Below are 288,358 nucleotides of genomic sequence, written 5' to 3'. Positions count from 1 at the left end.
ACGTCGATAGGCATCTGGATGGTCTAGTCCCTCCAAAGGAGCCGCATGCATTTGTGCCTTTACTCCAGCAAAGCTGCTTCTTGCTGTCCCAGCTACCTGCAGAACATTCAGCTAGTTGGGCGGCTAAACTATTTTGTTCAGTGTGGTGTAGTGGTTAAGAGCAGTGGTTTGGAGCGGTGGAGTCTGATCTGGAGAATCGGGTTTGATTCCCCACTCCTCCACATGAGCTGCAGAGGCTAATTTGGTGAACTGGATTTGTTTCCCCACTCCTACACACGAAGCCGGCTGGGTGACCTTGGGCTAGTTACACTGTCTCATCCCCACCTACCTCCCAGGGTGTCTGTTGTGGGGAGGGGAAGATGATTGTAAGCCGGTTTGATTCTCCCTTAAGTGGTATAGAAAGTCGGCATATAAAAACCAACTCTTCTTCCACCTAAGAGGTGGGGTCAGTCCAATAGTCACCCACCATCTGCTTGGCATGCAGAAGGTCCCAGGTTCAATCCCCGGAATATCCAGTTAAAGGGACGAGGCAAGTAGGTAATGCGAAAGACCTCAGTCTGAGACCCTGGAGAGCCGCTGCCGGTCTGAGTAGACGATACTGACTTTGATGGACCAAAGGTCTGATTCAGTAGAAGGCAGCTTCATGTGTTCAACACTGTTATATTCCCATTAAAATATTACTTTATCGAGTTTCTAATTAGCCATCACCAAATACAGGACGATGTCCTCTGGAGTGGAAGAAGGCAGCAATCCAGAATGGCAAATGTGTCCCTGGTCCGTCTGAAATACAGTCCAGATTTTTATTACGCGAAATTGGACTGTGAATTTCTCATGCCACAGAAGCGATGGGATATTTTGAACAGATGTCTTAAAAAATTTCTTTTGAGAAATGGAGACAAGGAGTTACAGATGGTGACAAGAAACTGAGAATTCAAAACACCCAAATGACATGCAAATCGACATGTGAGAAAAATATTTTGTAGAACAAAATGTTTTTGTGGTTTTAATTAGCTTGGGGAAATTGTGCTGCTTTTCTCCAAGACTGTGCAGCATCACCTTTGTGTTACATACACAACCTTGCCCTGGCTATCTGTCTGTCCTGTCACATTTTATCCTGCCCTTCGTTCAAGGCAGCGTAAATGCATTTTCCCCTTGCAACACCCACCGTGAGGTGGGTTAGACTGAGAGGACAGCTGGCCACAGTCACCTCCTGAGCTTCTTAGCTGAAGTGGGATTTGAACCCAAGCCTCTCCAGTCGTAGTCCAACACCACTGCATCATACTGGCTCTGTATTTCTTTTCCTTTATCCCTAAGAAGCTCCTTGATCCATTGATTCTGAGCAGCAACCTAACCTAAACGCTAATTCAGTAGGTGGGAACACTGACTACTAAGGTATATCTCTGTTGTCTAAGAGGGCTAGGACAGGTAAAGATGCACAGTGGATTCAGAGAAATATATGAAACTGTAATAGTCAGGAGCCCCGTGGCGCAGAGCGGTAAGCTGCAGGACTGCAGTCCAAGCTCTGCTCATGACCTGAGTTTGATCCCAACGGAAGTTGCTTTCAGGTAGCCGGCTCAAAGTTGACTCAGCCTTCCATCCTTCCGAGGTCAGTCAAATGAGGACCCGGCTTGCTGGGGGTAAAGGGAAGATGACTGGGGAAGGCACTAGCCAACCACCCCGTAAACAAAGTCTGCCTAGTAAACGTTGGAATGTGACGTCACCCTATGGGTCAGGAATGACCCGGTGCTTGCACGGGACCTTTACCTTTTTAATAGTTAACACACCAATTCAGAGCATAGTAGGTAGGAATTAAATTTGTTTAAGTATACGCCGATATGTAAAATGTCCTAAAGGCCCCCTCCTGGGAAAGAATCACAAATTAATTGTAATTAAAGAGAGGCAGGAATGCTTTATGAAGGATGCAGTCTCCAGAAAACAAACTAACCATCTGATTCCAGGGTGGCTTCATCGATTCCTGCCGGACTGGTGTGCAGAATCACGGTTTGAAGACTGGGGCCTTCAAACAGGCTTCATGGCCGAAGCTGGAAGTGGTTAAAATATAATTTGAAATCTGTAAAAAGTATATTTGTCTATTGAGTATATAACATTCCCGATGAGAGAAAATCCCTTGGACTATATTTGCCTCAAATGTCAGAACGGCGCAGCTGCTTATCTTGGAAGGCTTTTTGAAATTTGCATGAGATATTTCAAAAAAGCCTATCTCAGTGTTACACCTACTATAGCACTTGAAAAGTTCTTAGCACGATACACACAGAAGGATGTAATTGCATCTCGCATCTCCAGTGATGCTAAACTGCTTGAGGTTCACTGGAGTGGTCTGAGATATCACTTACCTAGATGGAATTTCATCTGTAGGCTTCACAGGTGCCATAAGATTCCTTATGGGGGGGAATCCCTCCCCTTTCTTCACCTGTTTCCAGGCGGTGACAGCATAGCATTTACAACATCCTTATTTTCAAAGAACTGCCTCATCGAAAGATGCAGGAAAAAGAAGCAATATTTTATTGTGCAACAATCAGCTAAATATCATTATTGCTAAATCGCTAACGTAAACAGGGAAAAAAATTAAGTTTCTTTTGGTTTAGTATTTGCAACGCCTGGCCCATTATTATTATTTTTTAAATCATGCCCATTTGGCACCATCCCTTCCATCTCTGGCTATGCCCTTTCTTTTCTTTTAAACTCCCCTCCAAACGTACTTAATTTTTTTCAAAACCAAAGGGAAAATAGTCCTATGTTGTGCTCAGCGTGGTGTAGTGGTTTAGAACGGTAGAGGAGGAGTTAACAGCATCCCTGATCTTCATCTTCTCTTTCTACAGGGAGCCAGCATGGTGTAGTGGTTTGGAGCGGTGGAGTCTGATCTGGAGAAACGGGTTCGATTCCCCACTCAACATGAGTGGTGGCCACTAATCTGGTGAACTGGATTTGTTTCCCCACTCCTACACATGAAGCCAGCTGGGTGACCTTGGGCAAGTCACAGCTCTGTTAGAGCTCTCTCAGCCCCACCTACCTCACAGGGTGTCTGTTGTGGGGAGGGGAAAGGAAGGTGATTTTAAGCCGGTTTGAGTCTGCCTTACGTGGTAGAGAAAGTCGGCATATAAAAACCAACTCTTCTTCTTCCTCTTCTCATACTAAAGCACTGGTGCTCAATGTGTAATGTGGCCTCTCACTCTAGAAGGGACTCTGACGCAGGACTTATGGCTGATACAACAAACAACTTAAATTTGACTGCCTCCCATGTAGAGCAGGCATGCGTGCTCAGCATGCCACTAGAGGTTAGCAGCCAGGGTTTCCAGGTCCCTCTTTGCAACCGGCGGGAGGTTTTTGGGGCGGAGCCTGAGGAGGGTGGAATTTGGGCAGGGGAGGGACTTCAATGCCATAGAGTCCAATTGCCAAAGCGGCCCTTTTCTCCAGGGGAACTGATCTCTATCGGCTGGAGATCAGTTGTAATAGCAGAAGATCTCCTGCTACTACCTGGAGGTTAAACCCAAATACACACAGACAATCAATAACATAGAAAAGCCCAATATATCATAGGAATCAAATTACAATTGTACCATATAATCAACATTAATTCTCCAAAAAATACAGTCCTACTCTATGGTGTTATTCTGTAGTGTTACAATCAGACATATCAACAAAAGTAAGTACATAAAGGTGAGTAAATACAAATCCAATCAAAAGTTCTAATACAAATATTTTTGTCTTATGTTTTGTCTGATTATGGGATCAACACTCCTTGTTTTCAACACGTTAGGTTTCTCTTCAACCTGACATGTGTTGAAAACAAGGAGTGTTGATACCTTTGTTGATATGTATGATAGTAACTCTATAACACCATAGAGTGGGATTGTATTTTTTGGAGAATGAATGTTGATTATATGGCACAATTGTAATTTGATTCCTATTATATATTGGGCTTTTCTATGTTATTGATTGTCTGTGTGTATTTGGGTACACAGAAGTGTCTGTTTTGATACTACCTGGATTCAACAAACAAAAAAACATGGCTGATACAACAAACAACTTAAATTTGACTGCCTCCCATGTAGAGCAGGCATGCGTGCTCAGCATGCCACTAGAGGTTAGCAGCCAGGGTTGCCAGGTCCCTCTTTGCAACCGGCGGGAGGTTTTTGCAACCGGCTGTTCGGCACAGATAGCATTGTAGCTTATAGATCAGGGGTGGGGAACCTTTTTTCTGCCAAGGGCCATTTGGATATTTATAACATTATTCACGGGCCATACAAAATTATCAACTTAAAAATTAGCCTGCTATATTTGATCAGACATTCAGCCAAGAGGCGACCAGAGACAGCTCCAAGTGTCTGCAACGTAGAGCAACTCGCTTTTGAGCTCTGCCGTTTCCAGCTGGGCCCAAGAGATTCAGGCAGGGCAGCAAACACAAGACACAGTTTGTTGGGCGGTCCTGGCAGCTCCACAACCAACGACTCTTCTTCAAGTGGGGGAAAAGGTTCCTTTTCTCAGCCAAACAAACTCACAACCGCCTTGAATAGAGGCTATTCCTATCCGCAGGAGGGGGCGGATCACCAGTCTTAGATCCTTCTGAGCTAGAGATCTGCCAGGACCCACAAAGGGCCAGACCAAATGATTTCGCGGGCCTTATACGACCCCCGGGCCCGACGTTCCCCACCCCTGTTATAGATGCTTGGGGAGTGCAAAGGCACCCAGGTAAGTTCTTTCTTTATTTAAACATCTATACCCCACCATTCCCTATAGCTCAAGGCAGCGTACAATATGCAAATAGAACACCAATCAATAATAAAGCCCTCCCAACCTAGTAACATGTCATAAAATGCCTGTAACCTACATTCAATTAAAAGCTCTAGTGAATAGAACAGCCTGCATGGTGTAGTGGTGAAGGTGTCAGGCAAGGATCTGGGAAACCCAGGTTCGAATCCCCCACTCTGCCCTGGAAACTTGCTGGGTGACCTTGGGCCATCCACACACTCTCAGCCTCGACCCTGGCAGGTATTTGGATGGGAGACCTCCAATGAATACCAGGGGCGTCACGCAGAGGCAGGTAATGGCAACCATTTCCAAATGTCTCTTGCCTTGGAAACCTTGTGGGGTTGCAATAAGTCTGCTGTGACGCATCCTGGGCTGAGAAGGGGAGGGGGGAGAATAGAGGTTTTCAAATCATACATACTAACTACTGGGATGTTTGAGCAAATGATACGTACAAAATATGCGACAATGTGCAGGCTTCTCACAGTGCACAGAACTCCCAAGTACTGCCGTTTTCTTTTTCCGTGACTCACATCACTTTGGTTTACGGTCGTTCCCAGGAGCAGCTGTTGCCAATGTTTTCTATTTTCCTTATGCCTTTTACAAAAAAGAAGAGTTGTCTGTTCCAGGGGATTTTTTTCCACCCCGAGGGCAAGTTCCCACATTCCCATGGCTAGCATCAGCCCTGTACTAATGCAGTGAGTCACTTAGGATCCTTGCCACTTAGCGTTCTAAGGCTCAGTTCACACTAACAGAAGATGAACCGATAAAAAACAGTTCCTGGACTTATTCAGAACCTGCAGGCAGGGGATGGCATGTATGCATCTCCTGCAGAAAAAGACAAGCATTTTCTCCCTCTCTCATAATACTAGAACACGGGGTCATCTGCTGAAGCTGGAGGGTGAGAGATTCAAAACTGATAAAAGGAAGTATTTCTTCACACAACGCATAGTCAAATTGTGGAACTCCCTGCCCCAGGATGTGGGGATGGCTGCCAACTTGGAATACTTTAAGAGGGAAGTGGGCATGTTCATGGAGGAGAGGGGTATTCATGGCTACTAGCTAAAATGGATACTAGTCATGATGCATATCTATTCTCTCCAGAATCAGAGGAGCATGCCTATTATATGAGGTGCTGTGGAACACAGGCAGGATGCTGCTGCTGCAGTCGTCTTGCTTGTGGGCTTCCTAGAGGCACCTGGTTGGCCACGGTGTGAACAGACTGATGGACTTGATGGGCCTGGGTCTGATCCAGCAGGGCTTTTCTTATGTTCTTATTACTCTTAGAAGACTAGGTTAGGGCTCTTCTACCTAGGATAACTAAGTTTCCTGATAACTAAGTCAGGGAGGGCGTTTTTGTGTGCATGTGTTTAATGTAGGATCATTTGTTTCTGTGATCACCCGCAGTCTGTAATGGTACAATCCATGAACAGTCATTTTATCTGCTACTTGTGTGAACTAGGTCTTTGTACTGCCTGGTTTGGCATCCATTAGGGTATTTGCCTGACATAACCAGAGGCGATAGCTTGCAGTGATGGATGCTAACAGCTTCAAATATTCTAGTAATTCACACAGTGATTGTATAATTGACATAGTAAACAAAGCTCTAATTATTGTCGAAGGCTTTCACAGTCAGAGTTCATTGGTTCTTGTAGGTTATCCGGGCTGTGTGACCGTGGTCTTGGTATTTTCTTTCCTGACGTTTCGCCAGCCACAGCTGCTGGCGAAAGGTCAGGAAAGATAATACCAAGACCACGGTCACACAGCCCTGATAACCTACAAGAACCAAATAGTTCTAATTGTATCGTGTAAATGGTCCTCTTAAAAAGTGCTTTGGCATATTTGAACGCATCCTTTAGATACAAATGTAAGTTTACCATATGAGTTTTGCATCTTTATTTTGGCTTAGTGATCTTCTGATAAGACAACTTTAGTGGGGGAAAGTGCCGTCACTGAGCTGTGGCTCAGTGGTAGAGCCTCTGCTTGGCATGCAGAAAGTCCCGGGTTCAATCCCCACCATCTCCAGTTAAAGGGACTTGGCAAGCAGGCGATGGGAAAGACCTCTGCATGAGACCCTGGAGAGCCGCTGCCGGTCTTAGACAATACCGACTTTGATGGACAGAGGGTCTGATTCAGTATATGGCAGCTTAATGGGGATAGGCCATGGCACAGGGGTAGAGCATCTGCTTGGCATGCAGAAGGACCCCAGGTTCAATACCCAGCATCTCCAGTTAAAGGGACCAGGCGAGTAGGTGATGTGAAAGACTTCTGCCTGAGACCCTGGAGAGTCGCTGACGGTCTGAGTAGACAAGACTGACCTTGATGGACCAAGGGTCTGATTAGGTATAAGGCAGCTTCATGGGGATAGGCCATGGCTCGGGGTAGAGCCTCTGCTTGGCATGCAGAAGGACCCCAGGTTCAATCCCTGGCATCTCCAGTTAAAGGGCCCAGGCAAGCAGGTGATGTGAGAGACCCCTGCCTGAGACCCTGGAGAGCCACTGCCAGTCTGAGTAGACAAGATTGACCTTGATGGACCCATGGTCTGACTCAGTAGGCCATGGGTCAGGCAAACAGGTGATGTGAAAGACCTCTACCTGAGACCCTGGAGAGCCGCTGCCAGTCTGAGTAGACAATACTGACTCTGATGGACCAAGGGTCTAACTCAGTATAAGGCAGCTTTATGGGGATAGGCCATGGCTCAGCGGTAAAGCATCTGCCTGGTTTGCAGAATGTCCCTGGTTCAATCCCAGTTCAAGGAACCAGGCAAGCAGGTGATGTGAAAGACCCCCTGCCTGATACCCTGGTGAGCCGCTGCCAGTCTGAGCAGGCGATACTGACTTTGATGGACCGAGGGTCTGACTCAGCATAAGGCGGCATGCGTCTCCAAGCCCATACGCTGCGAGCCACCCAGGCGCGCACCGCCCAAGGCGCCCACTTTGGCACGGGAGGCCAGGGAGACAGGAGCCCCGGGCGAAGCCCCCCGGACGTCTCTGCGGCTCCGGCTGCAGCAGCCCCCTCCTCCACCCCCGGCCGGGGAGACTCCGCCCCGTCCCGCTCTCCCCGCCCCGGCTCGCCATCGCGTGCGCCTCACTCGGCTGGCAGCGCCGCGGCGGAGAGGGGGCTGCCGGACGCGCCGCCGCCGCGCCAGGAGGGGACCCAGCCCCGCAGGGCAGGAGGGCGCGCCCCCGTCCCACTGCGTCCACCATGTGCGAGGTGGGCACCCGCCCGGCGCTGCCCGCCGGGGAGCGGGGCGGCGGCGAGACCCCTCCGGGCAGCGCGCTGTCGCCGCCCGCCCTGCCGCCGGGGGAGAAGTGCCGGGAGATGGGGTGAGTTGGCCGCGGCTGGGAGGGAGGGATGGATGGAGAGGGCGCGCCCCCTGATGGCCGGCCGGCCGGTCCGCCCCGGCCCCGCCGGTCCCGAGCCCGGCCGGGCTTGCTCGCGGGGAGGCGCGCGCCGGTTGCCTTCCCGAGCCCGGTCCTTTGCAGCGCGGTGGAAGGAGCCTTGTAGCGGGCGCCCTGGGCGGAGAGCCGGGCCCTTCCCTGCGCATCCCGATCCTACACCTGTTTCTAGGCAGGGGCCACTGCGTCAGCTTGCCCGATGGCCAGTGAGGGGGCCCCCTTCAACATTAGACAATGCGTTAAAAAGAAAAGTTGATAAAAATTAAAGGATAGGCTGATAGTGGTGGGTTGGGCCCCCTTGGTCTCCTGGCAACCAGTATTTTTAGACCCAGTCCGCCACTGGACAGGTGGGGTTTGCAGCTGGACAGGTGGGGCTTGCAGCAGCAGTGCATTCCTAAGGAGAGTTACTCCGGTCGAAGCCCTTCGTCTGCAAGATCGTCTGCAAGATCTGAGCAACGCTGTCAAAGACAGGACATTTGGGAGGACTTTGATTCATAGGGTCGCCATGAGTCGGAAGCGACTTGGTGGCACTTTACACACACACACACACGAGCCCATTGAAATGAATGGGCTTAGACTGGAGTAACCCTCCCTAGGAATGCACCGTTAAGTGTGCCTAGGGTTTTGGCTGGAGCACCTTTGGAGAGCTTTGCCTCGGTTTCTGTCGCTGCTCCCGGTTGCCTGGGAAGTCAGGTCGAAATCCCACCTGCCGCTGAGAGCTCTTTTCAACCCCTGCCCTGTTGTGGAGGCACCCCTGTGAAAAAGAGGCGCTTTTAAATGCACTTGCACATGGTTTTTGGTTTCGATTAGCCACGCAGAAAGACCGGTGTGCGGGGCCGTTCTAAGCAGGTCTACTCAAAAGCAGACCCCTCCAAGGCCAATAGGGCTTACACCCTGATAAAGGCCATTTATGCATGGAAAGTTTTGCCTTGGATGTGCCACTCTCTAGATGCACATTTCCCCCATCCGAATTATAAAAACTCTGCACGGGGTGTGTGTGTGTGCTTATTTTTGAGTGTTGAGAATTCAGATGGGGGAAATGTGCATCTATTGAGTGGCAAATCCAAGTCAAAACCTCCCGTGCATAAATGGCCACAGGGCCGTTCTAAGTAGGTCTACTCAAAAGCAAACCCCTCCGAGTCCAATAGGGCTTACTCCCTAATAAAGAGCGCTGAGGACTGCAGCCTTAAAATCGCAGTTTGACCTTCCTGTGCTTCGCACGGGGCACATGGGACTGGCCTCTTCGGTTTCAGCCGGAGGGAAGGAAGGGAGAGAAAGCTGACGCCTTGTTGAGAGCAGAGGGAAGGGGGTGGGTGGGCTGTGGGATATAAATTAACAAAAAATACTAAATGCCAAAATACTTGCCGCATGTCCTCTAACACTTAGTTACGCCTGGGAGAGCATTTTTCCCCCTAAGGAGCCTAAAGTCTGGTAGGTGCCGTGCAAATTAAATCTGGGAGGCAAGCCCTGCCCATGGGCATGGGGTGTAAATGAGATGGAGACAGGAGGGAGAGGAACAAGCCCCAACAAAGCATCCACCTAGCAAGGCTGGATCCAAAGACAGCATCTGAATCAGCAGCTGCGCTACCATCTCCTTCTCGTCCCTCCCTGCCCCAAATGAGTGCAGCAACCCCAAGGCATGCTTATCTGGGAACCGGTCCTATCAAACTTGGTGGGGTTTACACCTGAGTGAACAAGTCTAGGAAAGCAGCATAGATCACTGGGGTGGAGTGCCATGTGGTAAGGGCCAGGATCTGTTGCATAAGTACGGTCTGGGCTGGCTCCAAGCAGCTGGGCTGCACAATCCTAGAGCGGCCCTCGGAATCCCTTGCAGTGTCGCAAAGGATGCTGGGGGAGCACATGACTCTGTGCCATGCTGCGAGTGCCATATCTGAGCGATCTCTCCCAGGGCTCAGCTTCTTTGCCCCACAAGCTCCTTTTTGGGTCATCAGTGTTTGGGTCGGGTCTGGGCAAGGTACTGGTCAACAGGAAGTTCGCAGAAAGTTTGTAACTCGTGGAAATGTTTGTCATCTGCTTGCTTATCCGCGTGTACCTACTTTGGTATTGCAGTGATGGTTTGAAATTGAGAGGGAGAGTATTAACATTCTTCCAGGTTATCGAAGATTCTCTGTTGATTGCGAAGTTGTGGTGATTTTCGCTGCCTGTAAGAAATTGGCCATCTACAGGTGTTTCTAGGGTTGCCAGCTCCAGGTTGGGAAATACCCGGAGATTTTGGTGGGTGGAGCCTGAGGAGGGCGGGGTTTGGAGAAGGGAGGGTCTTCAATGCCATAGAGTCCAATTGCCAAAGTGGCCATTTTCTCCAGGGGAACTGATCTCTGTCACCTGGAGATCAGTTGTAATAGCGAGAGATGTCCAGCTAGTACCTGGAGGTTGGCAACCCTAGGTGTGTCTAATGCGCAGTTGGTCGGGATGTCTGCTGAATTTGCACCCAGTGCTGGAGCTAACCTATCCATTGTTGCTTTTTTGATGGGCATGGAGCTGTCCCATTTGTAGCCTGATAATACATTCTGGTTTGCCTGCAAGAATCCCAATTTCTATTGAACTTCGAGCCTTCCAGGGTAACTGGACCTCCCAAGTGGGCAGGCATCTACTATATTTTGGAATTGGGGAGCAAAGTAAGCAGCCTATGATTGTAAAATGATCAAGTTTACTATCTGCAAATTCCAACATGCGCATTTTTGGGATCAGTTGGCGTTGCCAAATTCTCAGCTGACCGCTTTAGTTGTGCTTTTAATTGCTCATAATTTGCATAGATTAGCTGGCAATGGTTTCTGTCCTCTGAAATGCTTCACTTGGAAGCATCTTCCTGGCTACTGTTGGGTTTAGAGTGCTGGATGAGATTGATCTTTGGTCTGATCCTGCAGGGCTTTTTTGTCTTCTTCCCTTTCGGCTGGTTGCTTCTGCGTGTCAAGCTTAAGGGCCAAGAGCAGGCCGGTGTGTGTGTTTTTCTGCTCATTTCGACAGCTTTAGTTCGTAGGGGAAGTTTGAAATCATACTTCAAACATTCTTTGTTGGCGTATGTCGTTGGACCTCTTGATGATACATCTAATTCACATCACTGAATGTTGAGTTCTTTACTTCATCGAATGCTGAATGTCTTTACTCGTACTTCACAATTGCATCTTGTCATGTTTATTGAGAGCTGGGATGGTGTAGTTGGTTACAGGACCCAGGAGACCTGGGTTCAAGTGCTCACTGAGCCAGAGCTGGGATGTTGTGGTGGTTACAAGACCCCGGAGACCTGGGTTCAAGTGCTCACTGAGCCAAGAAGCTTCTGAGTTGCCCTTAAGGAAGGTCATTGTCCCTTAACCCAATCTACCTCACAGGGATGTTGTAGTATGTGAGTTGTGTATGTGGCTTTTGAGTTTCACAGAAGAAGAGCAGGAGATATTGTGTTATTAGCCATCCTGTTGGATTAAAAGTGCCCCAATACTTTAAATCAAAAAAAAAATCCTCACGAGAACATTATGAGATGAATTACACTTGGATGCAATGACCAGAGTTCCCAACGGACTAAAAAGTGATCTGGCCTGCTCTGTGCCTGCAGTTTACCTCCATATCCTGAAAAGATTCATCTGCAGATGTCTCCACAAGCAGATGCTTCTAAAGTTAATGGAGCAAGCTAGGCTGGTGTTTTTAAGGTCAGTTGGCAACACTAGTAGGGGTGTTGAAATGTGGGTCTGCATCTCTGTGGCTGACCTGGGTTCTGGCAGATAAGACCCACCGGGAGAATCAGGAAGGGTCAATAAAGCCAGCTCCCCAAGGTGAAACCTGGAAAGAAGCATAAAATTGGCTTCCAAGGCCATGTAGTGGATTGGCATGTATTTAACTGATCTAATGGAAATATTACCAACATATTTGTGAGGAAAAAACACATGGAAAGACAAGATTGGCTTGCTTAGAGACTTAGTAAGGGCAGCAGACCGGACTGTTGCTTCTTCTCATAGGCTGCAAGTTCCGAGACAAATGCAGCAAAGCACATTTTGCAACTGAATGCTGCTTCTCCCAATGCTGGCAGGAGACAATCGGAGCCCTAGAATTCTGACTTGTGAGAATACAGGATTTTAACATGCCATCCTTACAGATCCACTGCCTCTTTATTTTGCCACAGACATCTCGGTTGCTCTCTGTGAGAATTCACCTGTAGTCATTCCTCTTCTAACTTCTTTACCTGTTTATATATTAACTCTCTGGGAAGGATGGCCCAGGCCTCCAACTGACTACTTCAAAACAAATCAAAGCGTAGAGGCGTGAGTGGTAAATTCTTGCCAGCTGAGATTTCCATGTTCTCATGATAAGAGGGACATGTTAGCCTTATCTGTCTTCCACAGGAGTTGTGTAATGGAAGGTGTGAAGGGCATGACTCCATTGTCACAACTTAACTAAATGCAAAATGGGAGCCAAATGCTTAAACATCTGACAAAAGAGAAATGAGTATGTCATCGCCTTGGAGGAATGGCAGAAGTTCCTTTTTTGTAGAGCTTTATAATGCCTGGCTTGTGCATATTTTGTGCTTTCCCCCCAAAAAAAGTGTTTATTTTATTTAGTCAATTTATATACGGGGAGGGACTGTGGCTCGGTGGTAGAACATCTGCTTGGCATGCAGAAGGTCCCAGGTTCAATCCCTGGCATCTCCAGTTAAAGTATCTGGCAACAGGTGATGTGAAAGACCTCAACCTGAGACCCTGGAGAGCCACTGCCAGTCTAAGTAGACAGTGCTGACTTTGATGGACCAAGGGTCTGATTCATTAGAAGGCAGCTTCATATGTTCATATGTCCTTGATGTAAAAATATTCAAAAGGAAATGGAAAGTTTTAAAAAACCTTTAATTGCAATTAAAAAAACAAAGCCATATAAAACTGTTAACAAAAATTGTAGCAGCAATATCAACATTCCATTTATAACAGATTGACAGCAATCAAACTAACCATGCCTGCCAAATTAAAGTGGATTAATAGAATAAATTGGCAAAATGAAATCCGCAGATGGGGGGTTATGGACGAGTATTAAAAGCCTCATGAAACAATGCAGTCTTACCCTGTTTAAAAAGGCAAGGAACCACCCTCCCACCGAGTTCCATAACAGTGGGGCAGCCACAGAAAAGGCCCCGCTTCCTAATGGATATCAACCTGACAGCTCTGTGTGATGGTATACATGGCAGGGCCTCATTTATTGGTGTCAAAGAGCAAGAGGGTGTTAACATTCATTTATTTGTTTACACACTGTCCAGCCCACCAGTTAAGATCCTCATCCTAATGCCCGCTCCATTTGCCTCTTCCTGCAGAGGTGAGGTGGGTGTTTTTTCCATTGGTGGCACTTGGGCTTCCAAGAGCTTGGGAGACCATGGGGGTGCGCGAATCATGTAGAAGAAGAGTTGGTTTTTATAAGCCGACTTTCTCTCCCACTTAAAGGGAGACTCAAACCGGCTTACCATCACCTTCCTTTCCCCTCCCCACAACAGATACCTTGTGAGGTGGGTGGGGCTGAGAGAGCTGTGACTATCCCAAGGTATCCCAAGGTCACCCAGCTGGCTTCGTGTGTAGGAGTGGGGAAACCAATCCAGTTCACCAGATTAGCCTCTGCCGCTCGTGTAGAGGAGTGGGGGATCAAACCCGGTTCTCCAGATCAGTGCCTACCTCTCCAAACCACCACTCTTAACCACTACACCACACAGGCTGTGTGCTGTAATGTCGCTCTAGGAATCACTGGAAACTCTATATAAAACGATAGCATTTCTGGCGATTCCTAGGGCCACGTGACACTACTTCTGAGTCTTTCCTGGAAGTGGTGTTACTTTTGAGTGCAAGGGGTACTACGGAGGAGGTCTTAAGAACATAAGAACAGCCCTGCTGTATCAGACCAAGGCCCATCAAGTCCAGCAGTCTGTTCACACAGTGGCCAACCAGGTGTCCCCAGGAAGCCCCCAAACAAGATGACTGCAGCATCACCATCCTGGCTGTGTTCCACAGCACCCAAGATAATAGGCATGCTCCTCTGATCCTGGAGTCTTCTCCCACAGCTGAAGACCTGGCAACCCTAGGTGGCACCTTGCCGCTGGTATACCCTTCCATCGGAGATGGCAAAACCTCACACACACACATACATTGGTTATAAAGTCAGTGTGGTACAGTGGACGGAATGTTGTGCTGGAAGTGGAGAGTATGAGGTTTAAATCCCCATTCAGCGATGAAACCTATTGTGTGACTGAAGACCAGTCACACACTCCCAGCATAGCCTGCCTCACAGGGTGGTTGTGTGGATAAAACGGAAGAGAACCCTTTATGCTGCCTTGGGCTCCTTACGGAATATGTGGGATAAACACACTGTTTGATGTACACCCATCCTTAGAAGCCCGGCATGAAACACAAGGTGGGACATGGGAGCCGTGTTCTAGTATACAAGGAATAAATAACTTTACAAGAAGCTTCAGTATACTAGAAGGGCTTTTATGTATTTTCTGCCGTGCATTATGATACTATTATATTATTAGGATGTTTACTAGACTAAAGAAGAGCCCTGTGGTGCAGAGTGGTCAGGACTGCAGGACTGCAGTCCCAAGCTCTGCTCACGACCTGAGTTCAATCCCAACGGAAGTCGGTTTCAGGTAGCCGGCTCAAGGTTGACTCAGCCTTCCATCCTTCCGAGGTCGGTAAAATGAGTACCCAGCTTGCTGGGAGTAAAGTGTAGAGGGCTGGGGAAGGCCCTGGCAAACCACCCAGCAAACAAAGTGCCTAGTAAACATTGGGATGTGATGTCACCCCATGGGTCAGGAATGACCCGGTGCTTGCACAGGGGACCTTTACCTTTTTTACTAGACTATAATTCTATGTCTGACCACTGAGGAAGGCCTTTTTTAGGCTGAAATTCATTTGGTCCTTATTGGGTCCTACTTTGGTCATTGTAAGATTTTACATCGAATGTATATGAGTTTTCATGTATTGATAAAATGGAAGAGAACCGTTTGTGCTGCCTTCAGCCCCTTACAGAATATGTGGGACAAAAATCAGAGGCGTTTCAGTCGAATGATTATAATTTCATTAAAAGGAGGCAATTAAATATAATACTCTGGACTGATCAGCCTGGACCGGGAGAGAGAGAAAATGACCGAAAAGCGACTTGACAGAACCATAATGGGAAAGGTTCTCGAGTTCAGTCAAATATACAAAGTGACTTCAAAGCTGAGGAATGGCTTTCGACACCTCTGTGCTTTCGTCAGCCAAATGAGCACATTGGCCTTTTTGCATTTCAGCTGTTGTTTGTTGGAAGATTCTCTGTTTGCTCAAGAACCCGTTCTAGGCTTTCGGCGTGTCTCTCTGCCACCTATCATTGTTAATGTTTCCAGGAACTCCAGGCTTGTGCACACCTAATCGCGCTTACTCAGAAGCCGGCTCCACAGAGACTGACAAAATGTGCTTCCAAATCAATGCGCTGAAGACCGATACGCTGCCAGATTTTTAATAGCACGGCCCTCGGGGCCCTTCACGCGGAACCTTTTGTTTCTGTGGCAGGAAAAACCCCTTTTTGTTTTAGCGCATGCTGAAAAACACATTTATAGCGGTATGACATTAGTCATGCCGGTGCACCCATCAGAGATCTGAGATTGGCTGCAGCTCTCTGTTGAAATGTACACTGCAAAGTCCTAAAAAGGCCTGGGAACAGGACACCTCAAGGTCAGCATCCGTGGGAATCTCCTCTTGCCCTTGGCTCTGCTTCAGTTTTTTCAATATATCTTGATGACAGTACTACGAGGAATTGAGAATAAAACTGCTGATATCATACTGCCCTTGTACAAATCTATGGTGAGACCACACTTGGCATACTGTGTACAGTTCTGGTCACCACACCTAAAAAAGGATATAGCAGAGCTTGAGAAGGTGCAGAAAAGAGCAACCAAAATGATTAGGGGACTAGAACAACTGCCCTACAAGGAGCTGCTAGAACGCTTAGGGCTGTTTAGCTTGGAAAGAAGGCGGCGGGGGGGGAGACACGATAGAGGTCTATAAAATTATGCATGGTTTGGAGAGAGTGGACAGGGAGACTTTTTCTCCCTCTCCCATAATACTATGGGGGTCATCTGCTGAAGCTGGAGGGTGAGAGATTCAAAACAGATAAAAGGAAGTATTTCTTCACGCAACGCATAGTTAAATTGTGGAACTCCCTGCCCCAGGATGTGGTGATGACTGCCAACTTGGAAGGCTTGAAGAGGGGAGGGGACATGTTCATGGAGGAAAGGGGTGTTCATGGCTACTAGTTAAAATGGATACTAGTCATGATGCATACCTATTCTCTCCAGGATCAGAGGAGCATGCCTATTATATGAGGTGCCGTGGAACAGAGGCAGGATAATGCTGCTGCAGTTGTCTTGTTTGTGGGCTTCCTAGAGGCACCTGGTTGGCCACTGTGTGAACACTGCTGGACTTGATGGACCTTGGTCTGATCCAGCATGGCTTTTCTTATGTTCTTATGAGCATGCCTATTATATCAGGTGTTGTAAAACACACGCAGGATGGTGCTGCTGCAGCCGTCTTGTTTGTGGGCTTCCTACAGGCACCTGGTTGGCCACTGTGTGAACAGACTGCTGGACTTGATGGGCCTGGGTCTGATCCAGCAGGGCTTTTCCTATGTCCTTATGTTCTTACTGTGAAAGGAATAGGTGAAATATACATAAACCAATCAATCATCTTTATTACAGCCAGAGGCCAGCATAAAATATAAAATATACATCCTTTGGTAAAACCATACAGCTCCCACTTACATCATCTCATCCATGCTTACTAGTGTGAAGATGCTTACTAGTGTGAAGATTTATCTGTAAGATCTTTGTTCATCATTAGTGCTTTCCGTTTCCAGGAGACATAAGAGCAGAATTTTGCTACAGAGTGTGAGAGAAAAGTCACCCTATCTTCCAGAAGATATTCGGCCAAAGAGGCCTCGGAGTTTTAAGAGCATACAAACCGAGATAGCGGGGGGGGGGGGTAATTAAACGATTTCTGGCATCATCATAATGTTCACAGTGGGGCAATATAAATAAATAAATTTTAGACTTCACAGTTTTCAAATGTCAGCTTGCTCAGTCTGAGGATTGCAATTTTCTTATACATTCATCCACTTTCAAAATGGCATACAATTGTATTATTCGGACCACTGAAGAAGGCTTCGCAGCCGAAACGCTAGGGTTGCCAGGTCCCTCTTCCCCATCGGCGGGAGGTTTTTGGGGCGGAGCCTGACGAGATGGGGTTTGGGGAGGGGTGGGACTTCAACGCCATAGAGTCCAATGGCAAAAGCAGCCATTTCCTCCAGGTGAACTGATCTCTATAAGCTGGAGATCAGTAGTAATAGCAGGAGATCTCCAGCTACTACTTGGAGGTTGGCAACTCTATGAAATACGTATGGTCTGAGCTGTGATATTGTGTGGGTATATTTGTCACACTGTTGTAATTTTGTGTTTTTATGTTTATTTGGCATGTTCAGCACAGATGCATAGAGGCTAGAACAGGGCTACATACAAGTTGTTTATATTAATATTAATGTTGTGTTTGTATTAAATTTATTATGTATTATTCACAAAATCACTTGTATCAATATTAGCCCATGATTTCATGTCAATTCCTTACCTTTTGGGTACCTTATTCTACTTCAATGGCCCTGCTCCACGGACATCTCCTGCCAGAAGTGTGGTAGAGCCTTTTCAGGGCAGACAGTTTTGAATTGGGAAAACTTTCATGGTGGGGGCAGGGAGGGAATCTGATGCAAGTATATTGGGATTTGATGTAATATGTTTTGTAAGATAAACATCAAAGCTAAAATCTTATGTGACATTTCTACATCTCCTAAAGTTTTCAGTAGCCAGAAGAAATTAAAGTGGAATATTTGATTAGGGGAGAACAATTTAATAAAGCACACTATGTGGTAGGTGTGACACACTGGAGTGAGATCTGTTCATTAAACTACTAAGTAATTTATGAAAGAGTGCACTTTCAGAAATGGAAAACCTTATGGGGAAAAATGTAGCAGTGGAAGATTTTTTCATTATGGAAAGTTTTCTTCCACCACATCACTACTGTTAAGTAATATGAAAATCGAAAGGAAATAAATGTAAAATGGAGTAGAGTTTCTCTACCTTTTTTAAGGAGAATCAAACTGGCTTACAGTCGCCGTCCCTTCCTCTCCCCACAACAGACACCTTGTGAGTTAGGTGAGGCTGAGAGAGCTCTAAGAGAACCACGACTAGCCCAAAGCCACCCAGCTGGCTTCATGTGTAGGAGTGGGGAAGCCAACCCGGTTCACCAGATTTGAGTCCGCCGCTCATGTGGAGGAGTGGGGGATCGAACTCGGTTCTCCAGATTAGAGTCCTACCGCTCTTAGCCATGACACCATGCAGCTATTTGCTAGATTTAAATGTTGTGTGGGCTTGTTAAGTTCTGGAAGTCTTCTATATAAAAACAGATGAAATCTGTTACTTCCCTCCATCCTGAGTACTACAGGCTGTGTTTATACATATTGTTTCTTTTCTGGGCTGCTCCCCCCCCCCCCACAATTGCTAATAGTGCAGGCAACTGCTTTCAAATAGCATCTTGGAATTACTTTGTTAGGCTGTAATTGGGCTTGGGGTGGTGGAGGTGGGAAAGCCTTATAATTTGCATCTCTCAAATAATTGAGCACTGTGACCCTAAAATAGTTGCAAAGACTGTGATTAAATTTCCCAGGGTGGCAGGGCAAATGGTGCGCTTGCCTCCGACTAGGATGGGAAGCTTTTAGATCCAGAGTGTTAGAGGAGAATACTTAATGTACAGGCAGCAAGCCAGGCCATTAATGTCATAGAAGGTTACAGTAACATGCTTTTCGGAATGGGTCAGGTGGACTCGTCAGTGGGAAGTCTGGGGAGTCACTTTGTAAGATACCCCTGGGGAAACAAAACTGGATGGCACAATAGAAGAAGAAGAGTTGGTTTTTATATATCGACTTTTTCTACCACTTAAGGGAGAATCAAACCTGCTTACAATCGCCTTCCCTTTCCCTCCCCACAACAGACACCCTGTGAGGTAGGTGGGGCTGAGAGATTATGACTAGCCCAAGGACACCCAGCTAGCTGCATGTGTAGAAGTGGGGAAACAAATCCAGTTCACCAGATTAGCGTCCACCGCTCTTATGGAGGAGTGGGGAATCAAACCCGGTTCTCCAGATCAAAATCCACTGTAGGTTTTTTGATACATTTATGCAACTTGCAGCACGATCTTATGTATATTGACTGGTTGGAGAAGAGCTGGTCTTACCTTCTCTTCCCCTTCCCACAACAGACACCCTGTGAGGTAGGTGGGGCTGAGAGAGCTCTAAGGGAGCTGTGACTAGCCCAAGATCACCCAGCTGGCTTCACATGGAGGAGCGAGGAAACCAACCCGGTTCACCAGATTAGAGTCCGCCGCTCATGTGGAGGAGTGGGGAATCGAACCCGGTTCTCCAGATTACAGTCCACCGCTCCAAAGCACCGCTCTTAACCACTATACCACGCTGGCCCAGTGGAACTGAGGCCCAGTTCATTCATGCAGGGGAATGACATGGCTGAGATTTGAGGTGACACATTAGGGATCGCTGTACTAGGGAGTACTGTTAGTTATTACTCTGTGCATTGATGACACTATGTGAATACAATTAGAAATATGCTTGTTTTGAGTGCCGGGCACCGGTGGGAAATTCCTAGCTTCATATCTTTAGTAACTGTAACCAGTAATTCTTATGGACAATAACGGTGATGAGATGGTTGAAATTGTTAAGCTGACCAAACTTCTTAAGGCTGAGTGTTAGAGGGGGAAAGTGCTTTAAATTATTGTTCTTGGGAATCTAATTTCCGGGGTTTATATAAGATTGCCTGTGTGACTCAGAGGGGAACACCAGGCAGCACGGTGCAGCTGAAAAGAGGAGGAGGAATTCACAGGGAAACGTCTTGCTGGATAGGAAGATGACGGGGAGGGATGGGAACGGCAGTTATGTTACGTAGCCGTGAGTGTTGGCCTTGGAAAGTTGCTGGCCTGCAAAATGTTTTACTAGCCTGCCTTCAGTTGTCTTAGGGTTGCCAACCTCCAGGTGGTGGCAGGAGATCTCCTGCTATTACAACTGATCTCCAGCTGATAGAGATCAGCTCCCCTGGAGAAAATGGCCACTTTGCCAATTGGACTGTATAGCATTGAAGTCCCTCCCCTCTCCAAACCCCACCCTTTTTAGGCTCCACACCCAAAACCTCCTGCTGGTGGCGAAGAGGGACCTGGCAACCCTAAGTTGTCTGCATCAGCCATTTGTGGCATGCTGAGATGCGTGCAGGATGCTTATAAAAACATCTCTCCCTGGTTGCCTGGCTGCTACCCTTTCTCACCATAGAGGACTAAGCTTGGGGGGTCATTTACAATGCTGATGTTTTGAAAAAGAAGGTAACAAAACACAGAGATAATGAATAGAAAGAAAAGCATATTCTTTGCTTAACGTGCAGGTGTAGTGGTTAAGAGTGGTGGTTTGGAGGGGTGGATTCTAATCTGGAGAACCGGGTTTGATTCCCCACTCCTCCACATAAGTGGCGGATGCTAATCTGGTGAACCGGGTTGGTTTCCCCACTCCTCCACATGAAGCCAGCTGGGTGGCCTTGGGCTAGTCACAGCTCTCTTAGAGCTCTCTCAGCCCCACCTACCTCACAGGGTGTCTGTTGTGGGGAGAGGAAGGGAAGGTGATTGTAAGCCGGTTTAATTCTCCCTTAAGTGATAGACAAAGTCGGCATATTAAAAACCAACTCTTCTTCTCATTCTTCAACTCCAAAGCAGTCAGTTCTGTGGTGGTGGTTTTTCCCAAATCAAGTCTATAAATGGCACAAAATCTTCACAGAATGTCAGATCCTTCTGCTTTTTTTCACACTTGGGCTGCAATCCTACGCGTACTTACTCGGAAGCCAGTTGCGCTGACTAGCAGGCCGTTCTGTTTATTCCAGTCACACCACCTCTTACCTCTTCAAAGGCTTCTGAATAAAACTTGCCCAGAGTCAGGCTGTACGAGGTTCAGCTGCATGTGCTTTTAAAAAGTTTGGTGCCCAAACGTGCCGCTGGATCAGGCCAAGGCTTTACCTCGTCTGGCACCGTGGGGTGCTTTTGAGGAGGTCACAAAGTAGGGGACGAGGGTGACCCCCTTCTCTCCCTCGGCACCTGATAACCGGAGCAAAACATTGCTGAAGGTGGAGGTAATGCGTTGCTAGACCGGTCCTCCAGGAATTTGGATAATCCCGCTGGAACCATCTAAGCCTGTGGCCACTGCATTTTGCAGCCGCAAATTCCACAGCTTAATTATATGTAGCACAAAGTACTTTATCTTGCCTGTCCTGAAGCTACTTCCAATTAATTTCATTGGGCTGACCCAGAGATCTAGTATTGCGAAAGGCTGCAAAACTTCTCTTGGTTCATTTTCTTTGTAACCAATTGTGCCCAGGATGTTCTCAGGTTTTGCTAGTCTGTCCTGACCCCCATTCCAGTCAAGCCCTTTTGGATTTTATTCTTAAACCTCAAGAAGTAAGCATATGCCAGGAGATACATTGACAGATTCAACCTGGAACACATGAAGCTGCCTTATACAGATTGAGGACCCGTGGTCCATCAAAGTCAGTATTGTCTACTCTGACCAGCAGCGGCTCTCCAGGGTCTCAGGCAGGAGTCTTTCACTTCACCTACTTGCCTAGTACCTTTAACTGGAGATGCCGGGGATTGAACCTGGGACCTTCTGCATGCCAAACAGATGCTCTAGCACTGAGCCACAGCCCTTCCCCTTGGGGATCAATAGGGTTGCCAACCTCCAGGTAATAGCTGGAGATCTCCTGCTATTATAACTCCAGCCGATAGAGATCAGTTCACCTGGAGAATATGGCTGCTTTGGCCATTGGACTCTATGGCATTGAAGTCCCTCCCCAAACCCCACCCTCCTCAGGCTCTGCCCCCAAAACCTCCCGCCGATGGCAAAGAGGGACCTGGCAACCCTAGGGATCAATGCTCCGTGCCGTTTGTAATTTTGCAAATCATGATGTGGCCCCCCCTTAATTACCTTTCCCCCCCTACAACTGAAGCCTCAGATGTCTTAGCCTTTTCTTGATGAAGGAGCTCCAATCCTTAGGTCTTGGTTATTTCCAGGAGCTCCATTCTGTGAGCTTGCCATCTTCCAAGTGGGCCCTGGAGCTCTCCTGGAATTACAACGGATTTCCAGACTACGGGGAACAGTTCCCCTGGAGAAAACAGCTGCTTTAGAGGGTGGACTCCGTGCCATTATACCCTGCAGAGGCCCCTCCCCTCCCCAGACCCTGCCCTCCCCAGGATGTACTCCCAAATCTCCAGGAATTTCCAAGCCCGGAGTTGACAGCCCTACCTTTTTGAAATGGAATGACCAGAATTGTACGAGTGTTCCAGAAATCTGCAGGACTGCCTGTTGTCGTGTGAACTCCTGAGCGCTCATATCCTTTGTCATATCCTCTCAGCCTTTCCCTCCCCACAACAGACACTCTGTGAGGTAGGTGGGGCTGAGAGAGCTCTAAGAGAGCTGTGACTAGCCCAAGGTCACCCAGCTGGCTTTGTGTGTAGGAGTGGGGAAACAAATCCAGTTACGAGCAGCAGACTCTAATCGGGAGAGCTGGGTTTCTGAGTACCCCCACACAAGCAACGGACTCTGATCTGGAGAAACAGGTTCGATTCCCTGCTCCTCCACATGAAGCCTGCTAGGTGACCTGGGGCTAGTCACAGTTCTCTCAGAGCTCTCTCAGCCTCACAAGGTCATCCTTTCTGTATCTTTCGCACATCTCATTTGTCTGGTCCTCTGTAAGCAATCAGGCCTTTTCCTCTATTGCCCCATCTCCATGGAATGGTCTCGCTGGGCCCATAAAAACATAAGAAAGGCCCTGCTGGATCAGACCAAGGCCCATCAAGTCCAGCAGTCTGTTCACACAGGGGCCAACCAGGTGCCTCTAGGAAGCCACAAAGAAGACGACTGCTGCAGCACCGTCCTGCCTGTGCTCCACAGCACCTGATATAATAGGCCTGCTCCTCTGATTCTGGAGAGAATACGTATGCATCATGACCAGTAGCCATGGGCCGTGCCCCTTCCCCATTATCTTTCAGAGAAGCTTGTAAAACCGTTGTTGGTTTTCCCAACATGCTTTCCGCTGAGGTTACGTAATTGTATAGTTTGTGTAGCTGCAATGTTCAGGCGGTTGTGTGAGATTATCTTTACAATTGATGACATTTCTAGCTGTCTAGATCGATGAGTTAGAGCTTGCTATAGAGCACTTTGATGGATTTTTATCTCTTTTGGAGGTTGTATTTGATGGTTTTGAAATGTTTTGTTTGGCCGCCTTGAATGCTTTTGAAATGGGTAGGAGACAATATTGTTAAAATGAATAGGTGTGGCCAGACTACAGCATGATCCAACTCTATGATTCTATGATCTATTGCCAGTGCAGAGTCAGCTGACTTGGTTTCAGCCCTTTTCCTATTAATTCCTTACAATTTGTTGGCTCTTTCTAAACATGGAATGGTGCTGGGGTATTGTGATAGCTTAAAAAGTCCATTGATAAAGGCAAAACTGTTCCTCCCACCCACCCCCGGCCAGACTCCTATGGCATTAAAGTTTGCCATATCCTCTCAGCCTTCACAAAAAATGGGTAGATGTGGGCAAAGTTGTAAGGCGGGAGTGGTCTCAGAGTCCTGCAAACGCAAGAAGCTGCCTTAGCATGGTGTAATGGTGAAGGAGGAGGAGGAGGAGGAGGAGTTGGTTTCCATATGCCGACTTTCTCTACCACTAAAGGGAGACTCAAACCGGCTTACAATCACCTCCCCCTCCCCACAACAGACACTCTGTGAGGTAGGTGGGGCTGAGAGAGTACTAAGAGAGCTGTGACTAGCCCAAGGTCACCCAGCTGGCTTTGTGTGCAGGAGTGGGGAAACAAATCCAGTTACGAGTAGCAGACTCTAATCTGGAGAGCTGGGTTTGAGTACCCCCCACAAGCAACGGACTCTAATCTGGAGAAACAGGTTCGATTCCCTGCTCCTCCACATGAAGCCTGCTAGGTGACCTTGGGCTAGTCACCGTTCTCTCAGAGCTCTCTCAGCCTCACAAGGTGACTGTTGTAGTGGGAGAAGGGAAGGTGGTTGTTAAGCCGCTTTGAGACTCCTTTCAGTAGAGAAAAACCAACTCCTCTTCTTTCTAGTCAGTCTGTTGGCCAGACTAATCTGTGATGGTGACTCTGTGGGGTCCTGGACTCATGACCCACGTATAGTGCCAACCCCCTCCCTCTTTTCTGTGAGTCCCTTGGCTTAATGCTTTAGTGCTCTCCCGTGATCAAATATGAATATAGTTACTGCAATGGAGCGTAATCATCTCGGGTTAGCCTTGCCTGTTACATCTAGGGAGGGGCTGTGGCTCAATGGCAGAGCATCTGCTTGGCATGCAGAAGGTCCCAGGTTCAATCCCGAGCATCTCCAGTTAAAGGGACTCAGCAAGTAGGTGATGTGAAAGACCTCTGTCTGAGACCCTGGAGAGCTGCTGCCGGTCTGAGTAGACAATGCAGACTTTGATGGACCAAGGGTCTGATTCAGTAGAAGGCAGCTTCATGTGTTCATCTCCCCTTCCCCCATTAGAAATTCGCTGCCCTTAGAAATGTTCAATATGCCTTTTGCTGACGCTAATCTGTAAAGTTCCATGTCCGTTCAAGGCGCTGTGCATACAGAATAAATTTAACCAGAGCTGTCAAGAGATTGATCCCATGGCTCCTTCGCTGAGTTGAACTCTGTGAGTTTCTGCTAAACACGCGTACTCAGCATTGGCAGTTTGATCCTGGGAAGTGGCCCAGATACTGTGCGTAGCGAAGGGGGGCAGCTAATGGGCAGAGTTTTCTGCCAATTGAAAGTGACAGGGCGACAGGCAGCGCGCTCATGTGATATTTTCCTTTGGTTGTCGGATTAGTCTCCTTCTGGTATTTCAGGAATGAGATACCCCTCTCCAGGGAAAGCTGCAAGTCCACATATAATGTCAAGATGGCTTTTCTTCCCCCCACCCATGCACAGTCAAATGCTGAGTGGGCAAGTCCACACATTTCCCTTCAAGCCAAATTCTTTCCTGCTTCTTTTTGAGCTCCTCCTATGTTTGTGTGTGTCAGGGTTCCTTTTGTACATATTAAAGCAACTGTGAATCTCGCATGGGGTTTGTATTTGGGAGGCGGGAGGGAGTATTTTAAAGGTCTACTTTCTCGAGCTGTCAGCAGATTAAAGAATTATTCATTGGTTACTCACATGCGCTTTAGTCAGTGACATCTCATATCTTCCTGGATTTTGAGAGGATGCATGTACATTGTGGCAGGGATTCTCTTGGAAGAGGCATTCCCACCTGTGTGAGAGAAGAGGAAAAATGTAAAGCACTGGGTCATTACTGACCTATGGGGGTGACGTCACAACCCGATGTTTACTAGGCGGACTATGTTTATGGGGTGGGTTGCCAATACTCATTTTACCCTTTTTACAGGGTAGTTTGCCAGTGCCTTCCCCAGTCGTTGACGCTTTACCCCCAGCCAGCTGGGTACTCATTTTACCGACCTCGGAAGGATGGAAGGCTGAGTCAACCTTGAGCCGGCTACCTGAAACCGACTTCCATTGGGATCGAATTCAGGTCGTGAGCAGAGCTTTTGGCTGCAGTCCTGCAGCTTACCACTCTGCGCCAGGGGGCTCCTTGAGAGAAGAGAAGGAGGGCCCATTATGAGGTGCTGCCTGCCATGTTCAGTCCTGGCGAGTCCTTAGATTGAAAACAATTCTTATCAGATCTGCTGCCCGGTTAATTGGGGTCACTGTTTTAGTCTATTAAAAGGTTTGTGTAATTGAATTAGCCAATTAATCAATAAAACATTAGAGTCCTATTTCTTACCATTGTGATGCAGGGGGAGAAATATTGGTACCCTGAGAGAAGCTGGTCCCAATAAAAACGCGGGATGCTCGTATCTGCTGTCAGCGTTGAAGGGTTTTCTTTTAATTTCTTTACGAGACCGAAACAACTGCACGTACATTTAGCCCTGTGACCTCTCCTTGTCTCCTGTCATTGTAGACTTTTATTCTTACCCTTTCTGTTCCTTGGGTGAGAGCGTTCTCCTCCTTGGCCTGGGGGTGCTGAGACTGAAATAACAGTAGCCGATCCAGAGATCCTTTGCAACTTCAAGGCAGGTTGAATTGGGGCTCTCCCCACTCAACAGTTCATTCCCTTAACCACTAAGTATCTGGTGACTTGGAGGGGTTATTCAAACGATGCTTTGTTACCGGCTATTTAGTGGAGAGGGCTGTTCGTTGAACGAGCTGGCACTTCCTGTGTGGCCCGCTGCAAAATTCCTTCTTCCCCCAAATTCTGCCATGTTCCAAGTTCAATTTCAGCTACCTTTTCCCAACTTGCTAAACACTAACAGAATTGTCGAAGGCTTTCACGGTCAGAGTTCATTGGTTCTCGTAGGTTATCCGGGCTGTGTAACCGTGGTCTTGGTATTTTCTTTCCTGACGTTTCGCCAGCAGCTGTGGCTGGCATCTTCAATGGTTAGCACATTACCTTTGTTACTTTTTGCAGGACAATGATTCAGCTCAAACCCAACCCCTTTCTGACTATATATTACTCTTCCTACACACTTGACACTGAGAGACACTGTCCTTCAGTGTTACTCCTCTGAAGATGCCGGCCACAGCTGCTGGCGAAACATCAGGAAAGAAAATACCAAGACCACGGTTACACAGCCCGATAACCTACGAGAACCAACTAACAGAATTAGAAGAAGCTATTTAAGGCATGGATCAGATATGATGGCAAACCATGGTTTATTGTTATGTGTCTGCAGGGTTCCTTTGGCTTGAACTCTCTCTTCTCCCTTAGTGTGCAGCCAGATCATTAGATATTTCTGGGTTGGTGGTGAACTGTAGTTTGTTGTTACACCTGAATTAGCAAACTGTGGCTTGCACCTTCCCTGCAAACCCACATCAAGCCACTGGAATTCTGATTTGGAAAAACAAGACCTGACCGTAGTTTGCCTGTTCAGATCTAGCGGCGAACTGTGGTTTGCCACCAACCCAGCAATCTGGCCACATGAGGGAGCTTGCAAGCTTGAGAAACTCCCCCTATCCCCAGGCTTATTTACATAGCAGCATACAGTGGTTTGCTATCATATCGGAACCATGCCAAAGGTGTCTTTTCTCATTGTATGTAACTAAGAGACAGGAGGATACATCCTTTCAGTAAGCAGCTTCCTTTTAAAAATATCTCAAATTGTGTCGCTAATCCGTTATCCAGACTTCATGTCCTCTTGGTGTTTGTAGCTGAGTTGGGGTCCCTCGCTGTGTCATGTCTCATCTGTGGCTACTGCCACACTGCATGGAGCAGGATTTGTATTAAGTGGTTTCGTATTAAGTGCCACTGCTGCTAGGACTGTAAGAGACTTCTCCCGTGAATTATAAATATTATATTGCAGCGCTTCACAGCATGCTTTGAAAGAGCCATTATGGCACAGATGAGTGTGGGATATGGAAGTGGGGTGGAGAAGGGACCTTGGTGTTCAATTGCTCTGACCTCTGCTGACCTCTGCAGAGTTGACTTGCTTTAATACATCTCTCTTCACTTCAGTTTTTTCCCCTTGTTGAATCTTGTTAACGTAGACTTGTATTAAATTGACAAAGGATCTGAATCAGCTGTTCCAACCATTGTATAGTTGCTGCTTTCCAGTTAATCCTCATCCGTGTGTGTGTGTGTGTGTGTGTGTGTGTGTGTGTTAAGTGCCATCAAATCGCCTCCAACTCATGGCGATCCTATGAATCAGTGTCCTCCAAAACTTCCTATCGTTAACAGCCTTGCTCAGGTCTTGCAAACTGTGGGCCTTGTCTTCCTTTATAGAGTCAATCCATCTCTTGTTGGGTCTTCCTCTTTTCCTGCTGCCTTCAACTTGTCCTAGCATTATTGTCTTTTCCAGTGACTCTTGTCTTCTCATAAATGTTCATTTATAGCCTCATAGAATCATAGAGTTGGGACCACCAGGATCATCTAGTCCAACCCCCTGCATAATGCAGGAAATTCCGAACTACCTCCCCCACACACACCCCTATGACCCCTACTCCATGCCCAGAAGATGGCCAAGGTGCCCTCCCTCTCATGATCTGCCTGTCATAGAATCAGCACTGCTGACAGATGGCCATCTAGCCTCTGCTTAAAAACCTCCAGGGAGGGAGCACTTACCACCTCCCCAGGAAGCCTGTTCCACTGAGGAACCGCTCTAACTATTAGAAAATTTTCCTAATGTCTAGATGGAAACTCTTTTGATTTAATTTCAACCCATTGGTTCTGGTCCGACCTTCTGGAGCAACAGAAAACAACTCGGCACCATCCTCTATATGACAGCCCTTCAAGTACTTGAAGATGGTTATCATATCCCCTCCTTCCAATTTGCCTCATTAAAAGCACTTTTTTTAAGTTGAAAAATTGGTTCCAACAGGGAAGGGAAATGGCCTTGCAGTCTCCCGTGAAGCTGGGCAGCTTGTCCGCATTGTTCATAGCCAGCTTTTGTGTCCAACGAGACCTGCTTTGTCTTGAGTGCGGCCCTGTAAAGCAGGTGGTACATCTTGATCACACCCAGTGAGAGGGGCTTCCACTGCTCCGATAATGGACATCTGGCTGCATCCTTAGTTCATCATCACCTTCATTAGGCATTTGCCACACCATAATTATAAAACAAGATTACAAAAACCAAATGGTCTATAAAAGCCTTTCCTTTCCTTTTCAAGCTCCCGTGACCAAAAGGTCTTGAGCAGTAAATGGAGAGCCTTTATTTCTTCAAGGAAAATATGGTGGAGAGATACTTGGCCACCGCCAGTGTTGTTCTTGGATCTCTATCCACCAGCAAAAAGGGGACTGTTTTCGTACGCCGGGTAATTTAATTAAAATAGGGGTAATCCATTGATCGCGACAAGAATTGTATTGGGGGATTTCCAACATCATATGAAACTCTCTTCAGATCACATGGACAAAGTCTATCTGAATAAGGTAAGTTATTGTATCTTCCAAAGGAGTGGCATTCAAGCGAGCAAGCTTAAAAGCTCTGTGGTAACAAGGGACTGTTAGGTTGCTAAAATAAGCTGGGGTTCTCAAAGATGGAAGGATACCCCAAAACTGGGTAGAGCATACTCTCTGAGAATGCATTATAGAGCTGGAATCTAATTTTTATATATTTCTTGATGGTTACTATAGATCCTCTTTTTCCCATACTTCGTAAGGTATCCTTAAATAGGCCTAGGTAAATCTGTAAAAGCTTTAACATAACATTGTTAGCAACATTATCCAGGGGCATGTACAAACAGTTCGCATATCCTTGGTACAGCTGGAAGGAAGGAAGGAAGGAACGAGGGAAGGAGGGAAGAAGGGAAGGAAGGAAGGGAAGGAAGGAAAGTTGGTTTTTATATGCCGACTTTCTCTGCCACTTAAGGGAGAATTAAACCGGCTTACAATCACCTTCCCCTCCCCGTAACAGACATCCTGTGAGGTAGGTGAGGCTGAGAAAGCATGACTTGCCCAAGGTCACCCAGCTGTCTTCGTGTGTAGGAGTGGGGAAGCCAATCCAGTTCACCGAATTAGCCTCCGCCACTCATGCGGAGGAGTGAGAAATCAAACCCGGTTCTCCAGTTCAGACTCCACCTCTCCAAACCACCTTCTTAACCACTACACCAGCGTGAATTCATTAACTCCCCAAAATTAGACCTCATAAAGACTTCGGCAACCTATGGAAGACTGTGTCGGACAGAACATTGAAGTCTGAAGCCGGAGTCTCGGAGGGGATTTTTTTAAAAAATTGTGTAAAATCAGGTGTGCATCCTTAGTTTGCGTGGAGTGAGTCTTTCTGGTTGAAATAGTTAAAGCTATTTAAAGCTTAAAAAAATATATCACGTGTTCCAGTTTTCTCCTGCTGTTTGTTCCAGCTGGCCCAGAAGGGGTGGAGGAACACCTGTCTTAAGGCGTGGTAGCAAATAAGGGATGGGTGAGGAAGAGCATGTCGGGGCAAGGTAGGCGCTGGCGAGGGAAGCAGCCAAAGGATGTCGGGGAAGGATGACCCCAGGCTCAAACCCCTGCTCAACTGTGAAGCTCACCTTGGGCTGCCTGCAAGAAGAAGAAGAGTTGGTTTTTATATGCCAACTTTCTCTACCACTTAAGCGAGACTCAAACTGGCTTACAATCACCTTCCCTTCCCCTCCCCACAACAGATACCCTGTGAACTAGGTGGGGCTGAGAGAGCTCTGAGAGAGCTGTGACTAGCCCAAGATCACCCAGCTGGCTTTGTATGTAGGAGTGGGGAAACAAATCCAGATTAGCCTCTGCTGCTCATGTGGAGGAGAGCGGAATCAAACCTGGTTCTCCAGATCAGAGTCCACCGCTCCAAAGCACCGCTCTTAACCACTGCACCACACTGGCTCGTAGCCTTCCTCACAGAGTGGGGATAACATGGAGGAAAGGAGGACCACGTACGTTTTCCCTGATGCCCTTGAAGGAAGGGCAGAATACTAATGTAGAGATAGATTTAAGGGTGGCTAGGCTAGCCTGATCTCATTAGATCTCAGAAGCTAAGCAGGGTCAGCCCTGGTTAGTATTTGGATGGGAGACCACCAAGGAATACCAGGGTTGTTTTGCAGAGGAAGGCAGTGGCAAACCACCTCTGCTTGTCTCTTGTCTGGAAAACTCTACTGGGTTGCCATAAGTCAGCTGCGACTTGACAGCACTTTATGCACACGTGTGATTTGCCTGTGCCCAAATAGGATGGTGGTCAGAATGGGGGCAAAGTCCTTGTTTCACACAGCAGGGAAGTCGTTTTGGGCTACGTTCGGAAGTGAATGCTGGGTAACACACACACACACACACACACGATCTTTGTCCTGCTATATTGTTTGCTGGCAGCAGTCGCACTGTGGAGGAAGCTGATGGGAGAAATAGGAATTCTTCATATTTTATTTTTTGAAAAAATGAAACAATATGGGTTTGGACAGAGCACTGATTTTATTTTTAAAAACTTGCCGGTTCTGCACGATCTTTATGTGGAAGTTGTCATGGGAACGCAAGATGCGTGCATCAACAAACTGGCATGTCTCCATGTCCTCAGTCCAACTATGCAAACTTTTATTCAGCATTTGTCACTTATGCACAGAAGAAAATGCGAGGGTGGTGTGGTCCTGGTACCGAATGCAAGTTGCATTGACATGCCTACACTTGATAAAGGGCATGATCCAGCCACAGTGAAGTACTTTTAAGTCCTGTTGATTTTTCCCCAATGACAGTTAGTTGTCTGCTTATATTCCCCCCCCCCCATTTAAATCTTTAAAAAGGTAAAGGTCCCCTGTGCAAGCACCGGGTCATTCCTGACCCATGGGGTGACATCACATCCCAATGTTTCCTAGGCAGACTTTGTTTGCGGGGTGGTTTGCCAGTGCCTTCCCCAGTCATCTTCCCTTTACCCCCAGCAAGCTGGGTACTCATTTGACCGACCTTGGAAGGATGGAAGGCTGAGTCAACCTTGAGTCGGCTACCTGAGACCGACTTCCATTGGGATCGAACTCAGGTCATGAGCAGAGCTTGGACTGCAGTCCTTCAGCTTACCGCTCTGCGCTACGGGGCTCTTAAATCTTTGGGGCTCCAGAATTCTTAACTTTGGCTCCAGTAACTTAGTGATGGCCAGTAACTTAGGTCTTTTATGCATGGCTGTTTCACTCGCCATCACCCCTCTGACCACTTCGGGTCTTTGTTTGGGTTACACATGCCGTTTCCAACTGTCAGAGGTCGCCTCATTCTCCCCCTGCCCTTTGCCATGTCTTGTCCGCGTTTTCAAATCCAAGATAAAACAGGTCTCTGAAAACGAGGGCAAAATGCGGGGAGACATGGGGGAGAGCGAGGTGTCCTTTGATGGTCAGAAACGGCAGGCATAATCAACACAAAGACCCCAAGTCGTCAGAGGGATGACGGCGAATGAAACAGCCACGCATAAAAGACCTTAGATGGCTGGAAAGTGGGTTAGACTGACAGGTAAATTCCCTGAAGCTCCTATTAGGAGAAGACCCTCAGCTTTGCTCCAAACTGCCAAGTTCTGCGCTGTTGCTATTAAAATAGGCAGAGCTTTATTAGAGAATGATTGTTAGACTATTTTACAATTTTAAGATGATAATTTTAACCAGGGGTTGTTTTTATTGTTCTTACACCTTTATATGTACGGGCGGTCTGTGATTCTGCGGTGCAAAACTATTGAGTCTGGAAATTTTGATTTGTTGGCATGTGATTGGTCAGTCGAGCATATTAATAAATTTGAATTTGACTGACAGGCAGGATAGGCCCATTAGTGGCTGTTTTTCATTTGTTGGTCAAAAAGCGCCCTGTACATTTTAGCGATTTCAAAGCAAATTAAGAATATCAATAAGAAAAACACACACAATAGAACCTTCTTATAAAATATTATACAGTAGTTAAGTGGAGCCTCCATGTTCAGAGCCACTGTACCTCTGAATACCAGTAGCTGGGGGAGTGGTTGGGAGGGTCTTAGCCTCTAGCCTTTCTTGCTTTCCAGGGGCATCTGATTGGCCGCTGTGGAAAATGGGATGCTGGGTAGGATGGACTACTGGTCTGATCCACCAGGGCTGCTGTAAGTGTTAACTGAGATATAACAGATGAAGTGTTTGGGCTGCCTGAGAAAAGTGCAATGGGTTTAAAGAAAGAAGGGTTGTTGGTGTCAGAAGTCCAATGTGTTCTGGACTCCATACTTACCGCAGTCTATCTCTGGCCAAATAGGATTTACACGGTCTTTTCTGAAGCGTTGTCAAACTTGCTTGGCAAGAGATGACAGTGGGATGGGTGCGCACACCAATGCCATGTGAAACAGCTCGTTCATTGTGTACCGTTGTGATTGTTTCTTCTTTTTTATTGTCATGCTGGTCAATGGCTGTATTTAATAAACTGTAATGGTGTGCACGCCATGAGTAGCAAGGTTTCTCTTAATGTTGCACTCAGCTCGGGGGTGGGACAAAGGAAACTGTGGACAGTGTGGTGTAGTGGTTACGAGCAGTGGTCTGGAGCGGCGGACTCTAATCTGGAGAATCGGGGTTGATTCCCCACTCCTCCACATGAGCGGTGGAAGCTTATCTGGTGAACTGGATTTGTTTCCCCCACTCCTCCACACGAAGCCAGCTGGGTGACCTTGGGCTAGTCACAGCTCTCTCAGCCTCACCCACTTCACAGGGGGAGGGGAAGGTGATTGTAAGCCGGTTTGAGTCTCCCTTAAGTGGTAGAGAAAGTCGGCATATAAAAAACAACTCTTCTTCCTCTTTTAAAAAGGAAATAAAAGGAGTTTCCTTTGGAGCAGAGGAGGAGGGTGTGCTTCACCCTTTCCTCACCTGCTGCTTCTTTATTCTTGATAGTTCATCTCTAAAAGGCTGTGTCTTTATGCTCGTTAACGCACCTTTATACATACAACAGAACAGGTAGTAAAACCGTTCCTTGGGTTTACCGCTTCCGGCTGCCGGCGAGGAATTCTGTGTTGAATGCTGCCCTTAAGGAAGAAAACTCCATGCCAGGAAATGGCTAGGTTGAGCACTTCTCCATCTTGCATGCATTTTCTGCATGCATTGGGGGGGGGGCATTCAAACATGTAATTTTTCGTTTGTGGCATGACGTGGGTACCGTCCAGGAAAAGATAGCAATTTGACATCTGATTAGGGTTGCCAACCTCTCCAGGTACTAGCTGGAGATCTCCTGCTGTTACAACTGATCTACAGTCGATAGAGATCAGTTCAGATGGAGAAAATGGACGCTTTGGCCATTGGACTCTATGGCATAGAATTCCCTCCCCTCTCCAAACCCTGCCCTCCACAGACTCCGCCCCAAAAAACCTCCTGCTGGTGGCGAAGAGGGACCTGGCAACCCTACATCTGATACATGTACAAGCTTGGCTTGGTATAGAAACTTCCTGGCGGACCATGGGCAACTGTGCATCTAGTGTAGACGTAGCGTTGCCAGCTCTGGGTTAGGAAATACCTGGAGATTTTTGAGGCGGAGCCTAAGGAAGACGGGGTTTGGGAAGGGGAGGGGCTACAATGGTGTATAATGCCATACAATCCATCTTTCAGAGTGACCATTTTCTCCAGGTGAGCTGATCCCTGTCGGCTGGAGATCAGTTGTAATCCCAGGAGATCTCCAGCTAGTACCTGGAGGTTGGCAACCCTATGGAGATGCTTGCAAGCGGCTTCCTGATATTTTTTGTGGGGCTGTTCCCAAGCTTTGTTTTCGGTCTTGTCGAGAGTTCTGAGTGGGGCTGAAGCGCCAAACCAAATGTGTAAGCAGCTGCCGTGCACCCTCGCTACGAGACAACGTAATCCGATTGTGGCGTCGTGCGCCAACCGAGTTACCCATCACATAAGCCAGCTGGATCGATAGCTGTGTTGCCCTTGGGCGCAAGGATTCATCCTGAGCTAGGGGTCTGGGGGAAATGCATAACACTGATTTTGTTGTTCATTGCCTGACAAAGCTCCGTTTATCCTAGGAGTCTTAACTTTTTTAAAAATGTTTTTTTTTGGGGGGGGGGTTGGGGTAAGTGTGAATGTATTTTCAATGCAGTAGAAATAATCGCCATATGGTTGTGTGATTTACAAGCTGTCCAAAGACCCTAAAATACAATTAGTGGAGCTGTTCCATTTGTCAATCCATAAATGACATTATTCACATCCTGCACGATGCTGGTTGCTGGCAGTATACAAAGCTTGATTGCCCACCTGTCTGTCCCTATTAGGATCAATATTTAAATGTAATGGAACAAGGGGTGGGGGAACATTCTTGTCCTAGCCTGAAAATGGGAAGTTTTCATATGGGCATATGAAGGCTTGAAAGAAAGTATCTTTTTGTCATGTGCTAATCACTTTTTGTGACTGGTATGGGATCCCTAGGAGCCCCGTGGCACAGAGTGGTAAGCTGCAGTTCAACCTCTGCTCATGACCTAAGTTCGATCCCGACGGGAGTCGGTTTCAGGTAGCCGGCTCAAGGTTGACTCTGCCTTCCGTCCTTCAAAGATGGGTAAAATGAGTACCCACCTTGCTGGGAGTAAAGTGTCAATGACTGGGGAAGGCACCGGCAAACCACCCTGTAAACAAAGTCTGCCTAGTAAACGTCGGGATGTGACGTCACCCCATGGGTCAGGAATGACCCGGTGCTTGCACAGGGGACCTTTTCCTTTACGGGATCCCAAGTATCGATCTCCAGTTTTCTTTTTTATGGGGCAAAAATACCCTTCAGCTTCAAACTGGCAAATAACATCAAACCTTTTCCTGCCCTCCTGTTGTTTAGAAAATTGTCTGAAACTGAACTTTTCAGGAGAGCCGTCAAGGGCATTTTAGTGATCTAAACGGTTTTAACTGAGCTCAATGTCAATTGAGTGGAAGTTTTGTGTTGTGCCTGCTGTTTAATAGGGCTTTTGTGCTACTTTTAGATGATTTAGTGTTTTATATGACAGTTCCCATTTTAATGCACAATGCATTTTTGCTTATTGCAAGAGAACTCAAGTCCCCTCCCCCCGCAAAAAAGGGGGAAAGAGGCATGAAAATGTTCTAAAACTGGGAAAGCAACCTCCGCATTTATACCTCTGTCTTTACTGCTAACCACCAGAATATTTGCAATTTTTTTTTTCTATATATAGATAGAGCTAAAGATTTTTTTTGTAAATATGTGAAATTAACCAGTTTTAATTTAGGATGAAAATCCAAACCTGTCTTATACTGAGTCTGACCATTGGTCCACTGAGCTCAGCATTATTTACTCTGACCAGCAACAGTTTCCCAAGGTCTCAGGCAGAGAAATGCCCCTCCTGTTGCTTGCTGCCTCAGCTCAAGACAGCTAAGCACTGAACCTGTATGCAATGCATGTAGTCTGAGACACACCCTCCCCCAGGTAAGAAGACCCTTTCTGGATCAGACAAGAGGTCTGTCTAGCCCAGCATTCTGCTTCCAGGAGCAGATGGTGTTTAGGTCAAGCAGGCAAAGTTAAAAGGCCCTCTTTGTCCTCAGCGCGGGGCATGCAGAGTAGGGCTGCCAACCTCCAGGTACTAGCTAGAGATCTCCCGCTATTACAACTGATCTCCAGCCGATAGAGATCAATTCTCCTGGAGAAAACAGCCACTTGGGCAGTTGGACTCTATGGCATTGAAGTCCTTCCCCTCCCGAACCCTGCCCTTCTCAGGCTCCGCCCCAAAAACCTCCCGCAGATGGCGAAGAGGGACCTGGCAACCCTAATGCAGAGTCGAGCTGCATCTGAACATGGAGGTTCTGTCTGGCTGTCTTGGCTAATAGCTCTTGATAAACCTTTCCTCCATGAGTTTGACTCATGCTTTTGGGGGAGGGGAACAAACAAAACAGAAACCAGAAATTAACAAATGAAATAAATCAGAAATGAACCTTTTAACAGCTAGGATCCTGTGACCCACATATAGAAATTAAGTATCCATGGAGCTTCTTTGCTAGTTTAGAATCAAGTTGCATGTGATGCAAGAAATATGCGATTGCTTGAGGCTTGCAGTGGTGGTGTGGTGGGAGGTCACTTCCTCCCCCTACTGCAGCCCCAGATTTTTATTTTAACCCCCCCCCTCTCTCTCTCTCTCTCTCTCTCTCTCTCACACACACACACACACACACACTACTAGCTTTTCAAAAAATTGCAGGCAACCGTGATGCCTGATCTCCTGCATAATGTGTAGTGGATCTCTTGTCTTTTTAAGCATGAGACTTAAGCATGAGACTTTTTAAGCATGAGAAATATCCCTTCTCTTGGACTAGGGCTGCCAACCTCCTTGTGGGGCCTGGAGATCTCCCAGAATTACAACTGATATCCAGATGACTGAGATCAGTTCCCCTGGAGAAAATGGCTGCTTTGGACTCTATGGCATTAATAGACCTCTGAAGTCCCTCCCCTCCCCCAAACCCCACCTTCCCCAGCTCCCTCATGCAAATCTCCAGGAATGAAGTTGGCAACCCTATTCTCCCTCTCTGTCATCTTTGGGCTCACCGGGAAATAATATTTGGTGCCCTGTGGGAACAAACCTGTATTTAAGTATGAACAGCACAAGCATAATTTATAGGTTCTTGTAGGTTATCCGGGCTGTGTGACCGTAGTCTTGATGTTTTCTTTCCTGACGTTTCGCCAGTAGCTGTGGCAGGCATCTTCAGAGGAGTAACACTGAAGGACAGTGTCTCTCAGTGTCAAGTGTGTAGGAAGAGTATTATATAGTTAGAAAGGGGTTGGGTTTGAGCTGAATCATTGTCCTGCAAAAAGTATCAAAGGTAATGTGCAGGACAATGACTCAGCTCAAACCCAACCCCTTTCTGACTATATAATACTCTTCCTACACACTTGACACAGAGACACTGTCCTTCAGTGTTACTCCTCTGAAGATGCCTGCCACAGCTGCTGGCGAAACATCAGGAAAGAAAACACCAAGACCATGGTCACCCTGGATAACCTACAAGAACCAATGAACTCTGACCGTGAAAGCCTTCGACAATATAATTTATAGGGTTACCAACCTCCAGGTACTAGCTGGAGATCTCCTGCTATTACAGCTGATAGAGATCAGTTCACCTGGAGAAAATGGCCACTTTGGCTATTGGACTCTATGGCATTGGAGCCCCTCCCCTCTCCAAACCCCGCCCCCTCAGGCTCCGCCCCAAAAACTTCCTGCCGGTGTTGAAGAGGGATCTGGCAACCCTAATAATTTAGGGGTGAAGGGAGTGGATACTGGATGGCTTGTCCTTCCCAATCTGTGTGCAAACTTAAGCTTTGCTTGGGCACATATATGGTTACATTTTCTCCTAAACGGATTTGTGCGAAATCAAAGGGTACTCTGCCTGTGTGATCAATTCTGCTCATTCGAGGGCTTAAAAACATAATATTTGCATGCATCTGGAAACTGTAATTAAAGAACGTCTTCATTTTGGCCTTCAGGCAGCAGATCAAAATGAAGCATAATTTTTTGGGGGGAAGCTGTGAACTTAATCCACACCTCAAACATGTGTATGGGAAATGAGCATAAAGGGAACTCTTGTAAGAACATAAGAAAGGCCCTGCTGAATCAGACCAAGGCCCATCAAGTCCAGCAGTCTGTTCACACAGGGCCCCACCATTGTAAATGGTCCATGGATATATTATGGCATGAGTGAATGAATGCCCTCAAACTATATTGTATTTCATACGGCACCTGTTTTTACAGCAATTAAAATGGGTTATAATTAAACATGTTTTGCATCTCTGTTGCATCAGATTGATGTGAACCTCCTGATCAGTTGAGATCTCCCTTTGGTGCCCTCATCTGCGGAGCAGGTGGTGACCAGAGAGAGGGTCTTTTCAATAGTGGCACCCTGATTGTGGTCCAATTCATCCTGGTGGCTGCACTATATTTTAGGCGCCTGGAGACATTCTTGTTTCCCTTGGCTTTTTAGAAGCATCTGATTTTAACATTGGCTTCTTCTTCTTTTTTAAAGTTTGGTTGTGTTCCTATTGCTGAATCTGTTGTGTTAATCTGTTAATTTTTTTATTGGGGTTTTTTAAAATACCTACGTGCTTTTCAACAGAAAGTCCAAACAGCAAAAAAAAAAAATCTCAATGCAAAGAAGTTCCAATGGCCTTTCTTCTGATCTCTTCCTTGAATCTCACAGACTTTGCTGGCCAGATGGATGGTCTCAATGTAGGAGGGTTGCCAGGTCCCTCTTCACCTCCAGTGGGAGGTTTTGGGGGCAGAGCCCGAGGAGGGCGGGGTTTGGGGAGGGGAGGGACTTCAATGCCATAGAGTCCAATTGCCAAAGTGGCCATTTTCTCCAGGGGAACTGATTTCTATTTGCTGGAGATCATTTGTGATTGCAGGAGATCTCCAGCTAGTACCTGGAGGTTGGCAACCCTATCTAAGTGGCTGTTGGGGGCACTGGTGTGGTGGGACTTTTCTTGTGGTTGCTACTGGCCTCCCAAGGGAAGTAGCCCACACACCTCAGAAGTAGTATAACTAAGAACCAGGTTTAGGGAAATGTTTGCCTGGCATGCACCAATTTAGCATGTGATGTTTTCTCCTTTTGCTTTAGCCACAGGTCTGTTTGGGTTTGTAAATTGCCTGGGAAGCTCCCAGCAGAAAGGTGGGGTAAAAATGCCTAACTAAACATTATTTATGTGGTGTCCTCAATGTACATGGTCATACACAACATAAATTTTTAAAAAGGTCCCTGCCCCATTAGATTGTCACCGAAATTGCAGAGGGTGTGATTCATGCTATTTCAACTGAGGAGGTTTAAAAATGTCCTTATCTCTCTCCTATTGAAATAAATGGGACTTAAAGTGCTTAAGTTTGGCTAGCGTGTGCTTGTTGTCCATTGTGATTTTTTTTGGTTAGATTTCTTTAAGATCTCAAATCTTCTTTAAATTCTTGTAGAACTGTTTACATCTATCTAGCTGCTTATACACTTGCGAGCTCTTTAAGCTGTTTGTTGTGTAAAGTTTTTCTTCTGTTTCAAACATAGCTAAAATAAATACAAATACTAAGAACTGCAAAGGGGTTTTTGTTTTGTTTTGTTTTGTTTGCTGCTCTTATGGACTTGGTTGAAAGGTGTTTGTTTGCTTAAGGTCAATTCCAAAAGAGCAAACATTATATTAAATCACAAAACCTTTGATCAAATTGTAAATATTAAAAACTGTGCATCAAAATGGTGTAAAGGTTAAGAGCGGTGGTTTGGAGTGGTGGAGTCTGATCTGGAGAACCAGGTTTGATTCCCCACTCCTCCACATGAGCAGCAGATGCTAATCTGGTGAACTGATCTCTTTCGGCTGGAGATCAGTTGTAATAGCAGGAGATCTCCAGCTAGTACCTGGAGGCTGGCAACCCTACTATGGCTGGAGATCAGTTGTAATAGCAGGAGATCTCCAGCTGGTACCTGGAGGTTGAGCAACCAAAATAAACACCTTTGTACTGATACCACCGGTAAGGAAATAAGTACAGGAGAGGCTAGTATAACCAATTAAACACAGCTGGTGTATAACAAGGTGTATTGGGTGCATTAAATGACAAACAACAATAACAAAGACAAGAAACTATATACAATACTCTATGAATAGTCCACCAGGGGTACTAGTATCACAAGTTCAAGGATGTGTGAGTAGGGAGGAAATCTTCATAACAAAGTAGCAAGGGAGACGATCGTTTCTGTTTTCTTCAGCCCCGTTTAGTTGAAGTCATATCAATTACAAAAATATTCCATACTCCATACTTCGGGATACATTCCTGAAGGGAATGGCTGAACCTGTCTGTACAACTATGTTTTTGAAATGATGTATCCTGAATTGGAACCTTTTTACTTATATTCTACATAGTTTTTTCATCCCTATGGGAGTATGGAATATTTTTGTAATTGATATGACTTCAACTAAACAGGGCTGAAGAAGAATAGAAACGATCGTCTCCCTTGCTACTTTGTTACGAAGATTTCCCTTGCTACTTCGTTATGAAGATTTCCTCCCTACTCACACGTCCTTGAATTTGTGATATTAGTACCTCTGGTGGACTATTCATAGAGTATTGTATATAGTTTCTTGTCTTTGTTATTGTTGTTTGTCATTTAATGCACCCAATACACCTTGTTATACACCAGCTGTGTTTAATTGGTTATACTAGCCTCTCCTGTACTTAGTACCTGGAGGTTGGCAACCCTACTGTCGGCTGGAGATCAGTTGTAATAGCAGGAGATCTCCAGCTAGTACCTGGAGGTTGGCGACTCTACTCATAGTTCCTTTCTCAAAGTGCTCTCTTTCTCTTTAAACTTGCAGCTTTAGTCTTCTTTTCCTGATCTGTGTGTGTTTAAGTTTTGAAAGTAATTTTCTATTCGTATACAATTTTGGTCCTTTGTTTGTCCCCCCCCCCCCACAATTTTCAATATGGACATATTTATTATGGCGCTATGTGGCCTAGTTTCAAAAAAAAAGGTGCTGTGATTGCAAAGGAAAGCTTCCTGTCCCTGATTATCAGTCTTCTTTCTGCTATGCCTTGGAGAGAGACACAAGGTAGACTCCTACCTTTCATTTGCTGACTTTGCAAGGCCAGCAGGAAGAAATGCTGTGTCTCTTACGTGCTTTGGGGGAAAGTAATGGCAGAACGCTCTGTTTTGTTGACTCCACTATGTATCCTGGGGTCAAGGCAGTCATTTTCATTGCCTTTGGGAGCCAGGGTACCATTATCAGTTCCTTCATTTCTGGCTCAGGCCTCAACATGAGCATTTGTGGATTATGCACAGATAGAGTTGCCAACCTCCAGGTTGTGGCTGGAGATCTCCCACTATGACAACTGATCTCCAGGCAATAGAAATCATTTTCCTAGAGAAAATGGCAGCTTTGGCAATTTGATTCCATGGCATTGAAGTCCCTCCCCTCTCCAAACCCTGCCTTCCTCAGACTCCACCCCCAAAATCTACAGGTATTTCCCAACCTGAAGCTGGCAATCCTATGCACAGATGGCATCAATCATGCCAGGTTGGTTAGGGCTAAGAGTAGACTGCCTTTATAGAACCAAACTGAACATTTTGGCTGCCATACCATGTGAAATCTGGCAAACGTCCACATACCTTAGGGTTGCCAAGTCCCTCTTTGCCACCAGCGGGAGGTTTTTGGAGTGGAGCCTGAGGAGGGTGGGGTTTGGGGAGGGGAGGGACTTCAATGCCATAGAGTCCAGTTGCCAAAGCGGCCATTTTCTCCAGGTGAACTGATCTCTATCGGCTGGAGATCAGTTGTAATAGCAGGAGATCTCCTGCTACTACCTGGAGGTAGGCAACCTTAACATACCCGGAAAAGTCAACATTGTAGAATTGTCATTTGTAAGACCTTATTAAAAATCTCCATCAGGTATGGGGGTAGGCCTTGAGTGTAATATCTGTAAGCCTGACTCTGTCAGATGCTGATTATAAAAATGGTGAAGGAGTACATCATTTTGGAAACTGAAGCTCCTAGGTAGAATTGCCATGTGTTCCCAGCCCACTCTCTCTTTTTTCTTAATTGGGTTTGCAGTTTTTAAACTCTCTTTCTTGCCCTGGCATCAGGAAGCGTAGGTTGCTCGGAGAATACGGCTGGAGAGAATTAATTAGCAAGGGCTGGTTGGGAAAAAAGTTACAAGCTGGTAACCGTTTGTGCTTGAGAGCAGAGGCCACTGTGATAGGCTTAATTTTTTTTTTTTTTTTGTGATTAGTCATGGTAACCTTTGTGTACCTTGGAGTACCAGACTCCTATATTTGTTTAAATCTTAAGATGTTGCATCCAGGGTGAGTCATAGGAGGAAACTGACGATAAATGTCAGGTTTTTTTGGCATTTTGATCATCTGAATTGCCTGTATCAGCAGTTGCCTTGGTACATTTTGATGACTGCTTATGCAGTGTTGTATGGATAAAAGTGTAGAATGAATGTCAATGTGTGAAACTAAAGCTTATTAATGAAAGTATTTGTATGTGTGTAATTTCTGTGGTTCAGGGGCTGTGGCTCAGTGGTAGAGCATCTGCTTGGCATGCAGAAGGTCCCAGGTTCAATCCCGGGCATCTCCAGTTAGAGAGACTAGGCAGGTAGGTGATGTGAAAGACCTCTGCCTGAGACCCTGGAGAGCCATGGAGAGGGGCTGTGGCTCAGTGGTAGAGCATCTGTTTGGCATGCAGAAGGTCCCAGGTTCAATCCCCGGCATCTCCAGTTAAAGGGACTAGGCAGGTAGGTGATGTGAAAGACCTCTGCCTGAGACCCTGGAGAGCCGCTGCCGGTCTCAGTAGACAATACTGACTTTGATGGAACAAGGGTCTGATTCAGTATAAGGCAGCTTCATGTGTTCATGCCCAATGCTTTGTCACTCTCTAACATGGCCAAGAGACACACCAGGGTGTGGTTTTTCCCTCTTGCCAACCTTGATGGACTTTTTAATTAAAAGAACACTTGGTATGTTTGCTTGGAAGTGACCACTGAAGAAAGGCAGAGAGATGCTAAATTGAGGGGGCAAGAAGACATTTTAATTCAGAAATGAAACATAAGGTGGTTACTGCAGGGAGAAGAGTCGTTTTACAAAGAGTCAGTGTGGTGGTGTGGTTAAGAGTGGTGGTTTGGAGCAGTGGAGTCTGATCTGGAGAACTGGGTTTGATTCCCCACTACTCCACATGAGCGGAGGCTAATCTGGTGAACTGGATTTGTTTCCCCACTCCTACACACAAGGCCAGCTGGGTGACCTTGGGCTAGTCACACTCTCTCAGCCTCACCCACCTCACAGGGTGTCTGTTGTGGGGAGGGGAAGGTGATCGTAAGCCGGTTTGAGTCTTCCTTAAGTGGTAGAGAAAGCCGGCATATAAAAACCAATTCTTCTTCTAAACATTTTATCCAGGGGGACTGATCTCTGTACTCTGAAGATGAGTTGTCATTCCAGGAGATCTCTAGGCCCCACCTGGAGGTTGGCAACCATATGCTATTGCCACAGTATCAGCAGTATACATTGCAAGTTGGCCTGTGTAATTATGCAAATATGAGGTGAAAGGAAAATGGCAAGAATAGCTGGAAGGCTGCTTTTTCATACAGTTCCTATTCTGGGTGTACACCCAGGGCTAAACCAATGTGCAGAACGCTGTGGCTTCTCTAACGCAGGGAATTCCTTTGCGCTGGGAAGCTTTTTGCATTTTGTGGCTGAAATGCATGGTTTATTGCATCGAGAAACTCATTCCACACCACTTGACCTTAGATGTGTGCGTTGGCGTTGGGGGCTGCTCTTTAGAACCGGGAGAGGAATGGAGACGGATTTCCTCATGCTGTGTGGCTGGCAGTTACACCTGAATGCATTAATCATCTTGATGCGCTATCCCACCCATTTAGAAACCTGCGTGGTATCTTAAAGTAGTACTTTTTTTTTGCATTACTAGTATCTGCATAAGTAAGATTAGAGAAGCTCCTCCAGAGACATACCACGTGCAGCAGATTAATTCTGCATTTAACCATCCAATGTGCATTTTGTCATTTAAATTAACCAGAATCAGGCCATTTGCCTGTTTTCGCTGCTACTGTAAGCCTTTTGTTACGACGTTTAAAAATTGCTCCTGTTTATCCTGAAGTTGTTGGGTTCTCAGTTTTAATTAATTTTAATCTATTTGTTTATATCACCATCAGGTCCCACGGGCTCATAGTGGCTTTCAGCAACTTTGTCAACATTTATCTCTGTCCCCAAAGGCTCCACTGTCTTAAGTTTTAAATTTGGACGGGCAGAGAGAACAAAGCAGGGCAAACTAAAATTAGTAATTTCTTTCTATTTGCTGTCTCTTCCTTGGGGGTGCTAATCTCCTTATCCCTCAATAAAGCTCTTGAGCGTGCTGGGTGACTTTTCTTTCTCCCAATTCGCAGATTGCAAATACGGCACTTGAAGTGAAATAACTAAACAGGAAATCATAATGTGATCATGGAAGGCACATCATGGGATATGTCTCATGGGAGTGAAATAGAATTGTAAGCTAGCTGGGGGGTTTTCTGGTTTGCTGAATCTCTTTCCCTTCCCCTGGCAGATCTCTAAACAAAAGCATTGCTTTGGGGAAACGGGAGCTATTCCTGGCCATTTTTGCATGGTCAATTTTGATGTTCCCTCAAAGCTCTTTTTTAAAATGCGACTTTAAAAATGCCTATTCACGGTCCCGCCGCAAAAGGAGAAATTCCACCCCTCCCACTCACCTGCTCCTTTGTTCCTGTTTGCATAGCCATTAGCATGTGCATAGCTAACATGCCTCTGCTGTTTTGCATGGTTCCTTGAGGAGGATTCTTCCCGGCAAACACCAAAGGTCGCGTTAAATGGGCTCTTTAGTAATGCGAAGCAGATATGCGCTGGCAGTCACTTCCGGAATGACAATTCAGCATGCAAAATTCAAAAAAATATGCCGGGCAATTCAGCCTGGAACGTGCTGCTAATTATCATGCAAAAATGGCCATGTGGTTTGGTCTCTTGGACTTTCACACTGTCTTCCTGAGAAGTCTGTTTGGGTACCTCCATGAGTATTTTCCCAACATGCGATCCAAGGAGTGTAAGGTGTGGTTTAGGGTGTGCTCTTGGTTAATGCGGGGCCACAGTGAGACTGGTTAATCTAGTTGTACCCCATGGGAACTGAGTGAGAACCCTAAAATGCCCAAGAACCCTCTGCAAGGCAGAGGAGTTTTGTGACAGACGCGCTGCGGTATAACTTGGCAGGTGACTTGATGTGCAAAGAGTACGTGTGTGTGTGTGTGTTAAGTGCCGTCAAGTCGCTTCCGACTCATGGCGACCCTATGAATCAATGTCCTCCAAAATGTCCTATCTCTGACAGCCTTGTACTCTGAAGACTTAGTGTTTGAAAATTAGGGTATTGCTTAACTAGAAAGAAGAGGTGCGTTACAAAACTTGTGGATTTGCTAAGGGGGACAATCCATGTAGAAAAAGGAGCTGACTTGTTTAAGCAGCAGTGTTCGGCTATTCATAAGCTCATGGGAAACTTAACAGAAAGAAATTGCTTCAGGAGCGGTTTTTGCTTAGGGGGCCCTTGGCTGCGAGGAGCTGAAATGTCAGATGTGGCTCAGAATAGATATAAGAGAGCTGCCTTGAATGGTAACTTTACTTCTTTGCTCTCCCACTTAGAATTCCAGATTTTATCTCATCGCGGACTGTTAACATTGGGTCCGACTTGATCCATGCCGCTTGGTCAAGGGCAAGACCTGCGCCACATTTCATCCTTCACAGACTCATGACACATTCCATTTCTCCTGTCCTTCCCTATTCCAGAGAGCAGCCCATCTTCACCACCAGAGCGCATGTCTTCCAAATTGACCCCGCCACCAAGAAGAACTGGGTTCCTGCCAGCAAGCAGGCCGTAACTGTTTCCTACTTCTATGACAGCACAAGGAACAGCTATCGGATAATCAGTGTGGATGGAGCCAAGGTAGGAGGTTGGCACCGAGGCGCCTTGCCAAATGTCAGCGAAGGGGGAGGGGGAACGGGACGAATGCATGTGTTGCAGAGTCATCACTAGATTCGCCCTGGCACCGCGAGCTGGTGTTTACAGGGAAATCTGAGTATCCTCTTGATCACAAAAAGCATGTGCGCATTGGCAAAGAATAATGGCCATGTGGACATGGATACGTGGGATGAACACGTGGAGCTGCCTTATTCTGAATCAGACCCTCGGTCCATCAAAGTCAGTATTGTCTGCTCAGACTGGCAGCAGCTCTCCAGGGTCTCAGGTAGAGGTCTTTCACATCACCTCCTTGCCTAGTCCCTTTAATTGGTGATGCTGGGGATTGAACCTGGGACTTTCTCCATGCCAAGTAGATGCTCCACCAATGAGCAAGAGGTAGCTCAGTGACTGTTCTGGCAGTGCCAACTCTTGTGGCGATAGAAAAGCTTAAGGGGTTACAAATCTGATAGGTATGTGGATGGGAGACCACAGATGGGGCCCGATGCAGGCATTAAATACTGGACAATCCTGTGGCTCAGCTTAAGAGTAATTACTCTGCATCCTGTGCTCTCCCAATATCACAATTAAAAGAATATTAATGTAGTAACAGGCCCTGAATTCATGAACACATGAAGCTGCCTCATACTGAATCAGACCCTTGACCCATCAAAGTCAGTATTGTCTACTCAAACTGGCAGAGCCTTTCTAGGGTGTCAGGCAGAGGTTCTACTTCCTGGTCCTTCCTGGAGATGCTGGGGATTGAACCTGGGACCTTCTGCATGCCAAGCAGATGCTCTACCACTGAGACATGGCCTATCCCCATGAAGCTGTCTTATACTGAATCAGACCCTTGGTCCATCACAGTCAATATTGGTCTACTCAGACCGGCAGCGGCTCTCCAGGGTCTCAGGCAGAGGTCTTTCACATCACCTACTTGCCTAGTCCTTTTAACTGGAGATGCCGGGGGTTGAACCTGGGACCTTCTGCATGCCAAGCAGAGGCTCTACCACTGAGCCACAGCCCCTCCCCTGGATGGTCCAGGCTAGCCTGGTCTCGTCAGATCTCAGAAGCCAAACAGGGCGGCCCCTGGTTAGTATTTGCATGGTAGACCACCAAGGAATACTAGGGTCGTTGTGCAGAGTAAGGTAATGGCAAACCACCTCTGTTAGTCTCTGGCCTTGAAAACCCTACTGGGTTGCCATGTTGGCTGCGACTTGATGGCACTTTACATACCATGTAGTAGCAGAGAACAGAGCTCAATTAGCAGCAACAATGGCCACTTCCACTCAAGTCTTAGGCAACACCATTGCTGACCATCAATCATGATGTCATTCCCAGCGATTCTCCCGTAGCACCCATTTCTGTAATGTGCCTGTGTGTGTGTGTGTGTGTGAAGTGCCATCAAGTCACAGCTGACTCATGGCAACTGACTCATGTCTCATGCTGACTCATGCTGTAACCTCCCTGTGCTTCTGGATCTGTGTTTAATGACACCCTAAAGACTAAATCCCAAAGAATCCCCGTGGCACAGAGCAGTAAGCAGCTATATTATAGTCAAAAGCTCTGCTCGCGACGTGAGTTCAATCCCAACGGAAGTCGGTTTCAGGTAGCCGGCTCAAGGTTGACTCAGCCTTCCATCCTTCTGCGGTTGGTAAAATGAGTACCCAACTTGCTGGGGGTAAAGTGTAGATGACTGGGGAAGGCAATGGCAGTCCACACTGTAAACATATTCTCCCCCATGGGTCAGGAATGACCCGGTGCTTGCACAGGGGACCACCTTTACCTTTAAAGACTAAATCCTAGGCTTAGGACTGTGAATCTCTGTGAAGACCTCTGTTTCGTTTTACGATTACAAGCTAACACTTTCTGTAACGGAAAGATTATTTTCTGTAGTAATGGGGGAATAAGGCTTGGTTTTTTAAAAAATACTTCTGCCCCATTTTAGCTCAATGCCCTTTTGGTTGAATCTTCAAATAAAACACCCCCCATGGGGGGAGGTGCAGGCTTGAGATGCCACAGAAAAAGCGCCCCACCTACCTCACAGGGTATCTGTTGTGGGGAGGGGAAGGTGATTGTAAGCTGGTTTGAGTGTCCCTTAAAAAGAAGAGTTGGTTTTTATATGCCAGCTTTCTCTACGAAGGGAGACTCAAACCGGCTTACAGTCATCTTCCCTCAGCACAACAGATACCCTGTGAGGTAGGTGGGGCTGAGAGAGTTCTAACAGAGCTGAGGCTTGCCCAAGGTCACCCAGCTGGCTTTGTGTGTAGGAATGGGGGAACGAATCCAGTTCACCAGATTAGCCTCCGCCGCTCATGTGGAGGAGTGGGGAATTGAACCCAGTTCCCCAGATCAGACTCCACTGTTCCAAACCACTACGCCATGGTGGTAGAGAAAGTTGGCATATAAAAAACCAACTCTTCTTTTTCTCTCTTCTTCAACTCCCATGGCTACTGAGAGCAATATGTTGAAGAGCTCCTGGGGAATGCATTGAATTATTGAGAAGCAATTTTGTTTATCGGCTGATATAGAATAGCCTAAAGTGTTTTGACCTTAAAAATTGTTCAGCACCCAGGTCTGCTTCTGTAAAGTGCACCTGGCTGTCATTCTCTCTTTCCTTTTCACCAGTGGTTCTTTGCTGCTGTGAACTTGAAGGAAGCGAAGCTTCTCGGAGAGGGGAAACAGAATACGCTCGCATAATTAGGGCTGATACCGTAATTCGTGTTATGTTCGGCAAAGGTGAATTAATGTTCATCGTCATGTTCTGTGGCAGTCCCACACGGTACTGCGGAGGGACAGGGCAGAAAATTGAGTTTTAAGCTTCTAGAAGATTCAGTGTCTTTGGAGCCCTCCTCCTCTCCCCCACCCCCACAGCCATCTCTAGCCGAGAACCGAGCTCCTTCTCGCCCGAACAGTATATAGGATTGCCAACCTCCACATGGGGTCTGGGGATGTCTAGGATTATAGATTGTGCATTTTAGTCTCCTAAAGCAAATCTAGTTTTGATGAGAAAATATCCATTGCACATAATTCTGTTTTCCACCAAACTTCCATTGTTAAAAAAAAATAATCCAGGGGAAAAATTTGTTCCTGCCACTGATTCAACGTGGTTAAGAGCAGTGGTTTGGAGCAGTGGAGTCTGATCTGGAGAACCGGGTTTGATTCCCCACTCCTCCACATGTGCTGGAGGCTAATCTGGTGAACTGGATTGGTTTTCCCACTCCTACACACGAAGCCAGCTGGGTGACCTTGGGCCAGTCACACTTTCTCAGCCCACCCACCTCACAGGGTGTTTGTTGTGGGGAGAGGAAGGGAAGGTGATTGTAAACCGGTTTGAGTCTCCCTTAAGTGGGAGAGAAAGTTGGCATATAAAAACCAACTCTTCTTCTTCTTCTTCAACATTTTTGTCATATCTCTATAGACAAGTGCCCAGGCTAGCTCAATCTGAATTTGCTGAAATGTACATTTATAATGCATGCTGCGGTGCCAGACTTGAGCAGCAAGTGGAACACAGACAGGATGCTGCTGCTGCAGTTGTCTTGTTTGTGGGCTTCCTAGAGGCACCTGGTTTGCCACTGTGTGACTTGATGGGCCTTGGCCTGATCCAGCAGGGCTTTTCTTGTGTTCTTATGAGCATGCCTGTTGTATTGGGTGCTGTGGAACACAGGCAGAATAATGCTGCTGCAGTCGTCTTGTTTGTGGGCTTCTTAGAGGCCCCTGGTTAAATCTTGTGTGAACAGTCTTGATGGGCCTTGGTCTGATCCAGCCGGACTTTCCTTAAGTTCTTATGGAGGATGGGGCTATCAGTGGCTACTAGTCAAAATGGATATTAGACATGATGCATACCTATTCTCTCCAGTATCAGAGGAGCATGCCCATTAGGTGCTGTGGGACACAGGCAGGATAATGATGCTGCAGTTGTCTTGTTTGTGGGCTCCCTAGAGGCACCTAGTTGGCCCCTGTGTGAACAGACTGCTGGCCTTGGTCTGACCCAGCAGGGCCTTTCTTATGTTCTTATGCTGTGAGCACTCTTAAAACCTTTTAGAGGTCTTCATCGATTAAAATCGACCTATATTATTATGCCTTCAGAAACAATGGTGACCTAAAAGAATGCAGATTGAAAAGAGCGTAAGACGTTACCTCCTTCGTGGTGGTCCCTGTTGCAAGCAGTCTACTGGGGCTTTGCACCTATGCAAAGGCAAAATTATGCATGGTTTGGAAAGAGTGGACAGGGAGAAGCTTTTCTCCCTCTCGCATAATACTAGAACGCGGGGTCATCTGTTGAAGTTGAAGGGCGAGAGATTCAAAACTGATAAAAGGAAGTAGTCAAAAAGGGCAAGAGTCCAGTAGCACCTTAAAGACTAACAAAAATATTTTCTGGTAGGGTATGAGCTTTCGTGAGCCACAGCTCATACCCTACCAGAAAATATTTTTGTTAGTCTTTAAGGTGCTACTGGACTCTTGCCCTTTTTGACTACTGCAAACAGACTAACACGGCTACCCACTGTGATAAAAGGAAGTATTTCTTCACACAACACATAGTTAAATTGAGAAACTCCCTGCCCCAGGATGTGGTGATGGCTGCCAACTTGGGAGGCTTTAAGAGGGGAGTGGACATGTTCATGGAAGAAAGGAGTATTCATGGCTGCTAGTAAAAATGGATACTAGTCATGACCCATACCTATTCTCTCCAGAATCAGAGGATCATGCCTATTCCATTAGGTGCTGTGGAACACAGGCAGGATGGTGCTGCTACAGTTGTCTTGTTTGTGGGCTTCCTAGAGGCACCTGGTTGGCGACTGCTGGACTTGATGGGCCTTGGTCTGATCCAGCAGGGCTTTTCTTATGTTCTTATGTTACTCCCACCGGCAGCGGCTCTCCAGGGTTTCAGGCAGAGGTCTTTCACATCACTTACTTGCCTAGTCCCTTTAACTGGAGATGCCTGGGACCTTCTGCATGCCAAGCAGATGCTCTACCACTGAGCTACAACCCCTCCCCAAAGTTTACACTCTGCAATTTGTGTATGTGTAAAGCGCCATCAAGTTGCAGCTGACTTATGGCAACCCAGTAGGGTTTTCAAGGCTAACAGAGGTGGTTTGCCATTGCCTTTCTTTGCACAGCGACCCTCGTGTTCCTTGGTGGTCTCCCATCTAAGAACTAACCAGGGCCGACTCTGCTTAGCTTTTGAGCTCTGACAAGATCAGGCTAGCCTGGGCCGTCAGGTCATAATACCTCACTAAGGTCCCTGCCTTATGACAGCCTTGGTGGACTGGGTCTCTTTTGTAATCTCCATGTGGCCCACTCACTGTGTTGGTTCAGGTGCATTTCCCAGCCCTGATTTGGCACTATGTCGAGCAAGCGTTGCATTCCTTCCCCCTCTTGTGTGCTCTGATTTAGTGGGTGGCTTCCTGGTTTTAGCACCCAAGGCAGCTCACTGGCAAACTGCAGCTGCTGCTGGCATTCTAAACTGGGATGGCAAATTGGCTCCAAACCAAATTGAATCAGAGCATGCTGGATGGGGTGGAGGCATGAGACATAGGGCTTGTTCCCAGTGAGCACCGCTGAGATTTGGACCAGTATTTTCCCAGCCCCCTTGCGATATCCACCTACCTCTAAAAGCAGTCAGAGAGGGAGTTGCTCACACAGTTAGGGTTGCCAACTTCCAGGAATAAAGAAAGAGGATGCAAGACTTTGTGCCTATGAACAATTGTTGTGCTGTTAATGAATTGCAATTCTACACTCTGTTGTTATATTGTATGCATGTGTTTTTCTGGACTTTGCATTTGATTTATTTCTAGGCATGAAGTTAATGCCCAGTAAATATTGACTGTTTCTTTACACACGGCATATGTCTGTTTCTGTACTGTGATTTATATTGAGCCTTCGTTCTGTCTAAAACTTCCAGGTACTAGCTGGAGATATAAGGAAACACAGTTAGGACTGAAAGGCATTCTTGTCACTTTTTGGCATGCTGCAAAACACCAACGTGTCCGGCACAATCTACCTGACCAAGAACCAGGACCTTCTATCTGCGATAACTAGGGTTGCCAACCTCCAGGTACTAGCTGGAGATCTCCTGCCATTACAACTGATCTCCAGCCGATAGAGATCAGTTCAGCTGGAGAAAATGGCCACTTTGGCAATTGGACTCTATGGCATTGAAGCCCCGCCCCAAACCCCACCCTCCTCAGGCTCTGCCCCAAAAACCTCCCGCCAATGGTGAAGAGGGACCTGGCAACCCTACACACAGTGCTTCACAGGCCTTAAACTGGTGACGGTATGCAGACGAACTCTGACTGTGGCACAGGGTTAGGGATGGGAATTGTATAAACCCGCCAGTTTTACCCTGAACTCCCTTTGCCGGAGACACCAAGGCAGAGAGGCTGAATCGTCTTGCCAGCCGTTTCCTAGAACCGGTGCTTTGAAGAGCTCAGAGCAGTAATGCAATCGAGAACAGGAGAAGGAAGCAGAAATCCAATAATCACCTCGCAGAACAATACCCTCATTTATCAAATTTATTAAGCCCCTGAGTGCATGTGGTATAGGGATTCCGCTTTTCTATCTTCTCAGGCGTGGGCTTGCAAATTATTCGAAACTTCCCGGAATGCCTCCCACAGAATGCCTATCGGTATGTTGCTTTGGAAATGAGCAAAAAAAAAAAATGCATATCCTTTCAATATGCATTGTGAATATTTTTTTTCTTTAGTGATGTGAATGTAGAGGGGGAAAGAAGGGTGACGACCGCTCATCCTTTTTACAAAGTTAGGAGAAGAAGCAATTGTGTCTAAACCACAGGGAGGCAGAATCAGGATAAACAATTAGAAGAACTTCCTCAGGTTTTCAGAGCAACAAAAATCAACTGCTTGAGAAATAGCCTGTCCTTGGAGAGGTGGTGAAGCACCGCTGAGCTGAGACACAGGAGATTTCTGGTTCAAATTTCACATCAGACATGAATCCACTAGGTGGCCTTAGGCAAGCCATGCTCAGCCTCGATCCCCCCTAGGGTTGCAAACTCCAGGTTGGGGAATCCCTTCAGATTTGGGGGCAGAACCTGAGGAGGGCAGAATTTAGGGAGAGGGGAGCTCGCCAAGGATGTGATGACATCTATATCCGCCCTCCAAAGTGGCCGTTTCCTCCAGGGCAACTGGTATGTGTAGCCTGGAGATCAGTTGTAATTCAGGGAGAACATGACGAGGCCTCAACTGGAGATTGTAGTTGTTCCCCCCCTACAACATGAGGATCATAGAATCATAGAGTTGGAAGGTACCACCAGGGTCATCTAGTCCAGCCCCCTGCACAATGCAGTAAATTCACAACTACCTCCACCCCACACCCCCAGTGACCCCTCCTCCATCCCCAGAAGATGGCCAAGATGCCCTCCCTCTCATCATCTGCTTAAGGTCATAGAATCAGCATTGCTGACAGATGGCCGTCCAGCCTCTGCTTAAAAACCTCCAGGGAAGGAGAGCTTACAATAATATGTGCTTTAAAGACAGCCATAACGACTGCTTAGACAATACACGGGTAGCTCTTTGAGCATTAATACGTAATGCTTCTATTCCATGACACTGATTTTTAGAAGGATGGAGAGATGCCAGGAAGGAATGCTTTCTCTTTTCCTACGATATCCTGAAGAATATCTACTGTGGGAAGAAGGAAAAGAAGAAGAGTTGGTTTTTATATGCCAACTTTCTCTACCACTTAAGGGAGACTCAAATCGACTTACAATCACCTTCCCTTCCCCTCCCCACAACAGACACCCTGTGAGGTAGGTGGGGCTGAGAGAGCTGTGACTAGCCCAAGGTCCCCCAGCTGGCTTTGTGTGTAGGAGTGGGGAAACAAATCCAGTTCACCAGATTAGCCTCCGCCGCTCATGTGGAGGAGTGGGGAATCAAACCCGGTTCTCCAGATCAGAGTCTCCCACTCCAAACCACTGCTCTTAACTGCTACACCACGCTGGCTCTCTCACACTGGCTCTCTCATAGCTCCATGACAAAGCACTGGCTTTGCTAAGTATACTTCTGCTGACATTTTTCCACATTGGGAAATAAACCCTGTTTAATTGGACATAAAACTGGCAAACGCTGGGTAAGCCACAGAGAGGATGAAAGCGACTCCTTCTCAGGCAAGGCCCCATGGTCCGGTGTCTGCTGCATTTTTAGGATTGCCAGGTCCCTCTTCACCACCAGCGGGAGGTTTTTGGGGCGGAGCCTGAGGAGGGCGGGGTTTGGGGAGGGACTTCAATCTCATAGAGTCCAGTGGCCAAAGTGGCCATTTTCTCCAGGTGAACTGATCTCTATCGGTTGGAGATCAGCTGTAATAGCAGGAGATCTCCAGCTAGTACCTGGAGGTTGGCAACCCTATGCATTTTGCATGTCCCAAAATGAGTTCCCGGAGTCCCCACTAGGATTGCCAGGTCCCTCTTGGCAACTGGCAGGAGGGTTTAGAGGCAGAGCCTGAGGAGGGCGGGGTTTGGGGAGGGGAGGGACTTCAATGCCATAGAGTCCAATTGCCCAAGTGGTGAACTGATCTCTGTCGGCTGGAGATCAGTTGTAATAGCAGGAGATCTCCTGCTACGACCTGGCAGTTGGCAACCCTAGTCCCCACACCACTCTAACCGTTGTGCTGTGTGTGTACGCACATAAGTACTCCCTATTAAGTTGGCATTTCTGGACCAATTTAGCTCCTTTCTGTTCAGCTGTGTGCACACATACACACCAAGGAGAGAAACCTTTTCTTTCTTTGTGGGTGTGGATGTGTGCGGCAGAAGCGGAAACTCCTTTGTTCAGAACTTGATTGGCAGGGCCGCGTCTCTTTCGTCGAGGTTCAAGCTGGGTCCCCCGGTTGCTTGCCTTAATTGCAGCTCGGGGTGAATCACGCAGACTGTCACCGTCTGCTTGTTGCGCAACGAGTCCCCCTTATAAAATCTAATAAAAATCCTGGCAGCTGCAAATGGGAACTCTTTTCCAAGTATGCTGAACAAGCATCGCCCAATGTTGCAGCGGTAATCTGTGCTCCCAGAGAGACTGCCCGTAACTGTGAGTCTACATCTGAAGACCAGCAGAAACCTCAGCTGCCAGAACTAACACATCCCACCTGTTTTGAAAACTCTGGCTGTCTTTTTTCTTTTCTTTCCAGGCCTAGTTACGGGTGCTGATTTAACAGCCAGTCTCCAGGAGATTCTCTCCAGGATCAGAGGAGTTTGCCTATTATATTAGGTGCTGTGGAATACAGGCAGGATGGTGCTGCTGCAGTCGCCTTGTTTGTGGGCTTCCTAGAGGCACCTGGTTGGCCACCGTGTGAACAGACTGCTGGACTTGATGGGCCTTGGTCTGATCCAGCAGGGCTTTTCTTATGTTCTTATGTAGATCTGAAAGGCGTATATAACTGGGTCATAAAGTGGGATAGAAGCTGAAAAAAGTAAATTAAAGCAAGCTTTTTATAGCTGTTGCTGTTTTAGTGTGCGCTGCTGAGTACATAGTTTTTATTTTATGTTTTGTTTTAGAAGTTTGGAAATTGCGCTGAACTCAAACAGGACTTGGAAAATAAATATTTCAATTGAACCTTACCACTCCTTTCTAATTGTATATATCTCTGTACATTCATTCATGCAGAGGCTACCTTTGCCTTTTGGATGGACATTGGAAACGGGCCATTAATGCAATTGATTTATTTGGCGTAGTAATTTAAATGTTGAAAATAATTATGCGATGCAGCCAAAGCCAAGCACTTTTAAGCCCCTGTTGATTTCAGTAGGAGAAAAGATAAGCAGAATTCTCTCCCATTAAAATCAACTGGATTTTAAAAGTTCTTAACTGTAAAAGAGGCCTAAGTAGAAGGAGTATGCGTGCAAATTTTGTGTTTTCTTATGCTCCAGGCACCTTGCATCAGTACATCCTCGACAAGTTTCTCAACCACAGATTTAGCACTTCCATGACTCCCAAAACATTAAGTTGTGAATAGTTTATGATGAGTGAGACCTCCTAGGAGTTAAGCAGGACACAGCCCTGGAAGCGAGAAGGGTGTATGTGTGGGGAAATTATGCTGGGAAGGAGAGGAAACACAAATTGCCATCTCCCGCATGAAATTGTTCCATAGAGGCAAAATAAACCTTTTTTTGTTTTTGCTTGAAATAAATCTCAATTTGTGATGCTCGATTACTTCCACCTGTGCAAATTAAACATTCTCGTATACACAAGTTAAGACGTATGGCGTGGTTTGCATAAGTATGGTGCGATTTACAACGGAGCACGTTCAACTTCTGGGTCTGACAACTGCATCACAATCTGAGGTCTTTATTGAAAGGGGGAGGAAAAGCTTCTACTCTATCTCCTTCTGTCAGCAGATTGGTTTATGTAATCCATGATAACAAAGGAAGAGGTATTTGACCTTTTTCCCTTGGTGGCATTTCAGAGCAACTACGATACGTCTGCTGTCGAATGGTAATTTGAGGATTGATTCTGCCATCCTTCTTTAGGCATCAAAGCAGCCACTCTCTGGGTCTAGCCCACCTGACCGGGCTCGTTGTGAGGTAGAGTTGCCAACTCTGGGTTGGGAAATTCCTGGAGATCTGGGGGTGGAGCCTAGGGAGGGCAGGGTATGGGGAGGGGAGGGACCTCAGTGGGGTATAATGCCTAATAATAATAATAATAATAATAATAATAATAATAATAATGTTCAATACTTTCAGTGTTTCAAAGTTTCACTGTATAACTGGGTGCACCGGACTCATTCCTCATGACCGGGAATGCTGCTTTTTCAAAATTCCCTGTCATAGGGACTGGTTTATATGCATATTCAGTGTTTGTGTGCCGTCCTCTGGTTTTGGTGATCGTGCATAGGCATGGTTAGTGTACTCAGTCTCTGTTATTTTTCAACCAAGTTGTCGTCACGCAACGCGTAGTTAAATTGTGGAACTCCCTGCTCCAGAATGTGGTGGCTGCCAACTTGGAAGGCTTGAAGAGGGGAGTGGACATGTTCATGGAGGAGGGGGCTATCCATGGCTACTCGTCAAAATGGATACTGGTCATGATGCGTACCTATTCTCTCCAGGATCAGAGGAGCATGCCGAATATATTAGGTGCTGTGGAACACAGGCACGATGGTGCTGCTGCAGTTGTTAGGGGGCTTCCTAGAGGCCCCTGTTTGGCCCCTGTATGAACAGACTGCTGGATTTGATGGGCCTGGGTCTGATCCATCAGGGCTTTTCCTATGTTCTTAACCCACCTCTCCTTCAATCATGTCCAGATTGCAGTCCTTTAGTCTGCACTCGCTGTAGGCAATCTTTTGGCTTTGGGGAAGGATTTGACTTGCTGTTGTCTGAATTCTGTGTTGGAAGACTTGTCAGCCCCCACTGCATGTAGTTCTTGAATCTGATAATAATCAGGAGCATTTCTGATGCACAGGACGTGACATTGAAGTACAAAACCCTCTCTTAAATCCATATATTCTTGAGTGTGTATATCTTTCTTTTCTTTTCTTTTACAGGTAATTATAAATAGCACCATCACACCTAACATGACCTTTACTAAAACATCACAGAAGTTTGGTCAGTGGGCTGATAGCAGAGCGAACACCGTGTTTGGGTTGGGATTTTCTTCTGAACAACAGCTATCAAAGGTAATTGAGTTTGCATTACTTCTCCCCCTCTTCCCCCTGCCCCGTTGCTCTTTTTTCTTGTTGTAGCAAAATCTGTAATAATCTCAGTCAATTAAAAGGAGGAGCAGAAGGATCCGTTGGGAGGTGGGGATATATATATATATATATATATATATATATATATATATATATATATATATATATATATATATATATATATATATATATATATATGCTTCCATTAAAAAAACAACAGCTTGTCTAAAGAGAGATTAATCATCTGCACATAATCAATGAGTGGGCCAGAGTTTGTGGGAGGAGTTAGCATTCAACCTAAAAGCTCTGTCTTTAATTGGATCACATGGGGGCTGATTGACTTTCTTGACCGTATGAGAGATTCTCAAGACTGAGTCAGACCATTGATCCATTTCTCTCGGTATAGTTTCCTCTGACCAGCAGGGAACTTTCCAGGTGGTTGCACTGAGAGAGGCTATCCTTTTTGCTGGAGTTTCCAGGTTTTGAACACGAGACCTTCTACATGCAAAGCATTTGCTCTACCACTGAGCCACGGCCCCCTCCCAAGGCAGTGATCATGCCAAGGTAGTGGCTTATGCTCGCCCTCTTGCCAATGGAGATCTGCGGCACAGAGAGGGAGAGAGACCATCCTTTTTGCTGGAGTTTCCAGGGATTGAACATGGGACCTTCGACATGCAAAGCAGCGTGGTGTAGTGGTTAAGAGCGGTGGTTTGGAGCAGTGGACTCTAATCTGGAGAACCAGGTTTGATTCCCCGCTCCTCCACATGAGCGGCGGAGGCTAATCTGGTGAACTGGATTTGTTCCCCACTCCTACACATGAAGCCAGCTGGGTGACCTTGGGCTAGTCACACTCTCTCAGCCCCACCTACCTCACAGGGTGTCTGTTGTGGGGAAGAGGAGGGAAGGTGTTTGCAAGCCAGTTTGATTCTTCCTTAAGTGGTAGAGAAAGTTGGCATATAAAAACCAACTCTTCTTCCCTTCTCCTTCTTCTCCTTCTCCTCTTTCTCCTCCTCCTCCTCCTTCTTCTCCTCCTTCTTCTCCTCCACCGCTGAGCCACTGCCCCTCCCAAGGCAGTGGCTCATGCCAAGGTAGTGGCTTATGCTCGCCTTCTTGCCGATGGAGAGCTGAGGCACAGAGAAAGAGAGAGAGAGAACAGCTTGCCAAAGGCCACTGAACAGATTTATGGCAGATATGAGTTTGAGCAAGAGCTGCCTGGTTCACAGCACCCTGGTAGCTCTCATAGGTGTTACGCTAAAGGAGCGGCTGCAGCTTCAGATCTCGACGTTATGGCTTCCCCATCGTAGTGAGAGGCCGCCTGCTCCAACACAATTGTTGTGCGAGCACGTACGACAATTTTGTATTGCTGTAACTGAGCCCAGAGCAACATCAGCCTTGCTTGCTCCTTCCCTTTCATGTGTTGCTGTGAAACTGATCCCTCTGCAATTGGGATTTGCGATCGCTGCTCATCCTCCCAGTATTAGGCCTTCGCAGCATGGCAGGTTAGTTCAGGGTTGAGCCCAAAGCTGAAAGAAGATAGCGCCTTACTCCGCGAAATTGGGGGAATCAGGTAGCCGGTTCTTTCTGTCCTGTGGAGCGCTGTTTCAAGCCATCGCCGGAAGGAAGAATAGAGGCTGGCTGGCTTGGAGCAGAAGACAAAGCAGACGTTCTGCAGATGATTCAGAAACATGCACAGCTGGAGATGGGCTTAGACGTCTGATGGCGGAAGATAGCTCCCCCTGCTGGTGGAATCTGCGAACCAGCAGGTTGGACAACGGCAGTAGTCTATTGTACAACGTTGTCCTTGGTTCGGAGGTGGTTGTCATTCTTCCGGTCCATAAGTCACACGAACACGTGAAGCTGCCTTCTACTGAATCAGACCCTTGGTCCATCAAAGTCAGTATTGTCTACTCAGACCAGCAGCTGCTCACCGGGGTCTCAGGCAGAGGTCTCTCACATCACCTACTTGCCTAGTCCCTTTAACTGGAGATGCTGGGGATTGAACCTGGGACCTTCCGCATGCCAAGCAGATGCTCTACCACTGAGCCATGGCCTGTCTCCATGAAGCTGCCTTCTACTGAATCAGACCATCAAGGTCCATCAAAGTCAGTATTGTCTACTGAGACCGGCAGCGGCTCTCCAGGGTCTCAGGCAGGGGTCTTTCACATCACCTCCTTGCCTAGTCCCTTTAACTGGAGATGCCAGGGATTGAACCTGGGACCTTCTGCATGCCAAGCAGATGCTCTACCACTGAGCCACAGCCCCTCCCTCAGTCAGTCCTCTGTGTATAAATTATGAGTAATACAATAATGAGGCCTCTCAACAGGGAGGTTTTTTGTGATTAAGGCTTTAGGATTTTGTCCCCTTTTTGTTTTTTTCAGCATTTATTTATACCCTGCCTTTCTCCCCAAATCAACTTTCAACATCATTCTCCCATCCTCCATTTTTTCCTCAAAAAACCCATCACGGGAGATTAAGCGTCAACAATGTGCCTGGCCCAAAGTCACCCCACAACCTCTAAATGACATACTTTGAACCATGAAGAGTATTGTGTTCAGTTTTGGGCACCATAATTTCAGAAAGATGTAGATAAGCTGGAACGTGTCCAGAGGAGGGCAACAAAGATGGGGAGGGGTCTGGAGACCGTCCTCTGAGGAAAGGTTGAAGGAGATGGGTATGTTTAGCCTGAAGAGGAGAAGACTGAGAGGGGATATGATAATCATCTTCAAGTACTTGAAGGGCTGTCATATAGAGGATGGTGCCAAGTTGTTTTCTGTTGCCCCAGAAGGTCGGACCAGAACCAACGAGTTAAAATTAAATCAGAAGAGTTTCCATCTAGACATGAGGAAGAATTTTCTAACAGAGCGGTTCCTCAGTGGAACAGGCTTCCTCGGGAGGTGGTAAGTGCTCCTTCCCTGGAGGTTTTTAAGCAGAGGCTAGATGGCCATCTGTCAGCAATGCTGATTCTATGACCTTAAGCAGATCATGAGAGGGAGGGCATCTTGGCCATCTTCTGGGCATTGAGTAGGGGTCACTGGGTGTGTGTGAATTTCCTGCATTGTGCAGGGGGTTGGACTAGACAACCCTGGTGGTCCCTTCCAACTCTATGATTCTATGATTCTAAGAGCCCCATCCCTGAAAGAGGCCTTCTGCTGATCCCGTCAGCAGAGCCAAAAGTTGCTGTTCCTTATTGCCCTATAAGAGAGCAAGTGTGGTGTAGTGGTTAAGAGCAGTGGTTTGGAGCGGTGGAGTCTGATCTGGAAAACCAGGTTTGATTCCCCACTCCTCCACATGAGCGGCGGAGGCTAATCTGGTGAACTGGGTTGGTTTCCCCACTCCTACGCATAAAGCCAGCTGGGTGACCTTGGGCAAGTCATGCTCTCTCAGCCTCACCTACCTCACAGGGTGCCTGTTGTGGGGGTGGGGAAGGGAAGGTGATTGCAAGCCAGTTTGAGTCTCCCTTAAGTGGTAGAGAAAGTCGGCATATAAAAACCAACTCTTCCTCTTCCTCTTCCTCCTCCTCGTCTTCTTCTTCTTCTTCTTCTTCTTCTTCTTCTTCTTCTTCTTCTTCTTCTTCTTCTTCTTCTTCTTCTTCTTCAATACTCCCCGCTAAGGGCCTGGCAAGCAACCAACCAAGCCTCCATTTCTCACTATTACGTCTCAGTTTGCCGTTTGGGATTAACAGAATTACAGCAGTAATGATGCCCCAGTCCCCGGGAATGGAAAAGAGGAAATGTAGTTGTGGCAATAATAGTTAATTGGACCTACCGCTACGCACGAATGTGCCTGAACCTGATTTCAGTGGAGCTCAAAGCTTTTGCGAACACTTCCCCGTAGAGGCTGCTCCTCTTAAAAAGCCATTGCCTCGCCTAACTGATCTGTAGCATTAATTGCCTACACAACGCAGGAATCATGAAACTTTCATGCAGGCTAAATGTCAAGATCTATAAAAGGAGCCGCTGTTTAGAACAAACTTTTAGAAGGGAGGAGGAGAAAATGTGATTCTGTCTCTATGCAATTAGTAGGACAGGGTGGCGGGGAAGGTAATCTCCGTTGCAGAGCAGGGGTTGGAAACGCTGACCGTTGCAAACACAAGATTGTCTGCATATGTTTCATTGGCTTATGAGTGTGTCCACAGATTCAGACAACCTTCAGATAACTCATGAGCACATGAAGCTGCCTTCTACTGAATCAGACCCTTGGTCCATCAAAGTCAGTATTGTCTACTCAGACCGGCAAAGCAAAAGCAATAAGTAATTGCAGATATTCAGGCAAGTAGGTGATGTGAAAGACCTCTGCCTGAGACCCTGGAGAGCCGCTGCTGGTCTGAGTAGAAAGTACTGACTTTGATGGACCCAGGGTCAGATTCAATATAAGGCAGCTTCACGTGTTCATGTGACTTATGGACCGGAAGAATGACAACCACCTCCGAGCCAAGGACAACGTTGTACAATAGACTACTGCCGTTGTCCAACCTGCTGGTTTGCGGATTCCACCAGCAGGGGGAGCTCTCCAGGGTCTCAGGTGGAGATCTTTCACATTGGCTTTCCTGGTCCCTTTAACTGGAGATTCCGGGGATTGAACCTGGGACCTTCTGCATGCCAAGCAGATGCTCTACCACTGAGCCACAGCCCCTCTCCTCCATGAGCACCTTTCATTAGTAGGGCTGTTGGATCTCGGTGCAGCAATAATACAGCGTTTGCATGTTTCTGCTGCCTTAAATCGAGAAATAAATTCCCAAGATTTGATATCAACAAATCCATTATTCTAATGAAGTCTGGAGCCATAGAGGTTGACAGCCAAGATGTACATTCGTGGCCAGTTGCGGATGCGCACTAGAACTGTTTTCAGAAACGTGTGCTCAAATGAATATCTGCAATTACTTATTGCTTTCGCTTTCCCACAGTCATTTCCATTTGGAGTCTGATATTATTAGAATTAGCCAGATGCAAAGGGGGAGGAAGGGGAGAAAGGAGGAGGGGTCCCCTGAGAGAGGTAGCTGCTTTGGAGAGTCGGCTCGATGGCATGATGCCCCACTGAGGTCCCTCCCCTCCCCAAATCCTTGGGGAATTTCCAACCTGGAGTTGGCAATACTAGATAGAGCACCCACTTTGCATGCAGAAGGTCCCAGGTTTAAGCCTTAATATCTCCTGTTCAAGGATCTTTAGTGGCAGGGATAGGAGAGACTCCTCTCTGCTTGAGTCTCTCGAGAGTCACAATTGCCATTGTGAGCTACATGGACCATTAGTCCAGCTTGGTGTAAGGAATCTTCATATGTTTATATACATGTTTTGGCACAATTCAAGTTCCGATTCAGGGGCTGAGTCTCCAGGGAGAAATCTGAGGCTCTCTGCATCCAACTTGGTACAGTTCCTCTCCCTTCTTTGTTTATATTCAGATGTGAGCAGTACTTGTGTGTAAAAATCTACCAATAAATACAATAATGAGATTTCCCATATAGTCTGATGTCATTGTTACTGTTTGATACGGATACTCTTTCTCTCCATGCACACCCCAATTCCTGATTATTTTGGATGCCCCTAAGGGCACCAAAAGCTCTTTACTCTTTCCACACTTTAAGAACCATGTAGGTTAATTTAAGCTGGAGTAAGCTATCAGTTTGGGGCCAAGCGAATGTCATGCTTTGCATGTGCATGTTCAGTTTGCAGAGAAATTTCAAGAAGTCAAAGAAGCTGCCAGACTAGCGCGAGACAGATCTCAAGAAAAAACCGAGACATCCAGCAACCATTCTCAGGTAAGTGACTTATCCTAAACCCTTGTTTAAACTGCAGGTAGCAGATCTGCATTTTTTTTTTTTTTTTTGCCGATCAGGTTCTACCAACAAGCTTTAAAACACTGAAAATACTATTCTGAGATTAATTTCAGAGGAGAGTGAGCAAAGGTGTTTCATAAACATTCTTTTTTAAATCTGTGGCTTCCTTTTGAGGGGCTGCTTGTATGGTATGTGGCAGCCCAGAACTTCTGTGGGTATGTGTGCTAGTTTACAACCACTCCGGTCTAGTGGGATTCGTAAATGGCTGATTGAAAACCTTTCCCCATAGAAGATCTTTCCTCCTCTTCTTCAAATCATCCCTCACAGAACCATCAACTTTTATTATTTAAACTTTTATTATTTTATTATTTTAACCTAACTTTGATTTTTATTCAGAGCTAGTATTGTATCGAAATAAAATTTGATTTGGTATACAACCACTGCAGAAATGAATGGTAAAAACTGTCCCAGAACTGTACTACTTCTCACTGTAGATGGAGAGAATCAAATGTCTGAAAACGCCCCACTCCATTAAAAAAAATCCACATGCATGGAAAATGAGTTTATCCTGGTGAAGGATTATTGCCTCCTTTTCTCCATGGCACATTCATTTTCTCTGTGCAGGGATTTTTTTACATGGGAGTATTCAAAGTGAAGTTGGAACAGTTTCACCACAGGGTTTGGTTCTCTGTGTAGACCCGTCTTTGAGCTACAAGAACAAGTTATTGCTAGGGTTGCCAGGTCCCTCTTTGCCACTGGCGGGAGGTTTTTGGGGCGGAGCCTGAGGAGGGCGGGGTTTGGGGAGGAGAGGGACTTCAATGCCATAGAGTCCAATTGCCAAGCAGCCATTTTCTCCAGGTGAACTGATCTCTATCGGCTGGAGATCAGTTGTAATAGCAGGAGATCTCCAGCTAGTACCTGGAGGTTGGGCAACCCTAGTTATCGCAGATAGAAGGTCCTCGTTCTTGGTCAGGTAGATTGTGCCGGACCCGTTGGTGTTTTGCAACGTGCCAAAAAGTGACAAGAATGCCTTTCAGTCCTATCTATGTTTCCTTAGGGCTTTGTAAATCTTCCTTGTTTGCCTGCTTGGGCCTTTCTCCACCTACCCTGTTAGCCATGGGCTTAGACCAAGCATCAAGCTTCTTGAAGCAAAGGGTGGAAGACACTGAACTCCAGACAGACCTTGGAAAATCACCATTTTCCCTAGTACCTGATACATCTAGATACTTAGTCTCACCTGCGGCTTATTTTTATCATCTTGAGTCTATTAATTATAGGAAGGCCTTTACCCTTGCCAGATGCCAGGCCCTACCATCGGCTGTTTTGGAAGGGAAATATAAGAAGATCCCTAGATCAGAGAGGTTATGTCCGTGTGGAACAGGGGACGTTGAAACCATCGAACATGCACTGATACGTTGCCCATTCTACCACGAAGTTAGATCAAAGCTTATTTTTCCTCTACTTGGTAAATTCCCTAAAGAGTCTGTTGAGCTTTTGGCAAAGAAGCTCCTATTAGGAGAAGACCCTTAGCTTACGCTCCAAACTGCCAAGTTCTGCGCTGTTGCTATTAAAATGCGCAGAACTTTATTAGAAAATGATTGTTAGACTATTTTACAATTTTATCAATTTTAATATGATAATTTTAACCAGGGATTGTTTTTATTGACTTTACACCTTTATATGTACGGGCGGCCTGTGATTCTGCGGCGCAAAACTATTGTGTCTGGCACTTTTGATGTGTTGGCACATGATTGGTCAGTCGACCGTATTAATAAACTTGAAAACCTTCCTTGTTTTGTGCTATGTGTTGTACAGGAATCGGGCCGGGATACTCCATGTTCCACTCGGGCATCCAGTGTGAATGGCACAGATGATGAGAAGGCGTCACACGGCACCCCTTCAGACGCACAACTGAAGACGGAGAATGACAAACTGAAACTTGCACTAGCCCAAAGGTGAAGATGGGTTACCTGGGTGGTGGGGCTACTCTGTTACTTGGCAATAATTCTTAATCCAACCCTGTTAGTCCAGGTATAGGTTTATTTAAAACCTGCTTTCCCCCATTTTACTTACAGCATGGTAATATCGAATAGTTCCTTGTTGAAAATTTTGGCTTAAAATGTCCATCAGCCCTGTGGCGCAGAGTGGTAAGCTGCAGTACTGCAGCCAAAAGCTCTGCTCACAACCTGAGTTCGATCCCGATGGAAGACGGGTTCAGGTAGGCGGCTCAAGGCTGACTCAGCCTTCCATCCTTCCGAGGTCGGTGAAATGAGTACCCAGCTCATTGGGGGGTAAAGTGTAGACAACTGGGGAAGGCACTGGCAAACCACCCCGTAAACAAAGTCTGCCTAGTAAACGTCGGGATGTGACGTCACCCTATGAGTCAGTAATGACCCGGTGCTTGCAGAGGGGACTAACTTTACCTTAATATCGAATAGTTCCTTGTTGAAATTTTTGGCTTAAAATGTCCATCTGTGGCATATTCTAGGTAACATTATTTCCTCTCCTATTCATTGAAGGGGGTGCTTAGAAGAAGCATGGTCAAGCGAGTGTTGAAAATGTGGGCTTTTCTCTCTTTCTTTAGTTCCTCTAATGTAAAGAAGTGGGAAACAGAACTGCAGACTCTTCGGGAGAGCAACGCCCGGCTGGCTTCCGCACTGCAGGAATCCGCTGCCAGCATAGAGCACTGGAAAAACCAGTTTTCCATTTGCAAAGAAGAGAACGATCAGCTTCAGAGCAAGGTACCAGATGCAGCAAACGACAGCTCCAGCAAATTGCTGTCCTGCTGGATCCGTAACTTTTACTAGTAAGAAAACATGTCAGTCGTTACATCTTCCAGGAATGGACTGGAAAGTTAAAATGGCCCTGGAACAAGCTAGTTAGTTTTTATTTTACTGTCATTTGACCCCAAAAAATAGAACACATCTAATCAGGAGTAACATAAATTTGTAATAAAAACAGTATCAGTCAATCGAAGAGTCCACAAAATACAATATATCAATAAAATCCCATATCTAAAGAGGCAAGTAAGCTAGCTTCTGTCAAATTTTACCTATTTGTAAATTACATCCTTTCGGGCCTTATATACAGCGACACAAAATTTGGCCACACATCTCGAAGTTTGTGGGCTACTATCTTCCAGTAGTCTTTGGATACAAATTTTATCAGGTGTGTGGGTGTTAAGTGCCGTCAAGTCGCTTCTGACTCATGGCGACCCTATGAATCAATGGGCGAAAACGCATGGTTGCTTTATCCTCCTTTAATCCCTGTTTTAGCCAGGATCGAAGCACATTAGGCGAAACGCATGCGTTCGATCCTGGCTGAATCCTGGCTGAAACAGGGATTAAAGGAGGATAAAGCGATCATGCGTTTTCACCTATTGTCCTCCGAAATGTCCTATCTTTGACAGGTAGCCCTATATTATTTCTTAAAATTTCTTGAATAGTCTTAGATCTTAACTCATAATCGGCAATATAATAAGACGTGTTTGTGGGTTTCAATTTCTGGGAGCCAGCATGGTGTAGTGGTTAAGAGCAGTGGATGGAGCGGTGGAGTCTGATCTAGAGAACCGGGTTTGATCCCCCACTCCTCCACATGAGCAGCGGGGGCTAATCTGGTGAACGGGATTTGTTTCCCCACTCCTACACACAAAGCCAGGTGGGTGACCTTGGGCTAGTCGCACTCTCTCAGCCTCACCTACCTCACAGGGTGTCTGTTGTGGGGAGGGGAAGGGAAGGTGATTGTAAGCCGGTTTGAGTCTCTCTTAAGTGGTAGAGAAAGTCGGCATATAAAAAACCAACTCTTCTTCTTCTTCTTCACCATTGCACGGGCAGACTCTCTCAGAAAGAGGAATTTTTTAATATCTACCTTCTAAGACGGCCGATGGCAAAGCTCCACATCGGGTTAACGTGAAAGCCCTTCTAAATTTGTTCACCTCCAGTGTCATCAGATATGGGGCTGCCGTCATCAGGTGTCTGAACTTCTGTAAGGCTATGAAACCAGGCGGCCTTGTGAGGTCTGGAACAAGCTAAGCGGAGTGGCCCCTACCACGCTGCCAACCAGTGCTGCAGGGGACCGCTGCCTTACGTGGCCCCAACAGTGGACATTAGCCTAATAATAATAATAATAATAATTTATTAATATGGTCACTGACCAGCAAAAACAAACAACCAAACTAACAAACAACAGCCACAACAGATAATAAGAAAACCACAACAGCTACTACAAATAATCTGAGCCTAAAAATTACATATTGCGTGTATGAATACAATTTATATAAACATCGCATAAATTGGTGTGACCCCCCCTTAATATTTTGAGTGATAAGGTATTTCTGTTACTCTTATCCTGTCAGGGTACGACGTATTTTAATAGCTGCAGCACAGAATTTAGCAGTCAAAAGTGTAAACTGATTTTTTTTTCATCAGTTAGGAGCTTCTTAGCCAGAAACGCATCTGGTTGGTCAGGGCAAGCATTAAGCAAAGGGGAAAGAACCCTTGGGCGGACTAATTAACCCACCCATTGCTCCCTTCCATAAACTGGAGTAGGCAGTAAGGTGACATTGACTGTCATTGCAGAGGATGGATCTGAACCAAGTGGTCCCTGAAGAACTGGCAGAGTTGCTGGGGATTGGCTTTGCTTGCTCCTGGTCACCAGTGGCCCTCTAGGGTAGCAGCCCAACAGGACATTTACCTGTAAGTTAAATGGCCAGTCTGCCCCACCGGTCCCCTGCAATCTGAAACGCACAAACACTTTCTCCCTTGGTTTGTACTTTCTAGTGCTGATCTGCAGTGAGGAAAAGTAAAAGAACTGGGGCATTGGAGAGAGAACTAATGAACGGGCCAGAAGTATCTTTCTGGGTACACTGTCAAACCATATAGATGTATGTCAGCTCTGAGTTCGCCTAGCAATTCCCAAAAAACCAGATGTCCAGGCAGGTATCCTAAGAAGCAGGTTTATTAAGGAAGGAGCGAGGAGCAGAAACTAATGTTAAGCTATTCATGGACTTCAATGGGGGGAAAGGGACAGGGCAGCACATAATAACAGAAATCAAACAGTACGTTGGTTGCCAGGACGATTCCCTGGTTCCCATGAAGGTTTACAGTTACAGTTTACAGTTATCACACTTTCAGCAATCTCAGCAAAAACAATAGCGAAGCTACACAAGTCAGAGTCTTTGGAGAGCCACCTGCGCTCAGGGCATGATTTCCAGGCCAGTGCCTGACAATGTAGATATATAGAGTGGGCTATGGTGGTGGGTGGTGCAAATATCCTCCTCACTCCTGGCTTTACATTCATGGGATAAAAGAATCGCAGCATCAGCTCTGTCCAATTGATCCCTGAACCCAAATGGAGGGGGGCAGGCAAAAGCATTTCTTGAGCATCTGTGGTGCTCCATTTAATGCATCCTTATTCTACCATGATTATTGTAATTTCTGAAAGCGCTTTCCCTTGCTTATCGACCAAATCGCTGCTCAGTAGACCCTAAACTGGGATTACCTTGGGGTGTGATAATGTCAAACCAGCTAGATCAGGGGTGGGGAACCTTTTTTCTGCCAAGAGCCATTTGGATATTTATAACATCATTCACGGGCCATACACAATTATCAACTTAAAAATTAGCCTGCTATATTTGGTCAAACATCTAGCCAAGAGGCACGACCAGAGACGGCTCCGAGTGTCTGCCACATAGTTTCTCCACGGCCTGGGTGGGAAAGGGTTAACACGGTTTATTGGGCGGTCCCAGCAGCTCCATAGCCAACGACTCTTCTGCAAGGGGGGAAAAAGGTTCCTTTTCTTGGCAAAACAAACTCACATCCGCCTTGAATAGAGGCTATTCCTGTCTACGGGAGGGGGCAGATCGCCAGTCTTAGATCCTTCTGAGCTAGAAATCTGCCAGGACCCACGAAGGGCCAGACCACATGATTTCGCGGGCCTTATACGGCCCCCGGGCCTGACGTTCCCCACCCCTGAGCTAGAAGGGTGCAAACCAGATGAGAGTCTCACTTGCTTAATGCAGAGTAGAGTGACTCTTTCCCCCATTGATCTGCTGTACATAAACGGCAGGCAGAGGAGAATTGCAGAGAGGTGTAAATTTAGAACTCTCTCTCTCTTTTTTAAAAAAACTGCAATCCAAGAATAGTAGTTTGTACTGTCACTAAAATAATATGGTGCAATCTATCAAAGGCTTTTAATTGGCCCACACGTTCCTGGCAGAGGCCTGCTGACAGCTGTAGGATTCTGTTTCTGCAAATACTGGTGGTAATAATTGAGCAGGTGACGTGTTTTTCTGGAAAGCTCAGGTCTGTTCAGCACTGGAGTAGTCATGTAACTCTTTCCCCCACCCAGTGCATTGTTCCCCAGACTTCTGGGGGGTGGGGGAAGTTCTTGAATTAATATTAAAGGTATACTTTAAGCTCATGCCTCCAAAAGGATTGTTTTTTTTTTTAGTGTGTACAGGCATAAGAGTAATCTTTCCTTGGGAGAAACCACTCCTGTGTATGAATCACTGTTCCCCGATTGGGAAGGAGGCAAACCCAGAGCAGACACGTGCAGAGTTGCAACAGGCACCCCCCCTTTACAAGGCACCAAGGAAAGCGCAGCCATTTTGGGGAGGGGCTGTGGCTCAGTGGTGGAGTATCTGATTGGCAGGCAGAAGGTCCCAGGTTCAATCCCTGGCATCTCCAGTTAAAGGAACTAGGCAAGTAGGTGACGTGAAAGACCTCCGTTCGAAACCCTGGAGAGCCGTTGCTGGTCAGAGTAGGCAATACTGACTTTGATGGACCAAGGGTCTGACTCAGAATAAGGCAGCTTCATGGGGATAGGCCACGGCTCAGTGGTAGAGCATCTGCTTGGCATGCAGAAGGTCTCAGGTTCAATCCCTGGCATCTCCAGTTAAAGGGACTAGGCAAGTAGGTGATGTGAAAGACCTCCAACCGAGACCCTGGAGAGCTGTTGCTGGTCAGAGTAGGCAATACTGACTTTGATGGACCAAGGGTTTGACTCAGAATAAGGCAGCTTCATGGAGATAGGCCATGGCTCAGTGGTAGAGCATCTGCTTGGAATGCAGAAGGTCTCAGGTTCAATCCCCGGCATCTCCAGTTAAAGGGACTAGGCAAGTAAGTGATGTGAAAGACCTCTGCCTGAGACCCTGGAGAGCCGCTGCCGGTCTGAATAGACAATACTGACTCTGATCGACCAAGGGTCTGATTCAGTATGAGGCAGCTTCATGTGTTCATGTGTCTTCACTTTAGCCTAGCGCCCTCTGCACAAGACCAGTTGGGGGAGAGGGGGTTCCAGGGCTTAAGCTCACCTCTGTAGCAGACACAGAACTGAGCAGATTGTGATGCATTGTGTTTAAAGGAAAGCGCTAGTAGATCTGAAGACCGGCTGTCTGGTAGAGAGGGGAACTTTGACTGGCTATGTTTTTGCTTCTCTTTGAAGATTGAAGAGCTGGAAGAACAATGCAGCGAGCTAGACAAGGAGAGAGAGCGAAATGTGCAGCTCAGCAGGCGACTCCAGGACCTGGAAACTGAACTTCAAGACAAGGAGATGGTATGTAAAATAAACGCCTGACTGGGAAATGGCTCTAAAGCCACGGAAATGTCCTCAGCTTCTTCAGAGAAATAGCTGCCTTCTTACTAATATTAAGACAGATTGCCCAAGCAGATCTGCAGCCGTTTGACACTTAAATCAAATTAATGTCCTTGAATAATTTTTGCAAGTAGTCAAATGCTGTTAGACGTCCATGCACTGCATTTTTAATTCAGTTCAGATATCTTTATTGGCATAACAAACATTTAGCTGAATACAATAAAACACACAAAAAGCTATAAGGCAGAACGGATTGCAGTCATACCAATAAGAAAATTAGCCACAATTTCTATAATGTTAGTGTCCGGATTGTTAAGAAGAGTGAGAACCATTAAATATTTGGGAGATCCCTCAATCTGAGTCAAGATAGGATTTAGAAATTTTAAACGTAACGTTTGATAGAAGGGGCACCGGAAGAAAACATGTTGGATAGTTTCAACCTCTTCGTTGGAGCAAGGACACAGTCTATCAGTAAGGGGAACACCAAGATAATGACCAGTTAATAAAGCTGACGAGCTGCACTTTTAATCTAAGCTGCAATCCATTTTTTAAAAAATGCAGTTAACAGAGGCTCCTCAGAAGGTGGGTGGAACGGTTATTTCAGTTTCCGAAATGAGCACATTAAGGCCTGCTGGGGAAATTGACTAGTAGGACTGGTGATCTTAGTAGGGAGCTCATGAGATTAGGGTTGGATCCTACTAAGATCACTAAATTTCCCAATGGCAGAATGGAATTGTCCCGCCCACTCCAGCCCTCTGATCTCCACAAAATGCTGTTCCTGGGTGATACAGGATCCTGAGGAACAACGTGGAGGGGGATCTACAGCGGGAAGGAAGAATAGGTGGAAATTGCCAATGTAGTCAGGATCTAACCCCACTTAGCTCTATAGGTCTCACTCAGTTTGACTGTAATGGCTTCTTCTTCAAGAGTTCTGAGAACTTACCGGTAGTTCTGTAAAGGGTATTTAGGTCAAAATTATCATGCATTCTTGAGTTCTTGGGGCCCTTTGAGGAAGAACTGTGTTCTGCTAGCAGGTTACATGAGAGTTTAGTTTACCTCCAGTGTATTGGGGTGGAGCCAGCATGGTGTAGTGGTTAAGAGCGGTGGTTTGGAGCAGTGGAGTCTGATCTGGAGAGCCGGGTTTGATTCCCCACTCCTCCACATGAGTGGCTGAGGCTAGTCTGGTGAACTGGATTTGTTTCCCCACTCCTACACACGAAGCCAGCTGGGTGACGTTGGGCTAGTCACGCTCTCTCAGCCCCACCTACCTCACAGGGTGTCTGTTGTGGGGAGGGGAAGGGAAGGTGATTGTAAGCAGGTTTGATTCTCCCTTAAGTGGCAGAAAAAGTCGGCTTATAAAACCAACTCTTCTTCCTCCTCCTCCTCCTCCTCTTCCTCCTCTTCTTCTAATTCTTCTTCTTCTTCTTTTTCTTCTTCTTTATATCACTATAGAATGTTTGTAGAGCAGCAATCCAGGTGCATTAACCCACCCACTGTATCAAACAAATCCTTCTCTCTAATTCCGCGCACAGTTTATACACCCCTCTTGGGAGCTTTTGTGTTCAGTCATCTTGAAGTACACACCACAGTCTCCTGTTGGGTCTCAACTCTCTCTGCTTAATAAAAGCTGACGCAAACACACAACCACGGTCTACAAAACATACTTGGAGCTCTTCCCTTCCTGCGTCTCCATTCGTGCCTCCTGTTTTGAATAGTCCTAGCTAGCAGTGGAGAAGAAGAAGAAGAGTTGGTTTTTATATGCTGACTTTCTCTACCACTTAAGGGAGACTCAAACCGGCTTACAATCACCTTCCCTTCCCCTCCCCACAACAGACACCCTGTGAGGTAGGTGAGGCTGAGAGAGCTGTGACTAGCCCAAGGTCACCCAGCTGGCTTTGTGTGTAGGAGTGGGGAAACAAATCCAGTTCACCAGATTAGCCTCTGCCGCTCACGTGGAGGAGTGGGGGATCTAACCTGGTTCTCCAGATCAGACTCCACTGCTCCAAACCACTGCTCTTAACCACTATACCACGCTGGTGACATTGGGTTGGATCCAAACCATGGGGTCAGATCCAAAGAAGCCCTTTCACTGCTGGGTAGATGCCTTTGGATCCAGTCCTAAGGATTTGGGTTCAGCCCCATGGTTGTAGCGTGAAATATATTCCTTGTATTCGATGGAAGTCGGTTTCAGGTAGCCGGCTCAAGGTTGATCCAGCCTTCCAGCCTTTTGAGGTCAGTAAAATTAGTAGTGTAGACAAGTGGGGAAGGCAATGGCAAACCACCCCGTAAACATAGTCTGCCTAGTAAACGTTGTGATGTGACGTCACCCAAAGGGTTAGTAATGACCCAGTGTTTGCACCTTTACCTTCATTGAAATAACAGAAGGCCGAGGTGAGGCAACCGGAGACTGATTTTGGGGCATCTGCTGCATGTCGACAGGAAGTTGCTGAAACCTTCCAGCTGTAGATCCTTCGTTGGGAGGGATCGAGTTTGTGCCCCGCTGGATTTTACTGTCGAAACTCTTAGGTTGACTTGAGCTGACGCTAACAGCCCAGATGCAAGAGAAGAAGAAGAATTGACTTTTATATGCCGACTTTCTCTACCACTTAAGGGAGACTCAAACTGGCTTACAGCCACCTTCCCTTCCCCTCCCCACAACCGACACCCTGTGAGGTAGGTGGGGCTGAGAGAGCTGTGACTAGCCCAAGGTCACCCAGCTGGCTTCGTGCGTAGGAGTGGGGAAACAAATCCAGTTCACCAGATTAGCCGCCGCCGCTCATGTGGAGGAGTGGGGAATCAAACCCGGTTCTCCAGATCAGATTCCACCACTCCAAACCACAGCTCTTAACCACTACACCATGCTCTTTTCAGGGCCGGTATAGCTAACGCTGTTCACAACACAAACCTCTTAGAAGAGCTTCAAATCAATGCATGGACAGAGTTCAAAGTGATGGGTTTTTCTGCACCAAGATGAATGCTTTACAGCAGTATGCCTCAAAGAGAACGATCATGATTCCTTCCTCCTCTCTTTCACGGGTAATAGCATTTCATAATGAGCGGTATTTTGTAACTTTCAAGACTCCCACTCAGCCAGAAAATGGACTCATGAATATTACAGGCTTCATTTCTGCTTACGACAGAGAGCTGCCCCAGCTTGCTTTCAGACTGCATTCTGACATTAGCCAGCTCCTGATTATTCTTGCATCAGTAAGACCAGCTAGCTCAGCACGGGATCTGCACATCTCTGCAGGCACCTTTGAAATCCCTGTGCTTTGAAGAACACTGAAAGGCCAGGGGCTAAAGACAGAGGGACATGGCAGATATTTATTTATGTAGATTATTTACATAGAATAGCTAGGTTGAGTCTGAGCGCGAGCTGGTGGCGGCCCTTCCAGTTAGACTTGGAATCCTTTGAGATTCTAGGAGGAAGGGTATTTCGAGGGTCTTTTGCTGGAGGCATTAGATTTAGGGAGTTATATAGTGATTCATCTGAAGGGCCAAGATCGCGGTACATTCTCCCCATATTGTCATCCTTTCCTGGGAGATCGGAAGAAGCTAAAGTCTCCCTTCTCTTAGCAGAGTCCTCTCGGGAGATAACCACTCAAGTAGCCAATTTTTGCCTCCGGTCTAGTGGGGTTCATAAACGGCTGACTGAAAACCTTTCCCCATAGAAGATCTTTCCTCCTCTTCTTCAAATCATCCCTCCCAGAATCATCAACTTTTGTTATTTTATTATTTTAACCTAACTTTGATTTTTATTCAAAACTGTATCGAAGTAAACTTGATTAATTGATTGATTATTTACATATTTCACCTTTCTTCCAACAGTCAAGACCCAAGGCAGGATAACTGCAACAACTTCTATAGAAAAACAATCTATTAAAATCAGAGCCCACATCTGCAAACTTCTGTCTGCTGCATAAGTTGTCTTGAATAGTTCTATCATGTGCCAGCCTGGACCGTGGGACCTCTCCTCTCTTGTTTGCCACCTGGTCCCTCCACTTAGCAGCCCTCCCGGTTATCACCTGGGCTGTCATTATTCGTTGTACCCCCAGATCGTGGAGACCTTTAGAAGTAAACACCAGCTCCTTACAAGAGGCTACTGAAGAGACGGGACCAGTATAATGCGGTTCTGACGGGCGGCCCCTGATGATGAATGAACCGCCATATTTTGCACAAGCTGAGGTTTCTGATGCCAGCGTGGTGTAGTGGTTAAGAGCGGTGGTTTGGAGCAGTGGACTCTAATCTGGAGAACCAGGTTTGATTCCCCACTCCTCCACATGAGCAGCTGAGGCTAATCTGGTGAACTGGATTTGTTTCCCCACTCCTCCACACATGAAGCCAGCTGAGTGACCTTGGGCTAGTCACAGCTCTCTTAGAGCTCTCTCAGTCCCACCTACCTCACAGGGTGTCTGTTGTGGGAGGGGAAGGGAAAGGTGATTGTAAGCCAGTTTGAGTCTCCCTTAAGTGGTAGAGAAAGTCAGCATATAAAAACCAACTCCTCTTCCTCTTCTTCCTCCTCCTCTTCTTTCTTCTCTTTCTTCTTCTTTCTTCTTCTTCTTCTTCTTCTTCTTCTTCTTCCCTCTGTTGTGGGAAACAGCTGTCAGTATAATTTCTGTCAATTTGTGCAACATTTAGCAAGCCCTTTTGTACAGAAACCAATCTTCCTGTTTTGCATCTAACCTCTCTTTTGGGCTTATAGCGCCATCCTACACAGAGTTTGAGGAGCCCCGTGGTGCAGAGTGGTAAGCTGCAGTAGTGCAGTCGAAAGCTCTGCTCATGACCTGAGTTTGATCCCGACGGGAGTCGGTTTCAGGTAGCCGGCTCAAGGTCGACTCAGCCGTCCATCCTTCCGAGGTCGGTAAAATGAGTGCCCAGCTTGCTGGGGGCAGTAAAGGGAAGATGACTGGGGAAGGCACTGGCAAACCACCCGGTAAAACTAAGTCTGCCTAGTAAACATCGGGATGTGACGTCACCCCATGGGTCAGGAATTACCTGGTGCTTGCACAGGGCACCTTTACCTTTTTACACAGAGTGATGCCTTTTTAAGCCTTTAGACTTCAGTGGATTTAGAAGGTCATAATGCTACTTAGCATTGGATTGCTAATTGCTTTACTGTAGGTGTCTTTCTATTTATTATTTCAGTACATTTTTCCTTGGGTAACATAGTTTTGATGTGTAGGTGCAACTGTGTGTGTTGATAATTTAATGAAGTAAAAAAATAACTTTGGTTTCTTGGAACTGAATTCTGCTGAGGTTGTGATGACATAATGAGGGTGGGGGAGGGAGAGGAGAATGATATTTGGTGTAGCTTCAAAACAAATAATTTTCTAATTTAATATATTAACCATTCATATCCTCCAGGAGCACAAACTTTTTTTCCTTGTTTTTTTCTCCCTGCATAATAATTTTATTTAAGGCCTCTTTTTAGAGGTTTTTGTAAAATAAGTTTTTTCCCCCTGTGTCTTGGGGTTTGTTTCTGTTTTAATATATATATATATATATATTGCCCCAGTTAAATTATATTACTTTCATATTTTTTATTACTTTCTTTAGGAACTGGAAGATCTTCGGAAACAGGGTGAAGTCATACCACAGCTCATGACAGAATGTGAATCGTTGTCTCACAAGCTGCAGGTATTTCTATCAGACATTTCCAGAATTAATCTTAAAGTGAAGGTATCTAGCTTCAGGGCTAAATCCTCCTGTAGGAAGGGGTGAAAGGATGTCTTGGCTTGATTATGGTAACTGGCATACACAGAGGCAAAGGCCTTCAGGCACCTAGGTCCCCATAGAGAAAAGCAGGTGCAGCCTCGCTCTTCTTCGCGCCGACGCTCCCGGGGTGAAAGGGAACAGCTCCTAACAGCAGTCCTCTCCCCGGCCCGGGAACACCTTCCGGGACGCCAGAATGTCTCCTGGGATGCCGGCGTGGGCCTTTACGCCGGTGGGACACCGGCAGAAGGCCCCTTCAGCATCCCAGGGTGGCGCTGCTGTGGCGGCGACCGGCATCTGGGCCACTAACGCCGGCATAAGTTGCCCGGATGTTGGTGCAGGGAGCCCGAACACCAGTGCAGCGCCTTCCTGGCCTAAGGGCTTTCACCCTTCAGGCTCAGGAATGCGCTGATAAGCTTCTTTCTCTCTTCACTGGGAGCAGGGCAGACATCCTGCTGACTTGCCCACCCAACCGATTTGATCTTGAGCTGGGAGTAATGGATTTCCTCAAGTTTGCTTAAGTGTTTTGGAGAGGTAGCTGTCATCCATCACCGCGTTGCTTCACCTGGTAAATTCCAGTCCGTGGATCCAGCGCTGATGGCTTTTCGCTCCTCAGAATAACAGTTTTGCCAGGCTGTAATCCCCAAGGATGAATGTGACAGGGGCTCTCGAGACTCCTTGCAAACGACAGCCGCCTACGCTGTTCGGACATCAGCTGAGAACTATTCCACCTTTTCTGCAATTCCTTCCAGCTTGCAAGCAGATTCAAGTGCTCTTACCACTTTTTCCCCCCCTCTGGGAAGAGGGTGTTACCCTAACCTACTCAGACAGCCGCCAGATCTGTGTTTTAAGTGATTCGGGTGTGATGGATGGGGGCAGCTCAGGTCAGAATGAAGAAAGTTGTTCACACCCAAGTGCAGAAAGAGCAAGCAGGGGATTTTGCAGCAAGAGAACTTACCTCCTTTTTACAAAAGTTACAGGGCTGCTATTCTCACAAGATAGAAGGAACGTATAGAATTATAGAATCATAGAGTTGGAAGGGACAACCAGGGTCATCTAGTCCAAGCCCCTGCACAATGCAGGAAATTCCAAACTACCTCCCCCACACACACCCAGTGACCCCTACTCCATGCCCAGAAAATGGCCAAGGTGCCCTCCCTCTCACGATCTGCCTAAGGTCATAGAATCAGCATTGCTGACAGATGGCCATCTAGCCTCTGCTTAAAAACCTCCAGGGAAGGAGAGCTCACCACCTCCAAAGGAAGCCTGTTCCACTGAGGAACCGCTCTAACTGTTAGAAAATTCTTCCTAATGTCTAGACGGAAACTCTTTTGATTTAATTTCAACCATTGTTTCTGGTCCGACCTTCTGGGGCAACAGAAAACAACTCGGCACCCTCCTCTATCTGACAGCCCTTCAAGTACTTGGAGATGGTTATCATATCACCTCTCAGTCTTCTCCTCTTCAGGCTCAACATACCCAGCTCCTTCAACCTTTCCTCATAGGACCTGGTCTCCAAGACCCCTCACCATCTTTGTTGTCCTCCTCTGGACACGTTCCAGCTTGTCTACATCTTTCTTAAATTGTAATATCTGCCTACCTTCTCATAAGGGGGAGAGAAAATGCTGGCCTAGCAAAAATGGCTTGGTGCAACCATGTCTTTGAGAATAGCTGGCAAAGTGAGGCAGTTGCTTCAGACAGCAGGTTCTGGTGGTGGCGGAAAGTGCCGTCAAGTCACAGCTGGCTTATAGTGACCCCATGGCATTTTCAAGGCAAGAAACGTTCAGAGGTGGTTTGCCGTTGCCTTCCTTCGCGTGGGCTGAGAGAGCTCTAAGAGAACTGTGACTAGCCCAAGGTCACCCAGCAGCCTTCATGTGGAGGAGTGGAGAATCGAACCCGGTTCTCCAGATTAGAGTTCGCCGCTCCTAACCACTACACCATGCCGGATCTCAGCAGGTTCTGGGCTCCATTAAAGATCAGCAAATGGCCAGTTTATGCATCGTGTATTGAACCATTGCTAGCCTGCTCCTTTTCATAATTAGTGGAATTGTTTTATCTCTTCCATGTGTTTTTTTAAATCATTGTAAGACAATTTGAGTGTTGTGATAATAATTTCTAATTAAATTATCTGCCACCCTACCAAAAAGACAAAGTAGTCCCCTCTCTGCTGGTTGAGAGAGATCCCAAAATAGCACTGGCAGTGGCCAAGTATCTCTCCACCATATTTTCCTTAAAGAAATAAAGGCTCCCCATTTACTGCTCAAGACCTTTGGGTCACAGGAGCTTGAAAGGAAAGGAAAGGAAAGGAAAGGAAAGGAAAGGAAAGGAAAGGAAAGGAAAGGAAAGGAAAGGAAAAGAAGTGTTATAATAACAGAATGGGGGGAAAGTAACTTTTCCAAGATGAATTACATTAGAGAAGTTTACTTTATTATCAATGTATTTCATTTTCAACATGGCCCCATCTGTGGATACTTAAATCCAGAGACCCCCCCACTAATGAATGGCCAAAAACTCTGCTACCATGGCAACTGTTGAACACATGAAGCTGCCTTATACTGAATCAGACCCTGGGTCCACCAAAGTCAGCATTGTCTACTCAGACCAGCCGCGGCTCTCCAGGGTCTCAGGCGGAGGTCTTTCCCATCACCTACTTGCCTAGTCCCTTTAACTGGAGATGCCGGGGACTGAACCTGGGACCTTCTGCCTGCCAAGCAGATGCTCTACCACTGGGCTACGGCCCTTCCCCTGTTAACTTTTAACAGGTACCTCAGTGTCATTCACCACGGTATATCCAGAAAGTGGGGAAATGCAGATATATGTTCGTACAATTACAAAATTATCAGCTGTCTTATATGAATGCCAAGTTCAGTCATCTTTTTGGTATTCACCACTGTTTGCGTGCATGCGTGCAATGTTATATATTACTGTAGAGTAGTGGTACTTGCTCCATGGTTCGCATACAGCCGCATTTGCAATTACCATCAAGTATTTACTTGTACTTCTTCCACCCCTGGCATGGTGGAAGAACCGCAGGGGGACTCTCAGCTCACTCATTCCCCCAATGCTGGCTGTTTCAAGGTGGGTACCCACCTGCCAACCACAAGCCCTTCCAGGCAAGGGCCTTGCCCACTTTCCTGAAACATGAGGCAGTTGTCAGGTTGGGTATCAGTACTTAGAAGAGCCATGAGTAGCATGTTAAAGAGCCCAAGCCACTGAGCATCACTGCTACAGAGAGCATTTGCATCAAAAACGTAACGTGATACTGGGTGTGTCTTTACGTTATGTAAACTGTAATCGCCTTGGATTATAAAACTGATTTAATCCGTTTGTATTGCAATGTTTGGAGTGTGTTTCCATAGCACATAGATTTGTGTGCAGCACCATTTCAAGGGAGGAAGGGGGGAATGTTTGGCCCTTCAACCTCAGTCTCCCAAATGTGTCTTGGGATGGCCTTTTCCTGGTCAGCAGAGCAGAAAGAGGAGCCCCGTGGCACAGAGTGGTAAGTTGTAGTACTGCAGTCCAAGCTGTGCTCACGACGGGAGTGCGATCCCAACAGAAGTTGGTTTCAGGTAGCCGGCTCAAGGTTGACTCATCCTTCCATCCTTCTGAGGTCGGTAAAATGAGTACCCAGCTTGCTGGGGGTAAAGGGAAGATGACTGGGGAAGGCACTGGCAAACCACCCCGTAAACAAAAAGTCTGCCTAGTAAACGTCGGGATGTGACGTCACCCCATGGGTCAGTAATGAGCTGGTGCTTGCACAGGGGACCTTTACCTTTAGAGCAGAAGGACATTTCCCTTCCTTTATTGGAAGAACCAAGTGTGTCAAATTAGCAACCCCACCCTTCAACACAAACCATTATCTGGCTCAGTTAAACTATTTGTTTTTCTTTTAAGAATGCAAAAAAGAAAATCTGAAAATTAAGCTTAGGGGTGGATAGGGTTAGCATTATATTTACAAAAATGAAAATTCTCCAGTTTACAAAAAAATTACATTTCTGCAATTTAAAATTTCACATTTTCCCAGTTTGCAAAAATGAAGTTTCTCCATTGTTGGAGAAACTTGATTTTTCTTCCCTGCCCTTATGCCAAAGGGAAGGGCTCAAAAGGTATGTGTTCTAAGATAAAGACACACATTTTAAGGTAATATTTTACCCAGAGCAGGATCCAAACCACCAGAGATCGTTTTTGGAACTTATTCTGAAATGCTCGCAATGACATTAATGCATGCAGAGCGGGGTGTGGAAATTCTAGCCAGGTTTTAAGATGATGCCCAGACTGACATAATTGAATGCAGAGCGTCTCTTCCACTTAATCCATCTCCTTCTGTGCACTAGTCAGATTAAAATAATGATGGCTATTCCCTGACAGAATTTGACTTGCCAGTGTGCTTGGCGTGGGTTCAGTAATAAAGATGCAGAGGGTGGCCGGGGGAAGGAGGGGAAGATGATGTTTAAAATCCACCTGGTGATGTTGGCTCGCTTTTGTAAATGTTTAGACTTTTTTGCCCCTGCAACTTTTTCTTTTCTTTTTAAGGCTGCTGAGACAAGGAATCAAGACCTTGAGGAGAAAGTCAGAGCTCTGCAGACAGAGGTGGAAGACAGCCGGCACAGGCAAAACAACCTTAAGACTGATTTACAGACTTTTTTAGACGTACTAGATGGAAAGATCGATGAATTACACGATTTCCGGCAAGGACTATCTAAACTGGGTATTGACAATTAGAGGGGGGGGGGATTTGTAAGTTTAACATGGGGGGGGTCTTGTTTAACCCGAAATGTCTCTTTCTCAAAAGGCAATTAGAGTATCCTTCTTGTTTGTAATGTAATTTGTATATAGAAGCATAATCTCCCCCCCCCCATTTTTTCTTTCAAAAATTTCTGTTTACTTTTTCTTTTCTTTAAATTTGAACATAAGGAAATTGTTTCTTTCTCTTCTGGCCTTTGAGGATTTATATACCAGTTGGGGGGGGGGGGGAGGATCTTGCCTCAGCGAAAGGGAAGTAGATCTACCTTAATATGCAGTTTAGTTGTTGCAAGGAAATCTTTTCTATCTCAAGGGCTGCTGGTGCTGCAACCATAGAAACAGGAAGCACGTCTTCTCTCCTCCCCTCTTTCCTGATCTTGATTAGCAAGCCCCATGCTGTTCTGTCCCCTCTTTTTGTGGAGCAGGCTGCAAGAAAGATGAAGCACCATTTCCCGATGGGTGTCCGCGGGCTTGGAGAAAAATGCCTTCAGAACAGCCATCGGCAAGTACAGAGCAACCACCACCATGGATGCTCACACCTGTAAGAACTCATCAGTGAGGTCTAATTTGAAGAAATGAGTCCGTAGGCTTGTAATATCTAGGAGGCCTCTCTTGTAGAATTCACCATGCTCAATACACGCTCAATACTCGAAGGGCTGTCATATAGAGGAGGGTGCCGAGTTGTTTTCTGTTGCCCCAGAAGGTCGGACCAGAACCAACGGGTTGAAATTAAATCAAATGAGTTTCCGTCTAGACATTAGGAAGAATTTTCTAGACCAGTGGTTCCCAAAGTGGGGCACACGCCCCAAAGGGGGGCAATTTGATTTTTAAGGGGGGCAATTCAAGAATGAGTTATTAACAGCAAATCTTTTGCATTTCTTATGGTTCTAGGCCTGGGGCCTCATATACAGTATATAAATATATATTGTGACATACACATTTTTAAAATTAAAATCAGAATGTACACGGCGGTCAGCTGGTGACAATGGAGAGGGGGAAAGCCCACTAATAGAGAGGAGTGGTGAGAGCATAGAGTTGACTAGAGAGTCACGGAGGGGGCATCAGGATTTTAGAGATGCTTAGGAGGGGCATGGCCCCAAAAAGGTTGGGAACCACTGGTCTAGACATTAGGAAGAATTTCCTAACAGTTAGAGCGGTTCCTCAGTGGAACAGGCTTCCTTGGGAGGTGGTAAGTGCTCCTTCCCCGGGAGGTTTTTAAGCAAAGGCTAGATGGCCATCTGTCAGCAATGCTGATTCTATGACCTTAGGCAGTTCATGAGAGGGAGGGCATCTTGGCCATCTTCTGGGCATGGTGTCGGGGTCGCTGTGTGTGTGTGTGTGGGGGGGAAGTAGTTGTGAATGTTCTGCATTGTGCAGGGGGTTGGACTAGATGACCCTGGTTGCCCCTTCCAACTCTGTGATTCTATGATTCTATTCTATACATGGACACTTAAGCCATGTGCAGACTGTAGGTCTTGACTCCGGGCACTTCAGATAGGATGGAGATGTGACCCCTTCCCTGCAAAGGTTGATGACAATTTCCTTTGCTCCAGCATCTTCAGTTTAAATCTGCATAATAGATACATTTGCTATCAGAATGTTAGGAAACTGGCTTCCTTCCTTTTTATTCTCTGAATCCAAGGGCGTTTCACCTGTGGAGCAAAGGTGGGGTTGCCAGCTTTGGGTTGGGGAGGAGATTGGCGGGGGGTAGAGTCTGAGGAGAGTGGGTTTGGCAATGGGAAGGACCACAGCTGTGTATAATACCACAGAGTCCGAAGCAACCATTTTCTCCAGTTGTAATCCTGGAGGATCTCCAGTCTTCACCTGGACGTTGGCAACCCTAATCAAAGGATTAGCTTAGCAGCCATCTTTATTGTTTCTGGCGAGTAGGTAGGAGGGTAAGCTCAGTTTCCACATGTGATATCAGGTGTAACAGCAAGCAGGTAACTTTGAATGGGGTGGTGCCGGAAGAGGGCTTATAGCAGTGTGCTAGAATAAAGATTCCATACAAGTATCCTTAAAGCCCACTGTAACCAAGCCAGAAGATGTTATGGAACCAGGCATGCAAGATGGCACCTTCCTTGTCTTTCATGGCCATTGATGGGAACCGTGCTCCAAGAGGTGGAGAGGCAGGCACTCTGTATACACTCAGAAACACTCATCTTTTATAATCTTTCTGTCTTATTTTGATACTAAACCCTGACATGGAAAATGGGTCTCAGGGCAGAGGTCGGCAAAGGTCTGTAAACTGCTCCATGTGGGTGTTTCCTCCCCACCCCCCGAGTAAATTATGAGAGAAAATGAAAAGGTTTATGGCATAGATGCTTCCCCATGTAGAACCAGTGGGGTGTAGTGGTTAAGAGCAGTGGACTGTAATCTGGAGAACCGGGTTTGATTCCCCACTCCTCCACATGAGCAGCGAACTCTAATCTGGTGAACCGGGTTGGTTTCCCTTACTCCCCCCACATGAAGCCTGCTGGGTGACCTTGGGCCGGTCACAGTCCTCTCCGCACTCTCTCAGCCCCACCTACCTCATAAGGTGTCTGTTGTGGGCGGAGGAGGGGGAGGAGATTATAAGCCGCTTTGATTCTTCTTAAAAGGTAGAGAAAGCCGGCATATAAAAACCAACTCCTCCTCCTCCTTTCAAGGGCCATCCAGAGGGAGGGAGTCTTTTTTGGAAGGGGGTAAGGATATGCTGTCAACAAATTCCTTCTCAGGAAGTCGGATATTAGCTCTCCACACACTCATACGCACACCGTCGCAGTGCCTTTATAGGTAACCGGCGTGCTGATTTTGCCAGACGCTCTCAAATAGGACCGGACAGCTCCTTGTTGAAACAGACTAGCAAACTATCACCTAAAACCAAAGTCCTTTTGTAGAACCAAGTAAAGATTATAATGGATCACGTGGAGAGGACAGCGCTGCACCCAATGCGAGGGCAAAATCCAACAGACTGTGTCTTGGCAGAGCCTGAATTATCACTGGGTCCCAACCCTGCCTTCGCTGTGCTTATTCCGAGAGAACCAGTCATGGCCTTTCGTAGACCCGTGATGTTACCAGGTTGGAAGGGCTCGGTGCTTTCTCATGGTGCTGCTTCCCACGCAGTTCCAGAAACATCTAAAGAAACATCTAAATCAGGGGTGTCAAACATAAGGCCCGCGGGCCGGATCAGGCCCCTTGAGGGCTCTCATCCGGCCCGTGAGCCAGCTGAGGTGGCCGTCCCCTCCACTCCCAAACTGGGCTGGCGAGTCTGCTGCAGGCTTCCCCAGTTCCAAGATGTCAATTATCAAAGACTGTTAAACAAAAGAAAATACTGTAATCGTAAAACACTGTAAAATAATATCATTAATTGGCTTTGCCTGTGTCTTCTGCAAAGTTTATCTCGCCGGTACCTGGCATTAAATTTACGGTAGACGTGGCCCGGCCCCACCAAGTGACATTTATGTCATATTCGGCCCTTGCAATAAATGAGCTCGACACCCCTGATCTAAATCTAGAGCTTGCGTGGAGTGTGAGGTGAAGCAGCGGCGTGGTTATCTCTTGTGCGAGTACTGAATTCAGTCTCCACCAAAGCAGCCTGTAAAAAGCCAGTGCCGCCGTGCTCTGGTAACATCAGCCATTTCTCAGTCTCCCTCATTATCCCCCCTTGTTACCACCACCGAGCTCTTGAATCCGGCTCTTTAATGCAGAAGTACCGGGACTCGAACATGGAGATTCACACACTTGAAAGGCGCACTCCACTTACTTTTTCACTCTGTTTCCTGGGTCCCTTTCCCTTCAGACCACTTCTAACGCTGCAGGAAAAGGAGTCCGTGTACACCCAGCATTCTGGGTTGTGTTTTGTGTGTATTTTTTGTCGTCCTGTCGGGGTCAAACACATTCTTCTTCAGGAATGTGTTTTTAAAGCATGCATTGCAACAAAAAGTTGGTAGCACGACATCTGTCTCCCAGTCTGCAAGCGGCTAGAGTGTGCTTGTGATTACTCTCCTTCTCTTGCGAAGTGCCGGCCTGAAGATGGCAGTTTAAATGTCGGCGTTCATTCCTGCAGGGGAGAAGGAGCTTAGCAGAGGCTGGTCACAGCTCCTTAGCTGTCGAAAGCTAAAATCTATTCTTTGCTCCACTGATGAAACAGTTGCCTGCTCTGCAGATACGCAGATAGCCCTGTGTAAAGATGCCCGGTTGAATTGTAAGGTAGTGGAGGTGACAGAGCCTCTTGCGGCAGTAAGATAAGGCGCTCTGCCATGCCAGACGGGCAGGGAGGGTGTGTAGAGGGGTCTCTGGCTGCTGCTGGTCACGTCCTCCTAGAGAGGAATACCACGAGCAGAAAGGAGAGGCAAGAGGCTAAGGATTCAGCAAGCCCATGGACACAAGAAAGGCCTAAGGAAGAGTTGGACAATGAGTGTGCGTGTGTGTGTGAAGTGTCCCAGCTGACTTATGGTGAACCCGTAAGGCTTTCAAGGCAAGAGATGCACAGAGGTGGTTTGCTGTTGCTTGCCTCTGCCTAGCAACCCTGGACTTCCTTGGTGGTCTCCCATCCAAGTACTAACCAGGGTCAACCCTGCTTAGCTTCTGAGATCTGATGAAATCAGGCTAACCTGGGCCATTCAGGTAAGGGTAAAAGCTGAACAGAGGTGGGTTGCCACTGCCTGCCTCTGCATAGCAACCCTGGACTTCCTTGGTGGTCTCCCATCCAAGTACCAACCAGGGTTGATCCTGCTTAGCTTGCGAAATCTGATGAGATCAGGCAAGCCTGGGGCAATGAGTGCAGATGTAAAATTTCTGGATGTTTTGAAGCTACATGGTGTGTGGGGGGGTTTCGGAGGGGGGGGTGGAGGGATTAATGAAAAATTAAAATATATGCAATACTTTCTTATCAAGTTTAAATTTATCTTAGTGCTTTAATAGCATAAAGTGTATGATTTATACTTTAGCATATAAAAATAGTATTTGGCATATTTATGAAATTTAAAAGGATAAATGCCTTAGTTTTCTATAAGCAAAAAAAAAGTTGAGAGGAGAAAATTTATAGTGAAACAAGGGTGTTGTTCAGGCTAAAACCATCTCATAGTCACAATATGACTTACAGCATATTCAAGATACCAAACTGTATACCATAGAAAACACTGAACTATTCAGTAGTGTAGTATACATGCTATAGCATATTAACTGAGAACTAAATCACTCTAACCTAACAATAAATATTGTACATGTCTCCTGTATGCATAGGAATGCCACAGATTTCTTGCATAAGCGTTCAGAGTAAAACGTCTTCTTAAAAGTAGGGCTGCCAACTCTTGGTTAGGAAATTCCTGGAGATTTTGAGGTTGGAGCCTGAGGAGAGTTGGATGTGGGGAGGGGAGGGATGCACAGTGGGGTATAATGCCATAGTAGAGTCTGCTTTCTACAGTTCATCAGGGGAACTGATCTCTGTTGTCTGGAGATCACTTGGAATTCTGGGTGATCTCCGTTCCCCACCAGGAGGCTCTAATTCTAAAAGAGAAAATATTGAATTGGATTTTTTTTTTTAGCACTGCCCAAAATTTCCAATTTTTCCATTGGGAAAATTGGGAAAAAAATATTCAGGGAAAGGCACTACTATCCCCTGGTCCTTCGCATCCTGAACAATGAAAGGTCCCCAGAAAGAACTTGCCAACTTGGAAGGCCTTAAGAGGGGAATGGACATGTTCGTGGAGGAGAGGGCTATCCATGGCTACTAGTCCAAATGAATACTAATCATGATGCATACCTATTCTGTCCAGGATCAGAGGAGCATGCCTATTATATTGGGTGCTGTGGAACACAGGCAGGATGGTGCTACTGCAGCCGTCTTGTTTGTGGGCTTCCTGGAGGCACCTGGTTGGCCTCTGTGTGAACAGACTGCTTGACTTGATGGGCCTGGGTCTGATCCAGCCTGGCTTTTCTGACGTTCTTAAGAAGGCCAAAGCTAGTGAAAGGCACTCCTGGCTGTCATTACCACCTGTTTTTCCTGTCGGATGTCCTAGTCCAGCAGCACCCCCAAACGAAGAGCCTGCTCCTTGGGGGCGGGGGGCGGCGTGCAATCCCATCCAGAACAGGAGACAACCATCCGAAGGTGGCGTAATCCCCAGATATAATGGGGAACAGGTTTTCCTGGCCGCACAATTAAGTTCTTGGAGTTCTATGTCTAGGAGCTGAATCCTGTGTTACACTAACCGTAGTTAAAATAAACCATGGTTCTGTACTATGTCTGAACTGAGCTGCAGCGAGAAGGAAAGCGCGGGTGGTGGCAGTTTAGGGCCGACGCTGATGGCGGTTGTCCTGTTTTTCTGTTCGAACGAGTGGCCCTGCTGGCTGTCTGCTTCGTTTCTGCAGCAATTAACGTGGTGGGGGTGGGCGGCTTGCCAGTAAAAAAAAAAAAATCCTTGACATTTTAAAACCGAAACGGGTTAGCGTAGAGTAGCCAAGATAAATAACGCCAAGACTGCCTTATTGTGTTTTTGGTTAAAGCCCTCGTTTTAATGGCCTCCGTAAGATTTGACGTTTCTTCTCCCCGCTCCTTTCCTTAAGCTGCTATCTGCCGCACCAACCTGTGTGCCGAAAACCAACCTCTTGGCTTCTCATTTTGGTGTAGATGCCGAAGGAAAACTTTGCAGGGATCGTGCCGGCTACGCTTTCCTTCACAGCAGTCATCTAGTCTGTTGACAGAGGTTACAATAGGTGCGTGTGAGTGAGTTAGTGAGTTTATGTGAATCACTAATTCCCCCCCCCCATGGGAAGCCTTGGAGTTACCTGTTGAGCCAGAAGGGCAGAATATACCTCTTTTAAATAATGAGACAGGCAGCCTCCAGACTGGATCTACCTTACAGGGTGGTTGTGAAGACGTGTGGGTTGAAGTGCTGTATTAATACTGTTACATACTCCTCCTAGGGGGGCGCAGAGTACACGGGAGTGGTGAGCCTGCTTCCAATGACCCCTGGATTAAAACCCGGGGCCAAGCATCACGTGAACAGGTCCATGCCTTCGATAAAATGAAAGGAATGTCAGGTCGAATGTTTGAAGGGAGGGTGTTTGCAGTCCTGGGTCAGTGAACCCTCTTCGTTTTCATGAGACCTGTGTGAGAAACAGGTTGTGTAACTGCAGCCAGTGGGTGCAAAAACACACAAGCAGCGCGTAATCAAGTCCCATGAAAATCAAAGTAACCTAGCACGCACACACCCTTCATTTCAGTGGGGTTTGAAGTCCGTGTGAACATGCTCTGGATTGTGCTCCTATCCTCCTAATCCTCGCAGGGCAGAGGCCCCAGATACACACACACAAACACACACACACTGCTTTCAAGGGCAACCCATTTATTTCAGTGGGTGCAGTGGCTTTTCATGCTGTGCCCCTACAAAGTGGCTTCCTCTGTTGGAGTAGCTGTTACAGGGAGCTCCGTATGCTTGTTACAGCGCACATGGAGCGCTTGACCAGGGTTGTACATCCTTGGAAGACTGAGCAGCCACTTGCGCCAGATACCTGCACATTTTGTGTGTGGGTGGCTGTGCTTTTCTTTGGAAAACGCACTGGCCTTTTGTTTCGACGTGGCTATAACGTCATTTTATGCACATTGGTTTCTTATACTCTTTTTCACTGTCCCGTGGAACTTTCCCGGGTTCCGCTGAAACATTTAAGCCGTTGTTCAAAATCTCAGTGAATTCTCTAAGAACTAGGCAGTTTTTGAGAAGGTCCTCTAAGTAACCTTCAGCTGGAGCCAAAGGGGAGGGGGGGAGGAAGCAAAGTACATTTTTAACACACTCAGTGGCACAGTACTTGGGGAGGGGCTGTGGCTCAGTGGTAAAGCATCTGCTTGGCATTTAGAAGGTCCCAGGTTCAATCCCCGGCATCTCCAGTTAAAGGGACTAGGCAAGTAGGTGATGGGAAATACCTCTGCCTGAAACCCTGGAGAGCCGTAGGGAGGGGCTGTGGCTCAGCAGTAGAGCATCTCCTTGCCATGCAGAAGGTCCCAGGTTCAATCCCTGGCATGTCCAGTTAAAGGGACCAGGCAAGGACCGTTTTTTAAAAATGGTCTAGGGCAACAAAACACTGAAGAAACAGTTACAAAGGGACCATAGTGAAGAAATGGTGGCAAAGGAAGAAGACACTAAGCTGACATAGAATTGCAGTACACTACGATAGGGGAGGAGCCATGGCTCAGTGGCAGAGCATCTGCTTGGCATGCAGAAGGTCCCAGGTTCAATCCCCGGCATCTCCAGTTAAAGGGACTAGGCAAGGAGGTGATGTGAAAGACCCCTGCCTGAGACCCTGGAGAGCCGCTGCCGGTCTGAGTAGACAATACTGACTTGGATGGACCAAGGGTCTGATTCAGTATAAGGCAGCTTCATGTATTCATGTGTACTTCTCCAGGGCCATAAGATAAGAGGAACTGCTTGTGTCCGGCAGCCCTTTCATAAAACATTCACATTGTTAGGCTTTTGTTCATAACTTTTATTTGCTTTAGGATATGAAATGGATGGTGGTTTCAGGAATTCCCATGTCTTAACTCAGGCTTTTAAATAGCCACTTTCCTGGCCACCTTATGATAGATAAGACCGAGTATTTTCTGAATGACCAGCAAAGGAAGCATTAGAAAAACTGGTTCTTAAGTCTTGAATGGTCATCTGGTATATAATATGGGGTGGACTAGCTGGTAGAAACTGCTGAGTGCCAGTAACTGTTGTGTACTTCTTTGCAAGACTGCCTTGAATATCGTAGACTGTTTTCTTAGTAATAAGAGCCTCTGAATGACATGGTGTATAAGGCATCTATTGAAGAATGTTATGAATGTGCTTGCCATTAAAGCACTCAATGTTCTATTGATAGAGGAGGGAGTAACATCCACCCAGAAAAGTTAAATATTTTCAAAACAGTCTCTAGCCCAGTTTGACATTTTACTGTGATCAAACAAGGCGATGGGAAAACGACTGGAAAATATCAAGGTGCTTAGACATGTAAAAACATTTTATACGCATATTTTTAAAACTATATCTTTCTGTTGGATTGGGTTCCTTATCTTGCCTTGGTTAGTGTTGAGAAGATTGGGTCAGTCTACACTTCTAGGTGAGCTACATGGGTACAGAGCTCCTGTGATTGTACAATTTCATATGACGAATAGTGGGTTGTGTCCAAAACAACAACAACAACAAAAACCCTACTCATGCATGAAGAAAACGAGCATTTCAAGAAAATGGTGATCTTTATATGCAGGAGATTGGATTGTGGGAGTGGTGAGATGTGCCCAGCCTATAGGTGGCAATGGTGCTGCCCCAGGAGTGCCGGATCGATTCTCGACAGCGGTCACAATCCTGTGTGCTGTTCTTATGTAAAGGGTTGAGGTGATGGCCGGTGTCCCTAGTTCCTTAGAATTACGTTCCTTCGAAGTAAATGGAATCTGCAGCCAGGTATGCGGCCGTAATCCAGTACGGAGTTGGGCTTTCTTGAGCCTATTGATTTCAGTAGGTTACGCACGCCTGGTTGCGTGTTGGCTTGCAGCCAAAGTATCGAGGAATGTGAAATTACTAAAATCACGATGCCATTTCCATCCTAGGCACCGGAGTGATCGGCCTAGTTGCATTTTCTGTTTTCAATCTCTGGTTAGCAATAATTTCTTTTTTAGCCATATTCCAACTAAGGAGGAGGATTATTATTTTTTAAGCGACAATTTGATTTCTGATCTTACAGTTTGTTTTTCCAATTGTGTGCGTCCGGGTGGGTGGATAGCTGACAGTGCTCAAAAACCCAACATTTAGAGGGTTTTGTACTCAAGTGATAATAGAGTCTGAAATTCCATTTTTTTAATGTACTGAGCACATCACTTAAAAAAATTACCGGTAATTCAAGTATAGCCCTTCCTTGTAGTTCACAATATGAGAGTATTTTAGTGTGATTTTGCTATACCAAAATGTTTTAAAACCAGGGCGAGCCTTTGGTAATGAATTTGCAAACTGTTTTTTATGGTAAGTAACGTTTAGTGACCGAGGGGCTAAATTTAACAGTGTGGGGAAAACACTGGCACGATTAAAATGTATATTTTTGTCCAGATTTAAAAATATTTAATATATGGTTTAATTTCTGCAGGGTGATTATCAGTCGGTTTGGTGTGAAATTGCCTTTTACCTTGTTATTTGTCTACTGTGGATAAGTATTTCTAATTTTTAAAAAAGATTCTCCTCCAAGTCACTGAACCATAGCCATCCTTGTCTGCAACCTCTCCAAGTTATCAGTAAATGCTGTTTTTATATATTTGGAAAAGATACTGGTTTTTTTCCTTTATGGAACATATTTTTTTGTGATTTTTATCTGATTTTATTGTACTATAGAGTTGTTTTATGTAAAATATACATAGTTTAAGTTTTAAAAGAAATAACCTTTTGTGTCTTGATTTGGCTTGGCGAAGTTCTGATTTTCTGAAATTATATATTATTTGTTGCTTTATTTTGTAGTGGGGGGCTTAAAAAAATACTTGAATGGAACACAAAGTTCAATTAGGTGACACTGATAGCTATATAGAAGTTCAGGACTATGCATGCAGCAGAGTGAGATGTCCAAGCCCGGACTGAAAGGCAGGGGTTGCTTTTTGTTATGGTCCCCCACACTCTGAAAAACTTAACTATGAAAACAAACCCCTACTGCATAAGGGAGACAGAAGGTAGCCGTGTGTGTTTCCTGCAGCTAGGGTTGCCAGCCCTGGGTTGGGAAATACCTGGAGATTATGGGGCGGAGCCTGAGGAAGGGCGGGGTTTGGAGAGGGGAGGGACTTCAATGCCATCGAGTCCAATTGCCAAAGTGATTACTGAACTCACATAGACTGTCTACTCATAAAGTAATACAGCATTTTATTAACAATCAAAATAGTGAAATCTAACATACCCATGAGTCCTATATGTGCTAAGCAACTATAACAATGAAACTAACACACTAAAACATACAAAAATAGAACACCTATGCAAACAGAGTATCCAATAATGGCTGGTCGCCTATTATCAATGTCCTACGTTGTAGTTGCTAGGCAAAGTTGAGGGCAGCAGGAAAAGAGGAAGACCCAACAAGAGATGGACTGACTCAATAAAGGAAGCCACAGCCTTCAATTTGCAATATCTGAGCAAGGCTGTCAAAGATAGGACATTTTGGAGGACTTTCATTCATAGGGTCGCCATGAGTCAGAAGCGACTTGACGGCACTTAACACACACACACACTTTGTAGTAAGAGTATCCAATAATGGCTGGTTGCCTATTATCAATGTCCTTAGTTGTAATAAGAATAATAATGTGTAGTCTCATCTAGAGAGTCCATGTGTTGCTTAGCACATATAGGACTCACGGGTGTGTTAGATTTCACTATTTTGATTGTTAATAAAATGCTGTATTACTTGATGAGTAGAGACAGGTATTTCTTTTCATTGTCCAATTGCCAAAGTGGCCATTTACTCCAGGTGAACTGATCTCTATTGGCTGGAGATCAGTTGTAATAGCAGGAGATCTCCAGCTAGTACCCGGTGGCTGGCAACCCTAGGTGAGAGGCACTGCTGTTCGCAGGGGAAGGTGTCCAAAAGCACACCAGAAACAGCTCAAATCTGGGGAGCACCCAAAGAATCTCTTTGGATTTCGTCCATTAAGGCCTGCCTAGTGAGCTCCGCTGTTGGAAACTTCACATTTTCTTTCTAGGCCCACGCTTTCCAGAACGGTTGCACTTGTCATCCGAAGAAAAGACTGCAGAACACAACAAGGATCTTTTAATTATATGTGATGAAGAGGCTGTTGGCTCTCCCTTTGTGCTGCAAGCTAACAAAGATGCTGCTGAATAGCTCAGCCTTTCCCTCTTTGCTTGAAAATGTAGCTTCCTTTGCAGGCTTTTCATGGGCTGAAGATGGACTGCTGAAGTGGATGGAAGGTCGTGTTCCGGTGACTTGGGAGGATTCGGGCAGAAGGCTAAAGACCTTTATGGTGAGTGTAATCTTGAGTGAAAACCCTGAGCGTGTGTGGTTGTACCCCTATGTTCCACCTGTGGCTAAAAGCCCTTCCTGCCCTGTGTCTTTGCAGTTCTTTTCTCTTCTTTCAGGTTCGGTTCTCTTACAAGCCCTCCTGTCACATACAGAGATGAGCAGAGATGTCCTCCTTTGAGGTATAATCTCAGCAAGGAATAAGATCAATAACAGACACAGCAAGGCCTTTTCTGTGGTGATTCTAGCCCCTTTGGAGGGCTCTGTGAAATGAAGCCCATCTGTGCTTCGAGGCATTCAGACGAGCCATGAAATCTTTCTTTCTTCTCAACAGCCATTCTAGGAAGGGTAAGACTTAACAGATTGGGGAGGGGCCATGGCTCAGTGGTAGAGCATCTGCTTGGCATGCAGAAGGTCCCAGGTTCAATCCCCTGCATCTCCAGTTAAAGGGACTAGGCAAGTAGGTGGTGTGAAAGACCTCTGCCTGAGACCCTGGAGAGCCACTGCTGGTCTGAGGAGACAGTACAGACTTTGATAGACCAAGTTTCTGATTCAGTATAAGGCAGCTTCATGTGTTCAATTAGCCATCTTTGATGCCACTAAAGACCACAATGCTCTAATTTGGCATACATACCTCAACAAGTCTTAACATTTGTCTCCAGTCCAAGGAAGCACTGTGACCAGAGAGTACTTTTCCAACTCAGGTGTCCTTCTTAGACTTAGATTACAATCTATCAGCTACTCATAGAGGATGGTGCCGAGTTGTTTTCTGTTGCCCCAGAAGGTCGGACCAGAACCAATGGGTTGAAATTAAATGCAAAGAGTTTCTGACTAGACATTAGGAAGAATTTTCTTTTCTTTCTTTTTTTTAATAAATTTTTATTGTTTTTTTTATAATTGAACACAACAAAAAATAAACAATAAAAAACAATAATAATAATTAAAAATAATAAAAACTAAAATCATAATACAAAAACAACAGAAAAATACACAATCTCAAAAAGCACTTCTACATCCAATAGCATTACGTTTATACAATAAAATTTATAAAATATATAGTGCCCCGATAACCACCACCCACCTTAACTGTGCACCCATCACCCTTAGACTTCCGGAGAGATGTTTTGACAGTATTTCAAAATCTATTAATATCTTCTATTATTAAAAAAGAAACATTAATCTACAATTCATTAACAATACCTGTAAAGTTCATTTTCGCCAATTTATCCAATACGCGGCAGCCTTTGACCATGTTTTTTTAAATTCATTCATATCTTTACCATGTAAACAATCTGTAAGTTTGGTCATCCGCATATATATCCATAGTTTTTCACTCCATTCTTTGATTGAAGGTTTATTTATTTGCTTCCAGTTTTTAGCAATTATAATTTTAGCTGTCGCGAAACTGTATTGGCATATGACTCTATCACCTTTATCTAAATTCATTTTTGGGATACCCAGTAAACAAAAAGCAGAATCTTTTTTTATTTTTGTATTAATCAACTGATTAGTTTCCTTTAAAATTAATCTCCAAAATCTCTTGATATTCTTGCAAAACCACCAAGCATGCATAAATGTACCTTTTTCAGTTTCGCACTTCCAACATAAATCTTTACCATCTTTCTTCATTTTACTTAACAATACTGGGGTTATGTACCATCTATAAAACATTTTATATTGATTTTCTCTTATTTCATTAGTGATGGTAAATTTATATTCCTTCTTCCATAAATTTTCCCATGCTTCCAAATCTATATTATACCCTAACTCTCTCGGGAAGAATTTTCTAACAGAGCAGTTCCTCAGTGGAACAGGCTTCCTCGGGAGGTGGCGAGCTCTCCTTCCCTGGAGATTTTTAAGCAGAGGCTGGATGGCCATCTGTCAGCAATGCTGATTCTGTGACCTTAGGCAGATCGTGAGAGAGAGAGGGGGCATCTTGGCCATCTTCTGGGTGTGAATTACGGGTCACTGGGTGTGTGTGGGGGTAGGTAGTTGTGAATTTCCTGCATTGTGCAAGGGGTTGGACTAGATGACCCTCGTGGTCCCTTCCAACTCATAGATTCTATACTTTTCCAACTCAGATTGTAATCTGATAAGAACACCTATCAGCTACCACCTTCCTAGGTGGCAGCAATGGATGAGGTGGTAACAAGGAACCTGGGATACGTAGTTTTCCCAGACCGCCTGACATCCTTGCATGAACATCATGGTGGCACTTGAACCCTGCTAGATGCCAAATGGAAGGGGGAGATGCTGTTTCATGTCATCTGTTGCCAGAGGTTCTTCTCGGACCATTAGGTTACTGTCTGTGAGCCAGGAAGAGCCTTTGGGGAACGGAGCATCGGGAAAGAGGGGCCCGGACTGCTAGTTCCAAATAACTTAGCCGGAGGAACCAGGCAACTGCTGTTTCCATAGAGACAGAAGCGCTCCGCGATGGTGTCCTACAGGAACATCTCCGCAGCACACTCCTAATTATAGTATACCAAATCACCCACTCACAACAAAGACAGATTGGGCTAGTTTGACAAAACACTTTACTTTTAAATACTACTTAGAGAAGACGGTCAAAGTTAAATCCTTTCTCCCTGCCTCCCCCCGCCCCCAGTTGCTCAGGCAAACGGGTATCCTTAATGAGCTTAATAGCTTATGGAGACGTCAAAATGGTGCGTATATTTTGGGAAGTTATCCCCTCCCCAGTGGTGCCTTGAGGGCTCTGGACTTTCAGGTTGAACTCACAAGCTCAGCTCCCCTCCCCATGTAGGCTGTAGCTAGTAAACCCTATTGAACACACTTGAGCCAACGTGGTATAGTGGTTAAGAGCGGTGGTTTGGAGCGGTGGAGTCTGATCTGGAGAACCGGGTTCGATTCCCCCACTCCTCCACATGAGCCGCGGAGGCTAATGTGGTGAACTGGATTTGTTTCCCCACTCCTACCCATTAAGCCAGCTGGGTGACCTTGGGCTAGTCACAGCTCTCTCAGCCCCACCTAGCTCACGGGGTGTCTATTGTGAGGAAGGGAAGGGAAGGTGATTGTAAGCCGGTTTGATTCTGCCTTAAGTGGTAGAGAAAGTCGGCATATAAAAACCAACTCTTCTTCTTTCTTCTCAGCCAGTGTGCATAGAATCCCTTTGGCTGGGAAGGGCGGGGAAGAAGATTAAATAAATAAGCACACATGGCAGTTCTATTTATTTATTTATCTGTGGGGACGATGCGATGAGCGAAGGTTGTTGACTGTTGATTCTGTGCTTTGCATTTTAAGTACGTATGTATGTATATGCCATCAACTTGCAACCAATTTATGGCAACCCCCAACTGAGACGCAGAGGTGGTTTGCCATTGCCTTCCTCTACACAGCCTTCCTTGGTGGTCTCCCGTCCAAGTACCTACCCGGCTTAGTTCCTGAGATCTGACAAGATCAGGTTATACCCTGGCCGCCTTCCCTCCTGCATTTGAAGTGTGTGTGTGTGTGTTAAGTGCCGTCAAGTCGCTTCCGACTCATGGCGACCCTATGAATGAAAGTCCTCCAAAATGACAAACCCCAGCTCCTGGTATACTCCCATGGACCAGTTGCGTTCTTCAAACATCCGGGTGGTACATTCTCTCAGGATTGCCCATTTTCTATGGCAGACCTTTGGGATTACTTGCAAGAGCAGGTGTGGAAGGTGCCTTCACTTTCTACACTCAGGAAGGCGTGTAGAACAATCTTGTTTCAAAGTGTTTGTGATGGCAAAATGTTCTGGGAGGTTGAACTACGTTGCTTTTATTCTTGAGTGTTGGTTGTTATATGGAGAAGAAGAGTTGGTTTTCATATGCCGACTTTCTCTCCCACTTAAGGGAGACTCAAACTGGCTTGCCATCCCCTTCCCTTCCCCTCCCCACAACAGACACCCCTATGAGGTGGGTGGGGCTGAGAGAGCTCTAAGAGAGCTGTGACTAGCCCAATGTCACTCAGCTGGCTTCACATGTTGGAGTGGGGAAACAAATCCAGTTCACCAGATTAGTGTCCGTTGCTCATGTGGAGGAGTGGGGAATCAAACCGGGTTCTCTAAATCAGAGTCCACCGCTCTAATGATGCTTTACTTGTTTGTAACTCAGTGGCTTTTAACCGCCCTGAGCCTAAGGAGATTAGGCGGGGATAGAAATATTTTAAATAAATAAATATCCGAAGCCCCCTCCAAGGCAGCGTCTACAACTGTTCTTCCAGTCTCTGTGTACTTTTGCACATGTGGAGAAGGTGTGTTTATTTATTTTTTTGGTGGCAATCTTTAAATAGGTTTGCTTGCTAGATGAATCTTCAGGTCCTTAATTGCTGTGGAGAAAACTTGAATCAGCCAGACTGAGAGCGGAGTGCGAATGTGTCTGTATTTTGAAGCTGTTTTCATTCTAGAGTTAGTGTAATTGGGAAGACCGCCGCCTGTATTCGAAGGCTGGGTGTTTGTGACCTAGGCCATTTTTGCATGGTAATTAGCAGCCTGTTCCAGGCTGAATTGCCCCACAGATTTTTTTTGAATTTTGCACGCAGAACCATCATTCCGGAAGTGACTGCGAAGCCGGCGCAAACCTGCTTCGCACTACTAAGGAGCCCATTTAACACGATCTTTGGTGTTTGCCATGAAGAATCCCTCTCAAGGAACAATGCAAAACCACAGAGGCGCGTTAGCTATGCATATGCTAATAGCTATGCAAACAGGAACAAAGGAGCAGGCAAGTGGGGGGGAGTGGAACTTCTCCTTTTCCATCTGGACTGCAAAAAGGCATTTTTAAAAAGAGCTTTGAGCGAGCATAAAAATTGACCATGCAAAAATGGCCTTCATTTCTGTTATCTCAAAAAGGCATCTCTTTTGTAGAAGCGTTGACAATAGGTAGACATTGCAAATTCAGTTTATTTGATCCAAAAGAACCATTTATTGAGGTAAAGGGTGGATTATTAACCACCTAGAACATGTTAACTGGCTGATGGGCCATCCTAAGCCGAGTTAAACCCTTTCTGTGTCTATTGGAGTCAATGGGCTTGGAAGAGTGTGACTTGGTATAAGATGGCACTGTTAGTTTCTTTAGACAAGGCTGATCCACTGTCTCCTCGGTAGGGAAGGCTGCAGTTATATGTGCACTTACTCTGGAGTAAGTGCAAATAACAGGATGGTGCCAAGTAGTTTTCTGTTGCCCCAGAAGGTCAGACCAGATCCAACTGGTTGGAATTAAATCAAAAGAGTTTCCGTCTAGACATTACGAAGCATTTTCTAACAGTTAGAGGGGTTCCTCAGTGGAACAGGCTTCCTCGGGAGGTGGTGAGCTCTCCTTCCCTGGAGGTTTTTAAGAAGAGGTTAGATGGCCATCTGTCAGCAATTCTGATTCTGTGACCTTAGGCAGATCATGAGAGGGAGGGCATCTTCTGGGCATGGAGTAGGGGTCACTGGGTGTGTGTGGGGGAGGTAGTTGTGAATTTCCTGCATTGTGCAGGGGGTTGGACTAGACGACCCTGGTGGTCCCTTCCAACTCTATGATTCTAAGAGGACATTCCTCTAAGTCCTCTTTGAATTATAGAGGACATTCCTCTAAGTGCATGAAGGGATGGGCTTCACACACAAACACATTTTTGAATGTATGCTGTGACCACCGATGGCTGGCATCTTTTCCCCGGCCGACGCTGCATGCAACCCTCACATCCAGCATACATAACAGGCACATTAAAAGCAGCATCCGAGGCGCACTGAGACGCCAGCTCATTGTGTAGGGTGTCTTAGGAAGTGTCTTTTCACTTCCCACACACCCCATGCTAATTTTAATTGGCTTGTCAGGAGGGAGGCTGGGAAAGGTCCTTGTGTAGGTGAGGAGACCGTGGGTGGGGGGGAAATAATTGCTGTCACCACCTCTGCAGCTCCTGGTCCCAGAGCTGGAGACTCAGAAGAGGGAGGAGGATGCTGGTGACTCATCCCATAAGAAGGCTGACTGGATTACTGGTGGGTGCCTTTCTGGTTCCTCCTCTGGTAGGCTCAAAATCTTTCTCCCACTTGGAAGAGGTAGGGGAGGCACGAATCCTGGCAACTGATTTGTTCTCCTTGTGGCTCAGCTGTTATGAGTGGCTGTTTTTGTAATAAATGGCTTGTTCCGGTCCCACTGGTGCCACATACATAAGAACTTGGCATGCCTCGCTCAACAATAACATGCCGTTGTTACTGAGCCAGCATGGTGTAGTGGTTAAGAGCGGTGGGTAATCTGGAGAACCGGGTTCGATTCCCCACTCCTCCATATGAGCTGCAGAGGCCAATCTGGTGAACTGGAATGGTTTCCCCACTCCTCCACACGAAGGCAGCTGGGTGACCTTGGGCAAGCTATAGCTCTGTTAAGAGTTCTCTCAGCCCCACCTACCTCACAGGGTGTCTGTTGTGGGGAGGGGAAGGGTTATTGTAAACTGGTTTGAGTCTCCCTTAAGTGGTAGAGAAAGTTGGCATATAAAAAACAAATCTTCTTCTTCAATAAATAAATACATTAAAGTGGCAATAATTAGACCGTAGGAAAATATTATGTATCTAAAGATAGCATTGATTTGAGAGCCAGCATATGAGTAGGCTCCGGCAGATCCATTTGACTAGTTGAAACTCTTCCCTCTAATGGGAGAGGGGAGCGGAGGCGGAAAAAGCTTCCTCTAGTGGCTCTTCCGGATCCAACCCTGGGCATTTGATTCCTGATTTTTCTTTACCTGTGCCTCAAGCTTCAACTTGTACTCCCCCATCTTGGTTCGATGCCTGGGTTAGGAAGTTCTGGGACTGGAAAGGTGGATTCTGGTGCTTTTTCTTGTGTGCAGCATGTCCTTTGTCCGCCTCCACCCAAATTAAATTCCCTTTCAACGCTGTCGTGTTGGTCTTCATCTATTATTAAACCGGCACTTGCGCTTGGTGTTTGCAGTGGTGGCGGACTCGTTCTGCTGTTCTTCATTGCTTTAAGCTCCTCTACCCCCCCTCCCAGCAATACACCATCTTGCTATGCCCATGGGTGCTGCCGTTCTTTCTCTGATGTAAAGAGAGAGAAATCGAACGTGGAGTGCTTTCCGAGGTGAAGAATGCAGACCCTTAAATGGCATTTTCTTTTCAGCCATAGGTGGCCGATACCTATGCATGCCTGTCTCTAGCAGTGCATTTTAAGCTTCTGCCTAATTACTATTTTTGTCTCTCGGCACATTGGCTTTCTACGTTGTTTTTGGTTGCTGTTACATTCATTCTAAGAAACTTATCAGCACAACCCTGTACAGGGTTAATCCACCTAAGCTGTTGGTCTTTAGGTGTTGGGTTTTGTTGTTAATGGTAAAAGGTAAAGGTCCCCTTGTGCAAGCACCAGGTAATTCCTGACCCATGGGGTGATGTCACATCGTGACATTTCCCAAGCAGACTTTGTTTACGGGGTGGTTTGCCAGGGCCTTCCCCAGTCATCTTCCCTTTACTCCCAGCAAGCCGGGTACTCATTTTACTGACCTCGGAAGGATGGAAGGCGGAGTCAACCTTGAGCCGGCTACCTGAAACCAACTTCTGTCAGGATCGAACTCAGGTCGTGAGCAGAGTTGGACTGCAGTACTGCAGCTTACCACTCTGTGCCACAGGGCTCTGTTGTTGTTAATGAGATAACGTTAATCATTGTTGTTAATTAATATGCAGAAATGGGAAATCTATTGGCTCTGTTGGAGGAGTGTGAGGCTCAGAGGTCCACCTGCAAGAGCTTTCTGCAGTTAGGTTAGCTGGGAAGGGGCCGTAGCTCAGGGGGTAGAGAATCTGCTTGGCATTCAGAAGGCCCCAGGTTCCATCCCCGGCCTCTCCAGTTAAAGGGACTAGGCGATGTGAAAGACCTCCGCCTGAGATCCTGGAGAGCCGCTGCCGGTCTGAGTAGACAATGCTGACTTTGACGGACCAAGGGACTGATTCAGTAGAAGGCAGCTTCACGTGTTCACTAGAGCTACTCTCAGCTATGAACTGGGTAACCATGTAACCTATCTGGTAGAGTTGGTGGTTTCCTCACCCAGATAGCCCAGGCTAGCACAATCTCATCAGATCTTGGAAGCCGAGCAGGGTCAGCCCCGGTTAGTGCTTGGATGAGAGACCACCAAGGAAGTCCAGGCTTGCTATTTAGAGGCAGGCAATCGCAAATGTCTCTTGCCTTGAAAACCCTACCAGGTCGCCTTAAGTCAGCTGCGACTTGACAGCATTTTCCACCACAGGGTGATTGGTTGAGCACAAAACTGGGTGAAGGAGGTCCCCATCCACCAGCCTGCATTCCTTAGAGGAAGGTCACAATATCAGTGTTGCGGAATGAATGAACTGAACTCAACCCATGTGCAGAACTGCCCCTCCATCTGTCTCTTTCACGAGCATGTGCTTGGGCGCCGTGCTCAAGCGTGGGATTTTGGCCACGGGCAGGACTTATTTAGGTCATTTGGGCTTAGGGGTGCTTTTTTCCCCATGGAGTTTCTGGTGGGTAGCTGGGTTGGCAAAAAGCTTAGGTCCTTGAAGTACTACTGGACTTGAACCTCGCTCTTTTTTCAGGGAGCGTTCTCATGGCTCCTGCAAGAGGCTCAGCACTACTGTTTGGCCCCTATGCATACACAATGCCCCTGCGGAGGTGGCCCTGACAGAGACAGAAACACGCACCTACAAAGAGCGCGACCCAAACACACCAAGAAAGTAAAAAAAGACTAACATACAATCTGTCTCTACCTCTCTGTCAAAGAATATATCCGAGTATTCACAATCCTGCTTAAGGAAAAAACAACAACCTAAGACATTTATAGCCCTGACCTGGATGGCCCAGGCTAGCCTAATCTCGTCAGAAGCTAAGCAGGGTCAGCCCTGCTTAGTATTTGGATGGGAGACCACCAAGCAAGTCCAGGGTTGCTACACAGGCACTGGCAAACCACCTCTGTTAGTCTCTTGCCTTGAAAACCCTATAAGGGGTCACCATAAGTCGGCTGCGACTTGACGGCACTTTACACACACACAAGATATTTATATTTAATTATGTCAAACAGTACAGTTTTGTAACACCATTTACATTATAAATTATACATTATGCTATTAAAACAGTCAGTTTAGCTTTTATAAGTATTGCATATATTTCAGTTGTCCCCAAAAAGTTCCCGTGGCATCAACGTTCCTGGAAATTTCACAGGTCTGGTTACAGATTCTAGTGCAGGTCACGATTCTTAACAATAGGGCATGGTTGCATGATTACAAACTGGAGTCAGACAAAGAAATATATTACATGTATGCCACCAGCTGTAAGATCCATGTTACTACCAGGGGGCCATTAAAGCAGGCCAACACCTTTCTTTCCTCATAGAGGAATGAGACAAGCTCATTTTTGTTCCAAGATCAGGAGCCACAGAATAGGTAACCCTATTAAACAATTTAAGGGGGGGGGGGATAAAAAAAATTCTTCATACATCTCATTACCCAGAAACTTAAAGGTGAGCTTTTGTTGAGACACACAGAAAACAGTAGCAGTCTTTGACAGACGGCAGAAAGGCAAGAGGCATTTACGGGAAGTCTTATTGGCAAGCCCTGGCAGAAAGATGGGACAGAAGTGAAGGCATTTTACTTATGTCTCCATTGTATTGCTTGCTTCCACGTTAACCTTTGATAAATGCAGCAGACAGGAAGGGACTTAGGAAAAGGGCAAAGGGGGGAGAAGAGTTGGTTTTTATATGCCAACTTTCTCTACCGCTTAAGGAAGCATCAAAACGGCTTACAAGCACCTTCCCTTCCCCTCCCCACAACAGACACCCTGTGAGGTAGGTGGGGCTGAGAGAGTTCTGAGAGAACTGTGACCAGCCCAAGGTCACCCAGCTGGCTTCATGTGTAGGAGTGGGGAATCAAACCCAGTTCTCCGGATCAGAGTCAACCGCTCCAAACCACCATTCTTAACCACTACACCATGCTGGAGGCTTAGCACAGTTGTGACTTCTATACCTTCAGAGGCTGTGCAAAAAAATTAGTACAGACATAGTCCTAAAGCTTAAGAGCTCACATCCGGGGATGACTTTTAGAACTGTCTGCAGACCAATACTGCTACTTGCAATATTCGCCTAATACTTTACCAATTACGGTAGGCAGGAAATGGTTTTCATAGCCAAGCACGTCATTCCATTAAGAGGCAAATGCATTTTTCACGCACAGCACCCACAAAATGCTGCTTCTTCCTGCCCCCTGTCCTGTTTGCCATTCTCTTTACTTCACATTCCAAGGAGTGATAGTTTTTTATGTCAGTATTTTGGCTTGCTTCTGCGCTGCCTAAATCTAAAAGTTGTGAAAGCCATTATAAAGTGCATCCCCCCCCACAAACCCCACTTCACTTCATCAGTGTATAAGTTAATAGTTCATAACACTTTTGAAATCATCTATTTATTAAGAACATTAGAACCGGCCATGCTGGATCAGACCAAGGTCCATCAAGTCCAGCGGTCTGTTCACGCAGTGGCCAACCAGGTGCCTCTAGGAAGCCCACAAGCAAGATGACTGCAGCAGCATTGTCCTGCTTGTGTTCCACAGCACTTAATATATTCGGCATGCTCCTCTGATCCTGGAGAGAACAGGTATGCATCATGATGACTAGTATTCATTAGGACTAGTAGCCATGGATAGCCCTCTCCTCCATGAACATGTCCACTCCCCTCTTAAAGCCTTCCAAGTTGGCAGCCATCACCACATCCTGGGGCAGGGAGTTCCACTTAATAATAATAATAAAAAAAAAGTATTGTCAGTGGTCAGTACCGAAGTGCTTTCTTGAGGTGGAAACACTGTTATGGGTATGTCTTCATTGGCCGCGTAAATACCTGTGTTACAGTTCCTGTCATCAGTTTGAGGGATGGTACTTCATTCAAAGACAACTTCCAGCCACCTTAAAATCCATACTGTCACTGCATTTTGAGCTGTTTCGCTTTGAGTTACATTTCTTATTACATGATGGAAGAAATTCGTCAAGCCGCAGTTAATTTCCATAGCTCAAGCATGCACAAAAATCCAGCAAACTCAGCAACGGATTATTAGAGTCCCACTGCATACGATGAGCAGAAGACGGCCATTTGAACCGTTCTGATTATGGTCCTTGTTGGGGGGGGAAATCACATAACACGCATCGACCATCCTTTCAGTTCATGAAGGAGACAGATTTGCCTCCTAAAAGCATGCAAATCTTCTATAGAACCAAAACATCCCATGACAGTTAAACACACTGGCTTTCAAAACTTCCCACCTTCAGGGGGAAGGAATCCTTTTCTCACATTCATTCCGCCTCCCCCAGTAGAAAAAATTCTGGGACACTTGCTACATCAATGCCTCAGATGCAGGGTTCTGTCCGGGACTCAGTGCTGCCCTGTATGGACACAGCAAGGCCTAAAACATGACAAAATGTCTCCTACGGCTGTGCAACGCAGACAGATCAATCCTGATTTTCTCAGTGAGAACAGAGTTTAAAAACCACCCTGTTAGCTGTTCCATTCCCCACTATTCTGCTCACTGCATTCCTCCTCCTCTGAATCGGCAGACACTTTCTTAATTCTCTGGATGGCGGCCTTGATGCTTTTCTCCAGCTCGCTGTCAGAGCTCCTCTCGCCATCTTTCTTGGGCTCCTGGGTGACTCTCCGCAGCTTCACCCCCTTCCTGATGGCTGCCAGGATGTTGTCGTTGAGAGTTGAGCCGGAGGGTGGAGCCGAAGAGGCCGGTTCCACTTTACGGAGAAGGATCTCGCCCCGCTTGAGCGAAGCCAAAACCTCATCCATGGAACCTGGGACAGCGCAAAGGAACGGGTTAATCTCGAAGGGGAAAAGACAAGTGATAAGTAAACTAAACTTTGCCTGGCTCATTTACTCTAAAGATAAGCCCCGTCATTCCCTGGCCTTGATCCACAGACTCTGGTCAGTCAAGTCTGAGGCCCTTCTCTACCCTAAGGACTCTCTTAAGTACATAAGAAAGGCCCTGCTGGATCAGACCGAGGCACATCAAGTCCAGCAGTCTGTTCACACAGTGGCCAACCAGGTGCCTCTAGGAAGCCCACAAATAAGATGACTGCAGCAGCACCATCCTGCCTGTGTTCCACAGCACCTAAGATAATAGGCATGCTTCTCTGATCCAGGAGAGAATAGGGGTGCATCGTGACTAGTATCCATTTTTATTAGTAGCCATGAATACTCCCTCTACTCCATGAACATATCCACTCCCCTCTTAAAGCCTTCCAAGTTGGCAGCTATCACCACATCCTGGGGCAGGGAGTTCCACAATTTAACTATGCGTCGTGTGAAGGAAAACTTCCTTTTATCTGTTCTGAATCTCTCACCCTCCAGCTTCAGCAGATGACCCCCCCCCCATTCTGACATGATGAGAGAGGGAGAAAAGCTTCTCCCTGTCTCACCAGCCCTCGAAGTAGCGAAAGTAGAGCCACGGGTCACAGTTCTCAAAGACCACAAAAAGAGAGCCAGGAGGGGCGAGGCTGCCTTGGCGAGAGGGAGCCAAAGGGCTGGCGAAGGGAGCACGTGCACCACGATTGTTTGGGAAAGCATGGTAGACCTCGAGAAAACGAAGGACAAGACGACGCGCAGAAAGAGGGGGGCTCTTTACCTGTGTAATTACTCGCTGCGCACTTGGACGTATTCCGCGTGTCCTCTCTGGAGGCACTTCCACCGGGAGGGTCTTCACGCTCCAGGGGAGGGGACACGTCTCTAGCTGGCATCAACTTTGAGCAAACGGGACGAGTGCCCAGAAGCAGAGGGGGAAGAGGTGGTGGTGGTGGAGGAGGTGGTGGTGGTGATGGGAGAGCGGCTCCCCCCTCACTGTCCTTCTGTTGCTTTGGGTCACAAGGCGGAAGGAAAATCTGGACGGGAACGTCCGTGGGCGGCTTCCGGCGGGGCGCTCTGGCCCCTTTGGCTTGCGTGAGGGGAGGGTTCTGCTTCGCGGGCCCCTTGCTTCTTGACAGAGGCTGAGGGGGGGTGGCCGGGGTCCGGCGGGGGACGCCCTGCCGCTGCGTGGAGCTCAGCGGCTGCGAGCGGGAAGTCTTCAGCACAAACTGAGCAGGGCATTTCTGGAAAGCAAGAACCTCCGCATTTCAATCATGGAAACAAGCGCCGATCGCCACATCTGCACCTCCCCACCTCCTTCCAAAGAGTTCTCAGCAGTAAACAGAGGATTCATATTGTTATCAACTTCATCTATAGCCCCCCTTTCGCACTGAGACTCAAGGCGGGTCACAAACACAATACAAAGAACTAATTCAATCAAACAGCACAGATCTCTAACGAAAAAACTGCAGTGGGCTAGGACTGAAGAGGGGAAAACAACGCAAGAAAATAATAATTTTTAAAAACTGTCTAGGGCAACAAAACAGTGAAGAAACAGTCGCAAAGGAAGAAGACACTAAGCTGACATAGAATTGCAGTACACTATGATAGGGGAGGAGCCATGGCTCAGTGGCAGAGCATCTGCTTGGCATTGCAGAAGGTCCCAGGTTCAATCCCCGCCATCTCCAGTTAAAGGGACTAGGCAAGGAGGTGATGTGAAAGACCTCAGCCCGAGACCCTGGAGAGCCGCTTCCGGTCAGAGTAGACAATGCTGACTTTGGGGGACTAAGGGTCTGATTCAGTACAAGGCAGCTTCATGTGTTCATACTATCCATGATGGAACTTTGAACATACCACACCCAGACAGGACCTGTCCTTGCTCTTCTGGCTCTATTGATTTATTAGCTCCTGCCCTCTCGGAATGCCGCTTCTATGAGGAACTTCAATCACGTTATATATCTCCCTTTTTAACATATAAATCGAATGCCTCTGTGTCGGACATAATGCCTTTTTTACTAAGTGACAGGGATCCCAAGGCTACATTGTCAGTGGCAAGATTTATTTCAGTCCTTATGTCCCTCAAACATTAGATTCAAAACTATGCCGTTCAAGATCCATGGATCAAGGAGCTTCTAAGGGATAAAGGAAAGGAGAAAAAAAAAGGAAGGGCAACTGCCCCATCACCGTACCTCTTTGAAGGTTTTTAGCCTCTCCAGGGTTTTCTGACGCTCCTGCTTTATCCAGGCTTTCTTCTTTTTCTCCTCGTCTTTCTTTTTGTCTCTTTTCTGCATCAGAGCAAAAATACAGTTCAGTGCTTTTTGTCCCTGTAGATTTGCAGCCTCCATTCCTGGCCCAGCTAAAAGCCCCTCCGGGCAAGCAGGGACGTAAGAGCATTGGGGTCTGGAACATAGACCTGGCCACCGGGTGACCCTCAGGGGGAAAATAAAAAGCACTGGCCTTAGTTCCCTGTCTGTAAAATGGGCGTAATGTCAACAAGACTACAGGGGAAGTAGGCAAGAAATCAGAAACTCACGGCTGCTGAATCCTGAACCCGGCACCTGTTCTAGCAGAATTGCAAGCACACACAGCCCCAGGCTATGGCGAGGTTGATGAAGACTCAGAATGCTACTGCCTTCCTTGAAACTTAGGGAAGGTGTGTTCCTTGGCCCTTACATGCATGCATATATGTATTGTGTGCATTTATGTTTTGTAAGCTGCCTTGGGCATTGCAGAAAGGCAAGCTACCAATATTGTAACTAACTAATACCCCCATACAGAAAGCTGGCTGCCCGCCCCCTTCTTGGTACGCACAATCTGGATGTTGTGGTGCTGCTGGAAATGCCGTGTGGTCTCTTGCGCTTGCTGGATCCTCAGGTGGTGGCTCTCTTCACACTGGTCCTGGGGGAAAAGAAGGCAATCCATGGTCAATTGACTTGCAAGTGGGGGTACATATCCTGTGTTGTCGCAGCTCAGGTTTGGAGAAGGGGAAAAGGCACAGATTCAGTCAGAACAAGCATGTTTTGTGGAAAACGGGTTCCAATATTTTACCTTCAAAGAATCCTTTCCGCATCCACTTGTAGGCCCGTGGCAAGGCACTCCCGTGCAAAAGGGACGGGAACCGGCCAGGGCCAGAGTTCATGCCTTGCCTGTAGAAGATCCCAGGTACGCTCCCCCGGGGATCTCCAGTTAAGAGGCTCTCAGAACGGCAGATATGGGGAAAGAACTGCCTAAGCCCTGCGGAGTCACTGCTTGCCAGTGTAGACAGTTAGCGTGGTATAGTGGTTAGGAGTGGAGGTTTGGAGCGGCGGAGTCTGATCTGGAGAACCAGGTTCAATTCCCCACTCCTCCACATGAGCGGTGGAGGCTAATCTGGTGAACTGGATTTGTTTCCCCACTCCTGCACATGAAGCCAGCTGGGTGACCTTGGGCTAGTCACAGCTCTCTTAGAGCTCTCAGCCCCACCTATCTCACAGGGAGTCTGTTGTGGGGAGGGTAAGGTGATTGTAAGCCGGTTTGAGTCTCCCTTAAGTGGTAGAGAAAGTCGGCATATAAAAACCAACTCCTCCTCTTCTTCTAGATGGGCCAGTCGCCTGATTCAGGATAAGGCGTTTTTTGTGTGTTTGTTCCAGGGGATTCTGGGTCAGGTTCTGAGGCTACTTCATCCTCTCTCTGCAGGATCCTAGTCTAGTAGTGCAGACCATTAGATGGGAAGGTGATGGCAGCACCACTCTGAGATGGCAGAATGGACTGTAACACTTCAGATGACAGGTGTGGGGTGACAGTAAGCCGGTTTGATTCTTCCTTAAGTGGTAGAGAGAGTCGGCATATAAAAACCAACTCTTCTTCTTCTTCACTTTTTTTATACTCTCCAAATTTCCTACACGATCCTGTATGATATACTGGTTGTTTTACTGGCACTGAAGAGCCCTCTGGCGCAGAGTGGTAAGCTGCAGTACTGCAGTCCAAGCTCTGCTCACGACCTGAGTTCGATTCCAACGGAAGTCGGTTTCAGGTAGCCGGCTCAAGGTCGACTCAGCCTTCCGTCCTTACGAGGTTGGTAAAATGAGTCCCCAGCTTGCTGGGAGTAAAGTGTAGATGACTGGGGAAGGCAATGGCAAACCACCCCGTAAACACAGTCTGCCTAGGAAACGTCGGGATGTGACGTCACCCCATGGGTCAGGAATGACCCAGTGCTTGAACAGGGGCTACCTTTTACCGTACCAGCACCAAAGATATTGTTTTTAAACAGCGCAGGAACATTTTAAAAAATGGTTCATCCTTGTGGCTTCTGGGACCATGTAGGCATAGGCTAGCTTCTGGAACCTTGTAGGCATTTGGCTAGCCACTGGATGAGCCCCAAGGTGTGTTCGCACAGAAGACCACCTGACGGACCACAGTTACAGGTTAAGTGCCGCCCTGTAATCTACCGCTTTCAAGGCCATAAGGACTATAAACTTGGGGCACTTAAAAAAAAAAAAACCCAAAGGAAAACAAGTCTCCCTCCAGATTCTGAACTCAGCACCCAGTTTGCACCTGAACATTCCTGACTGTGTTACCTTTTTGTTCCTGAAATAGGCTCTCCTTGAACAGATAATCCCCCGCTTCGTCTCCAGCTGCTGGGTCTTCTGCCGCAGCTGAGCCATTTCGGAGGAAGGGGTGCGGCTTTCTTCCAGCGCTGGTTCAGAGGCCTTCAGCTCGTCGGGGTTTTCACACGTATCGTAATAAATTACTTCATCCTGAATTTCTAAGAAGGTTACATTCAGCGGGGGGAAGGAAAGACAGAGAGAAAAACTGAGAAAAACTCATTTACAGTCACTACTACAATTCTAAGCAAACTGGCAAGGCTTCTCTGAGCTCAAAACACCGAAGCCAATGAAGAGGTTGCCTGCAGTCTCTCTGCCTGATTGACCACCCTACATCTTGCCATCTTCCAATCAGCCTGGCTCTGGGCATGATTATTTTGCTCTGATACCACAGAATCACCTTGTTCTCAAAGGAATTTAGAGCTGTATCTCTGAATGTTCAAGGCCTTGTTTTTTTAATATATTAAGATTAACAATAATACAGCATAAAAACAAATTTCTTTCCAAACAAACATCGACCAGTACTTATACAACCTTTAAAACATATAACTTTCTAAATAATCACTCTCTTTATGAACCACCACCAACAGAATCTAGATTTTTAAGTGTGTTCTCCATTCTGGATGTTGTGGGATTCCATATTCCATCTAATTCCTCTATGTTTTTGTTATTTTGATATTAAGTTAATTTAATTAACACGCAGATCTCCCTTACTTTTGTCAAACCAACTATTTAAGTTTGGAGAGTTTGCTCCTTTCCAGCATCTGGCAAAATTTATCCTTGCTAATGTTACCAAATTCAAATTTATTTTAATACAATCCGAGACCAATAAAAATAAGAGTCAATACAATAATTAAAACTTCCATCTAATGTTACCATATGGAGGAATACATCAAGATGTTTCTTATTCACAGTTGGTACGTTCAAGGCCTTATATGGGGAGGGGAGAACAAAGATAACTCTTCCATATCTCTGCATCAGGTACGATGGATGAGCCCATCATTCCCAAAGCAGGAGACACACAGAATTACCACCTGCCCAAGGCGTGGGGCTGCCTAATTTAGTCTCTGCATGCTCTCTGCTTTGGCTTCGGCTCTTTCCAGTCGGGAGGCACACCCAGATTGTGCAGAAGAGAAAAAAAACCCCTCTCTCTCTGAATGCTGTTTGCAAGCTCCCAGCTATGCCAGAAGACGTCGGCCCCATGGTTGCAAAGACCTAGCTGTGAGAGGAAGCCTGCCCACATGGGGAGAGGTCAGCTTGCAGGACAAAACACGGTCCCAGTCCTTGACTGATGCCCCCAGCGTGGCCGCCACCCCCACCCCCATAAGACTACAGAAACTGGCCACCGGTCTTACCTTTCATTCGTCGCCTCAGCGTTTCCAACTGCGTGACGAGCAGCGTTTCTTCGTCCTTCAGGATCTCAAACTGCACCTCGTACAGCTCCAGCTGGGTTTCGTAATATTCGATTTCCAGCTCTTCCAGTCGAGCCAGGTCGTTCTCTTGCTCTTCAAAGGCCTCCATCTGTACATTTGCAAAGACACGTCAGGAAACACCATTCAGATTGCAAATGCTCCAGGGAAAAGGCCGGCTCCGGCCTGCTGAGCTCAAGTTAAAATCATAGAATCATAGAGTTGGAAGGGACCTCCAGGGTCATCTAGTCCAGTGGTTGGCAAACAGCGGCTCGCGAGCCACATACGGCTCTCTGGCCCCTTGAGTGCGGCTCTGGAAACCCAAACGTTTCGGAGGAGGAGGAAGAGGCGTACACCACCCCCCAACCAAAAGTCGACCACGATAAACCACGCCCCAGGTTTATTCCCCCCCCCACGAGAGGGGCGGTGTGTGAGGGAAAGTACCCTCCTCCCCCCTCCCCCTCCCCTCACAGCACGGCTGGGTTTTGCACGGGGCACTCGAGGGCTGGCGGCGCCAAGGCAGGCAGCGGCAGCCCATCATCGGGCGGGATTTTTCGCGCTGGTTTTGGCTGGCGGAGGAGCCGAGGTGCTGAGGAGGGGCGGACAGGCAGACAGCAGGCCGGCCGGGGAGGGAAGGAAGGAAGGAGCCCAGGCAGCGGCGGCAGCGAGGAGGAGGAGGAGGTGGTCAGGGCCCGGGGTGGGGGGAAGCCATGTTTGATTCATGTACATTTTCCCCATCCAGATTCTCAAAACTCTGCATGGGGGGTTATTGGCCATTTATGAATGGGAGGTTTTGCCTTGGATTTGCCACTCAGATGCACATTTCCCCCATCCAGATTCTCAAAACTCAACAATAAGCCCCCCTGCAGAGTTTTGAGAATGCAGATGGGGAAAATGTACAGTGTTTGTCAGTCATTCTCATGATTTAATTTTATGGATACCTTACTTACTGTCAGCTAAGGTTACAATTTAATTTTTATCAATAAATAAGATCACTATTACGTATGATATCAAGTTTTATTCAGTACCTATAGTTTAATTAAGACTTAAAACTTTAATTAAAGTTTATTAAGTTAATAAACAGTTTAAGTTTAAGAAATTTGGCTCTCAAAAGAAATCTCAATCGTTGTACTGTTGATATTTGGCTCTGTTGACTAATGAGTTTGCCGACCACTGATCTAGTCCAACCCCCTGCACAATGCAGGAAATTCACAACTACCTCCCTCACACACACCCAGTGCCCAGAAGATGTCCTCCCTCTCATGAACTACCTAAGTTCATAGAATCAGCATTGCTGACAGATGGCCATCTAGCCTCTGCTTTAAAAACCTCCAGGGAAGGAGAGCTTACCACCTCCCAAGGAAGCCTGTTCCACTGAGGAACCGCTCTAACGGTTAGAAAATTCTTCCTAATGTCTAGATGGAAACTCTTTTGATTTAATTTCAACCCGTTGGTTCTGTTCCGACCTTCGGGGGCAACAGAAAACAACTCGGCACCCTCCTCTATGTGATAGCCCTTCAAGTACTTGAAGATGGTTATCATATCCCCTCTCAGTTTTCTCCTTTTCAGGCTAAACCTACCCAGCTCCTTCAACCTTTCCTCATAGGACTTGGACCACGTTTTTATCTCACCATTCCCCTTGGAAGACCTCAGGGTGTTTTATCCTCACACCAACCCTTTGAGGTAGGATAGGCTGAGAAACAATGACTCCCCAGGTTCTGAACTCTCCAGATTCTAAACTGCAGTGGCCCAAGGTTATCCAGTAAGGATTGTGGCTGACGAGAGGTATGAACCCAAGCCGTCCCTGCTATAAGTCTCAGAGGAAAGATGTTCATCAGGGAGTGAGGCTGCTGGGGTTAGGCAGACACCCCCCCCCTCACCCCAAGGGCTACCACAAACCAATGGAACCCCCGTCTCCTCACAACCTCCCCCACTTATTTAGGGACAACCAATTTGCATGCCTTAAAAAATCCCTTTGATCCTAGCAGCTTTCGGGCACAGAGGTCTTTCACATCACCTACCACCTGACCCTTTAACTGGAGATGCCTGGAATTGAATCTGGGACCTTTATAGTTTCAGCATTCATGTTCTGTTAATGGCTGTTGTGTGTGTGTTAAGTGCTGTCAAGTCGCTTCCGACTCATGGTGACCCTATGAATCCATGTCCTCCAAAACGTCCTATCCTTAACAGCCTTGCTCAGGTCTTGCAAACTGAGGGCCGTGGCTTCCTTTATAGAGCCAATCCATCTCTTGTTGGGTCTTCCTCTTTTCCTGCTGCACTACTGTTGTATTACTGGTTAAAAACAAAACAAACTTTATTTCACTGGTTGGTTATTGGCAGATCTTCTCTAACTTGAGAGCAAATCCTATTGGGTTAGGTCCTATGAATTTCTACCCCTCAGTTCTCTTGCAAGGAAGAAAGGTTTTCTTCTTTTTCAGATGGGGAAAAAAAAGTATTTTCCTCTGCCGGCAGAACAGTGTCGTAAGAACCAACCAGCTAAACACAACAGGCCTCAGCAGTTATGTTCCATTCCAGCACGGCATTTGGGGCTGTGTACCCCCGACTAAGAAAGGCTCGGGATTCAACTCCATTAGCACTCTTTGTAACAGCATCCTTTTTACCCCCACAGGGATTTGGATGTCAATTCACAGCAAGAGCAAAGGACAGAGTGGGGGGGGGGGGGAGAGCCGAAAGGGTGGCATTGGTTGCGCTCTTACTTGCTTCCGGATGTCGGCTCTCTTGTGGTTGAGGCACAGTTCTCTGGCTCTCATGTGCTGAAGGGTCTCTTTGGCTAAAAGGTACTTGAGGTTTTCTAGCCTCGGAGAAGCCGACGCCCAGGCGGCTTGGCCAAACCGTTGGTGGTCTTGCTCCATCTGTTTCTTCATCGCTGACAGATTAGAAGGGAGCAAAATAAGTAAAGGGGAGGGAAAAGTCAATTCCGTGTTGTTAAAGAGCCCTCTCGAGCCTGCTCAGGACAGGAACCCATTAAAAGCTAAGTGGTGTTTGCTTAGCATTCCGAAATGCGCTTCCGTGTTTCACAAAACTAAGAGAAACAAACCTCACAAACATGGACACGTGAGGTGCCTCCTGACAACCCTGTCTCACTCTCTCAATGCTCACATTGTTTGCTGCATTGTGCAGGGGGTTGGACTAGATGACCCTGGTGGTCCCTTCCAACTCTATGATTTGCAGGAGGGGTCAGGCTGACCACGCAGAGTAATCACAAAGCCCAACACAAAAAGCTTTGGAGGCTTTTCTCAAATCTAGAACTTTCCTTAAGGCAGACATGTTTAAGCCTCCTCCCCCGGGCTGGTCCACGGTACTTGCTTGTGCTTTCAGAGTGAGGCCAGAACCCATAATTAACCCGAGTATGAGGCGCCAGGAAGCTCTCCTGCCCGAGTATCGAATTAAACCGGGCCTCGTTGAATTAAACCGAGCCTACGTAAAAACCTTTGCAAACCACCCAACGGCTATGTCCAATTCCCACTTGGCCACCCTCAACAATGCCTGAAGACTGCCTTCTAGTCTTCCTGAAGAAGTGAGCTGTGGCTCACAAAAGCTCATTACCCTGCCAGAAATTTTGTTTGTCTTTAAGGTGCTACTGGGACTCCAGCTCTTTCTGCTGCTACTGACAGACTAACCCTTTCCTTTCCTTCTTTGCTCCTACGACCGACAGGTCCCGAGCAGTTATTTCTTAGAGGAAAAATATGATGGAGAGATATTTTGCTATCCATCAGCAAAAAGGGGACTATTTTGTAAATTCTCGCCAATATGGGGGTGAGCCATTCATCTCGGTGGTGTTTGAAGAGGGGGCATTCCATCATGTTCTGAGATAATGTGTCAATTTTCTTTGAATTGCATGGGCAACGTCTGTCGGAGTATGGTAGAGTTCTACATCTTCCGTTTGATACTGCTGAGGGTGCAGCATTTAAATGGGCAAGGAAGGGACTGAGACTGACCCATCGTGATCTGGTCTTCCAGTCCCCCACTGCGACTTACCTGCCAACGCCATCACCGTTTCCTTGAAGTAGCTGACCGTGATGTCTTGGATGGAGCACACGGCTTCTTCCACCTGCGTGGTCCACTCCTCTGCCTCCTTCTGCAAGGCTTCTATCCTTTTCGGGCCCAGCCGGTCCGCTTGCAAGGATTTCTGAAGAGAGATCTCTTTTACATCTCAGTCCAGACACACATTTAAACAGCAGTCCCAAAAGGTGCACAATCCACACACGCAGCGCTCCAAAGGGGCATTGACCAGAGAGGCGGTCATTACATGAGAGCCAGTGGGAACCGTTGCCAGTTTTATGCGCACCAATCACTTCCAGGCTAACTGGCACCCCCGATGGGACTGTACCATTCAAAAGAGCAATGATGTCAAGCACGGCTCAATCATGGCTGCTGTTCTCACATGAACACATGAAGCTGCCTTCTACTGAATCAGACCCTTGGTCCATCAAAGTCAGTATTGTCTATTCAGACTGGCAGCAGCTCTCCAGGGTCTCAGGCAGAGGTCTTTCACAACACCCACCTGCCTAGTCCCTTTAACTGGAGATGCTGGGGATTGAACCTGGGACCTTCTGCATGCCAAGCGGATGCTCTATCACTGAGCCACACGTCCTCCCCTTCTTTAATGCCTTGAGACTCTGGAGGTAGGGCTGCTTCTTAACTAGGGTCTCCAGATGTGCAAAAGAGTCCCTGCAGTACTAACCATGGTGACTAACCTCCACATTCACAGGTTGCTGAGCAGTTATAGGAGGACGGTGATTGGCAAAGGACCCCTGGGACAACATTCAATGTAGAAGAAAAGAAGAAGAGTTGGTTTTTATATGCCGATTTTCTCTACCTTTTAAGGAGAATCAAAGCGGTTTACAATTGCCTTCTCATCCTCTCCCCGCAACAGACACCTTGTGAGGTAGGTGAGGTTGAGGGAGTTTGAAGAGAACTGACTAGCCCAAGGTCACCCAGCAGGCTTCATGTGGAGGAGCGGGGACTCAAACCCGATTCATCCCCTTCCCTTCCCCACAACAGACACCTTGTGAGGTAGGTGAGGCTGAGAGAGTTCAAACAGAACTGTGACTAGCCCAAGATCACCCAGCAAGCTTCACGTGGAGGAGCGGGGACTCAAACCCAGTTCATCCCCTTCCCTTCCTCTCCCTACAACAGACACCTTGTGAGGTATCAATCAATCAATCTTTATTTTACGGTCATTTGACCAAAAATAGAACACATCTAATCAAGAGTAACATAAATTTGTAATAAAACAGTATCAGTCAATCGAAAAGTCCACAAAATAAAATATATCAATAAAATTTCATATCTAAAAAGGTAAGTAAGCTAGCTTCTAAAATGTTTATCTATCAAATTGTACCTATTTCTACATTAGATCCTTTCGGGCCTTATATATAGCAGCACAAAATTTGGCCACACGTCTCGAAGTTTGTGGGTTACTATCTTCCAGTAGTCATTGGATAACACCTTGTGAGGTAGGTGAGGTTGAGAGAGTTCGAAGAGAACTGTGACTAGCCCAAGGTCACCTAGCAGGCTTCATGTGGAGGAGCGGGGACTCAAACCCGGTTCGTCAGATTAGAATCCGCCGCTCATGTGGAGGGGAATGGGGAATCAAACCCGGTTCTCCAGAGTCCACCGCTCTCACCACTACACCGCACTGGCTCTCTGTAAGGGCTAGAAACTTGATGAAAAATGCTGGAAGTCTCCAGAGCTGAGGCCAACTACAGTATTTTGAGCTGCAGGGCTAAAATGAACAGTATTTAAGATTATTATTATCATCCTCTGAACTGGATCGTGAGAAGCCGGGAAGCCAAACCTACCAGGATCTCCAATTTGTATAACGTCGCCAGTTCTCGCATGTCTCTGAACGGCTGCAACAAATATTGGTAGAACGTGGTCGCTGCGGTAACCAGCTCCCAATACGTTTCGTCTTCCTCCTCGTAAACTTCCATTAAGGCGACCAAGGTGTCGGTATCCTTGTGCTGATGGAGGACCTACGAGGGAAAAGAAAGTTCTGAAATGAGTATCAGGGTTGTAGCCTTTGGAAACGAAAACGATTTGGCTGCTATGTTCCTAATTGTAGCTTTTTTGGGAAAAGATTTTTTAAAAATTCCCTCCATTAAAAACGGTATCTTAAGATCTGGGATCTCTTGATCTTGGACAAAACTTCCATTCAGCTCAAAATTATCAGCAATCCATCATATGCACAGGGATGGGTATCGCACCCATTTCTTACCCCTTAAAAAAGACCTGCATAATCAACTTGCACAATTCACTGCCATCACAGGCGATCACAACAACCGCCATAGATGGCTTTTACACAATAATTCAGCAAGAGAGCCAGCATGGTGGTGTGGTTAAGAGTGGTGGTTTGGAGCGGTGGAGTCTGAGCTGGAGAACCGGGTTTGATTCCCCACTCCACATGAGTGGCGGACGCTAATCTGGTGAATTGGATTTGTTTCCCCACTCCTACACACGAAGCCAGTTGGGTGACCTTGGGCCAGTCACGCTCTCTCAGCCCCACCTACCTCACAGGGTGTCTGTTGTGGGGAGGGGAAGGGAAGGTTATAGTAAGTTGGTTGGATTCTCCCTTAAGTGGCAGAGAAAGCTGGCATATAAAAATCAACTCTTCTTCAAGTGTATGAAGAATTCCTCCATCAAGGGCTAGGAGCAAGGATCGCCAAATGGAGCCTCCATGTACAGGAGGAGTATACCCCTGATCACCAATGCAGAGAACAGGCCAGGGTGGGGGAGCTGTTTTTGTGCCTTGTTTCTGGAGTGCCAAAAAGTGTCTGGAAGGCCACAGCCAGGGAATAGAATGCTAAACGGGCCAAACCTTGGCCTGGTCTGGCTAGATGGTGCTTACACACTTTGCGTACATGTTTAACACAGAGAGGAAAGTCAACTCGTTAAACACGACTGACAAGATGCCAAATCGGTAAGAAGGTCAGAAGCATTTAAGCAATTACTCCCAGCAGGAAAATTATTATTATTGATATGCTCTTCAGGGCACTGAAGGCTTTGCTGAAAGGCAGAAACTAAAACATTTCATTTAGTTGTTTCAGCTTCTGCTAGACGTACATCAGCTAGATGTACATGAAAGCTAGCCCGGATTAATACCTGCTTTTATGCTGCTAGGCACAGGTCAAGTTTCAAGAAATGGAGGAGGGAAAATGAAACTGCACAGCCCAGAAGAGCGTTCTGGGCAGGGCATTTCGCAGCAGACACAAGAACCAGCCTGGTGAAGTGTTGAGAGGTCTGGATGCAAACCAGGGAGACCCTTTTGCTACCAGCTTCTCCCAGGCACTTTTTGGGGTTGTCATACTCTCTGCAAACTCCACCTCGCAGGCTTGTTGTGAGGCTAAATTGGAGTCAGGGAGGCTAGGCACATTGCCCGGGAGGGAGGGCGCGATCAGGATGCACCACCATTAGTGTTGCCAACAGCCTTGTGTTTGGTGTGGCTCATGACCCCCCCCCCCTTTAAGGTTGCCAGGCAGAGCATCTGCTTGGCATGCAGAAGGTCCCAGGTTCAATCCCCGGCATCTCCATTAAAGGGTGATGTGAAAGACCTCTGCCGGAGACCCTGGAGAGCTGCTGCCGGTCAGAGTAGACAATACCGACTTTGATGGATCAAGGGTCTGATTTAGTACAAGGCAGCTTCATGGGGATAGGCTCAGTGGTAGAGCATCTGCTTGGCATGCAGAAGGTCCCAGGTTCAATCCCCAGCATCTCCAGTTAAAGGGACTAGGCGAGTAGGTGATGTGAAAGACCTCCACCTGAGACCCTGGAGAGCTGCTGCCGGTCTGAGTAGACAATACTGACTTCGATGGACCAAGGGACTGATTCAATATAAGGCAACTTCATGTGTTCACCGGCTGGAGGTTTGGGGGGCGGGGCCCGAGGAGGGCAGTTTGGGGAAGGGGCTTTAATGCCATGGAGTCCGATGGCCAAAACGGGCATTTCCTCCAGAGGAACTGATCTCTACCGGCTGGAGATCAGTTGCAATAGCGGGAGATCTCCAGCCAGTACCTGGAGGTTATGTAAAAAAATAGTGTTCAGCTCACACAAATTATGCAAAAGTGTGATGTTATTATTTACAAGTGCAAGAAGCCAACAATAATAGAGATACATGCAACAAAATATATACAAAGGTAAAGTGTAGCTAAAGAGCTACCAATACAGATGGTCAGTTTCAACCTGGAAAGTCCTTTAAAGGTAAGTACAATGACTTCTCTATTTCTTTCTTCCAGAAAGATGACAAGACTGAAGCATAAAACACAGCTGGACAATGTCAAAGCTGGGGAGCGCCTTCCGGATGAATTCAACGCTTCCGCTGTCTAAAAGACAGCTTCTTCAGCCAATAGCCTCAACAAAGTAGTTTTTCCTACACTTTGTATATATTTAGTTGCATGTATCTCTATTATTGTTGGCTTCTTGCCCTTGTAAATAATAACATCACCCTTTTGCATAATTTGTGTGAGCTGAATACTGTTTTTTCACATAGCTAGTCTACTTAGTATTGGGTGCTTCTTTTTGCTGAGTACCTGGAGGTTGGCAACCCGACCCCCCCCCCCTTCTAGCTTGGCCTACCCTCCGCAAGGCCTCCTTGGCGGCGGCCAGCTGCGCCTTGAGCGCCTTCCTGCGGAACTCCTGCAGGTTCTCGAAGTACTCGTCCTCCTCGCCCTGGTCCTGGGCGAAGAGGGTGTCCAGCAGCGCCTTGCGGCCGCACAGCTCCAACGCCCAGCCCAGGTAGGCCTCCAGCCGCCGGCACAGCGCCTCCAGCTCGGCCTCCTCCAGCACCGGGCAGTGGGGGAACAGCAAGGCCCAGAGGCCGCCGCCCCCGCCCAGCGCCGGGGGCAGCGCCGGGAAGCAGGGCTCCAGCCGCCCGTCCAGGGCCGCCAGCTGCCGGTGGACGCCCAGCAGGGCCGGGGGGGAGAAGAGGCCGGCCCAGCTCCTCCGCGCCTGGACCCCGGCGCCTTCCCCCTCCGCCTCCGCCTCCTGCAAGGTGCGGTTGTGGCAGGTGACGGCGAACTTGCCCTCCACGCCGTTCCAGGCGGCCAGGAAGCGCAGCTTGTGGGGCGGCTCCGGCCGGCCGAAGGCGTCCTCCTTGACCGCCACCCAGCCGTCCAGGCTGTCCGGCTGCGGCTCCGCGTCCATCGCCGGGGGATGGAGATGAAAGGGACAGGAAGGGGGAGTTTCCGCCCCGCGAGGGGACTTCAAAGCCTTTTGTTGCCGTTTCCCAGCGTTCTAGAACGCCCAGCGAAACTTTGTCTCCCTCGGCCCGAGGGGAGGGAAAGGGGCGTGGGGAATCGAGCGTTGCGAAACTCCCCCCCCCACGTCACGCGGAGCCTCCCCTTCCGATTGGCGGGTTCGGCCCCCTCGCCCCTTTTTTCCCTCCTCGCCCCGCCCCTCCCCTCCCGGAAGTGCACAGCTTCCAAAAGATAATTCACAGTGGGTGGTTGTGTTAGTCTGTCTGCAGGAGTAGAAAAGGGCCAGAGTCCAGTAGCGCCTTAAAGACTAACAAAAATATTTTCTGGCATGGTATGAGCTTTCGTGAGCCACAGCTCACTTCTTCAGAACAAGAGCAAGAGTCCAGTAGCACCTTAAAGACTAACAAAAAATATTTTCTGGCAGGGTATGAGCTTTCGTGAGCCACAGCTCCCTTCTTCAGAACAAGAGCAAGAGTCCAGTAGCACCTTAAAGACTAACAAAAATATTTTCTGGCAGGGTATGAGCTTTCGTGAGCCACAGCTCACTTCTTCAGATACAGCTCGAAGTGAATCCATCTGTCTTTAATTCGCAGTGGGTAGCCGTGTTAGTCTGTCTGCAGTCATAGAAAAGGGCAAGAGACCAGTAGCACCTTCAAGACTAACAAAAATATTTTCTGGCAGGGTATGAGCTTTCGTGAGCCACAGCTCACTTCTTCAGATGCAGCTAGAATGTAAATCCATCTGTCTTTAATTCACAGTGGGTAGCCGTGTTCGTCTGTCTGCAGTCGTAGAAAAGGGCAAGAGTCCAGTAGCACCTTAAAGACTAACAAAAATATTTCCTGGCAGGGTATGAGCTTTCGTGAGCCACAGCTCACTTCTTCAGATACAGCTCGAAGTGAATCCATCTGTCTTTAATTCACAGTGGGTAGCCGTGTTCGTCTGTCTGCAGTCGTAGAAAAGAGCAAGAGTCCAGTAGCACCTTAAAGACTAACAAAAATATTTCCTGGCAGGGTATGAGCTTTCATGAGCCACAGCTCACTTCTTCAGATACAGCTAGAATGTGAATCCATCTGTCTTTAAGTAGAGGAGAGTGAATTCAGACAAGCATTAGTATGTCAATGTTGACAGTATGTAAATGTGAATAGCAGGCGTGATGGGATTAGGTGTGGTATGCAGAAGAGTCTGTGAGGTTGAGGGAGTTGGGAATGTTTCGTCTGGAGAAGAGGAGGTTGAGGTTGGGGACATGATTTGCTCTCTTGGGCCATTTATTGGATGGGAGGTTTTGCCTTGGATTTGCCACTCTCTAGATGCACATTTTCCCCATCTAAATTCTCCAAACTCAAAAATAAGCCCCCATGCAGAGTTTTGAGAATTTGGATAGGGAAAATGTGCATCTGTGTGTGTTAAGTGCCGCCAAGTCGCTTCCGACTCATGGCAACCCTGTGAATCAACGTCCTCCAAAATGTCCTGTCTTTGACAGCCTTGCTCAGATCTTGCAAATCGAGGGCTCTGGCTTCCTTTATTGAGTCCATCCATCCATCTCTTGTTGGGTCTTTCTCTTTTCCTGCTGCCCTCAACTTTTCCCAGCATGACTGTCATTTCCAGTGACTCTTGTCTTCTCATAATGTGACCAAAATACGATCGCCTCAGTTTAGTCATTTCAGCTTCTAGGGTCAGTTCAGGCTTGATTTGATCTAGAACCCACTGATTTGTTTTTTTGGCAGTCTGTGGTATCTGTAACACTCTCCTCCAACACCACGTTTCAAAGGGATCTTCTTCCTGTCAGCTTTCTTCAATGTCCATTAGCGACTTGAGTTAATGAGTATTAACTTGGCTGAGGGAGTTGGGAATGTTCAGTCTGGAGAAGAGGAAATTGAGGGGGGACATCATTGCTCTCTTGAAGTATTTGAAGGGCTGTCACTTCGAGGAGGGCAGGGAGCTGTTCCTTTTGGCAGCAGAGGAGAGGACTCGCAATAATGGGTTTACATTACAGGCGAAAAGGTAATATTAGGAAAAAGTTTTTTACAGTAAGAGTTGATCGACAGTGGAATCAGCTACCTAGGGAGGGATTGAGCTCCCCCTCACTGGCAGAGGCTGGACAAGCACTTGTCAGGGACGCTCTAGGCAGATCCTGCATTAAGCGGGGGGTTGGACTAGATGGCCTGTATGGCCCCTTCCAACTCTGGGATTCTATGATATTGTCAGACCCCATGTAAATAATTCCTACTCGATTCCTATTATTACACCTTTTCATTCCATAAGGAATTAAAATGGTCAGATTCTCTATCACAAGCGTAGATGTCTTAAGGGCTGGGATGAACAGGCTACTCTGAAATTACTGAGATGTGTTTCCATGGGACTACATCAAAACTTTGGGGACTTGGTTTTTCCTTTTCTTTGCACCGTTTGCTCTCATTTGCATTTTAAAAGCTGTTAACAATTCTCTGAATTCAGAATGTTTACCTCAGCTATGACTCAGAAAACTCTCTAACACAGTCAAAAAATCCACTTGTAACATAAAAATAAAATAACAACTCTGTTTTGTTGACACCAAACATATTCTCACGGATGCTACAAGTATCACTGAATGGATTAAGTAAAGCCAAACTTGGGCTTTCATTCAAAAAAAGAACGTGAAGAATAATGCCAAAATACTGATGTACCACAAAGACGTTATCGTGGTTACGAAAACATTTCTCCTTCCATATCAACAGCTGTCGGGTATTCTAAGTACTCGGCTTTGTACCTCCACCACTGAGAAGAATGACATTTTGGAGTAACAGGAAACTGCTGATGAGTAAAATAACCCAAAACCACATTTTACAGGAGTGAGGGGAACAAGAAAAGCAGGGCTGAATATCTCTTGTCAATTAGAGAATGCTCTTTAATCCGAATGTCTCTTGCCTTGACAACCCAACGGGGTTTGCCATAAGTCAGCTGTGACTTGATAGCACTTTCCACCACCACGGCGATGCACAGAACAGAAACCGTTAATACAACCTAGCTATAATCCCCTCATGACCTGACTTTGATCCCGACAGAAGTGTCAAATGAGTACCCAGCTTGCGGGGTTTAAAGGGAAAATGTCTGGGGAAGGCACTGGCAAACCACCCCATAAACAAAGTATGCTTAGTAAATGTTGGGATGTGACATCATCCCTTGGGTCAGGAATGACCCGGTGTGTGCACAGGGGACCTTTACCTTTTATCTTTTTATAATCCCCTTTCTGATCCATAAATCAGTTAGGATGGATGGATAAGCTTAGTTAGGGTTGATAATCAGAAGAAGAGTTGGTTTTTAATATGCCGACTTTCTTACCACTTAAGGAAGAATCAAACCGGCTTACAATCACCTTCCCCTTCCGCTCCCCACAACAGACGCCCTGTGAGGTAGGTGGGGCTGAGAGAGCTGTGACTTGCCCAAGGTCACCCAGCTGGCTTCATGTGTAGGAGTGGGGAAACAAATCCAGTTCATCAAATTAGCCTCCGCTGCTCATGTGGAGGAGCGGGGAATCAAACCCAGTTCTCCAGATCAGAGTCCACCGCTCCAAACCACCGCTCTTAACTACACCATGCTGAACATCAAGTGCTTGAGAAATCACACATTAATTAACACTGGGTCCATCGTCAAGCTTTAACTTTCAAGTGACGGTGAGGCAAAACTAAGTCTACAGGGAGTGGCTCAGGGTAGCTCATTTATACATGGGGATCTTCCTTTGATGGCCGGCTTCCTTCAAACACTGGCAGTGAATGTTAAACCATCTTAAATCCAAGAACTTTGGCTTCCATAGCTTCTTGGATCAGATTGCCTGGTGGGAAAAAGCTCACAAGAGGTGCCCCGCTGTAGACCACCAGTTTGTTCATCTGGTTCAAAGTCCAGTCTCACACACTGGCCAAGCAGTTGCCCGTAACCCACTTGGTATTGATTGTATTTAGTGTTTTCCAAGCACACTTCCCATGCATTCCCTTAGTATTCAATTGGCACACCTTGGAATCTGCTATGCCAAACGTCGCTTGCCCACCATGTATTGTGGCTTGCCAAGTGACCAACTTCTGTAGACAGGCAGCAGAGGAAGCGTTTTGATCTCCCAATTGGGCCACCATACACGGTGGATTTAGGGTTGCCAACCTCCATGTACTAGCTGGAGCGCTCCAGCTATTATACCTGATCTCCAGCAGACAGAGATCAGTTCACCTGGAGAAAACGGCCGCTTTGGTCATTGGACTCTATGGCATTGAAGTCCCTCCCCTCCCCAAACTCCGCCCTCCTCAGGCTCTGCCCCAAAAACCTCCTACCGGTGGCGAAGAGGGACCTGGCAACCCTAGGTGGATCACATTCCGCTTTGCTAGATCACTACTACTGATCACACAGACGGTCTTCACCGTAACACATTTATTTCACCAGCCCACATTTGCTAACCCTCCACAATTTTTTGAGGCGCCCAAACAATTCTTTGGATCAGACAAATATGCCAGAGAAGCTCACCTCCCTCTCTTTCATAGACAGACACTCGTTGTTTATGCAACAGATTTCAACAGCAGATGCGTCGGATTATTTTAATTCTACTGTAAGGGGTCTCTTATTGAAACAAAAAGGAAGAAGAAGAAGAGTTGGTTTTTATATGTCCACTTTCTCTACCACTTAAGTGAGACTCAAACTGGCTTACAATCACCTTCCCTTCCCCTCCCCACAACAGACACCCTGTGAGATAGGTGGGGCTGAGAGAGCTCTTAATAGAACTGTGACTAGCCCAAGGTCACCCAGCTGGCTTCTTGTGGAGGAGTGGGGAAACAAACCCAGTTCACCAGATTAGTGTCCACCGCTCATGTGGAGGAGTGGGGAATCAAACCCAGTTCTCCAGATCAGAGTCCACCACTCCAAACCACTGCTCTTAACCACTACTCCACGCTGGGGTGTTTTCGAAGTGCCGCACAAGATTCCCAACCCCGTGAAAACGCTCTCAGCAATTTTTCAGCCTTGACATTCTCCCCTGTGACACTAGAAACAGCCTTTGGGTTGAAGGGCAGCTGATGCAAGGCTATATTTGTAACTCTGGCTCATTGCTGGCATGCTTCTCAGTGAAAGAGGCTACTGTCTAAAGTTACAGCAATAAGGCTTTCCATTTACAGTCACCGAGAACCGGCATGGAATGGCTTTCATGTGAAAATCAAGGTTCGCTTGGAGAAATTGATGAGCTTTGCTGTCGTTGGGGCAGAAGAAGAATTTATGGATGCTTAAGACAGACGGCAAGTTTGTTTTTTACTAGCAGGATTCTCTGTTTCTTACAGATTATTAAAACTTGATCACATAAATGTGCTGTTCTGAAATTGTATCTCTGTTTGTAAACCTGAGCTTAAATGTTTAAAGTCTTTTTTAAAAGGCATAATGAGATCCATTAGGCTGCAGATTTACAAGGCAAAAACTAAAGGAGTGGATATTTTGTAAAACGCATTCACATTTTGTAAGCCCAGTTTACATTTTGTAAAAACAGAATGTACTTTAAAAAAAAACTGTGTGATGTTCTTAACGTTCCTAAACCCCTCAAGGCCCAGCGGCTCATTTTTCTGGAAGCCCATTTTGAGTAGGGGGTGGAAGGAGGGATGTCGTAGCTCACGCACTGCACGCACAATGCCAGCAAGACCTACGGCCATAGCGGCTTCTCCATCCAAAGGTCTTCCTTGACTCAAGGCTGCCAACCATCAAGCAAATATCATGGTGCCAGATTTGGGTAAGAGTCACGAGTTGCTGATCTGTGTTCTCGACAGCTGCCCTATGAGAAATCCGAATGCTGCAATTAATCCAACGTATGAGGGAGAACTTCAGTGTAGAAGTAGGCTTGTGTTCACAACCAGTAACCGTGACCTCCCCATGGTTGTGTTTAATGTCAGCATGGAAAATGCTCATGGGTATTGCGTCTTCAATAGTCAATGGCCCTCAAAGTTTACCCAACATTCCAAGATGCCACATCTGTCCTTGACTGAAAGGAAACACAGCCAGGTTATGAAGCCAGATGTGCTGAGAGAGTACAGAGTGGGCATCGGGTCCACTTTGTGGCTTTTGAGGACAAAATGTTTTGGATTTTTCGGTCTGCACTGTGAAGCCTCCATCAGTATTAGATATATGATGTCCCTTCTGGGATGCAGACCGGGGGCGAGAAGACTTATGCACAAATCAGGATTTGTTACCTGTTTCTGGCAGACTAATTAGAGTCTGTTGCATAAAATACAGTTTAAACAAACCACAGTTTATTGTAACGTCTGAAATGCCGCTTTGATCGCTTAACTATTGTTTTATAACAAACTTAATGCAGCTACTTTTCTACTGGCATATATAATAATGCTAGGAAAAGTGGAAGTCAGCAGGGAAAGAGGAAGATCCAACAAGAGATGGAGTGACTCAATAAAGGAAGCCACTGCCCTCAGTTTGCAAGACCAGTTTGCAAGGCTGTATAACGAAAGGGTGTTTTGGGTGTCATTAATTCATAGGGTCACATAAACACATGAAGCTGCCTTCTACTGAATCAGACCCTTTGTCCATCAAAGTCAGTATTGTCTACTCAGACCAGCAGCAGCTCTCCAGGGTCTCAGGCTGAGGTCTTTCACATCACCTACTTGCCTAGTCCTTTTCACTAGAGATGCCGGGGATTGAACCTGGGACCTTCTGCACACCAAGCAGATGCTCTACCACTGAGCCACAGACCCTCCCCATAAGTCGAAAGCAACTTAACGCATACACACTTCTGCTTACTGCCTTGTCTACATTTCATTTGTGCTTGCAGGTCATTTTGGCTCAACTGATCTTCTTTTACTTGTCCTGAAGACCTCGAGATATATTAGGCCTCTACCGCTCTTAAAACCTCAAAGTTTTCCTTACATGTTCAGTTGGTCTCTGATATCCCCAATTCTGCAATGGACCCACAATCCACAGAGAACGAAGAAGAAAGACTGAGACTTTATCACTTGGAACTTTATGACTCAAGTGAGGATTTAGCCGTCTTTTTAGAAGAGCCCTTCCGAAGACGGGATCTGGCGTTGCATGAAAAGAGAGAGACGTCAGCTGGGATAGGCGAAGAGGTCCAGAATAGCTCCCAGAAGGATGCGCAAGAACTGGGAAGCCCAGAGAAGGATAAGGACACAGACATGGAACCTGCAGCTATTTCTGAGAGCGCAGAAGCAGGCTCTGGGTCCGGTTCAACGGCAGATTTGGCAAAGAACGGCCACCTGATAACGAAGACCATGCTTACGGAGGGGGAGCCAAGCCCTGGCAAGGATCCTCCAGACCAACACCCAGGCAACGAAAACGGTAGCGGTGGTAGAACAGTCGCTACGGACCAGCAGCCTTTCAAGCCGTACGGCCGAGGGAAAGGCGAGGATTCGTACTGTATCACTTGTTGCGCTCCCATCAGAGCGCAAGATTACCAGGGGAGCCATCACGACGAACACGAGGTCATTCCTCTCGTCAGCGTGGTTGAAATCGCAAAGGTAAGGACGATGGAAGTCAACCCGATCTGGGAGGAGGGAGGATCACTCTTTCAATTGTAACCCGGCATGCTAAAGCGGATGTTTTTGATAGGGCGAGCTTCAAAAAAATGTATGTAAACTGGAAGATCAGATCGCTCACCTAGAGAATTTTTCCAGCCACTTGGAGGAGATTTTTATCACCGTGGAGGTAAGAACTATCTAACCAACCCTTATATTACATTTTAAAGACAAAGTTGGGTGTAGGGTTGCCAATCTCCAGGAACTAGCTGGAGATCTCCTGTTATTACAACTGATCTCCAGCTGTTAGAGATCAGTTCACCTGGAGAAAATGGCCGTGTTGGCAATTGGACCGAGTTGGCAATTGGGCCGTGTTGGCATTGGAGTCCCTCCCCTCCCCAAACCGCGCCCTCCTCAGGCTCAGCCCCAAAAACCTCCCACCGGTGACGAAGAGGGACCTGGCAACCCTAGTTGCATGTCATGGCTTCCTCCAAAGATTTGTAGGGTTGCCAACTCGGGTTGGGAAATTCCTGGAGATTTGGGTGTGGAATCTGGGGTGGGGGTGGAGTTTGGGTAGAGATGGGGCCTCAACAGGCTATAATACCATGGAGCTCCGAAGCAGTCATTTTCTCCAGGGAAACTAACCTCTGTAATCAGTTGTCATCAGTTCTAATACAGGAAAACCTCAGGAAAGAGTTGGTTAATGCAGTGTAAAAGGCCAGTATGCAAAGCACAGTCAATGTGGTGTAGTGGTTAAAGTGCTGGAAGGGAAAGACCCAGATTCAAATCCCCACTCATCCTTAAACTCATCCTTAAACCTTGGGAAATTCACTCATTCCCAGCCTAATGTATCTCACAGTGTTGTAAGTAAAAAGTTAAAGGTCTCCTGTGCAAGCACCCGGTCATTCCTGACCCATGGGGTGACGTTACATCCCGACGTTTACTAGGCAGACTATGTTTACGGGGTGGTTTGCCAGTGCCTTCCCCAGTCATCTTCCCTTTACCCCCAGCAAGCCGGGTACTCATTTGACCGACCTCGGAAGGATGGAAGGCGGAGTCAACAGTGTTGTAGTGAGGATAAAATGGGGGGGGGGGGTTAAAATATACGGTTGAATCCCGATGGTAATTTTCACTAACAGTAGGGACTTCCATTAATGGGACAGAACTCCTCTGCCTAGCCAACTGATCTCAACAAAATGCTACTCTTGAGAGGACAGGAGACACTCAACAACAGTATGACATCTGTAGCAGGGGGAGGAAAATTGCCCTCCGTCCATTAGTAGAAACTGTTAGGCTCCAATCCGTAGGTGTATACGTAACATTTAAGGGGGGGGGGTTCATTCCATTGATTGTTCATGGCTTTGGGTTCAAATTCTAAGCAGCCTCAACTCCCAACTCAAAAATGCTTTCCAGGAGAATTTTGCAAAGCAGGAGCAGAACTTTGAAAGGCATTACAATGACGTGATGCAGACCCTCGAGCAAAGATATGAAGAAAGCATGCAGGCCTTGGGGGAAGAGAAAAAGGAGAAGCTGGAGGCCTTGTACAAGCAACTGGTCAACTGTGGAGAAAACCTTGATACCTGTAAGGAGCTGATGGAAGCCATTGAGGATCTTGGCCAAGGTGAAAATAAACTGGATGCATTAAAGGTAAGGAACCAGGTGTGTTGGAAATGGTCAAGGATGAAATATTTCCCTGGCTCATAAATATTTCCACAAATAAATACATAAATAATTTTTAAAAATGAAGCCTAGGGCCGGGCCCGAAGTGAAGCACATCTAGTCTTTTAAGATCAGCCTTGCAGAATTGTGGTATGGATAAAACGACCACAGAAGCTGAAGAAGCGTCACTCGCTAGCTCATGATCATATTAAGATGGCAGGGTTTCTGCTGAACGGTGCGCGTTTAGTTGATAACCAATGAAGCACACCACCAACTTCTCCTTGGGGGGGGGGGGAATCATTCGCCATGCATGGGAAGTTTTGACTTGGATTTGCCACTCTCTGGACGCACATTTTCCCCATCCAAATTCTCAAAACTCAGACTGTTTTTACACATGCGGAATAATGCACTTTCAATCCACTTTCAATGCACTTTGCAGCTGGATTTTACTGTGGCAAAATCCGCTTGCAAACAATCGTTAAAGTTCATTGAAAGTGGATTGAAGGTGCATTATTCAGTATGGGTGAAAGCGTCCTCAAAAATAAGCCCCCATGCAGAGTTTTGAGAAACTGGATGGGGAAAATGTGCATATAGAAAGCGGCAAATCCAAGGTGAAACCTCCCATGTGTATTGATGGATGTGTTTAATCCTTATTTGGATAGAGGAATCTTTTTTTTTCTCTTCAAGGCAAACTGTTCAAAAGGATTAAAATTATTCACTGGCATCTCCATCTGTTCATTTTTGCATTCAGCAGGCAGGGTGGTATTCTTCCCTTAGGAGATATTTATTTCTCCCCGGCTCTGATGGCTCATTTTGCCAGAGAGTTCAAACTGAGCAGCCGAACAAAAGTCTCCCCGACCACCCAGCATATAGAACCTCCTGTGTTGTGACAAATGAATGAATCTAGCAGCTGAACACATTTCAAGGCAGGCCTTCCTTAAGACAGGTGTTTCCCCCTGAGACTTTGACAATGGTTATCAATTCCTGTGAGCGATCACCCTAATTTTGCCTCGTAATGTATTTTGAGGAGGGAGGCATTTGGAAGGCACGATGAGAGCAACTTTTCGAGGAAGATGGGAAAGAAGAAAATTGCATTTCGCTTGGAGTTTTCCACTGTGCCTTTCTTTTCTTTTTGCTTGGTATCCTCTGGGAAGGGAGACGGGCTATCAAGGACCCTCTTCCCAAGGAATCTTCTTCAGCAATCTTTCCTCAAAGTGCATTTTACAGTACGCTTCACAACCCTGCTCAGCCATAAAGTTCCCTGAGAAGACCTTGGGCCAGTCACTATTTCTCAGCCTAACACACCTCACAGGATTGTTCTTAGGGTAAAACGAGAGGAAGAATATGTATGCCATCCTGAGCTCCTTAGAAGAACAGCAGGGTAAAAATCCCATTGAAAGATTGCAAAATAGAGTGTGCATTGTGGGAAACATTAATAAGCAGAAGCAGGAGTTGGTTTTTATATGCTGACTTTCTCTACTGCTTAAGGGAGATTCAAACCGGTTTACAATCACCTTCCCTTCCCCTCCTCACAACAGGCACCCTGTGAGGTAGGTGGGGCTGAGAGAGCTCCAAGAGAGCTGTGACTAGCCCAAGGTCACCCAGCTGGCTTCGTGTGTAGGAGCGGGGAAACAAATCCAGTTATTAGCCTCCGCTGCTCATGTGGAGGAGTGGGGAATCAAACCCGGCTCTCCAGATCAGAGTCCACCGCTCCAAACCACCGCTCTTAACCACTACACCACAACAAGCCCCTAAAAGCTCAAACGACTCATCCTAAAAACTCCTAAAAGCTCAAATGACTCATCCATTGCCTCTCTGCATGAGTCACTGCTCTGGCCTTGCCTCCAGCCAGTCAGGCTTTTACCATGACTCTGCGTTAGGCATACAGGGATCATACTGTGCCTCCCGGTGCCCTCAGAGGACACCCCTTCTGAGTCACTGCTCTGCACTGATCTCCTTTTCATCACAACCACGGAGGCAGGTCGTTTTGCACATCCTCCGTTGTGACTGTAGCTGCCCTCTTAGTCTACACACATTTGCAATGTGTCCCTAACTTTTCTTTCTCTCTTTTTCTTACAGAGTGCAATAGCTACCATTTGCAGGTAATACTGAATGTTGCGTTCTTAATCGTTCCCCTCTTGTGCAGAACAAGGCTGGAAGCATTTACTATGCTGGCTATTCCATGTCTACCCCACATATTTACTTAGGTGGTGACAGTATGTTTTATGGGTAGAATCATCTGGCATCAGAGCCAACCCTACTAATAGACATCCTATATTTTGGGGAGAGGCACTGGCTCAGTGGTAGAGCATCTGCTTGGCATGCAGAAGGTCCCAGGTTCAATCCCCAGCATCTCCTGTTAAAAGGACCAGGCAAGTAGGCGATGTGAAAGACCTTTGCCTGAGACCCTGGAGAGCCGCTGCCAGTCTGAGTAGACAATACTGACTCTGATGGACCAAGGGACTGATTCAGTATAAGGCAGCTTCATGGGGATAGGCCATGGCTCAGTGGTAGAGCATCTGCTTGGCATGCAGAAGGACCCAGGTTCAATCCCCGGCATCTCCAGTTAAAAAGGCTAGGCAAGTAGGTGATGCGAAAGACCTCAGCCTGAGATCCTGGAAAGCCGCTGCCGGTCTGAGTAGACAATACTGACTTTGATGGACCAAGGGTCTGGTTCAGTATAATGCAGCTTCATGTGTTAATGTATCTAAGGCAGCAGATTTTGGGATATCGTTAATGGATATTGTCAATGGTTTGCATGATGTTTTTAAAAGCCATTTGGACGTTTTTCTGTCACAAGCGGCAAAATGACTTGGGATGTCTTTGGCTGGTATGGGGGGGGAGATGGAAAGGTGTTGTGTTATTTTATTTGATTAAAACAAACCGACGGCCAAGCTCTTAGAGAGGACGGCGTTGCCATCAAGTATGATTTTTCCCCTTTCTTTTTTTGCACTTACAGATTGGATGATTTCTTGAAAAAGGAGGTGGATGTGAAGCTCTCGACGCCGGTGGACTTTGAAGACCAAGTTATCGATTTCTCTGATGCTGGAGAATTAATGGATTCTGTGAGCGCAGTGCCAGGTATTCATCTTGTTTTCTCCCGGCTTTGCACTCAAAATAATAGGGCTAATGGAAGCCCATTAAAGGGGGACTCATCAGAAGGGAAGAAATGGGAAGTAGCCCTTCATGGAAAAAACAGGGCAATGCACGAGTCCAGCTTTAAAAGAAAAGTAGTAGAAGAAGAAGAGTTGGTTTTTATGTGCCGACTTTCTCTACCACTTAAGGGAGACTGAACCAGCTTGCCATCCCCTTCCCCTCCCCACAACAGACACCCTGTGAGGTAGGTGGGGCTGAGAGAGCTCTAACAGAGCTGTGACTAGCCCAAGGTCACCCAGCTGGCTTAGTGTACAGGAGCAGGGAAACCAATCCAGTTCGCCAGATTAGCCTCCGCCGCTCATGTGGAGGAGTGGGGAATCGAACCCGGTTCTCCAGTTCAGAGCCCCCTGCTCCTAACCACCGCTCTTAACGGTGTAGGGGGGACCGTCCACCTGAAAAATAAAGAACGGGCAAGACTGAAAATAAGTAACGGGCAAGAGTGAAAAGTGAACCAGCACATTTCTTGCTGGTATTTCCATGTATAAATTCTTATGAAATAGCAATAATCTCGCCATGGAAATCTGCTGCAAACTGTTGTTTACAGGATTGCCATTCATCCAGGTAGGGCCTGGAATTCTCCCAGAATTATAACTGATCTCCAGATAGGGTTGCCAAGTCCCCCCTGGACACCGGCGGGGAATGGGGGGTAGGGTTGCCAGATCCAGACTGGGAAACTCCTGGAGATTTGTAGATGGAGCCTGGAGAGGAAAGGGACGCCAGAGGGGGAACAATGCCATAGAGTCCACCTCACAAAGCATCCATTTTCTCCAAGGGAACTCATCTCTGTAGTCTGGACATGAGGTATAATTCTGGGGGGATCCCTTGGTCCCCCCTGCAGGGCGGCATCCCTATAGCCAGACGACAGACATCAGTCCCTCTGGAGGAAGTGGGAGCTTCACAGGGTAGACTGTACGCCATCACATACCCACTGAATTCCCTCCCCTCCCCAAACCCCACTCTCCCTGGCTCTGCCCCAAAATTGCCAGGAATTTCCCAAGCTGGAGTTGGCAACCCTAGCTGTTGAAAATATCCTGTCTGTCTTTGCCCTGCATTCGTCCTAAGGCTGAGGGTGAACTGCGCATTATCGTTCTGAGAAGTTGCTTTGCTTTCCATTATTACTGGGGGTCTAAACACCCTGCCCACCTCAATCCTTGTTAGACTCTAGGGCCATTTTTGCACGGTCAATTTTGATGCTTGCTCAAAGCTCTTTTTAAAAATGCGACTTTTAAAATGCCTATTCACGGTCCAGACATAAAAGGAGAAATTCCACCCCCACACTCGCCTGCTCCTTTGTTCCTGTTTGCATAGCCATTAGCATGTGCATAGCTAACACACCTCTGTTGTTTTGCATGGTTCCTTGAGGGGGATTCTTCGCGGCAAACACCAAAGGTCACCTTAAATGGGCTCTTTAGTAATGCAAAGCAGGTCTGCGCCGGCTTCGCAGTCACTTCCGGAATGACGGTTCAGCGTGCAAAATTAAAAAAAAAATATGCGGGGCAATTCACCTGGAACGTGCTGCTAATTACAATGCAAAAATTTTCCATCCTCCCGGTGGTGGCTTGAGATCTCCTGCTATTACAACTGATCTCCAGGCGACACAGATCAGTTCACCTGGAGAAAATGGCTGCTGTGGAAGGTGGACTCTATAGCATTATACCCTGCTGTGGTCCCTCCCCAAACTTTACCCTCCTCAGGCTCCACCTTCAAAATCTCCAGGTATTTTCCAACCTGGAGCTGGCAGCCCTATTAGGATCCGATGGCCTCGGTGGTATAAAATGTGCATTCCCTGACCTGTCTGTATCCACCACATACAGTCTATTGACAGATTTCCTTCTCGTTATTCCAGCCGTTTCATCTCCTTGCGCCCCAGTGATGAACTCCCAGGACCCCAACTCAGCTACCGGTACCTCCGTGAGAGTCTGCTGGAGCTTTTTCTCAGAAGATATCGTGGAAAGCTACCAGCTGTTCTACCGACGAGTAAGCAACGGTATATCAAAAGATGAGCAAGACGGTAAGGAGACAGAATCCTGATGACTTTCAGTGGTGATAATACATGGAAAACGGACTATACCTGACAGCTAGCAGCAACATCTATTTGGGGGTGAATTCGGAAAATGTATTGATTCGATTTTGTTGCAGCCACTGAACTGAGTTCCTAATCAGACAGATTATGAACGGTCCACATTAGGGGAGCAAACAGTATAATCGCTATGGGTCATTGCAGCAAAGTATATTTATAGGCAATTTAATAAAGATTGGGCTTGCTGTGAGGTGAAGACGGGCAGTAGAAATTTGTTTTAATACATAAGTAAAGCATTGTTTAATTGTTATGTTTTTACCACTATGCCATCAATAAACCTGATTTTCAACATGGCCAAATCTGTGAATACTTAAATCTGGAGACTAGTGCCATGAACAGGCAATACAGATCTTTCTCCAAACCTGAAAAATGGCCCAGGTTTGCAGAAAAACCTGAACACTAAAAGCAAACGAACCAAAAAAACCCCACTAAGGAGTTGAAACACCCTAAAATAATAGAAGCAGTGCCTGCAGCTTTAAGAAACAAATTGTTTCTGTGGCTGTTGCTAGGCAACCGCTACAGCATCGCCAGCATTCAAGTCTTGGTGTCTGCCAGTAAATGCAGGGGGAGGGGGCAGGGTCCTTTCCAGGACTGTTTTGCCCTGGAGGAATCATTGGGGTCAGGCCCAACGGCAACCACCAAGTGCCTTGCTACCACCAGATCTGTATAACTCACCCAGGTCCAACTGCTGTTCAATAGCACCCACCTCACAGTAGCCAGTGTGGTGTAGTGGTTAGAGTTTCAGATTTGAATCTGGGAGACCCTGGTTCAAATCACCACTCAGCCTACAATATTGTTTTCAAAGCTTGTTTTAAAGGAATAAAAAAAGACTTTTTTTAAAAATTAGTATTGAATATATACAAGCACAGGCCTTTAAAACAATCTCATACACACACTCCTCCCTGGTCACTGAAATATAGAACAGCACCTTAGGCACAAAAATTGTTCCTATTCTGGTGGGGGATTTTGAAAACTCAATGCCAATTTTAAAATAATGACCCAAACTCTTACACTTCCCCATTTCAGAGTTTATGCTAAATGTGAAAGAAACCTATGCCATGGTTACTAACCTGGCGCCTAACACACAGTATGAATTTTGGGTGAGAGCCCTCAACAGCGCTGGAGTCGGATTAGCAAGCGAGAGAGCCGTTTACCTGACAGGTAAATGTATTGTGTGGATGGTTTTTAAGATCGACCTTTTAAAAGGTTTTAACTGTGCAAAATTTACCAAAAATAATAATAATTGAAACATTCAGCAGGGAATAACAAATAAAAAGACATGCTGTTGCTTACAGTATATCTCCTATTGAAGTCAGGACCTCTTTTGCCTACATTTTAGCTCCTTTGCCACCAATTATCAAAAGTAAGGCGGTCCGGAGCTGTGAACACGCTGCGCTGGTAAGCTGGGAATCCGGGAACACGGATCCTGTTGACTCTTACACCGTCGAACTGTCCAAGCTGACAGATGGAGAGGACGGGGACACCGTTACGGAGTGAGTTGCGTCGCACTCGATAAGTGCTAGGGAGGGTCATGTTTTTTCAGAGCACCAAAATGATTGAAGGAGCCTGAACACACGCAGCTGCCTTATACTGAATCAGACCCTTGTTCCATCAGAGTCAGTACTGTCTACTCAGACCGGCAGCGGATTCCTCTTTCCGAGAGAGTCTGCCTGTGCAATGGTGAGGAAATTGAGACCCACGAACATGTCTTTTTATACTGCCCTCTCCATCATGAGTTAAGAGCTAAGACTTTCCAATAAATTTTAAGAAATAATATAGGGCTACCTAATAAAATTTGCATCCAACAGTAACCCACAAACTTCGAGATGTGTGGCCAAATTTTGTGTTGCTATATATAAGGCCCGAAAGGATGCTATTTATAAATAGATAAAATCTGATCAATAAACATTTTAGAAGCTAGCGTATTTGCCTCTTTAGATATGGGATTTTATTGATATATTTTACTTTGTGGATTCTTTGATTGATACTGTTTTTATTGTAAATTTATGTCACTCCTGATTAGATCTGGGGGGTTTTTGGTCAAATGACCGTAAAGAAATGATTGATTGATTGATTGATTGATTGAGACCGGCAGCGGCTCTCCAGGGTCTCAGGCAGGGGTCTTTCACATCACCTACCTGCCTTGTCCCTTTAAACTGGAGATGCTGAGGATTGAACCTGGGACCTTCTGCATGCCAAGTAGAGGCTCTGCCACTGAGTTGCAGCCCCTCCCACCACTGTCCCTCAAGGCCTGACTAGGCATGATGGGAACACCGTTCATGCATCTGTTCTGTTCACATACAAAGCAGGACATTTACTTTAATTGTAAAAGGTGCGTGCAGAAGGGGCATGCTGAACCCTCCTTCCTGTCTAAGCCCCGTAGTCAGATGTTCTGGGAATTTGTGAGATCTTTGGGGCAGGGACCCGCCTTCTCGTGCTATGTAGAATGTCACGCACATTGATAGTTTGCTTGTTTTTTGCCGTCAAGTCGCAGCTGATTTATGGCAACCTCACAGGGGTTTCAAGGCAAGAGACTAATAGAGGTGGTTGGCCATTGCCTGCCTCCGCGTCACGACCCTGGTATTCCTTGGAGGTCTCCCATCCAAATACTTGCCAGGGTCAACCTTGCTTAGCTTCTGAGATCTGAAGAGATCAGGCTAGCCCAGGCTATCCCGGTCAGGGCTCATTGATAGTACTATATATACCATGTAGCATTATTATTAAACTGATGGTACCATATAAGCAGCCCCATGGCGCAGAGTGGTAAGCTGCAGTACTGCAGTCCAAGCTCAGCTCACGACCTGAGTTCGATCCCGACGGAAGTCGGTTTCAGGTAGCCGGCTCGAGGTTGACTCAGCCTCCTATCCTTCCGAGGTCGGTAAAATGAGTACTCAGCTTGCTGGGGGTAAAGGGAAGATGACTGGGGAAGGCACTGGCAAACCACCCCGTAAACATAGTCTGCCTAGGAAACGTCGGGATGTGATGTCAAAGTTGAAATGTCCAGATATACTATTTCTTCTTCACCATTTTAGAGGCTCCCACAAGGGCTGCCGTTCTTTTCTTGTTCTTTTTTCTTCTTCCTGACAGTGATTCTTAGATTTCTTTCCATTTCCCCCCAGGTCCATAGTTGGGATCCCAAACTGTGAATCTCTAATTCAGCTGGAGCCAAGGACGGAATACCTGCTGTTTGTGAAAGCCCTGAACATGGGAGGTTCCAGCGAAAGAAGTGAGCCAGTCTCCATCCTTAGCACTGGTAATAATCCTGAACATTTATATCACTTGTTTTCAAAGCACTCAACATAAATTATCTCCAGTAATCCTCCAGCAGCCCTGTAAGGTGGGCCATTCTTGTGTGTTTGTGTGTCAAGTGCCGTCAAGTCACTTCCGACTCATGGCGACCCTATGAATCAGTTCTCCAAAATGTCCTATGTTTGACAGCCTTGCTCAGATCTTGCAAATTGAGGGCCGTGGCTTCTTTTATTGAGTCAATCCATCTCTTGTTGGAGATAACCGGTCACCCAGGCAAACCCCCCCCCCCTCCAGGAGGCAGGAAGGAGTACTTGGCGATTCCCACAGTATGGGAATCTATGAAGACTAAACACGGGGCTTAGACTGGCCTTGGACAGAATAGCACAACAGCACCTGGAAGCAGCACAATCGCACTACCGCATACCATCCTCATGGCCTGCTCCTGACAAGACTCCAGGAGGGAAATCTCTTGCCCAGGCACCAATGAGGCAGGACGTCCGACAAGAGGCTGCGGGGAACAGGGCAAGGCCATGCCCGGGAATGCACCGGTGGCAGCCTCGGAGACTGGCAAGCCAAGCACGAGCCTTAGTGAGGATTGCCAACCTCCAGGTGGTAGCTGGAGATCTCCCGCTATTACAACTGGCCTCCAGGCGGCGGAGGTCAGATCACCTGGAGAAAATGGCCACTTTGGCAATTGGACTCTATGGCACTGAAGTCCCTCCTCTCCCCCAAATCCTGCCCTCCTCAGGCTCCACCTCCAAAGCCTCCAGGTATATCCCTCCCTTGAGTTGGCAACTCGGCAACCAATGCCAGTTTACACGTATTCCATTCTGTTACAGGCACCTGCTTTACTCTGAACGAGGAGACGGCCCATCCCTTACTGTCCGTCCTGGAAGACGGCTTTACAATCGCTTATCGCGAAACCGGCAGCCCGAAAAGGGATCCGTCCTTCCACGGAAACAGTTTTACCAGGTACAGAATTCAGAGCTTGGAAGCTTTTTTTCATTGTCTGTACATAACGTACGGTTTTGCTTTCAGGTTTTTTTTTTTTGGGGGGGAAGGGGGGAGTCAAGACAGTAAAACCCGCGATATAAACCCGATGTGCATCTGTGATGCGTATACAGCCCATTTATCTCACAGGCCTGGTAAAAGGTAAAGGTCCCCTGTGCAAGCACCGAGTCATTCCTGACCCAAGGGGTGACGTCACATCTCGACGTTTTCGAGGCAGACTTTGTTTACGGGGTGGTTGGCTGGTGCCTTTCCCAGTCGTCTTCCCTTTACCCCCAGCAAGCCGGGTCCTCATTTTACCGACCTGAGAAGGATGGGAGGCTGAGTACCTTGAGCCGGCGACCTGAAACCGACTTCCGTCGGGATCGAACTCAGGTCGTGAGCAGAGCTTGGACTGCAGTACACAGGCCTGGAGGGGAGGATAAATTGGGAGAGGCCCCCCATGGATACTGCCTTGGCAGAAGGGCATCACCCCAAAACCTCCCTCCTTCCTTGAGCTAAACAGCGCTCACCTTCTCTGCTTACTCACACTACTTATGAATGGCGCAGTACCAACAGGGTTTTTTTTTAGAAGGGGGCTCACCAGCTTTTTATAAGGACAATATGCAATTAACAAGAGAGGAAATTGCTGCCGCTCCCCGTCAGGGGCTTGCTGTTCACATTGTGGCTTTTATTACCATTTCCCTCTGTTATCGAGCTCCGTAAGACTTGTGCCTTCTCTCTCATTTCTGCATGCTTGCATACCTCTAGCATTGGATCACATTTCTTATACACCACCACCCCACCCCAGTCTGCACAGAGTCCTGGGGGAAAAAAAGGAGAAGATAAAAACATCATTTGGACGCAATCAGAGCTCAATGCTCACAATCTCGACGGCAGTGGGATTTTAAAAATTAGCATAATTACCCCATCCCACCTACTGACTATTCATCATTTTACGCGCGTCACCGGAATCTAGAGGAGGTGGGTGGGTGTTTCCCTCTCTCCGTTCCCAGTTAATTTCCAGAAGTTGCCGCAGTTACTATAGTGATGTGGCTCTTGCACGTAATATGACCTGCGGAGCCATCGAAATTCCCAGCGACAATTGTGGGTTACGTTGATAGGGGGTTGAAGAACTGGCTCCACTTTTTAAAAGAGAAAAACAGTTGTGTGGTAGAACATTGACAGCCAGCATGAGGGGCCGTGGCTCAGTGGTAGAGCCTCTGCTTGGTATGCAGAAGGTCCCAGGTTCAATCCCCGGCATCTCCAGTTAAAGGGACCAGGCAAGTAGGTGATGCGAAAGACCTCTGCCTGAGACCCTGGAGAGCCGCTGCCGGTCTGGGTAGACAATACTGACTTTGATGGACCTTGATGGTCTGATTCAGTAGAAGGCAGCTTCATGTGTCCACAGTGTAGTGGTTAGGAGCAGCGGACTCTAATCTGGAGAGCCGGGTTCGATCCCCCCACTCCTCCACAAAATGTAAATGTGAGAGCAGCTACTACCATGCTGGATCAGATCAAGTCAAGTCAAGACTGACAGATCACGTGCCAACACATCAAAATTTCCCAGACACAATAGTTTTGCACCGCAGCGTCACCGACTGCCCGTACATATAAAAGTATAAGGTCAATAAAAGCAACCCCTGGTTAAAATTATCATCTTAAAATTGATAAAATGGTAAAATATACTAACAATCATTCACTAATAAAGCTCTGCGTATTTTAATAGCAACAGCGCAGAACTTGGCAGTTTGGAGCGTAAGCTGAGGGTCGTCTCCTAATAGGAGCTTCTTTGCCAAAATGCTGGATCAGATCTATGGCCTCTCTAACAATAGTTTGTGTTAGATGCTGGCCAGCAAGACACTCAAGACATCCAGGAATAGACAGCAAATGGTCCTGGTAAGATTTACCGAGTCCATCCGAGAAGTTGGCAGCCTAAACCATCGACGAACACAATTAATTTGTCCAGAAGCAGCACGTTTCTGTTTTCTTCTGCCAGGTCTATTGCCATACTGGGACACCCAATACCGTTCCGAGGGAAACATTATTGGGAGGTGGATGTTGAGGACAATACTGAATACTGCATTGGCGTGGCTTTTGAAAATGTGTCCAGAGACAGCCACTTGGGGTCAAGCCACTCAGGCTGGTGCATGAGACATACCGCCACTCCTTCCAGGTAAAAAAACCCTTCTAGATGTGAAGTCACAGAAATATGAATTGCAAGTGAATAGCCAGTGGAGGAGGAGGAGAAACACCAGCTTTGGAAAAATTGCAAGGGCATATTATGCCTGTGTATTCAGATGTGTAAATCTGTATGTATGTGTATAAAATAAGCCATATGACTGTAAGTTTGTATGAAGTATTTACAACATCCAGTAAAAGCAAACAAGGTTTAGTTATAAATTTTGTTCATTATTTTGGTATTTTTTCCATACGGAACCCACCTGGAGGTTGGCAACTCTAAATACAATCTCAGCAATACTATATATTTATGAAGACTAAACATGAAAAAAATATATAAACTTGTTCCATGTTAACTGATGTTGCTGACATTTTATGTTAGGAGGGAGAAAGTACTGTGAAGTTACTTTGCAAGTTGAGTTCTGGAAACTACACTCTGGCTATTTTTGCATGGTCAGTTTTGATGCTCAAAGCTCTTGTTTAATGCGACTTTAAAAATGCCCATTCACGGTCCCGACCCAAAAGGAGAAATTCCACCATCCCCCACTCGCCTGCTCCTTAGTTCCTGGTTGCATAGCCATTAGCATGTGCACAGCTAACGCGCTGCTGTTATTTTGCATGGTTCCTTGAGGGGATTCTTCGTGGCAAACACCAAAGGTCGGGTTAAAGGGGCTCTTAAGTAATGCAAAGCAGGTGTGCGCCGGCTTCGCAGTCACTTCCGGAATGACAGTTCAGCGCGAAATTTTTTTTTTAAATGTGGGGCAATTCAGCCTGGAACGCGCTGCTAATTACCATGCAAAATTGGCCTCAGTTTAGAGGTGGATCCTGCTTTTAAAAGCTAGAGCACCACTAGTGCAGAATCTCCTTCCAGACATCCAATTTTGTGGGGCAGCAGCATTCAGACATACAGTTCCCCGCCCCAATAGTCTGATTTGTTGATACAGCCCAGCAACACATACATCACATGATTCTCCCGTTCACCAGTTCTATCTCTGAGGACCAAATTATACATGACGCAATTGGCAACAGAGAGCCCATGGGGCTAAGAGACTTCTTACTCCTTTTTTAATGGTTGGAGGAGAGCTTTTTTTTTTTTTTACCAGAAAACCCTCCAGAGCAGAAAGGGTTTATTACTTAGGAAATTTATTACCTGCCTTTCTCCTGCAAGCATTCCACTTGGCTCATGCAGGTCTTCTGCTACAAATCGTAGACTCGGTGACTGGAAAGCCAGCGTGGCGTAGTGGTTAAGAGCAGTGGTTTGGAGCGGTGGACTCTGATCTGGAGAACCGGGTTGGATTCCCCACTCCTCCACATGAGCGGCGGAGGCTAATCTGGTGAACTGGATTTGTTTCCCCACTCCTCCACATGAAGCCAACTGGGTGACCTTGGGCTAGTCACAATCTCTCAGCCCCACCTATCTCACAGGGTGTGGGGAGGGGAGGGGAAGGTGATTGTAAGCCGGTTGAGTCTCCCTTAAGTGGTAGAGAAAGTTGGCATATAAAAACTAACTCCTCTTCTTCTTCTTCTTCTTCTTCTTCTTCTTCTTCTTCTTCTATTTTATATATTTTTTAAAGAAGTCATGGGGACAAGTTATACAAGGCTGGAATCACGTGTAATTTTGGCCTTAAAGCCTACAGGCTGAGCCATGTCTGTACTCTTGCTAAAGAAGCAGAGTAAAGCTGTTAACCTTTTGGAAGATGGGGAACACATGAAGCTGCCTTATTCTGAATCAGAACCTTAGTCCATCAGTCAGTATTGTCTACTCAGACCGACAGCGGCTCTCCAGGGTCTCAGGTAGCTGTCTTTTACATCACCTACCTGCCTAGTCCCTTTAAATGGAGATGCCAGGGATTGAACCTGGGACCGTCTGCATGCCAAGCAGCAGATGCTCTACCACAGAGCCACAGCCCCTCCCCAAAGTATATCTCACATGAACACACGAAGCTGCCTTCTACCGAATCAGACCCTTGGTCCATCAAAGTCAGTATTATCTGCTCTGACTGGCAGCGGCTCTCCAGGGTCTCAGGCAGAGGTCTTTCCCATCACCTGCTTGCCTAGTCCCTTTAACTGGAGATGCCGGGGATTGAACCTGGGGCCTTCTGCATGCCAAGCAGATGCTCTACCACTGAGCCACAGCCCCTCCCCGGTGGCCAGCCTACTCTGGTCCATGAAAGGCTTCTAGCTATATCTGCTTTTCTCTTGCACAGGCACAGCTACGAATTTCTGAACAACGGGGTGACGCCGGACATCAGGATAACAGTCCCTCCCAGGAAGGTCGGCCTCCTTTTGGACTACGACAACGGGACACTGTCGTTTTTTAACACAGACACCATGCAACACCTCTATACCTTCCGCAGCCACTTCCAGGATTTTGTGTGTCCCTGTTTCGCTGTAGAAAAACCCGGCAAGCTCAGAATTCAAAACGGCCTCACCACGCCCGCCTATACTCTTGTATGATCACAGCTAGCTATTCTGCACACTCTGCCCATTTACGCAGGGTCGATTCTGCTCCTCACTCAATGCTGATTTTTTGAATCCGACCTTTAAAATGACTAGTCACGGTCCCGATGCAAGATGAGAAAGTCAAACAAATCCCACCCACCCCACTCTTCTGCTCCTTCGTTTGCATAGCCATTAGCAATAGTCGTTGGCATAGCTAAACCGAGGCTGGGATTCTGCATGCTTCCTTCAGTCAATGCTTCGATGTGGGGGCGGAGCAAATACAAAAGGTCGTGTTAAAGGGGCTCTTAAGAAATGCGAAGCAGGTGTGCGCCGGCTTCGCAGTGACATCAGGGATGACGGTTTAGCGTGAAGAAATAAAAAAAAAATACGCGGGGCACTTCAACCTGGAACACGCTGCTAATTACCAAGCAAAAGCGGCCTCTGTCTATAACAGGGGTGGGGAACGTCAGGCCCGGGGGCCGTATAAGGCCCGCAAAATCATTTGGTCTGGCCCTCCATGGGTCCTGGCAGATTTCTAGCTCAGAAGGATACTGCCCTGCCTGAATTTCTTGGGCCCAGCTGGGGACAGCAGAGCTCAAAAGCGAGTCGCTCTATGTGGCAGACACTCAGAGTCGTCTCTGGTCGTGCCTCTTGGCTAAATGTTTGACCAAATATACCAGGCTAATTTTTAAGTTGATAATTTTGTATGGCCCACGAATGATGTTATAAATATCCAAATGGCCCTTGGCAGAGAAAAGGTTCCCCACCCCTGGTCTATAACAAAACGAAAAACTCTATGTTACATCTGAAGTGCCTATAAACTTCATTTATGGGAAAACATATATTCTCTCACATGTATGAATGCTCACATGTTTATAAGATGCTATGCACAGGTATAAGAGCATAACATCAGGCATATATATATTCTGCACACATGTGTAAAGGCATTGCCCCATGTATAAGGGGTAAAGAATTAATCTTTGGTTCAGATTCACTAGTGTGTGATCACTGGGTTAGCATAAGCTGGCAGCCATTACTAAATCAGGTGCCAGTGAAATCATCCTTGCTCGGCTGGTGCAGCTAGCCGCCTTAACAAGGCCTACACCAGTGATCGAAGACACCAGAAGTGTCAGATAAGAATGTTAAGTTTCGTTTCTTCACTAGAGATCATATAGCCACCTAAGTGAACGCCTTAAAGGCCACTCTAATTGGATATGCTAATGGTTGTATACACACACACACAAATCTAATGTGTATTGGCTCTAATGTTCTACGTAGTTGTGTCAAAATTTCAAAGCAATCGGTGAAGAACTTTCGGAGATTTAAGATTTTGAACAAACGAACATTTTTATATATATATATATATATATATTAGATAGATAGATAGATAGATAGATAGATAGATAGATAGATAGAAGAACTGTTTGATCCTGATAACCTCTCCTGAATTACTTTATTGGGCAAATGAGGTAATTGAGGCATTTCATATCCATGCTCCCTCCTTTTAAGTGCAGGGCTTTCCCGCATTCTCAGTTTCCTCGCTTCTAAGTTCCTGTTTCTTGGGGGGTGGCATGTTCGGTTCTGCACGTGTTTTGCTCCTTCTATTGGTCCATTCGTCATCGAGTTTATATCCAGCGTAAAAACCTGAAGTTTAAATCTGCACAAACTGAGTTTGCCATGACCATTTGCTGTACATCTGCCTCCGCCTCTCCACTTTGGTGCGGCAGGATGAAGAAGCCCTACTTTAAAACTACTTTGGTTCCCCCACTCCTCCGCATGAGTGGCGGAGGCTAATCTGGTGAACGGGATTTGTTTCCCCCACTCCTCCATGTGAAGCCAGCTGGGTGACCTTGGGCTAGTCACACTCTCTCAGCCCCACCTACCTCACAGGGTGTCTGTTGTGGGGAGGGGAAGGGAAGGGTTTGAGTCTCCCTTAAGTGGTAGAGAAAGTCGGCATATAAAAAACAACTCTTCTTCTTCTTCTAACCCAGTGGTTCCCAACCTTTTTTTGACTAGGGACCACTAGGACTTTTTTGTTCGGTGCAGGGACCCCAAGGTTAAAAATAAAAATTCTGAGAATTTGAAAATAAACTTTAATCATAACTGTTAGTTAAACATTAAACTTAGAATAATATTTGAATATATATTTTTATAATAGAGAACTTTTAATTGAAAATGTTAATTTATTATGGGTTTATAACTTTGTTTCGCGGACCTTAATTTAGCTCTCGCGGACCCCTGGGGGTCCACGGACCCCCAGTTGGGAACCAGTGTTCTAACCCATGCCGTACAAATGCAGGCATGCAGCTTAAGCAGAGTTTGTTCCGCTACCTCACAAAACCTAAATTCTAGACCTGGATTGAACAAATAAATAAATACTTTTTCTGAGCTGAGTTTCCACATCATAACTGTAGTCATGAGGGGTAGAATTCTCTTTTTTATTATTATTAAGGAAACAGATCTTGGATCGATATGCTTCACTTTTACAGTCTCGGAGCCTACAGACATTCATACCTACTAGCCACCTCTCCCCAAGTCTTTTCCCTTCACGTTCTACATGTTTCACAAACATGTTTGACTGAACAGTTCAAGGTCGCAAAACCAAATGGGCGTTTGAGAACAGCAGGGCCCCATGGCTCTAACTGGTAGGGATTCAAGCTGACCCCAGAAAAATCTACGAAACATAGACTGGCAATGAATATTCCATATAAAACAGCCACGGGAGATGACCGATTCTTTCTTTCTTTCCTTATTCTGCTTAGCAAACTCGCTGCTAGTTTTGTTAAATCAAAGCTTATTGCTTGCTAGTAAATATTTATAATGCAATCGGAGAGGCAACAAGACACCTGGCTTTCTTCCAAAAAAACCCAGCTGTCACTAAGAGCATTCTTTAAGTACAGTCCTTCACAATTAAGATCCATTTCTATTATAGTTAGGGTTGCCAGCTCTGGGTTGGGAAACACCTGGAGGTTTTTTGGGGGGGAGCCTGAGGAGGGCGGGGTTTGGGGAGGGGAGGGACTTCCATGCCATAGAGTCCAATGGCCAAAGCAGCCATTTTTCTCCAGGTGAACTGATCTCTATCGGCTGGAGATCAGTTGTAATAGCAGGGGAGCTCCAGCTAGTACCTGGAGGCTGGAAAGGAAAAAGACACCACTGTACTAGTACCACATAGGTTAGGGAATCAGTACAGGAGCGAAAAGATAAATGTTACCAGTGCAAAAACTTGTATTAATAGCTACATAAGGTTCTAGTAACCAACAAAGTGATCACTACAGTAGACTATCCGAATATAATACATTCACAATAGAAAAAGTCTCTCTATGGAGTGGAAAAGTTTGTAATAATTTTTATGCCAATAAAGGTCTATGAATGAATGAATGAATGAGTGGAAAAGTTCATGTGAAGTGGTTCCACGCAGGAGTCCACTCTGCATAAGCCAGAGATACTTATGCTTCACTTGTTGTATCCCTATGCAGAACTAGCTGACTATCCTGAATTATGGAATAGCAGTCATGATTTTGAAGCTGATATTTTATGAATGACGAATGAACGTTAAGGATAAATATTGATTACAAGTGGGACTGAGGAAGAACTTGTGGGAAGAATTCGAAAAGGCCGAACCCCCTTGTATCTTGGGCTTATGCAGAGTGGACTCCTGCGTTGAACCACTTCACATGAACTTTCCCACTCCGTAGAGCAAGGGTGGGTAACCTTTTTTCTGCCAAGGGCCATTTGGATATTTATAACATCGTTCGCGGGCCGCACATTCTGGCCCTGCCCCCTTTAACCCCTTCATTGTCGTCACTTCCGCCCCCAGCCTTCTTGTAATACAGAGGAAATACGTTTCTCAACAGCCCAGGTGGGAAAGGGTTAACATAGTTTCTTGGGCGGTCCTAGCAGCTTCATAGCTAATGACTCTTCTGCAAGGGGGAAAAAAGGTTCCTTTTCTCGGCAAAACAAACTCACATCCGCCTTGAATAGAGGCTATTCCTGTCCGCGGGAGGGGGCGGATCGCCAGTCTTAGATCCTTCTGAGCTAGATATCTGCCAGGACCCACGAAGGGCCAGACCCAATGATTTCGCGGGCCTTATACGGCCCCTGGGCCTGACATTCCCCACCCCTGCCATAGAGAGACTTTTTCTATTGTGAATGTATTATATTCGGATAGTCTACTGTAGAGATCACTTTGTTGGTTACTAGTCTTATGCAGCTATTAATACAAGTTTTTGCACTGGTAACATGTATCCTTTCGCTCCTGTACTGAGTACCTGGAGGCTGGCAACCTGAATTATAGCCTGTTCATCAAACACAGGTGCCTCAGCGATTTGCAACGGGGACTACTCATTAGGTACATCACAGCTTCAAAAGCATGGCATAGCAGTTAAGAGTGTCAGATCTAGGACCTGGAGGGCCCAGGTTCAAATCCGTGTTCTGCCATGGAAGCTTGCTGGGTGGCGTTGGGCCAGACGCGCACACCTCACAGGGCTGTTTGTGAGGATAACATGGAGAAAGTTGTCAGCTACTTCGTGTCCGCATTGGGGAGAAAAGTGAGGCACGGATGAAGAAAAGTTAAAAAATGAATAAATAAAAATATTAAAAGAGTTCAAACTCTTTTCTCTTTCCAAATTCAAAGAACTGAGACCCACAGTAACCACTAGAGGGCCAACGTTAGCGTTGAGTGAAAAGTTTGCATCGTGTTGCAGCGATTTATATCATCCAAATGATAATTTAAAAAAAAATCTTGGAAAATCCCCCCACGGGATTTCTGAAGCTCCGAATTCACTTGAGGCTTTATCATGCCATCCATGATCCCAACCGTTTGTTAAAGAAAACCCTCATTCCACACTGTGATGAAGAATGGGAAGAAACACAGAGAACTGAGATTTTAAGAGGTATTTTTAGAAACCTACAAACAGCGTGAAGGGCAACTCCTGTCCACTCTTTGCCTCTATCTCCAGGTATCCTGCCTCTAAACATGGAGGTTCCGTTTCATCACCGCTAGCAGCCATTTCTGTATCCCTTTCAGAAAGCTATTTAAGTTAAGCGGCCGTCACCAGACTTTGTGATAAGGAATTCCGTAAGCTAATTGGGCATTTGGCCCGGATACCCTCCCTCGGGTCAACCCTAAACCGCCGTAGTATTATTAGAGTGAGAACACCACTTTTCTGTCTCAGCCTAGGGTTGCCAACCTCCAGGTACTAGCTGGAGATCTCCTGCTATTACAACTGATCTCCAGCCAACAGAGATCAGTTCACCCAGAGAAAATGGCCGCTTGGGCCATTGGACTCTATGGCATTGAAGTCCCTCCCCAAACCCCGCCCCCTTCAGGCTCCACCCCAAAAACCTCCCGCCGGTGGCGAAGAGGGACCTGGCAACCCTATCTCTGCCTCATTCACAATTTCGTAAATCTCTATCAATTTCCCGTCTTACACTGAACTCTAACCCCCGGGGACTAGAACCCATGCCCTTGTGCACCGCATTCTAGCACCTTAACCACAAGGCCAACAGTGAGTCAACAGTGAGTCACTCTTTCAAGCTCTTTCCTCTTTCTAACAATGAAGGGAGTGGTGGAGCCTGATCTGGAGAACCGGGTTCGATTCCCATCTCCTCCACATGAGCGGCGGAGGCTCAACTGGTGAACTGGATTGGTTTCCCCCGCTCCTACACACGAAGCCAGCTGGGTGACCTTGGGCAAGTCACAGCCCTCTTAGAGCTCTCTCAGCCCCACCTACCTCACAGGGTGTCTGTTGTGGGGAAGGGAGGGTGATTGTAAGCCGGTTTGATTCTTCCTTAAGTGGTAGAGAAAGTCGGCATATTAAAAACCATCTCTTCTTCTTCGTCATCATCCCTACACTGCTGACAAACTGCTTTACCAGACTCTCCCCTGCCATTTTAGGCTAGCAGATTGCGCATAACCTCTGCTTAAGACCCCGGAGAGCATGAGAAACAGTACTCTGCAAAAGAGAACAGAGGCCTGATAGTAAAAAGTTTGCTACATCAGTTAGCGCAGCCCCCTCCCTTATTTATTTTATTGCCTTTCTCACTGAGACTCAAGGCAGATTACAGAGTTGCGAAAACGATGCGAAAAGAGACCAGCATCATACATACAGATGAATAATGCAACAAAACTGGACGGCGTAATTAAAAAGTGATGGAAGAGAAACGATATAACCTCCCTTAAACTGGATTTCACAGCTTGAGAACAAGGGATCCAGTAAACTGGATTTTACAATGAGAGAACGATTAAATAAAAGACCGTATAATATATGGCATAAACAAGACAGCGTTGAGGGGGAGGGAAAGAAAACTGCCGACCGTTTTCACCGCCAATTGAAACTAGGACCCTATTACCTTTGCAGAAAATGAAGGCAAAAAAAAACTAATCATTGGTGCAAGGGAATTATATTTTAATAAATTTTAATAAATTTTGTTTCGCATGAGCTTATTCAGGGCGATCTTTCTCCACTTCAGAGTCCCATGCAAGCCATCAAGCAATTGCGTAAGGGTTACAGAAGTTATTAAAATATAATTCCCTTGCACCAATTATTGTGGTTTTCTTTTGCCTTCGCTTTGTTTTGACGCGGCCCACTTTCTTCCTTGCTTTACAGAAAATGCCCTTCCTGTAGAATTCTGTTCCTCTACATGTGCTGTTTCCTTTACAGGAATACTCTTTTGAACACTTCTGATTCACCCACTCCATCAAGCCACAAAGACTTTTTCAAGTTTCCCTCCCTATCGCAGCCCCTAAATATCCATTCTCTTCTGCTGCCCACATTTTTTCCCCCCTTTAGTACCGATGTGAGTATCCATCTACCCTCGTCTGCACCTGGCCTGTACTAAAGCCCAGCTCACGGAACCAACTTTGAACAAGAGATGCCGTTACAAGTTAACCCGGGAGCATTAATTCACAGATTCGCTTGGCGGTGGTAGAAAGTGGCGTCAACTTGCAGCCAACTTACAGCGACCCTGTAGGGTTTTTGAGGCAAGAGGCAAACAGAGGTGGTTTGCTGCTGCCTGCCTCTGCGTAGCGACCCTGGACTTCCTTGGGGGTCTCCCATCCAAGCGCTAACCTGCTTAGCTTCCAAGATCTGATGAGATCAGGCTAACCTCCTCCAGGATCAGAGGAGCAGGTCGAATATATTAGGTGCTGTGGAACACAGGCAGGACGGTGCTGCTGCAGTTGTCTTGTTTTTGGGCTTCCTAAAGGCACCTGGTTGGCCCCTGTGTGAACAGACTGCTGGACTTGATGGGCCTGGGTCTGATCCAGCAGGGATGTTCTTATGTTCTTAACCTGGGCCATCCAAGTCAGGGCAATAGTGGAACAGAGGTGGGTTGCCACTGCCTTCCTCTGCGTAGCAACCCTGGACTTCCTTGGTGGTCTCCCATCCAAGCACTAACCAGGGCCGACTCTGCTTAGCTCCCAAGATCTGATGAGATGGGGCTAGCCAGGGGGCATCCAAGTCAGGACACAGATTCACTTATGATGCCAAAATGGAAAATTCTCCTATCAAGGATTACAGAAAGGGATCTCCTAGGGGTCCTGAAGGCACAGCGACAAACAAATTCTGTGTCTAAAGTGAATGTGGGCAATGGGACCATACAGCTATTCCAACCCACTCTCTTACAGTAACAGCGAATCTCACAGCCAAGCAAAGGCTTTGTTAACACACAAGAGGGAGCTATTGGCTGAGAAGCTGCCTAGGAAAGCTAAATAATGCAGCTGTTGTTCTAAGCCCAAGCTGCTGAAATTGGAGGGAAGGGAGGTTGTATGCTTCCTTCCTTTAAAAAAAGCCATGTTCCATAAAACGCAGCAAACAATTTTATTTCTTGTTGGCGCAAAGAGGGACAGAAAGTACCGTCTGTAAAATGTTTTAAACTGTGACAAAAAAAATTACTATCGCCAAGTCATTCACCAACTAAATCTAGTCAAAATGAATAGAAGTCATGATGCACACCTACTCTCTCCAGGATCAGAGGAGCATGCCTATTCTATTGGGTGCTGTGGAACACAGGCAGGATGGTGCTGCTCCAGTCGTCTTGTTAGTGGCTTCCTAGAGGCACCAGGTTGGCCACTGTGTGAACAGACTGCTGGACTTGATGGGCCTTGGTCTGATCCAGCAGGGCCTTTCTTATGTTCTTATTACCTTCAAAACTCACTTTAGCTGAGATCTTGTAGTCGAGTGCATTCCCCAGGTTGTTGGGTAGCCCTGCACTCAAATATTTTCTAAGCACCTGCATCTCTTCTAGGGTTGCCAGGTCCCTCTTTGCAACCAGTGGGAGGTTTTTGAGGACGGAGCCTGAGGATGGCGAGGGTTGGGAGGGAAGGGACTTCAATGCCATAGAGTCCAAAACCGCCATTTTCTCCAGGTGAACTGATCTCTATTGGCTGGAGATCAGTTGTAATAGCAGGAGATCTCCAGCTAGTACCTGGAGGTTGGCAACCCTATAATCTCTTCCCATTCTCTAGAGGTGGTCTTAACCAATGGGCAACACAGTAGCAGCTCCTCTGGGCTCCGTACAGGGCGGGGCCGCCACCCACGGCCCCACCCACCCCAGAAGGAGTGGGGAAAGAAGAAGAGCAGGATGCTGCTGCTGCTGCTTGCGCCTGTCCCATGTGGGGGCTGGGCAGCTGGCTCCCACCTACTTCGGACAGGTCAAGGTCCATCCCAACATCATAGGCTCAATGGCCATTTTTAAAAAGGGGGAAGGGAAAGGGAGTGGGGGAGGAGATCAAATTTTTCAGACTTCCCCTGGAGTAATAATTACCTGTAAGCGGAAGACTAGCCCACTGTGGCTCAGTGGTAGAGCATCTGCTCGGCATGCAGAAGGTCCCAGGTTCAATCCCCGGCATCTCCAGTTAAAGGGACTAGGCAAGTGGGTGATGTGCAAGACCCCTGCCCGAGACCCTGGAGAGCAGCTGCCGGTCTGAGTAGACAATACTGACTTTGAGGGACCACAGGTCTGATTCAGTATAAGGCAGCTTCATGTGTTCAACTATGCAGACAGGTAGGCGAGAACCTTTTGTTATAATGGGCTAATTGTTTATTTGCAAGGAGTATTGACAAAGGGGATCACAAGGTTGGAAGAGACCACAAGGGCCATCCAGTCCAACCCCCTGCCATGCAGGATCCCACAATCAAAGCGCTCCCAGCAGATGGCCATTCAGCCTCTGTTTAAAGACCTCCAAAGAAGGGGACTCCACCATCCTCCGAGGCAGCGTGTTCCACCGTCGAACATCCCTCACCGTCAGAAACATTAAAAACATGACTCTCCCAGCCTATAATCTGAAATGGTACAGCTCATTCTACTCTTTCAAACTGCTGCATGTCTGGACTAGGGTTCAGACATGGCCGAATGATGCGAACAAGCACTCATGGGATAACGTATGCAATTCTACGAAGCAGCCCCCAACAACTGCCGTATTGGGGAACGGTTTTGGATAAGCAGTTGATCGTTCAAATAACATTTTGACAGCTCATGCAATGCTCTTCACTGGAGTCCCTTCAGACGTTCAGTTGCAAGTTGTCAGAAGCTAAACAAGAGATCAAGCAAAGCACATGGCATGTGTGAACCAGCCCCGACGTGGGTTTTCGGTGTGGGATAGTGAAATGCACACGCACATGCTACCCTATGTGGTCGATGCTTTGGTCTTTCAGCCATTAACCACTACCACAAGGTATCACGAGCGCATTCTGCACTGTAAATATTGACCTGGGTCAGTGTTAAATATGTCACAGATGTTTGATTAGCTCAGGCCCGGGCTATCATGTGGTTCAAAGTAATTTCCTTATTAAACAGCTTGGCTCAGATTCTTCTGCCCACCCAAGACGACGGCTCCGTTAGGATTGCGCAGTCCTTGTTTAGACACGCTCTCCTTTCCCCCCTTCGCTTTGACTAAACAAAATCCCACTATTGGAGATTTCCTTGGAAAGTTCTACTCCGGGGGTTGGGGTGGGTGGGGAAACAACTTAATTTGGCAGATGCAGTTGCTGCCGGGTTCTCTCTTTCTCTCTCTGTATATAATATCCAGTCACATAAGAAGCACTGTAAATACTTGAAGCCAATCCCACGGTTAAGACGCCAAGATCGATTCTCGGCCGTGTAATTTTACAAGGCCATTAAACACGTCGCCCTTGGATCCTGTTCCTACTCCGCTCAGCAAAGGCTGAAGTTTTCCTCCAGCCTAAGAAGCCTTCGGTGGACAGAAGCATCTTTTGCTCCGGAGGGACAGCCGCTTCCATCAGAGAAAGGCTCCTTAGCCTGGAAGCATGCCTTAGACTTTGTTGACAGAAGTGATAGGATACAAGCCTTAGGATGAGCTTTTGTATATCCTAATGTTAAAGGTCATTACTGGGTCATTACTGACCTATGGGGTAACATCCCAACATTTACCAGGCAGACAATGTTTATGGGGTGGTGTGCCATTGCCTTCCCCAGTCATCTACATTTTACCCCCAGCAAACTGGGTACTCATTTTGCCGACCCTGGAAGGATGGAAGGCTGAGTCAACCTTGAGCCAACTATCTGAAACCGACTTCCATCAGGATCAAACTCAGGTCGTGAGCGGAGCTTGGACTGCAGTGCTGCAGCTTACCACTCTGCGCCATGGGGGCCTTGTATATCCTAGGTCCATAAAATCGAACGGAAAACCAACGTACTCAGACCTGGCTCCAGGGAAGCGAAGAGGGGCATTTCTAGGGAATCCTCCCACTAATGACGGCCCATGGCCATTCGAACAGATCACCCAAGAAGCAGATTCGAAATTATTCTTGCTGGGCATGCCAGCAGTAATTTTACACCAGTGGAATGGGCTGTTGTTTGCAAGTTTGCTCCTCCCACCATGGACCCCCACTCATGCTGTTCCTGAGAATCCCCCTGCAATGGGAGGAAAGTTACGTTCCTTCCATCAGCGTAAAATTGCTGCTGGATCCAACCAATTGCTTCACCTAAATGTGTTTTTTTTTAAATTATACCAATTCTTTTACCAAAACGGTCAAGGCAGTTTGCAGAATAAAAATCCTACATCCCAAAGATAACGCAATCCACGAAAACACAAACGTTCTAAAATCAGCAACGACCACCAAAGGATGCCTTGGTTCTGGTCTTACTTCTTTGCTCCAAACGCAGGAAAGTATTCCTCGCCGTAATAAATAATCAAGGATTATTTTTCTTTGGTTTCATTTTTTAACTGGAAGCATAACCCGGAGAAATCAGACATGTGCGTAAACCTGAGCTGAGCAAAATAGGAAGTCTGGCATCATTTAGGACAACAGCATCGGTCACATTTACGTAAGGCCCAAGTGAACGCCCGCTGAGCACAATAGAAAAGTTAAGCATCAAGCTGGCCTCCACCTGTAAACGGAAGCCGAATCCCAGCGGGATAACAGTCTCTCTTCTGAGTTCCCTTGTTTCACGGCCCATTGACTATGTTAATGTTGTTAAAGACCACAATAAAACACAAGGAGTTGACCAAACATGCAATTAAAAAAAACCACCTTTTACATTTATTGACCCAACCAGACCCCTTAAATGCCAGATAGAGGCAACCGACCTCCAGCGTTGCTGTTCTGACTCGAGCTGAATTTGGTCTTGTGTGTGGAAGTCAGTGTCCAGAAAAACTCAACTTTTCACTCCCTCCTGCCTAAGTTTCTACTACTACTACAGCTAGTGTGGTGTGGTGGTTAAGAGCTGTGGTTTGGAGCGGTGGAGTCTGATCTGGAGAACCGGGTTTGATTCCCCACTCCTCCACATGAGCGGCGGAGGCTAATCCGGTGAACCGGGTTGGTTTCCCCAATCCTACGTGTGAAGCCAGCTGGGTGACCTTGGGCAAGTTACAGCTCTCTTAGAGCTCTCTCAGCCCCACCTACCTCTTTCTAACAAAGAAGGCAGCAGTGGAGTCTGATCTGGAGAACCGGGTTCGATTCCCATCTCCTCCACATGAGCGGCGGAGGCTCATCTGGTGAACTGGATTTGTTTCCCCACTCCTACACACGAAGCCAGCTGGGTGACCTTGGGCTAGTCACAGATCTCTTAAGAGCTCTTTCAGCCCCACCTACCTCACAGGGTGTCTATTGTGGGGAGGGGAAGGGGAGGTGATTGTAAGCTGGTTTGAGTCCCCCTTAAGTGGTAGAGAAAGTCGGCATATAAAAACCAACTCTTCTTCTTCTTCTACATAATGCTGAAAAGACAGACCTGCAAATATGTGGACAATAGGGTTGACAGGTCCCTCTTCGCCATCGGTGGAAGGTTTTTGGGGCGGACCCTGAGGAGGGCGGGGTTTGGGGAGGGGAGGGTCTTCGATGCCATAGAGTCCAATTGCCCAAGTGGTCATTTTCTCCAGGCGAACTGATCTCTATCGGCTGGAGATCAGTTGTAATAGCAGGAGATCTCCAGCTAGTACCTGGAAGTTGGCAACCCTAGTGGGCAGCGTCAGGTATGCACTTGTACTTGGGGAAGAACGGGCCAAAATCTATCTGGGAATCTCAGCTCAATGGGTTTTTGTTGTTGTTGTTGTTGTTGTTGTTTGAAGGAATGAGGCTTTAGCATTTCGTCCTCCCACATTAAAAGTGAAACAAAATATGCAAATATAAACAAATGTGCAAACGTGCCTCCTTTGCATATTACACACAGCTTGTTCAGTGTAGCTTTTCTTCCACCCGGAATCTGGATGCTGAACTTTGAAGTGCTTTGTTTAACACGCGATGGACACCGGCCTGAGCATGACGCACAACCGGATGGCAACGCCTCCCTCAGCAAAAACATATGCTGTGCCCAAGCCCTTCCTTTTAGAGATGTACATCAAAACCACAATGCAACACACTTGCAAACAAGCCCACAAAATTCGCTAGCCCACCTGTTAGCCATTTGCAGAACCCTGATGGCCTGTAAAGCGGGAAAAAACCAATTCTCTAATACAAAATTTTCCTTGCCTGGTCATCTGGAGGCAAGTCCGCTCTCCATAGGTGAACAATAGCTATTAACAGCACACACTATTCTTGTTGAACTGCAACTAGGATAAGCGGAAACAGGCGATCTAAACATATCGGATAATTGTTCTGACTTAAATAAAATGGATTGCCAAAATATGGTTGCAAATCGAATTGAGTAGCAGCCTGGATTCACATATCATGTGATGGTATTAATGGCACACCGTGGATTTCAGGAAACTCATCATATTGATACTACCTTTCTTGCATAGAGTCTTTCTTCATCTCTGTTGCGAGAGGGAATAAACCGCCTCCGCGCTACCCATCCCGGCAGCCCAGGTCCTCTTGGGTATGCTTATAAAGAAATAAAATATTGATCTTTTGGTGTTAAACTGTTACACACCCAGCTCCCCATTTGTATAACTCTTATTCTCTCGTATCATTTATTTTCTTCCCACCAAATGCCTTCTGACACAGGCCCACGCTACAGAAGCCGGGAGGACATCGTTTTGATCATGTCGAAATGACAGATCCCGCTTCACCCCATCACCCAAATGAGCTCATGTGTAATGAGAAGTTCCCGACAGCAAGTTGGATTCATTTGCTCCGGAAAAGTGATGTCACTTTGCCTGGAAAAACAAATGATTGGTATGCTAGCTGCCTTCTCATCGGAGCTGGTGAGGGTGGGCATTTGCGAAGCAAAAGGCTCACTGTCCAAACAGCACTGCTGTTTCTTATCATGCGGTTTTCAAGAAGGTCAAAGGCAGAGTTCGAGGACTCTCGAATAGCACATGCTCTCTTTTCCTGGGGTAGGGCCTGCAGCTCAGTGCTAGAGCATGTGATTTGCCTGCAGAAGGTACCAAGTTCAGTCTCTGGCATCTTCAATCTCTGGTTAAGGGGAGACATGATAGAGGTCTATAAAATTATGCACAGTTTGGAGAGAGTGGCCAGGGAGAAGCTTTTCTCCCTCTCTCATAGTACTAGAACGCGGGGTCATCTGCTGAAGCTGGAGAATGAAAGATTCAAAACAGATAAAAGGAAGTCTTTCTTTACACAACGCATAGTTAAATGGTGGAACTCCCTGCCCCAGGATGTGGCGATGGCTGCCAACTTGGAAGACTTGAAGAGGGGAGTGGACATGTTCATGAAGAAGAGGGCTATCCATGGCTACTAGTCAAAATGGATACTAGTCATAATGCATACCTATTCTCTCCAGGATCAGAGGAGCATGCCGAATATATTAGGTGCTGTGAAACACAGGCAGGATGGTGCTGCTGCAGTTGTCTTGCTTTTGGGCTTCCTAGAGGCCCCTGGTTGGCCACTGTGTTAACAGACCGCTGGACTTGAAGGGCCTTGGTCTGATCCAGCAGGGCTTTCCTTATATTCTGTTAAAAGATCTCGAACACAAGATCTTGGGAAATAACTTTTTCCCCCCTCCTGGGACAGCCACTGCCAATTAGACTAGATAATACTGAATTAAGATGGACTGATAAGCCAATTCGGTATAAAGCATCTTATCTTTGATCAGTTAGGCTACAAACGCTTGGAGCCTTTATGGGGTAAGAGCTCATATCTTAACGGCGGAGACATCTGATTTGCATGCACAAACCCTGGCATCGTCAATTAAACAGGTAATGGCATCTGTGAAAGGCTTGAGACCTTGGAGTCGCTTCCAGTTGGAGGAGAAAATACTGAGCTAGATGGATCAACGGTCTGACTCAACCTCAAGCAGATTAATCCCTTCATAATTTAAGAGGGTTAGTTAAGGGCTCTGCCCCTTGGCCCCTGGCTCTTGGTTTCCCCACCCCTTGATAGGCTAACTCGGCAGAAACCAGACCAGGACTTCTGGCATACTTTTTTTTTGCTTTTTTGCTTGCTCTTTATATAGTTTTGTTTCTACTGTTGTGTTGCTCGCTCCCCTTCATGCAGTTCTATTATAGAAACAGTGCACAATGTATTCTGGAATTCTGCCCAAGTACAGAATTAAACATCTTCAGAATCTTCTTTTTCACTGAATGTTCCTCTCCGAGTTTCTAATATTTGCTGCTGCAAAGGTAGGCTTGAAAACCCTGTTTCAGGGTGGACCAGAAGAGATGCCAGCATGGCAGGCGACACTCTAGCATTAAACCCCAGAGTCTGGGGCAAATGCTAGAGCATCACTTCCCAGGTTGTCTCCAGCTCCTCCAGCTCCTGCCGGTTGTTAGGCTGAGCCTAGGGGTTGCCAGGTCCCTCTTCGCCACCGGCGGGAGGTTTTGGGGCGGAGCCTGAGGAGGGCAGGGTTTGGGGAGGGGAGGGACTTCAATGCCCTCTCCCATAATACTAGAACGTGGGGTCATCTGCTAAAGCTGGAGGGTGAGAGGTTCAAAACAGATAAAAGGAAGTATTTTTTCACACAACGCATAGTTAAATGGTGGAACTCCCTGCCCCAGGATGTGGTGATGGCTGCCAGCTTGGAGGGCTTTAAGAGGGGAGTGGACATGTTCATGGAGGAAAGGGGTATTCATGGCTATTAGTTGGAATGGATGCTGGTCATGCTGCATACCTGTTCTCTCTAGTATCAGAGGAGCATGCCTATTATTTTGGGTGCGGTGCAACACAGGCAGGATGGTGCTGCTGCCGTCGTCTTGTTTGTGGCTTCCTAGAGGCACCTGGTTGGCCACTGTGTGAGCAGACTGCTGGACTTGATGGGCCTTGGTCTGATCCAGCAGGGCCTTTCTTATGTTCTAATGCCATAGAGTCCAATTGCCAAAGCGGCCATTTCCTCCAGGTGAACTGATCTCTATCGGCTGGAGAGCCGTTGTAATAGCGGGAGATCTCCAGCGTCTGCATTGGCATGCAGAAGGTCCCAGGTTCTATCCCCGGCATCTCCTGGAGAGTCGCTGCCGGTCTGAGTAGACAATACTGCTTTGATGGACCGAGGGTCTGGTTCAGTAGAAGGCAGCTTCATGTGTTCATGTGAAACATCCCTATTAAGAATGGCCTCACTTGACCAAAGATCCATACAGCCCATTATTCTAGGCAGCCAGATCCGCTACTGGATTGTTTTCTGGTTTGTAATTCCCTTTTCTGCACTGTTTGACATACCTCTGATACACTTTTGCACGGTTCCTAATTTTTGTAATCCCAGTACCGCTGCAACGCTTAGTAAATCTCTCGTGCTCTTCTGACTGCATTTACACCACGTTCTCCACGGTAAGTCTCAGGGAGAAAGGCGGATTAGAAATGAAGTGCATTTCTAAATACACTTGTTTCTGTTCCGGTGGTCTTGCTTCACCCAAGGGACAGGGAAGACATGGGAGCAGGAAAACACTGCGAGAGAGGCATGCATGACATTTCAGAGTGACTTCTACGCCCCTGCGAAAACATTTGCACGTGAGCACTATTAATATACCCAACTGTCCGGGGAGACAGGAAGTCTTCCATGTTCTCACAACATGCTCACATGTGGCGGGCGTCTGACGCAATCCCGGCCGATTTCCTGTGTATTTTGCCCAAGGAACAAGGATTAAGGAGAAATTAACATGAATCAAAGGCCAAGGCAGGGTAGAGGTGAAGGGACATTGACATCTGAGAACACAGAAACAGAAAAAGCCTCCAGGGTTTATTTTTAAAATAAAGTTTTGTTTTTTTGTTTAAATTTCTCATGTCTATGGAATAGTGTGCGAATTAAAAAATAAATACAGGAAAATGCTTGAAAGGAACTCTGGCTAAAATTTTGACTTTTCTTTAAATATACTTTAAAAAAATTATTTTCTGCAATCTGCTAAGAATATTTCATTCAAATTGCGAAGGTATGGAACGAAGAAGAATTTATTTTTAAATGCTGACTTTCTCTACTACGCAAGGAAGAATCAAACCAGCTTACAATCACCCTTCCCTTCCCCTCCCCACAACAGACACCCTGTGAGGTCGGTGGGGCTGAGAGAGTTCCGAGAGAACTGTGACTAGCCCAAGGTCAACCAGCTGGCTTCATGGGGAGGAGTGGGGAAACCAATCCAGTTCACCAGATTAGCATCTGCCACTCACGTGGAGGAGTGGGGAATCGAACCCGGTTCTCCAGATTAGAGTCCGCCGCTCTTAACCACTACATCACTACACACAGAATTTAAAAGTTTTCATTGCTGTTGTTCTTACCTTCAACACCGCTGAGAGAGGGGGGGAAAGGGGTGGGAGAAGCACATAAAGATACAATCCACTTGGGAAAGGTTTTTTCTTTGTCTTTTTTGGTACACACCTCATTAAAATCGATTAATGAGAGCTCTGCAGAGAAGTTTACGCAGGAAGGATCCCTATGGATTGTGCCCATAGACTATGAACACACTTGAAAACACGAAGCTGCCTTACACTGAATCAGACCTTTAGTCCACCAAAGTCAGTATTGTCTACTCAGACCGGCAGCGGCTCTCCAGGGTCTCAGGCAGGGGTTTTACACATCACCTACTTGCCTATTCCCTTGAACTGGAGGTGCCGGGGATTGAACCTGGGACCTTCTGCAAGCCGAGCAGAGGCTCTACCACTGAGCCACAGCCCGCCCCCCAACACTGGGGAAACACTGTTGATCATGAAATATTTAAAATTCTCACCTTCTTCAGGTAGACTGTAGATTGCTCTGGAAGAAATACTGTACAAAACAAGGCAGAACATGCATTTTGTTATGAAATTTTAAGGAAAGGACGAAAAGGAATAGGGTCCCAACTTCCCTTTAACGGACAGGCCTCAGAGGAGTCTGATTTGGATCAGGGCAGGAGCACGCAGGGAGGGTTTTTTAATCCTTTCCCTCCCTCGCCATGCTCCCAATCTGAAACGGCTGTGGGGAGGCAACTATTTGACCCCCTGGGCTAAATTTACAGGTTGCTACTACCATACTAGGAGCTCCGTGGCGCAGAGTGGTCAGCTGCAGTACTGCAGTCCAAGCTCTGCTCACGACCTGAGTTCGATCCCGACGGAAGTTGGTTTCAGGTATCCGGCTCAAGGTCGACTCAGCCTTCCACCCTTCCGAGGTCGGTCAAATGAGCACCCAGCTTGCTGGGGGTAAAGGGAAGATGACTGGGGAAGGCACTGGCAAACCACCCCGTAAACAAAGCCTAGGAAACATCAGGATGTGACGTCACCCCATGGGTCAGGAATGACCCGGTGCTTGCACAGGGGACCTTTACCTTTTTTATTACCATACTGGGAAGGGTTTTTTTTTTTTTTTTTGAGACCTTGATCCCTAACACATCAGCTGTAACCCTGGCTGTAATAGCTCCAGGGGAGCTACTGCGAATTAGAAAAGATTAAAAAAAAAATTCAGGTTATCTGCATGCACAAAATGCTTTTATTACATACGCAGGCAAGGAGATTACTTAAAACAGACCAAAAGCATTAGTGCTTGTAACCTTGATGGGTTTATTTGCAAGGCTTCCACTGTGCTTTCCTCTGTAGAACTGAAGCTCAGATTAATTCCTTTTACAGGCACACTGGATCTTAGTATTGGGTCCTAGCCCTCCCCTGTCCTGTGACCCAAATCCAAGTCAGAGCCTCCCAGAGCCGGGAGGGGAAAAAAGCACTGGACACCCAGCATTTTGTCTGGAGGAGGAGGAGAAGAACAGTTGCTTTTTATATGCCGACTTTCTCTACCACTTAAGGGAGAATCAAACCGGCTTACAATCGCCTTCCCTTCCCCACAACAGACACCCTGTGAGGTAGGTGGGGCTGAGAGAGCTCTAAGAGAGCTGTGACTAGCCCAAGGTCACCCAGCTGGCTTCATGTGTAAGAGCGGGGAAACCAACCCGGTTCACCCGATTAGCGTCCGCCGCTCACGTGGAGGAGTGGGGAATCGAACCCGGTTCTCCAGATCAGAGTCCACCGCTCCAAACCACCGCTCTTAACCACTACACCACGCTGGCTCTTGGTTAGTCCTAGGACTTGCCAAGAACGGCAGATGCTGGAGCTGCTCAGAGCCGAGAGGGAGGGTCTAATGGGTCTCCCGGGACGAGAATCGACCATCACGCCGTTCTGGAGAAAAGCAGAAATCAGAAACACCACTATGCTTGGCAAACTGCTAGTCGCAGCTGCCGACGGAAACAACTTTAATTCCATCCCGATGGTTCTTTGGATGCTGCCATGACTCAAATATCAGCATCGCCCGCTTTTCAAGAACGGGCTTGGTAGCAAAGAGATGGGCAAACCAACACTGGAAGACACATGGCGAGCACCGGACAGAAGACCGCCTAGGTTTCGTCGGCCAGCAAACGGGGCAGTCAAGAGTAGAGGCAAAACCGTTCTCTGCAAACACGGTCTGCGTTCCACGTCGCACGAACAAGCTAGGCTGCCTTTTCCCTATTTCAAAATGTTTTATTTTCTCTCCTCCGAGAAAGAACCTAAAAGAAAAATTGCTGTTCAAACACATCACAATCCGTCCGTCCCTTTGCGCTTGCAGCTATGCCGGAGTCCTTACTTCCTTTGTCCTCCTCAGCTGGTCTGCAGAAGCCTTTCCTCCCCACGGCTACAGCCCACAAACTTCTTGCGTGGCAAGCAGGAACAATCTGCCAATGGGGGAATCTCCCATTACCAGTAATAGCTGGCCCGTTGCTGGGTCTGCATAGCCAAAGGTGAACGAAGGAGGGTGAGGAAGGAAAGAGGGCAAGGTTGAGCTCCATGCTGAAACCTTTATAAGAATGCAGCCACGTAGAATCATAGAACAGAATCACAGAATCATAGTGTTGGAAGGGACCCCCAAAGGTCATCTAGTCCAACCCCCTGCACAATGCAGGACATTTACAACTACCTCCCCCACACTCCCAGTGACCCCTACTCCATGCCCAGAAGAGGGCCAAGATGCCCTTCCTCTCATCGCCGGCTTAAGACCATAGAATCAGCATTGCTGATAGATGGCCATCCAACCTCTGCTTAAAAACCTCCAGGGAAGGAGAGCTCACCACCTCCTGAGGAAGCCTGTTCCACTGAGGAGCCGCTCTGTTAGAAAACTCCTCCTAATGTCTAGACGGAAACTCCTTTGATTTAATTTCAACCCGTTGGTTCTGGTCCGACCTTCTGGGGCAAGGGAAAACAACTCGGCACCCTCTATATGACAGGCCTTCAATAACGTGATTGGTTATGGATTGTGCGCTCGGGAAGAAAAACCCGCAGCCGTGCATGAGGTTCTCTCCCTGCTAGGGTCGCCAACCTCCAACCTCCAACCTCCAGCCTACAGAGATTAGTTCCCCTGAAGGAAATGGCTGCTCTGTAGCGGGGGACTGTATGGCGTTATACCCCACTTAGGTCCCCCTCCTCCCCATGCTCTACCCCCCAAAATCTCCAGGAGTTTCCCAATCTGGAGTTGGCACTTCTTCCTGCACTTTTATGGATTGGGGCCATGCGGTGCATGATGTACGTAGCTTTTTAAGCTTTCCCATTCTCTTCTTTGAGCAATGCTCCACATCAGTATGCATTTTTTTCTCCGTAGAAGAGAACACTAAGCCCCTGGACATGTAGAGTACTGGACTTCCATTTACTTGAAAGTCTCATTGGGGTCACTGGCTTACATCCAAGCCAGATTGGTTAGGATCGGAATCTAATTCTGTCGCTGCTCATATGATATATCTGTTTTATTTCAAAAAAAAAATTGCCTCTACAATGAGATCCTTTGTTGTTGTTGTTGTTTTTTAAAAAAACTTACTTTAATTAACATAGAATTGGACAATATTTCAACATACGCATCTATCCTTTACAGTGCAATAGAAATGTGTCCTCATTTGTACGGCGTTTTTGCATTATGAAAATAAAAGGTTTTTGTACGTCAATTAAATGCATAAGGAGTATGAATCATGTAAATCGGCAATGCGTCTAAAGTTGGCTTTGGCTTTGAAAGTCTTTTTTTAATATATAAATTCGTAGAAAATATTAAACATCTGACAAAATAAATAAAACACGTTTTTAATCACAGAGGCCTAACAATCAACTTTCCAAAAAAAATTGCAGGGTTGGGTCGGTTTGTTGTTTTGCCAACGTTTGCTACTACATTTCTTGTAAGAGAACTTTGCTCGGCGGTGAATGATTTCGCACCTGCTGTGATATTAAAAAATAGAGGTCCGTTTTTCAGAAGATCCCCCCCCCAAAAAGAGAGAGAGAGAAACTCCTTCACGAAAGGCCTGCGTGTCAAACATTGGATCGTCCCACGATAACTTTTCTTTTTAAGTGCTCGCTTTTTAAAAAAAGCATCCCCGTAATGAGCGCGTCCACCGTCGATGCGGGATCTTCACCGCCGCGTGTCCAGACTTTCGGAGGAGGCCGTCTTCAAGCTTCATATTCTGACGCAGAGAGAATGCCGGGTGGGGGAAAAAACGAGACAAAAGAAGAAGGTTTCCTCATCAGCCCTCTCCATTACAGGCAATGCAGCAATCCAGTGTAATTAAATGCAAAAAGCTTTACTAGAGATTGAGTCCCTACATGGCAGTTAAGCAGGTGCCTACTGCTAATCTCAAGGGCTTTCTCGAACACCCAAAGTCTCCCAAGGATTGCGTACAGGAAGGCTTTACTGTAATACTGGAGAGACCCAAACCAATCTGAAAACGCACCATCAAATCTGGATATGTTTTTTTCCGGGCGGGCAAAAGTACGTACTCAGTGTGTGCATGTGCGTGTGTGGGGGGGTGATGGCTATTCGACCGGGGGCCGAAGAGTCCGAAGCTTCCTGTCGTCCAGCCCCTTCCAGTACTTGAAGTTGTTGTCCAGGTGTTGCATCAAATTTGGCAGGTCTGCAAACGCTAAAGAGAGAAGACAGGCTGTTTACATGCCGGGGGGAAGGGGCAGATGGGATTGCGGTCACTGGCCATGCTTTAGAGAATCACAGAGTTGGGACCACCAAAGGTCATCTAGTCCAACCCCCTGCACAAGGCAGGACATTCACAACTACCTCCTCCACACACACCCAGTGACCCCTACTCCATGCCCAGGAGATGGCCAAGATGCCCGCCCTCCCATGAACTGTCTAAAGCCATAGAATCAGCATTGCTGACAGATGGCCATCTAGCCTCTGCTTAAAAACCTTTCAAAGCACATGCCGCGGATGGGACCGGAGGGTGAAGTTTTCGGATTTTCACGAGCACCTCTCAAAAGGGCTACATAACCCCTGATTAGGGTTGCCAACCTGCAGGCGATGGCTGGAGATCTCCCGCTATTACAACCAATCTCCAGGCGGCAGAGATCAATTCGCCTGGAGAAAATTTACCCCTTTGGAAGGGGGACTCTATGGCATTATATCCCACTGAAGTCCCTCCCCTCCCCAAATCCTGCCCTCCTCAGGCTCCCCCCCCCACACACAAAAAAAATCTCCAGGTATTTCCCAATCTGGAGCTGCCAACTCATCCCTGATAAAATGGGTCTAGCCAACAATACAACGGAAAACTGTATGCGGAGTGCAGTTTTTAAAAACAAACCAGCCTGAAAGCAGTTCCAAATCTCAAAAAATATCATCTGTACAAGCCCTGTGCAGTTGACCCTAAGCAACTGAGGTTTACTTATAACACATTCCTGTTTGGTATTAACTTGTCATAGTAGGCTCAGAGAGCTATTGGACTGGAATGGATCCAAAGGTTACCGGTTCTCCTAGAACGAAAGGCAACCCACCCTCATTAACCCCAGCAAGAATTGGTCTTTCTGATACATTCACAGCGCATTCCTGAGCTCTAAGGGCGAAAGCCCTTAGGAGGCCAGGAAGGTGCCGCGACGGTGTCCGGGCCCCCTGCGACGGCATACGGGCAACTAACACCAGTGTAAATTGCCCGAATGCTGGCGGGAAGGCCCGGATGTCGGTTGCAGGGCGCTGCCAAGGCAGCGCTGCCCTGGGATGCCAATGGGGCCTTCCGCCAGCGTCCCAGCGCCGTCAAAGCCTGCACCGGCGTCCCGGGAGGTGTTCCTGGGGCGTTACGGTCCCGGGCTGGGGGCGGAACTGCCTTTAGCCGGCCTCCAAAACACTTTCCGGCAGGGAACACTCCTTTTTTGGGGGAGCGAGATACACCATCTTTTAGGTGGCGTATCTGGGTTGCACGGATTTCTTGCGCCAGGAGGGTTGCTTGCGGCCGCATTGCCTCCTAAGCCCAGCACAGGCAGTGTCTGCTGAGCTGTCATAAGAGGATTCCTGGTTAGAAATCACTTACCGTCCCAAGCATCGAACATGTCGGTGATGAAATAATCAATGAACGATATTTGAGATTTGGGGATGCTGCAAGTGTTCCTGTCAAAAACGGGCATCACCACGGGCAAACCTTGCCTCTTCTCTTCATCTGTCTGCAAAGAAAACAATTTCACAGTCACCTTAGTGTTAATGCACCCATTTATTTATTACGTTCGGCAATTATCAAGCTACGTATCAAAAGTCAGCGTTCAGAGAGGCAGGCAAGAGCAGGCTCAAGCCAAGTAGCTGACTTTTGTGAAGCCAATTAAAAAACAACCACATTAAAACACAGGCAGGATAGCCGATAAATCCATGTTGAGAACGGCAATGCTAAAAGGGATGGCACACAGGGGTGTGTATTTGGGTATACCCAAGCAAGAAATAATATCAAAGATCCCTATTTTGTACATTTTAATTTGTAAGCCACCTTGAACACATGAACACATGCAGCTACCTTATACTGAATCAGACCCTCGGTCCATCAAAGTTAGTATTGTCTACTCAGACCGGCAGCGGCTCTCCAGGGTCTCAGGCAGAGGTCTTTCACATCGTTTACTTGCCTAGTCCCTTGAACTGGAGATGCCAGGGATTGAACCTGGGACCTTCTGCATGCCTTGAAGAAGGCATGATAAAGAAGTATTCATTATGGGCTTTCCCATTCCTTACTCTCATCTTTAAGACATAGACTAGGGGGAGGACTGCCACAGCCACTCTCCTTCCCCCCGGCTTTTTCCTCCAAAGAAAATCAAATATCAAAGGTTCGGTGGAAATTTCTCCAGCTGTCCCCGATCGTGCCCACCTGTGCAAAATATTCCTCAGAGATGCGACCGGCCCACTCCACGCACTGCTCCAGAGACCGACACGGGTTGGAAATATCAGCGCACTTAATCAGCATCCGCTTAATCAGGATTCGGTTCTCGGGAGACGTGAGGACATTTTTGACGGATTCGCCTTCGCTGCTTGTACTCTGACAGGAGGGAAGTTTGCGAAGGTGTTATCGTCGTAACTGAGGCATGCACTTCACGCGTATTTACATATACATGCACATGCGCAAGATTGTAAAGGGTTTCTGTACACTGTTCATCTCAATATGCCAATTCCTCACTGGCTGGAAATGATCTATGCCCACACTTGATTGGATCTTTTCCCTAGAACTTGTCTTAGAATAGAATCATAGAGTTTGAAGGGACCACCAGGGTCATCTAGTCCAACCCCCTGCACACGGCAGGAATTTCACAACTACCTTCCCCTCTTGCACCCCTAGTGACCCCTACTCCATGCCCAGAAGATGGCCAAGATGCCCTCCCTCTCATGAACTGTTTAAGGTCACAGAATCAGCACTGCTGACAGATGGCCATCTAGCCTCTGCTTAAAAACCTCCAGGGAAGGAGAGCTCACCACCTCCTGAGGAAGCCTGTTCCACTGAGGAACCGCTCTAACTGTTAGAAAATTCTTCCAAATGCTCACCACCTCTCTCCCTGTGTAGCCCAGGGCATTACAGTCACCTTCCTCTCCCCACAACAGACACCCTGTGAGGTAGGTGGGGCTGAGAGAGTGTGACTAGCCCAAGGTCACTCCACATGAGCGGTGGAGGCTAATCTGGTGAACCGGATTTGTTTCCCGGCTCCTACACACGAAGCCAGCTGGGTGTCCTTGGGCAAGTCACAGCTCTCTTAGAGCTCTCTCAGCCCCACCTTCCTCACAGGGTGTCTGTTGTGGGGAGGGGAAGGGAAGGTGATTGTAAGCCGGTTTGAGTCTCCCTTAAGTGGTAGAGAAAAAGTGGGGTATAAAAACCAACTCTTCTTCTTCGGTCCCGTACACAGAAAAGGCCAGACTTTCAACCTGGAGGCAGAATGCCTGTCCCACCCTCAGCGACCCCATTTGATCGCCTTCCCAAATGGCCCCTCGATGGGATTCCCATTGTTTGTCGAGGACCAACCACTGGGATGACCAACAACACACACAAAAAAGGGGCGGATGCGTCAGCTCTTGTTTGCACTGACTTCAAAATCCTTGGGCCAGCGCCAGCTCTTCTCTGAATAAAATGGAAAGATTTCCAAGGGTAGCTCAAAGAAGCCCTTTGTAAAGAAACACGCACAAGAGAGACAGCCTCCTGCCCAGGCCTGCACAAAGGGCAACTGACTTGGAGGAAGTCCTTAAATTCACAACGCAAAAATAAATAAGGGAGAAACCAAGTAAATGGAATCTCCCTCAGCTTTCCATCTCCCCCCCTCTTTCACCCATTTATTTTAATTACATTTATTTTAATTACTTGCAGAAAAAAGTGCCTTTTGTGGTAGCGGCGGGGAAGAGAATTGTTAAACCATAACAAAACCAACTAGAAACTGCCAAAGCTACTTGTCGGGAGACGCCAAATGTCTATTCTCACGAAACCCAACATTTTGAAACCACGTTCTCTCCGCCACTTGCAGGAAGATGGGTGGGGAAGGGCCGTAGCTCAGTGGTAGAGCATCTGCTTGGCATGGAGAAGGTCCCAGGTTCAACCCCCGGCATCTCCAGTTCAAGGGACTAGGCAAGGAGGTGATGTGAAAGACCTCTGCCTGAGACCTTGGAGAGCCGCTGCCGGTCTGAGAAGACAATACTCACGTTGAGGCACCGAGGGTCCAATTCAGTATTAGGCAGCTTCGTGTGTTCATGTGGACGTGTGAATTAACAATGCAAATCAGTTGCAATGGGATGCAGGCAGAGATCTACACATGAACACATGAAGCTGTCTCATACTGAATCAGACCTTTGATCCCTCAAAGTGACTATTGTCTACTCAGACCAGCAGCGGCTCTCCAGGGTCTCAGGCAGGGGTCTTTCACATCACCTACTTGCCTAGTCCCTTTAACTGGAGATGCTGGGGATTGAACCTGGGACCTTCTGCATGCCAAGCAGATGCTCTACAAACTGAGCCACAGCCCCTCTCCTGTGCTCTTAGAGCGAGATACATAGAAGACAAAGCAAGGGGATGGAAGAAATTTCTATACTCTAGAGCCCAGCTCAAGTGCGCTTCATCGGGGGCAAAACACAGGCTTCCCTATTCTTGCCCAAGATGTATCTTCTACCAGCCAGCGTACCACACTAGTGAGAGTGTCCCCCAGAACTGAGGAGAATTGGGTTCAAATCCCAACTCAGCCGTGAAGCTCCCGGGGTAACCTTGGCCCAGGCACTGCCTCCCTCTCTCTCAGCCTAAACTACCTCACAGGAGAAAATGGAAGAAAGGAAAACCCGGTAGGCTGCCTTCAGCTCCTTGGAAGGGATAAACAGTGATCTTAGGGCTCTCTCACACAGGCACACATGAACATATAAAACACATGAACACATAAAGCTGCCTTCTACTGAATCAGACCCTTGGTCCATCAAAGTCAGTATTGTCTACTCAGACCAGCAGCGGCTCTCCAGGGTCTCAGGTCTTTCACATCCCCTACTTGCCTGGTCCCTACTTTCACATCCCCTACTTGCAACTGGAGATGCCGGGGATTGAACCTGGGACCTTCTGCGTGCCAAGCAGATGTTCTACCACTGGAGCAATCGTCGTTTGGCTGAAACGAAGAAGCCCAATAGAGGCGGAAGCTCTTCCCCTGCTAAGAGTACCCAGATCAAACCCATGCAGCAAACAGTTCCCCAAGAAGCAGCAACCGGTAACTTTGGGGGAGTAGTTTAAAGTTCCTGCCCCCCATTTTACTTACTCCAGTCTCCTCGAGGGCCGCCAGGGGCTTATTGATGCTGTTGACAAACTTGTTGACGTGTTCAAAGTGCTTGGTCATTTCCGTCGCCAGGACCATGTCGATGATGGCTTGCCGGAGGGTTCGGTATTCGTTCCTGCAGGGATAAGTCAAGAGAAACATGCGTGGGCGCCCTAAAAGCCGTCCAGCTACTGGCCCAGGCACGAGGCCACCAAAGCACTATGGCCTCTGGGCCTCCTAGGGTTGCCAACCTCCAGGTAGTAGCTGGAGATCTCTCACCATTACAACTGATCTCCAGTCGAAAGAGATCAGTTCCCCTTGAGAAAATGGCCGCTTAGGCGATTGGACTCTACGGCATTGAAATCCCTCCCCCAAACTCGCCCTCCTCAGGCTTACAATCACCTTCCCCTCCCCTGTGAGGTAGGCGGGGCTGAGAGAGCTCTAAGAGCGCTGTGACTAGCCCAAGGTTACCCACCCTCCTCAGGTTCCGCCCCCCCCGCCCCCAAATCTCCAAGTATTTCTCAACCTGGAGCTGGCAACCCTAGCGGAGGGGGACAATTAGGAGCGGGGCCCAGAGAACGGGTAAGGTGGAGATGAGGTTGGAAGAACCATTGGGAAGAACCATTGGGGGTGGCATAGATGCAGAGAGGAGACAGGAAGACGCATTTTGTGAAGGGCCAACCCCTCGTCAACTGGCTCATGCGACTTCAGTAACCCCTTGATTGTGTATTTAGGAAAAAATCATCTATTGCGCCATAGAATCCTACACTTGATAATCACTCCCAACTTCCGTATCGCTTTGTGACTGTGTGATTTGGATAGGCTGTAAGCTTCACTTGTAAGAGGGCCTTTAACAGACCAAGAAGCTCTGCATTTATTGAGAACCTGCCAAAGCTGGAGGGTGAGAGATTCAAAACAGATAAAACGAAGTATTTTTTCACACAACGCATAGTGAAATTGTGGAACTCCCAGCCCCAGGATGTGGTGATGGCTGCCAGCTTGGAGGGCTTTAAGAGGAGAGTGGACATATTCATGGAGGAGAGGGGTATTCATGGCTATTAGTTAGAATGGATATTAGTCATGCTGCATACAGACCACTGAAGAAGGCAAATACTCCGAAACGCATATGGTCTATATGTGATTGTTTGTTTATGGTTAGTGTATGATTGTATGACTTATTGTATATTATGCCTATAGTGTTATTTTAGTATATGTGTTTGGAAGGCTTCTTGCAAGGCCATATAGGAGTTACTAGCATCATTTGGATTGTAACTTGAATTAAACTTATATGTATTCAGAAAACTTTTTAATGGTTAAACTTTTAATCATGTCATTGGCCTTGTCGGGTGTGGTTTTTTTTTTTTTTTTGCTTGACCTTCTAGGCACTTAATATTGACTTCAGCGACTCACCTCTCCATGTTTTTAAAAATATTGCATTTCTCGTCCCGCGTGGTGAGCTGGAAGGCCAAGGCGGCGTGATGGCTCTCCAGCACCGCTGTGTCGTTGTACAAAACGGCCAGCTCACTCCCTGCGTTGCACAGGAAAGAATTCGTCCGGCCCGGGTGATCCACATCGTGAACGGTGGCAGCTAGGAGGGCAGCGACTTCGTCGATGGGATCCAAAGTTTGCTGGGGAAATAAAAAAAAGGGAGACACGGACTATTTGGGTTGCCAGCGTGGTGTAGTGGTTAAGAGCGGTGTTTAGGAGCGGTGGACTCTAATCTGGAGAACCAGGTTTGATTCTCCATTCCTCCACACGAGCGGCGGACTCTAATCTGATGAACTGGGTTCATTTCCCCACTCCTCCTCGTGAAGCCAGCTGGGTGACCTTGGGCTAGTCACAATTCTCTCCGAACTCTCTCATCCCCACCTACCTCACAAGGGGTCTGTTGTGGGGAGAGGAAGGGGATTGCAAACCAGTTTGATTCTCCTAAAAAGTTAGAGAAAGTCGGCATATAAAAACCAACTCTTCTTCTTCTTCTATACTGAATTAAAGATTGGAGAGATCAAACTCCCCTCGCATATTCTGTCTGACACGCTAGCTTTCCCCAAGCAAGGTGAGTTGTGTGTGTGTGTGGATTTAAAAGCATAAACTCCCTCATCTGCATTCTGGTTGCAGTCCCCCAAGGGCTATACCCAGTTACCTACCTGCACGCTTTTACAAAAATCCATTATCTATCAAATCCCCCTTCGTTCAAAGAGATTAGGTCAGTGTACATGGTTCTTCCATCCCCATCTTATTGCCACAACCTTTCCCCAGAAGCCACCTCACCCCTCCAGAACCAGTTGCAGGACGGCCCTGTGTAGTTCAGAAACAGTTCTAGACTGGAGACGTCCCCAAATTTCCTGAGCGCACGGGCTCAGTCCAGACATCTTGCAAAACCACCGCTTCTTTAACCACAGTTAATGTGTGAAACCAGGGGTCAGCTCCCAGACCATCCCCCAAACCCCGGTTTGCTTGAGGGAGGCGGACGGATCAGCAGCTGTGCTTGGAGGCTCCCCCACGGCTTTGCTTTTCGTCCTTTCTGACTCTTTTGGAAAGCTGTCAGAGCAACTTTAGGCTGTTTAGCACTAGTAAGGATTTGCTAAGAGCTTTCCGTGGGCCTGTTGTTTCGGCTTCGTTCTCAACAGCAGCTACGCTAGCCGACAAGCCACGGGTGCCAAGAAACGTCGTGGCTCTGCAACTGGGGAGACGGGAATTAAAGCAAGAAAGCAACTAAAGACGGACCGTTTCCTTGGAGTTATGGATTTGGAGTCCACTATAGATACCACGAGCCCCGTGGCGCAGAGTGGTAAAGATGCAGGACTGCAGTCCGAGCTCTGCTCACGACCGGAGTTCGATCCCGATGGATCGAACTGAGGTTGACTCCGCCTTCCATCCTTCCGAGGTCGGTCAAATGAGTCTCCAGCTTGCTGGGGGTAAAGGGAAGACGACTGGGGAAGGCACTGGCCAACCACCCCGTAAACATAGTCTGCCTAGTAAACGTCGGGATGTGACGTCACCCCATGGGTCAGGAATGACCCGGTGCTTGCACAGGGGACCTTTACCTTTATAGATACCATGCCTACCAATAATAGATTTCTAATCTTGGAGCAAGGACAGTTATCCCAGGACGGGAGAGTAAGGTTTTCAGCTCCTCTGGAAGAATCTTCGCCAAATGCAGGTTTCCCTTTCTCCTCGCCATACGCTGGGAGTATTACCAGAGATTGACCCCAGCATACGGCAATCACACAAAAGTAATTTCCAATCTCCAGTCCGGCTCTGGTTTTTTCTTTCTTTCTACAGTTTCTCCTGAAGCGGTACTTACTTTTACCCTTTCTTTAGAAAGGAAGTAGCCTGTGGCGTGGAGGACGTCGGCGGCGTGGGTCGAATTGTGGTAAGAATTGGACGAGTGGTAATTGGCTTCGATAATTTGCAGCCACGACCGCAGCGTCAGTTCGGAGCAGTCGAGGAACTCGCAGATCCCGAAGCGAGCAAACATTTTGAGACCAAGATAAACCAAAGGCCTGGAGGGAAACGGAAAAGGGTGATTTTCCCCTCCTCCAAGCAACTACATGATGATTTTATTATTGCGGCGATAGCCAGATAAACTACAAACTTTATCAATTAAAATCGATTACAAATTTAAATAATTAAATTAAATTAAAAGCAGTTTTTGCAAAGCCCATACACACTTATAAACGAGACCAGTCTCTCTTGTTTTAGATTCAGAAATGTTCTGGTTAAGTACAGCTATTCACCTGGCATAAAATTTTTACTTACAATAGCTAGGGTTGCCAGGTCCTTCTTTGCCACTGGCGGGAGGTTTCTGGGGCGGAGCCTGAGGAGAGCGGGGTTTGGGGAGGGACTTCATTGCCGTAGAGTCCAATTGCCAAAGTGGCCATTTTTCTCCAGGTGAACTGATCTCTATCGGCTGGAGATCAGTTGTAATAGCGGGAGATCTCCAGCTAGTCGCTGGAGGTTGGCAACCCTAACAATAGCCAAAGCACTCATAAATGAAGCCTCTAGGGAGGGCTCAGCTACTGGCAGCCTGCAAGCAAAACCTGGCCCACGAAATCCTATCATTTGGCCCCTGCCCTGTCATTAAACAGGGTGAAAAGACAGCAAACTGTCAGCAAGCTTGTTTATTCTTTTTTTAAAAAAAATATATTTTATTTTTATATATAATCGGGTAGAGAAACAAGAAGGGGTAAAGGAAGGGAAAACAGACACAGGCCTGTGTTCAAGCTTCACAAATTAAAACACAGATACATCATTCTCGCCCCTTAAAATCTGAAACCAATTCTTTATGATGCCCTGTACAACATTTTCTATTCTTTTATAAAACGCTTCATTTTACAGGCTATATAAAGTCACCTGGTGGATAAGATTTAATCATATATTCAGTAATGCCTCAATATCATTTGATATTGTCAATTCTAACCGTAAACTAAAACTATCCTTTCCTGGGACATAATACCAGAAATAAGCGTTTCACTATATCCGCAGGCTCGTTTATTCTTCTATTCTTATCGCGAAGGGTGGAAGACACCGTTTGTAGTTTCCTTCAGACCCAAACGTGGGCTATCCCACCTCTGACAAGGCATTCCCACTGCTTTAAGTTAAGGGGACGCAGGAAGGGTGAACTTCGGATGGGAAGGGAAAGAGATATTTCACAATATTTACTACGTCTGACTCTTGGGGGCTGACCCGGCTTTAGGCTTGAAAACTGCTAGTAACTGCTAGTAACCCGTGCGTATGATGCCTTTGGTTAACAAACCTTTTATGGGTCGCTGCTTCCAATTCAAAGATATTAAAGTCCCAATGTTCTTCGTTTTCCATTGCTTGTGCTATTCGTGGTGGTATATCATTAAGGGAAATAGGCGAGATTAAGCTGCCTGGAACCTGATGTGTTTCTATGGGAGGCAAAAAGACACAAAAGTTATAGATTTCCTAATTATAGAAACAGGGTCCCCACTGGTGCAGTCGTCTTGTTTGTGGGCACCTGGTTGGCCACTGTGTGAACAGACTGCTGGACTTGATGGACCTTGGTCTGATCCAGCAGGGCTTTCCTTTATGTTCTTATGCCTATTATATTAGGCTTCCTAGACGCACTTGGTTGGCCACAGTGTGAAAAAACCGCTGGACTTGATGGGCCTTGGTCTGATCCAGCATGGCTTTTCTTAACTTCTTATGCCTATTATATTAGGTGCTGTGGAACACAGGCAGGATGGTGCTGCCATAGTCATCTTCTTTGTGGGCTTCCTAGAGGCACCTGGTTGGCCACTGTGTGAACAGACTGCTGGACTTGATGAGCCTTGGTCTGATCCGTCATGGCCTTTCTTATGTTCTTATATTCTTATGTTAAATGTTATTCTAACTGTTTTGAATATATCACTAGCTTGGGTTGAATGTATCTTATCCTACGTAACAAATACCTGATTTCTGTAGTAATTTGTTAAAAAAAATTGTACAGAATGAAAAAAACAAACAAACTTCAGTCATGGTTGAATCAAAAATTAAGGAGCGTCAGGTCTTTATTTCTAGCAGAAGTAACACTGCTGCAACAACACTTACGTTTTGCTGATAATATATACTCATTCCCTGATAATCTTCGTAGACCGTCCTGTTTAGGAAACAAATGAAATCAACTGTTGACAATGGACAGCCTTTCTATAATTAGCAGCCCAAGGACACAGGGCTGGATCCAGACTAAAATTTCCACTAACGAAAGGGGAGGTATAATTTCTGCCAGTTCCCTCTCCCTGGTACTGACCCCTGATTTGCCCCTTTCCCATTCCTGGGGGTTTCCCCTCTGCCGCCCCCCCCCCCAAAACAGGGAGATTAATGGGCTGCTGCAGGGGTAGAGGGAAGAGGAGGAGGAAGAGGAGGAGGAAGAAGGAGAAGAAGAGCTGGTTTTTATATGCCAACTTTGGTTTTTATATGGTTTAATGGTTTTATATGGTTATATGGTTTTTATATGCCAACTTTCTCTACCACTTAAGGAAGAATTACAGCTTACAATTACCCTTCCCTTTCCCTCCCAACAGACACCCGGTGAGGTAGGTGGGGTTGAGAGAGCTCTAAGAGAGCTGTGACTAGTCCAAGGTCACCCAGCTGGCTTCATGTGGAGGAGTGGGCTAATCTGGTGAACTGGATTTGTTTCCCCCACTCCTACACATGAAGCCAGCTGGGTCACCTTGGGCTAGTCACGGCTCTTAGAGCTCTCTCAGCCCAACCTACCTCACAGGGTGTGTGTTGTGGGGAGGGGAAGGTGATTGTACCCTGGTTTGATTCTTCCTTAAGTGGTAGAGAAAGTTGGCATATAAAAAACTAACTCTCCTTCTTCTTCTTAGCAACCAGAATGGGTTTCCACTTACCGTCATTAAGCCTCCGACAAGGTCATTTGTATGAGGGTCTTCATCTTTTGTCCCAAGCTGCGGAGAGTACAGCTCGGTGGTCCTCAGAATCTCAAGGACGCGATCTAAAGCTTCAGCGACCGGCATGGGACTGCTTTCTTGTGCGGCATTGATAATATTGATCACCTAAATTGAGAGAAAAGGAAGAACACATGAAACTGCCTTATACTGAATCGGACCGTTGGTCCATTGAGGTCAGTACTATTTTTGACTGGCTCAACTGGAAGAAAGCTGATAGGAAGAAAGTCGATTCCTTTGAAATGTGGTGTTGGAGGAGAATGTTACAGATACTGTGGACTGCCAAAAAAACAAATCAGAGGGTTATAGATCAAATCAAGCCTGAACTGACCCTAGAAGTTGGACCATAAAGAAAGCTGACAGGAAGAAAGTTGATTAAGCTGAACTGTGCTGCTTGAGGAGAGGTTTATGGATACCATGGATCAGCAAAAAGACAAATAAGTTGGTTTTAGATCAAATAAAATCTCAGCTCTCCCTAGAAGCTAAAACGACTAAACTGAGGCTGTCGTACTTTGGACACATTATGAGAAGACAACAGTCACTAGAAAAGACAATCATGCTGGGAAAGATTGAAGGCAGCAGGCAAAGAGGAAGACCCAACAAGAGGTGGATTGACTCTATAAAGAAAGCCACGGCCCTCAATTTGCAAGACCTGAGCAAGGCTGTTAACAATAGGATGTTTTGGAGGACTTTCATTCATAGGGTCACCATGAGTCGGAAGCAACTTGACAGCACTTAACACACACTCAACTGGATTCCAAAGGGATGAAAGCCCCGAGTCAGCAGCCTAAATTTTTAAGCTAATGGACGCAAAAAGCAAGGAATTATCTTGCCTGGGAAAACATACGGGTGCTGTGCAGCAGCCCCCCAAAAGCACAAATCCTATTGTGATGGGTGGAAAGGAACTCAACAGCGGCGCCTTACCTTAGTAATAGGCGCTTCAATAGTCATGGAATGTATCCTGGCCATAGACGAGTGCCTTCTCTGTGAACCGCCTGAAAAACAGACGACACTATTATCCATTCAGATTTCTGGATGTGAGCACGTCCACCTCGATGGCTCACCTGAGACAACCTATCACAATACAGGTCTTTGGTACGGATTTAGGGGCCCACGTCCACTTGCTCATGCCAAACATCCCAGGAAAATGGATATGGCAACTTGGAGGAAATGGGGCGTATCGTTGTTTTTTTCCGTTTGCAAAGAGCTACTATGGTCCTTGCCCTGACCTGGATGGCCCAGGCTAGCCTGATCTCGTCAGATCTCAGAAGCTAAGCAGGGTCAGCCCTGGTTAGTATTTGGATGGGAGACCACCAAGGACTACCAGGGTTGCTGTGCAGAGGAAGGCACTGGCAAACCACCTCTGGTAGTCTCTTGCCATGAAAACCCCAAAAAGGGGTCGCCATAAGTCGGCTGCGACTTGAAGGCACTTTACACGCACAGAACTTGTAAGAATTTGTTAAGAGCTTTCCGTGTGCCTGTTGTTTTGGCTTCATTCTCAACAGTAGCTATGCTAGCCGACAAGCCGACTTCATTGGGTCATTCTGCAACTGGGCCCCTTTCTTTTGTGTTCAAGGGCCTTAAATGTTTGAGACACAGATTTTTGGAAAGAGAAGAAAATTAACGGGTGTCCGACGTACCATCGCTGCCCCGAGACGTGGTCGATCGGACATCTAAAGAACCTTTCCTCCTGTCTTTGTGTCGGCAGGACTGGATATCTGTAGAGACAATAAAGTCACGTTATTATAGCAAGGAAGCCCGTCTCCCTTTTGAAAGGCAGTCGGGCAGCCCCCCAGCAGAATTTATTTATTTATTCATTTATACATTAGACTTTTATCCGCCCTTTCCCAACCAAGTCAGGCTCAAGGCTGCTTCCAGCAATTCTGACACAATTAAAATCACATCAATTTACAATTTAAAATCCACAATATCTCTTTAAAATTTCAAGGGCGCCCTTAAACCATATAACACTATAAGGGGAGAGGGGGGCTCACTTTGAGAAGTGAATCTTGGACCCCCTTATCTACCCATGATGTCTGCCTCACTTTTGGTTGGTTTTGAAACACGTTTTGCCTAGTGCAGATAGCGGTCGGTTTTATTTAGTCTCCCCTCCTGGAACACCGTTTTGGTGTTCCCAAATATTGTCACTTATGCTGCCGAATCTGCATTTGAGCCTCTTCAGTAGGAAACTCCCCACTGAGACACCTGGCACAGGGCAGCCTCTGAATCTCTTTAAGCTGGAAACTTCACTCAGCCGCAAGAAGGGGCCAGTGGAAAAGGATCTGCTCTGAATGCGGGAAGTTCTTCTTTGGAAGGCGGGCTCCATGGCATTATACCCCACTGAAGTCCCTCCCCGCTCCACACCTGCCCTCTTCAGGCTCCACCCCACAAAATCTCCAGGTATTTCCCAACCTGGAGCCGGCAACCCTACTGCAGCCCAAGTTTTAAGTTATTTTGGGTGGGTGAACTGCCTTGAGCAAAACATAATGTCTGAAGGGTTCTCACGCCTTTTTGAGAACAAGTAAATAAATCCGCTAGCAGGTACACTTAAGCCGAGCTCCTGCCAAAACGGCTTTCTTGCGACAAAACTCGAAGTATCGTACCTGTCTGGGACTCAGCCTGAACAGTTTCGCAGACCCTTTCGGCCTACAAATCAACAGGAGAGAGAAAAGAGTAATTAGTAGCTGTGCCAGGGTCACCTTGGAACAGGGCTGCCGACCACCACGTGGGGCCTGGAGATCTCCTAAAGTAACAACTGATCTCCAGACAAAGATCCGTTCCCTTGGAGAGAATGGCAGCATCGGAGGGGGGACCCTAGGGCATCACGTCCATGCTAAGCTCCTTCCCTTCCCAAACTCCACCCTCCACCCCCAAACGTTCAGGAATTTCCCAACTCTGTCTAGACATTAGGAAGAATTTTCTAACAGTGGAGTTCCTCAGTGGAACAGGCTTCCTCGGGAGGTGGTGAGCTCTTCTTCCCTGGAGGCTTTTAAGAAGAGGATAGATGGCCATCTGTCAGCAATGCTGATTCTATGACCTTAGGCAGCTCGTGAGAGGGAGGGCACCTTGGCCATCTTCTGGGCATGGAGTAGGGGTCACTGGGGGTGTGGGGGAGGAGGTAGTTTTGAATTTCCTGCATTGTACAGGGAGTTGGACTAGATGACCCTGGTGGTCCCTTCCAACTCTATGATTCTATGCTAAGTTCCTTCCCTTCCCCAAACTTCACCCTCCACTCCCAAATCTTCAGGAATTTTCCAACCTGGAGTTGGCAACTCAACCTAGGAATGATGTTATGGCTTGAACAAAGCAGCCCGACCTGTCCCGCTTACCTTATTATTGTCGTTGCATGGGCTGCTAATTGACACATAGTGTCTAATTTTTCTGTAAGGAGCAAATAGGGAAATAAAGGTAAGTAGGTAAATATTTTATTTGTAGATAGCCAAAGGCCATTACAAAGTAAATAAGACTATAAACAAGAAAATTATGCAATAAATATAAAAGATATAATACAAAATGCCATATTAGTTATGATAAAATACAATATAATTCAAATATACCCTAGCCAGTCATCAGTTCTGGCTAGTTATATTCTTTGGCACCTGTTTAGCTCTTATCTTTTTAGCTGCTAGAGCGAAAAGTGACATCCTATAAGTTATAAATAAGTTGGTATCTGACAATAAAAATACTAATTTATTGGAATCAGAAAGCAAGTTTAACCCAGTCACACTTACCCTCCCTGTCCAATGACAGGTATTATTTTCACATTTTGCTGTATGGTCTCTCCATTTTTCTTTTTGGCGTAATATGCTCCTTGCCATTCCTGTGGGTGGGATTAGAGGATAAGCAAGAACAGCGTTAACCACTCAGAAGCCATACTTGACGCACGGTCTCTCTTAATTCAAAGAGAGAAACGGGGATTTCAGGGTTTTGCCTAAAACAAACTGAGGCACCTTAAAGGTTGCTAAAGCACCCTGTTTACTCACCTTCCTGCCCAACGTCAATACACCACGTCATTTGCCCTCTCCTGAATTACCCCTTGCTCAGTCTCCCTCCCTGTTCCCTCAAATCTCATAGAATCATAGAGTTGGAAGGGGCCACCAAGGTCATTTAGTCCAACCCTCTGCACAATGTGGGAAATTCACAACTACCTCCCCCCCCACACACCCCAGTGACCCCTACTTCATGCCCAGAAGATGGCCAAGATGCCCTCCCTCTCATGAACTGCCTAAGGTCATAGAATCAGCATTGCTGACAAATGGCCATCTAGCCTCTGCTTAAAAACCTCCAGGGAAGGAGAGCTCACCACCTCCCGAGGAAGCCTGTTCCACTGAGGAACCACTCTAACTGTTAGAAAGTTCTTCCTCATGTCTAGATGGAAACTCTTTTGATTTAATTTCAACCCATTGGTTCTGGTCCGACCTTCTGGGGCAACAGAAAACAACTCGGCACCCTCCTCTATATGACAGCCCTTGAAGTACTTGAAGATGGTTCTCCTATCACCTCTCAGTCTTCTCCTCTGCAAGCGAAACATACCCAGCTCCTTCAACCTTTCCTCATAGGACTTGGTCTCCAGACCCTTCACCATCTTGGTTGCCCTCCTCTGGACACGTTCCAAGCTTTACATCTCTTCTCCCCTTCTTCACCTTGCTTTATCTGATCTGCTCATTCCCTGCATCACATCATTCCTCTCTCCTGTTCCCTAGGTTGACTCAGACCAAAACCACACGAGCACCGTAAAACACAGGAAGGTTGGGATGCGACTGCAAATCAACTTCCCCGCACGGCCAACGGATTCAGAAGTTCTGTACAAACATGTTCAAAACTGCCTGTTCTGCTTGTCCTAGGGACACGCTACCTAGGACAAGCAGAAAAGGAGGACATCTGGAAAGAGCTCTAAGCAGCACATAGGAATTAATCCCTTCTTGCGCTCTTTTTTGAACGACCTTCAAATACCTTTCAGTCCCATTCGTCTATCAGATTTGTCTATCAAATGTCACAACAAACCTCTGCTTTTCTGCGACACACAACTTGTTTCCGTTCTCACACCCTCTCTTCCCACATGTGTGCAGCGCAACCAAAAACGTCCTGATGTTTGAAGCCTCCGTTCAAACGCCAGTATGCCGTGGCCTCCAAATTCAGGCACACGGGCAAACGGGATTGCTTGCCCCTGACAAAATTAGGATTTTAAACTATGGCCCTTTATGCAGGGATGCATAAAAGGAATGCATGCCTTTTCTGCCTGTCAGAGGTCACCTTGCTCTCCCAGCATGCATAATCTAAAGGAAGCCCTGAAGCAGTTGGCGGGGGTGACTGCGGGGAAATGTCCCTGCATAAAAGGCCTACGGTTTAATCCCAGTTGGGGAGGGGGCGGAGAGATTGAGGTTCAAATCTGCACTTAGAGGAGGAGGAGGAGGAGGAGGAGGAGGAGAAGAGGAGGAGGAGGAGTTGGTTTTTATATGCTGGTTTTCTCTGCCACTTAAGGAAGAATCAAACGGGTTTACAATCTCCTTCCCTTCCCCTCCCCACTACAGACACCCTGTGAGAGAGGTGGCGCTGAGAGAGTGTGACTAGCCCAAGGTCACCCAGCTGGCTTCATGCGTAGGAGTGGGGAAACCAACCCAGTTCACCAGATTAGCCTCCTCTGCTGCTCAAGTAGAGGAGCGGGGAATCAAACCCAGTTCTCCAGATTAAAGTCCACTCCTCCAAACCACCGCTCTTCACCACGACACCACGCTGGCTCACGGGATGCTCTTGGGCACGTTCTCAGCCTATCCTACCTCAGGAGGCTTTGGTGAGATTAAAGTAAGAAAACAAAAATCCACTGTCCTGAGACCCTTTTGCAGGAAGTGCGAGGACACGAAAGGCGACAGAGGAACGCGCGGTATAAAACCGAGCACTGTTTTGGTCGGAGCAAAAACACCATCGTTCCAGCTCTTCCTCCTCCAACAAGTCTGAACACACTCCGGGGAACAATGTGGCACTTATACGTCCATGTCCAGATGCGAGTGGTGGCAACCGGAGCATTTCCTTTCCCGATCAGGGCTCTCTGATGCACACACAGTGAGTCATCGCTCCCTTACGCTGGACTCCTGGGTGCAGAAATGCCACACGTCGCTCGTGATTCATTACAGCATCTTCACCCGACGCAGCGTCAACAGCCGGGTGCTTCTTAACGCCGGCGTTCGCTGCCACCCAGTTATCTCACCTGACTCACACGGGGGGGTACGAGGAAGCTGTGACAGACAGGCGTACGTCTTTGAACAGACAGCCCCGTTCAGTAGCTTTCTTTGCCAGCACTGAGAAAACAAGTCTCCTTGTATGAGTTGGATTCGCTTGCTGGCCGTCACGCTGTCCCCCCCCACCATCAGAAGCCACCGGCCCAATTACATTGTGGGACTTGCTTTCTGTTTGTGTGGGGAAGCCTGCCGTCGGGGACCAGATAAGAAGCACACACAAAGTCTAGAATTATGTGTGTGTGCGTGTTAAGTGCCGTCAAGTCGCATCCGACTCATGGCGACCCTATGAATCAATGTCCTCCAAAATCTTTGACAGCCTTGCTCAGGTCTTGCAAATTGAGGGCTGTGGCTTCCTTTATTGAGTCCATCCATCTTTTGTTGGGTCTTCCTCTTTTCCTGCTGCCCACAACTTTTCCTAGCATGACTGTCTTCTCCAGTGACTCTTGCCTTCTCATAATAAGAATTATGCACTGCCTCAAATATGGCGGTAGCTAAAAAGGCAAATGCGATCTTGGGCTGTATCAACAGAAGTATAGTGTCCAGATCATGCGAAGTGATGGTATCGCTTTACTCTGCTCTGGTTAGAACTTACCTAGAGTACTGTGTTCAGTTTGGGGCACCGCAATTTAAGAAGGATGTAGACAAGCTGGAACGTGTCCAGAGAAAGGCAACAAAGATGGTGAGGGGTCTGGAGACCAAGTCCTATGGGGAAAGGTTGAAGGAGCTGGGTATGATTAGCCTGGAGAGGAGAAGACTGAGAGGGGATATGATAACCATCTTCAAGTACTTGAAGGGCTGTCATATAGAGGAGGGTGCCGAGTTGTTTTCTGTGGCCCCAGAAGGTCGGACCAGAACCAACAGGTTGAAATTGAATCTAGACATTAGGAAGAACTTCCTAACAGTTAGAGCGGTTCCTCAGTGGAACAGGCTTCCTCAGGAGGTGGTGAGCTCTCCTTCCCTGGAGGTTTTTAAGCAGAGGCTAGATGGCCATCTGTCAGTAATGCTGATTCTATGACCCTAGGCAGATGATGGGAGGGAGGGCATCTTGGCCATCTTCTGGGCATGGAGTAGGGGACACTGGGGGTGTGTGGGGGGGAGGTAGATGTGAATTGTGCAGCTCTAGGCCACCAAGTTTGTTTGTACAGAAGGGATGACCCTTTGGGCTAAACGAGGCGTGACGGCCATGAGGGCGCCACTGCCATTTCAAAGTGATTTAAAAACACCACGAGGTGCATGGTGCTCTGGTTGCTCCACCCCCCTGCACCTTTTCAAGTACCAAAACAGCTTCGGGTGGTGGTGGTGGTGGTGGTGGTGTAGTGGTTTTACCACTTGATAAGGTGCGGGGAATAGGGCGGGGGGGACAAGAGTATCTCAGCCGGCCACACTGTGAGCCCAATCAGGATCTGGTCCTGGCTGCCAACCTCCAGGTGGTGGCTGGCTATCTCCCGCTATTACAACTGATCTCCAGGCGACAGAAATCAGTTCCCCTGGAGAAAATGTCCACTTTGGCAATTGGACTCTATGCCGTTGAAGCCCCTCCCCGCTCCAAACCCTGCCCTGCTCAGACTCCACCCCCAAAATCTCCATGTATTTCCCAACCCAGAGCTGGCAACCCTAAGATGATGCCAACACATCAAATTTGTGCCTTTGTTTCCCCCAAGTAGCTGTAATGCCCACTTACCACCACTGAAATCTTTATGGTTTAAAGTGTCAAACGTAATGCTTTCCACTAATGCGCACAAAAATAAGAACATAAGAAAAGCACTGGGTCAGACCAAGACCCATCAAGTCCAGCAGTCTGTTCACACAATGCCCAAACAGGTGCCTCTAGGAAGCCCACAAACAACTGCAGCAGCATTGTCCTGCCTGTGTTCCACAGCACTTAATATAATAGGCATGCTCCTCTGATCCTGGAGAGAATAAGTACGCATCTTGACTAGTATCCATTTTTACTAGTGGCCATGAACAGCCCTCTCCTCCATGAACATGTCCACTCCCCTCTTCAAGCCTTCCAGTTTGGCAGCCACCACCACATCCTGGGGCAGGGAGTTCCACAATTTAACTATGCGTCGTGTGAAGAAAGACTTCCTTTTATCTGTTTTGAATCTCTCACCCTCCAGCTTCGGCAGATGACAAAATACCCAATTTGAACCTAAGGTCTGGTTCGCGTGTTGTGCTCCAGCACAAACGTATTTGAGAGAATTCCAATGGGCACCTTAAAATCCCCTCCAGTTAAAGCCCGGCATTATGTCCCTAGCACCGGCTCTTAAGGCGAATTATTACGTCAATAACGACTGAACAGTAACTTGGCAGAAACAACAGCTAGGGCTTTTTGAAAGCCACAATATATTGACTGTCCTGCGATACGTCACTGGCTTTAAAAAGCCCCTGCAAACTTCACAAATCTCCACAAGCCGTTAAGAAACATGCAAAATTACATAGATACTTTACCTTTTCGATCTTGATGCAAGAATTAATAGTTTCAAGGAGATCCGCTTTTTTTTCGTTTGTAGGCACTTCTGTTAATTCCTTTCCTATTAATTCGCCTTTTTCGTAGCCCATCATTGTTTCAAACGCAGGATTTATGTACTGGGGGAGGAGAAGAAAAAAGTTACTCCGGGGAAACTAAAGCAAGGGGGGGGGGATTATCAACGATCCACCCACGCCCCTATTGAATTTTTAACCTTGAAATGCATTTTTCAAGTCTGCGGAGAAATCCCTTCTCCACGCTCAATACTAAAACAGCCGTTTTGATTTTGGCCTCCTCCCACCCCAGTATTAGGGAAGATGAGGAAATGTGGACGTATTTTCCAGATCTTGGCAGGAGCTCATGGAATTCAGAGAGCAAACAGAGTTTATGCCCTTCTTAAAATCAATGAAATCAATGGGCTTAGAAGGGTGTAACTCTGTTTATAGAATCATAGAGTTGGAAGGGGCCATAGAGGCCATCTAGTCCAACCCCCTGCTCAATGCAGGATCAGCCTAGAGCATCCCTGAGAAGTGTTTGTCCAGCCACTGCTTAAAGACCGCCAGTGAGGGGGAGCTCACCATCTCCCTAGGTAGCTGATTCCACTGTCAAACAACTCTCACTGTACAAATTTTTCCCCTAATATCCAGCAGGTACCTTTCCGCCTGCAATTTAAACCCATTATTGCGAGTCCTATCCTCTGCTGCCAACAGGAGCAGCGAAGGAACAGTTTAGGATTGCAATGTTTAAAATACTGTTTAGATCAGGGGTGTCAAACATAAGGCCCGCGGGCCGGATCAGGCCCCTTGAGGGCTCTCATCCGGCCCGCGAACCAGCTGAGGCAAACCACTCCCAAACTGGGCTGGTGAGTCTCCCGCGGGCTTCCCCAGTTCCAAGATGTCAATGATCAAAGACTGTTAAATAAAAGAAAAAACTGTAATTGTAAAACACTGTAAAAAAATATCATTAATTGGCTTTGCCTGTGTCTTCTATAAAGTTTATCTCTCCAGTACCTGGCATTAAATTTTATGGTAGACATGGCCCTGCCCGACCAAGTGACATTTATGTCATATTCGGCCCTTGCAATAAATGAGTTCGACACCCGTTTAGATGGAAGTATCTGCCATCCAAAGTTTATACAGGAAACAGGGTTCAGCAAAGAGAGCAGACTCTACTGCTCTGTTGGGAAAACAAAACACAAAAATTGTATCTGGCCCAATAGCCTTCTGAACTGGAAGCGCTTGCAGTAAAGCCATAAAACCATCTCGGAGACTGCTAATGGGGAGGGAAAAAACACAGAACAAACCTGTATTACATGGTCTTCGCTTGTGATCTCAATAGCTTCTTGACTTTTCTCTAATGCCGTAAATATTGAATTACAAGCCCTGGAAACAAAAGGTGGAAGCTAATTAAAGCTGAGTGGCATAACCTGTCGTTTCTGGGAGCTTAAAAACTGTGTTAATGCAGAAACAAATCACTGTAGAAGCAACCAGTTCGAGCAAGAGACTTTCTCTTCTGGAGAGTAACGGCAGCAAATCTGATGGGCTTTCTGATTGACCTTCTGCTGCCCCTCAACTTAAAGGAAAGGAAGATTGAACCTGTGCGTATTTTACTCAGAAGCAAGTCCCGCTGAGTTCAGTGAGGCTTACTATAGGGTTGCCACTTGCCAGGTCCCTCTTTGCCAATGGTGGGAAGTTTTTGACGCGGAGCCTGAGGAGGGCAGGGTATGGAGAGGGGAGGGACTTCAATGCCATAGAGTCCAATTGCCAAAGCGGCCATTTTCTCCAGGTGAACCGATGTCCATCGGCTGGAGATCAGTTGTAAAAGCAGGAGATCTCCAGCTACTACCAGGAGGTTGGCAACCCAAGCTTACTACCAAATAAGAGCACACAGGATTTCAGACTTAACTTGTAAGAAGGGGAGAATGTTGTAAGCTACTCTGGGTCCCCCCCATTGAGGGGAAAAGTGGGGTACAAGTGAAATAAATAAACATCACTCATGGGTACTCCAGAATATTTAGCTTGGACCTCAGCGGTCCTAAAGGCCAAGCTACAGCCGTCCAAGGAATTCACACTGCTTGCAAGGACAGCTCATACAGGACAGAAGTCTACACTGAAGTCACCGGGCAGTACGGCTGCCATCTTCACCACCGGCGGGATGTTTTTGGGGCGGAGCCTGAGGAGGGCAGGGCTTGGGGAGGGGTTTCAATGCCATAGAGTCCAACTGCCAAAGTGGCCGTTTTCTCCAGGTGAACTGATCTCTATCAGCTGGAGATCAGCTGTAATAGCGGGAGATCTCCAGGTGGCATTCTCTGAAAAGTACTACCGATCTCCAGACTTACAGAGGTCAGTGAAATCCCTCCCCAAATCCAACCCCCCGGCACTGCCCCCAAATCTTCAAGATTTCCCAGGCCGGACTTAGCAACCCTACTGGGCAGCCCTTGAGACCGGGTATTATATTGTCCCCTCAATCGATTGCAGTTCTCAGTCTGGCTCCCGCACTCCGGGCCAATGTTTTGAATGGACTTTCAAGACCTAGATCTACCAATCTGGAAGTACATGGAGCCAATTGTAATGGTCCACTCTAGAAGTCACTGAACAAAAAAAGGGGGAAAGAAACCCAACCTTAAAAAAACCCCCGAAAGCTGGGTACCCAAGGTTTGGTGGAAAAGGTAAAATTATATAACAGAAAAATATCATCAGTGGTCAAATAAAAACCCATATAATGCACACGCAAGTAATATACAAATGTTTGACCATATATAGATAGATAACTTTATACAAGCCCAGGCATGTGTATAGGATGTCTGATGAAGGCCTGTAAGCCGAAACTGTGGTTGCCAACCTCCAGGTACTAGCTGGAGCGCTCCTGCTATTACAACTGATCTCCAGCCGATAGAGATCGGTTCACCTGGAGAACATGGCCGCTTTGGCAATTGGACTCTATGGCATTGAAGTCCCTCCCCTCCCCAAACCCCGCCCTCCTCAGGCTCCGCCCAAAAAACCTCCCGCCGGCGGCAAAGAGGGACCTGGCGACCCTAACCGAAAAGCATATGGTCTGTGTGGTTTACGCCTATCAACCTTATGAGTTGCCGTTATGCCTGGTTTTATCATTTTTAATGTTTTTAACCTAGTCGTAAGCACCTTAAAATAAAAATATTTTTTTCAATTTTATAATTTTACCTTTTCCACCCAACCTTGGGTACCCACTCAACCAACCCACTCTAGAAGTTACTGGGATACCTATCAGCTGCACCTCTTCTGATACTGGGAAGCTGACTGTTTAATGTGAATGATTTCCTGCCGCCCCCCGCCCCCCAGACACAGGCTAAAATTACCTTAGTTTAAATTGTGCCCGCACTTCTCCAAATTCCAGCTGGATGAGTTCATTGTAACAGGCCATGATGTTGGCGTTTTCTACGTACCGCTGTACGGCAACAACAGCAAAATTAAAAACATTTCAATCGCTTATCTAGGAACAGAAACGGGATTTAAAATCTATTTCTTAAAAAATCGTATTGCTGCCAGTGAGACACGGGGATGGATCCTGACTGGTCTTTTAGTGGGATGAGATTTTGAGGGGCATTTCAAGCTGCTACAAGATGAGGCAAGTGGCGGGGGAAATCACACTCCGCAAGCAGAAATTCCCGCACCCACAGAAACCATACTTGGGAGCCAAGCCATATTTTTCTACTTTACTAATTAGTTCTTTCCACCATCGCCCCCATTTTTGGCATGCATTTTCTCTACGGATTCCTTAAGTCACTTGCTATATCCTTTTATTTGCAAAACCTTTTAAATAAATAAAGGATTATTTAAAAAGAGAGTTATTTTTAAAAATCACTTCCTATGAGCTAAGACACTTCTTTCCAAAAGAACAAATGTGAATGATTAACATGACAGAGACAATCACATGCTGGGGATGTGATGGACGACATACAAAAGACATGTACATTAATCATACTTAATGCGGGAACAAGCGTCCAAAATTTGGTGGATGTCAACATTCCAACATTTAAATGGAGGGCCAATTCCGACATTCAAAACCGGATAGGTATACTTCCCTGCTTTCAGACATACGAGGGGGAATGTTGAGGGACGATCACATTAAGGTGACTGTCTGCACTCACCTGTGCATCAGTGAGTTGACGGGTAGTGATAAGATTCACTGGGGAATGTCAACATCCACACGTAAATGTCGACAGTCACCACATTTCAGACATTCTCTTTATGAGGGACAGAGATAATCTGTCTAGAGACTGTGGCGTACGGGCAGACTCAAACTTCCACCATAAATAAATATACCTACCCTTGTGAAGCCAGCAGAAAGGAGGGGCAATATTGAGGATTCTTCACGATCTGTATGCCTTAAAAACAGAGTTGTGGCAAGATATCAGAAATTGCTAATTTATTACTATCAAATTACTACCTTCTTATCAGAAATGACTCATTGCTAATTGATTGGATCCTCAACAGTAGTATCTGCAGTCTACAATCATATCCGCTGGTCGGCGGTCAGACTCCTGAATACTTTTCAAGGAGTGTACCTGACATATCCATCCCGACAGATTTCCCAGCAACCGCCACATGGGCAGAGATCCAAGTAAATTCCATGGGAATCACACTTTTTTAAATTCTAAAAACGCATATCCTGCTTCCCGGCAGTAGCTCTTGAAGGGGCTCGCAACAGAACACGAGCGTTATATTTGCCAAAATGTGGACACACAATTACATTATATATTGTTTAAGTGCTACATTTCTACTGTCTTCCTGCTACGGCACTCAAGGCATTCTGCAGTGCAAAATAATTGCCTGGGAAAATAAGCAAATTAAGGGTCCGTGTCTTAGATGAAACATAATGACGCTTCTCGCTTACCTTCGCACGACACCAATAATAACAGTGTTTTCAGCTGATTTTGTTGATCTGATGGACCTTTTTGAGAAAATAAATCAAAGTTGATGCATTTTTTTACAATAAACTTTGAAATAAACCTTACGGTGTTCTTTTATTTTGTGATTTCCCCCTCCCCAGTGCCTCAGCAATGCCAGGGCCCCATCCTTGAGTTTTGCCGGGAATCGCCAAGACCGCCCTTGGCTGGCCACAATTTCCTGAAGCTTCTTTTCAGGATGTCAAACAACAACAACAATGGAACGGTGCATCTCAGCAACTGGTTCGGTTAAGAAAACAAATAAAAGATTTGAATTGTAAGCTGTTTTGGGAGCCAATCTGGCTGAAAAAGCGTGGTATAAGTGCATCAAACGAATGAATAGGAAAATACGCTTATATAATTGCGGGGGGTGGGGGAACAACTATCCCATTTCTGAAAAGCAAACGGTTGAAAGTAGTCAGAAGTGTGAAAATGTCCTACAAGGTGACCCTATATGCACACTCACTTGGGATTGGAAGGGGCCATACAGGCCACCTAATCCAAACCCCCTGCTCAATGCAGGATCAGCCTAGAGGATCCCTGACAAGTGCTTGTCCAGCCTCTGCTTAAAGACTGCCAGTATAAACCCTGAGAAACAAGGTCTGTACCCATACGGGTCACTGCCTTTACTGGGTGGGTAAACTGGCGTCGTTCCACCCTTCTCAGTTCACACATAAGTACTCCCATCACAAAGTGAACCATTTTTGTCTGCTCGGGAATTGCTGAATGATCAACAGTGAATGCTGGGGCTGCAGGGAGAGCTAGAACGTCACCATCGTATATTTACTGGAGGTCATACGGTTTGATTTCGCCCCTTCTCCACTGCCTCTCGCCATGTATCCTAACCCCAATAATGCTGCCCAAGCCAAAGAAAACAAACTGCTACTGCATGGGAAAAGAGAGGGGCGTTTTTTACTTCCTCTGCGTTCGCCAGCGTGATTTGGAGCAAGTCGGCCTCCCCAAGCTTACGAGACCTGCGAAGTGGCAACCGACAATATCCGAGTTATCGCAGATGTGTAAGTTTGCAGCCTCGAAAGCACCTTGCGATCGGCAATTGGCTAAAAGAAGTGAATCCGTGCCGACTGGTTGTTGAACCACCGGGCTTGAGGAACACAGCGGAACGGCAACTACAGGGACCCGTGAAGTTTCTCCAGAAAGAGGTTGCTGTGACGTCTCAGCGCGACGCACTGTTCAGGCCTAACCTCGGAGCAGGCAATGCGGCCGCATTTCTTCAGACCGTTCAATTGCACCCTCTCACAGAGACGAGGCAGAAGAACTTCCTGCCTTCCGGGAATGGCGAGGGCTCTCACCTGCATAGTGATTCTGCATCAAAGTGTCTCGAATGTCTATGATCAATAATGATGATTTCATGGTTCTTATCCAGGAAACACTCGAGAGCAGATTCAGGCGTCCTGGCAACGTTACACCGATATCCAGCTTTCTCACATGCCCAGCAGAACCCATTACTCTGGTTGTCTTCTTTGGCAAATACTAAAAGAACCTAGGTCAAGGAGAACAAAACTTAAAATGTAGTCAGATCACACGTTTTGAATATATTAAGTCTACACTTTAAGTTTAACTGTTTGTTAGGACGTGAGGATAATATTAGATTAAACAGTATGACTTAGTTCAGCTATAGTGGGTTTATGTTGTGGGTCTTGCTAAGAAGAAGAAGAAGAAGAAGAAGAAGAAGAAGAAGAAGAAGAAGAAGAAGAAGAAGAAGAAGAAGAAGAAGAAGAAGAAGAAGAAGAAGAAGAAGAAGAAGAAGAAGAAGAAGAAGAGTTTTTTATATACCGACTTTCTCTGCCACTTAAGGGAGAATCAAACAATCTCCTTCCCTTCCCCTCCCCACAACAGACACCCTGTGAGGAAGGTGGGGCTGAGAGAGCTGTGGCTAGCCCAAGGTTACCCAACTGGCTTCATGTGTAGCAGTGAGGAAACAAATCCAGTTCACCAGATTAGCCTCCGCCGCTCATGGGGGATCAAACCCGGTTCTCCAGATCAGACTCCACTGCTCCAAACCACCGCTCTTATCCACTACACCACGCTGGCTATGAGTAAGGAGTACTGAATAAGCATGAGGGGTGAAAGTTGTGTGTTATATGTATGTATTGTGTGTTTTAAAAATTTAAAGAATTAATAAAAAAAACTTAAAATGTAGTTGTTATGCCCTCACTCAGAATGGGTGGGACTTTTTGCCCCCTTCCCCCCACCCCAAATAATCGCTTAAAGGATGCTTTTCATGGGATGCAAAAGCTTTCAGAAAAAACTATCCCACCCCTCCTCCAGGTGTTTTGGCTCACCCCGAGTTATGAATGGAAACGTAATGGCATGCTTCCTTAAATTATAGTCACAAAACCGAGGCTGGAAAAACGATGTTCATCTTAGGCTGTAAAACTAGGATGAATGGAAATCTCATTTGAAGCCCTTGTAAAAACTGCTGATGCAGACAATGCTGAAACATGTCCCGCTTTTTTTAATGTTAGGTTTAATTTTCTTTGTACACTCTTTGTGGATACAAAAGGGGTAGCCGTATTAGCCTCTTGTAGCAAAGCAATACAAAAGTCCAGTAGCACGTTACAGAATAACATTTATTTCCATATGAGCTTTTGTGAGTCACAGCTAACTTCTGGTTCTGCGGCCGGAAATGACATCATGGGATGCCGATCTACGAGTCTTCACCCCCCTAAAGTCTGAGCTAATCTCTTTTTGACCTCTGGGACCTGCTTGTAGGTCTTCCAGAGACATCTGGCTGGTCACTGTGTAGAACAGGATGCAGGACTGCATGAACACACATGAAGCTGCCTTATACTGAATCAGACCCTTGGTCCATCAAAGTCAGCACTGTCTACTCCGACCGGCAGCGGCTCTCCGGGGTCTCAGGCAGGGGTCTTTCACATCACCTACTTGCCTAGTCCCTTTAACTGGAGATGCCGGGGATTGAACCTGGGACCTTCTGCATGCCAACCAGATGCTCTACCACTGAGCCCCACCCCATCAAAGTCAGTATTGTCTGCTCAGACCAGCAACAGCTCTCCAGGGTCTCAGGCAGGGGTCTTTCACATTCCCTACTTGCCTGCTTCCTTTAACTGGAGATGCCGGGGATTGAACCTGGGACCATCTGCATGCCAAGCAGAGGCTCTACCACTGAGCCACATGGGCCGTTGGTGTAAGCTAGCACAGCTACCCTTATGATCTTACGTGAAATGAACTGTATGTACGAATTAGACATCCTAGCCGTTTGCTGAGCATATGGAAAACGTTTCTGGGTAGAGTCAGGGCCTTACAAACAAAATCCAAAAGAGGGACGTGAGATTCAAGTGTGGGATATCGCTAGATCTTTCGGCTGGAAAAAGTGATGCTCTTTTCCTTACAAGCCGGAGAAACCATGGGCACGTTAACAGTGCCATATGCCGATCAAAATTTGGTAGTACTGCTGGAGCCGAATAAAAGCGACTTCAGCGGCTGGATCTGGCTCACGAGCTGCCAAGTTGGCAGCCGCTCTCTCGGCTAAATAACAAACAGATTTTTTTTACATCTCCGTTAAATGTGAGCAAAAAGCTACGAGCGTTGCTCTACTACTTGGGATGTAGAGAACGGCGGTAGCTGTTTGTCGTATCAGAAAAGCAAAGGCACAAGGGGGGAGGTTGCCTGTAGCTCTGCAGGAGGGGGTCTCCAAGCTACTCAAACTAACAAGGAAGCTTGAGCCGGGAAGCTTTGTGAGGGGTCAGAGTATCACCTGATCCCCTCTGGCCCAGGGGAGTAAGGAGGCTTCTTTGGCTATTTTGACTAGCCTCCCCATAGTTCCTGCCTTTGGCCACAGCTGGCCAGCAGTTGGCCGAATCCCCACGTGACATCCCTTGTGGGACAGAGCAGAGTAGTGATTACTGTAGACGGGGTGTCAAACATAAGGCCCGAGTGCGGGATCAGCCATCCCCCATACCCCCACTCTAAATCTGGACTGGCAAGGCATGACCCGGCCCGACCGAGTGACATTTATGTCCGGCCCTGAGTTCGACACCCCTGTATTAGAGATTCTGGCAAGGATCTGGGAGACCCTGGCTCGATTCTCCACTCTGCCACGGAAGCTAGCTGGGCGGGCCCGCCGCTCACTCTCAGCCTAGCCTACCTCACAGGGTTGCTGTCGTGAGCCGTCTGGCTTTCCAAACTTGGCCGACAGCGACTTTGTCTGCTTTCTGAGCAAATTTCGTATCATTTTCTTGCAAGAAACGTGGTGTGTTGATCCCAGCTTTCCCACCCTGCAAGGATACAGGGCCTTTGTGTTACCTGCTATCAAAACTAAGATGCAAAGAAGGGCCAGCGGGGCCTTGTGACGTCCGTCTCAAAAAACATCGAGGGGAAAATTCATCTCCTAAATTGGACAAATTGTAATTACATTCAATTTGTCCATATTTTAGATAAGCAACTGGGGGACCTTCTGTGTGTAAATGTATGCATTCCCTCATGTAAAGATACTAACAGTGCAACCCAGATACGGATGGACCTTTTTGAAGTTCTGGAAAGGGCAGAATCAACCCTTCCCTAGAGCAGAAATCTTGCTTGTAGGGGACCTGAATGCCAGGATTAGTCAGGGCATTAATGCCTATGTAGCATAAAATGGAGGAGAAAATGATATCGGACACTGCTTGAGAAAGAAAAGCGAGGTAAAGTCTAAATAAATTGGTTCTTGTAGGTTATCCGGGCTGTGTAACCGTGGTCTTGGAATTTTCTTTCCTAAGGAAAGAAAATTCCAAGACCACGGTTACACAGCCCGGATAACCTACAAGAACCAATGAACTCTGACCGTGAAAGCCTTCGACAATATTCTAAATAAATTGTTTATTACGGTCCTTTGACCAAACATAAGATATTTACAGGAACATTGCCCTACCCAGAGCGGCAGTATGAAACAATACATTTTAATTAAAACACTATACAAAATGTTACCCTAGTTGAAACAACTGGTCAACAATACAACTTAAGCAATCACTCCACCCCGTGGCGCAGAGTGGTAAGCTGCAGTATTGCAGTCCAAGCTCTGCTCACGACCTGAGTTCGATCCCGGCGGGAGTCAGTGTCAGGTAGCCGGCTCGAGGTTGACTCAGCCTTCCATCCTTCCGAGGTTGGTAAAATAAGTACCCAGCTTGCTGGGGGTAAAGGGAAGACGACTGGGGAAAGCACTGGCAAAACACCCCATAAACGAAGTCTGCTTGGGAAACGTTGGGATGTGACGTCACCCCATGGGTCAGGAATGACCCGGTGCTTGCACAGGGGACCTTTACCTTCCCCCCCCCCCCATGATTAACTACTATTCTACAAAACCTGGCCACTAACTTTGTGACCTGTGAAAATTCATCCTTAAGAAGGATGTCGACTCTAAACACTAGATAAAAGATATCTTCGAATTAATCCATCACTAGATTAAAAAGAGGGAAGACTTACAAACAGGGGTAGTTAATGCAAGATATTATCATAATGATATGTAACTAATATCATTTTTCCTTTCCCAACTCTTTCCTCACTTTACAAGGTGGTAGTGCTAGATATATTAAAACGGTATAATATTTGTGTATTTAATGTACTTTTTTATGCATCCCCTACCCTTTTTCTTCTGTATCCCCCTTTAATTCAAAATTTAATAAAAACATTTATAAAAAAAAAAAAGAAGGATGTCGACTCTAACAGCTTCAGGATAGCCAGTGTTCTTTCTTAAAAGAGGACCAAGAATCTTCTCCCTGTCCTCCTTATAGTAGCTACGCCAAAGGAGGACGTGCTTGAGAAAGAAAAGCGAGGCACAGTCTAAATAAAGAAATGGATAAAACGTCAACGCGGCAAGACCCACGGCGGGTTTCCGACCTGACACTATCGGGCTGCGGTTTCCTTCCCTGTGACACTTTGAGTTCACAATTCTAAGCAATTCCAGGCATTCCAATAGTGCTTAGCCTTTGGATTAGGTTGGTGAGTGCTCTTGGCCACAAATCTAACAATCTAGGCCTAGTATGGTTATTTTATTTTATTTTGGTTGTTGTTTATTTTTGTCCTGACCTGGACGTGGACCAGGCTAGCCCGATCTCATCAGATCTCGGAACCTAAGCAGGGTTGGACCTGGCTCGTACTTGGATGGGAGACCACCAAGGAAGCCCAGTGTTGCTATGCAGAGGCAAGCAACGGCTGACAACCACCTCTGCTCATCTCTTATCTTGAAACCCACATGAGGGGTCACCATAAATTGGCTGTAACTTGACGGACTTTCCACCAGATGTGCTTTTTTTGGGGGGTGGGGACTGGGGCTTCTTTAATCTCCACCTCCATTTACAGGGAACTGGTCAAGAGTAGGGTTGCCAACCTCCAGGTACTAGCATGAGATCTCCTACTATTACAGCTGATCTCCAGCCGATAAGAGATCAGTTCACTTGGAGAAAATGGCCTCTTTGGCCATTGGACTCTATGGCATTGAAGTCCCTCCCCTCCCCAAACCCCACCCTCCTCAGGCTCCGCCCCAAAAACCTCCCGCCGGTGGCCAAGAGGGACCTGGCAACTTTAGTCAAGAGCCAGTACACAGTAGTGTAGCTAGAGTGCTGGACTACGATTTGGGAGACCCAGGTTCGAATCCCTGCTCTGCCGTGGAAGCTTCCTGGGTTGACCTGGGGCCAGTCAAGACACTCCCAGCCTCACCTAGACTCACAGAGTGGTAGAAGGGGAAAACAGCGTAAGCGGCTTTGGATCCCCCCACTGGGGAGAAAAGCAGGGTATAAATGAAGCAAATAAGGTAGGCCAAAACACACATGAACACATGAAGCTGCTCTGAGACAGACTATTAATCCATCAAGGTCAGTACTATCTATTCTGACCAGCAGCAGTTGAACACATGAACACATGAAGCTGCCTTATACTGAATCAGACCCTTGGTCCATCAGAGTCAGTATTGTCTACTTAGACCAGCAGCGGCTCTCCAGGGTCTCAGGTCTTTCACACCACCTACTTGCCTAGTCCCTTTAAGTGGAGATGCCGGGGATTAAACCTGGGACCTTCTGCATGCCAAACAGATGCTCTACCACTGAGCCACAGCCCCTCCCAGGTCTTAGGAAGGGGTATTCACATCACCTGCTACCTGACCCTTCCATCTCCAGATGCTCCCCCTGGTTCCCCCCCCTTTTGCCTGACCCTCAACTCTCCTCAATTCTCTCTGCCTCCTGAAGCATACTCAGTTCTAAGCAGAGTTCCCCCACACACACTTTTAATTTACAAAGCCATTTTTCTGCGGACTTGGGAACCCTCCTGGAGTATGCAGAGGCGCCTTCTCTTGTCTACGAGTGGCCTCTTACGTAACTTTCATTATCTACACAGGGACAAGACTGTCTCCTATAAATACAGGGATGACCACTCCTGCCTGAAATTTCTAAACAAAGCTGAACACCCCCCCCCCCCAAAAAAAGCAATTTTGCTTTCATCAGGCAGAGGATTTTGTACTGGCCCATCTACGTTTCCATCACAGCTTACCTGAAGTTGATCTTGGTGGAGTCTCATAGGGCCAAACTGCATATCTGTTCCCATCGCCTAGAAACAAGAACAGGGAGAGTTTTAAGCACCTCTTTCCGGCACGTGGAGGAAGGAAGGTCATTGTCACCTCCTGCAAAAGATACCTCTGATTTACCCTCCCCTCACCATGCATCTATGTGGCAGTCACTATGGGCACTTTCAGACATGCCAAATAATGCACTTTGAGTCCACTTTCAATGCACTTTGAAGCTGGATTTTACTGTGTGAACTGGCAAAATCCACTTGCAAACGATTGTGAAAGTGTACTGAAAGTGGATTGGAAGTGCATGATTTGGAATGTCTGAAAGTGCCCTATGGCCATTTACGCAGGGTCAATTTTGATGCTCGCTCAAATGCGACCTTTAAAATGCGACCTTTAAAATGCCTATTCACGGTCCTGATGCCACCGCATTTGTGATTTTTCATGGTCCCTTCAGTAAATGCTTCGGTGCCAGGGCGGAGCAAATACAAAAGGTCGCGTTAAAGGGGCTCTTAAGAAATGCAAAGCAGGTATGCGCCGGCTTTGCAGTCACTTCCTGAATGACTGTTCAGTGTGAGAAACTCAAAAAAATATGCGGGGCACTTCAGCCGGGAATGCGCTGCTAGTCACCAAGCATAAATGGCCAACGTCTCGCACTGTCTCAAAACTATCCTTCGGTGTTACCAGGGTCTTGACGCAGAGTCTGCTTCTGAAGGTCTCTTGCCTTGAAAACCCTACAGGGTCACCATAAGTCGGCTGTGACTTGACAGCGCTAAAAAAAATAATGATGATGACAGTGCGACAAATCATCAGACCAGCCTCCAGGGCATTTCTCCCATCTGCCATTCCCTTGGCCAAAGCAAGCGGCATTCGTCATCTGACCTTGCTTGACGGACACCTGCACAGTCAGCATTGCTGGCTGCTCCATGTTGTTCTTTAAGGAAACATCCCTAATATTTGGAAAGCTCCCATCCAAGCGCAGCGAACAAAGCGTCTGATTTACGCTTTGGGGCACTGAAATCCTGCAGGGGCGGCTGCCTAGGAAGGCACTGTGATGGCTCAAGCACCAAAGGATTTGTCTGCTCGTTTACTTCATTTATAGGCCACTTTTCTCAGCGAGGCTCATAGAGGGTGACAAAACATTGACAAAAAATTCAATCCGGCAGCATCCGAGAAACAATACGGTAGGGCTACGATTACAGAACTGGAAAACGACGCAAATGGACCCCTGTCTAAGGCAGTGGTTTTCAACCTGGGGCCATATAGCCCCCCCCCCCCCGGGGGAGGATATTCCAAGGGGGCCACAGGTGAAAATTGCATAAATGGGGGGGGCACGGCACGAGACTAGGGGGCCACAGAGGGAAGTGAGAAGTGAAGAAAACCGAAACACATGAAAACCTAACATGACTTTCTTTATTGCGCTTCTATGCATCGTTTGCAACTGTGGATTTCTGTATCGCTGTAATCTTGTGCAACGGCGGTAGAGGCTTTGTTCTCCCTTGCATGTGAACATTGTTGTTTATTAGCATGTTGTATTCCCTTTTTGTGGGGGAATTTTTTGGTTATTTTTTTGTAAATTTCAGTTTCCCAATAAGAACTGCATGTGTGCATTTTGCATTTTTTTTTTTGTAAATTTCAGTTTCCCAATAAGAACTGCATGTGTGCATTTTGCGTGGCTGTTTATGCTTCTTTGTTCCTTGGCTATTTACAAACAAAACATTTAAATAGCTTCCTTTCTACCGGTAGGACAAGGGGGCTACAGGAAGGAAACAAGGTCGGAAGGGGGCCACCGTCGGAAAAAAGTTGAGAACCACTGGTCTAAGGCATGGCATCTCACAATGCAGAAAGCGAGTTCCAAAGGCGGAAGGTAAATGCAGTAAAAGAAAGGTGATAACATTTGCAAAAAAAAAAAAAAAATACGGTGATGGTCTACTTGTAGGGTTGCCAACCTCCAGGTACTGTAAGAACAAAACAGTGTTTTGTATTTGTTAACTTTGAATATAGCTTTTGTTATATGATATTTGAGCCGACCCTGTTTTGTTCTTACATTTCTGGTTAACAGTGGTGTGAGTCTTTTTTGTAACCTCCAGGTACTAGCTGGGGATCTCCTGCTATTTCAACTGGTCTCCAGCCAATAAGAGATCAGTTCACCTGGAGAAAATGGCCGCTTTGGCCATTGGACTCTATGGCATTGAAGTCCCTCCCATCCCCCAAACCCCGCACTCCTCGGGCTCTGCCCCAAAAGTCTCCAGGTATTTCCCAACCCGGAGCTGGCAACCCTATCTACTTGCTTAGCTGGTTTTTTAATGAGGAAATTCATGAAGAATGAATCTATCAATGGCTATTATCTAGTCTAGCTCAATGGAATCTCCATGTTCACAGGTTTGATTTAGTTTCAACCCGTTGGTTCTGGTCCGACCTTCTGGGGCCACAGAAAACAACTCAGCACCCTCCTCTATATGGCAGCCCTCCAAGTACTTGAAGATGGTTATCATATCCCCTCTCGGTCTTCTCCTCTTCAGGCTAAGCATACCCAGCTCCTTCAACCTTTCCTCATAGGACTTGGTCTCCAAGACCCCTCACCATCTTCGTTGCCCTCCTCTGGACACGTTCCAGCTTATCTACATCTTTCTTAAATTGCGGAGCCCAAAACTGAACACAATACTCTAGGTGAGGTCTAACCAGAGCAGAGTGAGACCATCTCGAAGGACCCTCAGTCCGGCGGCATAAAGCAGGTCCTTGTACCGAGAGAACTTAACAACACTTCTCGAGCAAATAAACCCAGAGTTTCCTTGAAGAGGGTTATCCCCTCTCAGTCTTCTCCTCTTCAGGCAACATACCCAACTCCTTCAACCTTTCCTCCCAGGATTTGGTATCCAGGCCCAGACTTTATAAACCCAAAGCAGTAGTGGAATTAAGTGCTAGCCGGGCAGGACAGAGGCGACTAAAGGCACCAAGCATACAAAAGAACAATTTCAGTTTTAATTGTGCAGCGAGGAAGCCTCCCCTACCCTCACCCCGGCCATGCCTCTGCCCTGAAATAGATTTATAGGAAGGCCGTTTTGAGCCAGGAGCTGAACTGGAGACTTTAAAGACGCACGCAAGAGCCGATTCCGATGACTCCGAACCTGGCCTTTTTACGATGTTATCCTTCACAGTAAAACCGCACTTCATGATCAGATTTAATCTGCTGCCGTCCAGAATTTCTTCCAATGAGTAATTTTAAAGAGCCTGCCGCCTATCCCGCACACCACATAAAGGCCGCTGGGAATTACATGGTTCCTCCACGGCTCTTTGCCCGAAGCTCGGCCCGTAAGGCTCCTCAGATGCCCTTTCATTTATTACTTTGGAAATCACCCACTTGGTTTTAAATTAAACTGAAGCCCCCAAAAAGAGGAACGGGCGAGGAGGACCAGAGCAGGGAAAGTCACAAGAAAGGCGGTTAAGTGACAACTTGCAAGAGCGGATTCAAGCAGGGATGCGTTATGCCCACTTTCCCCCCTCCGACGCCCCCCACTACCGTTACCTTGTGGGCAGGGGCCGTGGCTCAGTGGTAGAGCCTCTGCTTGCTGTGCAGAAGGTCCTGGGTTCAATCTCTGGCTTCTCCAGTTAAAGGGACTAGGCAGGTAGGTGATGTGAAAGGCCTCTACCTGAGACCCTGGAGAGCTGCTGCCAGTCTGAGTAGACAACAATGACTTAGATGGACCAAGGATGTGACTAAGTATAAGGCAGCTTCATGTGTTCACCACCCGACTTTGCTGGGGGAGGTATTTAACCTTCTCCCCATGCCCTCTTCTCCCTCTAACATGAACACATGAAGCTGCCTTATACTGAATCAGACCCTTGGTCCATCCAAGTCAGTATTGTCTATTCAGACTGGCAGCAGCTCTCCAGGGTCTCAGGCAGAGATCTTTCACATCACCTTCTTGCCTAGTCCCTTTAACTGGAGATGACGGGGATTGAACCTGGGACCTTCTGCATGCCAAGCAGATGCTCTGCCACTGAGCCACAACCCCTCCCCAGAACCTCCGTCCTTCCCTGAAACAGCTGTTTGTGTGTGTGTGTGTGGGGGGAAAGAACATCAGGTGCTAAGATACAGCCGCATATTCCCCTGCTGACCACATCTATGATGCCTTGGAGCTGGGAGAAAGGTTAAGAAGGGGGTCCCAGTCTCACCTGCAACCAAACCAGTAGCAACTATATATGAGATGCAAGACCCCCCTCCCCCCATAGCAAGAAACCACCTGGGCCTGCTAAGAGGAGTCACAGACAGACACACCAGTTCTGGGCTACATAAGAACATAAGAAAAGCCCTGCTGGATCAGACCCAGGCCCATCAAGTCCAGCAGTCTGTTCCCACAGTGGCCAACCAGATGCCTCTAGGAAGCCCCCAAGCAAGACAACTGCAGCAGCGCCATCCTGTCTGTGTTCCACAGCACCTGATATATTCGGCATGCTCCTCTGATCCTGGAGAGAATAGGTATGCGTCACGACTAGTATCCATTTTGACTAGTAGCCATGAATACCCCTCTTCTCCATGAACATGTCCACTCCCCTCTTCAAGCCTTCCAAGTTGGCAGCCATCACCACGTCCTGGGGCAGGGAGTTCCACAATTTAACTATGCGTTCTGTGAAGAAGTACGTCCTGTTATCCGTTTTGAATCTCTCACCCTCCAGCTTCAGCAGAGGACCCTGAGTTCTAGTATTATGAGAAAGGGTAAATCAAAGAAGCCGTTTCTGACTTCATGGCAGGGTCCATTCGCATGTAAATTGTAGGATGGGGGGGGGGGAAACAGAGGGAGGAAATTTGACCCCACCGCTCAAACCTAGTCTTTTCCAGTTGCCACCTTTTCAAAAACCTAGCAATTTTGTTCAGCCTCTCTTAGCATCATGTTTAGTGCTGAATTCCATTCCCCCCACCACCACGCACAGTTACTGCTCCTTTCTGTCCTAATGACAGCCCTCAAAGCCATTTTTCTGTACACCAAAAATACATTTACCCCTGCAGGAAAACAGGCTTTGCTGACGGTTCGGGATGTGAAATCTCTCTCGTTCTCTCTCTTGCCGTAGCCGCCTGATGCAGAGCGACGCTGAGTTAGCCGGCGACTTTGGGTGCAAGACTTCAAAACAAAGATGAGCCCTGACCTCAATGAGGTCGGCTTAACGGCAAGGCTGAAAAAAAATAAAATAAAAAGCGGGGGACATAACTCGGTAACCAAATTGGCCGAGTCAGCAAAACGGCACAGAAGGACCCGATTGCTGGAGATGCCGTTTTGACACAACGCTCCTCACGATAACCACACTTCCCAATTACGTTTCCCGAAACCTTTGTTTCGGTAGCCTCATGCTTATAACAGAAAGCCACAAGGGTTTCCAAATTTTAAAACTGTGCGGGTCCCATTGTCCCCACCGAAATGTGTATGCATCTGGGTTTTTACTTAGTCTGACGTCTGCAGTTCAACAGCGATTGGTCGCCGGCTCTTTTTTCTACTTACTGGGCCCGAACCACTGGGACACAGGAGCACAGACCCCAAAAGAAGATGGCAAACCTTGTGTGTTTTAATATTTTCAGCTGACCCAAGCATCAGTGGATTAGAGTGGACTCTAAAGTCTTATATCCCACTGATGCCCCTCCCTAGGCCCCACCTCCAAAATTTCCAGGTATTTCTCAGCCAGGAGTCGGCATCCCTATTTATGCCCCATTTTCTCACCAATGGGAATCTAAAGTGGGTTTTCCACCACCACCCCATTTTATCCTCACACCCACCACCCTGTGAGGAAAGTTAGGCTGAGGGGGATGACTGGCCCAAAGGAGAGCCGTTGCCAATCTGAGTAGTCAATAATGACTCTGATGGATCAAGGGTCTGATTCAGTAGAAGGCAGCTTCATGGGAATAGGCCATGGATCAGTGGTAGAGCATCTGCTTGGCATGCAGAAGGTCCCAGGTTCAGTCCCCAACATCTCCAGTTAAAGGGGCTAGGCAAGTAGGTGATGTGAAAGGCCTCTGCCTGAGACCCTGGAGAGCTATTGCCAGTCTGAGTAGACAATGCTGACTTTGATGGGCCAAGGGTCTCATTCAGTATAAGGCAGCTTCATGTGTTCATGGAGAATGTCAACATTCATGTGTGACTATTAATCACGGACAAAATTTCATCCATGCCCAGAGAGGCACCAGTGAATAGTGATAGTCATATATATATGGGATTCATAGAATCTTAGAGTTGGAAGGGGCCATACAGGCCATCTAGTCCAACCCCCTGCTCAATGTAGGATCAGCCTAAGGCCTCCTTGACAAATGTTTGTGGTGACCTCATAGGGTTTTCAGGCAAGAGATGAACAGAGGTGGTTTGCCACTGCCTGCCTCTGTGGAGCAACCCTGGACTTCCTTGGTGGTCTCCCATCCAAGTACTAACTAGTGTGACCCTGCTTAGCTTTCAGAGATCTGATGAGATCAGGCATGCCTAGGCCATCCGGGTCAGGGCTTGTTGATATTATTATTAGGGGGGGGGGCGACCTCAGCAGGGAATACTGCCATACAGTCCCCCCTCCAAAGCAGTCATTTTCTCCAGGGGAACTGATCTCTGTAGCATGGAGACCAGTTGTAATTCCAGGATGGCAACCCTAGGAATTAATATCTAAGAAATAAATAAACATGGATTAGGACCGGGGGAACAGAAAGCTGGAAACGGCAGAGTGAGAGAGGAGTCGGTGGCGTTCGCCCCAGATCGCTGACAGCCATACATGAATATGTAGCTTCACCCAACGAGGTCCTCGCTAACCGTAACTGTGCATACCCCAGGCCACAGAATTCCATCTCCCCGCCCAAGTTTCCAATAACTAGAGATATAGTGTATTCGTTAACTGGAAAACACTGGAAACAATCCTAAAATAGACAGGGGCCAAGGAAGTGTGACTGATTGGAATCAAAGGGCGAATAAACTCAACAGCGACCTGGCGTAACCCACAAACGCATTTCAGGTTTCTTCCCCTGCCATGAGTCATCCTGCATAACTCAACCGGAGCAAAAGCTTCAAGGGTGTGGGGGGGGATCTTACTAATGGTTTCTCTTCCCACAAAGTAAAGAGTTTTCAGCAAGCGTGCGCACAAGATATTTAACAAGTACAATGCATGGAGGGGAGGGGAGCATGGAAAAACCAGGCGCATCAAATTATGGGGGACGCATGATGCGGTAAAGATGTGGAACGGAGCGGAAGGGTGGATGGGCTAGCAATGAGAGAGAGAGCTCCATCTTCCACCAGGATCCTTCACAGATGAAGATACTGGGATCAGGACCAGGGGCTTCCAACATGTACAGCAGCCAGCTCAGTTTGACTAGTCAAGGCTACAAGGACAACGGCAGATATGGAAAACAGACACACATCGCCGCTATGCATTAACACCGAATAAACTTTTACAGTTCACGGGCTGGCTTCTCACCTCGTTTCCAATAATCCAGAGGAAGGCTATTGACACTGACGGGTTTACAACTGTCTCTTGATATACAACTGGTGTAAAGGAAGGCATAAACTGGCTCCTCGCTCTCGCCCCTTTGGCAATTGGAGCCAACGGTAATCAGAAGCTGGAACAATGAGGGAACAGGGAGTCCCTGCAACACTGTGCCTTTTGCAAGCCAGATTAAAAGGACAAAGGGTAAGAACTCCAGGAGAGCTTGCGCTGAAGAAAGCCAGCGTGGTGTAGTGGTTAAGAGCGGTGGTTTGGAGCAGTGGACTCTGATCTGAAGAACCAGGTTTGATTCCCTGCTCCTCCACAGGAGCGGCGAAGGCTAATCTGGTGAACCGGGTTGGTTTCCCCACTCCTACACATGAAGCCAGCTGGGTGACCTTGGGCTAGTCACAGCTCTCTTCGAGCTCTCTCAGCCCCACCTCCCTCCCAGGGTGTCTGTTGCGGGGAGGGGAAGAGAAGGTGATTGTAAACCGGTCTGATTCGTCATTAACTGGTAGAGAAAGTTGGCATATAAAAACCAACTCTTCTTCTTCTTCTAAACTATTTGTTAAAGAGTTATCTCTGGGCACACAGGCAATTCCGCTGAGGAGCACACCTACACCTGTGAAATGTTGTATGGCACAGGATTTCCAACATGGATTCAGTTTTCTTGGCCAACGTGGAAAGCCCTGTTATGCTGAAGAATGGCCTAACTATAAATCCACATGTTCCAACTTGACCTATTTACTCGAGCCGGCCTGTGTTTTTGAGTACCTACCCCTGCTATATCCACTGTCTCTCACTGGCTGCTGTCTTTGCCTTTGGGGACACCTTGAGAAAATGTGGGCATTACAACTGGAGAAAATGTGGGCATTACAACTGGAGACCAGTTGTAATTCTGGGAGATCTCCAGGCCTCACCTGGAGGCTGCACCTGGAGGTTGGCAGCCATAACGGTAGCTTATACAGCATCATTATCATAGACAGGTTTTTCCTTCTACATGCAAAATTGTATTATCGTAAGCGAACCACCCGATATTAAAATGTGTTGCTGTCGCAGCGGCAGGCTTGCTTCTTCAATGAGCTTCTCTGTTAGCTCTGACCAGGAAAAAAAAATCCCAGCAATGGCCTCTTTATAGTATCGGTATGCAATGTTTTCATGCTTCAATCCACCGGTTTCTGCAGTGATCCTATCTGAAGGAGAAAAGGAAACCTGGCACCAAAATAGCACCCCAGTAGGCCAAAAGTTGCTAGGAAGCCAGACAGATGCTTACAGTTGTTTGGTTATGGGGTTTTTTTTAAAGTCATTTGTTCTGTATTAGAAAGCTGTCCTTGTCTGGAGGGCACACGACGGCTTCCACGTACACATGCGTGCGCACCGGAGGCCTGGTTCTCAAGGCCGCTGCATAATTGCAGCGCTTTCTGAAGTCAGCGGTGACGCAAGAATCCTCAGCGTGTGTGAAAAATCACATCAGCGGCATGTAAAGGAGAGAGCTGGGATTATAATATCCTTGCTGATGTCTCCGCCAAACCAGACGGAGGCATCCGAAGGGCAAACGGGAGCCAGCGGCGTGGCAAAAGGGGACCGTGCTCTCTCTATTTGCCACTCTTTAGATGCACTTTTCCCCAAAACTCAAAACTCAACAATAAGCCGCCATGCAGAGTTTTGAGAATTCAGATGGGGGAAATGTGCATATATAGAGTGACAAATCCAATGCAAAACCTTCCATGAATAAATGGCCTTAGGGAACATCCAGCGTCGTCCTAAGCAGAGTTACAACCTTTTAAAGAAGTGGTTCCCAACCTTTTTTTGACCAGGGACCACTAGGACTTTTTTGTTCGGTGCAGGGACCCCAAGGTTCAAAATAAAAATTCCGAGAATTTGAAAATAAACTTTAATCATAACTGTTAGTTAAACATTAAACTTAGAATAATATTTGAATATATATTTTTATAATAGAGAACTTTTAATGGAAAATATTAATTTATTATGGGTTTATAACTTTGTTTCGCGGACCTTAATTTAGTTCTCGTGGACCCCTGGGGGTCCACGGACTCCCGGTTGGGAACCAGTGTTTTAAAGGATGTGGCTCTCCTTAGAAGGCATCGATAGGGATAATATCTCAGCTGGTTTACAATTCCTCCCCCAGCTCCGCAAGCTTGAGTGAAAGAGGCTCGACTTCCTTTCAGTTTTATAACTGTCAAGACCCAACCCACATACTTCATTAACCTCAAGTAGCTGCCCCTCAGGATTCCCTTACATCGCAGAGGATCTGGGGGTTCAACTCCTGGACCGTGCGCATCTTGGAGATTGCGGTGTGGTGCCGCGGGGCTCAGACCAGGAACCCTGAGGGCCAGGGGCCATCTCCCTGCTCCCCCAGGAGGAAGTATTTCTTCACACAATGCATAGTTAAACTGTGAAACTCCCTGCCCCGGGATGTGGTGATGGCTGCCAACTTGGAAGTAGGGTTGCCAGCCTCCAGGTACTACCCGAAGAAGAGGCACCTCCGTGCTTGTACCGATAAGGTTAGGAAAACAGCACTGGAGAACAAATGTACAAAAGTAGCACAATTCTATCTTGTGCTTAAATGACAAACAACAGTGGAATACATAAATAAGAACATATCAGACATATATACAATATGTACAACAAGTTTGATGCAATCTCTATGCAACAAAATAATTGCAATCTTCTTGGTGTGTGTATCCTGATAGTAATTAGAGTTTTCAAAATTGTCCAATGAATGGTACGTAGTCAAAAATCCCAAAATAGCAATTAATGGGAGAAGATTAATGGGACGGCCGTTTCAAAGTCTTTTCTTCAGCCTCAAATCCATTCATTTGGGAGACTAACTCTTGCCTAAATAAGCAGTTTTAGACTCATCCACAGTTGCGCAACTGTCTTTTCCTAACCTCCAGGTACTAGCTGGAGATCTCCTGCTATTACAACTGATCTCCAGCAGATACAGATCAGTTCACCTGGAGAAAAGGGCCGCTTTGGCAATTGGACTCTATGGCATTGAAGTCCCTCCCCTCTCCAAACCCCACCCTCCTCAGGCTCCGCCCCAAAAACCTCCCGCCGGCGGCGAAGAGGGACCTGGGAACCCTTCTTGGAAGGCTTGAAGAGGGGAGTGGACATTTTCATGGAGGAGAGGGCTATCCATGGCTACTAGTCAAAATGGATACTAGTCATGATGCATACCTATTCTCCCCAGGATCAGAGGAGCGTGCCTGTTATATTAGGTGCTGTGAAACATAGACAGGATGGTGCTGCTGCAGTCGTCTTGCTTGTTGGCTTCCTAGAGGCACCTGATTGGCCACTGTGTGAACAGACTGCTGGACTTGATGGACCTTGGTCTGACCCAGCAGGGCCTTTCTTATGTTCTTATGAACTGCATGCTGTTCATTCATTCTAATCAGGAGTTTGCCACAGCGGCAGTTCATGGTTTTGGAGCCCAGGGTATAAAGACTTGCAGGCCTGCTGATTTCCTTCAGAGCGAGCAACTGACCATCAGGGAACCCCCCACCCACCCACCCTCAGTTTTCTCTTTGGGTGCCTTCTGTCTCCCAGCCAGCCCACTAGATTTTGACACCCCTGCCATAAAATCAAAATTCCTATTTTACCACCGTTTCCTTCCCTCTAAAGGCTACGATCCATGATGCCGAACCTCCACCAAAATCCAGTACAGATGCCGTTGGCACAAAGAAAAATCAAAAAGTGTCATGAGACGTAGGTCCTTTATGCGTGGCTGTTTCCCTTGCAGCCGCCCCTCCGACGATTTAGGGTCTTTGTTGGGAGTATGCATGCCGTTTCCGCACTCTCTCTCCTCCCTGCATTTCCCCACGTTTTCAAATTTGAGATAAAACAAGTCCCTCAAAACGCGGGGAAACACGGGGACGGGCAAGATGACCTCTGACAGTCGGAAACGGCATGCATAATCCAAACAAAGACCCAAAGCCGTCAGAGGGGTGACGGTGAGTGAAACAGCCATTCGTAAAAGACCATATTGTCAGAGTCTCAGGATCAGGGGTAATAGAAACTTGATTTCAAACACACTCCCGGTGTTTTCATTCCCACCCTCTTACATTAGCAGAACGTTACCACTGATATTCCATTTAAGTATGCTTTGGCTTTTAATGCCTTGCGGAAGGAAACCCGGCTCTCTTATCTGTTATGTGCCCATGCTGGCCCTTGCGCTCAGGTAAAGCTGATCACCTGAAAAATACGAGGGCTGTAAGCTTTAACAAAAATGAAACCTCAATGGGCGAAAACGCATGGTCGCTTGAGCCTCCTTTATTCCCTGTTTCAGCCAGGATTCAGCCAGGATCGGACGCATGCGTTTCGCCGAAGGTGCATTCGATCCTGGCTGGATCCTGGCTGAAACAGAGAATAAAGGAGGCTCAAGCGACCATGCGTTTTTGCCCATTGATTAATCAGGGGGCGAAAACACATGGTCACTTTATCCTCCTTTAATCCCTGTTTCAGCCAGGATTCAGCCAGGATCGAACACACATGCGTTTCGCCTAATGTGAGTTCGATCCTGGCTAAAACAGGGATTAAAGGAGGATAAAGCGACCGTGCGTTTTTGCCCAGGGAGACCTATTTTAATCAGTGGGACTGAAAGTTGAGGGCATGCTTTTTTGTAAAGGCTGTTGGGTTTCAGATGCGTTATTGCTAAGAGCGAAGGAAAAATAAAATGTTAAGGGCGGCTTTTTAAAGAGTGAGTTTTAGGTCTGGGTTATTGTAAACCCAGCGTGGCGTCGTGGTTAAGAGCGGTGGTTTGGAGCGGTGGAGTCTGATCTGGAGAACCGGGCTTGATTCCCCACTTCTCCACGTGAGCGGGGGCGGCTAATCTGGCGAACTGGGTTGGTTTCCCCACTCCTACACACAAAGCCAGCTGGGTGACCTTGAGCTAGTCACAGCTCTCTTAGGGCTCTCTCAGCCCCACCCACCTCACAGGGTGTCTGTTGCGGGAAGGGAAGGGGATTGCTAGCCGGTTTGAGCCTCCCTTAAGTGGGAGAGAAAGTCGGCATATAAAAACCAACTCTTCTTCTTCTAAGTTCTCTCACAGGCCCTTTCGGTGTCTCAAAACCGTAATGTCAAAATCGGAAGGCCTTGCCGTTAGCGGGAGTGGGTGCATTAAACTGCAAATGCCTCTTCCTTATAAACGAACAGATCCTCAGCCATCATGTTGTCGTCCTCGCAAAGAGTTAGACTTAACTATGGAAACTGAGCTCTCGGAAGATTGGCTTTCCCTGGAGAGTCCTCCTTCGGAATAAACAAGCCAGGAGCAAGGAAATGTTTCGTACGGCAAGCCTCCTGGCAACGCCCCAACTTGGTAAATCAACTTCGCGGCGAGATAGGGAAGGATGCTTCTGAGCATCAAGACACACGCTGGGTTTAGCCACGTACAAACCATTCCACGTCATGGGCTTGCGCGCTTTACCGCCGCTATCTGTAGCGCCGGTAAGCGTGTCCTCGCTTGGGTACCAAACCAGGTTGCCAGCCTGGCGCCGACAAATGTTGGAAGCTTTTTTTTGGGGGGGGGAGCCCTTGAAAAACAGTATTGCTGACTCCACAATGTCACATCACACAACCCCCCCCCCCGTGATGCTCTAGCATTTCCTTTCCTTCTTTGCTCCTATGACCCCATAGGTCCTAAGCAGTTATTTCATAGAGTGACATACGATGGAGAGATATTTAGCTACGACCAATGTTATATTTGGATCTATCCATCAGCAAAAAGGGGACTATTTTGTCTCTTGTTACGGGGGCAGGAGTTCTCGCCCATATGGGGGGGATCCATTTATCTCGGTGGTGTTTCAAGAGGGGGCTCTAGCAATTCCTCAAATCTCTATGGTAAAAACCATAGAGATTGGGGGGGGGGATTCCTATCGTGCCGTGGGATGTGTGAGACGGACGTCTGGGTTTTCACCCAGAAGTGACGTTGCAGCTTCGGCAGAGCTGGCCCTACCCCTATTTTCCTTCGGCTGCCCAGCGAAAAAATGCAAGGGGGGGATTACCATCCACCACCTGTTAAATGGTGACCCTGTACCAAGCATGTTCCTCTGGAATGAAGGCATCTTCTACATCACAAAGAAGATGAATTTACCGCAAAATGGCAACCTATTACTCACGTGCCATGAATATTTACTGAAAAAATAAGGTTTAGAGAATGATTCTACAAACTATTTAGTGAGCAGCTATAACCATGACTACATGTTTAAGATGACTGATATTATTTTGATCTGACGATAATTTAGACTGTGTAATGCTCGGATGCAGAAATAGATTTGATTTCTTTCTTTTTTCCCTAACTTCCTTTTATTTCCATTCTTATTTTCTGTATCCCTTTATAAAAATAATAAAATATGTTTAAAACAAAAAAGGAAAGAAGTGGTACTTGGCCTTAGAGAACTATACAGACTGGGCCCCAATTATGTCTCTAATCATCCACCAGACACAGTATCTATTAAGCACCTTTCAGATGCAAATTTATTAATATGGTCGACTCACGTGCCAACACATCAAAATTTCCAGACTCAATAGTTTTGCACCGCAGAATCACTGACTGCCCATATATATAAAGGTGTAAGATCAATAAAAGCAACCCCTGGTTAAAATTATCATTTTAAAATTGATAGAACTGTAAAATATTCTAACAATCATTTTCTGATAAATTTAGGCGTATTTTAATAGCATTTTAAAAATAGTATTTTAACGGCGCAGAACTTGGCAGTTTGGAGCGTAAGCTGAGGGTCTTCTCCTAATAGGAGCTTCTTTGCTGTGTCGTTAATCAGCCCTTTTAATCTTGATATTGTCGCTGTGCTCCCATCCACAGCTTCACGAACATTTTGCTGAGCCACATACAGGATTTCTTATTTACTGATCTGAACAGGGGCCCCGGCAGCCACACACGTGGCTGCAGCAGAACAAAAAGTGTTTGTGGAGCTAAATATTTTGGGACTCTGGTCTCTTCCCGCCTCCTTTTCCTCTCCCCTCTCCCCTCACTTCTGTTGGGGCTGAGCTGCACTGCTGGAGGAGAACATGCTACGCTGTGAGTCGGATCAAGCCAGGCATATTGGTTTGAGCCAGAGGGTTTATCAGGGTACCCCCATGCGTACCAGCGCATCGCTGAGCCGGCCCCCTTCCTCTCACCTGCAGGAAAGGGACTTAAAATATATATATAAAGGGGCAAAAGAGAAATAGGGAAATACCTGGGGGAACTGGAATAGCTTGGGGAGAAGCTATGCAGAAGGTCCCAGGTTCAATCCCCGGCATCTCCAGTTAAAGGGTCTAGGCAAGTAGGTGATGTGAAAAACTTCTGCCTGAGACCCTGGAGAGCCGCTGCCGGTCTGAGTAGACAGTACTGACTTTGATGGACCAAGGGTCTGGTTCAGGATAAGGATGTGTTCATGTGAGGATATTCTCATGGAGACATCTGGACATCAAAGGCCATTAGGAAGGCTTTGGACATGGGAAAGATCTGCCAGAACATGGGAGCTTCCAACGGATTTGGCCGCAAAAGCTGGCATGGAGGGACTGAGCCGCTCCAAAACCAACATGCCAATATTAAAAGATTAAATGTGCAGAAAACTGAGGAAGGAACGGTAATGACGAAGACGACCGGCTCGAAGAAAACAGGGCGGAGGGTGACACTTGCGTCTAAACAACGCTTTGAACTCCACACACTATTCCTGAGAGATTGCCTTCAAAATGTTAGAGCGCCTTCTTCATAAAGAGACCGTCTGGCAGCCTGAACGCAAGGGACGGCAGAGAGAAATAAAATGTTTTGGCTCCTGGAGGGGAAAAAAGCCACAACTGAGTGTGATAAATAGATTATCTTCAGTGGCACAAAGGAATTCCTTAGAACTAATTTCAGAGGACCAAGAAAACAAATTTCCTGCTGTTTGTAAACGGTAGGCCCAGCCCAATCTGTCTTGGGAAACGTCCGGGTAGACTGCCAGCCTGCCAACTTCTTCATTTACGCTATTTACAGTTCACCTTCCTCACTGAGCTTCCAGGAGGATTACAGTGTTAAAGCAAGCCATAGGACGGGACCTTTAATAAGCAATGTAATAGGACTGAGATTGCGGCTACCTGAAACAAAGCAGAAACCTGAACAACGTTTAAGTGTTAAACACGACTTGCTAAACAAGCAGTAAATAGTATTACGTAAGTAGAAACACAATAGAACAAAATTATGCATACAGCAACAGGGTTGTCAGGTCCCTCTTCGCCATCGGTGGGAGGTTTTTGAGGGGGAGCCTGAGGGGGGTGGGGTTCGGGGAGGGAGTTCAATGCCCTAGAGTTCAATTGCCAAAGCAAAAAAACTCAAAAGAGTTTCCATAGACATTAGGAAGAATTTTCTAACAGTTAGAACGGTTCCTCAGTGGGACAGGCTTCCTCGGGAGGTGGTGAGCTCTCCTTCCCTGGAGGTTTTTAAAAAAGAGGTTAGAGGGCCATCTGTCAGCAATGCTGATTCTATAACCTTAAGCAGATGAGAGGGAACGCATCTTGGTCATCTTCTGGGCATGGAGTAGGGGGTCACTGGGGGTGATGGGGGAGGGTAGTTGTAAATTTCCTGCATTGTGCATGGGGTTGGGCTAGATGACCCTGGTGGTCCCTTCCAACTCTATGATTCTATGATTTTCTCCAGGGGAACTGATCTCTATTGGTTGGAGAACAGTTATGATAGCAGGAGATCTCCAGCTAGAACCTGGAGGTTGGCAACCCTAGATAACACACATCATACACTTATCGTAATGTCCACAGCCCTGTTTCCCTTCCTTGAAACATGTTCTGAACAGTACTGTTAGAATATAGCCCTATTACCTTTATAAAAATGCCCTTCTCAACAATCCTGTTTTAAACAAACTGCAAAATGCCAGAAGGGTGGGAGCCTTCTTGACCTCCTCAGGCCGTTGCCGATCCTGACCATTTATTTATTACATTTTCTATACTGCTTTTCTTCACTGGTCCAAGTCAAACAGAACAAGCCAACTGAAGCCGGCCAGAAATCTGACGTATTAAAACATTAGCCCAATTAAACAGCGTTTGAGGTGCTTAGGACATTACAGTGAACGTCCCACTAATCCAGGAGACCTGGCAGTAGGGTTGCCAGGTCCCTCTTCGCCACCGGCGGGAGGTTTTTGGGGTGGAGCCTGAGGAGGGCAGAGTTTGGGGAGGGACTTCAACGCCATAGAGTCCAATTGCCAAAGCGGCCATTTTCTCTAGGGGCACTGACCTCTATCGGCTGGAGATCAGTTGTAACAGCAGGAGATCTCCAGCTAGTACCTGGAGGTTGGCAACCCTACCTGGCAGGCCTAACCTGACATTAGCTCCTCTGTCTTTCTCTTAGCTCCCTCCTTCCCTGAAGGTTTTTAAGAAGAGGTTTGATGGCCATCTGTCAGCTATGCTGATTCTGTGACCTTAGGCAGATGATGAGAGGGAGGGCATCTTGGCCACCTTCTGGTCACTAGGTGTGGGGGGGAGGTAGTTGTGAATTTCCTGCATTGTGCAGGGGGTTGGACTTGATGACCCTGGTGGTCCCTTCCAACTCTATGATTCTATCATTCTTGTTTTACATACAGTACCTTGTACACCATAAACAAATTCACAGGCACCCTTCCTTTCCTGGGCAGAGCGTTTCTTCCCAGGCCATTGACCCAGACGGCACATAGCGTTCTCACTGCCCCTCCACGGGGGAAGAGAGAGATGTTTAGTCTGCATCCTGGATTTTTGGGAGGTCTGAACAAAACAAAACAAAATGTGAAGATCGGCCACAAGTACAGCCAGGAGAGGCAACCAAGGATCTCTTTAGCATGACTGGGTGAGCTCAACTGTATGGAATTTAATCAGAAAAAGACAGACAGGGGAATAGGGGGAACAAACATGGACTCCACTCTCAAGTCACCAACACTCCAATGAAGACCAATTGAATGTTATATGATGAGTGATCATAGAATCACAGAGTTGGAAGGGACCACCAGGGTCATCTAGTCCAACCCCCTGCACCATGCAGGATGTTCACAACTACCTCCCCCCACACACACCCAGTGACCCCTACTCCATGCCTAGAAGATGGCCAAGATGCCCTCCCTCCCATGAACTGCCCAAGATAATAGAATCAGCATTGCTGACAGATGGCCATCTAGCCTCTGCTTAAAAACCTCCAGGGAAGGAGAGCTCACCACCTCCTGAGGAAGTCCCATGTCAGACGTGAGAATTGCTCCTTCCACTACATCCCTCCTGACACACGGATCTCTTCTGGGTCAGATCCATCTGCCACAGAGTCCACTTCAGGACAAGTATCCGACTAGCTCTGAGCCACTGTGCGTGTCAGGGCCTGACATTTTACTGTTAAGTGGGGAGGCAGACCTGTAAGCGACCCTCGCGAGAAGAAGAAGAGTTGGTTTTCATTTGCCGACTTTCTCTACCACTTAAGGAAGAATCAGACCGGCTTACAATCACCTTCCCTTCCCCTCCCCACAACAGACACCCTGTGTGGTAGGTGAGGTTGAGAGAGCTCTAAGAGAGCTGTGACCAGCCCAAGGTCACCCAGTTGGTTTCATGGGGAGGAGTGGGGAAACCAACCCAGTTCACCAGATCAGAGTCCGCCGCTCATGTGGAGGAGTGGGGAATTGAACCCGGTTCTCCAGATTACAGTTCACCAGGTTTAGAGTCCGTGAACGCAATGGTAACGCATCGCCCCAATCGACACCAAACAACAAAACTCAATCTGGTCCCAGGATATGATCTGAAGAGGCACAATACAACCGGGTCTGGTCAATGCTTGGATGGGAGAACTCCTAGGAAAGCTACAATCCCCACTGTGAGTTCGAGGACAGAATATTAAGTAGTACAAAAGACCGTACCTATAAAGTAGAGAGGAGAGAGACCAAAGAACACTTAGGAAGATTACTTCTGAAAACTTTGCATCAGAATCAAAGCTTCCTCCGAAGACCACCGGCTCGATCAATTTGCAGAGATCTGATTAAACTCTTTCCTAGTACTTTGGTAGATAAGATATACTTTCACCCCCCCCCCCTTTTGCTATGCAAATAAGCCATTGCATATGTTACTACAGAGACCCAAAGAGCAACAGTGTCTTGAAACAGTGTTTTGCCTACGAAAGGCTTTTATCAGCCGCGGGAAACTTCTTCGGTTCTGTTTCATGAGTCTGTGCGTTTCGCTCCGCCCGGACGACCGTTCTTCCCACAGTCGTGTTTATGCAGTTAGCTACGTTGCTGCTGGCAGGATCCGTCCTCCCTTTCTAAAAGACCAAACAAATAGCCTATTGCTGGAGCGGTCTTCCGCTTTCTTTCTCCCGCGCTGCATTGCCGCAGTCATATATTTTGACTAACTCTTTGTATAAGATGCATGTATGGTCTACAGCTGTTCTGGACGAACAGATGTGTGCAGGAGCGACCAGAGATTGGAGATGTCGATATTCTCTACATATGACTTCAATGCTGGTCTGTGTCTCTGTGTTTAATTAAAGTCAGCAGCATGGATTCTTCCAGCACAGTTTGCACGATCTACAGTTGAATACACGCAAAGGCCCTGGTCCCTCTTCTCCATCGGTGGGAGGTTTTTGGGGCAGAACATGAGGAAAGCGGGGTTTGGGGAGGGACTTCAATGCCATAGAGTTCAATTGCCAAAGCGGCCATTTTCTCCAGGTGAACTGATTTCTATCGGCTGGAGGTCAATTGTAATAGCAGGAGATCATAGAATCATAAGAGTTGGAAGGGACCACCAGGGTCATCTAGTCCAACCCCTGCTCAATGCAGGAAATTCCAAACTACCTCCCTGCCACACACACCCAGTGACCCCTACTCCATGCCCACAAGATGGCCTAAGTGCCCTCCCTCTCATCATCTGCCTAAGGTCATGGAATCAGCATTGCTGACAGATGGCCATCTAGCCTCTGCTTAAAAACCAGGGAAGGAGAGCTCACCACCTCCCGAGGAAGCCTGTTCCTCTGAGGAACCACTCTATCTGTTAGAAAATTCTTCCTAATATCTAGATGGAAACCCTTTTGATTTAATTTCAACCCGTTGGTTCTGGTCCGACCTTCTGGGGCAACAGAAAACAACTTGGCACCCTCCTCTATATGACAGCCCTTCAAGTACTTGAAGATGGTTATCCTATCCCCTCTCAGTTTTCTCCTCTTCAGGCTCAACATACCCTGCTCCTTCAACCTTTCCTCAAGGACTTGGTCTCCAGACCCCTCACCATCTCCAGAACCCTCACCAGCGTTTTTCACGTTGAACCGCCATTCAGGAAGTGACTGCGAAGCCGGCGCATACCTGCTTTGCATTTCTTAAGAGCCACTTTAACGCGACCTTTTGTGTTTGCTCCGCCCCCGCGTCAAAGAATTCCCCTTCAAGGAAGCATGCAAAATCACAGCCGCGCGTCAGCTATGCAAACGGCGGTTGCTAATGGCTATGGAAACAAAGGAGAAGGCGAGTGTAAAAAAAAAAAAAAGGTAAAGGTCCCCTGTGCAAGCACCGGGTCATTCCTGACCCACAGGGTGACGTCCCATCCCGACGTTTACTAGGCAGACTTTGTTTACGGGGTGGTTTGCCAGTGCCTTCCCCAGTCATCTCCCCTTTACCCCCAGCAAGCTGGGTCCTCATTTGACCAACCTCGGAAGGATGGATGGCTGAGTCAACTTTGAGCCGGCGACCTGAAACCAACCTCCGTTGGGATCGAACTCAGTTCGTGAGCAGAGCTTGGACTGCAGTACTGCAGCTTAACACTCAGCGCCACGGGGCTCACTGAAGGCGAGTGTGTGGGGGGTGGAATTTCTCCTTTTGAGTCGGGACCATGAATAGGCATTTTAAAGGTCGCATTTTTTTTAAAAAAAGAGCTTTGAAGCAAACATCAAAATTGACCATGCATAAATGGCCCAGGAGTTTTCCATAATGCATCTGGCAACTCTACTCCCTCATCCTCCGCAGGTGGCCGGGGGGGAGAGTATCTGGCAACCCTACAAACCACCGTGACATTAAGTGACGTCAAGTGAAATACCTGAGTGTCTGAATCAGAATGGTGCGGCTGGGGGAGATAACAGTATTCTGACAGAAAAGTACACAATTTTCCAGAACGTTGCACAATGCTCACGGTCCCTTGCTGGATAGAACCCATCGATGGACACACAATTAGCAAATCTATTTGTATCTGTTTTTATCCTGCACTTTTTAACCATGCAAATTTCCTTTATTGGATAGTCTATGACTGCAAATAAACTATCGATTGATGGATGAACACACAAATACAGCCTTTGGGGCATTCTACGCATATTTTTAAAATAATGTTACTAGTTACTCGTTTTTTTCAGCTTGGAGGATTTTACGGTAAGTTGTGTTTAAAGTGTGATGTGATAACGAAGAAGATGAAGAAGAGTTGGTTTTTATATGCTGACTTTCTCAAGGGAGAATACTCTTATTGAGTCCTGTGGTCATACTATGGAGGTTGTCACATGATGATCTCTTTCTAAAGATTTCTGAAATGGAGTTATCTGTTTTGGATGATGGCATAACGGCGTGATTATGTCATTTCTGAACACCCTCTGTGGGAAGATTCCTAGTCGAGTCATCCTCTCCCGTTGCTTCATTAGGATCACTGGCAGAGTTGAGGAGCGGAAAGTTAATAAAACTCTTAATGATTGCATGTCATTATTCAGGAGTTCCAAGGAGATTAGATCTTAAGGGAGAATCAAACCAGCTTACAACCACCTTCCCTTCCCCTCCCCACAACAGACACCCTGTGAGGTAGGTGGGGCTGAGAGAGTGTGACTTGCCCAAGGTCACCCAGCTGGCTTCATGTGGAGGAGTGGGGAAACCAACCCAGTTCACCAGATTAGCCTCCGCCGCTCACGTGGAGGAGTGGGGAAACAAATCCAGTTCACCAGATTAGCCTCCGCCGCTCATGTGGAGGAGTGGGGAATCAAACCCGGTTCTCCAGATCAGGCCCCACTGCTCCAAACCACCACTCTTAACCACTACACCGTGAATTGAAAAGACTTTCCATAGGCCCAACATCTGTCGAGGAGTAAGTGCATGTGCCTATTTCTTTGTAAAACAGAGAAATGCCAGGAAAAGAAGATGTGAAGTCTAAAACGAAACCATATGACACAACCATGGAGTTAAAAAAAAAAAGGGGGAAGAAAACAGATAGCAACGACTCCGTTCCATGTTAAAAACTGTCAGTTTAACTCTCCTGGCAAGCAAACAACAGTTCGCTGCTCATTACTTTCTTTCTTTACCTAACTATACAGTGTTTAGCCACGTGCATCCTGCCTTCTCGAAGCATCTGGCTCTGAGGACCTCCATGCCTTAGATGAAAAAGGGGGCACGCCGCCCCCCCCCCAAAAAAAACACCGGAAGTCTGATGACACTATCAAACAAGCAGACATCAAGCATGGGGCAACGCTAAGTGTACGCGGCTTCCTAACGGCAACATACCCATAGAAGGGAACTGGGCAATCGTGGCGCATTCGCTGTGTTTTGCTCAAATCATCTCAACACGATACAAAAGACTGATTCTCTCCCAATGTAGACAATACAGAGCTTTACTAAAACACAGCGGCAGGGGGGAGCCATTTAAACACAAAGATGCCTAAGTTCACCCCAAAATCATGCACTGAAAGGAGGGTAAATGCACCCTTTACCACTCTTTCACCATCCATGAATCTACAGCATTGCCCAACTCCAGGTGGGGCATGGAGATCTCACATGAACACACATGAACACATGAAGCTGCCTTCTACTGAATCAGACCCTCGGTCCATCCAAGTCAGTATTGTCTACTCAGACCGGCAGCGGCTCTCCAGGGTCTCAGGCAGAGGTCTTTCACATCACCTACTTGCCTAGTCCCTTTATCTGGAGATGCCAGGGATTGAACCTGGGACCTTCTGCATGCCAAGCAGATGCTCAACAAAGTGAGCCACAGTCCCTCCCACACAGCCCCTGCTACCTGGAGGTTGGCAAGCCTACATTAGACCATGTGGCCATCTCTTTCCTCCCCACACCCTGCCCTCCCCAGGCTCCACCCCCAAATTTCCATGAATTTCTGAACCAGGAGTTGGCAACCCTAGCTGGGTGAGGGCAGTTTAGGCGAGGAGATTGCCAGCACTTGGGACGGCGCAGAGATACAAAACTGGCAATGGCTGGGGCGGACACGCAACATCTCAGCCACGTTTTGAGCCCGCTGCCGTTTCCAGAGCCTCAAAAGACTCCAATCCCATCCACACTTTCTTGGGGACAAATCCCACTGACCTGGAGGTGAAGAAGCATGGATGGAATTGCATATTATTAGTCAATCAATCCGTCGATCGACCTTTCTTGGCATATACTCAGAAACATGACGTAAGCAGTACACAAAATTCACTGTCCATACATTTTCGATTTAAATATGGATTAGACTTTAGACCTAATATTGATAACTTCCACAATAGTCAATGTTCAAAGTTAAGAGCGCGATTCTATAACTGTTTGGACATCTGAAGGAAAGGGGGGGAAATCACTCTTCCAGGGAAACCAATACACCCCACCCTCCGTTTTCCTAAAATGCATTTTTAGACTCCACGCCGGCGCTTCCGCTTCGGAAGCAAACGCATCTTGCAAAGAAATACTTTTCCGATGTGAAAAGTGCTTGTCGGGGGGGGGGGGACCGCACTTAAAATCCGAGGGTTAGCTGTACCTACCGTCCTTTCCTCTACAAAGAGGGGTGTGTTGCATTCACAGCCTCATCACAGAAGCAATCTTTGTTTCCGCAGAGATTGTGACATATGGCTAAAGCCAGGCCTTAAATTAGAAGACTCCTCTTTGAATTCGGCCCTGATCTTTTCGCGGCAATGAATGGTGTATTCAGCGCAAAGAAAGCTCCCTGCTATGGCCCTTGTCCATTTTTTATATGTCGATGTCATTTCCTTTTGTTGCCTCTGTATAATATTCATAAGTGCGGCAAGGTCATCTGGCGAGACTGTGCGCCTTAACGTTATCTTTCCGCCACGCTTCGAACAGTTGGGAACCCATTCGCTTGAATTTTTGCTAGAAATTTTAGATATTTAGACGGCAAAGAATGTGGAGATCCATGGATATCAGGAGAAACCAAAACAGCGACAGGCCCATATTTAGGCTTACCAAATTTCAATATTCCTTCTGAATTAAAACCAAAGGCATGCTTGACATGAACAAAATAAAAATAAAAATAAAAAATTTAACAGCACCCAAAGCAATAATGTATACATCCTCCTTTCTACTGCAGGATAGCCCTCCAGATGGATCCTGGAGTCCTCCCAGAATTAAAACTGATCTCCAGACTACGGACATCAGTTCCCCTGGAAAAAAAATGGTAGTCTCGGAGGGTGGAAACTAGGGCAGGGGTGTCGAAGGGGCCGTGGCTCAGTGGTAGAGCATCTGCTTGGCATGGAAAAGGTCCTAGGTTCAATCCCCGGCATCTCCAGTTAAAGGGACTAGGCAAGTACCGGTAGGTGATGTGAAAGACCTCTGCCTGAGACCCTGGAGAGCAGCTGCCAGTCAGAGCTATTGGCTGGATATCTCTTGTAAAAGCAGCAGATCTCCAGCTAGTACCTGGAGGTTGGCAACTCTAGACGTACTGGTTGGGAACCACACTGGGGAACCCTGCTTTAAGGCGGCACTAGGATTCTGCAAAGCCCCAATACAGCCTGAAGCGGTAAAGTCCAGTTTGGCCACATAAACTAGAAAGATTTGGATGCAATTTACCTCCATTTTGTACCTGGGAATTGATTCCAAAGTACAAAATTGTACTGGAATACGCATCCCTCCGAGTGACCTTCGACTGCAAAGAACTGTACCTTCAAAAAACACCTTGTAACAAAGAGTTTTTCAGTCCACGTTTACAATCCTGGATCAATAACCTTGAAAATCCCTGATGACGCGATTAAGCCGTAACTACGCTCTGACAGCATCTAAAATTAACAAGTCTAAATTAAGAATATACGCTGCACTTTAAAATCAATTGTCAAGGCTTCTGTGTCACCCTTATGTACTTAAATGCAGCATTCGCGCGCGCGCCCCACCACCACAAGGGTTATTATGGTTCTCTATTCACATCATCTTTTTATAGTGGGTTTGAAGACTAATTTATTTCTCCCAAATTGACGTCATCGTGCGATAAAAGCCCTTAAACCAAAAGCGCACTAAACCGAGTGTCGGGAAAATTCTTTGCAAAGGAGACAAATCTCAAGGGCATCGGGGAACTGAATGGGAAGAGAGACGTTCGAGCATCGATTTCGCAAACTCCTGACGACACCGGTTCACAAAAACAACAGAAGTCAAATCAAGGCGGACTGGGAGCCCAACTTTCTCGCCCCCTTCTCCTATTTGCTCCCCTACCTACAAAATTAGGGTTGCCAGCTCTGGATTGTGAAATTTCAGGAGATTTGGGCGGGGGGGAGTCTGGGGAGGGTGGTTTTTTTGGGAAAAGAGACCTCAGTGGATTTACCTAGGATTGCCAACCTCTAGACGGTTCAAAAGAATAATTTACCAGTGCTGTATGTAGGCAATGCAACAAAAAATAAACCAGCACTAGACTAAACCTCTCAACATGTATTGTATATCTTCAATTACAATGTGCAAACACTTACAACATACAACCTATAAACATGCAATACACATAAGAAAACCTACTCTTACAATACAAAACAACCTATAAACATACAATACACATAAGAAAACCTACTCTTACAATACAAAACAACCTATAAACATACAATACGCATAAGAAAACCTACTCTTACAATACAAAACAACCTATAAACATACAATACACATAAGAAAACTTACTCTTACAATACAAAACAACCTATAAACATACAATACGCATAAGAAAACCTACTCTTACAATACAAAACAACCTATAAACATACAATACACATAAGAAAACCTACTCTTACAACAGTACAAAACAAAAGAAATAAGTCCATACAGATCCTCTGTTTCCATAAACTTAAACAACTAGCATTTTATCAGGGTTGCAACGGTAACACATCAGTTGCAAAGTCAAGAGTTGGACTGCTGTTTTGTCAGCAAAAGAACTGATGTCTTACCTTTGCAACCTTGATAAAAATGCTAGTTGTTCAAGTTTATGGACTTATTATTTTTTGTATTGTTATTATGCTTGAAGAGGGATCTAAAATAGAGTTTATTCCCTTCTCATTTATTCCTGCCTGTTATATGCACATACAAATGTCTCTCAGTCAACAAATGATCAAACGTATCCCTTTTTCTTCTTCTGCCACTTCCCAATCCCTTATCGCAATTACTTATCTGCCCTGTTTTATTTTGTAAAATCACCACAGTTAGCAATGAAGAGAAGGGGAAAGTAGCATGAAATAAATCCATGCACCCCAAGGATGAATCCGGAGGGGAAAGGGGTAGGGGCTGGAGAACTGTTTAGGTTTCCATCAGACAATTCTTAGAGGCAGAAAAGCTGAACGCCGATTGCAAGAAACTTGGCTACAATTCGGCACTTGAAGCATGCGTGAAATAACCCGAACCAAGTGGAAAATATTCTTCTTTAAACATTAATTGTGCAAGGACAGAAAAAGTTAGGTATCTGTGCCAAGAGCTCTTTCACTGTTTGACTCTGCACTCTTTACCGCTGCGTCTCCAAAATTTACAGAAAGCATCTTTTCTTTCTGAATTACAACAGGAAGGAAACTCTGCACTCTTACGGCTGAAAACATTTATTTTTTCAAGTGGGGAAGAGTAAAAACGACCTGGTGGAGTCCAACCCTTGAGACTTTGCGTGAGCAAGTGATTAGGGAATAACTTCAGATCGGCAGCCCAGAATGCTAAGAGCCAGCGTGGTGTAGTGATTTGGAGCGGTGGGCTCCAATCTGGAGAACCATGTTTGATTCCCCCACCCCTCCACATGAGCCGTGGACGCTAATCTGGTGAACCGGGTTGGTTTCCCCACTCCTCCCCATGAAGCCAGCTTGGTGACCTTGGGCTAGTCACAGCTCTCTTAGAGCTCTCTCAGCCCCACCTACCTCACAGGTTGTCTGCTGTGGGGAGGAGAAGGGAAGGGGATTGTAAGCTGATTTGATTCTTCCTTAAGTGGTAAAGGAAGTCGGCATATAAAAACTGACTCTTCTTCTTCTCCTTCTTCTTCTTCTTCTTCTCCTCCTTCTTCTTCTATGTCTTTGCACTGTGAGTGATTCAATCGCACCCAATGCAGATTGCGGGGCTTAGTTGCCGTTTCTTAGTAGAGGCTGATTGGAAGGGGGTGGTGGACCAGAACAACGAATAATGTAGAGAAGCAGCAGGCAACCTCCGCTGTACATGGACACTTTGAGGTCACGAGAACCAAATTCATTAGTTAACAAATTTATTTGTTACCGTCTACAAGCTACACAAACAATATAAGAACCAGGGTACTGTAATGGTTAAGAGTGCCCTGACCTGGATAGCCCAGGCTAGCCTGATCTCATCAGATCTCAGAAGCGAAGCAGTCTTGGCCCTGGCTAGTAACTGGATGGGAGACCACCAAGGAATACCAGGGTCGAATGCAGAGGAAGGCAATGGCAAACCATCTCTGTTGGTCTCTTGCCTTGAAAAGCCCAAGTGGATTGCCATAAAGTCAGCTGCGACTTGACGACACTTAACACATGTAATGGTTAAGAGTGCTGGACTAGGGACCGTGTTCAGTTCCTTCAGTCTGCCATGAAGCTCACAAGATGACCTTGGGCCTGAGACGCCCCCCCACCCGCCTAGCCTACCTATCAGGTTTGTGGTGAGGATAAAACGGAGGAAAGAAGAACCGCGTATACCTCCTCAAGCTCCTTGGAGAAATGGCAGGAGGGAAAAATCTGATAAATTATAGAATCATAGAGTTGGAAGGGACCACCAGGGTCATCAAGTCCAACCCCCTGCACAATGCAGGAATTTCACAACTACCTCCCACACCCCCAGTGACCCATACTCCCATGCCCAGAAGATGGCCAAGATGCCCTCCCTCTCATGAACTGCCTAAGGCCATAAAATCAGCATTGCTGACAGATGGCCATCTAGCCTCTGCTTAAAAACCTTCAGGGAAGGAGAGTTTACCAACTCCCGAGGAAGCCTGTTCCACTGAGGAACCGCTCTAACTGTTAGAAAATTATTCCTAATGTCTAGAATGGAAACTCTTTTGATTTAATTTCAACCCGTTGGTTCTGGTCCGACCTTCTGGGGCAACAGAAAACAACTTGGCACCATCCTCTATATGACAGCCCTTCAAATACTTGAAGATAATTATCATATCCCCTCTCAGTTTGTCTTATTTGCACTGGTAATCTCTGGCCCCTAAAGAATGCACAGCCCTGACCTGGATGGCCCAGGCTAGCCCAACCTCATCAGATCTCAGAAGCTAAGCAGGGTCGGCCCTGGTTAGTATTTGGTTGGGAGACCACCAAGGAAGACCAGGGTTGCTGTGCAGAGGAAGGCACTGGCAAACCACCTCTGTTAGTCTCTTGCCATGAAAACCCCAAAAAGGGGTCACCATAAGTCGGCTGCGACTTGACGGCACTTTACAGACAGAGAATGCACAAACATACAAGCTGGGGACAGGAATCATCAATATGTACGTCCAGCGGAAGTAGGGTTGCCAGGTCCCTCTTTGCCACCGGTGGGAGGTTTTTGGGGTGGAGCCTGAGGAGGGTGGGGTTTAGAGAGGGGAGGGACTTCAATGCCATAGAGTCCAATGGCCAAAGTGGCCATTTTCTCCAGGTGAACTGACCTCTATCGGCTGGAGATCAGTTGTAATAGCGGGAGATCTCCAGCTAGTACCTGGAGGTTGGAAACCCTAAGCGGAAGTCCCCCCCCCCCAGTATGTGTGTGGGTCTTCCTTTCCTTTTATCCCTTAGAAGCTCCTTGATCAATTGATCTTGAGCAGCATATATCTAGTGTTGGAGGGATATAAGGACTGAAACAAATCTTGCCACTGACAATGTAGCCTTGGGGTCCCTATCACTTAGTAAAAAAGGCATTATGTCAGTCACAGAGGCATTGGATTTGTATATTAAAAGGGGGGAAATATAGTGTGTGTCATAGTTATCAGAACTGAAAGCTTTGGAAGACTTCATGGAAAAATTTTTAAAGGACTGACACAGAATAAGCCTGAAGCCAAAACACAAGAGATTAATGTGCTGTACTTGAAGCTGCCCCGTCTTAATCTAAGCCCCCAACTCAGAAACAAATAAGAAAGAGTGACCGGGATCAGGCTTCCAGGCCTGACGTTTGGCATTAAACAGGTCATAAAAAGTATTGACTTTGGCTCTTGACTCCCTTAAGTACATAAAAGTATATATCCATGTATCCCTGCAACTCGGTCCAGACTGCAAAGCAATTTTGGAAAATCAGCAGGCAAGTTGCGAGTCTGAACTAACGCTGAATCCGCCTCGGCAGCTGGAGGAAGTAGTGTATGATCCAGAAGAAGCAGAGGGGACTATCCAGCTTTTGACAGCCGAGAAGGAGGTATCATTACCAAATGCTCCCTTCTGGGCATCCTTCTTGCTTATTTTAATAGCCAAAAGCGATTTCCTTCTGTTTCCCCTCTGTTTAGACAATAGCCTAAGTTGTTGATTTGCCCTAGTTAGCAAAATGTTGCTGCTGCCCTACCTTTAACATGATTTCCCTTGCATTATCAAAAGGGCTCATTATTCTGATTATAAAAGGGCTGAGGCTGGGAAGGAATTGGCTTGGCAACTGGTTTCGTCCCAAACAGCTTCTTTTCTTCGAGGCATTATAAAAAAAAAAAAAATTTAAATTAAAAAGGCAGTCCTCGCAATCCTCAGCACGGAGGAAGCTGTCCTATCAAAACTCTTCTTTTATCAAAATCATCGAGACGTTGGGCTGACTGTGCAGAAATGGCCCTGTGCTAAATCAGGCCGCTTAAAAAAAAGGGTAACTTTCACTGGGCAGGTTTCTTTGGCATTTATGACTGGCATGAGCATCATAGTGCTTTGCGGAACCGGGGGGGTGTCCCCCCAAAATTTTAAGTCCCTCGCTTTTCAAACATAATGTAACTAACAGCAACACATGAACACATGAAGCTGCCTTATACTGAATCAGACTCTTGGTCCATCGAAGTCACTATTGTCTACTCAGGCCGGCAGCGGCTCTCCAGGGTCTCAGGCTGAGGTCTTTCACATCACCTACTGGCCTAGTCCCTTTAACTGGAGATGCCGGGGATTGAACCTGGGACCTTCTGCATGCCAAGCAGATGCTCTACCACTGAGCCAGCGCCCTCCCCCCTGACAGAAACCTCTGATATACTGATTTGCCAGAGCAGGTTGAAAATACAGGCTCTTCTCAGTGCTGGTGCCCTAGTTATGGAACGTCTACCCCACGGCAGCTTGCTCGGCTGTAAACATACATAGCTTTAGGTGCTAGCTGAAGATTTTTCTTCTGACGCAGGAATTTATATAATTACAGATTTCCCCCCCCCTTTATCCTCACCCAATCCTGTTTAAGCGTATTTTTAAGGGCTTCCAATTGAATCCCTCGTTTGATTTGCTGATTCTTTGGCGCTGGTCTTATGACCGGGCTTGATTTTACAAAGTTAGATAATATCTTTCTTAACCATGCTCAGTTTTTCAGAGTTGGATAATATCTTTCTTAATTGCTGTTTTGGGTTCTTTTGGACTGAGGATATGAAATTTTTGCTGCTGATTTTCTGTAAAAAAAGAAATTCCTGGAGATTACTGGGAGGGGGGGCATTTCTTTCGCCCACTAAGGTGCTCTGAGCGTCCAGTTAATGTGTAAAGCAATATTAAAAACACAAATCACAGTAAAAGCAATGCAACTAAAATGGTTTAGAATAAAATGACCAGTCAAACACACAGCGTCAAAACTCAGTCAGTCCTGGGAAGGCTTTCTGATATAACAACGGCTTCACCTGCAGGCACGTATTGTTGGCAAGAAGGAGACCATCACGGGCTCTCCATTGACAATGGTTCAGATCAAACACTTGGTGTGCACCCAGGGAGCTGGAGTGCAGATCCAGAAGGGAAGTTAGGCACTTCCCATGATGCTGGTGGCTGGCAGAGATCCAACACCCCTCCCCCCCGGTACATCTGGGGGGGGGGAGGAGGAGGAAGAAGAAGAAGAAGCAGAAGAAGAAGAAGAAGAGTTGATTTTTATATGCCGAGTTTCTCTGCCACTTAAGGGAGAATCAAACCAGCTTACAATCACCTTCCCTTCCCCACAACAGACACCCTGTGAGGTAGGTGGGGCTGAGAGAGAATGACTAGCCCAAGGTCACCCAGCTGGCTTCGTGTGTAGGAATGGGGAAACAAATCCAGATCACCAGATTAGCCTTCACCGCTCATGTGCAGGAGTGGGGAATCAAACCCGGTTATCCAGACTCCACCGCTCCAAACCACCGCTCTTAACCACTACACCAGGCAGTCACTCAATTGGCTTGGCCAAAGAACCAGCCCGGATCCAAGAGAGGACGACACCACGTGTCACTCCTGAAAGTTGGAACTGGCCCTGAGTTTCTGGGTATTCTGGAGCAGCTAAGCTGGGTGAATAGAACGGACTTGCGCTCCGTATTTGCAAATTCCAAATTAATTATTCTGTTTCAGGGCAAAGAATGGCATAGTGGCTAACAGAACAGCATAGTCACTCAACAACCAGCACAAAGGCTAAGAAAAGACCCAAAGAAGTAAACTTGAATGAAGCAACACAAGTATTATGAAGTCTTACAAGACTACTAACAAGTCAAGTCAAATAACTATACAAATTGTCCATGAAAGTATATGAATTAGAGCAGCAGTGTTGAAACATAAATTCAGTGAAGAGACAATGAGGCGAGACGGAGTTCCAGTAAACGTTCGTTTCAAGCTTTCTCCTGTAGTCATCAAGATCAAAATGCTCGATGAAGATAAGTAATACATGACAATTGCATGCAATCAGCTCTACACAAGGTAAAGTAAATACAAATGAACTTAAAGGGTTCAAGGCTCACCAAACTGGGGGTGTAGTTTCCATTCTCTCAGTCATACCTTGTGTAGTACACAAGTGTATGTTGCAATAAGGAATATGCATCATTATAACAGAACAACAGGTAAATTAGATTACAGACAGACGTAAGTGTTCTCAACAACCAGCGTAGTGGCTGATTTACCGTGAGACCCAAAACAGAGTAACACCATTCAATATCTATTGAAATCAGTGGGCTTAGAAAAGCACAACTCCTCTTAGGATCTCCACGACAAACTTCATAATGACTAATCAAAAATGGTTGGTTAAAAAATGTCCCCCGTACAGCTAACAGTGATACTTGCTGTGTCAAGGGCCAGTTTAATAACATAAAAATATAGAGTATGAGAAAAGCAGGTGCTAAGAAAAGACAGGGTTTTACTGTTTAACTCTACTGTGTTATTAATTGTACCAATGATTGATTTTAGCCTTAATATGCTTTTATGTTCATATCGATCTTGTGAGCTGCTTGGGACTTGGGAGAATGAAGCTAATAAATAACCTTAAAATAATTGAATAAAACTACGCTGTAAAACTTTATGCACAGCGAGGGTGCATAAACCAGTAATAAAACTATCAGAGATAACAGTAATGATGACACCTTCACACTTTGGGACTGCAAACCATCCTGGACATCTTTTGTAGGGCCCAAAATACATGTGTCCCAGACTGGGTTAAACACTGAAAGTGCATCCTGGCAGAATGCAGCTTCCGTCAAATTAGTCCAGCACTTGATCCAGTAACATCGGGCCGAGCAAAACAGAGAACGCTTCACTTTTATGTCGCCAAGTATGTGCGAAATAATAGTGGCTTACAGCCAGTAATGAACACAACACACTGACATCAGTTCATGATTTCAAAGGCTTGCCAAAACAAAAGGAGACATTGCTCATGTACCTAGAGAAGTCAGAAGTCCGAGAAGAAGAAGAAGAAGAAGAAGAGGAGGAGGAGGAGGAGGAAGAGGAAGAAGAAGAAGAAGAGGAAGAAGAAGAAGAAGAGGAGGTGGTGGAGGAGGAGGAGGAGGAGGAGACGGAGACGGAGACAGGCAATGGCAAACCACCATGGGGAGGGGCTGTGGCTCAGTGCTAGAGCATCTGCTTGGCATGCAGGAGGTCCTAGGTTCAATCCCCAGTATCTCCAGTTAAAGGGACTAGGCAACCCTATAGGGTTGCCATACATCAGCTGTGACTTGAAGGCACACATGCAACTGAAGGAGACAGCGTTTACTGTTAACATCCTACTGCTGGACCGCTGCCCCTTTCACCCAACCCTTTCCTTGGGTGGTGCTTCAAGAGGCCAGAATTCACCGCCAGGCATCCAGCTGCCTTGACCAGGAACAATACATTATTGGCAAGGTGCAATCCTTTGTTGATACCTGTTGCCGAGAAAAATGAATGGTTCGAGCTACGCCGCGGTGAAAGTCGGCAAACAAAAAAGTTCCGCTGGATCTCTTCGGTTTCCAATAACAAAAGCAGACCCTGGAGAGGCTCCGCATCGCTGCGACGGTGTTTAGAAACCGCTCCAGCGGCCCTCTGATGGCCAAGAGCATTGTCTGGGGCCTCGGGACGGGCCTCCTCCAGGGGCTCTCTGTTCTCCGCAGCACGACAAACATTGTTAGCTCCTTGTCAAAGGGAAATTAAGTAATTATCAACAAGAGTTGTCGCTGGGAAGAAATCTGGAGCTCATTAGGGCTGCTACCTTGCAACCTGGCATTATGAGGAATGTCTGGCTGTTTCCTACACCAGCGGAGCAAAACAGGGGTAGGGCATCGAGGAGTTCCCGTAAGCCGAACATCATCATCAGGATCTAATCATGCTTTAGTTATTAAAGAGGAAGTTGAAGAGCGGGTCGATAATGCCTAATGGTTATTAACAGTCTCTTATTGTTCTCGACACGACAATTTCAGAGTGGCCAAAATAACATCCTTTGACATTATATTTCAGAAGAAGAAGAAGAAGAACAACAACAACGACAACGACAATGACAACGACAACGAGAAGGAGAAGGAGAACAAGAACAAGAACGAAAAGAGTTGGTTTTTTTCTGCCAACTTTCTCTACCACTTAAGGAGGAATCAAACCGGCTTACAATCCCCATCCCTTCCCCTCCCCACAACAGACACCCTGTGAGGTAGGTGGGGCTGAGAGAGCTGTGACCATCCCAAGGTCACCCAGCTGGCTTCTTGTGTAGGTGTGGGGAAACAAATCCAGTTCGCCAGATTAGCCTCCGCCGCTCATGTGGAGGAGTGGGGAATCAAACCCGGTTCTCCAGATCAGAGTCCACCGCTCCAAACCACCGCTCTTAACCACTACACCACGCTGGCTCTCACTATACTACACCTTATAATTATTAATTCCGTGTTTATAAATACAACCTTGTTCTCTGGAGCTTCCAGTAGTCTCCCCCCACCCCACAATTTGAAACTGAAAGCTGCAACTATTAACCTAGTAGTGACATAACACCACTGAACATGGTTAATGCTTTGGCAGCGGGCTCTCTTCCACCAATACCCCCTCCTGAGCAATTCCCCCCTAAAAAACATCCACCATGGTTTTGCAACCTCCGTGTGCGCCAGTGTGATTCTCCCGCAAATTAAAGATTTGCAAACCACGATTCAAGAGACCCAAGGAGAGCCTGGGTTGTACGTTTTGCTAGGTTTGTTTGCAAGTCCCTTGGCAAACGTGTTCTTGTGTTGTTCTGGGATTAATATATATGCTGAATTTTACACGGTCTTGTGGCTTTGGCTCACTGTAAGCCACCTTGTGCTCCACGAAGAAAGGCACCACGTAAATATCCTCAATGAATAACACATAAATAAACCTGGTGCCGAATCGGCCAGCGTTCAAGCTCTCATGAGAAAGCATGTAAGCGAGGCAGGCAGGCAGGCAGTGGGAGGGGAGGGGCTGTGGCTCAGTGGTAGAGTATCTGCTTGGCATGCAGAAGGCCCCAGGTTCAATCCCTGGCATCTCCAGTTCAAGGGACTAGGCAGGTAGGTGATGTGAAATATCTCTCTGCCTGAGACCCTGGAGATCCGCTGCCAGCCTGAGTAGACCAATACTGACTTCGATGGACCAAGAGTCTGATTCAGTATAAGGCAGCTTCATGGGAACCGGCCAAGGCTCAGTGGTAGAGCAGCTCCTTGGCATGCAGAAGGTCCCAGGTTCAGTCCCTGGCATCGCCTGTTAAAGGGGCTAGGAAAGCAGGTGATGTGGAAGACCCCTGCCTGAGACCCTGGAGAGCCGCTACCGGTCTGAGTAGACAATACTGACTTTGATGGACCCAGGATCTGATTCAGTAGAAGGCAGCTTCATATGTTCACGGATAGCCGGTCTGGCCCCAGAAAAGGATAATGTAGTGGCAAATTGCACCGGCTGAAAAAGCACAGCCCATCTAGGAGTCTTATACCACGCTGCGGCACAGGCTTGGCTCTTTGGGATCACCTGATTTAGAAGCTCAAGAGGTTTCTGTGAGCAAATGGCTTTAAGCGCCCCAGCTCAAACTGTTTATAGTTTTCGACTCCCGTCAGCAGCAGGAAACCAGGGCCTGAATCACCGGCTGCCAAGTCTGAGCCCCACAGCAGCTGACGAGAACCAGGAATGCGTGACGTAGGCTCGGTGTCCCATAGGTTCGGCGTCTCCTTCCTTCAGCTGGCCGAGCATGGAAACCGGCCCGGGCCTTCCCTTCCAATCGCACATTTATAATCCCCACTTGTTTCCAGTGATAAAACTAGCTGGCCACAATCTCGGTCGGCAAGGGCAGCGTCTGTTTATGTGTGGAATTTTCTGAAACCTAACAGATAGCCCAGCTGAAGGCAGAAGCTTAAACCTTGCAAGCATAAAGGTTGTGCTCATTGCTGTGAGTATGGACCAAGGGTCTGATTCAGAATAAGGCGGCTTCATGGGTTTTGATAAGGGGCTGTGGCTCAGTGGTAGAGCATCTGCTTGGCATGCAGAAGGTCCCAGGTTCAATCCCTGCAGAAGGTCCCAGGTTCAATTAAAGGGACTAGGCAAAGTAGGTGATGTGAAAGACCTCTCCCTGAGACCCTGGAGAGCCGCTGCCAGCCTGAGTAGACAATACTGACTCTGATGGACCGAGGGTCTGATTCAGTATAAGGCAGCTTCATGGGTTCATGCTTCAAAAGTCAGTGCAAGCGAGTCTGAAGAGATCTGTAATGTTTTCAAATGCACTGGAACACCTAGAAAAGCGGCAAAAGGAGCCTGAAAAGAACCAGTCAAGCTTTATGTGAAACACCCAACTATATTTTAAGACCACTTCGTGTTTTTGGGGAAAGACTGCAGATTCTGTCCTTCTGGTGATATTTCCAGCGGACACGGCTCTTCCTGTGGTATTGCAGCTGACTTCGCCACAAGAACATTGCACAATTGTCTTGACAAAAACACCATCCAGTTACAGAGAGAGAGAGAGAGAGAGAGAGAGAGAGAGAGAGAGAGAGAGAGAGAGAGAGGAATCATTTTCATGATGTATGGAAAAAACAACTCTTAGTTACATGGGGGGGGGGGACCTTTTAAGCCAACCCAGTTGGAGAGGAAATTAAGAACAGGGAAGGAGATTTTTGCCTGAACGCAGCTGTCCTGTTCAGTTGAGAATCGTCCCTTCTTTTTGGTTTATAGGGCAAAGGCCAAAAATACTAGTGCTGAAAACATTAATCAGCAGATTAATCAGCAGAACACATGAAGCTGCCTTATACAGAATCAGACCCTTGGTCCATCCAAGTCAATATTGTCTACTCAGACCGGCAGCGGCTCTCTGGGGTCACATCACCTACTTGCCTAGTCCCTTGAGCTGGAGATCCTGGTGATTGAACCTGGGACCCTCTGCATGCCAAGCAGATGCTCTACCACTGAGCCATAACCTATCCCCATGAAGCTGCCTTATACTGAATCAGACCCTTGGTCTATCCAAGTCAGTATTGTCTGTTCAGACCGGCAGCGGCTCTCCAGGCAGAGGTCTTTCACATCACCTACTCGCCTAGTCCCTTTAACTGGAGATGCCGGGGATTGAACCTGGGACCTTCTGCATGCCAAGCAGATGTTCTACCACTGAGCCCCGGCCCCTCCCCTATGAGATCTCGTTGCAGCCGTGACACCCTCTTGCTATATGTTTCAGAGGGCCAACAGTGCAATCCAAAACCTCCTCAGCCCATGGAGTAAACCCAAGGATGCTTCCTCTGTTTAGGATTGTACTGTAAATCCACTTGCCTGAATTGAGGGAACAGGGAAGAAACATGGTCCAGCTACCCTGTGTGAACTGGGGACCTACTAGGGTTGTCAGGTCCCCGCTGGCCACCAGCAGGGGTTGGGGGGGTAGAGTTGCCAGATCTAGGTTGGGAAACCCCTGGAGGTTTCGGGGTGGCGCCTGGGGAGGACAGGGACCCTCAGTGGGGTGCGATGCCGTAGAGTCCCCCCTCTGCCAAATCCATTTTCTGCAGGAGAATTGATCTCTGTATGTAGATTCGCTGTAATTCCAGATCCCCAGGTCCCACCTGGAGGCTGGCATCCCTACCTGCCAGGTAGTACCTGTAGATCTCCCACTATTACAACTGACCTCCAGATGACTAAGATCAGTTCCCCTGCAGAAATGGCCACTCTGGAAGGTAGCCTCTATGGCATTATACTCCATTGAAGTCCCTCCCCTACCCAAACCCCACCCTCCTCAGGTTCCACCCCTAACAGCTCCAGGTATTTCCCAACCTTATCTACTTCCTTGTCTCCACAATTGGGGGGGGGGGCTGGGAATGACGCTGCTTCCAGGGCCGTTTTTGCTTCCTGGTCCACTTCTGCTTGCAATAACAATTCAAATTCAATGGTACTGGCCTACCATACAGGGCTGTCGTGGGGTCTGCAACAAAATAAGACATGGGAACCTCTTTGACAACGCTATATCAATGCTAAGCATTACTGATATTATTTGGAAGGCTAACACAAATAATAGATTGCTGCTCTGAATCAAAGTCCTCCCCCCACCCCCAGCAAGAATTACAGCTATGTGAGGATTTGAACCCAGGCCTTTCCAATCCACAGCACTACACAGTGGCTGATTTCAGCAACGAAAGTGAGGCAGGCAAGGCAAAAAGGACTTCGTCCACGCTTAATCGTGGGCCCTGGAGTCCCAGAAAAGCATGAATTCCACGTTCAGCACTATCTGAGCTCATTCCCTACCTCTTTGTAAAGAGAAAAAAAACATGAAGCTGGGAAACTGAAAATTCTTGGAAATATTACACATAGCACATTGGCTATGCACAGCGCTGCTCAGAACAGGCTCACACTGCATTTCATTATTAACTGAGATGTGAGAAATCCATTATCATATCCATCTCCTGTTGCTAATATTAATAATTTACAGCGCTCCTTAAAAGCTTCGGCACCTCTGTAACAACAGTCTATGCAGATTCTACATATTCATGCTGCTGTTTGGGGATTTTTTCCCCCTTTCCTTTTTCCCCCCTTAGGTGTGAACCACTGCAATGCTTTTTACAGCCGTCGGAGAAAAAAAAATCTACTAAGGATGAGATTTCAAGGCAATATTAATATTCTATTGTTTGTTTATCTGAAGCCATTGTGGTGCACGGGGTTCAAGTCAACAGGCTGCTGCCCCTCCCCAAGGGGCTTAGGATCTAAAATGTACTCTGTACTCTTGTGCTGTGAAGAAGTCAGAAGAAGAACAAGAAGAAGAAGAACAAGGAAAAGGACGAGGAGGAGAAGAAGAACAACAAGAAGAACAAGAAGAGGGAGAAGAAAAAGAAGAAGAAGAAGGACAAGAAGAAGGACAAGAAGAAGGACAAGAAGAAGAACAAGATGAACAGCAAGAAGAACAAGAACAAGAAGGACAAGAAGAAGAAGAAGAAGAAGAACAAGAACAAGAAGAAGGACAAGAAGAAGAACAAGAAGAACAAGAACAAGAAGGACATGAACAAGAACAAGACGAACAAGAAGAAGAATAAGAAGAAGACGAACAAGAAGAAGAAGGAGGAGGAGGAGGAGAACAAAAAAAGAACAAGAACAAGAACAAGAAGAACAAGAAAAGTTGGTTTTTATACGCCGACTGTCACTCTCACTTAAGGAAAAACCAAACCAGCTTACAATCGCCTTCCCTTCTCCTCCCCACAACAGACACCCTGTGAGGCAGGTGGGGCTGAGAGAGTTCTAACAGAGCTGTGACTAGCCCAAGGTCACCCAGCTGGCTTCGTGTGCAGGAGTGGGGAAACAAATCCGGTTCACCAGATTAGCCTCCGCCGCTCACGTGGAGGAGTGGGGAATCAAACCCGGTTCTCCAGATCAGAGTCCACCGGTCCAAACCACCGCTCTTAACCACTACACCACGCCAGCTCCCACGTAAAGACAAGGGTGGGTGGGTGGTCGCACAAGAACTCCAGAACTGACGCAATAACGTCACTGCTTGGAAAACCAAGACTGCTGACCCACCAGAGCAAACAGGAAAGGGTCTATAGCTGGTTAACGCTTGACAACCCGTGCACAGAAAAAAAACCCTTATTGAAAGACACAAAACAGCACCCCAAGAAAAAAAGGCTACAGGTTAATAAAGCAAACTCTTCCAGACGAGAATCGACTGCACAAGCACCGAGAACATTTCAATGCAATTTGGCTACCGTGGAAGGAGGGGGAAAGAGGCAGCTTGGTCTTGCCTACTGTTTGTTGTTTATAGTATTTGTAGGGTTCCAGGTCCCCCTTCGCCACTGGCAGGTGGTTTTTGGGGCAAAGCCTGTGGAGGGCGGGGTTTGGGGAGGAGAGGGACTTCAATGCCATAGAGCCCAATTGCCAAAGCGGCCATTTTCTCCAGGTGATCTGATCTCTATCGGCTGGAGATCAGAAGGGAAGAAACATGGTCCAGGAAATCTCCAGCTAGTACCTGGAGGTTGGCAGCCCTAAGTATTTCCCATTTGCTACTGCCTGCTACATGCAGAGAGTCATTTGGAGGTGGGGTTGCCAGGTCCCTCTTCGCCACCGGCAGGAGGTTTTTGGGGCGGAGAATGAGGAGGGTGGGGTTTGGAGAGGGGAGGGACTTCAATGCCATAGAGTCCAATTGCCAAAGCGGCCATTTTCTCCAGGTGATCTGATGTCTATCGGCTGGAGATCAGTTGTAACAGCAGGAGATCTCCAGCTATTAACTGGAGCTTGGCAACCCTATTTGGGGGGGGGGTTAAGTGGTCTTCTGAAGCCCTAACAACTTATAGTATCCTTGCCCCACCCGGCCACACAATTCCTTGTGAAGCCCCCCAGCTCTGAAGGAATACCTGTTATACGATATTTGATGAAACCTTAGCATCGCTAGAACCTCTAAGCTTGGATTTGTCTTCATCAATCGAATAATTCCAATGCCCTGGTGAGACCATGGGAGGATTTAAGCAAAGACTTAAACCGTCCCGATTGCAGCTCGGCGACAGACATCAATGTTTAAATCAATTTAGACACCCTTCGGGCAGCAGTGCTACTGAATAAAGCGTTTTCACGGAGCCGCCTCGTAGCCATTTCCCCCTCCGGTCTTGAGAAGGTTATATGATGTTTCATGGATAGAGGAAGGAGGGGGAAATGCAGCTTCCCAGCAGCGTGATAATCATATGGGCCAGCACAAAAGCCCCCTGAAGTCCCCGGTGTTCTCCAGAAGTGCCCAAAGGACATAGTTTAGCCATGCTCCCATCATATGCCTATTTGGAACTAACAGGGATTATTTATTTATGGGGTCTTCAATCCCATACGGCAGCGGTTGAGGGGCGGACTCTCCTACTGGAGATGGGCTCATACTGGGGACTTGTGTAGAACCGATGCCTCGCGACTCAATTCTGAACACAAGTTCTCCAAACGGCAACGCTGGCTGGAAACAGCAAACGTTTTGTCCATCTATCCCTCTTGCCCCTGGGCACGCAACCGGCTCGTACTTCTCAGAATGGGAGTCAGATGAGCCTATTAGTCTATCAAGGTGGCTCTTGTCCGCTCTGGCCGGCAGCAGCTCTCCGGGGTCTTGAGAAGACAACGGTCTTTCACATCACCCACTAGCTAACCCTTTCACTGGAGATGCTGGCAACCGAACCCGGGACCTTCTGCATGTGAAGCAGATGCTCTGCCAGTGAGCCGGGGGTCCTTCCCTCTTTTATCTGTCCTACCTGTCATTTTGATATCAATTAGGTCTTAGATTCAGTTACATATGAGAGCCAGCGTGGTGTAGTAGTTAAGAGTGGTGGTTTGGAGCGGTGGAATCTGATCCGGAGAACCGGGTTTGATTCCCCACTCCTCCACGTGAGTTGCGGAGGCTAATCTGGTGAACTGGATTTGTTTCCCCACTCCTCCACATGAAGCCAGCTGGGTGACCTCGGGCAAGTTACAGCTCTGTTAGAGCTCTCTCAGCCCCACCTACCTCACACGGTGTCTGTTGTGGGGAGGGGAAGGGAAGGGGATTGTAAGCCAGTTTGAGTCTCCCTTAAGTGGTAGAGAAAGTAGGCATATAAAAACCAACTCTTCTTCAGTTTCAGGATAATACTGTTTTATGATGACTTTTCAGCAATAAAAGTGATATTATAAATTACTGATCCATACGCTCCAACTCTCCACATTACCATGGAGGGTGCCTATTCTCTGTTCTCTTAGCTCTTCTTTTAATTTTTACATCTTTACTAAACAACAGTACAAAAATACACAAAGGCTGTTACCGCACTTGTATTCCCAGCGATGTATTAAGAGTTTGAAAATGTTATAAAAAATATTGTTCGCACTTTTTATGTATTCCCACCAATGTATTAAGAATTTGAAAACAGTATAAAAAATACTGTTCGCACTTTGTTTGGCCCCTTTCGCTGTGAAGACATCTTCCAACCATTTATAAACCGTGGTATCCAAAAACCCTTTTAAAGCGATGTTTTTACATTTTCAAACTCTTAATACATCGCTGGGAATACAAAGTGCGGTAACCCCCAAATACTCAACCTATAAACCAATGTAAATAAATACATAAATTGGCGAATACAACAATAATCGACTACTGCTGTCATATTCACTTTGACGTAACTCAACGTACAACAGCCCTTCGTTGCTGACTTCGTTTTCAACACAGCATAATGAAGGGATCCAAATAGTTTCCCAGCCTTTGATTTTCTTCCTATTTTTAAGACAGTCGGCCCTCACCAATTTCACAGTATCCCACATCTTTTTTTAGCCAATCAATCTTATTTGGAATATATCCGGTTTTCCACTGGTATGTTCCAAGTAAGATTGGGGACTTCTGTCCTTACTTTTGACCTTGTTAAAAAAAAAAACGATTAGCTCTAGTTCCTCGAGCGGTCACTCTTCAGGGTTCAGTTTTCTCCCTCACTTTCCCTAGAAGTTAAAACATCAGAACAGACATCCTTGGGGAGGGGTTGTGACTCAACAGAGGAGCCTCTGCTTTGCATGCAGAAGGTCCCAGGTTCATTGCCCATCATCTCCGGTTATCGCCCAATATTAAAAAAATAGTCAATATTTAATGTGTTATTACAGAAACCCTATTCCCATAGATTAACAACATGTCACAAACCATACCTGCTATGGAAGCCTGTTGCATGTATCTTTTTGAATGTGTATCTGTATATTGTTAGTGCCTTATGATAGTACTTCAGTATTGGCTTTCCCTTATAACAGTTGGTTGGAGTAGAGCTGTCGGCAAAGGACAGGAGGAGCCGTGGCTCAGTGGTAGAGCATCTGCTTGGCATGCAGAAGGTCCCACGTTCAATCCCCGACATCTCCAGTTAAAGGAACTAGGCAAGTAGGTGATGTGAAAGACCTCTGCCTGCGACCCTGGAGAGCCACTGCCCGTCTGAGTAGACAATACTGTCTTGTGCTAATTACCTTTACAATCTAGCACTTCCATCCCAGCGAAGAGTTTTTATGCTGGCCAGATTAAATGCCTTCCCATCGGCAGTGACTCACGGCAGGTAACTTCGCACTCTACACAATGCCCGATTATGCGCCTGCGACGCTGGAGTCCCTGACTCGGTGGATCATATCCTATCAGACTACTCATTCCACAGCGGATCTCGCTATTTAAGGTTTAGCCACCTGCCAGATTCTCGAAGAACAAGAACAAGAAGTGATCTAATGATTTTATCCTATTCTTTTATGCTGGCTGTACGGCATGTTTTATTATTTTAAGACGCCAATAAAGGTATTGTATTGTTATTGAGACAATACTGACTTTGATGGACCAAGGGTCTGAATCAGTATAAGGCAGCTTCATGCGTTCATGTGACAAGAGCTGAACACAGGCAATTATTGATACCTGTTCTGAGAATCTGGACGTTAAAAGTGTATCCCTCTTTTTGTTGGCTAAACTTTGGAGGATATGCCAATGGTCCATTCCACGTTATTCTAATTTTCATCACTTTGCTGTTACTTTGCTTAAAGCGTTTTTGTTTGCAGACATAATTTACAAATGGCATAAATAAAACTGTGTACCACTGGACAGAGTTACAGCGCTGGTATTATTCATGCAACCGAAAACACGTTCTTCACGAGGCAACACTGCTGGCTGAGGACCGAATCTTTCAAAAGAATTCTTTCCAGCTGCGGGTTAGATCTTTCCTGAACGGTCATTAGAAAATATCTCATTTGCAAAACACCATGCAAAAAAAAGAAGAAAAAAGATTCCGTCGGGAAAAGGAAACTTTCCCTTAAACTAATGAAAACACGTTACTTTCTCTGTAAAAGAGTCACGCCTGCTACACAGCAGCAAACCTGGGTTTCTTACTCTACATTAGTATTTTGCTCTTCTTCCTCAAGGAACTCAGGTTCTCCCCACCACACTGTCCTCCCAACAACCAAGGTAGGTAGGCTAGCTTCCTGCTAAGCATACCACAGGATATATGTAACCAGATATAGCTGGACATTGAAGAAAGCTGATAGGAAGAGAGTAGATTCTTTTGAAATGTGGTGTTGGAGGAGAGTGCTACGGATACCGTGGATGGCCAAAAAAACAAATCAGTGGGTTCTAGATCAAATCAAGCCTGAACTGACCCTAGAAGCTAAAATGACTAAATTGAAACTGCCATATTTTGGTCACATTATGAGAAGACAAGAGTCACTAGAAAAGACAGTCATGCTAGGAAAAGTGGAGGGCAGCAGGAAAAGAGGAAGATCCAACAAGAGATGGATGGACTCAATAAAGGAAGCCCCAGCCCTCAGTTTGCAAGATCTGAGCAAGGCTGTCAAAGATAGGACATTTTGGAGGACTTTGATTCATAGGGTCGCCATGAGTCGGAGGCGACGTGACGGCACTTAACACACACACACATGTAATAATCTTCTGGGGATAGGGGGAAGTCCAAGAAAAATTCAGAATAAAACCAGTCTTCCCCCCCCCCCCAGAGGACATTTTATTCCAGTTTTCCCAATGAAAACCAGGAGTAAATTTCCAAGCTACAATTTCCCCCCGCAATGTCTTTTTTTAACCCAACAGCAACAATTCAAGGCCCCGCCCCGCCCCCCACTGCCTTGCAGAGTAAACAGATTCAGATCTACATTTCTTGTTCAACCAAAACTCGTCATAAGAGCAAAATCTGGGATTCCAGCCACTCAAGTGGTCTGGCTAGAGAGCTTCTCCGCCTTCCCCCCTCCCCTGCCAATACACAACTCCTACATTAGTCTGTAACGGCAAACAATAACCCAGTTATAGGGACTCCCCTTAGGGTCGCCAACCTCCAGATACTGGCTGGAGATCTCCTACTATTACAACTGATCTCCAGCTGATAGAGATCAGTTCACCTGGAGACAGGGTTGCCAAGCCCCTCTTCGCCACCGGCGGGAGGGTTTTGGGGCGAAGCCTGAGGAGGGTGGGGTTGGGGAGGGGAGGGACTTCAATGCCATGGAGTCCAGTTGCCAAAGCAGCCGTTTTCTCCAGGGGAACCGATCTCTATCGGCTGGAGATCAGTTGTAATAGCGGGAGATCTCCAGCTACTACCTGGAGGTCCAAAAATCATAGGCAATTCAAACAATATTACAATACAGAGTATACACTTCTGTAAGTTCCAATTTTTTAATGGGCATTAATCTTCATGCCACGTAACTTACTTCTACTAAAAAAACAACTACAACGATTAGTCAGTTTGTCAGTAAAATAAGTTATGTGGCATGAAAATGCCCATTAAAAAATTGGAATTTACAGAAGTGTATACTTTATATTGTAATAGTGTTTGAATTGCCTAAGATAGTTGAGCCTTCGTGCCGTGCATTATCTTTAGGTATCCTATATACGGCATAGGTAGTTTTATTGTTGCTTAGTACCTGGAGGTTGGCAACCCTACCTGGAGAAGACGGCCACTTTGGCAATTGGACTCTATGGCATTGAAGTCCCTCCAATCCCCAAAACCTCCCACCGGTGGCAAAGAGGGACCTGGCAGCCCACAGTCCCCTATAGCAAGCATTAGACCTTAGGTTTGGTTTGTTTGTAGTCCATGGGACACCTTTGTAAAATTTATCTTCCATATTCCTTACAGACAGGGCTGCCAGTTCTGAGTGGAGAAATACCTGGAGATTTTGGGGGTAGAGCCTGGAGAAGGTGGGGTTTGGAGAGAGGAGGGACTTCAGCAAGGTACAACGCCTTACAGTCCACTCTGCAAAGCAGCCATTTTTCTCCAGAGGAACTGATCTCTATTGCCTGGAGATCAATTGTAAGAGTGGGAGATCTCCAGGCCCCACCTGGAAGCTGGCAACCCGACTTACAGATGTGGCCAAGATGTCGGCTTCCTGTCTCCCCAGCAATTACATCCAGTAATTTCCCCACCAGCAACGCTGATTCATGCCTTGCCTTAATCCCTTCGATTCTTCATGTCTGAACAAATTGCATCCTTGATGGTGTTTCCTTCTTGAATACAGTGAAATACTTTTTGAAGCCCACGTGCCGTTTTTTTCCCCTCCCAAAGATGTCAAGAACTTTCAGGCTTCAAGCAAGAGAGCTATGCAGTGGTTTTAAAAGCAGGCACGATGCATTCCTGTCAGCTAGCCTCTGATAATAAGAGAGCAGCCTCATCCTGAACCCGCTGCAGTGTCTGGCTTGTCTTCAAGGGTAGCCCCACGCCAAGCATGCTACAGTAGTTCAGCGGCGAGGTTCCAAAAGCACAGTTGAGCGCGGCCAGGTGAGCAGAGTACGAAAGGGCCGCGGGAGCAAACCAGACGCTGCAGAGAGGAAGCACTCAAATACAGCTGACCCTTAAAACAACCAACAGGAGTAATGGAAACCCTTCCAAAATGGTACATATCCTGGGACTTCTTCTCCCTTTTATTCCTCTGCCAAAGCAGTTACTCAAACACGCAGCATCCGACTCTTATCGGACCACCTGTCTTTGCCCCTTTAATGCACAACTCGGAAAGGAAGCGAGTACTTAACGAGTGGTGCAGCTTCAAAAGATAAATTTGCTTTCGTTATCTTTAGGGGGTGGTTGGGTCTCAGACCGGCAGCGGTTCCTGTCAGATGCTCTTTGAAAGGGTCTCCCTTCCCAAGACCCAGCAGTCAAGCCATGGAGAGAACAAAAGCCAAGGCAAACAAAATATGTGTTACCAAACAAAATATGCAAACAAAAGACCCATGTGCGGTTAGGCACACTGTGTGCCGCTGAAGAGGCTGAGTTTAGCAGATCTACAAAAAAAGTGCATAGAGTTGTGCGTATATGTCTTTTATGAGACTGCTCCGATGTTTTATTGGGGCGGTGGAAAGTGCGATCAAGTACAGCTGACTTATGGCAACCCCGTAGGGTTTTCAAGGTAAGAGACCAAGAACATGAGAACATAAGAAAAACCATGCTGGAGCAGACCCAGGCCCATCAAGTCCAGCAGTCTGTTCACACAGCGGCCAACCAGGTGCCTCTAGGAAGCCCACAAGCAAGACGACTGCAGCAGCACCGTCCTGCCTGTGGGATCCTGCGTCTAAAGAAATAAGAACATAAGGAAAGCCCTGCTGGATCAGACCCAGGCCCATCAAGTCCAGCAGTCTGTTCGCACAGGGGCCAACCAGGTGCCTCTAGGAAGCCCACAAGCAAGACGACTGCAGCAGCATTGTCCTGCCTGTGTTCCTCAGCACCTAATATAATAGGCATGCTCATAAGAACATAAGAAAAGCCCTGCTGGATCAGACCAAGGCCCATCAAGTCCAGCAGTCTGTTCACACAGCGGCCAACCAGCTGCCTCTAGGAAGCCCACAAGCAAGACGACTGCAGCAGCACTATACTGCCTGTGTTCCACAGCACCCAATATAATAGGCATGCTCCTCTGATCCTAGATAAGCACTGTGACTAGTGTCCATTTTTACTAGTAGCCATGGATAGCGCTATCCTGCATGAACACGTCCACTCCCCTTCTAAAGCCTTCCAAGTTGGCAGCCATCACCACATCCTGGGGCAGGGAGTTCCACCGTTTAACTCTGCGTTGTGTGAAAAGACAATAATACTAGGAAAAGCTGAAGGCAGCAGGAAAACACGAAGATCCAAGATGAGGTGGATTGACTCTACAAAGGAAGCCACGGCCCTCATTTTGCAAGACCTGAGCAAGGCTGTTAATAAGACGATGTTTTGGAGATCATTAATTCATAGGGTCACCATAAGTTGGAGCCGACTTGACGGCACTTACACACACACACCTGTTAATCTTGTTTTAGCCTGCTACTACACAATTAAAGCTCCTGTCTTGGAACATTGGGGGTTGAAGGAATAAACTCCACGATTTGGGTTTTTTAACTTTCTTGCAAGAGCATGATATCTTGTTCTTACAGGACACCTGGTCTTTGGAGCATGACTTCCTTGATATTCAGGGCCGCAAGGCCTTTTCTGTGCCGCCAACTAAAACCCACCTAAAAGGTTTGACGACTCTTATAACAGTAGACTTGAATATTAACCCTTGTAACAATGTTCAGATTTTATTGGTGAAAGGTTTTCATTTTGGCAACCTCTTACGTATAAATGTATATATGCCACCTAAATGTTCTAGGTCCCAAGAATCAGATACTTTTTGGAATGTACTGGCTGATGTTATGGATTCTCTCCTTTTTCAATATCCTAACTCCCAACTGATCCTAGGAGGTGACTTTAATGCGAGAATTGGTTTGGGTGTTACTGATGCAAGAGCAAACATCAAGGTGCAAATCGCTACCCACGCTACTCTATTGGAACGATCATCTAAGGATAGGGTAATTAATAAGTTTGGGCTTACATTTTTGGAACTGTTCTCCCGGACTAACTTACATGTTCTACGTTGTACAACCCTGGATAGCACTGGGGGGCACTTTGACTTACTATACACACACATATACATACATGAACACAACTTAAAATCGTCAGCTGCTTGGAATCTGACTGACCCTCATGCATTTGCTTTTAATTTCAACTGCATGTCTTAATTTAATCATGCCGCAATGCAAGAGCATCATTTCCTCTGTTTTATCGTAAGCATCCCCTTTCAGAGTAGATGGGGCAGGTTAAAAAAATGGCCAACTGAAATAATACACCCACACCCACATGCGTGTGTGCATATACGCTACACACAAAACAGAGATAACCCTCCGAGGCATGCAAAGGGAACAATAACCGCGAAAGGGAATTTAGTTTACAGGAAGCAGAATCCCCACATTTGTTCATCCAGTTTGATCAGCCAGGATATGACATCCAGGCAATAAGGAAATCAGCTGGGGGTAGGGTGGGGGACAATCTAGGATGAAAAGAAAAATCACTGCTTTTACTCCCGGCTTTCAGAAAGGTGCCAGAATGGGGGATTCCTCCAAAGGTGGCGCCCAGCAGAAAACGCTCTTTATTTTTACAAAGCAGCCAGGTCATTTGTTTAACTGCTAAACCAGTGGTTCTCCTCCTTTTTTTTTTGCTCCATTCCCCACTTTTACCATTGTTCAGTATATAATCCCCCCCTTCCCAAGATAGTCTAACTAAAAAAAAAAAAAAAACCTATAATTTTACAGATTGTACATAATCTACAGGACATCACACTTTGCTGAATAGTGATCCCAATTCCCCCCCCCCTGTAACCCTAAAATTCCCCTCCCCGGAGGGAATTCCCCCCTTGATGAGAAGAACCCACCTGCTAAACCAATTTTCAGTGTCGATTTCCAAAGCAATTTACAACTAAAAAAAAAAAAAAACCCCACACAAAAACAAATTGTAATAAAGGACACAAAATCAATAACAAACCAGCCAACAACAGCAGGTGGAACAAGGAATGTCGTTTTCCCATTTCCTAAAAGAGGCAAGTTATGGTGCCCCCGGTACTTGGACGGGAGACCACCAAAGAAGGCTCTGCAGAGGAAGGCAATGAATGGCAAACCGCCTCTGATTCTCACTTGCCTTGAAAGCCCCTGGCTGGGGTCGCGGTAAGTCGGCTGCAGCTTGACAGCACACGCATATATAACGGCGTGCCTCTTCAGGAAGTGCACTCTGCAGCAATGGGGGGCAACTACTGAAAAGGCTCTGCTCCAGCGCGGCGTGGTGGTTAAGAGCGGAGGTTTGGAGTGGTGGACTCTGAACTGGAGAACTGGGTTTGATTCCCCGCTCCTCCAGATGAGCGGTGGAGGCTTACCTGGTGAACTGGGTTGGTTTCCCCACTCCTCCGCAGGAAGCCAGCTGGGTGACCTTGGGCGAGTCACAGCTCTGTTAGAGCTCTCTCAGCCCCACCTACCTCACAGGGTGTCTGTTGTGGGGAGGGGGAGGGAAGGTGATTGTAAACCAGTATGAGTCTCCCTTCAGTGGTAGAGAAAGTCAGCATACAGAAAACAACTCTTCTTCTTCTTCCTAAGGAGAGCATTGGGGGGCAGAGCAACTTGGCCAGCCTTGCATGAACTGGTACAACCATGCATGGTGCAGACACATCGTTGCAGCGATATGCAGAATTCTGGCAGCTCAAAGCAGGGCTATTAGGAATCCCAGAGGCTGCATTTCTACCACGCCTCTTTGTGTAGGCACCAGTTCACACAAGCTTGCTTTCACGGAAGCCCTGGAGTGGCCTCACACCTTGCTGAAGCATCGCTGGCTGTATGGACCAGGCCAAAGGGACTTCAATGCCATAGAGTCCAATTGCCAAAGCGGCCATGTTCTCCAGGGGAACGGATCTCTGTTGGCTGGAGATCAACTGTAACAGCGGGAGATCTCCAGCTATTACCTGGAGGTTGGCAACCCTGAGCACAGACCACCACTCCAGCACAATGTCCCTTTCGTCTGACTTGCTGCATTTTCTTCCTCGTTCTCTCGGATTCCACACTGACGAAGCCAGCTCCCAGTAAATAACCCAGCACAAATATTTCCACCCTCCACAAAACCAAACATTCAGTCTGCATATTCAACAGAAAGGTGTTCGGCCCCCTTCATGCGTGCGCGCGCTGTTAAGAAGACCTAAAAATTGTTATGTTCCAAGAGTTTTTAACTCGGTTGGGCAGAGGGGGTCGGGCAAAGCTCCGCTTTGCTTGCGACAGAACAATTTGCCCTAATTGTTTTGTCTTAAGCCCCCTGAAGGGGATAAAGAAAGCTGTCCAGATTGCAGAAGGAATGCGAAGTTCACATCCAGCATCGAATCGGTGCCAGTTGCTGTCAGATTGGATTGCACACGTAGGAATGCTTAATCCACCTCAGCGGACTTCCTCCGTGATTCATTATTCCAATTATCACTGGCTATTTTATAAGAGGAAAGCAGGGCTGCCGTCGAACCACACCGAAGGAACGGGTTATAAGAGCAAGAAGAAGAAGGCAGGAGAAAAAGAAGCAGGAGAAGAAGCAGAAGCAGGAGAAGAAGCAGGAGAAGAAGAAGAAAAAGAAGAAGAAGAAGAAGAAGAAGAAGAAGAAGAAGAAGAAGAAGAAGAAGAAGAAACAGGAGAAGAGGAAGAGGAAGAGGAAGAAGGAGGGCTGGTTTTTATATGCCGACTTTCTCTACCACTTAAGGGAGACTCAAACTGACTTACAATCACCTTCCCTTCCCCTCCCCACAACAGGCACCCTGTGAGGTAGGTGGGGCTGAGAGAGCTGTGACTAGCCCAAGGTCACCCAGCTGGCTTTGTGTGTAGGAGTGGGGAAACCAATCCAGTTCACCAGATTAGCCTCCGCCGCTCATGTGGAGGGGTGGGGAATCACACCCAGTTCTCCAGATCAGACTCCACCGCTCCAACCACCGCTCTTAACCACTACACCACGTTGGCAAGACTTGGGAACGTGCAGATTGAGAGCCTCTTCTCTTGTTACCTTTGTGGGACAGACAATACGAACACGATGTGTCTTCCTACATCATTGCTTGCCTACTCTGGGTTGGGAAATTCCTGGAGATTTAGGAAAGAGACTGGTGACGGCAGGGTTTGGGGAGAAGAGGAATTACAGTGGGGTATAATGCCATCGTGGTGTAGTGGTTAAGGAGTCGGACTAGGATCTGGGAAACCCAGGTTCGAATCTCCACTTTGCCATGGAAACTTGCTGGGTGACCTTGGGCCAGTCACACGCTCTCGGCTTCAACCCGGGCAAGTATTTGGATGGGAGACCTCCGAGGAATACCAGGTGTGTGATGCAGAGGCAGGAAATGGCAAACCACCTCTGAATGTATCTTGCCTTAAAAGCCCTATGTCAGCTGTGAACTTGACGGCCAAAAAAACCAAAACTGACACAGATTTCATCCTCCAAAGAAGCCGTTTTCCCCAGGGGAACAGATCTCTGCACTCTAGAGATCAGTTATAATTCCAGGTAGGGTTGCCGACCTCCAGGTACTTAGTACAAGAATGTGCTGAGATATCTGCAAAAACGGTTTGTATTGGAAAACGAAACAAACAATAACAGCAAAGTGCTGCATACAGAAGTGACAACTCACATCAGTGAAGTGCTATGTACATAAATTGCCATAAGCATATACAGCATTTATACAGCAATCTAGGCATATATTTTTCGTATCCTAAATGCAGGTAGATGTTCAATGGATGTTCATATTACTGAAGAGCAAGATGAAACGCAGGGATACGATCGTTTCGGAGACTTCTTCACTCCCTTGAGGAACCTGTTACAGTCTTTGTAAGAAGCTGTGCACCTGGTCTGCTGTACTACAGATCTTTATGAAAACTGAATATAGCAAGACCATGTATCCATATGAGGAACTTATTAATCTTCATTGAAGTGAACACATACACCTATGGTGCAATATGTGGGACTGAAGAAGACTCCGAAACGATCGTATCCCAGCGTTCCACCTTGTTCTTCAGTAATATGAACATCCATTGAACATCTACCTGCATTTAGGATACGAAAAATATATGCCTAGATTGATGTATATGCTTACGGCAATTTATGTACATAGCACTTCACTGATGTGATTTGTCACTTCTGTATATAGCACTTTTCTGTTATTGTTTGTTTGGTTTTCCAATATAAACTGTTTTTGCAGATAGCATATTCTTGTACTAATTTCCATCCTATGGTAACAGTACAGAGATGTTTGGTTTTTGTTGGTAACCTCCAGGTACTAGCTGGAGATCTCCTGCTATGACAACTGATCTCCAGCCGACATAGATCAGTTCACCTGGAGAAAACGTCCGCTTTGACCATTGGACTCTATGGCATTGAAGTCCCTCCCCTCCTCAAACCCCGCCCCCAAAACCTCCCACCGGTGGCGAAGAGGGACCTGGCAACCCTAATTCCAGGAGACCACCAGGCCCCGCCGGAAAGCTGGCAGCCCTAAAAACTCGGGCTACATATGAAAAGGCCAAGCTGTGTTTCCTCACCATGCCAATATAGCTCCGTTTCCAGGAAAGGGGTCACTCATGTGGGGAGGAATGGCTGTGCGTGGCCTAAAGTTTCTAACATAGCCTTTGTAACTGGGGAGCGGAAGGAGAGAGCAAGCAGGGAAGAAGACGCTGTCCTGTTTCTTTAATAGATGAGGCAGTGAGGTATAGTGGTTAGGGGGACTGAACGGCATATTTTACAGTCCTAAGTCAAGCATCTTTACAACTCAAGTAAATCTCCAAGATTACTGCCAGTAAGTAATTTATTTCGACTAACGACTGCAAAGCCATAAACATAAAAAATATATTTACAATTCAATCAATCGTAATGCCATACATCATAAAAACAATTACGCTTCCTCCTTCAATTTTCTTTTTCACATGCTCCGGCGGCCTCCGTAAAATTTTTCTGAAACCGTCACTCGGCTCGTAAATACTGCAGTCGAGCCCTCAAATCAAAACGTTGCAGATAGCACCCGCGGAATCGCTCCCAGAAGAGCTCCCTTGGATAAACGCACATGGAGACGCATGATGCGGCCTAAAGCAGTCGTCTGTCTGCCTCATTCGCGGAGGATCCCGCGAGCAGGTCCAACAGATTTCATCGGATCACCTGCAAGCGACAGGGCTGTCGCCGAGAGGGGAGGGAGCTGTGGCACATTCCAGACCCTTCCCTTCTCGCTCAACTTTTCTTTCCAAACAATCAAAACACCTAGGTGATATTTCTGACCGATTGCTCATCGAGAAGCCAACCTGCTCTGCCCTTCCAAAAAAATTTTCAAATTCAAATACCTTTATTGGCATAGTACAATCTGCAGCATATAAAAGGATAAAAGTTAGAGTAAAATAAAATTAAAATAAATCATTCCTTAATGTTGTGATTCTACTTCCGACTTGATTCCCATTGGTTGACTACTATCGTCAAACTTTTTGCCACGTTTTTGGTTATCTCAGGATCCTGATCAGCTAAAAGTTTGTAAAGTATTTTCGTGTTATTTGGTGAGAAGTTCAAAACTATGGGTTTTATTAGGTTTCCTCTTGGGGAATCATAAAGACGGCAGTCCATAAGAATATGAGACAGGGAGTCAGGACATCCTGCACCACACCCGCAGACCCTTTCAGCGTAAGGCGTTTTCAGGAATCTGCCACGAAGGATCGCTGAAGGCAATCAATTAGTCCTAGCCTGCATAAAGACTTTCCTGAGCTTAGGATTGTTAAGACGGTCCAGGTAGTTTAAACAGAAATTAGGTGGAAGTCCAAAGTATTGAGGTGAGCAAATTGGCGGCGTTGAAGGAAATTTGAGCTGGAACTCGTGATCGACTAGTCTTTGTTTTATTAGACTTAGGATATAACTCTCGCTGGACAGAAGCAGGGACTCCAGGTCGATGCCTATCTGGGCAATTTTCTTTTTTATCTTGGTTGTCCATTCAGAGCGTTCAGTCCAGTAGGGATCTTTTAGTAGGTATTTTAACAGGGTTGATTCCCCCGCATGATAATGGATCTGTAGCCAGAATTTTATGGCAGATGACCTAAGTCTAATAAAGCTCTGCCCTTCCAGCGCTGTGGCCAACGAGTGCAAAGTCACTGGAACAATTGACAAACATCAGTCACTTTTCAAATCATTAAGGATTTATATCCCGCTTTTCTCCCCAAAGCGGAATATTGCTCTCCTCTGCTCCATGTTGTCCTCGTCACAACCTTTGGAGATAGGTGAGACTTGGACCTTTTATGCAGGGACGTCTCCCCACGGTCACCCCCGCCGACTGCTTCAGGGCTTCCTTTGGGAGGGGCTGTGGCTCAGTGGTAGAGCATCTGCTTGGCATGCAGAAGGACCCAGGTTCTATCCCTGGCATCTCCAATTAAAAGGGACAAGGCTGGTAGTTGATGTGAAAGACCTCCGCCTGAGACCCTGGAGAGCTGCTGCTGGTCTGAGTAGACAATACTGACTTGGATGGACCAAGGGTCTGATTCAGTATAAGGCAGCTTCAGGTGTTGATGTGGATTGTGCATGCCTTTTCTGCCCGTCAGAGGTCTCCTCGCTTTCCCGGTGCATTTTGCCAACATTTTCCAGATTCTGGCTAAAACAGCATCTGGAAAACACGGGCAAAACTCGTCGGGAAAGCAAGGAGACTTCTGACGGGCGGAAAAGGCACGCAGAATCAAAAGGAAGTCCCAAAGCAGTCGTTGGGAGTGACCATGGGGAAACGTCCCTGCGACTGGCCCACGTACAACCCAGAGAGCTTCCAGAGCAGAGGGGGCATCCGAAGCCTCCCAGATCCTACTCTGATGCTCTAGTCGCTGCATGGTACTTTATTAATCTTTAATACAGCTAAATGACTTTGACCAGACTGGGCTCCTGCTGTTTAGGTCCTGGATGTTGGACTTTGATTCCCACCCCTCCCCTCAGTGTATCCTTCGGGCCCGTCACCACAGAATTCCTGATCACACGCCAGGCAAGCAAGTTGCCGCAATGAGCTGTTGGGGTAAAAAAAAAATGTGTTTTTTTTTTTTTTGCTCCATTTATTTAGCCACAGGATTCAGCTACAGATGCAAAGTGTTATATCAGAATGAGTTCTTTTTTTGTGCCTTCTCGTCTTCTGTATTTTATACATCACCAGGGCTGGGTGTATGTCTCTATCCCATGTACAAAGTGAACAGACTTTATCTGGAGTCATAGACCATCAAATGTCCTAAAAAATTAAAATTAAATACATACATAAATAGCTATGGACCAATATGTGTGTGTGTAAAGTGCCGTTCAAGTCGCAGCTGACTTATGGCGACCCCTTATGGGGTTTTCATGGCAAGAGACTAACAGAGGTGGTTTGCCAGTGCCTTCCTCTGTATAGCAACCCTGGACTTCCTTGGTGGTCTCCCATCCAAATACTAACCAGGGCTGACCCTGCTTAGCTTTAGAGATCTGACAAGATCAGGCTAGCCTTGGCAATCCAGGTCAGGGCATGGACCGATAATACAAAAGGCAAAAATGTCGAGGAGAGTAAAAACTGGTATAAAGGGATAAAATCCTCCAAGATATGCATAAAACAGCAGATTCTAACCACAGATTGGTTATTCCAGAGCCTTAAATGCATTTTGTCTTATTTTAGTTGCCAGCCAGGCAAATCTAGCCATACTAACAGATAAATTTGGTGTTGAATCTGACAAAAGACAATGTTTTCTGAGAGGTCTGGGACAATCCACTAAACAAGGGAAGCAGAAGGCCTGAGCATATATGATAGTATAACGTGCATTCAAAAAGGACTTGTTCAGTGGTTTCTAATCCGTCCTGGTTGCATATACATTTTAGTCTATTCCATATACAAGCACGGGGAGAGAGAAGCAGCGAATGTGGTACTGAGGTTGTTGGGGGGGGGATCACCTTTCATTTTAAAAAAGGTTAAGTTTCTAGTCCTTATGGCTCCAAAGGTCCAGTTGAAAGTATACGGGCAGTGTCTTGTGAAGCCAAAAAGGTTGCAGAATAAGATTCCCAGGGACTGGGGGGCTTCCGACCCCATCCCGCAGTTCTTTGCTCACGATCAGCAGGAGCAGAATAAATGGTCACAAAAGGCACAACCAGGCGATGCAGATTATGCGGATTTGCTCGATTTGAATAATTCAATTTTGCACGGCCCAGAATTGTACTTTTAACGAGGAAAAGGACAACATATAAAAGTCATTGCAACTAAAATGAGAGGATTATATGAAGCGCTGGCTCAGGCCATTTCTCCCGCCCCGTCCTGCCCAACATGGGTCAGTCTGCCAGTGAACTAAGATCTAAAACCCATCCAAGACTTGGACAGCTGTCCAAACCTCAAATATTTCCTGCTGGCCATAGCCCAAAGCAAGGGCTCTATTCATCTGAAAACCAACGGTATGCGCATTTAAAGCAAGCAACACTCCCCTCCCCCTCTCCAAAGGCTCGCGTTTGGATAGCCCCCTTCCTAATTCTTAAAGTTTTTAGAGTCAACGTTTTAAAAAATGGACTCTTAAATTTTTTTTTTACACGCCTGGAAATAAACTCTTAATGCATCAGTATCGCCTTTAAACGTACCGCGTTGCAGTCTCAGGCTTTAACAAGCTGGTTGGGGCAAGAAGAGTTGGGGGCCGCCATTGTGTAGCAACGTAGGATGATTTTTAAGCAGAGGCTAGATGGCCATCTGATAGCAATGCTGGTTCTGTGAATTTAGGCAGATCAGGAAAGGGAGGGCAGGAAGTTCCACAAGCATCATAGGAAAGCCCGCTTCCACGTCACCTCTTATAGTGGGGACCACCCAGAGGAAGGCATCTCCTGACAATCGCCACACTGGGTGGATCCGGTTGATTCTTCAGATGCCCGGGTCAGAGACCGTGAGGCCTTTGCAGGTTAAAAACAAGCACAGCGACTTTGAATTGTGTTGGGGAAACAGATTGCCAGCCAGTGAAGACCTGAACTTTGGGTGGGATGCAATCCATTCTGTTTACACCCTGCCCACTGCTACGTGGCTACATTCGGAACAAGATCTGCCGCGCATCTCCATGTCAGGTGCGTTCCAAGAATGACTCTGGAGGTTAAGAAGACTGTGGGCCAGGTCACATTTACCTGGGGAAGCCTGCAGCTACATCACAAGCCCAAGCCAGAGGGTGTGTTTGGAACCCCAGATACCTCTTGGGCTTTCAAAGCCAAGCCAGGCGAAATCCCGAACGAGGCAGATCTCTGCTCCTGGGTCTGATGCGCTACCTACCAATAAAACGTCTAGGGCTGAACTTTGGCTTTCGCCGCAGTCTGGCACATTGCCATTGGGCCTGTAGCCCCTCCCGGGGTTTCGTGAAAGGGCGGAAAGAGAGCGGGGTGTATCACAGAATTGTAGAGTTGGAAGGACTCTAAAGGGTCATCTAGTCCAGCCCCCTCACAATGCAGGAAATTCACAACTCCATCCCCCCCACACCCCCAGTGACCCCTACTCCATGCCCAGATGGCCACAAAAAAACCCCCACAAATCCTCCAGGATAGGGTTGCCAACCTCCAGGTACCAGCTGGACATCTCCTGCTATTACAACTCTTCTCCAGCCGATAGAGATCAGAGGTGAAGTGCAAGCGGTCTTTCCTATGATGCTTGTGGAACTTAGTCATATTTATTGGGGGGGGGGTCTCTGTTTTGCTAGAGCCAGGCACCATGTTAAAATCTTATTTTTTTCCCCAGCATTTAACGATATCCAGTATTGCGGGGATTTCATCTGCTCTCGTGCTTTTCACCTCACTGGCTTTTTTTCTAGGCGCTAACTTGTTTTATAAGTCTAACTGTCACGATTATATGTCTAACTGCCTCGATTATCTTGTACAGATATCGTCGGAAACGATGCTTTAAGCTGCCTCGAGCACCGCACGGTCAAGACACAGAGTAGAAATGTTCTAGATAAATAAAATGTGACAAGGAAATATGCTCACATAAAACATATAATTTGACACTCTTCTAAAACATGTTTGATAGTATTCTAACCAAACAATACATGGTAATATTTTTTTCATGTTTCATGCCCTGATGAATTCTTTGGAGGATTTGAACAAGAGCTGGTTTCTCGACGACAAATCTCTAGGAGCACGATGTATTTTGCTTTCTTGTGCCTTCTCGCGTCTGAAGCTAAATAACTCGCTTTTTTGGGGGGGGATATGAGCCCCGTGCCACAGAGTGGTAAGCTGCAGTCCTGCAGTCCAAGCTCTGCACACGACCTGAGTTCAATCCCAACGGAAGTTGGTTTCAGGTAGCTGGCTCAAGGTTGACTCAGCCTTCCATCCTTCCGAGGTCGGTAAAATGGGGTAAAGGGAAGATGACTGGCGACGGCACTGGCAAACCACCCTGTAAACAAAGTCAGCCTAGGAAACATCGGGATGTGATGTCACCCCATGCGTCAGGAATGACCCGGTGCTTGCACCGGGAACCTTTACCCTTCTTTTTTTTTTAGGGATATCTAATTGGCATCAACTGGGCATTATTTAAGCCCAAGAAATCAGTATCGCCCCGTCTATTTATGAACCCTCCCAGACGGCAGTGCTTCACTGTACGTCGAGGGGAAGATCCCTCTGCTTTTCGCCATGAAACATCTGTGGTTTCTTCGTGTCGCTGAAGGGTACATATCTTGGCTTTCCACCCAGCCAAGTGACTCATCAAAAAAACCAGGGTCTGGCTGCAGAATGTCATTTTTTGTTAGATGTGCACAAGATTGACACAGAACACACAATCCTGAGGTAGACGGCTCATTGCTAAAAGCAGCCACACGCACAAACAAGAACATTCAAACCCGCAGACATTTTGTCCATTTCCGCCCGGGGCCGGGGACTTGCTTTTCACGTCAGGGCTGTTGACTTTCTAGGAGCAGCAGGTATTTTTCAACCTTGGGACAAGAGCCGTGTCTATGTGGGGGTGGCCTGGTCTAAATCCCCATCTTAATAACATGAAGGAAGCTTTCGGTTAACTAAAATCAACTTATTTAAATGCCTAGAGGCCACTTCTGTTTGAGCAAGGGAGAGCGAAACCTCTGGGGCAACTTAACTTTCTAATTAAATGTTAAACAACTTTGAATTTACTGCCTTTGAATCTAACTAAAGACGACAGTCGATAGGCAGGCCGCCATTCAAAGGGCGGATTACAGCTTTCTAAAACAAGAACGACCTGTGACGCTCTACCACTGAACATCCCCTCTAGTTAGGGTTGCCAACTCGGGCTTGGGACATTCCTGGAGAATCCGGAGTGGAGTCTTGGGAGGGAAGGGAGCTTGGTGGGAAGATGAAGAAGAATTGGTTTTTATATGCCGAATTTCTCTGCCACTTAAGGGAGACTCAAACCGGCTTTCAATCACCTTCCCCTCCCCACAACAGACACCCTGTGAGGTAGGTGGGGCTGAGAGAGCATGACTTGCCCAAGGTCACCCAGCTGGCTTCATGTGTAGGAGCAGGGAAACAAATCCAGTTCACCAGATTAGCCTCCATCGCTCATGTGGAGGAGTGGGGAATCAGACCCGGTTCTCCAGATCAGACTCCACCGCTGCGATCCACTGCTCTTAACCACTACACCACGCTGGCTCTCTAGTGAAGCCAAAGAGAAAAGAATTAGAAATGGGGGGAAAGCCCCATTGAAAACGGCGATGCAACTTCACAACTTAAAGACTTGTTTAAGTAGGCCACCCCTGCAGCCAGAATCGTCTTAGCGGGGGGAAATGGAAGCAACCGTTCCTTCCTGATGCGGAAGAATGGAAAGATAAATTAATGGATTATGCCACCATGGCGAAAATGACCTATATGGTGAATGCAACTAATGACATGACATACGAGCAATTTAACGATAAACGGAAACTATAGATACGTTGAGACTTAAGGCTAACAGAAATAAATCTAAAAACTTAATGCTACGTAACAATAACGTAATTATAAGAGTAGAGTAGGATATCGCATTGCCAGAGGCAATATATAGAGGGTGTTGTCGTTTTTTAATGAAAGCATTTGCTCTCTTGCCCGAACAACAGCACGAAAGAATAACCATGTAGTCTGCTTGATTAGTTTTTAAGATGTCTATGTATATGGTATTTTCCCCTTCTTTTTTAATTGCAAGACGGGCACTCTTTTATCTTTACCCATCCCTATTTTTCCTTCTGTACCCTTATCACAAAATACATAAAAATGTATTTTAAAAAGAAGAAAACGGCGATGCTGTGCCATAAAAAAACTGGTTGCTAAAGGGGGCGTTTCCGGGCTGAAAGGGGTTAGGAAGCTACCTACCGGCATCTCCGCCCACCAGAACACCCAGGGGACGCCTCCCGGGACGCCGGCGCAAGGATTCATGCAGGGAGGATGCCAGCGGAAGGTCGAGCCGTTGCGGACATGATTGGGGAGCTAATAATTGTGCTTTTGTGAAAATGGCCACCGTGAGACTGTGAAGGCGGCTAAGTCTACGCAACCATTTCGTTTACAGCAAGTTCGACTTGTGAACTTCAGCTTACGAACTCTTTGATAAAAACTACGGCATTTCCCCGTGTATAAGACGACCCCTATTTTTTTTTAACCCGAAATTAAGAAATCAATATTGATTTCTTAATTTTTGGTTAAAAAGGGGGGGCCTCTTATACATGGGGGCGTCGCCCTGGCAGGCCAGCGCCCGGCGTTCAAACCGGTCGCCGCCCACCCCGCCCCGGCAGGGCCAGCAGCGACCAGTTTGAACACCAGCCGGCCGGGGCGACCGGCCTCTTTCCCCACTCACTTCTGCGTATAAGACAACCCCCAATTTTGGGGCAATTTTTTAACGAAAAAAACCTCGTCTTATACATGGAAAAATACAGTATTTCTTGGAATTTTTCGCATAGCATTATACGCTTAGGTTTATGACTGGTGTTACTTTCATTTTGGACTATGGGGTTATGAATGATAAAGTTATACTGTTATCTAAGAACTGGAGTAGTACTATTAACTGGCTATAGTAGTGTGGTGACCTATACTGATTTTGGGGCAAGTGACACTACGCCAGCGTCCGTGCCAGTCTGCACGGATGCCAGCATCACGGCGCCTCCTAAGCCCATTTGGCCACCAAGCTCAGGAATGGGGCTGTCCTCCTCTAGTTCTGCTGGGGCTCCCCGCGAAGGGCGACTTACCTCTGCTGCTTCTTTCCCTTTCCTCACCAGCAGCAACGTCATGTGAAGCAACAGGTTCAGCCCTGCTCTCATACAAGCACAAATGGGCTTCAGAGGACACCCCGGAAAACATGGCATCGGGCGGCGAAATTATTCGAGGCCCCCAACCCAAATTTCACCGGTTGTTGCAAACTGAAAGAGGCTTCCCACTTGAGGGGGGAGCGGCCTCAAGGGATGCGATCATCCCATCCCAACAAGACGTCGGCGAGTGGCAACCCGGGAAGAACTGCATGTGGTGGTTGCTTAGCAGCGGCTAGGTACCATTCCTGAGTCATCTGTGGTTGTGAAGCAACCTCCCCAACATTCTCTACCTGGGATTCATGTCCCCAGGTAGCAGCCGCAGCTAGCAAATCGGAGGAGCCCATCAACTAAGAAGGGAGAAGACACAGTTGGGGAATAAACCCTGTCTCCCAAAAAGGGGTTGCCATAAGTCGGCTGCGACTTGACGGCACTTTACACACACACACACACACAATCTCAATTGCTGGCACCCTTGTCCATCCTTTCTATGTGTCGCATCTATAACTGGGTCCCACAAACCTTCTATTGCTTACAACCCCCCCCCCAAAACCACAAGAATAATGGGGTTGGGCCCCATTGTTCCTAAGGTCATTCAGGTGAGAGCCGTCCCCATATTATTCTTAGTTGAAAAAATGTGCAAAGGACCCTAAGCACAACAAGCAGAGATGACTAAGAGCGGTGGTTTGGAGAGGTGGAGTCTGGGTCCCACAAACCTTCTATTGCTTACAAACCCCCCCCCCCAAAAAAAACCCACAAGAATAATGGGGTTGGGCCCCATTGTTCCTAAGGTCATTCAGGTGAGAGCCATCCCCATATTATTCTTAGTTGAAAAAATGTGCAAAGGACCCTAAGCACAACAAGCAGAGATTACTAAGAGCGGTGGTTTGGAGAGGTGGAGTCTGATCTGGAGAACCGAGTTTGATTCCCCTCTCCTCCACATGAGCGGCGGCGGCTAATCTGGTGAACTGGATTTGTTTTCCCCACTCCGACACATGAAGCCAGCTGGGTGACCTTGGGCCAGTCACAGTCTCTCAGCCTCACCCACCTCACAGGGTGTCTGTTGTGGGGAGGGGAAGGGAAGGTGATTGAAAGCCGGTTTGAGTCTTCCTTAAGTGGTGGAGAAAGTCGGTATATAAAAACCAACTCTTCTTCTTCCACCTTGTCCTGGATAACCCAGGCTAGCCTGATCTCATCAAATCTTGCAAGCTAAGCAGGGTCGGCCCTGATTATTATTTGGATAGGAGACCACTGAGCCATGGCCCCTTCCTCTGGTTGCAAGCCATGCCTCTGCAGGCCGGAGCACAATAAGCTGTGCATAAGAAGACAATTGTAACAAATTGTGCAAGTCCCCGATTCAGCCTGAACTCAACTCTGCAGCCTACTTAACATGGGCTACCTTTGGTACTCCTTACGTCACCCTACATACACTCCCTGCTATTTTAAAGGAAAGAATACTTAAGAAGCCCTTGCATGCGTGATAACCAGACTGAAAAAAGGAAGCCCGTTCACTACAAAAACCAGCACGGCAAACATCACTTCACAAAGAGACACTCTCACATCATCTGCTTGGAAATCTAGGATCTGGACAGGTGTGAACCCAGAAAGAAGAAGAAGAGGAAGAAGAGGAGGAGGAAGAAGAGTTGGTTTTTATATGCTGACTTTCTCTGCCACTTAAGGAAGAACCAAACCAGCTTACAATCACCTGAGAGCTGTGACTAGCCCAAGGTCACCCAGCTGGCTTCATGTGTAGGAGTGGCGAAACCAACCCAGTTCACCAGATTAGCGTCCGCCACTCATATGGAGTAGTGGGGAATCAAACCCGGTTCTCCAGATCAGAGTCCACCGCTCCAAACCGCCGCTCTTAGCCACTGCACTACATCTCTCCAAATGGAAACTTTCCAGTAAGTTAATGGGTTTCAGTTATTATGATTCATTATCTAACAAGAGATTACAAATGAGATAATGGATTTAAGTTTACGTACTGAGTTAGTATATGGTATCAAACTATGGGAGCGATCAAGAAGTATATTTTCAATGTGACTAAGTTAGTATAGTTAAATACAGGGACGATTATAAAATGGGGGGCAGGATTAGCTATGCCCACCCAGGAAAAAAGTGTAATTAACTAGTTGTAGATTTCATGTCTGTAATGTATTGTTCATGTATTGCCCATGTGTTATTGATTTGTATTGTATGTTTAATTATAAAATTGGAAAATAAAAATTCTTAATTAAAAAAAAGAGAGAGAGAGAAACTTTCCAGTAAGTATGGTAAAGAGAGAGGCCTGTTATAAAGACCACGGAAAAACCAGTCTTCTTCGACCGAGCTTTCAAAAATTGCCAAGTTGGCTCGAAGCAGAAGACACACAATTTTCTGATTGGCTAGGAAATCACTATGACAGCAGACTCCCCCCCCCCAATTCATAAGTTGAACCCAGGAACCACAAAGGCCTCCTCAAAGGAGGGGGGGGGCCGAAACCTCAAACTGCTAGAGTCTTCCTTGGGTTATTTTGCTTACGCTCCCGGTTTCTTTCGACCCACACAAGACTTTGCAAACAGTCTGGAAGTTGCAAACTTGCTAGAGCGACTCCTCGGCCAGAAGCAATCTCACAGGGTGCCCCTTTATTCCCTGTTTCAGCCAGGATCTAACGCACGTTCGGCAAAAACGCATGCGTTCGATCCTGGCTGAAACAGGGAATAAAGGACCATGCGCTTTCGCCCTCTAGAGAGAGAGAAAGAGGGACTGGTTGTGTATGGCCAGAGGAGGTACTTCCAAAGTCCATTTCAAACAGCTGCCTCAAACACCACCGGAGTGCTTTAATTTCTGCTGCTTCTTCTCTTTCGAAGGAAGCTTCTTTTAAAAGACACAGCAGATTGTAAAAAATGGTAAAGGTAAAGGTCCCCTGTGCAAGCACCGGGTCAGTCCTGACCCATGGGGTGACGTCGCATCCCGACGTTTCCTAGGCAGGCTTTGTTTACGGGGTGGTTTGCCAGTGCCTTCCCCAGTCATCTTCCCTTTACCCCCCAGCAAGCTGGGGACTCAATCAGGGTACAGCAGATTGTAGCTATGGGTAACAAGATGGGGTATTCACAAGAAGGCATGCATCAGGGTGATAGGGTTGCCAACCTCCAGGTAATAGCTGGTGATCTCCTGCTATTACAACTGATCTCCAGCCGACAGAGATCAGATCAACTGGAGAAAGTGGCTGCTTTGGCCATTGGACTCTATGGCACTGAAGTCCTTCCACTCCACATGCCCCACCCTCCTGAGGCTCCGCCCAAAAAACCTCCCGCCGGTGGCGAAGAGGGACCTGGCAACCCTACAGGGTGAATTCTCCAAAATTATTTATTTAGCAGCACAAGTTTTTGGTCTATTCTATGTGAGGTTTAGTCTTTCATGAGGCTGGGACATGTGTAGGGTTGCCAGCTCCGGGTTGGGAAATACCTGGAGACTTTAGGGGGGGCGCCTGAGGAGGGCGGGGTTTGGAGAGGGGAGGGACTTCAAAGCCATAGAGTCCAATTGCCAAAGCGGCCATTTTCTCCCGGTGAACTAGGGTTGCCAGGTCCCTCTTCGCCACAGGCGGAAGGTTTTTGGGGTGGAGCCTGAGGAGGGCGGGGTTTGGGGAGGGGAGGGACTTCCATGCCATAGAGTCCAATTGCCAAGGCGGCCATTTTCTCCAGGTGAACTGATCTCTGTCGGCTGGAGATCAGTTGTAATAGCAGGAGATCTCCAGCTAGTACCTGGAGGTTGGCAACCCTAAGGTGAACTGATCTCTATTGTCTGGAGATCAGTTGGAATAGCAGGAGATCTCCAGCCACCACCTGGAGGTTGGCAACCCTAGACACGAGAGCAAATTGGCAGTGCCTTCTGGTGGCGAGCGGACCAGAACCGAAGCATTTCATAATGTACGGTGCATATTACAACCTCCATGTCTCCCCCACCCCCCCAGCTCACATAGCGAGTACGCACGAATAAGCCGTATTCCTCTACAACAATAAGCACTTGCGGTCTCACGCAGTTAAAGACGCTGAGCAAATGACCCCGGGAGCTGGCAGCGGCTCTTAACACTTTGGCAAGCGTAAGCCTGACTCTGCCACAAGTCCAAAGGCTGTGCCACCCCCCACACACACACACTGCAAATGCCACAGGTTAGCCACCTGTGAACCAGGCTATAAGAAACCTCAGATCAGGAAAACCTCAGAAGCCATGCGCTTGCAACGTTGCTGCCGCCGTTATTAAATCCAAATTAAAATACAACCATAATCTTGTACAAAGTACATACGGCTCAACCTTATCTTGAAACGTAGTGTTCCTTTGACCTTTGAATAAAATCCAGTGTTTGCCCCAAAGTAAATTTTGTTCTCTACTTTCTCTAAGATTCCCATCGTTGATTAGTTTTGTCGTATAGGCTGTATCTAGGGTTGCCAGCTCTGGGTTGGGAAATAACCTGGAGATTTTGGGAGCGGAGCCTGAGGAGGGCAGGGTTTGGGGAGGGACTTCAATGCCATAGAGTCCAATGGCCAAAGCGGCCATTTTCTCCAGGTGGGCTGATCTCTATCGGCTGGAGATCAGTTGTAATAGAAGCAGATCTCCAGCTAGTACCTGGAGGTTGTAAAGAACTACTCACTATACTGTTAACAAACAATTGTAGGAAGGAAACAGTAAAGACTGGGAGGGCATCTTGGCCGTCTTCTGGTCACTAGGGGTGTGGAGGGGGGACGTAGTTGTGAATTTCCTGCATTGGGCAGGGGATTGGACTTGATGGCCCTGGTGGTCCCTTCCAACCCTATGATTCTATGATTGTATGATTGTATGATTCTATATCAAACATTATATTCAGTGTGACTAAACGCAACAAAGACAATACAAGTGATACATACAATGTACATATATATACAAGTTAGTCAAATTAGACAAACGATGATGTTTTAAGCATAATAGCTCTCTCCAAAGGAATTGAAGACCATAGAGTCCAAAGAGTCCAAACAAGAGACGTAGGTAAATATCCCAGCATCTATGATGGCAAAAGTTGCTCCAAAAGTGTTCAATGGCAAAGGCGAAAGGAAGGAAGGAACGTTATTCTGGATACTTGTAGCGCTTTCACCATAGCATAGCTTCATCAGCCTCACAAATTAGAGGAAAAAGCCCATTACACACGATATCTGATGCTTGGGAGGTTCATAGTTTTTTTTTCCATTAAAAAAATCAAAATTAAATTCTATAAATATGCTAGTTGTATTTTTTTGAAGGTTTTCAATATTTTTATATTTCAGCTTTTAGCTTCCACAAAGAATGGCCTGCTGAAACAGTTGGGTCATCTTAAAACGTCATTGTTTGTCTAATTTGACTAACTTGTATATATATGTACATTATATGTATCACTTGTATTGTCTTTGTTGCATTTAGTCACACTGAATATAATGTTTGGTATAAATTGAGTCTTAACTGTTTCCTTCCAACAAGCACCTGGAGGTTGGCAACCCTAATTAACCCTATTGCTAGGTATGAGTCCATTAGCACCCTAGAGGCCACCAAGATTTTGGAGGTATAAGTTTTCAGGAGTCAAAGCTCTCTCAAAAGCTTCTACCCCCAAAATCTTATACGTCTCTAGGGTGCTCCTGGACTCGAATCTAGCTGTTAGGGTTGTCAACTTCCAGGTAATAGCTGGAGATCACCTGCTATTACAACTGATCTCCAGCAGATAAAGATCAGTTAACCGTGGAGAAAATGGCCACTTTGGCAATTCGGACTCTATGGAATTGGTCCCTCCCCTCCCCAAACCCCACCCCAAAAACCTCCCACCAGTGGTAAAGACGGACTAGGCAACCCTAGTTATACTGCAGATTAACAAGACTACCCTCTGAAAATAGATCCAACATACTCTGAAGCAAGTCTAGCCTGTTTGTTACTCAAGGCTTGTCATCTTTTAGGACCACAGTCTTAAGCATGACTTCGTATAGATAGGGGCCTAACTCCCTAACTCTATCAATTAAGCCCCAAAAGAGAGTTACCCCTTCCTAAGCTACAATGGACTTAGGATGCACTTCTGTTTAGATTGCCCTGCAAATAACCATCCTAAAATAATCACCTGATTGTATTTAGGGAAGAGATAAAATCCAACGATTATTATATAAAACCCACTTGCAAAAATTTGCTTTTACTGGGCATTGCCAAAAAAACACCAAAACAAAAACAAAAAAAAACCCTCTTCCAGAATAAATCACAGTTTATCTTTTAGATTAGTTTGAGTTTATAAATCGTTAAATCCGATTGGTACCGAACATTGAAAAAGCTCTCTTAAATTAGAACAAATACTTGCTTTGGGTACTGCTTCCCTATCTGTTTTCAAACATCGCTGCTAATATTCCAACCAAAATCCTTCTCCTCTTCTCTCTGAAAATTCCCTCTAGTGATATTTAATTCAGACACAATAGGGTGCATTGGAGGGAGGGGAACAGTCAATCTGAACAGCAGTTCTCTGGCGACAACAGTCCTGTGGAAAATAAGAAGGTGTAATAACTATCCTATGAGCCCCGTGGCGCAGAGTGGTAAGCTGCAGTACTGCAGTCCAAGCTCTGCTCACGACTTGAGTTCGATCCCAACGGAAGTTCGCTTCAGGTAGCCAGCTCAAGGTTGACTTAGACTTCCATCCTTCCGAGGTCGGGAAAATGAGTACCCGGCTTGATGGGGCTAAAGGGAAGATGACTGGGGAAGGCACTGGCAAACCACCCCGTAAACAAAAGTCTGCCTTGTAAACATCCGGATGTGACGTCACCCCATGGGTCAGGAATGACCCGGTGCTTGCACAGGGGACCTTTACCTTTTTTATTAACTATCCTGAACCCATGAGGTCTGGTTAAGGTTTCTCGTGCCGTCTCTAACCATACCTGTTTCCAATTAAGTGTGCTACATTTGAAAAGCACAATAGTTAACTCTCCCCCCACCCCGTTCCCAGTTGAGGCAGTGGTCAAAGAACCACACTCTGCCCTCTCCAACTGTATATACATAACTTATTATTTCAGTAGGGTTTAACCATGACTAACTTTACTACCACATCTTCTCTAGCAGATCTTTAATTGCTACTCTCTCACAAGGCTGCCTCGCTCCGTGGCCTTCGATAGAGGCACACTGGAGCAAAATCAGGAAAATAAGCTTTTCACAGCATGCACAGAAGATGTTATGGAACGGAAGCGTCCGAGGAATAATTCCTTTTAGCCACTGCGGCTAAAAATGCTGTTGTTAAAATGCAAACCAAAAACGACCTGTGCTGCAATAGCGTAGCTAAGACTATATGAAGCAGCACGGGGGCTCAATATATCATGAACACTATATTAACAAACAAGTAAACAGAGCTACATACAAAAACCGAGTGCAGGCGGAACAAAGAGAGAATACATGCACGCAAAGCTACCAAACCATACGTACAAATGTGACAATATTGAGAAGTGATATCTGCAGCGTCAAAACCGCTTAACACAGGCCGGCTGTATATGAAAAGCCTTAGTCCAATGAAGACGCGAATTCTAGGTAATTCCAGCGTTTCGATGTACTTCTTCAGCTATCCGTTGTTGGTACAACACAAATCTATTCACCGACTGTATCATAAGGGATTCGATCTTTAAGCAAGACCGCCGTGGGTTCAAACTTCATTCTCCAAGGTGGGTGAGACCATGTTAAAATGCAGGCTGCTGGAACCTACAGCCTCAGCCGACAGAATCCTCTTATACCACTGGGTCCAGCAAGCTTTTGCAAGAATGCTGCCCGCTTCAATATTGTTGACCCTTTGATTAGGGAAATGGGCTCTGGTGAGGAGGGTGAATGGACCCAAAGGTTTCTGCTGGGAGGTAGCTCAACAATCACCACCCAGGTTGCAAAATACTGTGCAGTAGCAATGAAGCGACATCGCCTTAATGTACTTCCTTAAGCTGTGGAAATGTAAAATTGGGTGATTCCTAATTTTATTGGCCTAGGTTGTAAACATCTACTCTGTATGGTCAGCTTCTGTTTTACCTGTTTTATCTGGCTCCCCCCCAAAAATCCACAGCCCTCAATTTGCAAGATCTGAGCAAGGCTGTCAAAGATAGGATTTTTGGGAGGACTCTGATTCATAGGGTCACCATGAGTCGGAAGCGACTTGACGGCACTTAACACACACACACATCTGGCATACTAGCCACAAATGGATGGATAGATGGATGATAGATGGATGGATGATGGATGGATGGATGGATGGATGGATGGATGGATGGATGATGGATGGGTAGATAGATGGATAGATGGATAGATAGTCAATGGTTTCCAGCTCTCCCCGGGCCAGATCTTTGGTCTATCAGTAACCAGTATAGTCTCCTCTGATGAGAAGTGTTCATATTAGCCTATTCATTAAAATATTTTATCCCATTTTGGGCACAGGTGCACCCCCAAGAGGTTTACAACAGCATAAAAGCCACACACACACACACACACACACACACAGTTTGAAATGTGGCGTCCTGTACAAGCAAGATCTAGGACGCACAAAAACCAAATCACGGTGTAACTCAGGCAGCAAATCTTAAGCTTCCCTTTCAGTGCATAATGGCTCACTGACTATGACTTTTGTCACAAAAACGGCAACTAAGAAGACACACAAAAAACAATGACTCAGCAATTAGGACAACACACAGTAAACATTACAAGGTTATTCAATGACTATAAATATTTACATATGACCTCTAAATCTGAAAATGTGTATGGGGGGTAGGGTTGCCAACTCCAGTATGGGAAATTTCTGAAGATTTGGGAGTGGACCCTTGAGAAGGGCATGGTTAAGGGAAGGAAGTGGTCTCAGCAGGGTATAATGCCATAGAGTCCACCCGCCAAAGCAGCCATTTTCTCCAGGGGAACTGATTTCTATCACATGAACACATGAAGCTGCCTCATATTGAATCAGACCATCAAGGTCCATCAAAGTCTGTATTGTCTACTCAGACCGGCAGCAGCTCTCCAAGGTCTCAGGCAGAGAGGTCTTTCACATCACCTACCTGCCTAGTCCCTTTAACTGGAGATGCCTGGGATTGAACCTGGGACCTTCTGCATGCCAAGCAGATGCTCTACCCATGAGCCACAGCCCCTCCCCTCTGGGGATCAGTTGTAATCTCCAGGCCCCACCAGGAAGCGGGCAACCCTGAAGTGAACAGGAAATTTGTATTCTGAGCACTTAAAAGTCATTCAGTGCTATACTATGAATATTTTTATTCATTTAATAGATCAGGGATAATGGGCCCATTTCCCCTGTCAAAAAATTAATGAGATATGCTTAGATGACAGCCCTCTCTTCTGCGTAGGCCTGCAGCCAACAAGAAACTACTACAACTGGGAGGACCATCCTAAGCAGAGTTACACCCATCTAAGCCCCCTGACTTAAGTGGACTGACAAACTCTGCTTAGGGTGGCCCCATTAAGCCTACAAAGGAACCTTGCCAATGACACTTAACACCTTGGAACAACCGTGAAGTGAAACCGTTTCTGATCTCATCCCCTCCTGATACATACCTGATCAGCAACCAATTTTCAAGGAAAAAAGGTAAAGTCCCCTATTCAAGCACTGGGTCATTACTGACCCATGGGGCGACGTCACATCCCAACATTTACTAGGCCAGGGGTCGGCAAACTCATTAGTCAAAAGAGCCAAATATCAACAGTACAACGATTGAGATTTCTTTTGAGAGCCAAATTTCTTAAACTATATAGGTAGGTACACTGTTTATTAACTTAATAAACTGTAATTAAAGTTTTAAGTCTTAATTAAACTATAGGTACACTGAATAAAACTTGATATCATACTTAATAGTGATCTTATTTATTGATAAAAATTAAATTGTAAGTCCCTGACATTTCTCCCTCCCTTTCCGGTCCTCGTCTGGAGGCCTGGTCTACCGCCATAAAAGCCTATTGGTAGACCTGGGGTCCGGCTGAGTCCCACTGGGAGGCCAGGTCTACCCATTGGCTTTCTTGGCAGTAGACCTGGCCTCCGGAGGCCCATAGAAGCCAATGGGTAGACCTGGCCTCTGAAGGGGGACTTTTTCCCCATCCTCAGAGTCCAGGTCTACCGCCAAGAAAGCCAGTGGGTAGACATGGCCTCCCAATAGGACTCAGCCGGACCCCAGGTCTACCAAAGGAAGTCCGCCCCGCCCAACAGCTGATAGGCGGGGGGGCAGGAACCACCAAGCCACCCGCCCAGTAATCGCGTGGCTAGAGGGGAGGGGAGGCTTTAGCCTCCCAACCATTGAGGGCAAGGGAAAGGGGGACCCGGCCATTCTCCATGGTGGTGGTGGGGGAAGAGACAGTGCACCCGCTCTCCTGCTCTCTCTCTCTCTCAGGCGCGCTGGCTCCACAGCCCGGCTGCCGGCGCAAATGGGCGCAAGAGCAGGGGCTCCAAACCAAGTTCAGAGAGCCGCACTCAACGGGCCAAAGAGCCGCATGCGGCTCTGGAGCCGCAGTTTTGAGACCCCTGTACTAGGCAGACTATGTTTACGGGGTAGTTTGCCACTGCCTTCCCCAGTCGTCTACACTTTACCCCCAGCAAGCTGGGTACTCATTTTAGTGACCTCGGAAGGATGGAAGGCTGAATCAACCTCGAGCCGGCGACCTGAAACCCAACTTCCGTTGGGATCGAACTCAGGTCGTGAGCAGAGCTTTAGATTGCGGTACTGCAGCTTACTGCTCTGCGCCACAAGGCTCCTAACCAATTTTCTAGGAGGGCCATTTTAAGGAGGGGCTCGTTCACTGCCTAGCCCCACAAAGTGGACTGCCGGAAAAGTATAATGATCACAACCGCTAGCCCCACAGCGTACCTCTCTGGACCTGGGCACAGACTAGGCAGCATGTTCACAACGGAGACAAAAAAAAAACAAACCCACACGACTGGCCCATACGGCAATCCTTCCCCACCACTGCTGCAAGGAACACTAATTTTATTCTGCCTGTCCTGCAGACAGTGGGGTGGAGGGCTGAGGCTGAAAAGCATGGCTAGCCTTAGGCCCCCAAGCGAGTCGATGGTGGACATAGGGTTGCCAGGTCCCTCTTCACAACCGGCGGGAGGTTTTGGGGGTGGAGCCTGAGGAGGTCGGGGTTTGGGGAGGGACTTCAATGCCATAGAGTCCAATGGCCAAAGTGGCCCTTTTCTCCAGGGGAACTGATCTCTGTCGGCTGGAGATCAGTTGTAACAGCAGGAGATCTCCAGCTACTTCCTGGAAGTTAGTCAAAAAGAGCAATCACTATGGCTATTTACAAAAACCATTGAGACCAACTTACACAAAATAAATTTCTTATTAGTGCTTTGTTTCTGCACAAAATAATATTTTTCCAAACTTGGATATTGTTACAATAATAAATGAAATCAAAACATAATATCAATATCAATTGATATCAAGACAGGCTTCCGGTAACTGTCCTGTTTCATATAAATATTTTCATCAGTTGGTAAGTATTCAGTTGGTAAGTATAAGTTCATATAATCATTTAATCCTCTTCTTTTTATTTCCAGGTTCCTTGCTGGAGAAATTGAGGATTTGAGTGCACAATGGCGATCCCACGGTGTTTCATTAACCTAAATAATGTTATATCCAGAAAATCATTTACTTCCTGGAAGTTGGCAACCCTAGGTGGACCTGAGGTTTGACGTGGGAGCTCAGAGCTCCGCGTTCTTTGCCAGCGCACTAAAGCAGCTCCGGCGCGTTTCAAGGGAAAGTTCTCCTTTGACCCAATCTGCGGGTTTCCAGACAAACAAAGGGGACGGGAGTCCTTGTACAGCCATTCGTTATCTTTTACCAAGCAGACACAACCCGTGAGCGGCCTTGGTTATTCTAACATCATTCAACAGTTCGCATTCTTGAATTTTATCAAGTCAGAGGGTTTGTGGGGTTTTTTTTTTAGCGCCGCTGCCCAGCAGAGGGCTAATAAAGCACTATCATTTCGAGGGACAAAATGTTCATGCAGGCATAAAACGCAATTCCTCGAATCACTTTCGAAAGGGATAAAGATGCCTCCGAGGGGCACCTCGACCGAACTCCCTCGACTGGCCTCGTGACGACTCGCGCCGGATCGTGGCATTTGATCCGTTGTTGTCTAATTGTCCATCTCTAGTACACACCAAGAAGCCTTTTCCCATGTGTCGTTCACTCCTAAATGCAGACATGGTGCTTTACCATCCTTCGTTTCCCTTAGCCATGTTTAGGCAATTGGACTCCATAGCATTGAAGCCCCTCCCCTCCCCAAACCCCGCCCTCCTCAGGCTCCACCCCTAAAATATCCAGGTAATTCCCAACCCGGAGCTGGCAACCTAGGGGTGCCAACCTCCAGGTACTAGCTGGAGATCTCCTGCTATTACAGCTGGTCTCCAGCCGCTAGAGATCAGTTCGCCTGGAGAAAACGGTCGCGTTGGCAATTGGACTCTATGGCATTGAAGTCCCTCCTTTCCCCAAACTCCGCCCTCCTCAGGCTCCGCCCCCAAAACCTCCCGCTGGTGGTAAAGAGGGACCTGGCAACCCTACCCCAGGTTCTTCACCTCACCTCTTTGGGAAGCAGTGAACGTATAACTTATGTAAAACGTTAAGCCTTAGTTTCCTTAAATAAGACAGTAGGGGCATGATTCATACAGTATGAATCACAATATTCTATGCAGAAGGAACGTTTTGCATTAAAACGAAACCAAAGCCCCGCCCTAAAAGTCAAACCCAGCGACTTGCCTCTGGAATCAGCACATTCGTGCAAATATGATCTTTGACGGCTACAACTTAGGGCCGGTTTCCTGACCTCTCCACCTGCGACAGGTAAATGCACAGACAGAGCAGCGAGCGCAGCCGCCATCCATCCCACACTCCTGCCACCCATGTGGCTGTAAGAAGAGCAGGAGTCAGAGGAGCGTTGCCAACGCTCATCGAGAGATCCTTTCGAAAGCCAGTCGGAGGCGGTTGTCTAATACCAAACAGGAGTTGTGTTTAGCGTCACTGAACGCAGCCTGCGTGGAAGGAAAGGTCTGCACATGCGGCGCACAAACTGTTATGGAAAATCCGTCGCCGGCAGCTGACATGGGTTTTATTCTATTTTATTTTGAAAAAAGTATTTCCCCATTTTTAAGAGGAGGACAAGAGCCGAGCCAGCTGAATCCTCACTTTGTGGGGCAGCCCCAATCCAGGATGGGGACTTTAAGGAAACAAACGGAGGGGTGGGAATAAGGACGTTTCTTCAGAACTGGGGAGGATGGCCGGGGACATCTTTGCCTACTGAATGCGGTCAGGCCTGAGCTTCTTTAGACTGGACATAGCCAGAGACGAGAGCTAATAGCCTGTGGCCTTGAAAAAGCTGGACCCCTGCAACCCCAGCGTCGTCATGTATGTGTGCATTGGTTTAGACTGTATTCTTTGCATCTATTTTAAGCCACTTCATGAAAAAGCAGGAAGAAGAAGAAGAGTTGATTTTTATATGCCGACTTTCTCTACCATTTAAGGAAGAATCAAACCGGCTTACAATCTCCTTCCCTTCCCCGCCCCACAACAGACACCCTGTGAGGTAGGTGGGGTTGAGAGAGCTCTAAGAGAGCTGTGACTAGCGCAAGGTCACCCAGCTGGCTTAATGTGTAGGAGTGGAGAAACCAATCCAGTTCACCAGATTAGCCTCCGCCGCTCGTGTGGAGGAGTGGGGAATCGAACCCGGTTCTCCAGATCAGAGTCCACCGCTCCAAACCACCGCTCTTAACCACTGCACCACGCTGGCTCTCTTTAAACTGTATTCTTTGCATCTATTTTAAGCCACTTCATGAAAAAACAGGAAACGAATGCTTGCATAAACCAAAAGACATGTCTATAACCTGGCTGCCGGACACACGCATCTATGTACATTTTTAAAGTTTATTTTTCGATTTATACCCCGCCCTCCATCCCAGGCCGAGGCCGGCTCAGTATCTCATTTCAGCATCTATGAATTGTTCTTCTGTTAACATCTGTTAAACTGCAAAAAAAAAAAAATGTTGCCCACTTCCAACGAATACCTTCTTTAAATTAGTTAAGAGTTACTATCTCTTACTTCCTTTAAGCCATGTTCCCAGCCATGCAGTATAAGCATAAAGGTAAAGGTCCCCTGTGCGAGCACCCGGTCATTCCTGACCCATGGGGTAACGTCACATCCCGAAGTTTACGAGGCAGACTTTGTTTATGGGGTGGTTTGCCAGTGCCTTCCCCAGTCAGCTTCCCTTTACCCCCAGCAAGCCGGGTACTCAGTTTACCGACCTCAGGAGGATAGAAGGCTGAGTCAACCTTGAGCCGGCTACCTGAAACCAACTTCCGTTGGGATCGAACTCAGGTCGTGAGCAGAGCTTGGACTGCAGTACTGCAGCTTACCACTCTGCGCCACGGGGCTCCTAAGTATAAGCTTACTCACAAGTAAATCACATTCGGTTCAATCAAACATAAAAACATTGGTTAGGAAGGAGGGATCATCGAGGGAATGCCAACAAAACAACAAATGTTGTCACCTGCTCACAAAAGACGGCCACGGAAGGGGTCAGACGAAAGTCCCTGGGGAGAGAGTTCTTGAGCTTTGGTGCCATGACCGAGAAGGCCTTCCCCCAAGTTGCAACCTGCCTAATCTCAGAAGGCAGGGGCACCCAAAAAATTACCGTAATGGGCAGGTTCATAAGGGATTGGGCGGTCCTTCCAGTATGTTGGCCGCAAACCATATAAGGCTTTGAAAGACACCGCCGACACCGGGAATTGTGTCCAGAAACAAACTGGAAGCCAGCGTAGGTGGGCCAAGACTGGAGTGATACGGTCCCTGTGACCCACTCCAACCAACAACCGGACTGCAGCATTCTGTACCAAGTTTCCGAACACATTTCAAGGGCAGCCCCACGGGGAGCACGTTGCAGTCTAATCTGGATGTAACTAGGGCACGTACCGCAGTGGCCAGATCTTTTCTGCCCAGGAAAGGCCGCAGCCGGCTAACCAGTAAAAACTGGTAAAAGACACAATTGGCCACAGCAGACGCACCATACCTGTTCCTTCAAGGGGAGGGCAACCCCATCCAGGACAGGTGATACCTTAAACTCTGGGTCAGACCTTCTGCTTACCAGTAGCACCTATCTCTTGTCATAATTAAGCTTCAGATTATTTAAAAAAAAAGGTAAAGGTCCCCTGTGCAAGCACTGGGTCATCACTGGCCCATGGGGTGACGTCACATCCCGACGTTTACTAGCCAGACTATGTTTATGGGGTGGTTTGCCATTGCCTTCCCCAGTGGTCTACACTTTACCCCCAGCTAGCTGGGTCCTGGTTTTACCGATCTCGGAAGGATGGAAGGCTGAGTCGACCTTGAGACGGCTACCTGAAACCGACCTCCGTCGGAATCGAACTCAGGTCGTGAGCAGAGCTTTTGACAGCAGCACTGCAGCTTTACCACTCTGCGCAGCACGGCTCCAGTTTATTAGCCCCTCTAAAACTGTCTCCGGGCACCAGTTCAGGGTTTCAACAGGCTCCCTGGGATCCGCCGGAAGTGCAAGAGAGGGTGCAGCGTCGTCCGCCTATTTGTGACAACCCGGCCCAAAATTTCGGATGACCTCGCCCGGCATCTTCGCGTGGACGCTAAAGAGCATACAGGAAAAGATGGAACCTTGCGGGACCCCCTAGGGCCAAAAGCCAACAGTTTCCCCAGCACCAATTTCTGTGCTGCCCCATTACAGCCAGCAAATGGCCTTTTCCATTGCCGTGCAAAAGATTCTGAGACGCCTCCCCAAAGAAATTCACCGGTTGCCAAAACCGTTGCTGTTTTTGGCACCCATGAAAAATGTTTAAAAACAAAAACAAAAAAACAAAAGAAGAATCTCCCATGCTTTTAGATTAATTGCTTCCTTTCCGGAGGTCCTATTTACTTTTCCTGATTTCTAAGCGTCTCATCTGTGCTGATCCATCTCTATTTCCTCGGTTTTGTTTCGTTTTTAAACCCTACTGCTACAAACATTGCATTTATTGAAATTTTTGAACCGAATGCTGTTGGTTTACAATGTGAATGTTTTTTTTTTTATTTCTGTCTGCTAAGTGCTTAAGAACATAAGAACATAAGAAAAGCCCTGCTGGATCAGACCCAGGCCCATCAAGTCCGGCAGTCTGTTCACACAGTGGCCATCCAGGTGCCTCTAGGAAGCCCCCAAGCAAGACGACTACAGCAGCACCATCCTGCCTGGGTTCCACAGCACCTAATAGAATAGGCACGCTCATAAGAACATTAGAAAAGCCCTGCTGGATCAGACCAAGGTCCATCAAGTCCAGCCGTCTGTTCACACAGTGGCCAACCAGGTGCCTCTGGGAAGTCCACAAACAAGACGACTGCAGCAGCATCTTGCCTGTGATCCAAAGCACCTAATATAACAGACATGCTCCTCTGATCCTGGAGAGAATAGGTATGCCACATGACTAGCATCCGTTTTTACTAGTAGCCTTGAATGCCCCTCTCCTCCATGAACATGTCCACTCCCTTCTTAAAGCCTTCCAAGTTGGCAGCCATCACCACATCCTGGGGCAGAGAGTTCCACAATTTAACTATGCTTGCTTAACTTTTTACTCCTGTTTCTCTAGGCTTGTACGCCATCGACTTTTCCAGGACAAACTAGACACGACGGCAACCTCATGGCTGCCACGACACCGACCACTGCCATTCTGAAGTCCTTTAAAAATGCTGTGAGGGCCCAATCCTGATTAGGCCTGCATCGCAGCAGCCAAAAGCACTCTTCCTCCCAACACACACACCTGTGTCCCTTATCGAGTGCCAAAACAGCCACACATACATACATGCCATGACTGTTCTGGCACTTGAAAAAGCATGGGGGGGAGGAGGACAAGAGCCCCACGGTGGCGGCATCCTCATGGTGAACACGAGGATGCCCTCATGTCTAGTTTGGCCTGAAGTTGGTGGAAGAAGGAGGAGGAGGAGGAGGAGGAGGAGGAGGAGGAGGAGGAAAAGGAGAAGAGTTGGTTTTTATATGCTGACGTTCCCTACCACTTAAGGGAGAATCAAACTGGCTTACAATCACCTTCCCTTCCCCGCAACGGACACCCGTGAGGTAGGTGGGGCTGAGAGAGCTTTTAAAGAGCTGTGACTAGCCCAAGGTCAGCCAGCTGGCTTCGTGTGTAGGGGTGGGGAAACCAATCCAGTTCACCAGATGAGCCTCCCCCTCTCATGTGGAGGAGAGGGGAAGCAACCCCGGTACTCCAGATCAGACTCCCCCGCTCCAAACCACCGCTCTTAACCACTACGCCACGCTGGCTCCGCTTAGAGTCGCACTGCAAGGTTCTTAAACTTTCATCTATAAAACAAGCCCTTTGGAAAGATTACTGTTAAAACGAGAAATGCAGAGATAAGGCAAATACACGGGCAGGAAAAGGCAATTCGACTTCGTCGAGTTTCTATTGCATTCCAGGGGGAGGGGAGGGTTGGTTTTATTTGCCGAGAGAACCTGTGCTTTCTTCGGGTGGATTAGTTCAGGAAACTGGGAACTAATTGAAGCAACGGAGGCTGTTTCAAGGCTAAGACGCTGAGCGTTCTTTTCGCATGGGCAGACTGCTCATAGCCCATTAGGGAGCATTATTAAGATGTGTACATAGAGGTCTGGGCACTACATATTTTTCAAAAGACAGTAAACAATGTATTAGCAATGGATGTAATAGTGCTCTGTATATGTTTTTGTATATTTTATGTTCTTTATTTTTGTATTGGATTATGATTTTATTTTTGTTTTATTTTTTGTGTTTAATTATAAAAGCAATAAAAAAATGAAAAAAAATGTGTACACGCAGTGCTTTAGAAGTGGTGGTGGTCAGTACAGGGAGGCCCCTGTCCCGACCAGGCCAGGATTACAGGCAGCCGAAACCCAAACCCGTCCTGCTTCCGCAGGGCAGCAACTGCCTGTTGTGTACACAGGGCCACGAACGCATTCACGGCAACAACATTGCATTCATACGTGGGGATTCTCCATTCTTTCCTACATTTCCTTGTGGCTTGGAGGGGGGGGATGAGGGGGAATGGCACCGATACGGGTGGAAATTTTCAACGTCCCACGCCCGTGGTGGGCAAACCCACTTCAGAGCACGATCTTTGTAGAAAGGTGATTACAAAGCCTGCGTCGGAAAGAACAGACCAAAGCAGGGGGAAACCATGGGAGTGAATGGGAGGGAAGACAACCGGGAAATGAAGCCCTGTGAAAACGCACGAAAACGCAAACAACAACGGCTGAACACCTGGGTAAAAGAAACTTGACATCGATATTGACATTTGGGAGCGGCCATGGCTCAGTGGTGAAGCCTCTGCTTGGCATGCAGAAGATCCCAGGTTCAATCCCCGGCATCTCCAGTTAAAAGGACCAGGCAGTCGGTGATGTGAAAGACCTCTGCCTGAGACCCTGGAGAGCCGCTGCCGGTCTGAGCAGACAATACTGATTTTGATGGACCAAGGGAAGGGCCGTGGCTAAGTGGTAGAGTCTCTGCTTGGCATGCAGAAGGTCCCAGGTTCAATCCCTGGCATCTCCAAGGGACTAGGCAGGTAGGTGATGTGAAAGACCTCTCTGCCTGAGACCCTGGAGAGCCGCTGCCGGTCTGAGCAGACAATACTGACTCTGATGGACCAAGGGTCTGATTCAGTATAAGGCAGCTTCATGTGTTCAAGGGCCTGGTTCAGTATAAGGCAGCTTTGTATATATAAGTACACGAAGCAATCAGTTCTATGAGATCCAGTCAACGATTTGGCTACCATATCTGAATCAGCTGGAACATATGAAAGCTTTTCAGAGGCCGCCCAACAATGAAGCAGTTTCACTGGGAACAAGGCATGCGTAACTGTGGCAAGAGCAAGCTTTGTACAAGATCGGGTTGCCAACCTCCAGGTACTAGCTGGAGATCTCCTGCTATTACAACTGCTCTCCAGCCGACAGAGCAGTTCCCCTGGAGAAAATGGCCACTTTGGCAATTGGACTCCGTGGTATTGAAGACCCTTCTCTCCCCAAACCCCGCCCTCCTCAGGCTCCGCCCCCAAAACATCCCATTGAAGGTGGCGAAGAGGGACCTGGCAACCCTAGTACACGTGGTTGATCTTGGTCAGATGTGCATACGTGTGCATTCACCATCAGACTGGCTGATTTGAGCCTATTACATTGAGAAGGCATAATTATACCTAGATCTGTGCTGAACTGCGGCTATTTACAGTCTAGTAAATGTTGCATTCGTAATTGCAAGACTGCTTTAGTTTTTTTGGGGGGGGGGTTAATCCGAGAACTTTGAGAAGGGGGGAAATTGCTCTTTAAATATTCCCCCTCCCCATTAGAAACAGAAGGCAAATATGTGGAAAAACCAACGCTTCTGGTTTATAAAACACTAATATTCCCCCTCCCCATTAGAAACAGAAGGCGAATATGTGGGAAACCAAAGCTCCTGGTTTATAAAACACTACGCTTTCACATAATGGTGAGTGGCATATTTACCGATTTTACAAGGTGGGGGGAGGGAGAAAAGGGGCCTGGGGGTTTAATTTCAGGCCAACGGTTCAGCCCACAGCAGAGAAAAGAAGGTCTGGAAGAATGTGCACATCGGAAAACACTGCTATTTAATTACGCTCCATCCTGCAAGGTTCATATCATCATAATTTATGAACCTTGGAAGCTATAAAAAAAGTTTTTTTTTTCACAAATGGAACAAGGAAGCTAGAGGCAAAATAAATCAGTCCGTTTCAGTCCCAATGCTTCAGGCAATCCAGTTGTCATCTGGATGGAACACAGAGACAGGGAAACCCTCGGGCGAGAACTGGTTTCACAAATGGTGTACAGGGTATACAGGTAATGGCGCTCAAGCCCAGCCTGTGATAAATGTAGAATATTTTGCATGCACGAAGGTCCCAGGTGCAATTCCTTGCATCTCTAGTTATAGGATCTTAAGCCTCAAATATTGAAAAAGACCCTTCTCTACCTGGGACCCCGGAGAGCCACCTGCCAATCGGAAAGAAGAAGAAAAAGAAGAGTTGGTTTTTATATGCCGACTTTCTCTACCACTTAAGGGAGACTCCAACCGGCTTACAATCTCCTTCCCTTCCCCCCCCCCCCCACAACAGACACCCTGGGAGATAGGCGGGACTGAGAGAGTGCTAAGAGAGCTGTGACTAGGCCAAGGTCACCCAGCTGCCTTCATGTGGAGGAGTGGGGAAACCAATCCAGTTCGCCAGATTAGCCTCCGCTGCTCATGTGGAGGAGTGGGGGAATCAAACCCGGTTCTCCAGATCAGAGTCCACCGCTCCAAACCACCGCTCTTAACCACTACACCATGCTGGGAATGGTAATGGGGAATGAGTGACTTTTGACACAGGAATCCACCCCTCCTATGTGCCACCCCCCTCAAAAAGCAGTGAAGGAAACTCATCTGTACTGACTTAACGGCCTCAGTGAAAGCAACAGTTGGCACACTCATTTCTCTCCTCACCTGGGAAAGAGGGAAGCTTTTCATTCATTCATTCATAAACCTTTAATGGCATATAGGGGGAGCTTTTCAAAGAATACAGCCCAGATGGGGACAGCCCGAAGTTAAATTTCTCCCATTTATGCAGTTACGGATACCGTGGACTGCCAAAAAAAAAAAAATCAGTGGGTTATAGATCAAATCAAGCCTGAACTGACCCTAGAAGCTAGAAGAAGAGTTGGTTTTTATATGCCGACTTTCTCTACCACTTAAGGCAGAATCAAACCGGCTTACAATCACCTTCCCCTCCCCTCCCCACAACAGACACCCTGTGAGGGGGGTGAGGTTGAGAGAGCGTGACTTGCCCAAGGTCATCCAGCTGGCTTCTTGTGTAGGAGTGGGGAAACAAATCCCGTTCACCAGATTAGCGTCCTCCGCTCATGTGGAGGAGAGGGGAATCAAACCCGGTCCTCCAGATCAGACTTCGCCGCTGCAAACCACTGCTCTTAACCATTACGCCATGTTGGCTAAAATGACTAAACGGAAGCAATCGTATTTTGGTCACATTATGAGAAGGCAAGAGTCACTAGAAAAGACAGTCATGCCAGGAAACGTGGAGGGCAGCAGGAAAAGAGGAAGACCCAACAAGAGATGGATGGACTCAATAAAGGAAGCCACGGCCCTCAATTTGCAAGACCTGAGCAAGGCTGTCAAAGACAGGATATTTTGGAGGACTTTCATTCACAGGGTCGCCATGAGTTGGAAGCGACTTGATGGCACTTAACACACACACAGACACACATTTCAAAGGCACAGAAGCCCTTGGTGGTGATGGAAAGAGCCGGCGAGCTGCAGCCGACTTACGGCGACCCTGCAGGGTAGGCGAGGCAAGAGACACACAGAGGTTGGCACCTCCCTCTGGGCCACGTTCAACCCAGGCTGTAATAAAAGGCGGCCACCCCTTACAGCAAAGCGTTTTGGCCTGAGAAGCACACAACAGTAGCAACCGAGAACGTACAGTCTCGTCGTGGGGAAAGCGTCGACTCAGTGGGAGCCAAAGCTTTGTGCAAGAGGTTTGACGTCACTGGAAAAAAGGGGAGGGGGGGGAAGAAGGGATGAGGAAGGTTCAGAGCAACGGCTGCAGGCTGCAAGGCAAAGCGCGAGGAGGAGAAGGGTGGAGAGGCTGGGTGGAAAGAGAAAACACCGATGCGGGAAAACTTTCTGCAGGAAAAATTCCTCCCCACACACCCACCCCAGGTGTTTGGAAGGGAAAGCATCCTCGATTGGAGGCAGAGGGTACAGCGCCGCCACATTCGCAGCGACCATCATTAATCCTACGACAACAAACAACATTTAGCGCGTCGATTGAACGCATCTGAATTTCGAACGCGGTTCCCTTTCCCGGAGCGTTAAGCCCCGCTTGGCAACGGACCTGGCCGGATTATCAACCGGCCCTTCAAAACCTTGTTCAATTAAAAAAAATAATTTTTTTTAATACGATGAAAGGATCAAAGAGCACTCTAAATAAGTAAAAGGGTTTCTAGAGAACAGGGGGGGAATCTACGCATCGGCGTTATTAGGGAATCTGTGGGATTCACTGCCACTGGATGGACACGAGTATGGCTGCCTTTGAAAGATGGTTAGATGGATTCACGGAAGAAATGTCCATTGACGTCTACTAGCTGCAAAAGAAACGTCCCCATTCGGAGGCAGCAAACCTCTGAGCCTTAGTGAGCAACATCAGCCGAAGGCCTTGGCCTCTGTGTCGTTTGCTGGCCCTCCGGGGCAACTGGTTGATCGCTTTGAGGAACAAGATGCTGGCTTAGATAGACCGCTGGTGCACTGCATGGCACGCACTGTGCATGCTACTAGTATGCATGAATTCCTTTTAGGATGTCTTGGCCTTTCGGCTTACGAATAAAGTATCCTGTTGAACGAGATCCATCCCACCCAGGACTCTGTTTCCAGGAGCGGCAGTCAGACAGAAGCATCCAGCGCAGCCTTCCCAGTTTGTCCCGAGCAGCTGCTACTGAGAGGTATACTACCTCTGAACAAGGAGGCTCCACCGTGCTCCATTTACCTACAATAGCAGCCGCTCCCGCACCTTGCGACAGTGCATCCAAAACATTACGAGAAAAATTAGTGCATTTCTCAAAACGCTTTAATAAACCTGACAGGCTGTAGACGTGAAATGTTTTTCTGCCTGCTAAATTGGAACCAAACTTCAACTTAAAAAAAAACAAAAAAAAAACAGCTATTTCGAACAGTTACTATTTCGAGATGTTAAGGTTAAGAGACTATATGAAATAAAGTCTGACGGCAATAACATCATGGATTTAAAAACAACCCCCCCCCCGCCCCCCAAAAAGCAATTATCTACCACCTGGCCGAGCATGGATTATCTGACAACGCACATGCTAAATTATTAGATACAGAACCGGTCTCGGTGCCTGTCTTACAATGTGTTATTTATGTATCCAGCCTATTTTACGGCTAGATTTATTGCACCAGTTTGTGAGCTTCTAATGCCAAGTCATGGTGTTTGTGTAAGTCAACAGTCCTGGCTGCAATCAAACGTGCTGCTTACATGCACTGAAAATCCTGTTCAAATCAGGGGGCTTAACCCATGTGCCAACGGCGTAGTTCAAACCCCCTATTCGTGTCCGATCAGGGATATCTCTGCTTATTCAACAATTTGGGGGGTGGGTGCAAAAGGTCATTGCTTTCTTCACTCTCGGGCTGGTTTTGACGACAGCGGATGAATTCTGGCTTAAATGATAACCGTGCCGAGAGAGAAAAGATGACGTTCAAGCTGGCAGCTGCAACTGTACCCACAGACCTATGAAGCTCCCAGTCTATTTCTTAGCACGATATGATCTCCACTCGGACTGGCAGCTGCTCCCCTGAGTGTCGAGAGGAGAAGGGACTTTTGCAACACCCACCAGAGACTGAGGTTAGGAGGTTCATAGAATCACAGAGTTGGAAGGGATCACCAGGGTCATCTAGTCCAACCCCCTGCACAATGCAGGAAATTCCCAACCACCTCTCCCCCACACAGACCCAGTGACCCCTACTCCATGCCCAGAAGATAGCCCAGAGGCCCTCCCTCTCATCATCTGCCGAAGGTCATAGAATTAGCATTGCTGACAGATGGCCAACCTCTTCTTAAAAACCTCCAGGGAAGTAGAACTTACCACCTCCCGAGGAAGCCTGTTAGAAAATTTTCTGTTAGAAAACTCATCCTAATGTCTAGACGGAAACTCTTTTGATTTAATTTCAACCCGTTGGTTCCGGTCCGACCTTCTGGGGCAGCAGAAAACAACTCGGCACCCTCCTCTATATGACAGCCCTTCAAGTACTTGAAGATGGTTATCATATCCCCTCTCAGTCTTCTCCTCTTCAGGCTAAACATCCTCAGCTCCTTCAACCTTTCCTCATGGGACTTGGTCTCCAAGACCCCTCACCATCCTTGTTGCCCTCCTCTGGACACGTTCCAGCTTGTGTACATCTTTCTTAAACTGCGGTGCCCAAAACTGAACACAGTACTCTAGGTGAGGTCTAACCAGAGCAGAGTAAAGCGATACCATCAGAGCAAAGGTTCTAGGCACCCCACAAGTATAGCTTGGCCTTCTCGTCCATTTTAAATAATAGTGTGATGCATTCTTACAAAGCTAGAACCTTTTCTCCCTGACATGTTCAATTTTCTTGTATGGGAATGGGACAGTATGGAGGAGCATTCAGTCATACGTCACAATCCAAGGACACACCAATGAGAACGAGGTGTAAGACGGCCCCTTCTACAGAACGCATGGGCATCATTTTTTTAAAAAGCACCCCACACACCCCTTCAGAGCCTATTGTTTCAGTCGCAGGCAGGTTTACATCAATTCATTAATTAATTGAAATCCATGTGATCGACTTTAAAGATGCCTTTAATTGGGCAACAGGCCCAACGGTTGCTGCACCATAAGGGTGTCGATGCAAAATAAATCAGACAATATGCAATTTGTTTGAGATCAATTCATATATACCTTCAATCCAGCAAGCAATGGAAGTAACTCTTCAGGTATCCTGCAATCAAGCAGTGATTTTTCTTCTTCTAGTTTTAATGCATTTAGTCACACTCATTAAAGGGACGTGAAGGATTTTAAGAAGAAGTAAGATTTCAGACCTTGCCCTTTTCGTAAATCCCATCTTTAAATCTGCGGGACTTTCTTACTCAGTATATTAACAAGCAGCAAAGGTCTATTCTAACACATCTCAGAGTTTCGACGGGACATCGACCCTGCCTTTTGCCTTCCTTTAATGCAGTGGGCACAGATCAATCAATCAAATTTTATTTCGATACAATATCAGCACCTGAATAAAAATCAGTTAGGTTAAAGGGCACAGATCCATTTCTCTTTGCAGCACCTATAATGCACCCTCATCTTCCTAAATCTTTTGTTTATCCATTCTTCCTTTCGTCAAACTGTCTTTTCTTATGAAAACTTATTAAGATTACTAAATTTAGGGGAAAGAAACTGAAGTCACCTGCATGCCACTGAATTACTTCTCTGAGGTCCTAAGAGATAGATAGACAGACAGATAGACAGATAATTTTCTGGCCCTAATGCCAATGCAACTGAATTCTATGCACATTTATTGAAATGCAAGTCCAATTGTGCTTATCGGGGTTTATCCCCAAGTAAACATGAATATTACAGACTTGCTTGAAATTCACACCAAGTGAACGCACCAATATCTATGGACCTTTCTCCCACAGTTAGGGTTTGCTTCTTGGGAGAAATGTTTAGGACTGCAGCCCAGATCAGAGGCCTTTCCTGTACAATCCCTTCCCATTCTTGTTTTATTGCAGTTACTAGTTTTAGCAGAATACCCTACCTGTCTAACCAAGGGAGCTTCGACTCCCAAAAGAAGAGTTGGTTTTTAGACCCCGCTTTACTGTACCTTTAAGGAGTCTCAAAGCGACTTACAATCGCCTTCTCCCCCTACAGCAGGCACCTTGGGAGGTAGGTGTGGCTAAGAGAGTTCGGAGAGAACAGTCACTGGCTCAATGTCACCCAGCTGGCTTTTTTTGGAAAGGCCATGCTGGATCAGACAAAGGCCCATCAAGTCCAGTGGTCTGCTCACACAGTGGCCAACCAGGTGCCTCTAGGAAGCCACAAACAAGACAACTGCAGCAGCACCATCCTGCCCGTGTTCCACCGCACCCAAAATAATAGGCATGCTCCTCTGATACTAGAGAGAACAGGTATGCAGCATGACCAGCATCCATTCCAACTAATAGCCATGAATACCCCTTTCCTCCATGAACATGTCCATTCCCCTCTTAAAGCCCTCCAAGCTGGCAGCCATCACCACATCCTGGGGCAGGGAGTTCCACAATTTAACCATGCGTTGTGTGAAAAAATACTTCCTTTTATCTGTTTTGAATCTCTCACCCTCCAGCTTTAGCAGATGACCCCGTGTTCTAGTATTATGGGAGAAGAAGAAAAACTTCTCCCTGTTCACTCTCTCCAAACCATGCATAATTTTATAGACCTCTATCATGTCTCTATCAGGTCTTTTTCAACGCCGGCCACCAGAGAGCTGTTGAACTGCCAACGCCGGGGATAGAACCTAGAACCGTTTGCTCACGCAGCGTGAGCCCCGCCACAGAGGCAAGGCCCTTCTCATCAAAACACCCCTGACTAGCTGAGCGACATGTTCTCTCTCAGTCTAACCTACGTTGCAAGAATGTTGTTAGGCTAAAACAGGGAAGGAAGCCACCTGTGCCCCATGAGCATCTTAAAGAGAAGCCCGATAAATTGTATATAATCAACCCCCACCAAAAATCAACAGGATTTGCTTTGTCTTACACCTCGGAGAGCTGCATACCTCGCTTTTTTAATGTTCTTGCACTACAGTCTAATTGGGTTGCGGACAGTAAACCCCTGCCTTGGGGCTCACATCAATATTCTCATTTCGATCTTCTTACATGTCCTTGATGGAATTCCTTATCCCCAATAGTATGTCCCTCAAGAACCAAATCAGAAGGAGATTGAGACTGGGAAGGGCAGCCATGAAGGAGCTAGAAAAGATCCTGAAGTGTAAGGATGTGTCCCTGGCCACCAAGGTCAGGTTAATTCATGCCATCGTATTCCCCATTACTATGTATGGGTGTGAAAGCTGGACAATGAAGAAAGCTGATAGGAAGAAAGTAGATTCCTTTCAAATGTGGTGTTGGAGGAGAGTGTCACGGATACCGTGGACTGCCCCCCCCCCAAAAAAAAATCAGTGGGTTATAGATCAAATCAGGCCTGAACTGACCTTAGAAGCTAAAATGACTAAACTGAGGCTATCGTATTGTGGTCACATTATGAGAAGGCAAGAGTCACTAGAAAAGACAGTCATGCTAGCAAAAGTTGAGGGCAGCAGGAAAAGACCCAACAAGAGATGGATTGACTTAATAAAGGAAGCCCCAGCCTTCAATTTGCAAGATCTGACCAAGGCTGTCAAAGACAGGGCATTTTGGAGGACTTTCATTCATAGGGTCGCCATGAGTCGGAAGCAACTTGATGGCCCTTAACACACACACAAGAACCAAAAAGCAAAAATCAACCTTCCTCTTGGCCTGGCTTTCATCATCCAAAACACATTTACTTGGAAATTATACAGGCTGGTTTGCTTGCAACATCCTATGACAGGTGTGTGTCCTCCCCAAATGAGATTTTTTCCCCCTCCATCCGAACAACACCCTGTAAAATTGCTAGCCTCCTCTTGGTACAAATTCTCCAAGTCTCTAAAATTTACTTAGAATTACAACTGCGTTCCCTCCCCCCCCTCCCCGTTAATCATTTTCTTGCATATTCCCTCCCCATTTTGTACACGAACACCCACAAATCCTTGTTCACAAGGCCAGCAAGTCATGATTCTTTCTGTAAATCACAGCCGCGTGCCAATGTTCCTTTCGGATCCGTTCCTTCTTAGAAAGGGGGATGAAAATAAACTTTAGCTTATGCAAACAAACTTGGAAAAGATCAGAAGGGGCTGCGTGGAACCAGAGCGGGCTAGCAAGGTAGGCGGCTGGGAGTTTACACCGATCAGTATCCCCTCGCACTGTGGCTGGCCGGCCCGTACAGGCCCAAGGGTGTTCAAAAGCATTCCCCAGCAGTGTTATTCGACAAGCATGCCAAACTCCCGTTTTCGACCCCAGGCCCACAAAAGCCAACGAGAAATGGGGGAGAGGATAAAAACCGAAAAGGCCTATTTTAGGTTGTGGCAAAAGGGTGCGCGAGGGCCTCTTTCCACGGAAGGAACCCGCAAACCGGTCACCGAGCAGGCTGGTCTAAAATCATAGGATCACAGAGTCAGAAGGAACCACCAGGGTCATCTAGTCCAACCCCCTGCCCAATGCAGGAAATTCACAACTACTTCCCCCTCCACGCACACCCCAGTGACCCCCTACTCCATGCCCGGAAGATGGCCAAGATGCCCTCCCTCTCGCGATCTGCCTAAGCAACTCACCAGGGGCAGGCGTCTTTTGTTCGTTGTGCCAATAAAGCCACATCTAAATGGTCTCACCAGCTCTCCACCCCCACCCCCCAAACGACCCCATTTTTTGTTTATTACCTTCACACCAGACCTTCCGGCCTGAGCCTCCACTTCCATGCTCCGGTTGCGGTCCCGCTTATCCTTCTTGGAGGGGTTCGTCCTTAACTTGTACGTGGAGGTGTTGGAGGATTTAATGAATAATCCAGGGACAGGGTGGCCTTGCTGCTGCTGTGACGAGTTCGAGTCCTCGGGGTCCTTGTTGCTGTGGTAGACCACCCTGCTGTCCGAGATATGGATGCTGGGAGCGCAGCCCATGGTTGTCCTCCGCGCTGCTGAACGCAGCTTCTCGCCCCCCCTTTCCACTTTGGGGGTGGGGGGGACTTGTTCCGATCTTGCTTTCCTTAACAGTTCGTATCGGCCCGGCTCCGCATGGTCAGCTGTCCCTGCCACATCCCTTCATAAGAAGAAACATGGTGCATGCATGTACGTGTGTGTGTGGGGGGGCTCCTTCGCTTCCACTTTGGTCGCCCCCTCCAGGAAGAAAAACCGGGCTCAGCCTCAGCAAATCGGGGCTGAAGAGTCACAGAGGGAGAGGAGGGAGATGGGGGGGGGGATAAGATTTCGAATGGGAATCAAGAGTCCAACAATTTCCTATTGGGGGGAACATTCATAGTTGGAAAGGGGGGAGGACGGGGGATCCAAACTCCTCTCCCCCAGGTCTTCTCGGATTAAGAAGAGGTCAGACCCGCTGGCTTTCCCGGCGGTACCATTCCTTCCCAGCTTAAAAATTCAACCTCCAAACGGGAAAAGACTTTCTTCCCCCCCCCCCTCGTGTGGCTTTGACATAAGATGCAACCCGAGAGGAGGGGCGGGTGGGGTCTCCTGCCGCTGGCCCCCAAACCCTCACCCCCGGGGCGCCCCACCCTTCCTCCCACCTCCCCCCAAACTTTCCCCCTCCCTCCCAGAGCCAGAGGTTCACACCAACGCCGGTTCCAGCTGGGCTCTTCTCCTGGAGAAGGGGGCTTGTCGGCCAGCCCCGGTCCCGCTCCAATCCCGGCTCCTCCGCCGCCTCCCCAACTGCCGCAGTTGAAGACCCGCGTCCCGGTGGCAGGCATTCACACGTCACGGCCCCTCTGCTCCGAGCCAGCCTTCAGAAGGGAGGGTTGTCTTCCCTTTCCCCCCCTTTCTCCTCGGCCCCCCCGCGGAAAGAAGCCCCCCTCCGCAGGCAACGCCTCCCATCCAGCGCGCAGCCACCTCCCCGCCTGCCCGCCC

The 288,358-nt window shown here is 46.9% G+C and overlaps 4 protein-coding genes across 5 annotated transcripts; 2 read left to right on the top strand and 2 right to left on the bottom strand.

Moving 5' to 3' along the window:
* The first annotated feature begins 7,971 nt into the window (after window positions 1-7,971).
* On the top strand, window positions 7,972-81,766 carry HOMER2 (homer scaffold protein 2). The gene is made up of 9 exons (XM_056865679.1): window positions 7,972-8,093; window positions 46,049-46,205; window positions 57,705-57,836; window positions 63,511-63,603; window positions 65,437-65,576; window positions 66,206-66,362; window positions 71,065-71,175; window positions 76,771-76,851; window positions 81,460-81,766. Exons 1-9 carry the CDS (start codon window positions 7,972-7,974, stop codon window positions 81,646-81,648), a joined length of 1,182 nt encoding a protein of 393 aa, XP_056721657.1. The 3' UTR covers window positions 81,649-81,766.
* Window positions 81,767-105,084: 23,318 nt separating this feature from the next.
* WHAMM (WASP homolog associated with actin, golgi membranes and microtubules) lies at window positions 105,085-120,589 on the bottom strand. Its single transcript, XM_056865672.1, has 10 exons — window positions 120,023-120,589; window positions 117,253-117,426; window positions 115,427-115,577; window positions 114,145-114,314; window positions 111,374-111,539; window positions 109,992-110,179; window positions 108,247-108,333; window positions 107,625-107,720; window positions 106,220-106,679; window positions 105,085-105,389 (listed from the first exon to the last, which is right to left on the bottom strand). Exons 1-10 carry the CDS (start codon window positions 120,587-120,589, stop codon window positions 105,091-105,093), a joined length of 2,358 nt encoding a protein of 785 aa, XP_056721650.1. The 3' UTR covers window positions 105,085-105,090.
* Window positions 120,590-127,550: 6,961 nt separating this feature from the next.
* FSD2 (fibronectin type III and SPRY domain containing 2) lies at window positions 127,551-143,889 on the top strand. The gene is made up of 12 exons (XM_056865673.1): window positions 127,551-128,123; window positions 128,215-128,310; window positions 129,534-129,767; window positions 131,859-131,881; window positions 132,739-132,860; window positions 134,782-134,946; window positions 136,042-136,176; window positions 136,355-136,508; window positions 138,135-138,268; window positions 139,104-139,236; window positions 141,251-141,427; window positions 143,640-143,889. Exons 1-12 carry the CDS (start codon window positions 127,551-127,553, stop codon window positions 143,887-143,889), a joined length of 2,196 nt encoding a protein of 731 aa, XP_056721651.1.
* Window positions 143,890-165,427: 21,538 nt separating this feature from the next.
* Window positions 165,428-287,401, bottom strand: PDE8A (phosphodiesterase 8A). Of its 2 annotated transcripts, none has more exons than XM_056865670.1 (22): window positions 287,165-287,401; window positions 198,195-198,251; window positions 192,005-192,195; window positions 190,643-190,699; window positions 190,076-190,133; window positions 189,105-189,193; window positions 187,074-187,152; window positions 185,752-185,889; window positions 180,796-180,884; window positions 180,394-180,445; window positions 179,668-179,710; window positions 178,705-178,782; window positions 177,989-178,059; window positions 177,008-177,172; window positions 176,205-176,253; window positions 175,408-175,543; window positions 173,956-174,154; window positions 172,059-172,276; window positions 170,652-170,784; window positions 167,756-167,923; window positions 166,940-167,069; window positions 165,428-165,547 (listed from the first exon to the last, which is right to left on the bottom strand). In XM_056865670.1, the coding sequence occupies exons 1-22, from the start codon at window positions 287,399-287,401 to the stop codon at window positions 165,441-165,443; spliced, it is 2,544 nt and encodes an 847-aa protein (XP_056721648.1). In that variant the 3' UTR covers window positions 165,428-165,440. The 2 variants fall into 2 exon arrangements, with proteins under 2 accessions (XP_056721648.1, XP_056721649.1); XM_056865671.1 differs by having other exon boundaries at window positions 177,989-178,056; window positions 178,702-178,782; window positions 287,165-287,202.
* Between the last annotated feature and the right edge of the window lie 957 nt (window positions 287,402-288,358).

Source organism: Euleptes europaea, chromosome 20, assembly GCF_029931775.1.
Source record: "Euleptes europaea isolate rEulEur1 chromosome 20, rEulEur1.hap1, whole genome shotgun sequence".
Taxonomy (NCBI): domain Eukaryota; kingdom Metazoa; phylum Chordata; class Lepidosauria; order Squamata; family Sphaerodactylidae; genus Euleptes; species Euleptes europaea.
This window is presented reverse-complemented; position numbering and strand designations above follow the sequence as displayed.

Excerpts from the sequence above, each read along its gene's own strand:
- HOMER2 (XM_056865679.1), top strand. The coding sequence starts at position 7,972 with ATGTGCGAGGTGGGCACCCGCCCGGCGCTGCCCGCCGGGGAGCGGGGC. Across the intron at positions 8,094-46,048 it reads GAGAAGTGCCGGGAGATGGG|AGAGCAGCCCATCTTCACCA; the intron begins GTGAGTTGGCCG and ends TCCCTATTCCAG. Across the intron at positions 65,577-66,205 it reads AAACTTGCACTAGCCCAAAG|TTCCTCTAATGTAAAGAAGT; the intron begins GTGAAGATGGGT and ends CTCTTTCTTTAG.
- WHAMM (XM_056865672.1), bottom strand. The coding sequence starts at position 120,589 with ATGGACGCGGAGCCGCAGCCGGACAGCCTGGACGGCTGGGTGGCGGTC. Across the intron at positions 117,427-120,022 it reads CCAAGGAGGCCTTGCGGAGG|GTCCTCCATCAGCACAAGGA; the intron begins GTAGGCCAAGCT and ends TTTCCCTCGTAG. Across the intron at positions 107,721-108,246 it reads AGCACCACAACATCCAGATT|AAAAGAGACAAAAAGAAAGA; the intron begins GTGCGTACCAAG and ends GCTCTGATGCAG.
- FSD2 (XM_056865673.1), top strand. The coding sequence starts at position 127,551 with ATGGACCCACAATCCACAGAGAACGAAGAAGAAAGACTGAGACTTTAT. Across the intron at positions 131,882-132,738 it reads GCAATAGCTACCATTTGCAG|ATTGGATGATTTCTTGAAAA; the intron begins GTAATACTGAAT and ends TTGCACTTACAG. Across the intron at positions 132,861-134,781 it reads TTCTGTGAGCGCAGTGCCAG|CCGTTTCATCTCCTTGCGCC; the intron begins GTATTCATCTTG and ends TCGTTATTCCAG.
- PDE8A (XM_056865670.1), bottom strand. The coding sequence starts at position 287,401 with ATGGGCTGCGCTCCCAGCATCCATATCTCGGACAGCAGGGTGGTCTAC. Across the intron at positions 190,134-190,642 it reads ATTATTGGTGTCGTGCGAAG|GCATACAGATCGTGAAGAAT; the intron begins GTAAGCGAGAAG and ends TCTGTTTTTAAG. Across the intron at positions 185,890-187,073 it reads GCGAAGACCATGTAATACAG|TACATAAATCCTGCGTTTGA; the intron begins GTTTGTTCTGTG and ends CTCCTCCCCCAG.